This window comes from Bactrocera dorsalis, chromosome 4 (genome assembly GCF_023373825.1).
Source record: "Bactrocera dorsalis isolate Fly_Bdor chromosome 4, ASM2337382v1, whole genome shotgun sequence".
NCBI classification, from domain to species: Eukaryota; Metazoa; Arthropoda; class Insecta; order Diptera; family Tephritidae; genus Bactrocera; species Bactrocera dorsalis.
In genome coordinates this window covers 39,394,656-39,683,013 of record NC_064306.1, presented here as the reverse complement: position 1 = coordinate 39,683,013, position 288,358 = coordinate 39,394,656, and the positions used below count along the sequence as shown (strand labels likewise).

Sequence of the window (288,358 nt, the reverse complement as noted above, 5' to 3'; positions counted from 1 at the left end):
TTTGAATTTGATTAAAAATTATTAAGATATTTTATACAACTTAGCCATTAATGGCATTCAGCATTTTTTTAAACTTATTAACAGAATCTGAGTTCGTCGAAACTTTCACTAATTTTGTGCCTTCGATTGGGGATGATATTAGTTGCTTTACGAGATATTTTCCAGCCACAGGTGAACTCCGAACGAATGCGCAGGATATCATGCAAACTATTAAGATGATTCCAAAAAGTTTCATTTTGACGAAAAATAGATGAAGGAAGGAAGAACAAATGAAGAAACACGTCTTAGATATAGCACGATTTCAAGCAGCTGCTTGTTTGGTTGTTGATTGTTAACTAAACTGCAATTAGCAAGTGCAGTCTTATATACCAAATTATTCATTGGCAATGATTCGCTAAGGGTGCCAGTACTGCATATTAAACCGCAAGTTAAAATCTGTTACAAATTTTAGCAGAAAACTTTTCATCAAATAAATATCCCAACTATTGGAATTGGATTATGACACATATCTTCAACAATGTAAAAAAAACAAAAGATTGAAGTTTACGTGGTTTACTGGTTAATTGTGAATGAAATATAAATATAAACAAATAATATCTATTAAGGGCGAACAGTTTCTACTGATCCAAATTTGTATAATCAAGTCTTTAGTGATCAATGAAAATACGTCGAGCAATTTCAGTTGAGTATATAGCATATTAGAAAAGATATGTCGAATTTATGGTAGATATGATTTTTTAGGGGTTCATCATTATTGTACAGATCACAGATACAGATCGACCCCACGGAATTTGTACGAAGAATGTCACAATGTAGGCATAACACACATTGATAACCGATGTTATCGGTTATAAGAATTGCTTTCCAAATCCAAAGATTCTGAGCAATATGAAAAGAGCACACTAATAACATGGGGAAGTGAACTTCTTAATCAAGGACAATTAATGTAAAAGTATTGTTCGCAATTGGAACGATGATCCTGCTATTTTAGTTGAGACTTTAAACCACACGACATTTTCCAAAGGAATACTTGCGGTTAAGTATTCATTAAACTTCCGAAAATGAATGAGAGTTCTTCAGGAAGAATGAGTTATGACAAAAAACTATACAACACAGACAGAAATAAACTAAATATAAAGAAGCCGATAATATATTAGGCAGACCACTTGTTCCTGCCTTAAGTTTTGTTACAAATTCAGACCGTCATAAACATGAAGCTATTTACATATACATTTTTGAATAAAGTTAATTTTATTAACTAATGCGTATATTATATGAACGATAAGCAAAGTTTAATTCAAAATGTTAAAATATTTTTGAGACATTTCAAATCTCTGCCGCCGAACTATTTAAATATGGCAGCGAAGAACTGATAAGGAGCATGCATCAGCTTCAGAATATGGTCAGATGAAAGCATGCCCGGCGATTGAAATTTAAGGACAAAACGAAATATCTCCTGTCATCAAACAAATAGTCATCGCACTCGCGACTAGGCTCTTACGTCAATTATATATATTGTTGACAGTCATAGCTTCAAAGTCGGACAAGCAAAAATGTCATCTTCGAAAATCAACGCAGAATAACTCTTGCCAACAAGTGTTACTTCGAACTCAGTAGTCTATTGAGAAGTAAAGTCATCTCTGGACGAACAAAAACCAAACTCTATAAGTCTCTCATTATTCCCGTCCTGCTATATGGTGCAGCGGCGTGGACGCTGGCAACATCTGATGAGTCGACGTTACGAGTTTTCGATAGAAAAGTTCTGCGAAAGATTTATGGTTCTTTCCTCACCTAAGCGTTGTAAACATTGCAACAGAAATTATGGGAGACTATGTAAATTCTAAAATGTTCATGGTTGGTAACAAATCGTTTTTAAAGAGCATTTGTGCCCTTTACAAAGAGCTAGAAAATCTGTTTTCATCAGTTTTGTGCCCATTCATTAACTACTAGTTAACTAACTTATGTAAAAATTTAACATTTCGTCGGAAACCTCAGTTTTGTTCGGTTTTATTAATATTGACTAAAAAATTGTGATTTATTGCTTAACATAGTCTAATTTATTTTCATTGGACCAACGAACTTCTTTAGTACAACTAGGCCGTGCTGTTGTAATAGATAATTATAGGAAAATTGTGGCCTCACACTATGACCTATGGTCTATTGTGCCCTCCCCTGTATCATATATGATCACAAAGGTCCAGCATCCTAAACAATTCCAGGAGGCTGCTTAGCGCGAATGGTTGAATGAACCAATTAACTTCTTTAGTACAACTAGGCCGTGGAGTTGTAATAGATAATTAATAGAAAAATTGTGGCCTTGCGCTATGACCTATGGTCTATTGTGCCCTCCGCTATATCATATATGATCACAAAGGTCCAGCATCCTAAACAATTCCAGGAGGCTGCTTGGCGCGACTGAAGTGATATGATCCCTGTCCACGTAGATGAAACCTAGGGCTTTGTGCTGGTGCTGCAAATTGCTGGGCAATCCAGGTGTTCTTGAGTTTCCTGCTCCATGTCGGCAGAACCGCAGTTTGCGCAAAATACTATGTCCATGTTGGACAAGTGCTTTCTGAGCCTGCAGTGTCGTGAATAGAGTGTGATAAGGAGAGGGAATTTGTCGTAGGGGAGGTTTATCATTTCGTTAAACTTTGCAAAATTGTATCCTCACTGCTGCCAATGCTGTTCTCTCCCCACTCTCTCCTCCGTGCGGAGCAGCTCCTTTATAGTGTGGAACCCTACTGCAATGCATGGTTCTGGCTCCATCATCTTAGACGCCTTTATTCCCCGGTATCCAGATTAGGTGCACCTGGTTGCACACTCCTCCAATAAAAGCTGAGATAGTTGCGGTGGAGATTGATTTCTTCACACTGACTTATAGCAAAGACTACTGCATGAAAGATGTTCGGAAAACGTCCAATTGGTATGGATGTGTGAAAGCGGCGCGTTGCCATAGTGAAGTGACAAATTTTCCTTTGTTAGACGGGGCATTGTGTCTGCAATTCGGCATCAAATCAGCCCAATAATTCGGCATAGTAGAGCTGTGACTGTTTTGCTCTTCTCTAGGTAGCCGATATACGAGTAGTTTTGCGAATCCCGCAAAAGATTATGTTATCCTTCACAATAGATATTTAATTTGGGGATAGTTGAAAGTGCCTCATCGTCAAAAAACCGACGTAAGAGCACTTTGAAGTTCGTCACACCAATTCTTGACCGCCACTATCGAAGGAGAAGTATATACTTATATGTATTCCGTAGAGCTACGCGATTTACCTTCCTTTAACAATAACCGAGCCACCCATTTTCAATATATTACACCCTTTAAATCTTTTTTAATTCAAATCATAATCGCTTCCACAAATACTCAGACCAAAACTACATGTCCGCTTTGTCTTTCTCCGAAACTGAGCTACTCGTCAGTAATTTTTTTGCGGTGTGGCACAAGCTGTGTGAGGCGGAAGTTTTTCCGACCATAATATTAGCGATCTTTATACACATCACTTTAGCGGATGATATGTAAGACTATTAATAGATATTGAAAATTCCAAGTTTTTTTTTAGTTATTTCTTGTTAAGTATATTATAACGGTTTTGCTGCATAATTAGTCTTCCGGTAGTAAGTGGTACCAAGTGAGTGAAACCGCATTACATACGTCAACATACGTCAGATATCAATGTAGCTGCGGTTCTGACGTAAAACAATATTGTTGGGACAATCAAAAAAAAATGGTAAAAAAATGTTGGACAAATATTTATCTCTAAAGGTATACAATCTCCTGTGATCTTATATGCAAAGGAGTAAAATTTCCCTTCAAGTTTCTTTCGAAATACATACAAAATCGACCGCATTATATACAGCCAATCTCCCTAAATGCACACTGTCCATTATAAACTCTTTAAGAGAAAAAGTATGGAGATTTAAAAATGACTAAGACACGGTTTTCGCAAATTGTCGTCATCAGCTGAGAAGTGGCCAGTCTTTACGATTTACGTCATGCAATGCAAAAGCTATATTTTATTGTATTCAGTTTCCACACTTACATATAATTCTGTTATAATTTTACGGAACCGCAAAGGCATAATAACTTAACTCATGCTATAAATACGGGCCCAATTGTGCTCACATTTTATTAACGAACGAACAACGATTAAACGAACAACCTGAAAATTAAATACGAATTCAAATCAAAAATGAAGTTTTTAAACAAATCGAATATCAAGCTTCTGGCGATAATCCTTCTCATAACAGTAGCTCAAGTCCAGAGCTTCACTGCGGCAAGAAAACACCTGATGAAACGAGTAGTGGCAGATCCCCTTGAAGGGACCTTAAGAGGATCAGCCGCGAGATTGGGATCAAAGCAGCAAAAATTGGTCGATGTATTAAAAGACCGAATTAGAAATGCCAATATTTTAATCTAAAACTAAAACAAATCTAAAGGAAAATAAACGAAAATATTGTGGATTTGTTATGTGAATGTGATAAATAAAATATTTGTAAGACAAATAAGAATTCGTTTTAAATTATGTTAACGCTCTTGATTGAACGATTTTTTTAGTGATCTTGGTGAGTTTATTTCGGTACGAGCCTGACATTAATTATAATTTCTAGCAAACTTCTTATTTGTGAGTACTTGGACCTTTGCTACGCCCCCAAAATACCCAGTGGTTTGAAAACTTTTGAGAAGTGGACGTGGTTCTAGCTTCAAAAGTGTTTAATTTATGTATCTCACAAATCTAAAAAGCAAAATAGACCACACTTGTTTGTGTTTTTAACGGTTTTATTGAAAAGTGCCTAACTAGCGATAACTCAGTAAGTAAATGCGCCAAGAGCATTTTAGTTCACATCCTATACAGTACAAAAGGGCTTCATACGAGCTCTTGGCAAAATCAGCTCTTTCCAGAGCAACAAAGAATACATTGTGATAAAATTTGGGAAATGTTTGCCTTCTCATGACTAAACAATGTCATAATCTGACTACAAATGTTTAAACACTCATATGTACACCGAATATGTCGGTACAGTGTGTACGGCTAACATTTTATCATTATCGGTTAATCTGTAAAATATATAATTGAAACTCGAAAATAATAAATTTTTTGATAATAAATAGTATGTCTGTTTCTCCAAATTGTGTAATAGAAGGTCAATGATCCATAGCACATTTCCCGCATACGTGATTTTCGGTATTTTGGCTCTTTGTAATTCGACCGCTTTAATGTACATACATACATGTATTGTATGTACTGTGCCCAAAAAATAAGGTGACATTTGAATTTAAACTGCGCGCGTCGAAGGATTTGGAGAATTATGTTTTTTTTAGATTGGTAGTACTGTCAGTCACATTTATGTCAAATTTCATGTCAAAATATTTATTAGTGTTTGAGATACGTGTCGTTGTGTGAGCTGCTAAAAGTAAGTTTTTCGTTTTTTGCGATGTCGAAATTTGTTGAGCAAAGAATTTGCATTAAATTTTGTTTACGGAATCAATTTTCTGCTGCGGATACATTGAAGATGGTGCAGAAAGCCTTTGGTGATGAGGCTGTGTCTAAAAAAAATGTTTACAAGTGGTATAGTGAGTTCCAAGCTGGCCATGAACGTGTTGAAGACGAAGAGCGTCCAGGGCGACCATCAACCTCAACCGACGAAGCTCACGTTCAACAAATCAAAGATTTGATGTTGAAAAACCGTCGATTAACAATTAGAGATCTTGCTGCTGAAGTTGGCATATCGAAAGGCTCAGCCAATACCATTTTGAAGGATGTTTTGGGCCTTAAGCGCGTCAAATCTCGACTGGTACCGAAAACATTGAATTTTTTAGAAAAAAGGCGTCGCTTTAAAGTGTGTGAAACGATGCTTTCCGACCACCAGGGTGTCATGAAACGCATTACAACTGGCGATGAGACTTGGATCTACGCTTACGACCCTGCTCTAAAATCAAGGTCATGTTGACTGTTTTCTTCGATTATCGTGGTGTTGTGCATTATGAATTCCTTCCAACCGTTCAAACAGTCAACAAGGAATATTATTTGAACGTTATACTCGTATGTCGTTTGCGTAACGTTATCCGCCTAAAAAGGCCGGAATTGTGGAAAGACAATTCTTGGTTTTTACACCACGATAATGCACCATCCCATACTTTCCTCGTAATTCGTGATCATTTCGCAAAAAACTCAACCCATATCGTTCTGCAACCACCGTATTCACCTGATCTGGCGCCGTGCGACTTCTGGCTGTTCACCAAGCTCAAAAGACCGCTCCGGGGACCCCGTTTTTATACGATAGAGGAGATTCAAGCCGCAGCGAAGACGGAAATTGAAATTGATTTGAAAGAATAAATAAAGAAGATATATTTTTTTATCAAGCTTAATAGTCAAAATGGAAAAACTTAATATTGTAATGTAGAAAAAGATTCGCAAAAAACACAAAGAATAAGGCTAAGGTTCGGCCAAAAATGGTCGATGCCGATTTCTATTTTTTTAATTTGTCGAACTCTAGCATCAACATCAGAAATATTTTCTCGTCTCTGATTCTTGCGAGAGTATAAAATGTTCAGTCACACCCAAACTAAGACCTTCCTGGTTTGGTGCATTACAGTTGGGCAAAATGTTACTACAGCCGTTTGTCTTGGGCATCATTCAGATTCTTGCTTAGCATAATTATTGCTTCTACAGTTTGTCACGCCTTTTCTTAAAATGGAAATCCACTAATATCATTCCAAACACTCAGATATCAAGTATGAATCTTTGAGAATGGATGATTCCGGTTCCGACGGGAATCAGGGAAGATAGGTAAGATGCTACGAGCCTCTGTATATTAATAAGATGCAAACACTTTTTATTGAGTTGACAACCTTCTAAATTGAGAGATTATAAACTGTTCCGCGGCACCGAGTTTAGAATTTCCTTACGAGATTTATAATTTTCTCTCACCAAAAGATGCCTATTCTTGTACCAGCTTTTGATCGGTATAAAGAAATTTCATCATTATATACATTTTTATTTATTTGTATTTGTATTATTAAATTATGTGATAAAAATCGCAAATTACAAACAATTAAATATTTTTACAAAGTCACTCAATAACAACAAATAACACCGCATATTTTCAGCTCTCAAATCCAGTTATTATTTCTGAACCTAATTAGGTCTTTCAGTGCTCGAACGGCAGTTACATTAGGTCTTCTATACATGTCTGATTTAAAGGAGTCTCTTAGTGATGCTTCATAGAACGAAAATCCCGTTGCAACGTTGAAGCACTGCAGGAACACCAGTAACGCTATCACAACAAGCTGTATTTCAGAAATTTTTAAGTATTTCATTTTAATGTACTTCGAAACCACAATATAATCGGGATAACAATACGCCACAATAGTAAGCTCAGTTGCTTTTCGATGTTGACTGAACATTTGCCATTTTAAACCGCGTTTAAATACCCATGGATTTCTTATCTCGACCGGCAAAAAATTGTGCTCTTGTTTGGGCATATAAGTTTATTTTCGTAAATATGGAGAGCATTCTAAAATTCTTGTTCTCGATGTTTTTGTTTTTTTTTTTTCTCTTTTTGGAACGATATGATTTGAACTAATATATGTCAGATATAATTAGTGTCTTTACCATATTACAAATTATTGTCATTACACCAAGGCTTACATAGATTTTAAAAATCCTAACATTTTCGTAAAGTGGGTTGATTATGACCGATTTTTTTCTTTTGAGGGATTATGAAATATGAAATTGCGTCTTTTACATGGCACTTATTTATATTGAATATTGAACTGTATATTAAAACCATTCATTTAAAACATTGTTCCTATAAGAACTTCTGTTAGTCTCCCTGTAACGAACCTAAAATGAATAAGCTCAGACCACAGCTAAATATAAAGGCATGAATAAGATTATGGTAAAAATTGCAATTTTTAGAATACGCAACTGAGTCAGTGAGGAAAAATATCTATACAAGTGAGTAAACGTTTGTACTGCGAATTTGGTCCGTAGTTTGTATAATCGACTGAGAACCTTTATATACCCTTTACATACCCATAAGACTTTGTAATGCAAAATAGTTGCTTAGCATTGCAAATTATTTCTTTTCAGAATATATCTGTTTTTTTTTTTTGTAACCGATTGATAAAATAACGTTTCAATGAAAAAATAATAATTGAGTCTTTTCAATAGGGACGCTAAAAAAGTAGATAGATAAGAACAGCAAATGACACCACATTTTTCTCCGATCTTTAAACATTGGAAAGACAAAACACAGTACAAAATGCTCCCGCGCCAGTGAGATAAAAAAGTGCCCATAGTGTCGAGAACATTCCTTCTGCTTGCGCATCAATTGAGGATGACCCAAAGCAATCTCTCACACGTCGGTTTCCAGCGTTGTGCATTTCTGTGACGTCTGTGTAGCGAATTTTGCGAAAAGATCTTGTCCTATATCCTTGATCGAATTGGCGTAAGAACTGAAGCCCCTTGACCACCGGCATCGTCGAATGTTTGTGTAATTGGGTGAGCAACAACTTGAAAATGATCTGGAATTTTATCGAAAATCATCTTCAGCTATGAGCCTCATTTCTGGATAAATGTTCGTTAATAAGCAAAATATGCGTTATTAAGCAGGCAGCAATACACACATACTCCCTAAGTTACCATTGCATCCCGAAAAAATTTCGGTTTGGTACGATTTATGGGCCGGCGGCGTCATTGGACCGTACTTATTCCGTGATGATCAAGATCGGCGCGTTACTGTGAATGGGAACCGCTATATGATAATTGAATATTTTTGACTCGAATTGAAAGGTATGGACTTGGACAACATATGATTCCAACAGGACGGCGCCACCAGCCACACAGCAAATTTCACAATCTATTTATTGAAAAATATGTTTGCTGAACGTGTTATCTCACGACAATATCCAGTCTATTAACCGCCTCGGTCATGCGATTTGACGCCGTTAGACTATTCCTATTTATAGCCTATGCCCTATGCCAATAAGACAGCGATGATTGAAGAACTTCGTACGAATATCGAACGTGAAATTGTAGCAGTATCGACATTTATGCTTGAAAACGGTCGAAAATTGGATTCAGCGTCTGGACTTCTGTAAGCGTGAACGTGGTGGCCATGGAAAATAAATCGAGTTCCATACATAATATCATCAAATGTACTTTCACAGGAATAAGAAATTTTATTGATATCCCCAACCGAACTTTTGTAGCGCGCTTATTGAAAACCCCGTTACCTGAAGATATGACCGCTGTAACAAATGACACAAGAACTTACTCGCCTCCATTATTGTCCCGTCCATGGCATTTCTTGGATGGCGGACATCAATCAGCTAGGTTTCGGCACCTTCCCAATTTATAGATCAGACATTCCAGGTGCATGGCCTTAAATCATAGTCCTTAGAACGTTGCTGTGGTGGTCATAAATTGTGTGGTCTTTCATCCGTGGCTGCTGTTTCTTTTTCAATTGGGAACCCGTAAACCGAATGTATACCAGTGGCTCCGCTGAAGCTTCCTCTCATTTAGTCATGACGCCAAACACGATACGGGTTGGTTACCGTATAATATACAAGGATTGCTCACGTTTCCTGGGTAAGCGGCGAGAATGCAAGAGTATGAATTGGGTATAGCTCTACGACTGTAACTGCTTACTTACTGCATTTTCCAAACGTTTTCGTAATTTAACTCCTCTTATCATTTTAATCAATGCGATATGTATTATACAAGCTATATTTTGTACGCTTTTAATTTAAGATCTCGACGTAAAATGCGCTAAGTCGTTCCATATGTCAGTTCAAGTTGCTGCGAACGGCGCCGAATCGTCTTTCCACAATGAAATGTCAAACAATACTGAACAAAAATAGCGTGGCAGCTTGACATGACTCACGTGTGATCTGTCAAAACAGGCTATTGAAAAATTTGCTCTACTTGTATCACCCGTTATAACCACATATACAGATATATCTCGGAGAGTAGCGCACAAGTATAGTGAGCAGAGAAATGGTGAATCGGAATGTGATAGCCATGCTCTCTTATCCACATGCGCAATTGTGCAGCACTTAACGTTTTTTAGCTTGTTAAATGAGATTGTGAGATGTGGTGGTAGAGTGCGTGATGGTTGACTTTTCACTTCACAATGAAATGGGGTACACCCATAGTAACAATTAAACACTGATTTAAATAAACTACACTTATGTATATCGGGAGGTGGTTGGCTGCGATATTGTTTAATGTATTGTGGCATTATGGGACAAAATACCAGCCTCTCTCCAAAAAAAAAAAGTTAGTTTTGATCGGATAACATTTTAGCCGCTTTCGCTCCGCTATTTCTCTGATCGCTCTCTTTGCGCGCTGCGATCTTGTCGAACAAATTATTTACTCACCAACGCTTGGTATATTATACTATATGTATGTTATAAGTACAAAATGTGTCTAACCAGTGTTAATATAAGCAAACATAATTAATGCAGTTTCATTTTATTAAAGAATTAAAAAAAATCAGGTTTTTGATTAGTTTTGTTTTGTAATTTATTTGAACTGATTAAATAAATTGCTTTTAAATTTAACAATGCGAAATAATACTTTTCTAAATTAGCGTCATGCATGTTAAGTCTCGGAATCAAAGCCAGGGATATACCTGAAGGTGTAAAACGTCAACCAGAGGATCGGAATCCAAGTATTTATATATATACTGACAGACTTATAAGGTTTGTTAGAAAATCGACAGGGTTTGTTCGGAAAGTAATTGGACTGAGTCGACTTGAAAAATTGATTGTACCAATCTTTACAATTCATTAAAAACTTTCAAACTAGGCGCCTTCTACGTCGATGCAGTGCTGCCAGCGCCAAGCATTTAAGGCGTCACGGAAGGCATTCTCTGGAATAGCCTTGCGAGCCAAGCTGCATGCTGCCCCTCTGTCTTCTCAAAATGTTTGCCTTTCATCGGTCTTTTCAAGCAAGGAAACAAAAAAATATCCAGGTTGCCACATCTTGGCTGTAGGGCGGCTGCGAAAGCGTTGAGATGCCGGCCTTGGTTAGGTAGCTTTTCACAAGAAAGGCGGTGGTACCCGGGGCGTTGTCGTGGTGCAACTTTCAGTCGGCTCTGATGTCTTGTCGGATCCGATTGACCCTTCGTTTGAGTCTCTGGAGGACATCTACATAAAACTTGACATTTATGGTTTGTCCAGGAGGAAGAAATTCATGGTGAACGATGCCTTTGATGTCAAAAAAGACAATGAGCATCGTTTTCACTTTGGATTTGCCGGAGTCTCCTTGCCCAAAAAAGGGAGGAATGAGCCCTTTTTTGGGCGAGGAGACTCCGGCGTATGCCTTCGAGTGGCCGATTGCCTCTTTGTTTCGGGATCATACACAAATATCCATGACTCGTAACCTGTGAGTACGTTATTCAAGAAGTAGGTCGCAGATTTACTGAGTTTCACACAGAATTTAATCGCGTAGCTATGCTCTAACGAACGTTGCATTTACGGCTTGCGCCATTCCCAGAAACATGTCGCGCGAAAATGTTTGTCCTGACTCTCCATGTGTTCGGAGACCTCTACTAAATCCTGTCAGTGCGTGAACGCTCCGAAGTACTGTCGCGGCGGAAGAAAATGGTTTTGCCCAATAGTATCCATTTTTGGCACAAAGATATACTATTATGAGTAAAGCCAGTTCTGTAATTTTCATTGCGAAAACTCAAATATTGGCCGATATATCCAGCATAAAGTCACCTGGAAAGTCGACCTTTATATTAGGTATATGGGGCTCAGGAAAGTATTGACCCGATTCAACCTGTTTTTCATACACAGATTTTTTCTATTATCAGGAATGTTTTCTGTCTGCATTTCATATATCTCCGATATCTTCGGTCAAAAGTCAACTATACTGGGTTCGGTACCTAGGAGCATGAACAGTTTTGCTTGGATTTGAGCAATTTTTGGTCATAAGGTGGTACACACTAAAGACATTTTTCCTAAAAAGGTTTGTTTCGTTATATTAATTACTTCTTGAATTGTGTACTAGAAAGTGAAAGATAGTGGAATTAAAAATTGTGTTTTATGGGAAGTAGGCGTGGTTGTGATCGAATTTCAACCATTTTCACATTGTGATATAGAAATAATAGAATAATGCCACATACTAAATTTGATCGTAACCGATCAGTCGGGTTCTGAGTTATGTGATTTCACCAAAAAGTAGGTGGTGCCACGCCCATCGTCCAATTTTCAGATCGGCTCTTATAAAGCCTTCTCATGCAATCTCGGAGGTAAAATTTAATGTCTGTAGCGTATTTATTTTTTGCTTTATTGCGCTTCGAGTAGTTTTGAACAGTAGCGTTATATGGGGCGTGAACGGGGTTGCCTTTCGATTTCATTCATTTTCACTTCGGTACCTCGGCTGCAGTTTTTATAATATTTTAACTCGATTTTTTTTGTACTAAGGCTTTACCAAGCTTCAACGAGATATTTCAATTTTTACTCAAGTTACAGCTAGCACGGACGGACACACAAAAAGTCACCCGGATTTCAACTTCCCGTCATTTTGATCATTTATATATGTATATAATAACCCTATATCTATCTCGATTAATTTTAGGTGATACATATAAACTTTGGGTGAAAAAAAAGATTATACTCTGTAGCAACTGGTTGCAAGGGTATAAAAAAGTATATTAATTATAATGCTTTTTGGTATTATTTTTTTCGAAAGATTACGAGGCTTTTCATAAAAGAAGACCGAAGATGGGAGAATTCCTTTAGGCCCCGAGAACGGAACGGCCGTATCTCTAAGAAAGAAGATTTTTTTTTTAATTTGTAAATATGACTCGAATATATAAATATATATACTTATATACTACATATGACAGAAAACTTGAATGATTCCTACTACCTACACATGTGTTACGTATAGTATGTAAACAAAGTGAACAGATTAACTTAAATAAACGTTGAATGAAAAAAAAAAACACAAAACGTACTTATGTATGTATTAAGTTAGCGTGCTTATCAGCGCCGGCTTTAAGAGTGTTATGAAGTGCCATACACATGTTTGTGTGTGTGTACATATATATATAATATTTAATTTAAGTGCTGCGATTGCTAAGCAAATAATTATTTATAGATGTTTGCGAGTAAGCGTGTATAAAACACTTTAAAACAATGAGAGTTCAAGCGCTTGGCACTGATAAGATTGGCGAGTGGTCAGTTTAAAGAAGGCAAGATCCACACTTTAGTCATTGTTAATATACTAAAGAATCAACAACACAAAAGCACGCGAATATTTAGAATATAAATAAAAGTGGAATAAACCATTAGACGGAAGAAAAATGAAATTGCTTCATTACATCCTCGTGCTGCTGCTGCTTGGCATTGGCGGCGTAGTGCAACTTCAAACCAATCTCGTTGCCAGCAAAGTGATTTTCTATACAAGCAAAAATAAGACTGAGGAAAGCAGCATATTTGCAATACATCGACGCAAATGTCGATATGCAATGGATCATTTGGGGCGTTGTCGCAACGTAAGCTAATGCGCCAACACTGTTAGTACAGGGTATAGAGTTGAGTTTAACTAGTTGCTATTTACAGTTTGCATAAGCGGCGCTGTAGACGAAATCGGAAGTTGTCAACGGAAAGCTTCAAATGCTGCCATGCAAACATACAGCTATAAAAGTGAAAAATTATAGTGTTTTAATGAAATTTGAAATGTATTCTGTTACTATTTTTGAATGTGTAAGGCACTAATCGCTTTGTTCCCACTGATGAAATAGCAAATTAATGAAATAAATATATTGAATAATGTATGTGGTGTTTTGTGAAATTCCTCATTTTCTAAAACAAACGTCACAATCAAACAAACTGATAAGTTCGTGAAGGCAATTAGCATGTGCTCGCCGTAGTGCAAACAAAACAAATTGTATACAACCTTTGAACACTTCCAAAGCGGCGACGAAAATCGCGTACAATGAATGACTCAACTCTCTAGACAGAATTTCACCGCACTGCGAAATATGAAAGAACGCCTGAGAATAAAAATAGCCTATTTCTACGTAAAAAGAATTTATGTTTGCATTGCAAATATTTGGCGTCGAACTGCTGCTCAACGCTAACGGTGTTAATTGTAGGTTATACAAAGTAACCCAACTCATGATTATGCTTGTCTTTGGAGTAAGAATTTGTCTAGAAATGGTTCACATTAGATTGGAGTGAAAAAAGTGGGATTCCCTCATATTTACTTGCAATCAAGCAAGAGTTTCTGATAAAACAGTGCCGTCATATTCCATTTATTTATAGGCTCGTAATGAAAGCATAACATTGAAAAAGTGAGCATGACTAAGGGTTTAATCGGTTGAACTGATCTGTGAGTATTTTTAGCGCTGAATATACTAGTGATTTCTTAGTCGAATATGAATGAAAAAGTTGTTGGTGAGATTGTTTTAATTGCTATAATATAATAATTATGACAAAATAGTACCGGGAAATTGTATATATAAAGCAAAATATTTAATTATTCATCATTATTTATTTTGTTGCCTTCAAAGTAGTCCCCAATAGATGAAATAAACTTATGCTACCGATTTTTCCAGTCCTCGAAACACTTTTCGTAAGCACTTTTTGAGATGGCCGTTATCTCTTTCAGCGAATTTTGTTTTATTTTTTCGATCGACTAAAAACGGGTTCCACGGAGCAGCAATTTCAGTTCAAAGAACAAGAAAATATAACACGGAGCCAAATCTAGTGAATATGCTGGTTGATCGATGGTATTCATTGCGTTTTGGGCTTTGAATTCGGTCCCAGTCGTGGCCCGATGTGATGGTGCATAATCATCGTGTAAAATCCATGAATTTTTCTTGCACAATTCCAACAGTTTTCGACAGATTTTCTCACGCAAAAGCCTCCATAAGGCTAAATAGAACTCCTTATTGACCGTTTGTCTCTACGGAATAAATTCTTGATGCACTAAACCACGAATATCGAAAAAAAAAACAATAAGCAATACCTTCATTTTTTAGCAGCTTTGGTTTTTTTTTTTTTATTTCGGCTCGTTTTCCCTCCATTGCGATGATAGTTGACTTGTTTACATGCCAAACTCATAAACCCATGTCTCAGCGGCAATCATAATGCTCTCTATAGGCTCCTTCTGCGATGATGCAAACCTGCCATCGCGATTTCCAAACATTGAAAGCATCACGGAAGGCATTCTCCGGAATAGCTTTGAGAGCCTAGGTGCTTGCTGCAATTTCTGGTCGTCAGGGGTACTTTTGGGACCATCTTCGCGCACATCTTGCGCATGTTCAAGTGCTCCGTCACAATGTCATGAACCACAGGTTTTGATAAATTTAATATCTGGACAATTAAAGGTATACTTAGTTGATGGTCTGAGTTCAAAACTTTGCACACACGAGTCACATTGCCGGTGTCTGTCGAAGTCACAGGTCTCCCAGCACGGTCTTCATCAGTGACCTCTTTTCGGCCCTCCAAAAAGGCCTTGTGCCACCGAAACTCAACACTTCTTGCTTAAGCAACATCTGGGTAAACCTGCTAGATCATATCTAACGACTCTGTAGCAGATCTACCGAGTTTCACACAGAATTTAACCGCATACCTCTGCTCTAACGAACGCAGCATTTTCGGCTTGCACCACTCACAGAAAGACGTCGCGCGAAAATGTTTGTCCTGACTCTCCAAGTGTTCGTAGGCAACTGACCAGCCGCTTGTTTGTTAGCTGGGAACGCCGTCTTTGAGCCAAATTCTTTGTTCGATTCTTTTATCCATTGAAAAAATCGCAACTCACTAAAAGGTGTACCGACTTAATCAACAAACTTGTTAACAGATCGCACTCACATTAGGGATAGTAATTAAGGATAGTCCTACCAACTTAGCAAAATACATTCTTTTGAAATATCATTTACCCGGGGAATTGATATTACACTTTCTGGGTACTTTTTTAACACAATGTATACAGAGTACACATATACTTAGGTAAACTTTTCACCAGATTAAGAAACGTGAAGAAAGTTCATCGCTGTAATGTTTACTGGGTTCACCTGGCATTTCATATTAAATGCTATTTCATGCTGACAACACGATGAAATTACAAAAAATTACGAAATTTAAGTCATTTTATTATTCTCAAAAAAATGACACTGCATTTTTGTGTTTTCATAGCAAATTATTGTAATTTGTTTACCCAAGTACATCATACATATGAGACACCAATTTTTTGCACACAAGTTACTATCTGAGGGAGCTACCAGTTCTAACAACATAAAATATTGCTCTGAGAGACGAATAAATACTGAAAAAGCAATTAATCAATTTACATAAATTTGGGTTTTTCATATTGATCATACAAATAATATTTTTTTACTACTGTGTGTTAATATGGCTGATTTTTTAATGGCCTGTGATTGATCGTCAATACTTAGTAATAACATAGAGCTATGGAGGGGATAAAGAGAATTGCAGAAACGTTCGCCAGTGGCCGCCAAAGTGTACCATGAATATATAGCCAAGTTAATTGTGGTGTAGTGCCCCTTTCCTGGGGGCTCTAGGGGAGTGCAGACCGATCTCGAATAGCCGCCAAAGTGTGAAAACCAATGAAAAGGCTTTCCCGAATCGGTGCGAGTGTGTTAATTTCCTACTTTTTTATGGTCTGTGATTCATCATCAATATTTAGAGATATTAAAACCATGTGCTGCGTAGCATGACCGATCGTTTTTTTCGATTATTGTGTGTCTATATGTATCAGTATGTAATATTAATTGTGCTATTGGCCCGAAGTTCAACCTCACCACCCTCAGAGTGCGCTCGTTATGGAGAAATATTTATCTACAAAACGAGTGCTGTTTTGAGAACATAGTTTGCTATAGTATGTAATATCTTTACGTTCTTCATTCTCTATTTGTCGCAAAGATGGATATACTATATGCCATTACTAAAAGCAAATACTAATTAAGAAAGTAAGGAAGATTAAGTTCGGGTGTAACCGGAACATTTCATACTCTTACAACATGCAGGGATCAAGAGGTTTGGAAGAAATGTTCATTTAACCATTTAGAGGGTGGGGTCACGGAACTTTAAAAAAATTGTTTGTCCACAAGTGTTTCTCAGTGTCTTTCACTTCTGCGATTCCTTATACCAAGCTATAGTTTTGTATTACATTTTAAGTCTTCGTTTAGAGGCATTTTGTGGTCGTAGCCAAGGAACACATCAAACAAGTTTTATTGCGATATCTCTATTTTAACTGAAGTTACAGCTTGCACAAAAACACAGAGACGAGCGGACGAACGGATGGACGGACAGAGTGACAGACGGACGGTCCCGATTTCAACTCGTCTCATCATCCTGATCATCTATACTTATATAACCATATATCTATTTCGATTAGTTTTAAGTGATTCAAACAACCGTTAAGAGAACAAAACTACTCGTATTATACCCTATAGTAACATGTTGCAAGAGTATAAAAACAATTAGCATCTTCTGACACTTCAAACGACTGAACGACCAAAATATACACCTTTGGATAACAGGAAACTGTCTTGCACAGGGCATTTGAACAAAGAATTCTAAATTATATTTTTTTCAACCTCAAGTCCACGAAGCGTTGGATGTGAGTCATTTGGCTTTCGTGTGTATAAAAGATCACAAAAATGTTATGTCATGCTTAGCAGGCGTTGGCAATGACCAGTTTTGGTGTGATTTCTGGCCTACAGTGGAAATGGCCTGAGTGGAACGCCGACGATTGAATGCACTGCTTGCCTTAGCGAGGCTAAAACTTTTATTGGACACAATTGTGAAAGTTGTATGGACGAAGGTGAGGTCGAAACTTCCAGGCACATCTCACAGACATACATACTTTCGGTCTACAAATATCGCCTTTTGTCTTTTTAATTTCGCGGCTATATATAAACAGCTACAAAGCTCGTATCTGGCAATAGTATACATCTTTGAAAGGTTTTGACATAACCTACAAAACGACGCTATGCATGATTAGTTTGGATATTGCGATCAACAGTTATAGATGTGTAAACATGGAGTTCACAAACGCCGAAAATCACACTATTTTAAAGTTTGCCTTTGTTAAAGGCAAATCCGCTATAGAAACGTTCCGTGAAATTAATGGTTGTTTTGGGGGATGGTACTATCACTTCGAACTGCGGAGAATGGTTTCGATGATTCAGAGCGGTTAAAAACGACACCATGAATAAGACAGCAGGCGGAAGACCTGTGACGACGAATACCGATCTAATCATGGAAAACATCGAATTAGACTGACATGTGGCATCTCATGACATCACCCAGAAGATAGAAGTTAGTCACCAAACCATTTTAAACCATCAGCAGAAGGCTGGATACACAAAAAAGCTCGATGTTGGATCACATACGACAATATCAAGTGAAAATGGTCGTGGTCGAAGGCCGGTGAATCGTTCCAAACAGTGGTTAAGCCGGGATTGACGGCCGGGAAGGTTTTGCTCTGTGTTTGGTGGGATTGGAAGGAAATCATTCACTATGAGCTGCTCTCATATGGCAAGACGCTTAGTTCTACCATCTACTGCGAACAACTGGACCGCTTGAAGCATGCGATCGACCAGAAGCGTCCAGAATTTGCCAACAGGAATGGTCTAGTGTTTCACCAGGACAACGCCAGACCATACACTTCATTGATGACTCGTCAGAAGTTACGGGAGCTTGGATGGGAGGTTTTATCGCATCCACCATATAGCACGGACATAGCGCCAAGTGATTACCACCTGTTCCTGTCCATGGCGAATGCCCTTGTTGGTGTAAAGTTGAACTCAAAAGAGGATTGTGAAAATTGGCTGTCCGAGTTCTTCGCAAATAAAAAGGGGGGCTTCTACGAGCGGGGGTATTATGAAGTTTCCATCTAGATGGAAACAAATTATCGAACGAAACGGTTCATAATTGAACTAGATCCGATCACACTTTTTATAAAGCATTGAATAAGACGAAAAAAGCGAAAGGGAGATATTTAACAACCTTATATATTATGTTATATGGAAAGCTATTTTGATTTTTGAAACCTATTAGTCCTTGCTCAGAGTTGAAAGAAAAATATTGGAGAAGTTTTTACAAGGACGCTCTGGCGTTTCAAAAAAAGGTAACGAAATACTAAGTAAAATAATGTCATTGCTATGTATCCATATTAGTTAGAAACAGTTAACAAACTTCTGGCAGAACATTAGGGCAAACACTATTTCGCGCTTGAAAATATTAAAACAATTTTGGCCAAGTGTTTAGCAAAGCGAGTTGCTTACTATAATATATTTGTTTCCCACAATAATGACTTTTATTATTATATTTATTATCACCTTTAAAACTACTATTCCCACAGTGCTTTCAGTCTCAAAATAACGTTCTTACGAATGCTATAAAATTATAATTCAAATTTGCAGCTCTCCCTATAAGAGTTAACTTTTAGGTATTTAAAAAAAAAATATAAATAACAATAACAATAAGATAAAGTGATAATAATTCTTATCAATATGTGTCGATACGCAAAGTCTCAGTGAGCACAGCTGCCACATAGCGTTCTCTAATTACCCACAACCACAATGTGTGTACCCGTCGCTAGGCGAGCAAGTCTTACGTGTGTGTGAGTATGCGTATATGTGACGATCACACCGTAATGCAATCACCTTCGTTGTGATATCACTGCCGTTCACTCCCACAAGGGCTTCTTAAGTAGTGGCACGAGGGATCGTTTGTAATCAGTTTAAGACCGGCATTTGTGGCGAAGCATTTGTAGAACTTACTCCGGACAATCGTGAAGATCTAAACAAATATTTATTTTAATTCGAATTGTCGGCTGTTTGCGTTTATATATGTAGAAATATATTTAATCAAAACAAAGCGTTGAATAAAGTTTTTAAATTAAATTCACACAATTAGAAATAATTGCAATGGTTTCCAAGAAAATTACGATAGTGACATTGTTTGTGGTCGCAATGTTAGTATTAAGTAAGCCCACCGAAACAGAGTGCCGCCGCGTGATATTCTACGCACCGCAGACCATAAAGATTTATACATCACAGATTTTGTCGTCGCGTGCCAAGGAAAAGCCGTGCATAAAGTGTCATATGCGAGATCACCGTGGCGTATGCCGACGTATTCTATCATTTAACGGCAGTGAGTATTTATTCACAACTATTAATGTTACAACTATTATGCAAAATCATCGCGAGTGTATAGACTTGTGCATGGTGAAGTCAACAATCTATAAATATTACTACAAATAACCCCCTGTTACCTAGAAACTTACGTGCTGATATACCGCATATTTGTCATGCCGCAAAATCAAAATTATTGACTCTGTCAAACCTATCTAATCTCGTCACAATAACAATAAAAAGACATATTAAATACTTAGTTAATAATTTTTTCCGTTTCAGATGGTATTAAATGCTGAATTATTACTGCGGCAAAATCTCTGCATGACCGGAATCTCCACTTGTTCAACAGCATTACCTTATGCTAATACAACTGTCTGCGTTTATGTTTAAGTGAATTAAGTTTGTTAATTTATTTTAGTTGTAGTTCAAATGCTTATGAAATGTTTTCTAAGTGATTATTTATTCAATAATAATTTATTAGTATAATATTCGAATAAAAAAAAACTGTATAGGTATAAAGTGAATTGATGCTGGTTATTAAGATAGATCTATAATTATATCATTAAACAATTAAGAACCTAAAATTAAAGTGGTTTTATTAATACGCGCTCTTTGTAAGCGACCAAAAGTGGTATAATCAGTGAAATGTAGAAGCATAGACGATTTTTCGAGCTCAAGCAAGGTAAGCAACTTATTGCAAAACGCTCTTCTTTCTTAAGATTCGTCATGGTTGTTATCAACTGTGAATCAACCAGGACCACAGCGAATATCAGGTCCAACCAAAGCATCTTCCTTTACCTTTGCCTTCAAGAGACTTGGAAACTTTGCACTAAGTATTTGAAGCAAATTCCATCTCTTGGAAACGAATTTACAAATTGATTCATTAAGTCCAGGTTTTTGTGAAGTGGTGGAAAGAAGAACCGTATGAAGAGGCACCAAACCCGCAACCACTTTGAGCTCCCCTTGAGACCAACACTCTTTGGTTCAATGATTTGCTCGGTGTCTACTATCTCAAAAAGTTAGGTAATTTGGCAAACCTAAATCATTATGAGAGCAACAGACCCATTATTTTTACATCACTTGCCAACCGTGGTCTTTATGGTATTTAATTTGCAAAGAATAAATTCTAACTCCTTAGACGCCTCCTTGAGGTGTACGGGATGAACAACAGGAATGAAGTCATAGAAGCCGACATTCAGAAGCACAATTGACTTGTGGCTTTTTTTTTGAAGAATGAAAATTGCCCACGTGCTGGATCGCACGAAATCTTAAATATATCCATCAAATCGTCAAGGCTGTTACAATTAACAACTCGTCCTCTTGGGCTATGTAGGAAGAGAACTGCTTCTCTCGGTATCTAAACGAGGAGAAAGACACTCCCGATAAAATAAAAGATTCAAGTCTCTCACCAAATCATTTACAAATCATTTTAAAAATTTTATCAATTTCGATTTCGAATTTAGAACAAACAATGACCTTGGACACTATAGTAGTTCGCTATTTACTATTTGTTTGGCGAATGAACGGTTGACTTGGACAATAATCGTTGCTGAATTTAGTAAAGATATGTTGATAAATGTTGATAAAGTGGAAGATCTCCACTCCGTTGGAAGGACCAGGTGGGGAAGGGCCTGGCTTCGCTAGGAATATCCAATTGGCGCCACGTAGCGAAAAGAAGAAACGACTGGGTCGCTGTTGTTAACTCGGCTATAATCGCGTAAGCGGTGTCTACGCCAATAAAGAAGAAGAAGAAGATGTTGATAAATAAAAAGAAATCCATAAAAGAACATAATTTTAAAGGTTCATTTTATATGGCAGCTGTATGCTAAAGTGGTTCGATACCAACGGTTCCGACAATGAGCCGCTTTTTGGAAAGAGTGTGACTATGATGCATGAAGAAGGCAAGAAACGATTTCGATACTTTCATTTATTAAAATGATTAATATGCGGAGCATTTATCGGTATTGCAAGAAAGTGCGTAAAATCGGATAATAACCATATCCACTCAGGTAATGAATCAAATATATCTCAATAAAATGAATACGCTTTTTCCAAATACATCTTCTGTCCATAATTCAATTATAGTCAGATTCAACAGGTATCATGGACGCGATCGTTTCCTGAGCATATTTTCAGGCGTAGTTTTTATATCCGGTAACTATGGTCTGTGTCGAACACTGCAATTTTCATATTTAATCGCGACAAGGTGCCTTGTGACACTTTGAGATAAAGATTTTATCGCAAACTTTATATACACTCTGTGCCAAAAAAAGTAAACGATAATTTATATAGGAATTGTAAAATTAGTGGCATATTTAACTAATTGTTACTGATATGCATTTCTATCGTTACACATTTAGTAATTTCTTTGTTTATTTATTATTATTATTTTTCGTTCAAAATCAGAAAGTTGTTATGTTCATTTATTTGTGAATTAAGTCAAAAAAAAGTCTCGAACAATCGTTTGTTGTGTACCATATAGTACCATGTACCATACATATCTGTGGACATTTGACAAAACAACCTCTTTCAAAAAAGCAAATTTTACAGGAGAGCGAAAAAACATGTTTAAAGCTTTGCAGTAGAAATACCTCTTACTATTAAAGGACGAAGTCAATTTAAACTGGATGCAGATCAATAAAGACGGGTTTTCCAATCAATTGATTTAAATTAAATATTTTACTTTTCTAGATAAATATAAATCAAATAAATAAGACTTATTGTCAAATGCTTTTTCTTACTGAAAATCAACTTACCTCATACAAGCTGTTTTGTCAAATTTGATTTGTGAAAAAAAAATCCTTTTTTTATCTTATCTTGACTTGAAAAGCATTTTTTTTAGATATGCTTGTGACAAAAGAACTTCAATCGAAAGAAGTTATTTTGTCAAACACCAATTTCTGATTTTACTCAGACGATATATAGAGACAAGCTTTTTTGCTAAATGTACGTTATGATTTTACGTTTGAAATTCCAACTTATTCGAGACAAGCTCTTTTGTCACCCCGAAAATTTGAAAAATTACGAAAGAAGTTGTTTTGATGACTCCATAGTTTTTGAACTAACGGTCCTAGGACAATGGCGATAAGACAGAAAAACGCGCCTTGAAAATTCATACATATGATAAAAATCCTGGAAAATTGTCTTATTTCGAGAGAAGTTGTTTTGTCAAATGCCCACAGATATATATTTTTAAATGAACTATGGCTATGATATATTTGATGTATAGGTACATAATCTTCGTTTGAAATTGTTTGATACATAAATTATAGATTTACAAAACATTGACTGCCTAAGTTCCAATCCCGGTCAATTAAACTAAAATATCAATTTTTTTAAATGGCCAAAGTCATTATAATTCTTTTCTATGGGAAGAATCAACATCTAGGTCTGAAGAGCCTTAGCCTATACTCTATACATATTTAATGTATATGTATAAATCCTTCTACCAATAGGGATTATGTGATTTTGACAGCTCGTGAAACGCAATTGTATATCAACTGAATTGAAGGCTTGTTGTACGATTGTGGTATGCGGCATGATCGGAAGTTATTTCTTCCGGAAAGAGTCAGGAAGTATTACCATATAATATTGACCGCCTTTTCCTCCCCCCGTATTTTGATGAAATTGCCGCCTAATGTTTCATGTCTAAAGAATGGACACATTGCGTGTAGAGATTGGCGACTCGTTAATTTCGAGATATTACCCAGTCGAATAGATCATTGTGGCCATTTGGCGTCACTTGTGAGTCATGTCAAGCTGTCAGATTATTCTTATTCAATATGTGTTGTTCGACATTTGATCATAGAAAAACTTACGCCTGAACAACGTTTACAAATCGTTCAACGTATCGTCAACATAATCGGCCTACTGAGCGTACTATTCGGTTCAACATGACCAATCTTGCGATCCAGCATTCATTATTAGACCGAATAGACTACGTTCCGACCGAATAGACTACGTTCAGCACGCGATGAAGAAAATATATCAGCCGTAGCTGAGAGTGTACACGAAGATCGTGGAGAGTCGTTCCGGGCCGATCGCAGTGATTCGGACTGACGTATGTAACGGCTTGGCGCATTTTACGTCAAGATCTTATATTGAAACCGTTCAAAATACTGCTTGTGGAAGAACTGAAGTCGCTTAACCTTCCCAAGCGACATCACTGCGTTTTATGAGCTCTTAAAAAGTTCCAAGAAGATCCGATGTTTTCGAGACAAATTTTGTTCAGCGATGAGATCCATTTCCGGCTCATTGAGTAGGAAAATTAACGAGGCGAAGAGCAATCTGAGGAGATTCAAGAGGTGCTATTTCATTCAGAAAAAGCAACGATTTGATGTGGTTTGTGAACCAGTGGAATCATCGGTCCATATTTCTTTAAAAATGAAGCCGGTGAGAACGTTACCGTCAATGGGGACCGTCATCGCGTCATGATAACCGAAAATTTTATGCCCGAAATTGAAGCTCGTAATTTCGACGATATTTGATTTCAACAAGAAACAAGACTTCCTACACATCGCACCAATCAATGAATTTATTAAGAGAACACTTCGGTGAGCAGATAATTTCATGTTTTGGGTGATCGAAAATTGGAATTTACGGATAAACTATCCGAGACGCAGCCGTGGCCAACATTTAAAACAAATAAAATTCAAAATAAATGCCAGAGAATGTTTTTTTTTTTTTTTTTTAAATTAATAGTCCTATCAAATGTGAAGATTATGTGTTTTTTCTTTTAAAAAATTGGGAACCACGGCCTCTTAAAACCAAAAAATGATAAAAAAACAAGTACGGAAGGGCTAAGTTCGGGTGTCACCGAACATTTTATACTCTCGCATGAGAAAGTGATAATCGAGATTTCATTATCCGTCATTTACATATTTTTTTATTTTGCTGTAAAAATAATTATAATTAAATTCTGAGAGATTTACCGAAATTTTCGGTGAAAAATTAGGTTAGGTATATCAGGGACCTTGAAAAGTCATAGTCCGATCACGACAATTTTTCCACAAGGGATACCTCAGCTCAAATTTGTGTAAAGCTTTATTCCGCTATCATCATTGGTTCCTAATGTGTATACTCGTATTATACAGAGAAAGCATCAGCTGGAATACAAAATAGCGTTATATTGGAAGAAGGCGTGGTTGTGAACCGATTTCGCCCATATTTCGTACATGTCATTAGGGCATTATATACCGTCAAAAGCATTATATACCGAATTTCATTGAAATCGGTCAAGTAGTTCCTGAGATATGGTTTTTGGTCCATAAGTGGGCGACGCCACGCCCATTTTCAATTTTTAAAAAAAGCCTGGGTGCAGCTTTCTTCTGCCATTTCTTCTGTAAAATTTAGTGTTTCTGACGTTTTTTGTTAGTCGGTTGACGCACTTTTAGTGATTTTGAACATAACCTTTGTATGGGAGGTTGGCGTGGGTTTTATCCGATTTCTTCCATTTTTGAAACGTATATAGAAATGCCTAAAGGAAACGACTCTATAAAGTTTGGTTGACATTGCTGTAGTAGTTTCCGAGATATGTACAAAAAACTTAGTAGGGGGCGAGGCCACGCCCACTTTTCCAAAAGCGTTAGTTCCAAATATGCCCCTCCCTAATGCGATCCTTTGTGCGAAATTTCATTTTAATATCTTTATTTATGGCTTACTTATGACACTTTATAGGTTTTCGGTTTCCGCCATTTTGTGGGCGTGGCAGTGGGCCGATTTTGCCCATCTTCGAACTTAACCTTCTTATGAAGCCAAGAAATACGTGTACAAAGTTTCATCATGATATCTCAATTTTTACTCAAGTTACAGCTTGCACGGACGGACGGATAGGCAGACATCCGGATTTCAACTCTACTCGTCACCCTGATCACTTTGGTATATGTAACACTATACCTGACTCCTTTAGTTTTAGGACTTACAAACAACCGTTATGTGAACAAAACTATAATACTCTCCTTAGCAACTTTGTTGCGAGAGTATAAAAACACTTATGATTTTTGGTGTTGTAGTAAAAGATTTATAAAATGAAAGATTATAGCTGTACGTGACGAAACATTTTTTAATTAAAATTCATAATTAGGACAACACTAATACTTCACAGACTTCTTAACACATCAGCCGCAAAGTTTTTCTTGTGATTGCTATCTGCACAAAAGACAGAACCCCTTTCGACTAAATTTGGTTATTTTATGTCATTTTAACATCACGTGCATACTTGTAGTTCTTGTGGTTAGTTCCTTCAGATTATTAATTAATCAAATCGTTAACATAGATCATTATGTGAACAGTAGAAGGTTGAACACTTCAAACCTCGGTTTTCGTTCTCTGAGCAAATTGTGTATTTATTATATATACATTTACATAATTACGTCATAAAAGAAAACCACCATTAGTATGTGAAAAAATGTAATCTTTATATACAAGTAGTTGCCAAGCGCTATTTTTAGAAGCTCTGTGCAGCGTATTTATGCGGAAATGACGTTTTCCTTTATGCCTCACTACGTATACGCTACCTTAGTAATCACGTAATCGACAGCTATGTCATCGATTCCACGAAATTCGTGTGGACTTTCGTCACACTTCTCAGCAAATTCTACACGGAAGTATTGCACTGTTGTGTCTACGGCCGTGACATTTAGAATTTTGCGGAATGTGTGACAATGTGTCTGGCGCCATAGTTTATCTAGCAGCAGCTACTGGAGTTTTCAAAACATACAGCGCTGAAGGCAGATTTATTTTTAATAATTATTAACTCGATTTATGTTCAGATGTATGTATGTATATTAGGGTGATTCAAAAAATTTTTTTTTTTTTTTTTCAATTGGTACTCGCAACAATAGGTTCCTAGACACCTCTAAGAAAGCCTCTCCAAATATGAGATTTTAATTGTAACGGGAAGGTCCTCCGCCTAACGGTTTTCTATTTTTTCTTATTATCAGATAGAAAAATTTATATCTCACTTCTAACTACTTGAAAAAATATCATGTTAATTAGGTTTTGTAGGAAATTGATTGCTCTAAAATATGGTCTCGTATGATTTTTTCGTAAACCCAACCGTTTAAAAGATATTAACGGTTGAAATTTGACTATTTTTGGAAAAATTCTTTATTTCTTATTAATTTTATAACTCAATGAAAAAAAATTATTATGAATGATGAAACTCATAGTTTTGTAGGAAATTTACTGCTCTATAAAAATGGTCTACGGTAATTTTTCGATAAAGTTAAGCGTTTACGAGATATTCAACGTCAAAAATCAGTGCATATTAGGGTGGATCAAAAAATAATAATTTTTTTTTTCGTTTGGTACTCTGAAAAATAGGTTCCTAAGCACCTCTAAGTTAGCCTCTCCAAAAACCTATTCGTAATAATTTTTTTTCATTGAGTTATAAAATTATTAAGAAATAAAAAAATTTCCCAAAAATCATCAAATTTTAACTGTTAATATCTTTTAAACGGTTGGGTTCACGAAAAAATCATACGAGACCATATTTTAGAGCATTCAATTTCCTACAAAACCTAATTAACAAGACATTTTTTCAAGTAGTTGGAAGCGCGATATAAATTTTTCTATCTGATAATAAGAAAAAATAGAAAACCGTTAGGCGGAGGACCTTCCCGTTACAATTAAAATCTCATATTTGGAGAGGCTTTCTTAGAGGTGTCTAGGAACCCATTTTTGCGAGTACCAATTGAAAAAAAAATAAAATTTTTTTTTTGAATCACCCTAATGTACACCAATCAATTTCTACATGTAGGTGTTTGTAAGTATGCAAACGACACCTTTTACAATACCTTATCTAAGGAATTCGTTAGTAGTGTGGATACAGCTCAGCAGCATGGCTAATAAATATGTGAGGGGATTTTTAAGGGGTTGTAAACAGTTAGCATTTTCAAAAAATATATTTTTTTTTTATATTTTATTTTCTTAACGTACATATATTTAAATATACACACTGAAAATTTCATATCGTTGCGATAAATATTTTCGAAGTTACACACAGATTTGGAAAGACGTTTCAGAGTGCTTGAAAGTATAATACAAGGCCAAATTTTAAACGGATTTTTCTCAATATGGTGTCTTCAAAGTCGATGCAAAACATTACTCAATTTTTAACACGAGTTTCTCAAATAAATTTTTTAGTAATTAATCGAATATTTTTTTCACCGATATTTTTTTTTTATAAACAATTTAAGGCCGAAATTTTTGTCAAAAATCTATGTTTTTTTAAGCAAATTAAAAAAAATTCTGAAAAATTCGCCTTTTTCGGCCTTCTAACTGTATGTAACTCCTTAGAGAGAAAACACATTTCGAATAGAATTTTGAGTTAGGCTAATACTTAAAATTTTGGTTTGCTTAGTTTCGAAAATTTTCAAAAATTATTTCAAATGCACCATAAGTGATGGAAACAAAGGTTTCCTATGCACTTCTTCTGAAGATTCGATAATAGTATAAAAATAATTGGATCGAGAAGTCATAAATGTAAGTGCAGGTTCTGGTTATAATCCCAAAAATGGTCCCAATTGACGGTCTCTAATTTCAGGGGTTACATAAGTGTCAGAAAACACAATTTTTTTAATTTTGTTTTATTTCTTATTAAATTCTTAATACCTCGAGAATATTATTTTAAATTTTCAAGTTGATCTGAGTAATAGTCTCGGAGATACAGCCTTAAGATCTTGTGCGCTCGCGGTTGTATCTTTTTTCTGAGGGATCACCAAAAATTTTTTCCCAAAAATTTGAGAATTTCTTTTATAATAGTATATGTTAGTAAAAGTAAAAAATTTTAACAAAATATTTCATTTTTATATGAAAGAAAAATTGTTGAAAAAGGCTGTTTTTTAACCGACGGAACCCATGTAACTCCTTAAAACCTCGTGTGGTAAAATACATTACAAATCATCCCAAAATACTACAAAGTGAGTATTCCAAAAAATGTTGTGTTATCTCTCAGTGATTATTTTCATGTTAGTTAGATCATTCTGTTTTAAAAACTACCTTTAACAATATATAATTTCATATATTGCAAAGCCGTCCGAGACGTACAAACCGAATCACCGTCTTCCATCGATAATTTGCACTTGTATTAAGAGATAACTTCATAAATTTTATTAGCATTCCGTCACTGCCTGTTAATTTAATCTTATCTACAAAATGTTTTCAGTGATAAGCCGTAACACCCCTCCAGCCGTAAGATATCCGTCGCACGACGACACCGCTTACAAATAGTAAAAATATTTCATGTCAGCAATCAATATAAGACGACGCGTGAACGATACCTGCAAGTCGCTAGAACTCAGCGCTGGCCTTTAGCTATAGTAACGTTTTATCTTTTCACACCTTCGCATGTGCAAATTTTAGATCGAACGCGAAATATACAGTACTATTTTGTATTAGAACGAACGCGAAACTCACAAAAACACGGTTATTAAATTGTTTGAAATTGTTTTACGATTTCAAATTTAACGCTCTCCATAAGTTTAAGGATTTATAATTTTCAAAGATGCATATACGAGTGATTGTATCCATATTTGTTGCGTTTGTGCTGATTGTTGTCAATTTTTGTGCTACAACTGAGGCGAGAAAAGTGATCTTCTATAATCAACAGCCCTCTGTGCAGAAAAGTCAGTTGCTTTCGACGCAGATAATGTCGCAACCATGTCCAAGGGGCAAAATGCGAGATCATCGCAATCGGTGTAGACGTGCCGTTATATTTAGTAGAAGTGAGTATGAGTTTACAAAGTGAAAAAATTTGTGAAATAAAATGTTATGATATATTAGTTACTTAAAAAAAAATGAACGAAATTGAAATTATGTGTAAATCAACGGTTAAAGAAGCTTTCAGACACCAATTAAAGTTCAATGGTCATGTTTTGTGTATGTGATACAACTAATATCAATGTGTATGTTATCAGAAGGAAAACATTTCGGAAGTCTTAAATGGTCGCGTTCGTTGCATAAATAGGCGATTTAGAGTAAACTCGTGCTAATGGTTCAAAAACGAGTTATGATAAAACGATATCGATATGCTATTGCGTGAGAACTGTATTTAACCTGAGTAGAAAAAATGATTCGCTAATATTTTATTTTAATAAAGTTCAACAAAACATAAGAAATAATATTAAAGTTTTTACGTGAAATTCTTTACTGAAGGTTACATGGGTTTCGTCTGGTAAAAAACATATTTTCTTCAACAAATTTTTTCTCATATAAAAAAGAAATATTTTATTAGAATTTTTTATTGTTAGAAGCACACACTATTAACAAAGAAACTCTGAAATTAAAAAAAAATATATATATATTTTAAACGAAGCCATTGCGACGCCATTTTCGGTGGCCCCTCGGATAACTCCGTACAGGATCTTCTAAAGTGAAAAATACGTGTTTTAGTTAAACCTTAACTAAGAACTTGGAGATAGAAAAAAAAGCTGAAAATTGGATTTTCAGCAGACATGTTTACTAAATAGTTAATATTTTAGTGAAAATTTCGTGACATTTTTTTTTTAAATAATCCTTCGTTCAAGTCTTTACGAATTGTATCTCAAAGACTTATGTATAATTGCATGAAGATCGGTTGAGCAGTTTTCGAAAAATCTTCTCAACCAACCTCAAAAACACAGTTTCGAGGAGAACGTTTTAAGGCGGCGCACTTAGCCTAGCTAGCCTCGAGTACACAAGTTCTAAAGGCTGTATCTCCGAAACTATTATTCGGATCAACTTGAAAATATAGGACAATAAGGTAACCCCTTAACAGACTATCTTATTTAACCCTTTTGTTTTCTGCTGAAAAACTAATGTTAGAACCTTATATTCGATTTATATAAAAGTTGCTAAATTTAACCAGATATCAAGATATCAGTGGGTATATTAAGTACACCTATTGTAATTAAATTTAATTAGTGTCATATAAATCTGTGATTGAGTTAACTGGAAGATTATAACTAATTTTATTCAGGCGTGGTTATATGCCGACTATTTTCAAGTCAGTTCATTATAAATTAGAACAACTATTTAGATTGATTATATTGAAAGTAGGTGCGGCAGTCATCGCTTGTGTGCCTAAAAGGCATTATAAAATATAATCAACTCAAATGCAAAACAACGTATCATAAAAAAAAATTTAAAGTCATTGTCTGATATAATAACCAATATATAACCAATATATAACGAAAACTCATATTTTGTTTCGATTTTAATGGTTTCTGTTTTCTTCGCCTGTAAACTTATGAAAAGTGATGTTAAGTTATTTTGCATTTAAGGTGATGATATGCACATATTATATATACAAGTTTAGTTTCACGTGAAGTTATAGTGTATCAGAGTAAACTCATTTAAGAGGACAATGATTTTCACTTTTTTGTGCATAGAAAATGTTAACTTTTTTGAACATATAGCAAAAGTGTAGCGTAACTACAGCGCTTTGAGTTGGAATCATTTATCAGCTCCCGGGATAATTGTAGTGGCGTACAAAATATATGTGCCAGAAACAGCTTTCTGAAAAAGTTAGGAAAATGAATTGGTATATTTGGAGTCTAACGTAATAGCACTAAAATAACGCAAATTTGTTTTAGAATGCTTCTGATAATCCTATCGCACCATCAAGTAAATATATATTTTTATGGCAATCACCTAGCCTTTAATGATACATAGACACATACAAATATATAAAAATGACATTTTGAGCAAGAAGTTTGTTATAGAGTAGCAATAAAATTAAACTCAACATTAATATTTTATTAATTATATTAATTACAAACAAGGAATCAAGAAAGGACTAAGAATAGAGAAACAGGCTCTGAAATTGTCGATTTGTTATTTCAGCCATTTAGGAATAAAAGAACAGCGTTGCCAGATGAGTTCGAATAAGAAAAAAATAATATAAGAAATATTAATTCTACAACGGTTTCATCTGCTTCTTCTTTTTATAAATGGGTATTCATTTCGAGGTTCCCTAATTTTTTAAAGAAAAATCACAGAAACTTCAAATTTAATGGGGAATGTGTATTATCACCCGGAAAAACATTATTTGCAATTTATTTTTGTAATATTATCTTTTACGAATCTTGGTCCATTCGTTGAGTCCAATTTTCGATGACTCGTTCGAGCATTTTGACTGGAATGACGTGAAAGTTTGCACAGTTATTTTTTCCTGCAGAAGATTCTAAACGTGGCTTTTTTTTGCAAAATCAACGTAGATGTTATCGCAACTGCTACCGCTCGCTTAATCCCGGCTGGAAGAATTGTGGAGCTCTGTTCCAATTTTACAGCCCAAACAGCTGTTGCCAATTTGGAGATTCGGCAAATGGTAAATCGACGCAAGCGGACAAAATAGATAGAGCACCTGAAGTCTTGCAATCTCTCCCATTGGCGTGAGTAAGTTTTCAACTAGTGTCAAGTATTTGTCAAATTCGTAAAGACGTGATGACCGAGTTGAAATTCAATTTAATGGCCATGCCTATTCGGATCCGAAGAAGAATGAGGGCGAACTATTTTAGTCGGCAATTCACACTGTGCTTTTCGGTAAACAAAACCAAACTAGGCTCGATAGGAGTAAGCTTCCTCACCAAGGTCCTCAACCTGTCGCTCCACTCTTCAAATACCCGATGTGTGGAAAATCGGAAGAGTGGTCCCATTAAAACCGGACGAAACAAAAGTAATGAAGACACTTGAAGCCTTGCTACCCCCGAGATTCACTCACCACCTGAGTCAAGCAAAACACCAGCATGGCTTCCGAAAAGTGCACAGCACCACCATGCACTCAGCGTCATAAACGCCCAGTTAGTTCATGGCCAAAAAAACACCCTGCGAGAGAACGATCCTCGTAGCGTTGGATTTGTTAAAAGCCTTCAACCACCTTGCTACACGGAGACTAACACTCTTCCCTACTAAATCCCCAGCGACCATATTCACAAACTGAACGAAGGAGTACAGACTTGACCCGTGCTTAAATGTCTTCTAGCGCATACGCCGTAATATGTATATTGATTATTTATGTTTTTCGCGTAACGGTTTAGAAACCTGCACTATTTAATTTTGTTTTCTATAGATTCGTATAACTTATTTTAAGTCTTAAGTTTTAAAAATGCAAAAATAAAATAAATTTGGATTTCCTTTTGTCATTTGAACCGTTTATAATTGTAAAACTGATCTAAAATAAGCAAAACGAATCTTGGTAGCATTTAAGATAGCGACTATAACACTTTAGTGTGGTATTTGCACACTCTCTTGTACGAATTCGATTCTTAAGCTTTGTTCATGCCTTTAGATGTATTTTTTTAGAATACGAGCGAGCTGAGAAGTGGCGAATCGAAGAAAGCTTAGTTTACTTAGTATAATTTTTTATCTATTTCATATTTTGCTTTTGAATTCTAAGCTACTTCAGGCGTTAAGCATTTAATTCACCATGTAAAAAAGTTCCGCTTATCGTGTTATCGTTTAAACACACAAATTGCACGCATATCTCGTTTTTTCGATAATTCCTGTTAAATGACTGTAACTTTACGAGTATATTTTTAGAAATTTTAAACGTAAATTTTTAACTTTGTTTCTTTTATATTTTACAGAACAAAAATAAAAGCCGCACGGTATACACTCATTGTCGATTAGCATGCTTGGAATCATTGCCAGTGAGTGTTATCATATCGAATTCATCGAATGGAACTGTTATCACTCAAGATCCCATGCCGCTGCGTTGTCTTTGGCGAAGACATAAGCCAGTGGACGGCTTTATTTTATAAGTTTATGTTTATATTTTATGTTTTATGTATATGAAAATTAAACATATATACTTTTTTATAGTCAATAAGTATGTGTCTGTGCGAGTGTGTCAATAATTATTGCTTGTATTTATGGTTGTGAATGTTAGAAAGTAAGAATTGTAAAAAAAATATAGAAGGAGCATTGTAATAAAATATTTTTGTACGGTATGTGTCAAGTAAACCACTACAAACGTATGCATATACAATTCGATATATATAAATTTCTGTTAAAGTACAATTAATCGTTTTTTTTAATTTTTGATTATTCTGTAACACGTAATAATAGAATAAGCAAGACATATGAACGATTACTTACAACTATTTATAGTGTAATAAATATAGTACACAAGCTGGAAAGCACGTTTTATTACGTAGTGAGAATATCTTGAAATACACTCTTAGGTACCTACATACATACATACATATGTGCATTCTATTATCAGCTAGACTTTGCAAAAGCTTAACCCATTCGTATGTACATATGTTATACACAATAATATAATAATATTACTAAATCAGACGTGACTTTATTCTTACATATAAGGTCAGCAGAATTTATCAACCATTACTCTACATATCCTAAAGATTTTAATCGAATCGGCAACGTAACCAATATATTTATGTTTGGATTAACCATAATCCATGAGATCGTCATGCTTGGTATTCGATTGTACAAGTTGTACACATCAGCTTTATTTTTGGTACAAATAGTAGGTTTTACTTTCCCGAGATTATCATCCAAATTCACCTATTCTCCAATAAGACAAGAAACCGCTCGAAATAATGAAAATATGGCTGCCATTCAGTAAAGTGTTGCTGAAGATCGCAATTTGCCGATTCCAAGACGTTTTCAAGAATTAGCACCGTCTTAAAACACAACCTGTCGGATTTCGAGAAAGATTTTGGGCTTGCATTGCAAAATTGGTCTCACTCAAGAACTGAAACCATTAGACCAACGTAAACGTCGTGAATTTTGTTATTTTGCATTGGAATAACTTGAAAACGAGAATGATTTTTTTTTTTAAGAAAACCATCTTCTCCAATGAGAGTGACTTTCATCTGACTGGTGCGGTAAATAAGCAAAACTGTCGATTCTGGTTCGAAGAAAACCCACAAATTATTCATGAACAGCCATTACATTCAACTAAATTGGCAGTTTGAGATGGTTTTGGTCTGGTAGAATCATCGCTACGTACTTCTTTCGAAATGAAGCTGGTGACAGCGTTACTGTCAATGGTGGGCGGTATAGATTGATGATAGCAATCTCGTTGTAATCGCAATTAGAAGTTGATCTTGAAAATATCTGGTTCTAACAGGACAGGGCTAGCAGAGGAAGAGCAAGACCTCCACTCCGTTGAAGAGTTCAAAAGGAGAACGACCTGAATGCACTTGGTATTTCGAATTGGCGCCAAATTGCGAAAAGAAGAAACGACCGGTGCGACGTTAAAAACTTGGCTATTATTGTTATAATCACGTAAGCGGTCACTACCCCCAAAAAAAAGAAGAAGATCAGCAATACCAAACTGCTCTGAGCATCAATAGTCACGCAATTTTCATAGATGGTGTGTTAAAAAATGTATGAAAATTGCATACAGACTTACTGAAAAAGCTGAATAACTCGAGAAGTTTTAAGGATAGCGATTTTGACCCCGAACTTTTTTAATAACAAATAAAATTTCCTACAAGTTTGTCATGAACTTTTTTTCTATAGATCATGTCATTTACAAGATAAATACAAAAAAATGCGAAATTCTTGGAAAAATCGGGTTTAGAGCCCCGTTCTGCCTCGCTGGTGTGAGTTCCGACTTTGTTGCACTAAGCACTTTTGTAGAATGAACAATTCTGAGAAATATGCGTCTAAGGTCAAAGCGATACCTCTGATCAGTAGAAATTTAAAGATAAAAACTCACGATTGTAGTGTATTTTCTATGGAAAATTTTTACAGGCCTTGGTCCAGTTATTAATTTTAAAATTAAAAGCTAAAATTTTCAGGGAATTTTTTTTAGGGTATTAAAAAATTAATAGTTCAAAAAAATCCTAATGTACATATACACCTATATCTACCACGATAAGATTCTTGAACCCATATATGGTAAAGCTCTTTCTTAACAAGCCAAGAAAGTATAAAAGTGGGTACATATAGATATTAATCAGATATTAATTAACTCGCGCCCAGAAAATCGAGTTGCCATTAACTATCATTACGTCATTAGTTTGCAGAAAAGCGTCTCTATACGTCGACTCTCAGTTATTTCCAAGTATGTAAGAGTTGATATATAAATATTTTTTAGGTCTGCGATTATTTGAAGCGTGCGGTTTTAATCATAATTACGTCAGCAATGTCTTAAAACCCATTCATCTTTACTAAGACTGACAAATTAATGAAATAGTGAATGGAACGTGCTTACTATGTGGTTTATGTAGAATATGACTAACACACACAACCACAAAAGGGAAATAATATAGTGAATGAGTAATAAAGAGTTTTCTTTTTACGACCTCAAAAGCAGTTCTTGGAGAATTGGTAATAATAATTTTGGAAAATCCGTTTGAAAAACCTACTAAAGATTTATTACAGTTCTATATATATAGGTTTATTATTCATACACGTGATGGATGCTACGACATTTTTGAAAACCGTTGGCTGAGTCAATGCGCGAATGAGGCACGTATATTTTGGAAATAAATTTTTCTAACCGTAGCCAAATACTCGTATACCATATGGTTTTATACTCAACTCAGTTTTATTTGTGCAGTTGTTTGAATTTTGTTCATATGACAGCATTTTTAAGTCCATTTTTTGCTAACATTTTAGGTAGTAACCTGACTTATCAATGAGGTTATAAAAATTACTCTTTGAGGCTCTGATATGCGGCACGACGATATATTGAACATATCTTACTTTGAGCCGAAAATATTTGTATATTTAATGATATTAAGCGGAAATCTTAGTCGACAAATATCCAAACTATTCGCTTTTCCTCATAAACCTAACGTAATAAATTTTATAAATAGAGGCCTGCTAGACGACTCCTAATGAAAAATGGTACCTTGGGGTAGTCTTGGACAGCACACTGCTGTGGAAACACAATGTAACAGAAAGAGTGATGGAGTCTAGCAATGCTTTATATGGACATAGGCATATGCTCGACACAATCTGGGGGATCTCGCCTTCTCTCATGCACTGGTGCTACACAGCTATTGTAAGACCAATTCGGCTCTATGGTGCAGTGGTATGGTGGAAAGACGTTCGGAAATCCGCCCACCGAAAGCCAATGGAAAGGAGTCATAACGATGCGCATGGCTCTTAAACTGGTACTAAACCTGCCACCTATAGACTTTCTGTCATAGCTCGGTAGGTAATGGCGTTTCGGAAAGCACCGTCTGCTTGATTCCACTTTTCAACTGGGAAAGAAGTTTCAAGGTGAACATAGAAAAAGATGACAGGAATATACTGTCCAGAGTTATGCATGTGATATCCATTTAAGTTGCCGGATCACCACAGTATATTTGAAATTTGGGACTTTGATATTGCGACAGACATAAACCTGGCCTCAAATGCACCTGCAGGCCAGAGTCAACATCAACAATCAATCAAGCAGCAGTCAAGGCAGTAACCAAAAAGGCATCGAGGACAATGAAATAGCAGACGAGAATTCCAAGAATCTGAACTTCATCTTCGTCGCAAAGGACTAAAACTGGTCTATGCGTGACTCATTGGCCTACCAGACTAACCAATACCATAATCTAAGGGTTCGATATTGGCTGTTCCGACAAAGGAGGTGTAGAGGAAAGGACGGAATGACGGAGAGTGAACATAGCTGAAGTTTTTCATCAAAAACTCTTTGTGCTCACCTGATCTATCGTCATGTGACTATTTTTAATTTCAAAATCTGAAAAATAATATAAAAGGAGCATTTTATGATGATATTCAAAACAATCAATCAACCATAAACGGTTACATGGGTTTACGGGTTTCAAAAATCGATATTGTATTGTCTTATTAAATTCTACAACACCTCCAGAATATTGTCCTAAATTCTCGAGTAACAGTTTTGGAGATACGGCCTTAAGAACCTGTGGCTAAGTGCGCCGTCTTTAAACCCGTTTTTCTCGAAACTGTGTTTTTGTTGTCGGTTGGCAAGATTTCTCGAGAACTGCTCAAACAACTTTCATGAAATTTGACACAGGTCTTTAAGATACAATTCTTAAAGACTTGGGCGGATGATTTTTTTTTTTCGATTACAACTAATTGAAAAAAAGTAACGAAATTTTCATTAAAATTTTTTAGATATTTTGTAAAAGTATCTGGAAAAAAAAATCCAATTTTCAGTATTTTTTTTATTAAGTATTTGAATTTTTCCTTTAATATGTCCAAACACAGGCTGCAATGTATATAACTTTCCTACAATGAGTTATCGCCAAATCTACTGGCTGAACCCTCTTCGGCTTCCCACATAAGTAAGCAATAGAAAACTTTTATATTTGCTTTAATTTTTTAAGAATAAACCAGCTACTTGCCGCGGAGTGATAAAAATTTCGTAAGAAAATTTGCCCAGTAACACATATCTCACTTGCGAACTGTATAAATGTCTATGCCGCACAGTCATAGCTTCATAGTAATGGGATTTACCCGCACATTAAACTTGTCTCCGAAGTAAAGCTGCACAAAGCTATTTAGAGCTTGAGTTGAGCTTTAGTCTCAATGCGATGTGTTGCTCAACACCTGGCGGAGTTAATCTTTCCGCCTAAACGCACAACGCACAGGCACAACGGCGTAAATCATGCAGATAAGCCATATAAAGCGCTTCGATTCACAAGTGCACACGCACACACACACACACTCACCCAGATACCCGCGTACAATTAAGATGCAGCCAGCTCTTCACGGCTAATCACAGCGGAAAAGGAAATGCGATTACTTCGCGCTTTACCTTTGCTACCAGTCAATGCGCTCGCACACCTCCAGCGAAGCAGAAGTTGTATGGATGCGAGAAGACACTCGACATTTACGCACACGCATACATGCACATACACATGCAGATGTATAAATATTTATATTATAAGCGAAAACGTTCACAGCCATAAAGCGCCCAAGGTACGTTTAATGTCTGCGCCGCGTGAATATCAAATCTCAAATTGATTTTATTTTGACACGCATCGACCACATGCATAAGTACATATGTATGTAGTTCTTCAGAGCGATGCAAATATGTGTGAGTATGTGCACTGAACGCACTGTTTATGTGTGTAACAACAATTTCACAACATTTTCTGTAAAAATTGCCACAATAAGTTTTTTTTTGCTAAGTAAAAACCGCACTTTTGTTCGTGAGCTGAAACTCTCGCTTTGGGTGTTACTCAGAGCGTTGCAAGATCTGTTGAAAATAAATGCGGTGCACTTTTCCTTTCCGTTTGTAATTGTTTTGTGGATGTGTGTTCATATTATGTCATTTTTCATTTGCGAAACACTATTTAACTGCGTTTGCTGCTTATATCAGCTTCAGTCATTAGCAACGAAGCCATCGAAGCGGTTCAAATATCAATTTAAACTCGCAAGAAGTGCTTGTAAACAATTCTATATACAATAATAATACATTTCGAACTTTTTACTGACTCCGGCTACGAAAATGAAGTGTGCGGTAATGCTGCTGTTTTTCGCGTTTTTTGCGTTTTTGGCTTGCAGTGCGTTTCCCGAGCCCGACATCGTAATAAAAGCTGCACTTAATCAGCAGCCTACATGGAGGCAGCGTAATGGTGGTGCAGCCAGAAAAACTGGCAGAGAAAAATTATGTGAACTTATGAAACGGCAGTCGAAGAAATCGCCACTGTGTGATCTCACGTGATTCGAAGCTGAAACAACATGTCTCATGCGTGCAGCTCAAGAAAATTACCAAAAATTCAATTAGACTAAGATATATTTATAAGATCTATTTATATATGTATATACAAAATTCTCATAAGAACTAAAATTAAAAAATAATATAAAATACTTAATTTATTAAATCAAACGTGTTGTGTGCTTTAAGGGATTATAAGGGTTTCCTCGGGAAAAAATCAGCTTTTTTCAAACCTTTTCTCTCATATAAAAAATAAAATATTTCACTGGATTATTTTTTTCTTATTACAAACATACACTTTTACAAAGAAATTCTGAAATTTTTGGAAGGAAATATTTTAAACTCGGCCATTGCGACGCCATTTTCAGTGACCTCTCGAAAAAAAGATGTGCCCGCGTTGGCGGGATAACTCCTTACAAGATCATCTAAAGTGAAAAATGCTTAACTTAGAACTTAGTCAAAGGAAAAAACACTGAAAATTGAATTTTTTGCAGATATTTTTACAAAAAAATTAAAATTTCAGTAATTTTTTTTCAAACAGTTGTAATCGAAAAAAAAAATCCTTCATCCAATGCTTTAATTGTTTTATCTCAAAGACACGTGTATCATTTCATGAAGATCTGTTGAGTAGTCCCCGAGAAATCTTGCCTTCCGACTTCAAAAACACAGTTTCGAGAAAAACGCGTTTAAAGACGGGCACTTAGCCTAGCTAGCTTCGAGCGCACAAGTTATTAAGGCTGTATCTCCGAAACTATTACTTGGATCAACTTGAAAATTTGGGACAATATTCTGGAGATGTTATAGGATTTAATAAGGCAATAAAAATCGATGTTTTAAAACACGTAAGCCCGTGTAGCCCCTTAACAACTATTATTTTGCGTACAGCCCACTGAAAATTTCATAATGCAGCCAATTTAATGTCAGATATGACAATGCAAAAGCAGGAAAGAATAGTGACTCAAATAAATATTTAGTAAATAATATTTAAAATGATTCATTCAATTCTAAAAACATAATAATTTTGAGGTTTTAGGTATGATTACCAGTAACTGATTCGTCAGTAGATCGTCTGCTCGATCTGTATTCCATTTCTAAAAATAATTTGCGAAAACATGATTAAGTACAAAATAACTAAGCACTGTAGTTTGATGCTTAGTTATTTTGTATCTATTAATTATATATAATTAAAGAATAAAACTAAATAAATATAATTAAAGAAAATTACCACGTGACTACTTTAAAATAAATAAAATTGATTGAACTTGAAACAACTTACCTAAAACTATAGATCTTGCGTTTCAACTTAAATATTGCATAAGTTCTTTATATAGATCATAAGACACAGTAGACCTTAGATCGCGGTGAAATCCTCATATATTTATTTTATATACACCATTCAAGCCAGAAAATGGGAGATTTCTAAATTAGTACAAATAAAGTTTATAATGTTAATTAATGAGAAACAGGAATTCTATGTATTTGAAAAAATCAACTGGAATGAAGCTATAATGTGGATATGAACATAAAGTTTAGACAAAGTTTTAGTAAACGAAATATCAGTTAAAGAAAAAACAAGTATTGCTAGTGATTCAAATAATTTCTTCATACTTAAATAACACTGTTGGTTAAAGTAATACAAAATTTGATTTAAATCTTATAGTATTTCAACATATTACGACATTTAAATCTGTGGTGTCTTCTCATTTACATTCGTGGATAATGTAGAAAAGTTAAAAACCCACACATTCAATTAATTTCGTATATTTATGCTCCCACGTCAGTGCAAAATAACGAAATCGGACGAATTCAACATCCTTTGGTCGCCAAAATCGTACAAGGATCACAATAAAATTATCTTATTGAATTATATTTTAGTTATATTGAAGTAATTCGACTAAATATAACTATTTTTTACTTTCGTCAATGAAAATTCTATTAAAATTATCCGCAAATAAGACGTTATGACTATATACTATAAGCTCAATCAAAAAGCTTAATATATAGAGGTGATGTGTTCAAGCAGATATTCGGAATTTATTATATTAAGCATACGACGTTTGGATCAGGGTCAAAACCAATTTCATTTCTAATGAACTCTAAACCACAAAATTTTGGAAAAATTTAATTTCACTACAATATCACATATTTAGACCAACCTAAATTGTTTAAAAGCAGGTGGGATATCGGAAATCGCTATATTGGGTATATAATAACTATCATCAGGATATTCAAACATTCAGTTGGCTTTACTCCTTATAGATTGGTGATGGTATGTGAAGAACCATTTTCTGTTAATAATATGGTGTAATGCCAAAAATAGATAAAATCGGGTCAATATTACCCCTATCCCCCATACACTTAGTATAAGATTGTCACACTTGCGATTGGCCTTATACTGTATATATTGGCCAATATGGTATACAGGTGAAAATATATGAAATTGACCCACTAATTACCAAACAGGTACAACAGACCTAAGGTCGCGATGCATTCCTCGTCTATCTACCCGAACTTCCATTTTCTACATTACTGATTTTCGATATTCTAACTAACCTTTATGTCGTCAGGGTACTTGTTATATATTTATATTTTTTTTTTACCTAATTCCTTTCCAGGGTAATACACTGATTGTTGCGACCCTCTAACTAATTTTGTAACCTATCGATACCATTTGGTAATACGATTTACCCTATGCTCTAAAATACGTTTCGGTTTTAGCAATCACCTCCTCATTCGACGAAAATTTCTTATTAGTGAGAATTATTTTGAATCCTGAGTACAGAAAATAGTCGCTTGTGGCCAGTTATGTTGGATAAGGTTGATGTGGAAATAGTTTGAAGCACAATTCATGGATTTTTGCCATCACTCACTTGCGTCACAGTGCATTGACTTGGTGAAGCAACACTTTTATTCTTCAAATGCAGCCTTTTTTCGGCGATTTCGACTAGTCACACTATGTAAAGCTCAATTTTAATGGCTTTTCCTTTTTAAGGTAGTCAATAAAAAATTTTCCAATCAGATCTCTACATAAATACAGACGTCATAGCCTACCCAACCGACTATAGCGTTTTTCACGCTTTGGAGTGGGTTCATCGGGTGCAGCACACTCAAATGACTGTCGACTGGAATTCCAAGTAAAATTTTGATGCAATGTTTCATTCATTGTCACATATCATTGTTGCCACAAAAGTTCACTGTTATTAGAAAATTACAACCTCTTAATTTTATTAAGATAACTCACATATTGGCCGATATATGCGGTTTAAAGCCTGCCGGAAAAAAGCATAATACTGTGAGAAAAAAAGGAAAGACTTTTAAATTTAATTTTCGAGCGTAAACCTATTCGTCGAAATATTTTTTTTCTAGGTTGGTATGACTATCAGTGACCTCTGTGCCAAACGTCACATGAAAATAATCATAAGTCAAATCAAAGTTTTACTATATTTGCTCACAGTAACATATGGGGATAATTGCCGATCGGATTCAACCCGTTTCGGCATACAGGTATTTTTCGATAATATGTTCGCAATAGTAGCGGGGGGTGCACATTTTCGGATTTTGGGCTTAAATATTGTATTTTTCGTATTCCGATTTTGACAATCTTCGACTATCAAGTGCAAATATTCGCATAAAGTGGCAATGGTCCGATTTCGTCGATCTGCAAAACCAACCCTCCTGCCAAGCAACATGTGAACCAAGTCTAAGAGCACTTGAAGTATTGGATATGATTGGAAATAAGATTGGTGAGTAGAATGCAAGTAATTCTGAGAGATTATTTTAAGACCAAGAAAAGTATAGTTTTTTCAGAGTTGGCTCAAGACTTACTATAGTATTTGTACACAATAATTTTTCTTTATTTTAATATAATAATAAGTCCAAAACTTCAATTCAAAAACGTTGTAGGGTGAGGTACAAGATACATCTTACAACCGACATTTGAAAGTATTTTGAAAACTAACCTTTCAAGTAAAAACTACTCCGAAAAAGATGCAGCATTAATGCTCATATGCTCTTATGTATATACACATCTACACAGTTTTTGTTGTTTGCTTTTAGTAAATTCTCTATGCATCTAAAAAGTAGAGGAGAATGCATCGAAAGCAAAGCAAATACCATTTTCCTGCGCTTCAGGTGCTGTACTAATAGCGTAAAGCTAAAGCCAAGTGAAAACAGAAGAGGAAACAAACAAACAAACAAAAAATGAAAACTGAAATAGGAAAATCGAAAATCGAAAATGCACACTGAAAATCCTGCATGCAACACACCCCTTGAGCTACTTGCCCACAAACCGCTTAACCGCTTTGCCCTTGCATCTGTGTGTGCACAACTGGATACGACGGAAACGGAAGTAAATGCCCATTTTCGGGGGGGGGGGGATGTTTTCAGAACGTGTGCGGGTGGTCGTACTCAATGTGATTTTGTTGTGCCACACAGCTTGTTTTAGTTGCTCACGAAGTTTTGTATTTGTTTTTCTGTAACTCTGGTAACTCTACCGTTTGCGTATTTGATTTTTTCATAGCCATTTAGAAATTTCGATTATGTTGTTGCTATCGTGCTTGTTGCTGGCTGTCGCTCGATACGCTGTTGGCGAGCATGCGAGGTGCGCCGCTTTGTTAACGTCACCGCAATCTTTGCTCGCCCCGCTCTGACTTGTCGAACAAAAGGAAATTAAAATTTTCCAGCGCGCAATCGTGCGTTTAGGATATCGAACTGGCGGGTACCGCAAACTGCATCGTAAACGATAATGCCCTAACATTTGTACACCCACTTTTCACCAGCAATCACTAAATACTTATATTCCCTCCCCATCTAACGGTTTGTTTGTTCTATGGAAGGCAATCGAATTTAGCCTGTACGCGACTATACATATACGTATGTACATATATATACATATGTATATGAATATGTAAATTGAAAAAAAAGATATTTTTTCTTTGGATTTCATGGAAATTAACTAAACAGTTAGCTACCTCCAATTTTTTTTAGTATTTTTTCCTGGTGAGTAGTGTTTCACAATCAATTCGTATCTTCATCGCTCTAATTTTTTTCATATAAAAAATTAAAAATTTTACTCAAAATTTTTATTATTTGAAAGATTAAGATTTTACAAAAAAATTGTGAAATTTTCTAAGTAAAATATTCAAAACTCAGTACAACTTCAGCTCCAGCAGTCCATCGGAAAAAAGTTGCCTCTGCTGTGACAGCAAAACTTTTTATAAGATCATTTGAACTAAAAGGGAAGCATTTTGCATTCTTGCAACTTTCAGGAATCAAAGTCAGGGAAATACCTTAAGATGTAAAACATCGAAAAGATAATCGTAATCTACGTAATTTTATACATATACTCTATATAATTCATACCCTGACCGACAAATTCGTCATAAGAAATAGTCGCGCATTTTCATAATGTAATTTAGGAAAATGATAAAAGTCGAAATCGATCGGTCAGGTCCCGTAACTTTGTTACTGGAATTTTTCATATAAGTTTCCAAATTGCGTTCTCAGAATCCAACGTAAATTATACTTCCTTTTTTTGTGAATTTATCTTACTTTTTTAATAGATTACATATTACAATAATTTTTTTTTACAAAATTAGCAACCCTGGCCTATGCTTCAAGCTTCATTCCCATGGTCACAATTTTATCTAATGCTACAAAAATTATGTTAAGCTGCGATTGCTAATCAAAGCACTGATTTAGTGAAAATTTTTCTACCACACTATATATACATATGTATGTATATAAAGATAGCTATTTTTTTTTATTTTATAATTTTTATATTTGTAATTAAAATATTATTTCATTTATCTTTATTTTCACAATATGTGAAAAATTATTTTTATTTTTTTTTTTTAATTATTTTAAAATTATTATTAAGTTTATCTTCATTTGCCCAAAATTAAAAAAAAATTTTAAATTACGGTACATTTATTATGAACGCGACTGTGCAATCTGATAATGCATTTCAATTTATCAGTAATGAAATGCATACAAGTTCTCTGCTAAGAAACGCTATATGCATACATATGTATATTACGTCGAATGTTAACACTCCATGTTATTTACAGAATATAATGAATGTTGGTAAACAGCAAAGAGCAACAGAAGTAATGTGACTGCCAATGCTTTGACTGCGCAGCTGATATACACATTTCTGAATTTACGCTCAGAGAACATTTAATACACGTTCTCTATTACGCTCGTCTGTGCACACAAGTACAGAGGAACTAGACGCACTGAAGAAGGAAATTAGAAGAGGCATTCAAAGATATATACTGTTAAAAAGTACTGCGGCATCTGTTGGCAGCTAGAAGCCAGATCCTTCTGATTGATACAGTGGCAACAAAATCCTTCAAATTTTATTCATGCATTGGGAAGCCTACATACATATGTATCTATGTACATATGTAATGTACAAATGTATATTCAAGATGAAAAAGAAGCTTTAATTTAAAATAAATATCCCATTAAAAGACACATTTGTGCATAAATATACTATAAAATAATTATTTTAATAATTTAAAAGCACTTACCACACTTTATTTTACTTCTTTTCGCATTTTCTGCAATAAATTGATACACTTCCCTACTCTAAACTCATTTCCCTACTTCTAACACTTTATTTACATTAACATAACACTATTAACATTAACACAACATTTTATGCACAACCACTTGCAGACCTCTGCATGCGCCGACGCTCATTTTATACACAACCACTGGCAGAGCTCTGCCTGCGCCGACGCTCATTTTATGCACAGCCACTGACATGCGCCGACGCTCAGCGCTCAGCTTTTGCACTCACAAATTTTCACTTCCACTTTTACTACACAAATAACAACGCCCGATTACTTTTTTTACTTTAAAACGATTATATTCACGAACTTTAACCTAATTCTACAAAAAACTCCTTAATTGCAGCTTTAATTCCTAAACTAATTTCACTTTTTACCCAGCTGCTGCATATGCGACTTACACGAACGAGATATAAGGAAACGAATGTTCAAGATGGCGGCGGAAATTGAGAACGACCAATTGTCGATACTGTAGTAGATCACCTAAAACTACAGGGTGCACAAATATTTTTGAACTACAAATGGCAAAGATATGTATATTCAAATGATATGCCTGAACTTTTAATATTATAAAGATAATTAATACTTTTTAAATAGTTTGTCTTAACCATGTTGTTTTTAAACGAATTGTTGATATTCTTCCAGTCTAATGACTACAAACATTAGTGGATATCATGATCGTGCACGTGACCAACAGGTGGCGCTCATGCTACTCTTTGAAATTAACTAATGCACAGATGTTATTATACATATTTGTTTGTTAAGAGCTAAAACATTTAAAGTTGGATAATAAATATATCGCTGACGAAAATGATTTTTAATTATTTATTAACAATTTCAAATACCTAAGCTTTTATTTTTCACCTATTGAGCTCCACAAATTAATTTTCCTTTATATAATTTCAATACTGTGTTTTTCCAGCATCCGCCGTCATGCTGGTAAACGATAAACCGTGGAACTCATAAGGAGATTGCATAAGAAAGCGACGAGCGATCAGATATGAACACAATAGATTATGGTAAATTTGATCTTAAGAGACTCTTAGAAACTTTAACGCATGTATCTAGTAATGCTATTAGGTAGCTAACCGGTAGTTTAACTAATAGGACGAAATGGACCACCGATCACATATTGGTACGCTTCGGTTAGAATTGGAAATTCTGTCTAAAGTAACTCACAGAAACTTTATGTGATAGAAGTAGGTAGCGCTATTGGTTAGTTAACAGTTAATTTAACCTCTACCTGGTTCGCGATGATCCTTCTTTAAGCAGAAGAACGCCAGAGGGTGACATTTTCTATGGTGTAATGCCACCTGTTGACAAAAGTATGTGTATTGAGGCTATATTAGCTGTCAGGATAGAAAATTTATAACTAAGAGTGATTGCTATAAGCTTGATCAAACACATACTCGTAAAACGAGTTTCAATTGGAAATAGAAATTCGGCTTTAAAAAACTTTTAAAAACATTAACGGAAATAACCGGTAGCGTTGATGGATAACTAAGTGGTTATTTAACGACTAGCTGGCTTGCAACTTCTACAGCCAGATGACCAACAGAGGGTTACATTTTCTACAGTGTAGTGCCAGCTGTTGATAACAGTCTGCCTATTGAAGAGTATCTAACCATTATATAGAAAAAATCAAACAGTAAATGATTTTAGCTTCATTAAATCTAAATAACAAGCCAAGCGTACGAAAGCCACTTGAAATTATGTTTATTTTAAATTTAATTATATTAATTATTTTATTGTACTTTGAAAACTTATGTTACCCTGTGTTAGTTACTGAAGTGCTTTAGTGTCTTCAGATGTCGCTTCCATTTTAACAGCTGTTTTATTCGTTCTTAATTTCCGACGCCATTTCAAACATACATTTCCTAGATTCTCAATAGCGTCGGCAGCTCGGTGAAAAGTGCAATTATTTTGGGTATTAAAGCTGAAATTTATAGTGTTTTAGTAAAATCCGGTGTGTTAGTGTCGTTCGTGATTTTAATCGTTCGAAAAGTGAAAAGTCAGTGAAAAGTGTGATCGGTCGTTATAAGTTGTGAATTATATGTATATATAGTGATTCTTGGCTGTAAGAGCAAACAGCAGACTGTCGGCAAGAGTATATAAAATGTATTTCAGATGAAGGATGGCGCACCTACATACATATATGGGGAGCAAAGTGCGCTTTAAAACATTATGTGAGGTAAGTTCTGTGGAAAAATACTAAAATTTAACAAAAAAAATATTATTAAATTTCGGCGCAGGCCCTGCTCCCATTCAATTGTGTATATACAAACATACATACGTATGTATATACATACATTTACAAATGCATATGACTACTTAGGCTTGCAAATTTTAACAGTTGCGCAGCCACATTATTGCTGTTGCTCCCCACTCTACATTAACATTCTATATCTATGAGGAATCAAGATTTTTTTTTAATATTTTAGAGTTTTTTTGTAATATTTGTTTAAAACAATCATTTATCATAATATTTGACACACAGATTTCCTTTCTATTTATCAACATGAAATAATAGAGCAACCTCTGTTAGCAGCAGACCAGACCGCTTGAAACTACTCTGAAGTCCATACTAAGAATATGAATTGGAAAATTTTTGCAAGCAAAGGTAAGCCTTAAAATCAATTAAATTTTAAGCAACGTAATTCATAAATCATTGGTTTTTAAAATATATAATTAATGCTAAGACTCGATATGTACATCCGTACATGTATAAACATACACTGTATATACATACATATGTATGTGTGTGTAAATCTAAGCAAAAAGTTCCGTCGCCACTGCATCGCTTTGAGATCCTCCTAGCCGCCGATAGATGTCGTCTGTACTCTTAAGAGCGAATATCATCTGTTGCCTTCTCCTATTTCCGCCGCCATTATTTAAAGTTTCTTTTGTCTAAGCATCCGCGTAGATGGAAATTGAATTAGCAGACTGCGCAACATGTTCTCGGCTAATGGTAACTGAGGCGGAGAACATAAAACTATGTTCTCTGGCTGAGAGCGCATGCACACTTTTAAAGCTGCGCAGTCACATTATTGCTGTTACTTTCACTGTTGATTAACATTTTATGCTACACTTTCGTGCTTAGCATTAACATTTCTGGCAATGAGATTGCTTGTCTACAGGACTTAACAGTAGTGACTAAGATATTAGGAAACGAAAATAAAAAAAAAAAAAATAAAAAAAGTAAAAATTAAAATTCAAATATAAATATAAATAAAACAAGGTGAAAAATCTCAGTCTAGTGTTCGAAAATTCTGATGAGATTAGTTATAGAGGGGCTGGGTCAAGTTTCCGCTTAAATTTATATTTTTTAGATACAAAGATGCAGCGTTATAGTAAAATACGCTCTCTCATTTTTATCGAGATAACTCAAATATTGGCCGATATATGCGGTACAAAGTCACCCGGAATTTTGAAAATCTTTATATTGGCTATATGGGCGTTAAGAGGAATATTGGCCCAATTCCACCCATTTTTGACATACAGGCATACTATTGACATAGGAATATGAGAAAAAGCTGCGTACTCAGTTTTGTCGAAAATGGTGAGTCGGGTGGCCAGATATGGGATTTCATCAAAAAGTGTGCCCATTGACCAATGATCTCCCAAAGCCTTCTCATATCAGCTCGGAGGTAAAATTTAATGTTTCGGGCATATTTAGTTATTAATTGATTGCGCTTCTAGTAGTTTTTAACAGTACCGTTATTTGGGAAGTGAGCGGGACTAGCTTCCGAAATCATCCATTTTCACACTGTCTGTAGCAATTCTTATGATATTTGTTCTGGGCGAATTTGGTTATTCTAAGAATTATGTAGCTATAGCATTCTTCGATTCTGTCTGATCAATTTTCGATGGAAAGGAATCTGAAGGATAATTTGAAAGGAAAGGGAATGGTTAGACAAAAAAAAAAGATCGATAAGTAAGAAGGCAGCTATTATTTGTATGAGTTTTATATTATAGACAATCATTCATTGTGGTTATTCAAAAATGCAGTCGCGATTTTATTGAGGAATATTGGCACTGGTTTTGGTATTGGTGTCTAGTGTAGCCGAAAGCAAGAAACTCAATCATTTTCTTACTGAGAAGTTAGCAATAGATTCTGCTTTTCTTATTTGTGGGTTTACCTAACCATAAGAATGAGAAACCGTTAACGTCGGTTCCACCAAATCTACAATACCCTTCACAAATTTCGTTAAGATACATTTTTATTTAAAAATTTTTCCACACAAGATTCACCACTTCTGATTATTCAGTTTGTATGATATGCTATAGTGGTCCGATATTGGCGGATCCGAAGAGCAGCAGATTATTGAAAAAGAAAGGACATTTGCAAAATTTCAGAGCAATATCTCAGAAACTGAAAAACTAGTTCACAAGTATACGTAGAGATAGACAGACGGACATGGATAAGTCGACCCAGCTCGTTTATTTTTATATTTTATAGGGTCACCGAAAATCAGGGTATAAAAATCGATGAACACGTCGCCTGTATGCCCATAATATCCACTATGTTATTTTCCGTTGGTGTTTACTTATACAAATATATATTGTACATGTATATATTATGTATATGTATGTGTATGGGTAAACGTGTCTGTTTATGGTTTATTTGTTCAGTTAGCCAGTAATAGCTTTTACCTGGCGGAAGCATGTGCGTACAGCTACATATATGCCAATTTGTTGTTATTGTAATCTCCTTGTTACACATACACGCACATAAATTTTGCCTTATTTACTTTTGTTTCGCTGCTGTGTTCGTTGTGCAAAGCGAAAAAAAACGTTAAATAACACTAACCCATGCTGTGCCATGCAACAGTAGGACGATGTAAAGCGAAACATTGCTCTCTTATCTCATATTGCTGACACTTGGCGCGCACAAGCTGGCAAATGAAGGTGACTGCTGAAGTCAGGGGTGCAATGTCAGGTAGTCAGAGCGCCATTCAACTACGCCCGCCAACATAAAAATTCGTTATTCCCTATTCAATAGCCAGCCAGGTGGGCGTTTGTGGCGCCCGCAAATATCCGCACGCTGTGCAGTGTCGACGTGCAGGTGAAATACGCAGATGTTTGGTGCCAACGGTGTTTCCATGATTTATGGCGCTGAAATATTAGTTTCTGCTTATTTCAAACAACTGCTTGCCAGCATACATGCACACATACAGTTACATATGCATCTATAAAGGGATTTTCAATTGACGCAGGTACATGCATATAGTTGGCCTGTGGCGCTGTTGCAATTTGGCGGCTTCTTTCTAATCTACCACTTATTATTCAGTTACTTTATAAGTATGGCATTTCGACTGCGTGCTCTAATGATAACATATTATTTTGGAATTGAATTCTCAAATTTGTTTTTATTTCAATATGTACATATTTCTTCAATATGTAGTCCTATTGCAAACGATAAGCATAAATCTAAATTGTAATCCTTCTTTGGAGTCTTCCAATGAAATATGAAAGTAGAAAAGGCTATGTGTCATACAGAGGCTTATGTGTTTAGTATTTTTAGTGTCGTTGGTTTTTAAACAAGTCTTGAACTCAGGTTTCGGTGTTCGCTTTGTATATTTTGTACATTTTTTGTAGGAAAAGTATCAATGACTTTAAGTAAATGCTTAGAAGATTTGAATCAGGATTGTGGCTTTTTCTTCTCAAGAAGCTGCTAAGTTGTCGGAACAGTCGATGTTGGACCACTATAGCATATAGCTGTCAGATAAAATTCTTTCATATCAATTATTTTTATTTGACAAGATATCTTTACGGCATTTATCACGGATTATGATCAAAGTCAACGAATTGGACTCTATAGCATGTAACTGCTGCGCCCCGGGCGCAACGTCTTGGGGGCGGCAAAACGATCTTCGAAATTCCTGCAAATTGTGTCAAAAGTGTACAAGATATAGGGCGAAAATGGGTTTTTTCTATGGCTTTTAATAACTATGGCTATCAAAAACCTCATGAAACTTGTAGGTGGGTAGATAAAAAGGGGCGGCAGAACACCCTTGGCTCCGGGCGACCGAAGTTGTAGCTACGTCACTGATTAACATACCATCACCTATCTATCCGAAGTAAAGTCAGCCGATTGTTCGAAAATTCCGTTATTAGTTATATAGGAGCTAGGTCAATTTTCGTCCGATTTTATCAACTTCTTGGCTGAAAGATACTCTGTCAATATCAGTTAAAAAGGGCGCTCATTAGGAAGTATTTACCAGATTCAACTAACTTTTGATAAAAAGAGAGGCTATTATCACATTCTCTGATGTTTTTTATAAGTATATCTCACACATTGACCGAAATTGTTTTGGTAAAAAGTCACCTATAGGTACAGGGGTCCACATATTCGGTACCTAAGTGTAATCGAACGTAAAAGAATCAGAATGTTACATACCAAATTCGGTTGATAGGTCGAGTAGGTCCCGAGATATCGATTTTCACCTAAATGTCGGGTCCGGCCCCTATAAAGCCTTATCATACCATCATACCATCTTGAATGTATTATTTTATGAGTTTTTCCAAAAAAAAAAAATTCTGACTCAAACCAACTCATCTTTACTTCGTTACAATTACTTAAAGCGTGTGATTTATTTATATTTTCCATATATATTTCCAGCGCTGTGACTAAGCTATAGCCGGCAAAATGAGTCGAGTAGTTTCAATGAATTCTACAATAACGTGCACACTATGCTTAGTCATAACTTAACTTTATACTCGTAATGTCGTAGTTTTTAGTTGGGCATTCCCCAAACGTCATTTAATTTCATTGACCCCAGTTGCACGATTTTATGTGTCGCGCTTGCACGTGTTTCATGTTAATTATTATGATCTTGTAAACAGTTTTACTCAACCGATTGATGAACTGGGAATAGGCAAGTGTGTAATGAAAATATGTTTCACATTCATAACATTAAATAAATGAATACTTGCACAGCTTTATGACACATGCAAGTGTTGCAAGTCAGAATATATGTATGGTATGATGGAGTCATTGTGAGCTTTCTTACTATGGGAAAATATTGATCCGATTATAAGAGTTTTGCTCATATAATATTTTATCAACTGCCGCTCCGTCCATCTATTGGTATGGGAGGGTCAATTTTGGGTTCGTAGGAGTTTAACCAGCTACTTTAATTGTTGCGCAAGGGTCACGCAGAATTTTCGGCACAATTAAAGCTTTTTGTCTGCAATGGATGGCAGAGGCCCAGCGAAAAAGAACAACTGAGAGAGCAGAAGTTGCTGCTATTAAGGTGGTGGTAGCAGTGCTGCTACGCAGTGAAGCTTCTTTTACGGAGGTGAGCATTCACTCCGACAGCAGAGCGGAAACACCAGCGCTAAGCTCTTTAACTGTGCGCTCAAAGCGATACAAGTAGTTTCTTCGTTAATAGTATTATCAAGCTGTTTCATCATCAGCCTCGTTTGGGCGCCTGGTCATAGCGGAATCGCTGGCAACTGCGAAGCCGGGGCAGAAGAGGGCATACTTGCCCGGCTCACATTGCGATGGGACCGCATTGGATCTCCATTGACTATTGCGTTCTAACACTGGATCAATGGACTTCGCGAGTCCTTAGCTAGGCTGGTTGGCGACCCGCCCCGGGGTGACTGCATAATCCTTTTGACTGAATTTTTTTTTTCTGACCATTATCGAATAGGCATTCATGTAGCAAGACTAAAAAAATTGACGGACAGAAGTTGTCAACCTAGTATGGAGGGTGATGAGTTGGAAACATCCAATCACTTTTTTCTCCATTGTCAAATATTTGCAGGACTGACGATGAAATATCTTGGCAGTCTTATATCGGTATTCTGCGTGAGACGATTGTCTCATGTCTCAAATAGTGACTATAGTAGTGTTTCTTTTAGTCAGGAGTCTCATTTTGGTATTCTGGCAAATAAAGTATACTACTTTACAGTATACTACTATACTGTAACTGCCACTATTTGCGACATGAGAAAATCGTCTCACGCAGAATACCGACATTAGTTTCGGCGAATGGAAAGTCATAGACGAACCTGACATTAGCAGTCTGAATAGATTTGTAAGGGTATTCTGATCTATTATGAAGGATTTTCAGGTAACACAACGCACCGGAGTTCTAAGCTGTCCAAATCGGATTCCTGTTGGGATCGATCCTAACCTCAAACATTAAATATGTTTTTTATAAATAGCGTCTTCATTTTTTCGAAATCACTGAACCAGTTGTTTGTTTAATTTTTTGTAAGCCATCTCTCGATTAGATTTTTGTAGAGTTTTTTGGAAAAGCGCCATTTGGTCAATAAATAAAATGAAATATGTTGTCATCTTTGCAATCATCGATATTTATTCAGGTTGCCCGTTAATTTTGACATTATTGAGTTTGGTCTTCAGTATTTTCTATGATTAGATTGGCAGCCGTTCCTACGACAGTCGGTTATAAGTAATCAAACCCGGATTTTTAACCGACCAAGTACTATCAACTCGGTAACATGCCTCGAAATTATCTCAGGAATGTATTCTGCCGCTACAACAACAACTAGATTAGATAGGGAGTAGTTCATTCTACACATGACTCCATCCTCCAGTTCATAGACGACTATTGTAGAATTACTTACCAGAAAATTTCACCAAAATTATAACAAAGTCTTCAAACTATTTGTATATATGTATGTATATGTTATTATTTTATGTCATAATTTTGCTTGCTATTCATTTTATAGTTAGCCAATAGCTTCAGAAAACAGTTTACAAAGCATTTTCAGAAATTTGTTATTTCCTTTTTAAATTTTCAGCGCTATATTTATAATTGTTTCACTAATTCATTTCGGCTAAAAATTATACAATCTGCACTAACTGTCTACATATTCATACTTAGAGCATATTTTTTGTTTTTTAAAGTACGCCAGTGCAACATGTTGCAGCTTCAAGTTGTATATACAATTTTTGTATTATATAAACTGCTGCACCTAATATTTTATTTTATACATAATGCTTACTAAAACATACATTTTTATTTACATTAACTTATTTTATTTTTTTTTTTCATATTTTTTATTATTATTTTTCTTCTTGATTACAATTGTCTACAATATTTGTATACGATTAGTGTTACATATATATATGTATATACAGTCGAATGTCAGGCTCACACTATTATTACTAACGATACGCTTATTTCAATTATTTATAATTCGCATTACCAAGCCAGCACCAACAATTTTAAAATACCATATAAATACATATTATATAATATATGCTTATAGTCTATAGCAATATTGATTTTTTTCTTCTTATTTTGATTGTTATAGATACATACGTATTCGAGTATTTACAGTATTTATTAAACTGTTTTAATATGCACAGTTATCCTAAATTATATTCAACTGTATACATTATTGTTTTTTTGTTTGTTTTTGAAAAAATTTCTAAAGCATAATTCAGAAGAAATTTGAGTAAAACAAATCAATCCTCGTATAGAGAAATGACATAGATTGAGTTAAGTACTAAAATAAGGTCTCTTATTGGTGGTTCTATGCTGAAGCCTTTGGTTAGACGTAAAAAGTTGTTATATTTTGCTAGTGAGCTTGTCTCTAATAAAAAATATTTTTACTACAAGTAAAGCAGCATAAAATTCAAACTAAATGGCCTGTATTTTTAGAATCAAAATCAGCTACTTTTCCATACGATTATATAAAAATAAAGGAAAAGCATTAGGAAGCAAGAAAAATTGCTAACATCGAAGCTATAATACGAGGTATGACAATTAAGTAATGAGACTGATTCCATAAAAACCGTATATTTGAAAATTATTCTACAACTCTGCCATCCCCTTCAAAGTAGTCCCCTTGGACAGCTATACAGCGATTCCAGCGCGTTTTCCATGCTTCGTAACATTTCTGGAACGCTTCGACTGGGATGTCCGCGAGTACCCTCGTCACGGCCGCCTGGATGTCCGTAATCGACTCAAAATGGATTCCTTTGACCACCGATTTTGTTTTAGGAAACAAAAAAAGTCACAGGGTGACATGTCGGGCGAATAAGGCGGCTGTTGCAACACGGCGATCCTTTTAGAGGCCAAATACTGGGACACGCTGAGGACGGTGTAGCACGGCGCGTTGTCATTATGAAGGATCCAGTTACGAGCGATGTCTGGGCGCACCCTGTTGACTCGTTTTCGCAATCTTTCGAGTACTTGGCAATAGTAGACTTGATTCACAGTTTTCCCTGGTGGAAAAAATTCTTTGTGGATGATTCCACGGCCAAAAGGATAACAATATGGCTGCAATGGCGGCAAACCTCAACCAAAGGACGGTGGAACCATAGCCTCATCCGAGACATACATTCGTACATGGTTCATAGATAGATAGACAACATGGGACGTGGAATTCCAGCTGATCCAAATACTGACTGAACATGGATGCTTTAGAAGCTATCTGTTTCGCTGTTCCGATTCCATCACGACCTTAGTCTGTACTGTCTAATGTGTACAGAGTGCATAGAAGTCACTGAGCACGTATTTTTTCAATGTTCTCATTTTTCAAATGTAAGGGAAAAGTTAAAAATTTCACTTGGCGGTAGTATTTCAGTAGAAAATTTGACAGCACTCATGTGTCAGTCGCCTGCGAGATGGAAAACTCTCAGCGAAGACTCAGCTCTAATTATGACAAAACTAAGACATACTTATGCAGTATATTAGGCGTCAGTCAGTCCGTATGATAAATGAGACTTAAAGTCGTTCTCTCTCCCATGAAGTAATACTTAATACGGCGGTACCGTGGGAGATATATAAGTTGGGAGTAGATTTGGTTTAGGGGATTAAAGTTCCGCACACAAGCTTTCAATGCTTCTTCCTACTATAAAAAAGGAACTTGATTCCGATCGTTCAGTTTGTACGCCAGCTATAAGCTCAAGTATTCGATCAGAACTATTTTTTCGGAGATTACATGATTGTTTGAGAGCCTTGTCAAAGTTCATGCAGATATCTCGTCCATGCATACATTTAATTCCGATCGTTCAGTTCGTATGACAACTACATATATGTTATGATAGTCCGGTAGCGGCAGTACCGTCAAAAAAGCAGCTTTCTGAAAAGAACGTGTGTATAATTTCAGATCGATATCTTAGCAACTAAAGAACAAATATCGTGTGGAAGTGGGGCATCGAAGGAGGTTACTATTAAATAGAAAGTGAAATCCACAATGATTTCTTAGTAAAAACCCATAGCACATTTAATCAACTAATCGATAATTACATAAATTATTCAACAAAATCCCAGAATGTCAGTTGTTGCGTCTACAAGCAAGGAGAAATAATTATGATATCATACATATACAAACCAAAATATACACACGCCCATATACACAATATAAAACAAGCTCGGCTCTATGTCATATTAGTGACACGTTAGTGTAAGTGATTTTAAAACAATTCTCGCCTACGCACAACAACAAATATCACATGCACACATGCGATTAAATATGCTACGCCTAGCGAACGATAAGCCAACAGTTTACATTTGCGTTTACAAGCGTTAATGCGACGCCTAACCAACGTGGTCAATACGGTTGTACGAGCATTTAAGCGCTTTATGCTGTCACAGCGCAGCGGAAGAGGAAGCAGCATGCTAAGTGGTGCCGGGAAAAGGTATAAGCTACGGCATTACCAAGGTGAAGGTAATGTGGCCTATGGCATGGCTAACAAATTGAATATTTATTAGCTGTGTTGTGTGTGGCATGCGCACGACTGTTGCTAACATTGTTGTGCTGCAACATATACGCACACATGTGGCATGTTATTGTTTTCATTCTTAGCGCTGTGGTCGTTGTTGTTATTGTTGTGTTGGTATATTGTAGCATTGCGTTAAATATTGCATTTAAACATCATAGCGCCATTCACTGGCTGTCAATGTTGCCAATTTTGCGTTGCAACATGCATGTTTGTAAGGGTATATTTGCGATTTCGCAAATTAACCTCCGCATTAACCGGTGTATGTCAAAGTTGCAAGTTAATTTCGATTGTGTGCAAGTGTCGTAGCATTAATTATATTTACCGAATACATGCTACTACATACATCCCTGGTGCAATGTAATGTACACAGGCAGCGTAAATGTTTGACGCAGCTAGGTGTTACAATAATTGATTGCATACCCTGTCATCAGTCAACCACAAATAATGTGCAACGTACATCGATTACAACCTTAAGTTAAATCAAAATATGGCATCATTCTCAAAAGTGGTTCATATGTATGTAACGGGTGATTTTTTTGAGGTTAGGATTTTCATGCATTAGTATTTGACAGATCACGTGGGATTTCAGACATGGTGTCAAAGAGAAAGATGCTCAGTATGCTTTGACATTTCATCATGAATAGACTTACTAACGAGCAACGCTTGCAAATCATTGAATTTTATTACCAAAATCAGTGTTCGGTTCGAAAATTTTTTATCGACAAATTTTGTTCAGCGATGAGGCTCATTTCTGGTTGAATGGCTACGTAAATAAGCAAAAATTGCCGCATTTGGGGTGAAGAGCAACCAGAAGCCGTTCAAGAACTGCCCATGCATCCCGAAAAATGCACTGTTTGGTGTGGTTTGTACGCTGGTGGAATCATTGGACCGTATTTTTTCAAAGATGCTGTTGGACGCAACGTTACGGTGAATGGCGATCGCTATCGTTCGATGCTAACAAACTTTTTGTTGCCAAAAATGGAAGAACTGAACTTGGTTGACATGTGGTTTCAACAAGATGGCGCTACATGCCACACAGCTCGCGATTCTATGGCCATTTTGAGGGAAAACTTCGGACAACAATTCATCTCAAGAAATGAACCCGTAAGTTGGCCACCAAGAACATGCGTTTTAACGCCTTTAGACTATTTTTTGTGGGGCTACGTCAAGTCTAAAGTCTACAGAAATAATCCAGCAACTATTCCAGCTTTGGAAGACAACATTTCCGAAGAAATTCGGGCTATTCCGGCCGAAATGCTCGAAAAAGTTGCCCAAAATTGGACTTTCCGAATGGACCACCTAAGACGCAGCCGCGGTCAACATTTAAATGAAATTATCTTCAAAAAGTAAATGTCATGAACCAATCTAACGTTTCAAATAAAGAACCGATGAGATTTTGCAAATTTTATGCGTTTTTTTTTTTTTTAAAGTTATCAAGCTCTTAAAAAATCACCCTTTACATATATTATATTACCTAATTATCAGCTAGTTATTACATTACTTAATGGAAAGTAAAGGCGAAAGATCTTAAACAATACTTATTGATCATTTATGCACTTGAATTATCTTGCTCTTAACGCAGTTCAACTGCGAGAAAATTTTGTGTATGAGGTTACTTTTATTCAAACTGCTAACGAATAGACTGCCGGAGGACCGATGAGAGTAATCAGTTTAAAGTGAGCCATTTCTGGGTGAGGTTGATGAGAAAAATGTGTTCCTTGCACATGGCTTTGCTAATAACACTACAAGCTAAAGTCAACCCTCTGATTATTGAACCAACCAAACTTTTTTCGAGCAATTAAATAAACATATTGGGTAGTCGAAATCCAGTGTTACCAATCACATTGTGTCATACCATATAAAGTGTTGGAAATGTGAGATTTTAAACTTCATTTAACCAAAATAAAATTCGTGAAAGTTGAAAAAAAGATACAGCTGTTCAAAAAAATGTGAAAATAATTTCGAAATTCAATATATTTTGAAGTTTACCTTGACTTTGGTTGGTCAGTTTGGAGTCGAGTGTTTCAAAAGTGATACTCTGTGAATAATTAGTTCGGGTACTGTAGCGCTGTATTCGACTTCAATTTGTGTAAAATTTCAAAAATTTACCTATGTCAAATAAAAAATGTTTCCAGGAAAGCTATTGGGTGTAGCGGATCGGATATGTCTAAGTCAAGCCAGCTGGTTCGGCTGATCAGTTAATAACTGATAGGTGATCCAAGTGGAGGTACTTCTCTTAAATAGCCGCGCTCTGACAGATCACGCATGAATCGTGTCAAGCTATCATGTTTTTATCTTTCACTCTTATTTTGCATTTCATCACGGAAAGACTTACATCTGAACAACGTTTACAAAGCGTTCAAATTTATTACGAAAATTCACGTGGTAAGAACGTGTTTTGCCCGCTTCGCTCAACTTGTGGACCACATAATCGTCTTACAGACCGTGATATTCATAACACCATCAGCCATCTTGAGATCCAGCCTTCATTATTAGATAATATTGGACTGAACAGACCACTCCAGCACACAGTGAAGAAAATACAATAGCCATAGCTGAGAGTGTACAAAAAGACCGTGGAAAGTCGACTTGGTGCCCTTCGCAACAATTCGAACTGACGTATGTAACGTATTTTACGTAGAAATCTTAAATTGTTAGTGTATAAAATATAGAATGCGCAAGAGCTGAAGCCGCTCGACCTTCCCAAGTGACATCGCTTCGGTCTATGGGCCATTGAAGAGTTCCAAGAAGATCTGACGTTTTCTAGCCTAATTTTGTTCAGTGATAAGGCCCATTTTTGGCTCAATGGGTTCATAAATAAGCAAAATTGCCACATTTGGGACGAAGAGCAACGTGAAGAGATTCAAGAGCTTCAGTTTCATCCAGCAAAAGCAACGGTCCATATTTCTTCAAAAATTATGCTGTTGAGAACGTAGCCATCAATAGTGACCATTATCGCGACCGACTATTTGATGTCAGAAATTGAAGCTCGCGATATCGCGACATCGCATTAATCATCGGATTTATTGAGAGAACACTTCGGTGAGCAAATATTTTAATTTTTTGGGCCGGTCGATTGGCCGCTAAAATTCATGTGATTTCATACCGTCAGACTTTTTCCTGTGGGAATATGTAAAGTCTAAAGTCTATGCAGACAACCTCGCTTCGATTCAGGCCCTGGACCAAAAGATCACGGATGCCACCTAATAGTCGGTTACTCGAAGGAGTCGTTGAAAATTAAACGCAACGGTTGGACCATATGAGACGCAGCTGCGGTCGCCATTTAAGAGAGATAATCTTCGAAAAATAAATGCCAAAGAATGTGTTTTCGAATTAAAAAAAAATATTTCCTATTAGATTTGAAGTTTATGTGTTTTTTTTAAAAAAAAAGTAAGGAACCTCGGAATGAATCACTCTTTATTTTCATTCACACTATTATTTTTTTTTTGCTTTTGTTTCTGTTTTTGCTTTATATACATATATGCTTCAAACTTCATGGCAAGCTTAACAAACTCTGTTCAGGGCATAAAAAGCGTATCATTATAGAACTTAAACTACATATACTTTCTATCGGATAAGTAATAATTGAAATTGATGTGTTTCAAGTACCATATACTATATGCAATTTATACAAGTCTCTCGCCCAAAACTCAGATCATTTAATAATTTCAACAAAAATCTGAAACTGCTCACTCACATACATATATCTACACATAATTGGCTCTCAGTATGAAAGAAGTGTGCCAAAAAACAAAAAAAGATTTCAATAAATGCTTATATTCACTATTTGCGCTGCATTGCATTTACTAATGTTAGAACATAATTAAGTCATTTATTTATTTGCTGTAATATGGCAGCTTGCTCTTTTAAATTGGTTGGTTTATTATAAAAATGGCAAAAAAAAAGCGAAATAAATAAATTGTAAATAAAACGCGCAATCGTGTTGTGGTTTTGCTCGCTCAGTGTGCGGTTATCACTTTAATTCGTGTTTTATTGCCGAACATATTTTTCAAACAATTATTCACTCATAATAAACACTCAAATGCGCTTAATTGTGCAAACAATAACAAATCACATTATTTCAAACGAAAAAAGTGCAGCCAAAAGATGTTAAAAAAATGTTGGTAAATCTAGTGAAAAAAAACTTGTCAGAAAATATGTCAGAGTTATGTTGCAACTGCGGCGCTTAATTATTTGATGTAATTTATATCAACTTCATAACAAATATTTGTGAGCAGATTTTGTTTAATAAATTGAAATGTGAATATATTGCAACAAATTCCGTTTATGTCAGCAGTGTTAAATAGTGTTGCAATTAAATTGTTGTGTGTCTATCATTTTTTTAGCGTAATTTTTGTTTCATAGACATTTAAGTTTTTTTGTAAAGAGTTTCAAGTTTTTAGCATTAATTATTGTTTTTAAGTGCAAATAGTAAAATAGGTCTAATTGAGTTTAAAGTAGAATTTCCATAATTTGCAATTCTGTTGAAGTCACACAAAAAAAAATATAAAAAAACAAAAAAATCAATATTCGAATTTAAGTATAGAAATTGATTTGCTATTCTAATTAACTTTTGCTAATTGATTAACTTTAAAATGAATAAATTGAAAGCGTTTGAAATTTTTGGAGTATGTTGGCATGGATTGACATCTTTAATATAGCTGTAAGGGTTCAAGAAAAAAAACTCTTTAATTGAAGGAAATACTGCTTGTACAAAGAAAAGATTAAAATAGGTTCTCGAAAATAAGGAATTTTTTGCCAAAAGGATAGCCATCTTCGATTAACCAACTGCTCGTTAACACTAAACGCTAATCTATTTAAAAAAAATTCACGTGAAAGCAACAACAATTAGTTGAATCGCTGCCAGATAGTAATACGAGGTGTGTTCAAAAAGTATCGCGAATTTTGTGTTTTTTCAAAAATTATTTATTTATTCATGAATATCTATTTTGTCCCCTTCAAAGTAATCCCCATGAGATATTATACACTTGTGCCAACGGTTTTTCCAATCTTCGAAGCACTTCAAAAAATCATTTTTTTTTATCTTCTTCAGCTCCTCCTTCGATGCCGTCTTTATCTCGTCAAGAGAAGCGTAACGTCGTCCTTTCATGGGCCTCTTCAGTTTAGGGAACAAGAAAAAGTCACAGGGGGCCAGATCTGTTCTTCCACAAATCCGGGCGTTTCTGGCGGATTGCTTCGCGCAAATTGCGCATAACTTCCAGGTAATATTCCTTATTAACCGTTCTTCCTGTGGCAAGAACTCATGATGTACCACGCCCCTGCAGTCGAAAAAAACTGTCAGTTACGATTCGCGATACTTTTTGAACACACCACGTACATGCCCTAATATGGACCATAATTATCAGAAAAGGATTATAAGTGGGGGAGTCTTCTGTAAGGAAAAAATGAAAATAGGAGGTAGTCTGCATAAAGAAGTTCTCCGTCAAGCGTAGCTTTAGGCTGCCGGACTGTTGTAGTGGTTTCAGTAGTAAGTAGTTCAGCTTATTTTAGTGACTTGAGCATTCACTCCGACAGCGAAACAATTTTTACTTCTAAACTGTGTACTCAAAGTTAATCAAATAGTGCTATCCTCACTTTTTATTGTATATATGATATATCATCTAGCTAGTTCATTATCAGACTCGATTGGGAGACTGGCCACAGCGAAAGCTTTGGGAACTACAAATCTGATTAGTTAGCAAGAGGTGGAAGCCCAACTCCGTCCACATCGGAACTGGAACGATTAGGATCTCCGTTGCCATCATGGGCTCTAGTACTGAACTTCGTTCGTAGCAGGCGATAACCTAGAGTAGATTGTAGGAGAACTACTGAACTACTTGCCCTTAGCAAAGTTCATGTAGTCACAATTGTGGGAGTTATGACTGGACATTGCTACCCTAGCGGGCAGGGGTTATAATTTGCCCGTGGTAAGGTATGCCTGTTGTAAGAGGCGACTAACATCCAATATGTACTATGTCTGTATTTTTGGCTTGCCTAGAAATTTCAGCATAGGATTTGTCAGGAATAGTATTATAATACTCAGCTTGGTGTGATATTGTAGACTTTGAATGGATTCCTTCTAATGAAAAGGCATTTAAAGTTCAAATGACAAATGTCATCAGTTATATTCGTAGAGCTTGATGGGTGCTCAAAGCTGCAAGGTCTGACCGGAGATTTAAATCTGGTACCACGTGGAGCAATTAGCACTTGGAGTTCGCTCCATTCTGTCCATTGTGTTTGGTGCCTTGGGCAGATTCATGCTGGTTGTGGTTTAAACCTAAAAGCATGTTGAATTGAAAATTCAGTTCAGTGTGTAGCCCCACTGCGGCTAGGGGTCGGACCCGCATGGCAGAGGTTTTAGGTCGGCCTTGAAGCCGATCAAGGTGGAAAAGGTATGCCTTTCACCTGACCAATTGGAGCTAAATAATATATACTTGCAAAATACATGTATTATTTGGGGCGCTATTCAACGCATTGTTTTGATCTACGTGCCTTTAAGCACCGTGAGGCCGTCGTCAGTCCTCACGTCAGAATATACATAGTACAGCAATTGTTGGACACTTGCCACTAATTATTCATGCTGTGGGGCTAAAAATGCAATCGGTTGCAAAATGTCTAAGTTTTTGCAAGAAGATGTAGTGCTCACATTCAAGCGTTTTCTTCTGACTGACACAGAGTTTAAAACATTTTGACCGTCATACTTTTGACGAACCAGGAGACATAGCCGAAGCAACATGGCCAGAAGAAATAACCGACTATTTGGTGCTTGAAATTGAAGCTTGTGATCCCCGAAACATTTGGTTTCAACAAGACGGCGCCATTTCCCAAACATTGCATCAATCAATGTATTTATTGAAAAGACCGTTTGGAAAGCAGTTAATTTCACGTTTTGGGCCGGTCGATTGGACGCCAAGATCGCGTGATATCACACCGTTTGGTACAATATAATAAGGGATTTTTTGAAAAGACCGTTTGGTGGTTATTTTTTTAAACTGTCCAAACCACAATGACAAATAAAATATGGATTTTTGATAGAAGAACGCAGATGATTGAAAGCAGCGAAGAGTTTGTGTAATATACGCTTGGATATTTAATTTGGTGTTTGCGAAATGTTAATGCTTGCGAATATATTTTATATAAATATATTATACGAGTACTTAGTATTTTTTTATGTCATGTAGCTTTTACTAACTACTTATTGGTATTATCAGTGGGCCTGGTTACAAAAATATTTTTATAGTAGTTGATTATTTACAAGATAATATACATATATATTTATGTGTATATGTGTTTGTGCCTTTGCAGGCCATTTGCTACTCTTTGCCCATTTCTCTTCACACCAATTCTGTTCACTTATTTTAGCTGCACAATTACTTGCTGTGACTAATATTCTTAGTCTAATTTATTTGCTATGCTACAACTACATATACATACGTAGATTATATTTACGTAACTTTTATATGCTGCTACAACTGTATAGTTTATATGTGTTTCATTGTAACTCAGCTATGCACATGCAATACAATAATTTCATTACAATTACAATGCTAATATAAATATTTATTTGTTTATTTAAATTTATGGAAGCTCCTGTTGCACGCCGATTTACGTGTACTTACGTACATATGTCTGTATAAGTGTGTGCAAATATATGCTTATATTTAAATACTATGTAAGTTGAAGTGGCAACTGCGATTGGCTTTGATTGCTGTTGCTAATGCTGCTATTTATTGCCGAGATACGCCTCAATGCTGTCTCCAACTTGTAGCTGCCGGGAAATGGAAATGAAGCGAAAGATAAGTGTTTATTTATATATGTTCTATATTACATATATGAAATATATGGATGAAATAAATTGAAAATAAATCTGAAACGATTATGGGTTTTTATTGTTAAACTTTTGTAAATAAATTATTCAATTATGGCAATAGATTTACAAATAACAGCAATAAAAACAAAGTATTTGGAAGCACGCGTCATAAATCTGTAATTTCGACATTATTATCGTAGCAATTATCTTTGCTTTACTTTCCAAAGATAAACATGTATTTATTATAGGTACTTATACTATATTTTTGTAGAATTTTCAGGGCATGGAATATTTATAAAATAATATTTTAGAAAATGCATCAAAGTTCACTGGCTGTTCATTCATTTGTGTTGAAAATTTCTATTCCTTGGTTACAGGTTGGGAGTTAAAAATTTTAGTAAAGTTAAAACAAATATCTAGTTCATTAAAACTGTTAAATCAAAGGGTATGCTTTTTTTATAGCAGAAAAATATATAAAAAAATGTTTAACTAGATTTTTTATCGGTCACTTTGTGTGGAAGTTAAATTGTCCGATCTGAAGACTATGCTTGGAGATTGCAGCGTTTTTTTCAAGAATAATCTATGCCATATCTATATCTAAACTTCGAAAAGATGTCTTATTATGTACAGAAGTACATATAAAGATTGGATTTTGATCAATCAGTTGGCTTTATGAGGTCTTCTTCTTCTTTGTTGGCGTAACTTAGAGGCGAGTTAACAACAGTGCGCCAGTCGTTACCTCTTTTCGCAATTTGGCGCCAATTCGAGATACCAAGTCCTTCTCTACCTGATTTTTCCAATGGTCAAAAGTTCCTTGTTTTTTGCTTTTCCCGGCGGGTGCGGCGTTGAACACTTTCAGAAACATGACCTAACCAGCGCAGCCACTGTCTTTTAATTCCCTGAACTATGTCAATGTCGTCGTATATCTCATACAGCTCATTAATCCATCGCATGCGATATTCGCACTTGGCAAAGCGTAAAAGACCATCAATTTTTCGCTGAACCTTTCTCTCGAAAACACGCAACGTCGACTCATTGTCATCGTCTTTACCTTTGCACCACATAGCAGGACGGAAATAATGAGAGACTTATAGAGTTTGGTTTTTGGAATTATTCTGCGTTGGATTTCGAGGTTGGCGTTGTTGTCGGTGTTAAAAATGGTTTCAACATAGACGAAATTATCTACAACTTCAAAGTTATGACTGTCAGCAATGACATGGGAACCAATGACTGTTTTTTTGATGATAAGAGATATTTCGTTGTGTCTTCGTGCACTACGAAACTAATTTGCTTCGCTTCTTTGTCTAACCTGGAGAAATCAGAACTAACAGCGCGGTTGCTATAGCCAATAATATCGATCTCATCGGAGAACAACAGCAATTGTACACTCTTTTAGGAGATTTTTCCTCCTCTATTCAGATCTATCGCTTGAATTATTTTCTCCTGCAGTAGATTGTATGAACCCTCGCTTTCTTTTGAACGGTTTGAAGGGGTCCTTCCCCATCCTTTTTTTTTTATTGCTCAATGTCGTTTTACAAAGCCGTATTAGTTTTACGGGGATACCAAATTCAGACTTAAAGGCAGCTCTTTTCATGCTGTCAAAGACAGCTGTTGTGCGGGTGTTGTGCGTGGATCATCTTTCCACGGGCACAGATTTGGCGCATAGATAATATCTGTTCAGTTGTTGATTTTGATTTTGTTGATTTCACATAATATATAGATAGAACCTTAAATGCGGTCTTGGGGAGGCTTATCTCACAGTTGGCGCAACAATTAAGGCAAGCTACTTCGGACAAGATATGCCTGGGCTGAGAATTATTATTATTATCAGCGATATTGTATTGAATGCGGTCGAAACAACGTTGACCGACCGTTTACAGGTTAAAGTCGTTTATGGAATACAGATAGTGCAAAGCCGATGGCACTATGGTAGGCGTATGGGGATGACAGTGTAACTAAAAAGTATTATAGGCTAAAAAGCCATCATTAAATATTATTTACAATGTTGCGTTTGTTGGTTATACACGCGCCTACATTGTTCATAAGTGTTCAGTATATGTACACTATGTTGATGTGGTCTTTACATTAATATAATTGAGAAAATAAGTTGACTGAACTTAAATTGAAAAACGCATCGCTTGTGTGGTCTACTTTTTAATATTTAGTATTATTATTTAAACTTAATGTGCTTACCTTTATAATACACTTCGCGATACATGGTGGGACACGCAGCTTTGCCATTCACTTTTGATGTTTTGAAATCGATGTTGGTTCGAATAGGCCGGTGCAGTAGCGGTTGTGGTGGTCTATAATTATTGCCTAGCGGTGCTTTGGGGTGATCGGGGCTACCTTGCATTAAGCGTCTTAGGGCGTGCAACTGAAAATAGAGATTTTTAAGGAGGATATTAGGGCTTATCAATATAAATGTTGTGTTAATCAACTGCGGTACAATAAAATAAATGATATTTTGTAATGAAATGTTTAGAGTTTAAAAATGTTAGCAGCAACATTATCAAAAAGGAGTTTAAAGTTGTTGCAGTATTAAGCAATTCCCCGCTAAAAACATGTTACGTATGTCATTAACGTCATTTTTTTGCTTACATTTTCAATGTCAATATAAATTTATTATACATCCTTTTAATTTACATCCTTTAGTTTTGGATTAGCAAAATATTCTAAATTTTCTCGTCTGCTGCACCGCAATCCACGGCAAAGTTTAATAAGTTGCTAATTGCCAGACATTAATTATCAGCCCAATCTATCGAGTTAGCACACTCAGTACCCATATGCTTGACATGTACATACATTACCGCTAAAGTTTTATACTGTGGTTAAAGTTTTCGCACTCCACGCCACGTAACTCAAGCGCCAGACATTTGCTGATGAAATAACGTCACGTTGTCAATATGCAAAGACGAACAAACATACTCGATGTTGTGTTGCAAAATAAACAAAAATTTGTAATGAAGAGTTGTGTAGTTAACTAACTTTGATGCATCCCTCCAGAACGGTGGCCACGACACAAATATGAAAAAAGTTTCACAGGGACCACAAGGTCGTACAAAATTAATCGCTTGTAAGCACAAATTATCAATGCTATTTTTCTAGTCAGAGTCATATATGAGTACTCCAAGGGTTACCTAGGGGAGCCCCTTACATTTGGGGTATTTAAAGGTTCTAAATTGTGGCTCGATTATGAGCAGTCAGGGCACTCTTAGACGCTTACGTTCCGAGCATTCGGAGTACCTGGAAAGTACTAGGCATCCTTTTCGGGCCTTTTAATTTAGTGTTATTTGACATGGGCGATTACCTCGTCCAAAGAGCCCAAATTTAACAAGCTGTTACGCTATGCGAACTGCACAAGACTCTGATATATTCTAGGGACTATGAAAAAATTGATTGTTGCGTTTAATGGGCCGACTTTTTAATCTGATGTGTCATCCAAAGATTTTAGACCTACTAGTCTTTCATTTTCTTATTGAAGAAGTTAGATAGACTGATTTATCTGCTTTTAAGGGGTAGTATTCCAAGAAAGCGGCTTTCCAGGGCACAGCATGCCTATTGTAAAGGCAGGTCAGTGGATTCTGCCTTGCCTGCTCTTGTCTCCTGGCTCGAGAGAACCTAGGCTCTTTGCTGGAGAGACGTCGATTTGAAACTAAGCATACGTCCTTTTTTCGCCAAGAAGCTGCTTATTTGTTGCAACCATCCTTATCGAACCACTATTGGGTATAGCTGCCGTACAAATTGACCGATTAAAAATAAGTCCCCGCAGAGGAGGCTTGATACTTAAGATAGTAATCTACAAGAGACAGACCCCACAATCTGCGCCAACTACCGTGGGATATATCTCCTCAACATCGCATATAAGGTCTATCGAAGGTTCTGTGTCAAAGAATAAAGTTTACCATCAACAATGATTGGACCTGACCAATGTAGCTTGAGGCTTGCAAAATCAACAACTGACCAGATCTTTACAATGCCCCAAATCATGGAAAAAATCCGTAAAAATAAGAATCAACACACACCATCTCTTCGTCAATTTCAAAGCTGCTTTTTGACTGCACGAAAAGGAGCTAAATTCATGTCGCGATGTCTGAATTTGGTATCCTCGAAAAATTAATACGGCTCTGCAAACTGAGGTTGCGCAATACCAAAAGCACCGTCGTGAGCAGGAAGGTCCTGTCCAAGCCGTTCGTTAACTAAACGAGATTTCAGACAAGGCGACTCCCTATCGTGCGACTTTTTCAACCTGCTTCGGGAGAAAATAATTCGAGCTGTAGATCTGAATAGAGAAGGTACAATCTTCTACAAGAATGTACAACTGATGACGTCCGCTGATGATATTGATATTAATGGACTCAACATTCGCCCCGTTAGTTCTGCTTTCTCCAGACTGGATAAGGAAGCGAAACAAATGGGTTTGATAGTGAACAAGGGCATGACTAAATATCTTCTGTCATCAAACAAACAGTCGTCGCGCTCACGACTTGGCTCTTAGGTCACTGCTGATAAATCAATGCCATAACGTCGAAGTCGTATATAATTTCGTCTATTTTGGAATCAGCATTAATACCAACAACATGTCAGCCACGAAACTCAACGCAGAATACCCCATGGGAACAAAACCTACTTCGAACTGAGTAAGCAATTGAGAAGTAAAGTCCTCTCTCGACGAACACAAACTAAATTTTATAAATCGCTTATTATCCGCGTCCTGCTATATGGTGCAGAGGCAGGGACGATGACAACATCTGATGAGTCAGTGTTATGAGTTTTCGAGAGAAAGGTTCTTCGGAAGATATATGGTCTTTTGCGAATTGTCTACGGGGAGTATCACAATCGATGAAACGATGAGCTGTGTGAATTATACGACGACTGTGGCATAGCTCAACGATTTAAGAGACAGTGGCTACACTGGCTAGGTCATGTCATTTGAAAACAGGTCATGGTTGAAAACACTTCCGATCTGAAAGTATTCGACGCAGTACCTGCCGGAGGAAGCAGAGGAAGAGGAAGACCTCCACTCCGTTGGAAAGACCAGTTGGAAGAGGTCCTGACTACCAGGAAAACAGCGAAAAGGGAGAAAGGCTAACGCACTGTTGTATACGCTGAAATAAGAAATATTTAAGCTTAAAAGTCCACAGATGTATCAAAAATTACTTCTTAATTTCAAAGTAACAACAAGAAAGTAAAAGAAAAATTCAATATTGTCATCGTGTAAATGAAATTCGCTGCACTTTGTATATATTTCATTCCAGTAAACGAAGCAAGGCTTTAACAGTGCTTTAATGAGTGGCATATTGACTTATAGCTTTAAAAACTTTTAACTGCCTTTTTAGCTACCACTGACATGATAACACATACGCCCGGCGCGTTATTATGCACACCGACGCGCACAAGGGCTCCGGCAAGTGCTTGAGCAAATATCTGCATACGCGCCCATATACTCGTTTGCATATACCCATGTACTACATATGTATGTATGTGTAAGTAGTGCCTCGCAGGTGTTCTGGCCGCTGTAGTGAACCTTAAATAAATGAACTACAAAACTGTAACGCAAATGTTAATTAAGCGAATGGCAGCGTGTGGTGGATACCGAAAAACGTGAAAAATAAAGCAAGAAAGCCGCGATAAAGCAAAGAATGGAGAGGAGAAGAGCCGGTGAAAGCCAAACGAGGCAGGTTGTGGTCTACTGCGTTTCAATGGTGCCCCTGAGACTTGATTATGTGGCGCGTCGGGGTACCAACAACACAGCGGCGTGCGAAATGACACGAGTGAAACACACAACCACACATACACATACACCCACACACAAACTACTTGTATTTAAAAGCATACTAATCTATTTATGCATGTGTGTGTCGCCGTATGCATGCTCATACGCCGGTGTAAAGCGTTGTGCACACTCACGCTCATACATATGCAAAGCAGACAAAATGTAGACGGAAGTTAAGGCACGCGAGCGCATGCCACGTATCTGCTGCACGCGAAAGGATAATAAAGAATGCCTATATGCATATATATATGTGTATGTGTGTGTGGGTGAATGCTGTGATGCTGCCTGTGCATGTGTGTGTGTGCGTGTGTCACGGCAAATGCGGAAATATTATCTGTTGTGAGCGTAGAGCATTCTACGTTGCATTGCGCTGCTGTGCGGCATATATTTAATGCAGCAAATTAAAACGCGCCGCAGTGGCACAGAGCCCACTGCTAACGGGAAATTACTAGTAAAACAAAGAACGAAAGCATAAAATGTGTAAAATAAGTAAACGGCAAGGTGGCAAGGTGGCACGGTAAAAGTGTGTAATGTATTTGCAAATATCTGTAATGGACAAATTTTAAAGTGCTGATGGCTTGGAAGAAGGAGGGAAAGAGTAAAAAAATTATGAAAAATGACAATGACATTAACAGTCAACGTATGCCGCCGCCCACGAGCAACGGAAATTGCAGTTAAATCATGTGCTTTCCTGTGCTGGAATGCGCGAGTGAGAAGCAACAAAGAAAGCAAAAGCTTTATAAAGAATACAAAAGCTTTATAAATCATTAAATTACTATTATAAACCAGCAAACAAATATTTGAAATCATTAAATTATTTCAAATAAATTTAAGCTGAAATCAAAGGCATTAAACGACAAATTTTCCAAAGCGCTCTTAGATGTTTATCATCTATATATGTATAAATGTGTTTCTACCTGTGAACTGTACTCGCGTCTGTCACACCGGAAGCGGAAGAGGTTACAAGCAATGCCGACTAACGGAAATGACACCGGCAATTTGCTACATATATAAATGCATAAATGCTCCGCGCAGCGCCGAGCCAAGTATGAAAAACATTTAAAAGAAAGAATGCATAAGAAATGCTGAAAAGAAGGCATAAAAAAGGGAGAAAACATTCGGCTTTGCCAGCAGCCATGTCATTACTGTCAATTACTGCATTGGTCGAACTTCAGCGAAAAGCGAAAATCTCTCTGATTTCGATGGGAAAGCCACTTGAAAAATAAAGAAACAGTGAGAAGCACAAAAACGGGTTGTAACAAGGGCTAAAGAGCGCATGAATGCTTACAAAAACATGCAACTTATTTAATACATATGTATATGTGTGTATACAACGATAATAAATAAATAAATACGAAATTAAATAAATAAATAAACGCCGTTCTGCTATTCAGGTCCGTTGTCGTGTAAGTGAGCAATAACTATGGTATGCTCATATGCTATTTTGCTACATTTTTAACCAGGCGTATGTGTTGCCTCCGTGTATTATTGTTTTGTTTATTGACTGGTTTCACTTTTATTTTTTCATTATCATTATTCATATATGAAATTGAAAGCAAATAACCATGGACCTTTGGTCTTGTGTCGCTGTAACAGTGACATAGCAATAGTCTTATAAAACACCATATTTGGCCAAAACCACATTGCTTATTCTTTGCATATGAAGTAGCAAGTGGAATTTCATTCCTATCAATATTTGCTCCAATATTACAATACATAAATAACTTTTGGGATGGAGAATTTTTTTATCTTTTCTTTCGACTGAAAATGATTTCTTTGAATTGGAAATTTCAGTTTTTGAACAAGAAAAAATCACACTGAGCCAAATCTGGTGAACACGGTGGTTACTCGATGGCATTCACTGGGTTTTTGGTTTAAAATTCGATCACAATCGTGGCTTTTTTTGAAAAAAATTCGGAACGAATGGAGCAAGCACGCGTTTCATTTCAAAATGTCCACCAAAATCATTTGAACGGATTCCCGAGAAGCGTCAAGGTCTCTTGTCATCCCTCTAATACTTTTCTGACGAAGTTTAAGCACCATATTCTTACCATACTCTATTATTTTAACAATTTTATCAGTTGGAGGTCTTCAAGGATCTCCCGACCGTTTTTGAAGGCTTTGTACCAAGGCTTTAAATCACCGTAAGCCTTTTTCAACATTCATAATGATTCCCTTGTAAAAGTCGCAATGCACTACTGAGGTGAACCGACTTTATCAGCTGTTGTAAACAAACTGGTTGACAGATCGCGTCCATATTTGGCATAGTGATAAAGAACAGTCGCGCCAACTTAGCGCAATATATTTTTGTGAAATACCGTTTACCCGTGGAATTTAATTACAATTTCCGAGTGCTTTTTTCTCACATTATATAACACAAAGGTTCAGGATAAGACGTCATATATATACATACAAATATATAAGTATATGACTGGCAGAAAACATGTGGGGACGTGATTTGTATACTTTTTAATACCTCTCTCTCCCTCTCTTTCGTCCTACTCCGTCTAAATTTTGAGCTCCTAAACCGTGTATACGATTACGGTTATAAATAACTCATTTAATTAAAAAATTGTTCAAATAAATCAAGATAGAAAAGGGCAGTAGTCGAGCAGTTTATACTCTCGCAATTTAAAAGGCGGGAAAATGATTTCAGGTGCTGTCAAACTTGATATTAACTTAAAGGAGGAAGTATTGTCATGATTTCAAATATTTAAGGCACTTTGATACACAGTTATGAGAAAGATATTATTTATAAATTTCATTAATATTTCTTACATATTGACCTATACGGCGCAAAGTCAAATGGAATTTCGAAAAATTTATATTATGGCGCTAAGGGAGGTATTGCCCCGAGTTTACCCAGTTTAGGCACAAGGAATGCTGTCATCACAAAAATATTCTCCCTGAGTTGCAACACTAGACCTCTCAGGTTAACCCTATGCACTGGAGTGCACATAACTGGTGTCTAGGTCATTGACAAGTTTAATTTTGTTGAAGTTGTTCCTGATCTATGCTTTACATCAGCATTTATCTCGGGAGTGGATATGGTTATTATGTGACTTAAGCCATTTTCACAGTGTATGAAGAAATATTAAAGACTTTTTTTAGCGGTTTTAAAGATATTAAAGAATTTATGGGTGAGTCCGTGTCCAAAATTAAAAAATGCCCCTCTCTACTGTTCTTCTCTAATAGAGAGTATACGAACCAAATCAATATTAAAATAAATAAGAAAAATCGAAACGTTACATAAGTATCTATGAAGCCAAATAATCAGTCAATTAAAAAAAAAATCTTTGTGCTTAACGTTCGGTGGCGCTCCAACTTAACCCCATGGATAATTTCATCTAGCCATTGGCTCATGTTTTACCTTATTTTTACACTTTTGTGTTGAATCGATAATTGTACAGGTAATCGATACAGCCACAGCCAGGGACATTCAGCCATGGTCATTGTCTTTCATTATTTACATACTTAGGTATTATATTATATTACGATTTCTTTGGAGCAACCGTCATATATATAGTAAATATATTTCATTCTCGAAGTGAGTAAATATGAAATGATGTACACCCTTATCTTTTATTAAAAAAGTGAAGTGAAATGTAGAATAGATTATTTTGTTTTTTTGGCACTTCGTAAAATTTTTTGCCGCAATTAAAGCAGTTTAAAGCAGTGAGAGTAAATAAAACGGAATGATATTTTATATTTTATTTAAAATTTTATTAATTTAGTATACGGCTGTCGTTATAAAGCGCTAATTATGAGCTAATAAATATGCAACTCTCTTTATCCTGAGACTCCTTTTATTCAATTTTATAAATTTTTATTTAATTTTAAATTTTCATCTTAAAAGTTATGCAGAATTTCTCAACACTCCCCTCGAAGTACGTACATGTCATACGTGTAAAGACTTTTCCTCCGGTAGTACTTCATTTTACAAACAACTAAAGACATAGAATTTATTTGTATTTGAAGTTTGCATGTCAACATTTAAAATAATTAGAAGTCATATTGTGACGACCGTGAAAAAAGCTGTAAATAATTAATTAAATGACATGATGAATTTGTCTAAAATTGTCTGCTTCAGCAAGCAAACTCCCTTCTTTCAGCAACTAAGTCAAGAAAGAAACAGTTTCTCATGCCAAAAAGTGAGAAAAGAAGCTAACAGTGAAAGAAGAATGAATGAAACACGTAAAGAAGCCTACTTATGCGCTCGAGGGCACATAAGGAGACAGCAACAAGTGCAGCAACACGCAAGTACGTACTTGCCACCAACGTGATAAGTATACAACCGATAGTCACAACAAGTGAAAAATGGAAGAAAGGGAAAATATTGTAAGAGCCTGACTCACGCTAAAGGCAGCATATCACATATGTATGAGTACAGCGCAAAGTAACCAACAACCTAGACCGACTGCTGCGAAGCATGCTGCGTGCTCTGTACGAGCTGTGTGTATATAATACACGTATTTGTAAGCATGTATGGTTATATATGAGTGTATATTTTGCCTTGAGCATACACAAACACTCAGCCGGAAACATACTTCTTCGAAGCGCCAACAATTCCAGTGGCTGAATAATAAAGAGCTGTAGAAAGGTAGTAAGACAAAATGTGTCAAGCGGCTCATCAATGTCACACTGTCAGTGGTGTCAACATCAGCTTTCGTAGGTGATGTCGTTTTGGCACAGTATACCGGCGGCGATAAAATTCAAAACCAAAAATATTTATCAAAGTAATTTACCGAAAAAGGTTTTGCAAATTTAAGAAAAGTATTGAATTTCGAAATAAAAATAGAACTTGTTGACTTAATTGGCCACAAATATAAATAATAATATTAAATTATAAATAAATTTTCGAAATTGTTGAATGGAGCAAAATTTTTATTTTTTAATTTTGATTTTAAATTTGTAACGAGTTCGTATACTCCAATTTATTCTTCGTAGTCGCTACTTTTGTCATTGCATACGCGTATAAATGTTACTCATAAGCACCACCGTCCTCTGCCTTGTGGGGATCCCAATGCGATTGCTTAAATCATTTGTGGCTACACGGCATTAAGGCACATCTTAAGCTTATGTATTTTTCATACATTTCTGTTGACATTCGCTCTGCAATGCTCTTGACAGCATATAAAACATATAATTTGATGAGAAGCACTCGAACGAAAATTGCACGAACGAACAAAAGAATAAACGAATTTAAGGATGACAAAACGCACTTTTAGTATAATTAATATATTGAAAATGTGCCTTAAAGGTAATTTGGCGTAGGGCAATCTCATGGGTGCATACAGGCGTGAGACGTGATTTCAATTATAGTAGTTACATACATATCAGTGTAAAGATGAAAATGTTAGTAAAGTAAATGTTAGTAAAGACCGGTATAAGGATGAAAATGTTAAGAAAGCTATGCTTACCTGTTGTTTGGTTATGTAAATAGGTTTGTTTAGAACAACCCACGTCACAGTCTCATGACAGGCGGGTGCTGTTGTCGAGCCATCATAGGTCATATATTGATCCGTCTCCGATAGCAGACCGCGTATGGACAGACGCTTGACGAACGCTTCATCGCCACCGAAACGTATGCGTTCCAATTGATCGGTAAGCATACGCAATTCCGGATTGGACAGATCACCGAGCTGAAAGAGTTTTGTTTAGAAATGAGATATAATTAGTTAAGTGTAAATATAAATTATTTTGTTGGAAAAATAACTTGCCAATCGGATCATAACACAGCCCACTCCCCACAGAATGGTACTATTAAAAACTATTTAAAGTGCGCTAAATCAATAGATAAATACGCTAGAGATATTAAACTTTACCACCGACTTGGTATGAGAGAGCTTTATGGCACCCAATGTGAAAATGCGATGGGCATGGCATCAGTCACTTTTTGGGGTAATTCCATATCTCAAGACACGCTCGACCGATTTCAAACAAATTTGATACATACCATTTTTCTAACATTCTAATGTCACAGTGCGAAAATGGACTGCACCATACACACTTCCCGTATTAAATAATTTTAAATTCCATATGACTCCTTCCTTTCCTGTGTACATATCAGGAGACAATTAATATATCGGTATAAAACTTTGCACGCATAATTTCAGTTGCCAATTTATGACCAAAAATGTTTGAAATCCAACAAAAGCTGTTCAAAGCCCCAGGTACCAAATATTTGGACCCCAGTACCTATAGTTGATTTTTTACTGTCAATATTGGTCAATGTGTGAGATATATAATTGAAATTCAAGGACAGCCTTTCCTAACAATGGTATGTTTGTGTCCCTTAGCTGCCATATACCCAATAAAACGACTTTCGAACTTTCGGGTGACTATGTGAAGACTTCTCCTAGCTCCCATATAATAAACGTATAACACCCGAGTGACTTTACTCCATATGATTGGTGATGTGATGTTATACGTATAAGTGATGGAACATTTTATTAGTATGTGGGAAGTGTAGTATGGCTAATGTAGATAAAATTGGGTCGATACTAGCTTCAACTCCCATATAAAACGTATTTCGTATATGCCGGTCAGCGTATGTGAACTCGTATTTCTATAAATCGAACTCTCAAATTGGCAATAAATGTCAAATTTCATATATATTTCCTTCCATAACTCGAAGTTTTTGTTTGTGTTTTATAGTGCCGCGAGATAGGGAACTTCAACAGTATATAATTGCTTGGATTTCGATCTTTTGATTGACGGTCTGCACCTTAAAGTTCGGATTCTTAAAAGTTGCATATAAAAATATATCTTAAAAATTTCAGTGGAGATAGCAACCGTTGTCAAATTTTTTGAATATATGTATTTCGTCTTCTGAAATCACTTAATTCTGCTCATTCAGTTTGAATGGCTGCTAAATGCTACAGTGGTCTGATATGAGCAGCGTTTTGAATAGAAAGGGATATATGAATTTTTCAAAACAATATCTCAAAAACTAAGGATTAGTTCGCGTGTTGTACTGACAGATGAACAGACGGACATGTGTAAATCAACTCAGCTCGTCATATATATACTACATATTTTATAGGGTCTCCGACATTTTTTTCTGGATGGTAAAAGCTTAGTGCCAAACTTATTATTATCTTTCGAAATAAATTAGCTAGCTCTATAAGTTAGTAGTATATCTTCTTCTTCTTTACTGGCGTAGACACCGCTTACGCGATTATAGCCGAGTCAACAACAGCGCGCCAGTCGTTTCTTCTCTTCGCTACGTGGCGCCAATTGGATATTCCAAGCGAGGCCAGGTCCTTCTCCACTTGGTCCTTCCACCGGAGTGGAGGTCTTCCTCTTCCTCTGCTTCCCGCGGCGGGTACTGCGTCGAATACTTTCAGAGCTGGAGTGTTTTCATCCATCCGGACAACATGACCTAGCCAGCGTAGCCGCTGTCTTTTAATTCGCTGAACTATGTCAATGTCGTCGTATATCTCGTACAGCTCATCGTTCCATCGAATGCGATATTCGCCGTGGCCAACGCGCAAAGGACCATAAATCTTTCGCAGAACTTTTCTCTCGAAAACTCGCAACGTCGACTCATCGGTTGTTGTCATCGTCCAAGCCTCTGCACCATATAGCAGGACGGGAATTATGAGCGTCTTATAGAGTTTGGTTTTTGTTCGTCGAGAGAGGACTTTACTTTTCAATTGCCTACTCAGTCCGAAGTAGCACCTGTTGGCAAGAGTAATCCTGCGTTGGATTTCAAGGCTGACATTGTTGGTGGTGTTAACGCTGGTTCCTAAATAGACGAAATTATCTACAACTTCAAAGTTATGACTGTCAACAGTGACGTGGGGGCCAAGTCGCGAGTGCGACGACTGTTTGTTTGATGACAGGAGATATTTCGTCTTGCCCTCGTTCACTGCCAGACCCATTTGCGTTGCTTCCTTGTTCAGTCTGGAGAAAGCAGAACTAACGGCGCGGGTGTTGAGACCGATGATATCAATATCATCGGCATACGCCAGCAGCTGTACACTCTTATAAAAGATTGTACCTGCTCGGTTCAGTTCTGCAGCTCTAATAATTTTCTCCAGCAGCAGATTGAAAAAGTCGCACGATAGGGAGTCGCCTTGTCTGAAACCTCGTTTGGTATCGAACGGCTCGGAGAGGTCCTTCCCGATCCTGACGGAGCTTTTCGTGTTGCTCAACGTCAGTTTACACAGCCGTATTAGTTTTGCGGGGATACCAAATTCAGACATCGCGGCATAAAGGCAGCTCCTTTTCGTGCTGTCGAAAGCAGCTTTGAAATCGACGAATAGGTGGTGAGTGTCGATTCTCCTTTCACGGGTTTTTTCCAAGATTTGGCGCATGGTGAATATCTGGTCGGTTGTTGATTTACCAGGTCTGAAGCCACACTGATAAGGTCCAATCAGTTTGTTGACGGTGGGCTTTAATCTTTCACACAATACGCTCGATAGAACCTTGTATGCGATGTTGAGGAGGCTTATCCCACGGTAGTTGGCGCAGATTGTGGGGTCTCCTTTTTTATGGATTGGGCATAGCACACTTAAATTCCAATCGTTGGGCATGCTTTCATCCGACCATATTTTGCAAAGAAGCTGATGCATGCTCCTTATCAGTTCTTCGCCGCCGTGTTTGAATAGCTCGGCCGGCAATCCGTCGGCCCCTGCCGCTTTGTTGTTTTTCAGGCGGGCAATTGCTATTCGAACTTCTTCCTGGTCGGGCAATGGAACGTCTGCTCCATCGTCATCGATTGGGGAATCGGGTTCGTCTTCTCCTGGTGTTGTGCTTTCACTGCCATTCAGCAGGCTGGAGAAGTGTTCCCTCCATAATCTAAGTATGCTTTGGGCATCGGTGGCTAGATCACCTTTGGGGGTTCTACAGGAGTATGCTCCGGTCTTGAAACCTTCTGTAAGCCGCCGCATTTTCTCGTAGAATTTTCGAGCATTACCCCTGTCGGCCAGCTTATCAAGCTGTTCGTACTCACGCATTTCGGCCTCTTTTTTCTTCTGTCTGCAAATGCGTCTCGCTTCCCTCTTCAACTCTCGGTATCTGTCCCATCCCGCACGTGTTGTGGTCGATCGTAACGTTGCGAGGTAGGCAGCCTGTTTTCTCTCCGCTGCGACACGGCACTCCTCGTCGTACCAGCTGTTCTTTTGCACTTTCCGAAAACCAATGGTTTCGGTTGCAGCTGTACGTAAGGAGTTTGAAATGCCATCCCACAGTTCCCGTATACCAAGTTGTTGACGAGTGCTCTCAGAGAGCAGGAGTGCAAGCCGAGTAGAAAATCGTTCGGCTGTCTGTTGTGATTGCAGCTTCTCGACGTCGAACCTTCCTTGTGTTTGTTGGTGTGCGTTTTTTGCTGCACAGAGGCGGGTGCGAATTTTGGCTGCAACAATATAGTGGTCCGAGTCAATGTTAGGTCCTCGGAGCGCACGCACATCTAAAACACTGGAGACGTGTCTTCCGTCTATCACAACATGATCGATCTGGTTGGTGGTTTTTCGATCCGGAGACAGCCAGGTAGCTTGATGTATCTTCTTATGCTGGAATCTAGTACTACAGATAACCATATTTCGGGCCCCGGCGAAGTCGATCAGCCTCAACCCATTTGGGGATGTTTCCTCGTGGAGGCTGAATTTACCGACCGTAGTGCCAAAGATACCTTCTTTGCCCACCCTGGCGTTGAAGTCGCCAAGCACGATTTTGACATCGTGGCGGGGGCATCTCTCATAAGTGCGCTCCAAGCACTCATAAAAAGTATCTTTGGTCACATCGTCCTTCTCTTCCGTCGGGGCGTGGGCGCAAATCAGCGATATGTTGAAGAACCTCGCTTTGATGCGGATTGTGGCTAGACGTTCATTCTCCGGAGTGAATGATAGTACTCGGCGACGGAGTCTCTCTCCCACCACGAATCCAACACCAAACTTGCGCTCCTTTATATGGCCACTATAGTAAATGTCACAAGGACCTACTCGTTTCTGTCCTTGTCCCGTCCATCGCATTTCTTGGACGGCGGTGATGTCAGCCTTTATCTTTCCGAGGACATCTACCAGCTGGGCAGCGGCACCTTCCCAATTAAGGGAAGTATAGTATACCATCATTAGATATATTATAACATTGCATTTAAAGTATTTAAAATATTTTCCACTTAATGCAGTTTAAAACTTGAAACAAATTAAATCCTATAATAATTATTTATTCTTCCTCTTTATTGTCGTAGACACCGCTTGTGTGGTTATAGCCGAGTTATGTAGTTGTTGTTTTATTCCAGCTATATTAATCGAAATCCTTTGGCGCACTAAAATAACCTCTACTTTGCCAAAAACGTAACATACCTGAAGTAAAATTGAGACTCCAACAATGCCTTGCGCTCGGTTCAAAGCGTCCGAGAAATTTGCATAGAGTTGTGAATTGTAGCCGAATATTTGGATCTGCAAGTGCACAGTAAGAAACAACAAACAATTATGAACAAACGTACAAAGAATCAAATTGTAGGAGTAAATAGGTTTACTAATAACTAAAATGATATATAAAATATATATAAATGTTCGGTTACATATTTACTAAACTATACATACAGTATAGTTGCGTAAACTCTTAACAAATGTACCACAAATGTATATTTGCTTTCATACAAACATTTATTTGTGTTTTTTGGAAATGCACACATGCGCTTACTCTTTTATAAGCGCCCTTTATCTGAATTGCAAAGATATTGCTTTTTGTAGCGCTTGGTAGTCTCGGTTAGTGGTATCTAAATAAATTCCTAGAATGCATGTGAGATAGTGCAAATGTTGGCTTAATTTGCTTTAACACCGATTGCTAAATATTCATACGTATAACTGTTGGGTTTAACTCCCAGTGGTGAGATATATTGGTTTAATAGTCCATTACGTGAAAAATTACAGGAATCATAATTAAGTGCAAAACTTTTTTAACTTGGTTAATAAAGAAGTTTAAAAATTTCTTTTATATTTCGTTTTTTTTGCGGTGAAGTCCGGAAATATATAACTCACATTCAGGGTAATAAAAGATTATTGAAAAAATAGAATATTCATCAATATATTAACCGAAATTTTTTCTTTCAATGTTGGTAAGATATACGTACCTCGCTGCATAACCGATATGCTTTTGATTAAGCCAACAAAGCGGAGTTTATGAGTAGTTGGGTTATGATTGCATCATTACTTTCAAACAAATCACATTATGTTTGAAAATATATTGTAGGGCTAGCAGACAGAACGAACGTGCCCATATAGAACATTCATCAGTAAAAATGACGTTTTCAAAATCTCTATAAATATTCTCATGCGCCCAAGCGAGCCGGTTTGTCACAAGTTTTTCAGTTAACAGAGGCTTCTTCATTGTGTTGCGCCATTTCATATCAAGAGTATGAAGAAGGGTTCGGATAGTTTCGTAGGATATATCTAAACCTTTTGCCATTAATTTTGCCTTTCCTTGCCGCAGTGTTAAAGCCGGATTCTGCGAAAACAGATTCACTATACTATCCTTTTATCATCTTTTTTGATCACTTTTCCTATCGAACCACGTTCTGGTAAATCATCGACATTTTTAGCCATTTTATATCGCTGTATCCACTTCTGTACAAATGCCTTCGACTTTCTCATATATTTGGCAGCCGCTGATTGCGACATATTGGGACCTTTTGGGTGGATGCAAAGAAACACAGCTTCGTAGCGCGACGCGTACTTAGCACAATGTCGGTAAAGTCGACCACGCTCTTACTTGACAGACTTACAGTCTTACTTACAGCGCGACAAGGTCATAAATAAATACGCCAGCGGAATTAAATTCTCCATCCGGGATGATACAAGAAGGTCTACTCGACCGAAATCGATCAAATTTGGTATATAATTTTTAATTTACCTTTTCTAATAGTAATAGTATGTCTCTATGTCAAAAACGAGTTCAATCGGATCAATAATCTTTTTCAGCGCCCATGTACCTTGTAGAAAAATTTTCTCTTGACTTTATACCGCATATGTATATTGCCAAATTTGTGATTTGTTGTTCGATAATACTCGAAATTGTTGATCTTGAATTCAACCGTTTTTTTGTTGTATGTCGCAAAAAAATATCAAGCTGATCTTATCTCTTACTACTTCCCGTAAGAGATAAATGAGATTAAAATTTATAGTATAATTATAAAAGAGTATTTTGTAAGTCCACTAAATCAAGAAATCGAGAAAATGGTACCACTGCTGAACCAAAACTTTTCTCCCCTACTTCATCTTGTTCCTGCAGGCACATTTGTTTGCACTCATCTGAGAATGGACGCAAACAAGCTGCACACACACACACACACATTGAACGGTAGTAGTTGGTTTTCGGTTAAGTATACAAACAGTTTTATCTTCACATACCCTTGTAAGTGTTAAGTGTGATATGTTTTTATAGAAGCGCAGACCGAAATGGAATCGCTTTCCACTCATGCACACACACACACTCTTGTACGCATTTATTTCAGTAACGCCTGAGCCATGCTTCCCTTTTGCGCTACTTATTGTTGCTATAGTGTTTCCGCAACTTGTTACTCTTGTTGCTTTTGCCTTTCGTTTTGTTATTGTTTTATGGCACCTTGTCCATTTATTCATGGGTTTGTAGCGCCATGCTACAACACACACACATACACATTGCCGAACCGAATGCTGGCGTCCTTTTACGAAGTTATAGCTGCCGCATATAAATTCCCACAAAATAATCCCAACCATCAACGGGATGCAGATAAATATACGGAGGTGGAGATCAACAAACGTATATTGCAGCAGAGGCAAGAAAAACCCTACGTAATTGTAGCAGCATACGTATGAGAGAGGTATGAGACAGGACACTACAGCAAGGAGCTGCAGCTCCTTGAAAAATTGCAACAGGCAATATTAACAGCAGCACTTTGCCGTGAGTTGAGCACCAATAATAACGTCGAAAAATTGAAAGGGAGCAGCAGTGTTGGGAAAGGAAGCATTATTATAGATATATCATTGGTTTGTATGCACGCGTATAGCGTGTAAAATTTGTACGCAATATGTCCTCATATTTGAATCATTATTGCTTGATATCTTCATTATTCTTCAAAGTGAGAAATTATACAAGCTTAACGAAACTTGAAATTGGTTCGCTTGGAATATTTTTGCATGACTTTATGGAGAGTACACATTTTTAACTTCTTACTAAAATTTTTCCTTATTCTTTGCTATTATGTTACTTACGTTTGCTATTTTGTTTATCATCTTATAATTTATATCTGTCTATGTTACAATGTATATCTTATATAATCATTACACTAAAGTAAAGGCAAAGTAAGGTCTGTAATATTTGCTTAAGAGTAACGGCGCTGAAACATTCCTTATAAATTTATTGATTTCTCTGTGTATTATCTTACGAAAAATTGTGTCAACTTTAATTAAAGCAAAGTGTTTGAAGTGCTATACCATCTCAGGCTAAAAATTTCGTTTTTTCGAAGAAGAAAGTGTTGTTAAAGTCAATTTCCGGAATAGTTCTCAATTGTTTTCACGTTTAATGTCTTCAATTGACTTGAAACGTTTGAGTTTACTGAATAGCCAGAACTCACGCAGAGTTAAATCAGACGAATACCGTGTTTGTGGCACGCTATTGGTTGAAAATTTGACGAAAAACTCACGATGGCCAAGAGATGTTAGCCCATAATTCCGGCCTCTTTTTACGAATAACTTCGGGCAAGCGACGCATAACTGTCAAATACTTGTAGTATTCCTTGTTGTCAATGTTTGGCCCATCGGAAGGAATTCGGAGTGTAGCATACTTCGATAGCCGAAGAAAACTGGTAACATAACCTTGATTTTGGACCGGCTTTGACCTGGTTTTTTCGGCTTTGTCGTCTGTTCCCAAGTTGTAGGCATAGTTCCAGATTCGTCCCCAGTAATAATATGTTTCATTGTATCCTAGTAGTCGGAAAGCATTGTTTCACAGACGTTAATGGGATGCTGTTTTCGAAAAATTTTCGTGATTTTGGAATTAATTGTGCTTTCACTTTTCGTGGGTCTAAATGATCTTTTAAAATGATTTTCACTGATGCCTTCGATATTCCAACGCAGCGAGCAAGACGTTATTGACGTGTTGATCATCAATTGTTGTTGATGACCCTCCAGGACGTAGTTCATCGTCAACGCGTTCTCGACCCTCTTTGAATAATTTGTACCAATCAAAAACACTTGTTCGCGACAAACAATTACTACCGAAGAGCTTTTCCAACATTCTGAATGTTTCGGCACCAGAAATTTGATTCCGCACACAAAATTTAATGGAACTTCTTTGTTTAATAATTTCATTCATCGTACAAATTGCCTAATGCACTTTATAATATAAAGACAAGCATCTACTAAACACTAATGCTTATTTTGTACTGACATTTAGCACAGATATCACTGGCAGTCATAGCAACCCGTAAGCAAGATAGTTCGGCGAATGGGTTTACGCGCGAAATTTAAATTAAAATGTCTTACTATTTTTTGCCCACAGTAGTATGTGCACCCCAGTGCTTAAGGTTGACTTTGTATCGAAAATGTTGGTCAATCTATGAAACTCAGACTTTATGCCTCATACGTCGGTTAGTATATGTGTTACGCGTATCATTATACAATTTTTTGGAAACATGTTCCTGAATATACCTTATAATTATTTCCGATAATCTATCTAATTTTAAGCCGTTTAGAAAAACTTAGGGGTGATCTCATTGTAACCAATCTAGCCACGATTCCATTGATACTAATAGAGGCAGCCGTATAAGTTCGGAATTCCATTCATGAAAGCTTGTAGCTGATATATGATATTGAACATTTTTGCTAAATATTTTATTCAGGACTATATTAAGCAAAGATTTGCATTCCATCCACAAAAATAGTATTCCTTAGCACTTTGCTTAATGTCTAAATCGTCTTTATTATGCAAAACTTTTACTGCTGTTAACAAGTACCACTTACATGTACATACATACATTTAATACGCTTTTAATAGTTGTACAATTTGATTTCACACTTTAAGACATTTGCTTAGCATTATATGCTCTTTCCCTTTCATTAACTGCCGCTCCATGCTTGCCCTAGAGTCTTGTGAAGAGGCTGACTGACCCTGACTCGCTCAAATCAATCGAATTAAGATGCAATAGTAAGTTTGCATACATACATATATTAAATGAAATCAAGCATAGTAATGTTGTTGTAGTGCACAAAGTGCAATTACAAGCCTAGTTGCCACTGACCCTGCATGCCACTACACATCAACCAGCACGCATTTACTTACAAACATTGACTCCAGCTCCAGATATTTAATATAGTAGGCACATACTACTAGTTGTGGCTGTGTTCATACATTTATCTAGCTTGAATAGTTTCCATTTGCGTTGAAAGCACAAGCAAGCTAATCAAATCAACTGCATGCGCTTCAACATCTGCATGCAGGGCTGTCTAACAATCTGCTACACGAGTGGCAAGGGAGCAAACACATAAAGCAACAGTGGGGAATAAACTAAGTATGGTGCAAGTATAGCAAGCCGGTCAGCCAGTTACATAAAGTGGGCACTAAAGCTTAGTAAAAACAACATCAGAGGCAACAGCTATGCTCCATTGACCCGAACAGAAGCATTGCACTTAAAACAAGCACTTATATACAAATGCAATGTGCGTGTGTGTATATGTGTGTGTGCACGTGTCTGTATTAAGCAATTACAGTAGTGTGTGCATAAGCTTACTTTCTTACATTCTAAGCTACATATATACACCAATATCTATTTGTAAATCTATTGTCTACGTTCGTATAACCGGCAGCGACATGTGCAGCCTTGTATAAGTACAGTTATTGTTTCACTACAAAAGATTACACACAACATTACCAAATACAATCACTGCTGGCATGGTAATTTGTAAATATCAAACGTTCTTCAAATGTATGTACACATGTTCTTAAGTATATACAAGCACATATATTATATATAGTAAATATACGAGTATGCATATCTGCTTCCGTGCATTTAAGAATATCTCAATCTACATATATTTCAATCACAAAATTAAACTAATTTTAGCAACCATAGGGAACAAATAATTATTTAAATATTCCTCCAGAGATTTAATATTTTATACAAAAATCGTTAGATATGTAATTATAATGTTCGGTATAGGTTATACTACACCAAACTAGCTGAGTTGAAAACCAGGACTCAGTAACACGTAGAATTGGATATGTAAATGCTTCTAAATTTTTTATGACATATGTATGTATATCTGACACAGCTTTGTTCCAATAAAACTTTTTCATGCTTCACGGTTGGGTCAAAGCTTGGGGGAAGGTTAGTGGATAGCTCTAAGGTCAGCAGCTCTCTATCAACTCCAGTTTTAGACTTCCTGACTATTATAGTGGAATACAGAGCCGAGGTTGCAGCCAGTATGGTATTTACTGCTCCGGAGTGCAGCCTTCTTCAGAGAAGTGATCATCCACAAGATATAAGCCTTGAACTTATCAACAGTGCATTCTGGGCTGGTTAAAGAGTGCCTAACCTCCCTATCAATAGCATCGAGTGTATTTATGATAAGACCGGTATGGGGGCCAGGTCACAGCGGAATCGCAGGAAACAGTAAAGCTGATGAGTTAGCAAAAAAAAAAAAAAAACAGTGCCCTAGAACCGTTATCGGTAGAATGGGAGCAGGTTGGTGCTGCCGTATCCCCTTGTGTTCTACTATTAGTTAACTGATCTTCGCGAAAGCTTGTTCAGCGCTGGGCCTCCATCGGTACATGCGCTGTAGCAAACGCCTTTTGGCCCAAAATTGATGGCAAGAGACCTAGTGATTTTTTACCCTCAGTAAGGCATCATTTCCTTCTCGATTGTTCCGCGTTTGGGAGGTCAAGACTTAAGCATTTGGTAGCGCATACTTTCAGACATCTCAACGAGCTGGCGGAAATGAAAATTAAATGCCGGTGCAAATTTGTACCGCCTACTAAGCGCAGAGCTGTCACCGGATGAGAAAATTCAATAGAAACAGCAACAGAAAGGGTTTACGGAAACCAAAGAGATTTAACAAGGCTTCTAGTAAAAAATCTTTCGATAGCACTTGTCAGGTTCTACAATTAAAAATTAAATAGATTTTGCAGATTTGAGATATTTCAGGGATAACTGTTTAGAAAAGGCAACATATTCGTCAAAAATTTTGTTAAATAAGTTGAAATATATTCATTTTTTTATCGTATAAGCAAATATGAAGTTTGTTTTTTCGGTTTCAAAAATTGTATTAGCTATTTCGAGAAAGAATCGTCGGAGATCCTATAAAATACAATACATATATATATAAAGTCATGTCTGTCGGTCTGCTCGCCCGTACGTCCCTCAGTCTATATGCGAACTTGTCTCTCAGGTTTTGGAATATCGATCTGAAATTGTATAGCATATTGCCACCATACAAACTGAACGATTGGACTCCAGTGCTTGTGTGAAAAATTTTTAATTTGATGAGTTAACTTCAATTGAAAATAAGGCACACCATAAATTATAGCGTCTTGTATGTATAGTTAGCTACATATATATACATAAGTAACACCGACCACTTGGTGTCTCCTGCTGTAGGTAGGCCGAGTCGACAAATGAAGCAAATTAGCTCAACTACACAATGGGGAGGCTTGTAAGCGTACTCAAATGACTAGTGTAAGCAATTTTGCTAGACTCTAATGGCAATATGCAAGTCTGCCCAACACAGATATACGCACACCAGTCTTAATATTACTATATACATAGAAACATACGAAACCGACCATTGCAGCTAAGCTTGCTGGCTTAGTTGGCTGTTTGTACTTAAATATATATACATACATTGGAATGTACATATATTAAGCGGCATTTAGCACTATGCAGTCTATCATTTTGTGGCAAACAAATTGCTCTCTTGATTTTGTTTCTGTGCCTATATGTATGTGTGAGTATGACCGTTTTAACTTTTATGCCTGTAGTTGTGTGGAGTACATAGCTATGCGCATAAGTGAGTGAGTGGCACTCTGTCTCCTTTGTGGCGCATTTATAGCAATTTTAACTAATTGGTGCGCAAACAGCATGTACTTGTATATACACGCTTACACATATATAATATTTATGTACTTGGGTTTTATGTATGTATATATGTCATCTAGATATAGGCATTTATGTAACAATATTTTGTATAAAACTTGGGAAGCTTGTATTTACATGTACATTAAGGTGTTCGTTAACTCCCGATTTGACTATTATTTTGCTGAGATCTTATGAAAAAGTTCTTGATTTAGAATTGAGATCGTGTCTTAATCATATTTCCTTTCTCATATATATGGCATGGAATTTTTGGCATGCTATATTAAGCAAGTGAATCTATATCTTTCAAAAGGTAATATTCTAATAATAAAATTTCCGCTTTACCTGTATATTTTTTCTTTAAATACATTTCCTTTAAAAGCTAAACGCAGTTAAAATAATGCATCAAGTGTACTGAGCCTTCGTACAAACGCCTCTTAATTTCTGCGTTGCTCATACGTCATGGCACACTTTGCTCTCTGTGGTACATTGGTTCTATAACTCGAACTCCTATAACTTTTTAAGGAAAGTTAAGGGTAATAAGACCTGTTTTACATTAGAATATAACTTTGTTAAAGTCGTGAGTTTATTTTCCTTGAAAATTAAGAAAAATAATACAAAAGACCAAAATATACCATGTCAAACACAAGCGAAAAGTAAAGCTTGTTTACATTTTTTAGGATAAAAAATAAAACTGAAGATGACTTGTGCAAAACTTCAAGTCAATATCTCAAAATCGAGGGACTACTTCGCGTAAATGCAGACGAACAGACGACACAACTTGTCATGCTGATCATTTTTATATATACCTTATAAGGATTCAAAACCGGATGGATGGAGCTACCTGGGAATACCAGCTGGTCACTGCCTGGTGGAGACATAGGCCCACAGGATAATGCTGACAGATAGAAAAGACAGGAAATGTCCAGAGGAGGATACCAGGGAAACAATGGAGCATCTCTTGTGCACTTGTTTCGCATTTGAAAGACTGCGCTCTGTAAGCATTTGGGGTCCCCGCAGTATGATAAACTGGAGCAGATATCGATAGTGTGGCCGCAGTCTGTTCAAATTCGCGTCAAGCGCAGGCATCCTAAATGATGACTACTCCCTTGGAGCTAGCAACTGAACTCAGAGCCAACAACAGCGTGCCAGTCGTTTCTTCTCTTCGCAATGTGGCGCCAATTGGATATTCCAAGCGAAGCCAGGTCCTTCTCCACTTGGTTCTTCCAACGGAGTGGAGGTCTTCCTCTTCCCCTGCTTCCCGCGACGGGTACTACGTCGAATACTTTCCGAGCTGGAGTGTACAACATGACCTAGCCAGCGGAGCCACTGTCTTTTAATTCGCTGAACTATGTCAATGTCGTCGTATATCTCGTACAGCTCATTTTTCCATCGAATGCGATATTCGCCGTGGCCAATGCGCAAAGGACCATAAATCTTTCGAAGAACCTTTCTCTCGAAAACTCTTAACGTCGACTCATCGGTTGTTGTCATCGTCCAAGCCTCTGCACCATATAGCAGGGCGGGATCTGAAAAAACCAAACTGGTCTATGTGTGCATATTTGGCCTATCAGATTAACCTAACCTAACCTTATAAGGATTCTAAAGTTTCTCTCAGGATTGGTAGTGAACTGGAAGCCTAAAATCCCAGAAAACCTGCTAATTGACTGCATAGCAGTCGGAAGACACAGGATAAAGGCCCTTAGATCCACGTTTCCAAATAGAACTCACATCACTGCACCAGAACCTGCCAGTATATTGGAACTTTTCAATATGCTGGGTATAAATGAATCGTTGTGACTTAGAAGAGCGTACAATTGACCCACGGTCGCGGTGCAATTTTCGTCTACCTATCTATCTGGCTTTCCTTACAAACTTTGTATACTCTGTTCAGGGTACAAAACTCAATTTGGTAAACATGTATGTTGTATACTCTATGTAAGAGTATTTCTCTGCGCTTATATATGAGTAAATATATACACTTAAAACTTAAATAATATACGTTTCTTAATCAATATAATCAAAGAAAATTTGCGGACTAACTTGACAAATCGTCATTACTCACTAAAGCAAACATTTTCGAAAATTTCTATATTATTCTTGCGTAATGAAGCATACACCTATTTTTAGTCTTTGTCTGGCATAGGATGCAATGATTAATAATGCTAAATGTGATTTAATTCACTGCATAAACAGTTGAAACTTGATAATACGCAGTCATTTCTTCAATAGAAGTCTTCCTCCTCAGTGCCGCATGCAAAATCATATCCGTCAGTAAAAGCTGTGTAGCGGTGTTTGACATTAGTCAGAACTGCTTTTCATAGCGAGATGATTTGATTTTGATATAATATTGCGGAGAAAGCGCTTGATTTCCATGTCTTGCTGTTTATCATCAATATCAAATTGCATTTAAATGCGCTACTCGTACACACAAACATACACACGCATGCATTATTAATGTGATTTCATGTGTAAATTGTTGTTGTTGTTATTGCAATGTGATAACACAAGCGTATTGTCGAACTATAGATACTCACGTCTACTTAATATATTGATATTTGCTGTCATTAGTTGCGTGCACTACAACGCCCCCAATGACACAGCTGAAACTATTTGAACATGAATTCAAAGCAAACGCTAGAATGCCCACACACACACACACGCACGCTGGCGTACACATGATATCTAAACGCTAATTTTCCAGTTAATTTCGCATGCATTTCACATTCAACATATAAGACATAATGTTGAGCAAATGTTAGCCATTTGCTATAACCGATTGGCCGGCCCCCAATTCTGTTATTACTCAAAACCCATCGACGCCACCATCAACCACCCAGGCTATAATCCTTAGGCAACACTTCAACACTTTGAGTGCGCGCACACACACATACGCAATCCACATGCATACCTACACACACATGCGAACACGTATGTGCGAGCGCAGAAAGGTAGCCGTGTTATTGTTTGCAGGGGGCCATTACAATTCTGTGCAGCTTTATGCGAGCTCTATCCCTTTCCATTTGCTTTCTGCTCGCTGTGTTCACACACGCCTATTAGTCCGCATCGCTTTGTCTTTTGATGTCTTTTTTGTACCGATTACTCATACTAATGCTGCGTGTAACTTCGTGTTTGTGTTTAATGATCTCTGACAGGATTGACCATTGATTTTATTGCCTCATTTGCTTCACTCGTTCACACAAAAGGTTGCCAGTGTCCAGTGAGTGTGCGATTATATAATTGTATGTAAATATATGTGTAGTTGTGCATGAGTAAGTAAAAGTGTGTATAATGTTGATATGCATGACAAATGCAAGTGTTATTTGCAAGCAAGTTAGGTACAAAAACAAACAAGCTATTACTTATGTATGTATGTAGTGAAATATACTCCCATGTACACATATACTTGAATACATATAGAATATGAATAAGGACGTGCGGTATACAAATAGGGACTTACTACTCAAATTTTAGAAATGAGTAAGCAATTGCGATCAGAAAAAGTGCATAGTGTGTTTGGGAAAAGAAATTATTTAAACGACGTTTACAATTTGATCCATTATAAGTCATTATAGGATAGTTGAGAGTAAACTCTTAAAGTTTCTTAAAAAAAATGTCTCTATTGGAATAACTACTGAAAAGTTGTGAGTCATGAGACGTTTTGATAATGAAGTCTGTTCCAACTACTGGATCTCGTGACCTAGTTGGCTAATGGATTTGTAGTTATGATCATGTCAACAAAAAGTTGGTCTCCATTTGGTAAATGTTTCTTTACTGCATTGCTTGTTGGATCATCTCCTTGTAATGGTTATGCCTTAGATAATTGATAAAAAACCGTTTAGGCATTGAAAGAAAATTGCGGCGAAAGTGGCTCATAGACTTTGGGATGCTGAGTATATGAAATTCCCCACTACTTCTACGGCATGCCTCACAATCCAGACCACTGAATCGCGGAACTTTCTCTAGACGGTTTATTCTCGGTCCGTACACCACCGAGAGATTTTTGGGCGGGTTAAAGCAGAGGTGTAATAAGATTTTCACAGTTGTATCAAAGTTAGGAGGGATAGTAAAAGGTGGAATATTCATGCTACCAGACCTCTGTATCGTCTTTCACGCAGAGGAGGAGGCTGCTACATTTAGATATACTCGTACTGCTCCAAATTGCGGCTTCCTTAAGAAAGGCGTGTATTCATCCCGATAGCCAGGGCGGCTTTACTGATTTTGGGCTAGAAAATTTCAGCTGAGTAAGTGGGTTGGTATCTTAATGTCTAATGGATACTTTCTGGCCCAGAGTAAACGGCAATAGGGCCTCCGAACTACTGGCGTTTAGAAAAGTTAATTTCACCGCAATTACGAGCATTCTGACTGTACTCTGGTGTAGCTAGATATTTTTCTCGACGCTCTTCTCCAGAGCTGTACCTGTATGAAGGATGGCGAGATGGAATCAGCTATTAACTTTCTCCTCTATCGCTCGGTATTTGCCAGACTGAGAATGAAAGATATCGGTAGACACAGCTTTGGCGAACCTGGGTAAGATTAGGTTAATCTGGTAAGCCAATAAGCACGCATAGACCAGTTTTGGTTTTTTGCCATACCAGCTGGGGTGCAATTTCCATAAGGAATAGTCATTCTTTAAGATGCCTGTGATTGACACAAATTTTCACAGACTCTGCGGCCTCACTATCGATATCTGCTCCAGTGTGTCATATCGCGGAGACCCCAAATGCTTACAGCGTAGTCTTGACAATGCAGGACAAGTATACAAGAGATACTCTATTGTTTCTTTGGTCCCTACTCTGGACATTTCCTGCAGTCTTCTCTATCTGTCAGCCTTATTCTGCGGGCGTGTGCCGCCACCAGACAGTGACTAGTTAGTATTCCCTTCATGCTCCTTCAGTCTCTTCCATCGAGTGCCAATTGGAATTTTGCGTACTTCCGATCTACTCAATGTTGATCACGTATTCAGGTGTTAGTCGTACACCATTATTGGCAATCTCGTCCACTATTTCATTGACCTCGATGTCTTTGTGACCTGGCACCCAGTAGAAGTGATGGCTGTCTAGGTAGATGTTGACACTGGAATTGTCTGCAGGTGCTTTAGAAGCCAGCTCCAATGATTTCGCAATAACAAAGACCTCAGCTTAAAATATACCTCAGGGGCACGGCAATTTAAAACTCATATTAAATATATATACATTTTTTTAATAAAAATACTTTATTTTTTCAAATAAGTTGGTTATAGAAAATTACAACCAATAGTATATGCTCTTGTCCTGTACAAATCAATTCATACTGCTCTCATTTCGACCACTGCTGTACATGCTGATGCTGTTATTTGGTGCTATGTTTATGGCAGTGGCTTCCTTCACAAGTGACATGTCAATTAATGACAGGCTATTTCTCCTCGTGCAGCAAGTGTAAGTTGCCACAAATTAAGTAAATCTATGTCATAGAGGAGGAGGATACGTATCTATAAATGTGTGCGTTTTGGAAATTACTGTGGACTGTGCATATGACCAGAGTTGATCTGGAAGTTTGACTTAACTAGTGCACTTAAATAATCGTATACCTTATATGCTGAAGTAAAAGTGCATACATATATGTATATATGTATATGTATTTTGAATTATAACTGCCTTGTGGTAAAATTCACTGCATTGCGAACACTTAAGAGCGCCTTATGTGCGCTTATGCTGTTTCGAATGTCACTCACTGCAGATTGATTAATATGGATCCAATGACGAAATTTGAAATAATTTCTGGGTCGACGCCGTATATACATATGTACATAGAATGCTAAAATATAATAGTTTCTTGAACGCCATGTGGGTATAAACTCTAAGGTTTTATAATAGGTGATTTTTTAAGAGCTTGATAACTTTTTTTAAAAAAAAACGCATAAAATTTGCAAAATCTCATCGGTTCTTTATTTGAAACGTTAGATTGGTTCATGACATTTACTTTTTGAAGATAATTTCATTTAAATGTTGACCGCGGCTGCGTCTTAGGTGGTCCATTCGGAAAGTCCAATTTTGGGCAACTTTTTCGAGCATTTCGGCCGGAATTTCGAGCATTTCGGCCGGAATAGCCCGAATTTCTTCGGAAATGTTGTCTTCCAAAGCTGGAATAGTTGCTGGCTTATTTCTGTAGACTTTAGACTTGACGTAGCCCCACAAAAAATAGTCTAAAGGCGTTAAATCGCATGATCTTGGTGGCCAACTTACGGGTCCATTTCTTGAGATGAATTGTTGTCCGAAGTTTTCCCTCAAAATGGCCATAGAATCGCGAGCTGTGTGGCATGTAGCGCCATCTTGTTGAAACCACATGTCAACCAAGTTCAGTTCTTCCATTTTTGGCAACAAAAAGTTTGTTAGCATCGAACGATAGCGATCGCCATTCACCGTAACGTTGCGTCCAACAGCATCTTTGAAAAAATACGGTCCAATGATTCCACCAGCGTACAAACCACACCAAACAGTGCATTTTTCGGGATGCATGGGCAGTTCTTGAACGGCTTCTGGTTGCTCTTCACCCCAAATGCGGCAATTTTGCTTATTTACGTAGCCATTCAACCAGAAATGAGCCTCATCGCTGAACAAAATTTGTCGATAAAAAAGAAAAGAACCGAACACTGATTTTGGTAATAAAATTCAATGATTTGCAAGCGTTGCTCGTTAGTAAGTCTATTCATGATGAAATGTCAAAGCATACTGAGCATCTTTCTCTTTGACACCATGTCTGAAATCCCACGTGATCTGTCAAATACTAATGCATGAAAATCCTAACCTCAAAAAAATCACCCGTTAGAATGTATTCTACTGGCATATAGATCTGAATAAATGAATATTCCTAAGGGGTCTACCTTTATTTTCATTTATACAAAAGACAGACTTTAGCCAGAGTTCTTCCTTACCAAACATGGTGTCCATTATCTTGCTCTGAAAAGTGGAAAGACGGCACTAAAAATTCTAAGTAGCTTTCGAGTGGTTGGTAGGCTGTGTGTAGATATTAGTCAAGTCAAAAAACTCGGTCAGGGATTTGACATTGAATTTGTATAAAACGTTTTTTTCACTCCACTAACCTCAGCTAACAGAAAATGTTAGCTGAATATGACTGTAACTTAAAAAAAAACATAAGGTTTTTTTAAAATACATTGCATCGAAGGTGATATTTCGAGCGAATATTGCGATCTTCTTATTTCCTATGCCATATTTATAGTATGAACCATATTTAACTTTGAAATGATCCTTGGTCCTCAGCAATTATTCTTTTGAGTTCTGAGAACTTGAAAAATGTATGGACCCGATAGGGTAAATACATAATTTTGCTTTAGTATTCATCTACGCTGGAGGATGGAGCCATCTGTAGAAGTTCAGACAAGTGAGGAAAGTTATCTGAGCGCTATTCACTTGGTAGTGGCCAGAAACGATTATTTTACATATGGCTCAAGCAGTTCACGATATCCGGTCTTACACCAAGTATCCTCTGGGTAGCCAAAAAACATCTGCTTGAAGGAGAGCTAGAATGAGGAGACGAATGTTCCCTCTCAGAGTTGTGCGCGGTGGGTCTCAACGCCTCTTAGAAAAACACCTCCAATGAAAAGAACAAAACACCCTCGGAAGAATGACTGTCAACTCGTCTAGAACCGCGCAAGAGGCGTCTGTGCCAAGAAAGAAGAAGAATGTCCATCTATGCTCTCTTAGCACCTACATTATATAGAGGATTCCAAAATATTCATGAGTGATTTATCCAAGATATCCCTTTGATTTTGTGGAATGTCTGCTAATGCTTTCAACTTCAGTTTAAGAATAAAGTTTTTTTTGGAGGTTAGGTCTATTTACCTCACATACGAACTATTCGTTCTGTCTGATAAACCTGATGGTCCACTATCTATTCATATATATCTATATTTCAGGTGGTTTTCGGAAATATTCTTTTTATATGGCGGCATAAAAATGTACTCAACTGACATCCGGAACAAAGTTTACCCAACTTTGCTATATTGAAAATTTAGTATGTAAACAAATGATTGGTTAAGAATTTGTGATATCCTTATATGCTTACCACCTTTAGTAGTGTCTTCGATTCAATAAGGGAAATATCGAGGGAAGGCACCCAACATTGCAGGTATAAAAAAGCTCAGTAGCCATACATATCTACATCTCTGGGTGTTATAATTTTGGTGGATGTCATAGTACAAACATTGCTTCTAAGCACTGTGCTTTTTTGCTTCATTCACCGACATTGGCAAATTGTTAGCAAATTGTTCAAGCACAATTACCCCGCTAGCATCCCGCACATACCCATATTTACCGTGAGTCGAACGCACACCAACGCGCTAGACTTCCTTGGCCATTGCGCACTCGACCCGATTTTCGAAAACTTGACACTTCGTAGAATCCCGCCGCTCTTTGAATGTGTGTGTGCTCGTATGTATGTCAGTGGCACACAACCATGTTGCCACAAAACCGCAATGCAAATGTATTTGCTTATACACACATACATCTGCTACTGCTTTTGTCTTAGCTAGTTCATGTGTGGCCATAACTTCATGTGCGTGTGTGTGTGTTGCGAATGGTTTGAAGGAAGAATGCCGCAATGAATTTGCTTGCAATGACAGTGTCGTTGGCAGTATTGTTGAATGAAATGCAATCTGATAGCACAGCAAGTTGCAAAATCGTGACAATTGCACCAATAACGCTGTTGTTGTTGTTGCCAGTGTCGTTGTTCATGTTGTGTGGATGTTGGTGGGTCGCAGTTAAAGCGGTAACAGCAAAACAACACAAAGCCGTTGGCGGTTGAAGGATTTGTCATTTTGTAAACCACAATACGAGTAGACTAACGACTTTGACACGCAACAGACAATCGAGATGACTTTTAGAAAGACTGACAAAGAACTCCTGGTAGGCATGTACGGCTACATACATGGAAAAAGTATTAGCGCAGGCGGAAGCTAAGCGTTGCGTTGACAGGAAGTGGGACATCGTATTATTTTGAGTAATCAGTACGGAATGTGAAACGTGAAACAAAAAGGAAAAAGCAAACGGAATAATAGAGATGAATATCGGAAGCAAGATGTAAATGAGAAACACATTGACAACAAAGAAACTTTCTATGAACATATACTCACATATGTATTTGTATAGGTACAAGTTTCGGTAAATAAAAGCACAAAAAAGGTGTTGTGTAGATATAAAGATAATACAATTATATATATAACATAATTATGGCGCTGACAGCAATCAACATCTTCTATTTCTTACATTTTCGTAGAAAATAGTTAATTGGCACACCTAGTGCGCAAGTTTTACATTATCTTAATCTTACATAGACTAGATATTTAAAATAACTTACTAAGCTCTTAACCTGATATGTCAAAGAGATTTGAGTTACCGCCATATAAACAGAAGTCGATTAGTTTAACAGTTCAATCAGCTATATCAGTTCATTTTTAATTATTGAAAGAAATTTTTTAAAATTCATTGGAATGACTACTCGCAGAAAAATAAACCAATCACTATAAAATTTCTATATTTTATGGACCTACAAGTTTTTTGATCTCATCATCGAATTTGGCGTTTCAATAAACACCACAGTGTAAAATTCCACTTTTTACACAACACGATTTAGTTCCTCTTCCTTACTTTAAATTTGAGATTCTTGGAGGAACAATAAATTTTAGCCCATAACTTTTGTTATGGGATCGTTGTAGATCGTGTGTAACTTCTAATTATTTAATTTTTTTTCTTAACAACTTCACTTTGTAGTCTTAAAAATTTTTAAAAATCCATTTTTTAATTTTTTTGAAACATTTATAAATATTCCCTAAAAATTTCGGAACAGCCGTCATTTTTGGACTGTCACACTAGATATGCCCCTTAAAAAGAAAAAAAATCTGGAATTTTTTAAAACATTTATTTGTAATCGATATCGTGGATAACTGTAAACACCTGAGAACTTAATTGGCAAACATAACAATCCAAGATTTTTTTGAAGATGAAGAAAAAGATGTTTACACTAGATATCTATCAAACAGTTTAGATCTCATAAAGAAAAAGAAGAAACTGCATGAAAAATAGAAAATCGCGCGATTTCCTCAATATAAGACAGAACTAAGCAAATTAACGAAGCTTCTCAGCCTCCAAAATAAAGTTATATACAAATCAAAACATTTCTAATATATTGAGAAATTAGCGGCAAATAAAAACACAGATTATTCCTTTTAGAAAGCTGTAAAAAATGATAGGAAACCAATATTGCCGAATACACCCCTCAGAAATCCAAAGGGATCCTGGGCCAAAAGTGACGAAGAAGAAACGAAAGTTTTTTTCAGAGAAACCAACTAAAACGTTTAGTCCTTTTAAGTTCCATGATACTTTACGGCAGTTGGAAGGATCGCAATACGTGGGTGAAATCCAACCAGCAACAAGTAAATCTGTGCAAAATATCATTAAAACTAGATTTAAACCAAAAAAGCCTACCGGCTTCGACTTGATGAATGCTGATGTACTAAAAATTAAAACGCGAAAAGCATTAGCAAAACTTTCATCGATAATAAACTATCAGATACGTTTTGTTGTTATGAAAGGTATCTGAAATCATTATGGTACAAAAACCTGACAAGGCGCACATGAGGCCTCGTCATACCGTCCAATCTCACTGTTGCCCATTGTGTCCAAGCTAGTTGAAGCTGTAATCATAAGAAATCTTCGGAACATAATTAAAGAAAAGGGCCTTATACAAATTCATCGATTTGGGTTTAGATCTCAACATTCCACAATCGATCAAGTTCATCGAATAACAAGCCTAATATAAGATGCGATGGAAAAAAAGAAAAAAGGCACAACTTTTTTTACGTATCTCAGGCGTTCGATAGAGCTGGCACGATCGATTACTTCATAAATTAAGACTTCTCTTTCTACAGTATCTTTCTGACATAGCCGCCTCTCACCTGAACAACCGCTACTTCAGAATCAAGCAGGGACAATCATATACGACGCTACTGCCAATAAAACCAGTTGTACGCCAAGGAAGTGTCATGGGACTACTCTTGTACATTATGTTTACTAGCGGATTCCCTACGCCGCCAAACTGCATAATCGCTATATTTACAAATGTTTCCTGCATAATTACGACTGGAAAAATTAAGTTGAGCCGTCGAACAGAATGCAATCAAATTGTAGAATGGGCACAAAAATAGTATATTACATTAAACGACTTCAACTCTGTTCATAGTTGTCAGTCAACTTCCTGACCTTCTAAGAAAATAAAATATATTATAAAACATGGTGCGTTCCAAAGTAAACAGGACTTTTAAAAGAAACAGAAAAAATTAATTTTTTCGGCAAAATCAATTTATTTTATTCAAAATAGCCTCCTTCTGATTCAACACAGTTTTTTGTACGGTCCAAAATCATGTCGAACGAGTTCTAAAACGCTCGTTGGTCGGTATGGCCTCCAGTATGCCGGTGCAAGCCAAATTTCATGGCCAAATGCATTTTCCGAAAAGGAAGAAGTCGCACATTGCCATATCAAGTGAATACGGGGAGTGGTTAATGGTTAAAAATGTGATTTTTGGTCTAGTAATCGGATTAATGATGTCCTTGAAATGTTGGATTCTGAGCAATTTTTGGTCGTCAGTCAATTTGTACGAATCAAACCGTGCACACACCTTTCATAAACCCAAATGTTTGGCCAAAATACGATAAATCGATGTTTTGAAGATGTTCAATTCCATTTCTATGAACTTCAATGATGATTTCGGTTGAGTATTATGATGAATTCAAGCACAGTTTCGATGGAATTTCCGGTGATCACGGATTTTGATTGGCCCACATATTGATCGTCATTTATGTCCTCACGACCGCTTTGAAAACGTTGAAACCACTCGTGCACTCTGCTACGGGATAGGCTATCATCGCCATAAACTTGTTTCACCAATTGAAACGTTTCGATAAAAGTTTTACCAATTTTAAAACAAAATTTAATATTGAGTCTTTGTTCAAAGTTCATTTTCACATACATAACTCAAACATACTGACACTTAAAACTGCAATAACTCCACTTCCAATGTATGAAATGACATGAAATTCTCACTATACAATTGATAAATATAGCAGATTGTAATGCATCAATCGATATATAGATGGCGTCATCAAGGGACGCTAGATTCAAAACGTCTTGTTTACTTTGGAGAGCACTTTATATAAGGTGATTTTTTAAGAGCTTGATAACTTTTTTTTAAAAAAAAACGCATAAAATTTGCAAAATCTCATCGGTTCTTTATTTGAAACGTTAGATTGGTTCATGACATTTACTTTTTGAAGATAATTTCATTTAAATGTTGACCGCGGCTGCGTCTTAGGTGGTCCATTCGGAAAGTCCAATTTTGGGCAACTTTTTCGAGCATTTCGGCCGGAATAGCCCGAATTTCTTCGGAAATGTTGTCTTCCAAAGCTGGAATAGTTGCTGGCTTATTTCTGTAGACTTTAGACTTGACGTAGCCCCACAAAAAATAGTCTAAAGGCGTTAAATCGCATGATCTTGGTGGCCAACTTACGGGTCCATTTCTTGAGATGAATTGTTGTCCGAAGTTTTCCCTCAAAATGGCCATAGAATCGCGAGCTGTGTGGCATGTAGCGCCATCTTGTTGAAACCACATGTCAACCAAGTTCAGTTCTTCCATTTTTGGCAACAAAAAGTTTGTTAGCATCGAACGATAGCGATCGCCATTCACCGTAACGTTGCGTCCAACAGCATCTTTGAAAAAATACGGTCCAATGATTCCACCAGCGTACAAACCACACCAAACAGTGCATTTTTCGGGATGCATGGGCAGTTCTTGAAAGGCTTCTGGTTGCTCTTCACCCCAAATGCGGCAATTTTGCTTATTTACGTAGCCATTCAACCAGAAATGAGCCTCATCGCTGAACAAAATTTGTCGATAAAAAAGCGCGAAACACAGTTCGAACCGAACACTGATTTTGGTAATAAAATTCAATGATTTGCAAGCGTTGCTCGTTAGTAAGTCTATTCATGATGAAATGTCAAAGCATACTGAGCATCTTTCTCTTAGACACCATGTCTGAAATCCCACGTGATCTGTCAAATACTAATGCATGAAAATCCTAACCTCAAAAAAATCACCCGTTATATTTACTCTTGGGACTTCCGATCTTCTAGTTATAATGCAAGTTACGTTAATAAAAATAAAGTAAATTTAAGCCATTTGTAACGAATAATTTATTTCAGTACCTTCGTCCAAACAGTCGGGTATAATCACAAAGGTATTTCGATTTATATCAAAACTCGAATAAATCGTAAACATAAAATACTCATCCAAAAAAACATTATTACTAGAATCATATACATAGATACTTGACAGGCAATAAGCTAATTTTGTCATTGTTTTCCAAAAAAACTCTTTCTACTTTAGTGCTCATACGCATAATTATATTTGTAGCCATGGTAATTGAAACTATTATGTCACTAACTGTGCTGACTGTGTGCGCGAATTGTTTGCCAAAAGCACGAGCAAATCGGCTTAATTATTTGATCTAAATACATAAATTAATATCAAAATAAATGAGGCACAGACGTGCGCAATGCCACAGGTGCGTCATTAATTGAAATCATAGTTACCGCCACTGCTTTGTGTAATGGCTCGTAGGTGAAAGAGGCGAAAATAAATTTACCAATTCGAAAACCGAAAATGTTCGAGATAAAATGCGTGTTATTAGTGGAAAAGCTGGCATGTGTCAAATAAAATGCTAATCTACCGCCAGACGGGGGAATTTCAACCCAAACAGTATATATAGCAACAACAAGTAATGACAACAAAAACACAAAAAAATTGCGGCCCAACTATTGCTTTTTGTCGGTTTTTATATGTGTCTGTTGCATGTAATTTGGTACGCATTAATGAATTCTTAATTGGTAATTTTAATTAATCCTCATGAAATCCTTATAAGATTATTAAACATTGGCAGCGGACGACGGCAAGCACGAGAATGCGAATGTGTGGCTTGGCTTTAGCTGCAGCCTCAGTTAATGCTGTTTCCAGCTTTCCAGCGGTGTGGCATGAGCCTCTGTGTTTACTTTTGCGCTGGCTTTGAGCCACGAATCAATTTGTTACGCTTTTTAGTTGGCTTTGCTTTGTTGCCTTAGCGGCGGTTTGCCTTTGCTTAACGCTTTACCATTTGTGTTGGGGTTTCCTTTGCCTTTGCGCTTCCCCTAGCTGTGGGTGTTGTGTTGGTGGTCGATTCGGTTTCAGGTTTGGCTGGCGGCCGCTTTGCTTTTAGTCAGTCGGTATGTTAGCTGTGCTTAGTGCTTTAGCTATGATCCCAGAGTTGTGTGTGTGTGTGCGTGTTTGGTTGTACGCTTAGCTTGTTTGTTGCGTGTAAATTTAATCACCGGCAAACATGCAGGTGGTATTTTCGTTGTAAGTCTAATTGAGACCCTAAATCCAACTGGTTAGTTACTATGTGCGTGCGATGATACCTTTTGCGGCTAAATTAGTGGTTGCATTTGCATACTTATAAGCTTTTATAAAGCTTTCTGTTTGACTGCCTTATAATCAATGCGAAATTTTCATGTGAGCCTCTGTCTTTCAGTGCGATTTAATTATGCTGTATCGATTACAAATTGGGTTAGAGTATGTATTTAGCATTTTCTTCTTTGAGTTAGGGTATATGTTTAGCACTTTCTTGTTTACTCTTATCCTCCTTTTGGTAAATTTTTGCGGGCACTGATTAAAATCAAACTAGATATTGTATTGAGCTTTCTTAGTTATTTTTAGAAATATTAGTATCTCTAGTATATTTTGAATAATTTAAAAATAGCTGCAAAAAGATGCACAAGTTAAGATTTGTAAGATTATGGGACCCGGAGATCTGTCCGCTCGTAGAACCCACAATAATCTGGGTAGCTACCTCTATATATATTATGATGTAGTGAAGCGAAATCAATAAAAAACTCAATTCTGACTTTTTGATGATACGTTGTTTTGCATTTCAAGTAATGATATGTAAAATTGCAAAAATTTAGGAAAATTTCAGGAAACATGTGACAGTTAATTGCAACATCTAAAACTAATCGATATAGATATAGGCTTATATATATGTCCATATATAAAAGACCACTATGATAAGACAAGTGAAAACACCGGTGAATATCTTTCTGTCCGTTCGTCTGACCAGCCAAGTGATAACATGAAAAACTATAAAGTGCTATTATTAAACTTCAAATTAAGGTGTAAAAGTGTAATCTGGTGAAGAAGATCACCGATGTGAATTGAGTATATTTTAAAAATCAGCGTGGTGTCGTTCGCTAATCGGTTTTCTTTATATATCTCAGTAACTACTATTGCTTTAGTAACTAACTTTGCTGATAATGATTTCCTTCAGCGCTTACTGAATCAGTGCGAAAGTGGGGAAATTCGGATAGTAACCATGATGGGTGAATTTGGTTAGTAACGCCCACTCTCTATATAATAGTAATGCTGTTAACCACTGAATGCACGAAAATTCATTGAGTAAATATACAACAAATGGATTCTTATCCAACACGAAAGGATCTGATAGGGGTCTACTACAAAAATTTTCAATCGGCGTGACTTATACGGTGTGAAAAAAAACGAAATTGGATGATAACCACGCTTGATATAAATAAAGCTACAATTAATACGCCGAAATACCATTTTGCACAAATTTTGTGTTTATTGTTTGCTTTCTCATTACTAAAAAATGTAAAACTCGGACTATAACTGCTCAAGGTTTCAAATATGGGGGCTCCAGTGCGTATGACTAACATTTCACTGAAAATATCAGTTATTATAATTTGAAAGATAGGAAAGACATTCTTCTGAAAATAGCGTGCTTTGTGCCCAAATTTGGTAAAATATGGTCAATACTTTCCCTAGCCTCATAAACCGAAGACAAATATTTTCGAACAGCTGGTATCGATCTATATGTGAGTTATCTAAATGAAATTTATTTCCAATAAAATATCTCTTTTAGTCTAAAATAGATAGAATCGTGTGAATAGTGCCCTAGCACTGAGGTAAATAAGTTAACGATTGTCAAACGTCCGGTTGATCTTATACCTTATAGATTTTGGCAAAAAAGTAATCGGGAATTGTAAATAGAACGCAAATTATTTTATTATTCATCAATATTTATTTTTTTGGGTTCAAAGTAATCTCCACCAGATGTAATGTACTTATGCCAACGAATTTTCCAGTCCTCGAACCAATTTTCATAAGCACTTTTGGGATGGCCTTCAGCAAATTTTGTTTTATCTCTTCGATCGACTGAAAACGGGTTCCTGGGATCAGCAATTTCAATTTGGGGAACGATAACAATTACACTGCGCCAAATCTGGTGAATACGGTGGTATGGATTGGGTTTTTGGATTCAAATTCGGTCACAATCGTGCCTTACAATTCGTACAATTCGTATAAAATCCATGAATTGTACTTCCATAATTCCGGCCGTTTTCGACAAATGTTCTTACGTAAACGCCTCAAAAAGGCCAAATCGAATATATTGACTGTCCCTCCGAAATAAATTCATGATGCACCAAACCACGAATATCGAAAAAAAATGAGCATCATCTTGATTTTTGAGCGGCTTTGGCGTGGTTTTTTTGGTTTCCGACTCCCCTCCAATCAGCTTATTGTTGATTTGTTTGTATGTCAAACTCATAAACCCATGTCTCGTCGGCAGTTAAAATGCTCTCCATGAATGCGGTATCAGAAAACTTGGGAGTGATGTCGAGCTTTCTTAACATCTCACTAATACTTGCCTGACAATATTCAGGCACCATATCCTTCACTTTTTTAATATTTTCATCAGTGAAAGCGGTCGAAGTTCGAATTAAAGGGAATTTAATAACAAATTCTGTTTTTTTTCATGTTTACTGAAATATGTGGAAGTAACTTAATGAAAATCAGAGAGCATTTTCCTGTACTAACTATACGTCATAACGGCAAAAATTTATCAAATCGATTAAATTTTCAAATTTCAGTTGGTTAGAATTAAGTGCATTTTTGGAAAATTAAGTGAAAAATGTAACATTGCCAAAAATGTAGTAGTCGGCCCACGCGTTATCCCAGATAACATAGACTACCTAAAATTATTTTCGTATATGCGAAATGTGCAAAATTGGGTTTCTTTGATTGTGCTTAGAACACATATATCTCACTAGAGTTAATAAGCTTGATCTTAATATAAATAGTGCAGACAAAAAAATGTAGTTTTAACACTGAGAGAGTCTGCGATTTTCAATATTTATTTAAAATATTATATGAGTATTTACAAAATTTCAAATATCGTGTTTTTGCTTGGCAATTTCTCAAAAGAATTGTACAAAAATATATGAATCTTGCATATTTGTATTGTCCGTTTTTCAATTCTATATAATTTTATATAAGCTTGTTGACTACTACCAAGGCAATGTTAGTAATTGCTCTCAAATTTAATGGAGTCTATGTTTAAAGTAAAAAATCTGAGTTAAATATCGGATTAGTGTGAATGTAAGTGCATGAAGAAGGATTACTTTCTTAATTTAACAAAACACAGCGAGCACTAGAATTTCAGTATTTGGCTTAATCTAAAAAAAGGTTCCAACTATTGTAAGCCACAGTGAAATACTCCATAATGACAACATCACTACGAATATGAACAAAATCAAAATGACAACAGCAAAATTTAAACTGCCATCAAATGCGCATTTGAGTCGCTTTAAAGCTGATCAAATATTTCAAACATTTTCACAACAATAACTGGAACATGAGCAAACATCCGCTCGTTTATCTAAGTAAATATGCGAAGAATAAGCAAAGAGTGTGGAGAAATCAAGGCGGCAGCAAGCAAACGAAGCAGAAGAGTTAAGACATATCAGCCGGAAAGTAAGCATGCCTATTTAGTAGTATTTATATAACAAAAAATATCAGGAGTTACACAAAGCTCAGCGACAATCGGTATTTGCAGTGAGTAGCTATCGCCAGCAGCTGTCGTTGTCACCGTGCCACCGTCCTCACCGCGCGTTGGAAGCACGAGAGTGTAAAAATATTTTGTTAGTCAGAGAAAAAGAGATTTATAAAAACAGAAATAAACATGCGACATGACAGCGGATATGTGCGAACATATTTACATTACTAAGCTTGCACATACACACACACATACATATATCCGCTTTTAGTCATACACACAAGCGCAAACACGTGGATAAGTGCACTTGTGCGGCAAATGTCAAAAAATGATTTTCGTAGAGGCAAGTGTCGACAAAGGACCAATTCAAGTTTGAATTGGCATTGAATGCGTGCAGACATCTATGCATATAAGCAGTTAGATATTTGGATTTGAAGAAAGTCCCCTCGCTCCATACGCGCAATGCATGTCTAAGATTTGGTTGTGACACACACACATACATTTATATACAATATATGTATTTCGAAAGCATAGCAAAATGTATGAACTGTGTAAATATGTGACACATGTCCTTACGTACATTTGCCAGTATTTGTATGTCACTTAGCAAACAAATGTCGTTTATAAAATGAACAATTGAATTTGGCGAAATGACACAACCTTTGTAATGTTTACATTTTTTCATATCGCTGCACTCGTCTAAGCGAGTATTCAAGTTTTTCGACATGTGTGTGTACTTAAAGAAGTGTGAGTGTGTTTGATGTCTTATTTGTTCCAGCTTCTTGTCACATATTTTTGCTTTAGATTGAGTGACACATATTTCAACTTAACTTTTTATTTTTGTATAGCTTTTAGTCACTTTTTGGAAAAGTAGACGTGAAAGTAGAATGTGGATAGAAATATTGTATATATTTACATAAAAGAATAAAAGTCTTTTTCGTCATTAGAGCAATTAAAGATTTCAGCTGTAGACTTGGTTTTCTTACAGTCGAGTTAAATTGTTAAATTTATAAATGTTTTTCAAGTAATCTGTAGATATAAATAAAAGGTTAGGATTAGAGTCAAGTTTTATACCACTTGGAATGAATATAACATTTACAGCTTCACATATGATGCAGCTGGAAATGATACAAATTTTACCTTAATAACATATAAATGCATTATAAATATAATATAACAACAATCCATACACACCTCCGCCGGGAATGTATAGCCATCCACGCTATGCTCTGAGCCAAACTGATCATGTAATCCATAATGTATGTGAATTTCATGAAATCGATATCTATACGATAATGGTCCGCCGGATATATTAACTGGCGTTTGCATGCCATCATAGTTCGCAACCGTTTCGTTGCCAGCGGTGAAAATGACACTATGACCAGTATTGCTGATTAGACCACTTATCTATAAAGCGAAAATTATACCGAAAAAAAAATCATATTCATAACAATATCTTCTATTTTATAACATTTTTAAAAAATTATAAACTTGTTGGCCTCGTACTTACTCTATGTTTATCGATATGCAGCGGTCTCAGGTTGGGATCAAATAATAAGCGTTGTGGTTCTAGATTCACCGGCGATTGTCGACGCCCTTTATTACAGAGCGACCACTCTGGGTTGATAAGACCCCAAAAGGCAGGACCTGAAATTAAACCGAGAGATAAAATGAAGGCATAAAGATATTAATACTTTACAAAAATTTTTTTTTTTTTTTAATTTAGTTTATTTGAGGTTTACTGTTTGAAACTTATAATCATTTTTTGGTTTTTATTGCAGTTTAATTTAAATATTTTAGTATGAATAAATTTTAAATAAGAAAAAAAATTATTGTATTCAACTTGTGATTAGCTTTTTTGTTTCAATAAAACGCGAACTCACAGTTTTGTTGTAGGATTGGTATAAATTAATATTCTAACCCGGAGTTCCGAAAATAAAGAATTTTAAGAAGTATTTCTCAAGTAAATTTAATAAATATTTTTGCTTAATCATATAGACATTATGAGCAATAAACTAATGCCAACCTCGGTTTAAAGTAAGGCGCTCAGTGCAATATCGCAAATATTTTAATTTTGGGGATATAAATGATTAGATTAAGGAAATTTAATTTAGATTCAAAATGGTAGCAATTCAATATTAAAAAAAAAAAAACTACTCATACGCCATGTACGCCGATTCGCTATATCATACTCGTATTATTATTCCTCATACACCATTTTTAGCCCCCATATTATATTATATTTACTCATACGCCATGTATATCAATTCGCCATTTTATATTATAATCACTCATACGCCACGTATGCCGATTCCGAATATTATAATATAATTACTCATACGCCTTGACCAACCAATGTATTAAGTCATAATTACTCAATCGCCCTGTACTTCAGTTCGATGTAGAAAATTTTATTAAAACCAGTAACTCTTTTATTACAAATGTTTAAAGTTTGGAAGAGCGGTATTTTATTACGAAGTCTCTTGAAAAGTAAAGCATAACAACTCGCAATAAAATAGTTAACAGAAAAGTGTAAATAATGAATTTATAGTAAAGAAATGATAGAGTAAGTAACTACAACTTTTGAATGTTTCAGGCAAATATAAAACTAAGTTGTTCATGTAAATAAAGGTAACAATGAAGAATAACAAAACACAAATAAAGTTGCAGTAAATGGAAACTACCCATTCAAAAGGAGGCAACCGGTTTGCTTGTGCAAACAAACAGTTAGTAAATAAATAAAAAATAAAACCTCACAACTTTTGCTAAACTAAAAAATCTTTGAAAGTAAAAGTTTTTGTGGAGAAAAGTAAATAAGTACAACTGGTTGGTGTAAAGGGAGCAGCTGACGATATACAAGTTGATATGAAAACAAATCTATTTAATATATTTTTAAATAAGTATATTACACATTTTAGACATATAAAAACGAATTTTGAAAGTACAATGGAAGGAAAATTTAGTGAAACGTTGATTTTTCAAATCAAAAATCAAAATTTACATAGCTATTTCAAATATGTATAACATGATTTTAAGGCCTATTGTCACTTATCGAGCGGTCACTTAGACACCTAAGGCAACGCAGTCTTTGGTAGGCCTTCAACTATCGAAGCTACAAAGGGTCGCCTGTGTCTGCGCTCCTGGGCCAAGGCGCATTTGCCCAACCGCAGCACTTGAAGTCATGCTGGAGCTCATACTGCTGCATCTAGTTATCAAACAGGTAGCGAAACATGCCATATTGCTAATGGTAGCAGAGGGTTTCGGGAAGATAATGTCGTCTCAACAAATGAGGGCCATAAGGAAAGACCACTGGCCCTTCTTCCGAGGTACTGCAACGCATTAATTTTACACACAAAAAAAGTTCAGAATTGCTATCGGTAGTAAGACAGACATTGCGAGACCGCATACCAATTTAGACATACCAATGGGACGTTTTGGGAGCTTTCAAGCAGAAGTCTTTGCTATAAGTCAGTGTGCAGAAATCAATCTCCACCGCAACTATCGCAACCAGCGCATCACTATACTTATCGCTAAGTAGAGGATTGTACAGGAACACTGAACCGCCTATCAGTGAGCAACTGAGTCCATCTAATTTGGGGAACGAGGCATAAGAGTATAACCGGCAATGAGCTGGTTAACGATATAAACTGCTCTGCGGCAGTGTCCAGGATGATAGGACCAGAAACATGTCGCGCTCTATAAAGAGCACTACGGCTCAGGAAGCATTTGTTCTACATGGGCATAGTCTTTTGTGCAAACTGCCAGTACTCCAACATTGAACAGGAAACTCCAGAACTTTTCATTCTGGATTGCACAGCAATTTGCAGAAGAACCAAGGTTCTAGATTCAAATTTCAATCCAACTATTGTTTTTTCGAATTTGTAAACAAAGTAAAGTCGCATGGTTCAAAATCTGGACAATATAGTCGATGGGACAGAAATTCATAGCCAAATTTGAACAATTTGGTTGTGGCAATGGTCAATATTTGATGTTTTTTACGGACGAAAAAGGTGGATGGAAATCTTCCAAAGATATTGATGGCACATACCAACAATTATGCCCGATTTACTGTGGAAAGTTTGCTTAGCGCATACGAGATACTTCCCCACAGACCTGCGGAACTATCTGTAGGCTTTCCGTCGCAAGGCAGATATTATATGTATATGTACTCGTATATAAAAGCTCTCTAACAATTAAGTTCTTATAACGTCATAGGTTTATCATGCAGTTTCTCGGTACAGCACACTCGGTTATTAGACCAATTTCGTCTCCTAGATTTTGGGGAAGTGAGCAATTTGTTGTTAAACCGGTTTATTAAAACATCGTAGTTCAGCCCTGTGAAAGTTGTGCCTTTCTCCAAGTAATAGAAGTCAGTAAGTGGTGATCATCACCATTTTTCGGTGGATGACGCTTGAGGATTCACATCGTACTTCAGATATAATCCTAATTCATGGTTATTTTAGTTAGCTATTAATATTATTTTTCACTATTTCGCGCAACTTTAATGAACGCTCTGTCAATACGATAACGGGAATGCTTCTGGCGTTATTATCCTTCTTGATTTTGATATTAAAGGAGAAAAGTCACCGTATAAAGTATTCCAGTGCTGTCTGATTTCACCACAAGATTTATCTTTCATATTCAAGAAACGAATCACCCATCGATTATGATCTTCTTAAATTTACTGAAATTCGCTGACAGTTCTGCCTGCAGTCAAAATAAACCTATCGGTCTGAATAGACCGATATTATGGTGATAGCCATTTGAGAAAATACATTATATAATATTGAATTTCAGTTGCAATATTGGCATGTGTTGGTGTGGATGACTCATTATATCCCAGATACATACATATATGTTACAACTAAATAATCAATTTCTAATATACTAAAATTCAATATTAGTGCATATTTAATTTGCATGTACATTCATGCATTATTTAGGGACGTACAAGTGTAGATACACAAGCTAGCACCAACTAATCGCGCACAAATTCCCGTAAATTTATTACAGTTCAACTTGCAACTGTTACAAAGGATTGAGCCGTAGGCAGCACCCACACACACTCACGCATGCCGGAGTCTGACAGTTTTATCAGCTTAACTCCACAACCACACACACACACACACAAACTCATACAACTTCACATACATTCCAACCAAATCCAAAGCATAATTATTGCTTTATTTTGCACATTACCAAATACAAGCGCGAAGATTTATGAACCAAATTTGTTGCCACCTCCAATCAGAAGAGCAGAAGTGAGTGAAAAGCAAAAGTGAGTATATTTCGTGCACACCCCTTTCGCAGAGCTTATTGCGACTAAAGTGCCCGCAGTTATGACAAATAAACTACAAAATCGCCGAAGTCCCTTCGTTTTGCCGCTGTACACCCAACCGATTGTGGGAGTAAATATGGAGCGTGCATAGATACCTAATGTCCCTGTGGCCTTTTCCCACACTTATATACATTTTGTGTTCAGCCAGTGTATGCGCTTCGAAGTGGGTAACGGTTTTAGCTGATATACACATGTAAGTAAATGTAAAATGCCCCAAAGATGAAGCAGTTGCGGACGCGGGAAAATTTATGAGTTCAACAGAAGACTTCAAAAAAAACTTAAGCTATACAAACATACCGTGCAAGACTTCATTATTTGCATGCATCAATGTATGTGTTCAGTATTTACAAATAGCTATGCATGTAACATGTGAGTAACACCGTTACTGAGATAACGCAATTGTTAGGGTCGCTGCCAAACTGCAGTTTCTCGCCTCGCCTCTTGCTAACGAAATACATAAACAAATGCTGAAACATAAAGGTACAAGCACATATGTAAGCCAGCCTAGCTAACTGCACCAACGCCTTCTAACTGAGAATCAGCGAAAACCACACATTTAATATCCAAAGGCCAACCAGTTCATTTCCGTTGCAAAATGAAGCGATGGTGGTCAGTAAATTGGGAAATATGAAAAATAAACAAGAGCTGCATCAACAATAACAACATAACACACAAACATACACGCATACACATCCACATACACCCATACATAGACCAAAAAAGAGCTGTACACTTACATGTGTATAAAATGAAAAATAGTGAAGCAAGGAATACGCTCGACCAACTTGTGGCAATGCGGCTGTGCAGTGTACACATGCTGGAATGGCATCGGCAAAAGGCCACAGGGACATAAACAAGGTGAATGAGACGAGCATGCGAACTGCACCAGCACCAGCAGCAGCGGTCAGTGGTTGCTGAATAAGTCAAACCGAGCGCGCGAAGTTTTGCGGTCAATGAAGTGTTGGCAATTTTTTCTCTTGCATTCTGCACTTGTTCCGTTCCCATATTTTTTTTTTGTTTTATGCAAAAAAATGGTTGGTCGCTTAGAGAATGGTGGAAACTTGCTCTAAACTTAAGTGCATTATCCAGTTGTTTATTTCGTTTCGCAAACACGTGTTACATTCAGGAATTACTTCTAGATTGTTTACATATCATTGCTTTCACTATTACGTGTGTTTTTGTAGTTACTTTAAACAAATTTGTGTAGAGTTATGGTATAACTATACAACAGAACTATGGCCAGAAGTTAGTTCTCAAAATTTAATCTCTTCTAATGGTCTTTCAGCATATGAACTTATATGGGTACTTTGCTTTCTAGTTCGAGTCCAAGTTTGAGAATTATAATTAACATCACTTTTATGTCAATAGGCTATAGTCAAACTTCGATCTTACTTTGTTTTTAAACATTAGCCTCGCCTCCTTCTTAGTAAAAATTCTGCAGAGGGTGATGGAGTGGTACATAAGGAAGCATATTCCGAGGGACTGCCTATCAGGAGCGCAACATGTTTAGTGTAAAGGCAAATCAGTAGATACTGCCTTACTTACTTTCGTGTCATTGCTTGAGGAAGCCATTAGACTTAAGGATGACGTCCTGCTCAGTGATTGAAATGGAATAGAGAAACGTATGTGCTCGGGGAAATATGTTTAAGATTAAGCTATCTTCCCACTTCTTTACCTGAAGTAACTTATGGGCGAAATCCGCGACAACCACCTTCCCATATAACAAACTTTTAAATTCCAACTGATTCTTTCACTTTACAGTATATAAATCAAACATCAATTATGTTGTCTGAGTAAAACTTTGCACAACTAGTACTCTTAAGCTTTATCATTTAAGTTCAAAAATTGTCAAAGTCAGATTATAAGTTTTCAAGGACCCAGACCTCAAATGTGTGAGCCCCAGTGAATCTGGCTTATTTATTACAGAAGGCATCAGTTAATCTGTGAGGCCTAATATAAAAATTCGAGGAGCATATTTTTTGCTGACAGCATGATCTTGTTTCGAATCAGCGCAAAATCTAGTCAATAATTCCCTAAGATCCCGTATATCTAATATACTTGTATGTAAATGTTTTCGAAGTTCTGTCTCACTTTATATCGCAAAAATCGGCGGAGATGTAGGGAGTCTTAATGAAATGAGGAAATGAAAAATTCCTCCCTTACAGTAGTGTATCCTAAAATGAAATGGAGTAAATCAAGGTGATCACTTCCTCAAGTTCCCATATACTTTTGGTTGGTCGATCTGTGAGGTTTCTTAATGAAAATCTGAGTCATTCCGGTCAGAATATTTTCTAGCCTCCGTGTATTATAAATAATTAGGATTTTTTCATCCTTTGGTTGATCTTGTTCTCATATCTTCTTGTTCTCATATACCTCATATACTAAATGAAGCCCCTTTGATTCAAAAAACGAATATGCCTTTCATTTGCTAATTGGCCAATTAACACGGTTTAATTCAAAATTTCCTATTCTACGCTTACTTTGAAATCAGAATTTTGAAGAGATTCTATAGCCAAAAACATAAAAATGAGCCTTAAATATTGAACAGATTTCCGTAAGCGGGTATGTTTTAAATTAAAAATTAAAAAAAAAAATGTACGAAATCGACAAGTTTTGTACTTAGAGTAGATGGCAAAATACTTGAAACAGTGCTGCCACCCTATTTCGCGGCACTCACCTAAGAAAAATTGACGTTTTAAACTTTATTTTGTATAAAATCGTTGATTTGTGACACATTTTTAATTCTCTAAAATTATGGATCATTTCAGACTTAAATTTTATTGGATAGCATTAAAGCCCATGCGTTTCCGTTTCCGAATTATTTCTTCCAGTAGGACTCCTAAGCCGGAAATTTAAATCCGTTATATTTTAATTTCCGATCCGAGCCTTTTCCGGTGTCCGGTTGAGGAATATGTCTGCTTCCATCATATAATTTTGCCCCTTTGCGTATGCAACCCCACATACAGTTTTCCGCCACATTCCCAGATTTCTACCAGGCGACCAGAAGTATGTAGCAAGTAGCCACCGAATAGAAAAATGCTTATAACTTTTAAAATAGATCTTGTAGAAAAAATCTAAAAATGTGGAAATTTGCAGAAGCGCATGGTCTACCATCCTACTTAAGAAAATTCGAAATGGGAACAACGTTAAATTTTGGAGAATTAAAAATGTGTTTAAATTCGCCGGTTTCTTGCAAAATAATGCTTAAAACGGCCCTTCACAGCAGAGTCGAAAATCTAGAATGGCCCTTGCGCAACTTAGTTCTGTATATTTTAGCAAGTTGTACTGCTGCTTATACAGAATATTTGTCCTGCTTGCAATTACTACCCGCTTGACGCCAATCAACCATCCTCTTTGGCTGTGGTCCGACCCGTTCCGTATTTGAGGCTTCACGTACTTATCGTATACAATGTAAGATGTGAATTTGTTAACATTACATAATCAAAACCTACCTTAAACGTGTTACAATTATGTTAATGTAATTAACCACAATCCAAAAAAGTTTCCCAGTTATTTCTTTATAAGATACACATTTCGAAATAACTCTTGTACCAGCTAGTTTAATTTAGTTAGGTGTTCGTCAAAGATAGTGAAAAGAGATCTTAGTTTACGATAAACCTGCAATTGGTTCCAGGACAGAGCATTGTTCCTAATAACTGTGAAGCAGACGAACCAGCCAGATTAGGTCACCGTCCTACAACTAGTTTCCGAAAAAGAGAGCTTTTATATGCCTCTTGCTATTTGTAAATATTGAAATGAAGGCGTCACGGAAGCTATTTTCCGGAATAGTCTTGACAGCCGAGATGCATGCTGATTGGATCCCCTCTGTCGTCTCAAAATGCTTGCCTTCCATTGGCCTTTTCAGGTAAGGAAACAAAAAAAGTACGGGGGCGGCTGCGGAAGCGTTGGGATGCCGGTTGGGTAGCTGCTCACAAGAAAGGCGGTGTGAGCCAGGGCGTTGTCGTGGTGCAACTTCCTATCGGCTGCGTTGTCTTGTCGAACCCGATTGACCCTTCGTTTGAGTCTCTTGAGGCTTCCACGTAAAACTTGACATTGACGTGTTGTCCAGTAGGAAAAAATTCATGGTGGACGATGCCTTTGATGTCAAAAAAGACAATGCGCACCATTTTCACATTGGATTTGCTCATTCTTCCCTTTTTTGTGCGAGGAGACGCCGGCGTGTGCCGTCACGAGAAAATGTCCTGACTCTCAAGGTGACTTTATTTAGCGAAGCCCAGGAACGAATAGTTTGTTTCAACGACAGAAACACACAAGATGCCGTAGAACCTAATAGCGAATTGTTTTGAATTTCTTTTATAGTACCCTTTACATTTCTTACAAACTAACAAAGTTTTTACCTTTAACTAATATTGTGCACGAATATAACAAATATCAGAAAATAAACTGAACACACGGAGTAATTCACAACCGGCAACTTTCAACTTGTTGTTATTGCGTTGGATTACATTGCTGCAAACAAACTTGCAGCAAGCATTGGTCTACAAACTTGCCTGTCAGCAAAACTCTGTCGTACAGCAACAAAATGCATACCTTCACATGATGGAAATGCAGACTTTCGTAGCTTTGTTTCGCATATGAGAGTGCTGAAGATGTGGGTGCACGACTATTTGGGAATTTGCATGTGTGATTTGCTTCAAGTGAGCGTTCCACTTATCGGTAATCTCATTAGGATCCTCCACACATTTATAACCGATTCCAAGCATAGTACAATACAATACAATGTGCAGTTATATTTGAGTATGCATGAAAGCTGAGAGAAAGCAGGTGAGAATAAATTATGTGGCTTGTAGAGGAATCAAAATAGGGTTGATAACTTTTTTTATATATTAAAAAAAAGTTTCGATTGAAAAATTTCAATTTAATTTTTTATGTTTTTATTGATCAATAAGTTTTGATTTGTAAATGTTTAAATATTATATTTTTTGAAGATAGGAAGTTTTTTTCTTCAATTTCTAACTTGAATGGCGACAGCTCTGTTGTTTAGCATTGCTTTTCTACAGAAGAGAGAGACCGTATATGCATGTGATCCGACGCTTGATATACCAACATACAAAGTGATAAGCAAGTATGTGTGTGAAAACAAAATAAATAACTGTAAGTAGTGGCGGGTTGGGGCATGTTCGTCTTATCTCTGTCTGCAGCTGCATTTGCGGTTTTTGGTGCTGTGGCCGTTTTGCTTCCGCATAGTTGACGCCTGGCAGCGTGTTGCTCTTGCCAACTTCAAAGTTATTTCACCGCAAATTTCTGTATATTGTAACTGTATGTATGTCTGTCCTATGTACTTTTGTAGAATTTTTCTTTTATCAATGCACAGAGATCTACGATGCTTTGAATTTTAAATTGGAATTTGTGTATTGCAAAACAAAAAGTTTATTTTGCATTTTTTCTACTCTAATTTCTTTTATTTTTTTTATTGCGTTCAAGTATTATAGGTATTTAACTTATATTAATTCTCAAGTCCTTCGAATTTTTATATCCTGAACAGGGTCAATTAACTTTGCCACCATGTTTGTAACACCCAAGATATGTCGGAGACCCTTTAAAGTCTAGTTCTTGTTCTTTTCTTACTTTGTATAAGTACTTTTTAAACAAAATGTTCATTTAATCAATATTATCTAATATAGTCCTTTTTCAAAACAGCTTATTATAATTCTAACATTTTATAATCAATAAACATTTTAATATATTTCCAGAGTATATCAAAAATCGCATGCGAGTTCTTTCATTTGACACCTCAATCGCCAAATTGCTGCTCTAATACACAAACAACATTTCAAGAAGCATCAAGAGCTACCATAATGTAGTAGGCATGTAGCGAGTGCATTACACATTCACCATGCTGCGTAGTGCAATAGCAAAGAAAGGTGGAAAAAAACAATGAACGGCTTCTCCACAATCAGACTGTCAGACTCCCCCACATACAACAAATACAAACAATAGCTTCACCGCTGCCGTGGTGAGCTCTACAAACTCACAACACACATTTGTTCAGCGACAGTCAATTGGAATTTTTCAATCGCGATCGGTCATCGGTTAAAAAGCGCGTTAGTTCGTGTGTGCGGGAAAAATAGTAATAAACGCGTAAGAAATTTCTAGTAAAAGTGCTTTTTAAATTATTTTGTTTCATTTAAAAGCTTGAGTCAGAGTTGTGCAAATTGAATGAAAAGTTAAATTAATTGAAAAGTGTTTTAGTAAAAGCAAAAAATGTGTGTAAAGTGAAATAAAATAATGTGCAAATGTAATTTTGTTTTCTGTGACATGTTAGTGCTTGTTTATGCTTGTTGATGGTGTTAATAGCGAAGTAAGTGGAAATCGCATATCATTCATAAAAAAGTGCTGTAGTGAATCAATTTATTTTAAAATATATTTCGTCAAATATGAAGTCAAGCGTTCGCTCTTTCGATGTTCGTCTGTCGCCGTTCGCTAATTCACCTACAACGTCGTTCGAATAAAAAACAAGTAATAACACTTCAGGAGAGTAATAAATTGTTTGCTCTAAAACTTAAAGGTAAGTACAGGGTGTTTGTATACAAGTTATTTTGATTTTTTAACCCTGGACGGTCATCCTTTTTTTTTGTACATTAACGTCATCCTTCGTCAATATGACGACGACTTATTTCAAATCCATTTTCAGTAGGGTGTGAGTCGAAATAATGAACGCGTTTTATTTTTTTTTATTTATTTATTTCATTATTAATAAATACAAGTCAAAAATAAAGAGGAAAACTCATATCGCTGTTCGAAAGCGGAGATCAACACGAACAATTAAAAACATATTTACAATGAAAATAAAATAGTTCGTAGTCATTTTGACGAAGGATGACCGTCTAGGGTTAAGTAAATTAAATATATTTTTACAATTAAATATAATGTTTACATATTTTGTTTATCCTTCTTGATTGATATTCTTGAGTTATGTAGTTCTAAATATTCAAATCTACTTTTTGGCGCTTTTCCATAAGATCTCTTGGCATTATCTCTAAATTATTATGATACCAATTTATGTTTATTGGAGACTGAAATTTTGCAGTCGTCCTTTTCTCTTCAAAAAGCTGATGTCGAACAACTATGACACACAGCTGCCATAAAGACTGAACGAGAGGATTCAAATTATTGTACGAAACACTTTTTCATTTGACAAGGTATCTTCAAGAAATTTGGCAGCGGTTATTACCTGTTTTTTTATAGTTTTATGTTAACAACACACATAGTATATTTATTTAGTTAAGTCTATGAACATTAATTCTTACAGACTAATGGAGAATTAAATTAAATTACAGTTAAATAGGTAGATAACTTAAACTAAAAAACAGAATTGGGGGTATTAATGAAGGATACCCTAGAGTGAGAAAAATCCAGAAGAACTTTCTCGGAAATCCAATTTCATAGTATATTCATACAAATATATATGTATTTCAGAGAGCAATTTTTTTCTCACTAGCACAGCTCTGCTCGAAGTAAATACGCTTACCAGAGTACTTGGAAAATATTTTAAACTATCGCAAATAGCTAGAACAAAATGTTGCAGAATTATTGACCAGAAGCATACACAATGCTGCCCATAAAAGTACAGTAAAGAAAAGTAAAGTAAAGCTAGAACCACACAGAGCGGTCAATGGAGCAATGACGAAGCTCAGAGAGAAGATATTACTTTGGCATGCACAGCAAGTCAATAGAAATCCTCACGACAAAGCACTTCTCAATTGTGTCACAAAGAAATTGAAGCATGTCCTGTGGAAATTACGCAACAAGTCTCTAGAGGCGTTAAAGGTTGCTGCCAAATCAGGATATCCAATAAACAATCTTTGAATTGCGACTAGATAAAACATTAAGCCGATATCTAGATGCCCACCAATTTTAGGCAGCAGAGGCCATTAGTGCAGAAGTGCTGTAGAGAAAGCTGAGGTGTTTGCCAAACACATTCAAAACACCTTTACTCCTAACGCATTGGCAAACCAAAAGTCACCAGATTATGACAGATGATTTCTATTTGAAAAACGATGTCCTCCACCGGTATCTAAGGTTTCTTACTGTAAAAGAAAAAATTTAAGAGTTTAGCTGATGCTACCTCTTCCGTTTAAAGCATCATGAAAATTTATAGTCCACATTCGGTGAAAGTATACATAAGAGACAGTCTTTTTAGAAGATGAGAGGTTATGTTCTTATGGAAGTAGTAAAGCAGGTAGAGAAGTTTGGTTTGGATTAGTTTGTTGAAAGGTATCCAGTACTCTAGTTTCAGGGTTTCAGACCATTGCAGTGTTTTCCAAGTGAAAGTGCCCGTCATTAAGGTATACCAGTAAAGGTGAGCCAAACAAAGAACTAGTTACTTGATGATTACACCACTTTGCGTGCTTGGTGACAGTGGGATTGAAGGAAATTGTATGGCTGATGAGCTTCCCAAGTTAGGTAATTCAGTCTCAATAGCTGTAGAATGGAAAGTAAATGAACTCAACAACAATGGAGCGTTAAGATGCAATATTCCGTTCAAGTAGAACTAGAACTAAAATTATGCACTATCCCCTATCTTGCCGCCCATCATACCACAACTCATCGCAACATAGAGCAGGCTACGTCGTTGTCTGAATTTCCGTTGTTATATTTTTGAACGCTTTGTTTTGATTTTGAAAGGTATTATTTGTTTTGCTCTTCAAAGTTTTCAGCCCACTTCTTACCGTAAACTCAATATGTTTTTCGGTGGATTTTCTCACTTAAGTGCTGCCAAACCCGCCTGTCGCGACGCAGGGAAACGTGTTTTTATTCAATCGCTAGTAGTAGTCTAGCTTGTGGTGTACGCAGAAATTGTGTCGTACCGATTATAGCGTTGTGGCAGCATCAGTCACCTAATTTTTGTAACGACACAAAGGCTGTTGGGTTGCTGTGATTGTTTGGTGTCGCCGTCAACATCAGCCATTAAGCTGATACCATCACTGTTACATACTTGTGTATGAGCTGATTCCACAAGTTTTTGCATCTTTTCTCAACGTGCGCTCTTTGCTTTGTTTGCTCCTAACGGCAACAACGCGTAGCACTATGTATTCATGTTCCGGTGGGTCAATAAACGCTTGAATGGTTTTCAAATTCGCCTCAATCTATTTGCTGCGATGCGTGACGTATCTGTATCTTGCGTACTTGCCAACACTTGTTGTATAAAGGACTTGAAAAGCAAATGTGTGTCTGTTGACACAGTGCGGAAAGCAAAAATATTAAGTACGTTAATCGGTTAATGGTATTTAAACGCAATTGTGAAAGACTAAAGAACAAACTTCTTTCTGTGAAAACAAGTAGGAAGGCATGTGAAGGAATTGCTAAAAATTAGTAGTCTCTCAATTTGAAAGAGTTCAAGACGTGAGTTATTGCTAAATGCTTGCAGATTATGGTACAAATACATACTCTTGTTTCTGATACATCTTTGACTTTTGTTAACTGTATGGTGAACTTGATATGCAGAAATCCATCATACTAGAACTACATAGAATAAAAAAACTGTTTACACTCACTATAGATGCGGAATCACATTTTGCCATGTGCTCGCTTAATTGTTTTGCTATAGCTCCTCCACCTCAGATATGTACGGTATTGAAAGACAAGGATTCTCAACTAAATATATAAACAATTGTCTGACATTTTCGGTGCAAAGTCAGCTGTAGGCCGGAGATCCTCTTATGTAATATGTGAGAGTTTGAAAACGCATGTAAAGGTTGTAAAATCTCATAAATTTCAAATTTAACGGGAAATGTTTATTATCATTCGAAAAATCATTTAATTGTTTAAGATTATCTCTATAAAATATTGACCGCGGCTGCTTCTCAGATGATCCGTTTGTTGAGTTTACTTTTCGATGACTGCTTCGAACAATTTGACTGGTAACTGGGGAATGACCCACGTGATGTTTTGCTCCAAGGTCTGAATCGTAGCGGGATTGTCCGCGTGAACTTTACATATCCCCACAACAAAAATTTCATATTACAAATCCCTTCAAACCGTTGTTTTTCTAAAGGAAATGATTGCTCTTGAATCCCTTCAAGTTGTTCTTCATCATAAAAGCGCAAATTTTGCTTGTTTACATTCCCCTTGAGACAGGAACAAGCCTCAGCGCTGAACAATATTTGGCTCGAAAACGTCGAATCTTCTTGGAACCTTTCAAAAGCACATAGGGCGAAGCGATGTCACTTAGGAAAGTTCACCGGCGTCAGTTACTGTACAAGCTATATTTTGTACGCTAAAATCTTGTCGTAAAATGCGCCAAGTCGTTCCATACGAAGGTCCGAATTGCTGCGAACAGCGCCGAATCGACTCTCCACGGTGTTCGTGTACACTCTCAGCTACGACTGCTATATTTTCTTCACTGCGTGCTGTAGACGCGGTCTATTCGGTCCAATATTATCCAATAATGAATGTTCAGATGGGTACGAATAGTACGCTCAGTACGCCAATTATGTTGACCATAAGTTGAGTGAGGCACGCGAAATACATTCTTTACAGAACTTTAATATTCGTAATAAAGTTGAACATATTGTAATCGTTGTTCAGGCGTAGATCTTTCCACACTCTTTGTACCAGTTTCTTTCCGTCATTTTTATTGATACTTGATTAAAAGCGGGGTTCTAGTTTCAGCTGTAAGATGAAGATAGCCTGAGGCTGTCACTTACAAAATTTTGTCTGCCGGTTTCTGTCAGTATGGAGTTCATATGACTACCACCATTTTTGATTTTGTGGGTACTGAAGTTCTAGGTTGCATAGATAAAGGGTGATTTTTTAAGAGCTTGATAACTTTTTAAAAAAAAAAAACGCATAAAATTTGCAAAATCTCATCGGTTCTTTATTTGAAACGTTAGATTGGTTCATGACATTTACTTTTTGAAGATAATTTCATTTAAATGTTGACCGCGGCTGCGTCTTAGGTGGTCCATTCGGAAAGTCCAATTTTGGGCAACTTTTTCGAGCATTTCGGCCGGAATAGCCCGAATTTCTTCGGAAATGTTGTCTTCCAAAGCTGGAATAGTTGCTGGCTTATTTCTGTAGACTTTAGACTTGACGTAGCCCCACAAAAAATAGTCTAAAGGCGTTAAATCGCATGATCTTGGTGGCCAACTTACGGGTCCATTTCTTGAGATGAATTGTTGTCCGAAGTTTTCCCTCAAAATGGCCATAGAATCGCGAGCTGTGTGGCATGTAGCGCCATCTTGTTGAAACCACGTGTCAACCAAGTTCAGTTCTTCCATTTTTGGCAACAAAAAGTTTGTTAGCATCGAACGATAGCGATCGCCATTCACCGTAACGTTGCGTCCAACAGCATCTTTGAAAAAATACGGTCCAATGATTCCACCAGCGTACAAACCACACCAAACAGTGCATTTTTCGGGATGCATGGGCAGTTCTTGAACGGCTTCTGGTTGCTCTTCACCCCAAATGCGGCAATTTTGCTTATTTACGTAGCCATTCAACCAGAAATGAGCCTCATCGCTGAACAAAACACGCGCGCGAAACACATTTCGAACCGAACACTGATTTTGGTAATAAAATTCAATGATTTGCAAGCGTTGCTCGTTAGTAAGTCTATTCATGATGAAATGTCAAAGCATACTGAGCATCTTTCTCTTTGACACCATGTCTGAAATCCCTCGTGATCTGTCAAATACTAATGCATGAAAATCCTAACCTCAAAAAAATCACCCGTTAGATGGATATAAAGAAATGAAATCGACTCGTCATCCTGATTGGTTTGACTTAAAAAGGATAAATACGAATTGATGGTATTCGACTTAGATATGTCACATGATTTATCTTGTTTGGGGATTCCAAATTTAGAAATTTTGCGGATACGTGCCTCCTCGAATAAAAATACTAATGAAATACATATTAAGCTGCCAAGCAATATAAGAATAATGAAATATTTTGAAAACATTTTTATCTGCTTGTGAGTATTTAGGAGCACTTACAAAAACATTACGATAAATACTGTATTATCATGAAGAACTTGCAACTTATAATGGATCTCAACTGGTAAGAAGGAGGCACTACATAATAGTCTTACAACATAATGCAAGTTCTCAGCTTTGAAGAGGAAAATCTTAAGATCTGTTTGGAACAACAACAACACTGCGCTTACATATTACGTTCTCAAGGGAGAAACATTGAATAAGAAGCAAGCAAGGGAGATGCGATTGTCTGAATCGATGATACGAGATGTTCAAACGCAACGCAGGTGCCATGGTGCAAGCGATGGTGATAACAGTAAATGCCAGCACAGCAGAAAATTGCAAAGGATACTTTTAGAAAAAGAAAATGCGAAGCAGCAAACGGAGAAATGTAGTGACAACCGGTATAAAAAGAATAATGCCGGTGAGAGTATCACTCACACGTACTGCCACACGCGACTGTACATACTGCTTAGGTGTAGCAATTCGAAGCAAAGGAATTTAGCACTTAGAACTTTGCTTCTAGACGCGGCAAACAACATCAAGCGAAGGTGACAAGTTACAGAGCGGTGTGGCGGGGTGTGAGTAGGTGCGATGTGCAATATCAAAAGTAGTTATGTCTCTTGTATGGCCGCAAAGCTGCGAACGTGTCGTTATTGCGTTTGGTGTCTTCTCAAAAAGTTTGTGCGAGAATATCGCAATTCCACTGGGTGAAAAGAAAATTCGAAAACCAAAACGACTGCATTGCGTCGCTGAATTGCCTCTAAAGGCGGCTATTATGATTTTATATATAAATATATTTTTGGCGGGTTTTTTTTTGCGTCTACTTTTATACCATATTCTTATTGTTTGTAACCTCTGTAGTTGATCGTTATGTAACGCGTTTTAATAATTGCTTTCCGATCTTCTTCATGGCCGGGCAATGGAACGTCTGCTCCATCGTCATCGATTGGGAAATCGGGTTCACCTTCTCTTATCGTTATGCTTTCAATGGCATTCAGCAGGCTGGAGAAGTGTTCCCTCCATAATTTTAGTATGCTCTGGGCATCAGTCACTAGATCACCGCTGGGGTTTCACAAGAGTATGCTCCGGTCTTGAAACCTTCTATTAGTCGCCACATTTTTGTTAGAATTTTCGAGCATTACACCAGCTTGTCAAGCTCTTTGTACTCACGCATTTCTGCCCCTCTCTTTTTTGTCTGCAAATGCGTCTCGCTTCCCTCCTCAACTCCTAGTATCTATCCCATCCCGCACATGTTGTGGTCGATTGTAACGTTGCGAGGTAGGTAGTCTGTTTTCTGTCCGCTGCGACAAGGCACTCCTCATTGTAATAGCCGATATTTTGCATTTTCCGAAAACAATTGATTTCAGTTGCTGCTGTACGTAAGCAGCTTCATTAGTGGTCAGAGTTGATGTTACGACCTCGGAGTGTACCCCAGTCTAAAATACTGGATACGTGTCTTCCGTATATCACAACATCATCGAAGTGGTTTTGATATTTTCGATCTCGAGACATCCAAGTAGCTTGATAAATTTTCTTATGCTGGACCTAGTGCTAACCTAGATAACTATATTTCGGTCCCCGGGGAAGTCGATCAGCTTCAACCCATTTGAGGATGTTTCATCATGGAAGCTTAATTTGCCGTTGTGCCTAAGATACCTTCTTTATGCACCCTGACGTTATAGTCGTCAAGCACAGAAGGCACAACGGACGCTCTCGACGCGACGTAAGCTCAAATGCGCGATATGTTGCAGAACTTCGCTTTAATGCGGATTGCGGCTAAACGTTCATTGACCGGTTTGACTAAAGTACTCGGCGACGGAAGCTCTCTCTCACCACGAATCCCACACTGAGATTGTGCTCCTTTAAATGGCCTCTGTTGTAAATGCCACAAGGACCTACTCATTTCAGTTCTATTCCCGTCCATCGCATTTTTTATACGGCCGTGATGTTAGTATTCAGTCTAACGAGGACATCAACCAGCTGGGTAGCGGCATCTTCCAAATTAAGGGACCGGACATTGCTTGTGCATGCCCTCAAATCGTAATCCTTAATGCGTTTGCCATGGTCGTCATCAAAAGGGGGATCTCTCATCCGAGACTGTTTAAACTTTTTCATTGGGGGCGTTTTTACGTGGTCGCTCCGAAACCCAGCTAACAACCCTGTGGAGGGAATGTTTCGTCTTCTCAATTTGGGTCGCCTTCAAACGGTTGTTCTTTGGCTACCTAGTGGACACTTGGTCTAAGACCAGAAGCCATGAGCTTCTTGAGCCATATGTAAAAGAATCGGTTCTGGCCACTCCTACTTCCAATGGCAATCAGAGAACTTTCCTCACTTGCGTGAACTTCTACACAAGACTTCATCCTCAAGCTGAGTCTTGGACATTGACATATAACAAATGTATTGTGGTATGCATGATGAAGCTTATCTTGTACGTTAAATATCGAGCACAGATCAAAGCGATATATGATGACGTTTAGCTGACAGACAACACGATTTTTCAACCTTACCGCTATCAAAAGGTGAACGAATTGACGGAAACACTTGTAAACATACATATTTGTTTGACTGACTTGAATAAATACAATTTGTATTTATAGTGCACAACAAAAATTGAAAAGGTGCAGCATTGGTAGAAATATTTGATAAATGTATTTACATGGTTGTACTTTAGGGAGAGCCATATTGTTTGTATGTGTAAATAAGGCCTATAGGATAGATGATATTTACATTTTATAGTATTATGAGAAATCAGGAAAATTAAAGTAGAAACTTTAAAACAATAAACTTAGCTCTCTAGTCCATTGTATTAATCACTGAAAAACTCAGAAGTACTGCCGAATTTTTTCGAAGCTAAAAACACAAATGTTAGCAAAAACAAGTAAGAAAGGGTTAAGTTCTGATGTAGATGAACATTTTATAGTGTTTTCACAAGTAAAGAGCAAAATTAGTTAATAAACATATGTGATACATATAAAATCAACTGGAAGTTTGAAAATCTTAACATTAGATATATGGGGGCTAAGAAAAGATTCGATCCGATTGAATCAATTTTTGACAAAAGCGTACATTATTATCAGAGAAATATTTTCCATGAATTTCAATAATAGATCTGACAGATTGATCAATATTTTTGGTAAAAAGTTAGTCATACGCACTGGAGTACAAATACTAGGTTTCCGGTTATAGTCTGATTTCGACAATTTTCGGGTGTAGGAAGAAATGTGTTCAAAGTGTTTTATCATTATTATTTTTGGATTGGCATCCAAATTCGCATATTTTCACATTATCGTATGAAGAGTTAAAGAAATTTGTCCAATTTGAATTTGAGTCATATATCTTAATTGGCTTGGTAGATATATACATTATTAAGGACGGGCCCATTTTTAAAGATTTTCAAAGCACGGACATCTCTCCTAATTGTAAATTTTTGTGACAAATTTGAGTTCTGTGTCTTAATTTACGGCTTAGATATGATTTAATGTGAACTAAACTATTATGTGACACTGTATTCACATGTTCCAAGAGTACAATTAATGCCCTTGTTATGGTCACGTTATGAATTCTACCACTTTCGAATTTATTTTATTTTAAATGTTAGTTTAAAAAAAATTGCTCACCCTAATATACATAGTGCACACAGATTTAACATATAAAGCAACAGTTAGCAGCTTGAGCGTGACGGTGCAATATCAATGCAAACGGAACACGTTTTTGTGAGTGTCATATTTATCACTTCAGAACCGGAAGTCACAGGAAATCTTTCACGTTCTCACACAAACTTAACTACAGACACGTACGCCGAAATACAACTGCCAGAGCACGACACACCTATAAATATTGAACGCACCAATATAAATTGCGTTGCAAGTGCACGAGTTTCGCGCTGTCTAGTTGCTCAAAAGGCATTTGCTAACACTGAAGGCAGAGATTTAATATCTTTTATTCAATTGCTACTAGTAATCGCTTTGAAAGAGTGCTTAGTAAATGGTTGTGATTTCAGCTCCTTTTGTGTCAATTAATAAAACAAAATTAAATGCGCTGAAGAGCTGAAAACTCTGTAAATAAAGACACTCTTCAGTTAACTCTTATAATATTGTCTTCTTCCTTAAAAATTACACAAGGCATTATATGAGCATACTTTTTTATGCGATATATTCATACATAAACAAATCTCTTCAATGTTTTTTTATATATATTGAAATTTTCCAAAAAGTCTTCGTGGAAAAGTGTAATTTTTTCTTGGTTGTAAAATTTTCTATAAAACGCGTTATTCGTTTATCTGAACAGCCACTCACGTGCTGATGGTTCACATCTGTTCTTTCACAATAGTCTACCACACACATACATACTGCTCACGCACGTAGATCATGCAGCCGAAACGCGCACATTTCTGTTATGCGTTTCTTTCATTTCGTTTCATTTCCTGCATAAATTTCGCGTATAATTTGCTAGGAATTGCATGATTGCTTTTATATGTTAATCGTGCACAAAATGCGCCAAACGTTCACATAATTTTTCATTTTTCTGACCATCTTCATAATTTTCGTGGTTGAAGAAACTTATAAATATTATTTGACAAATTAAATTTGGATGCCTTTGCCTTCCTTCTCGTTTAAATGGATTAGGAAGAAAAGGAATTATTTCAGCGCTTGTTAGAAGCTCAGAAGAGGCTTCAAACTATTTTTTTTTATCGTAAAGGGATGAAAGAGTTATTTCTCTGTGCAAATATAAATATGGCTACACTTAGTTACTGAAATAATGGATTTAAGCTTCATGGCTTGAGCTACCAAAATGATCGGAATTGTATATAACTGTTACATGAATTTAGTATAGTGAATTAATTAACTTTTAATATAAAATAACAATTGGGTATTCATCCAAGAAAACTGCATATTTTTTATCGCAGTACAAAATATATAAAGCTAAGTAATATAATAAGCTCTCCTAGCACTGAAACGGAATAGAAATACTTTGCGGGTAGATAATTCAAAGTCTTCAAGCCTAACTAGTTATAAAAATGTTAACAGTAAGAACTTTGGTCGAATGGCCGGCATTTATTTCACAAGGCAATAGCTGTCGTGGCGTATGAGTAACCCATTGCACCCATAAGCAATTTATAGTATAATACTAAAAGATTTAGCTTATGCAATAATACAATTAAATTTTTGTTTAAATATTGATATGTATATACATATATGTACGTACTGTAAATGGCTTATCCGAAAAAAACGTATTTATAAATTCAATTGGTTACTCATACGCCACGACAACTGCTCCCTTGTGAAATAAATGCAGGCCATTCAATCAAAGCAGGATTCTAATATTTGAAATAATACGCTAAACAATTTTATAAAGTGATGTATAGTTATTGCATATTTCAACGATTTAGCAAACATTATTAATGACATAGCTTACTGTAGTTCTATGGAATTTCAATTACGGCAAAAACCTATTTTATGTCAATTTTTAATGACCATTGGAAATAATAAATTAAGCTATTACGAAATCTATAAAATCATAAATATCACTAAATAACTAAATATACTGAACTTGTGCAGTTTACAGTTATTTTTACTCACCTGATATGCCATCATAGGTCCACCATTCTTCCCAACTAACTGCCAATATCACTGCAAATAAAAAATGAGAAATTTATATATTTACTTTTTTATATATTTGTGTAAACGAGGTACTATACCTATATATAAAAGTTATACATATTTATTAAGTTTTCGTAATATTTTACGCCTTGTTTAGAAATTTTTTAATTTACTGAAAAAAAGAATTTAGTGTTTATTTATCTAGTCTATGCAACTAAAAAAATCTGCGTAATCAAGAATTCATTAAACAAGAATATTATAATACATAAGACCCTTCATGAATACAAAATATTGCTTACAAGAGTTAAATTCCTTCTTCGGCGAATTTCGTGAAGCTGAAACAAATTTTTATACAAGCACTTGGATCGTTCTTGGGGAAAAAAGGACATGTGAATATTTTCATATTTTCGAAATTTCAAAAACGGAGAGACAAGTTCACGTATATACAGACGGACGAACATGGCTATTTATATATTACATGGAATATTATTTTTTACGTTTGGCTACCAGTGTATCACCGATGATCATGACAAAAATCTACTGCAGGACGCCAAGCAAAAAAATACATGTTGAGCCTTGGCCTATGCGTCTATCACCGGCGATACATTGGCAGTCAATATGTTAGAATATTTTGGGAAGTTTTCAATTTAAATTTCAAATTTACCAAAGATATACTAATGCACAATTTCTGAAGGCAAATTTGTAAAAGTTATGATATAAAACAAACAAAGTTCTTAAATATAATTGAACAATTTGCGATTATTCGGATCAGCACGCAATAAAAACATTTTTCCTGAAAAAAATTTCTAATTGAGATTTGATGATCTTATTAGATATTTAAGAAAACCATAAACCTTAAAATCAAAAGTTTTAAAAGAATAAAGTACCTTTGGAAACAATTCAGCGAAATGTAACTCGATTTAATTGACTTTGAATATTTTTGTTTAACTCTGACCAAATAATTTCAGGCTACGAACCTTTTTTGTGGCAAGTACTCCCTGAGATCGGAAGCTTCAAATTATAATCAAATGTAGGCAAAATTCATTGAAAGCTGTTTTAGTAAACTGATAATGTGAATATACATATATATATCTCAAATATGAAGTTATGCATAATATTGTACAAAGTACGATATTGATATTCCGAATTTTGAACGACACTTCACAAAATATATTGAGAAAAGTACCCGGAAAAAATGAATTATATTTAATATTCGTCAATATTTATTTTTTCGCCTTCCAAGTTCCAATCTTTACCAGTGCAATAAACCTATGCCAATGATTTTTCTAGTCCTCAAAACACTTTTCATTAGCACTTTTTGAGATGGCCTTCAACTCCTTCAGGGATTTTTTTTTTTATCTCTTCGATCTACTGAAAACGGCTTCCACGGAGCGGCAGTTTCAGTTTGGGGAACAAGAAAATATCACTGGTGATTTGTTGATCGATGATATTCATTACATATTTGGTTTTAAGTTGGCTCACAGCCATGGCTTGATGTTAAGGTGCATTATCATCGTCTAAAAACCATGAATTGTTCGTCTGCAATTGCGGCCGTTTTCGACGGACGTTCTCACACAAGCGCCTCAATACGGCCAAATAGAACTCTTTATTAACCGTCAGTCCCTCTGGAATAAATTCATGATGCACCAAACCAAGAATATCAAAAAACACTCGGCATCACCTTGATTTTTGAGCAGCTTTGGCGTATTTTTTTTACATTCTTCTGGTTTTTTTATCCATTCTGGTGATTGTTGACTGGTTTGCATACCGAGCTCATAAGCCCATGTCTCATCGGCACTTACAATGTTCCCATGAATGCGAGATCGATATTCGCACGATCAGTTATTTCCAAAAAAACCTGTTCATAGTACTCTTTTCAAAAAAAAATGCAGCTTTATCGGGACGAGTGGAGCAAAAACGCATTTCATACCCTAAATATGCAGCAAAGTCAATTGAATGGACTCGCGAGAGATATCGAGCCCTCTTGCTATCTCTCTAACATGATTTTCAAAGAACATATCCTTCACTTTTTTAATATTTTCATCAAATGAAGAGGTTGAAAATCGTCCAGAACGAGTCATGTCTTCAGCGATCTCTTGACCTTCCTCGAAAGCTTTATATCACACGTAGACTTGTGTTTTTAATAAAAATGAATCGCCGTATGTCTTTGCTAACATTCACAATGATTCCGTACACGAAAATCGGTGAGAAATACAAAATTTGAGATAAATTCTTTCTTCGATGTTTTTATCCTTTGTAAAAATAGCAACAGATAGCAACAGCACAGATCGTGCTCATTTTTGGCTTAGTAATTAAGAACCTTGTATCAACTTAGAAAAAGTTATTTTTTTGAAATATAATTTAGCAGTGGAATTTAATTACGCTTTCCGGGTGCTTTTTGTTACAATGTATATGAAATCATGCATAATACAAAGTAAGATATTGATATTGCCCGCAAAATTTAGTCAAACATGAAATATTCGGCATTCTGTACGACATTTCTCAATATATCAATACATATTTATATGTTTAAACAATTTAAAATTTAATAATTTATTCCAATTGTATGTTAGCTACAACCACAACTACATTAAAATTACACTATTTTGACAGTTTTTAAGGTGACAAAACTGTATATTTTCAATTCAAATGCCGGGTTTATTAGCATATTGTTTTTACATTGTCGCTTATGCAGCCGCCGGATTTGATGTGTGTACAAAAGTTGCAACCTATCAATGTATTTACAACATTTTATCCACATTGAGTGAACTAAATTATATTAAATTTTAATTGAAAGTTATGTGCTGCTTTAGTAATTACATTAATTGAGCTCGTAGCCATGCGATGGAAGTTGTTCACCGGCACTTGTATGCTATTTTTTGGGCTATATTAAATAATTACGCTCACTCTCCGTGCGAAAGGTATGTGCAAAATATTTCAAATTTACGAAATTGCTTTAATAGCATAAGCCAAGGCTATAAATACACATACTTTTGTACATAGATGGTTATATATATAAATATGTATGTGTGTGAACATTGTTAAAAGTGGTTCAGTTTTCACTATCATTAATTTCATTTTAAGTATTTAGTAAACTAAATGCATTATTTACCACTCACGAGATAACATTAACTTCGTACAACACTAACGGCAACAATAACAATCACAACAGCGCTGCCAATAACTACCGTAGTAACAAATAACTGTAAGAGCATAACACCATTTACCAAGACTATCGACCAACGAAAAATGCAATAACTATTAGAGGGGGTAGAAAGAGGGGGAAGGTTCTCAATACCAAAGCTGACAAAAATAAAAACGGTGCAAGCGAACACGAACGATCGTAAATGGTCTGTGCCAGTGTAGCACGCCCATACATGAATGGCTTTCTACAATAACATTAAAAGGAAATTTAATACTGAAATCATCGCACTATGCAGTTATGCAACGAAGCCACCAACCACTCGCATACACTACACACATAAATATATATTTGCGCGTTCGGCGGTTTGTGCCGAAAAACTACTAAGCTGCTGAAACTGCTGAAGAGGAGTGGTGAAAGTCATCGCACTTCGGCGGGGGTGAGCGGAATTCGGGGGGAGAAGGAAAATTGCAGTTGGTAGGTGTTTTGCAAGGGTGTGAATAAGCGTAAAACTAGTGAAAACTATGAACGAGAGCGAGAAATGGAAAAGTGTAAAGTTCAATGCTGCGGCTGTGGTAATATAACCAACCGAAGGCAGACGGCAGTAACTGTGTGTGCAACAACAAACTATTACTCGGAACGAGCAGTTGTATTGGCAGCCAAAAATGTAGCGCGTAGGGTTAGTTGAAACATTTAGAAATCCATTAATTTCAATCATTGCCCATGACTTTGCAATATTATTGTGCAATTTTCACTCGCTTTAATATAATAAAATGGATGGTGGCGGAAGTAGGGTCAGCACTAATGTTGCTGTTTTCTCACGCCCACACCAACAGCGGCTGCCCAGTACCGCAATGCCCGTTGGCCGCCAAGGGTTTAACACTTGCGTCTGGCGAACTGTTGGCACCAGCATACACACACCACAAACGGCGAGTGGAGGTAAGACTGGGCAGTAGCGAAATTGGAAATGACCTGTTTGCAGTTTGCCCAGCATTCATACATATGCACTCTAGCGAATTGCAGCAAGCATTTTTGTTTATGGTGATGTAATTTGGGTCATTAAAAGGCGTTTTGCAAGGTTTACTCATACAGTTAAAATTTTGACTTCATTTAATTAGAAGCTTAGGTTGTGTAGAGGCTGTTTCGCATGGCCACTCTATTGGCATTGATGTGCTGGAAAGATAGTACCGTTATTATTCAATTTTCTAAACCCATTCCAAAAAACAAGTTGCTACTTTGGAAAATTTGTAGTCTTAGTTTCTTACTGAAAGGCATAAAAAGGATAACTTCGGCAGCACTGAATATGTAATTCCCTTCACAAGTGCGTTTCTTAGAGCAGATATAGGTATAACTACATTTGCAAACGATAAATATGTGCAGCCAACAGAAAAGGTTTCGATAGATCTTTTTAGCCACGTATATAGCTTAATATTTATAACCTTCAATACGATTTAAAGTTAACTTATAAAGAATATCTTTATCTCTTTATTGGTTGATCAGTTTGAAAAGCAGTCATATGCTATAGTTATTTAATCTGAACAATTTGTTTATAGACTAGCGTTGTAATAAATAATAATATTTTGGAAAGATATTTTATCAAATAAGAAAAAGGAACCAGGACTTTTGCGGTCAGTTTATATGGCAGCTACATGCATATAGTAGTCGGATATCGGCGGTTTCAAGTAATAGTGTAAAAATGTGATTGATTGCAAACGAAGTATGCTAGAAAATGAGTGACAAATTTCTCAAGCAATTTGGGCTCATTTTATGTACAGAAAACTAGAGCAGTTATTTGAAAGTTTGCAATATATGTATTAACAAGTAAGAAAGAGTTAAGTTCGGGTGTAACCGAACATTTTATACGCTTGCAACTTGCAAGTATCAATACCCGAGGAATTCCTTCATCAGGGGCTAGAGATAGAGACCCTCGAATCATAAAACTCAATATGGAAGTCAACAACGGAACGAAGCGGACTGGGATATCAGTCCAAACGTGGGTAGTAGACGAGGCTGCTACCACCTAAGAGCACAGCGATCCTATGAGCTCCATTGCAAAGTGAGCAGGTTGTGGTGATTGTAGTACCACTGCAAACCAGCTCTAAAGCGCACGGGTGCCTTATTCCATGAACGCTCGGACTAAAAAAACGCTGTAAAGATCGCCGTTCTGGCAGATGACCGAGGGTTCCAACTCTGGCAACAAGAGAGATCCCCGGAAGAAGCCAAAAGAGGGGAGTTAAAGGCAAAAGCGAGGAATAGGCATCCGTTTCGAAGGCATGTACAGCATGAACGAAATCAAAAGGAATTGAAACGGCTGGCTTCGGACAGAGAGAAAACAGCCGGGCACACTTCGCTAATCGTAACTGGTGCAATGCCTCGGATCCATAGTATTCGCATTGAGAAGTATATTGCTGGAAGGAGGCAGATCTCAAATGGACCGAAGGCGCCCTTGAAAAAAAGGAAATTAATCACGCGTACAACAAACCGACAACGTCTAAAGCAGCGGCGGCAGCCAATGAAACTGCAAAACAGCATTCGACCGGCTGAGACAAATGGCACAGAAGCGAAGAAAAATAGTGAAAATGAATCCATCGTACTAAGAACACAGCTACCAAAAGACGTGAAACTATAAAACACGACGATTTCATGGCGGTAGCAGTGAGTGAGGGGGTCTACTCCAATGATTCTCTTCTAGAGAAGTGGTCTTCGGACTATACCAACCGACGCTGCTGATAGTATCGGCAAAGATCCTCATCCAAAGGGCGCAGGACTCACAGACTATTCGGGACCTGGATTTCCATCTGACCGAAATACTTAGAGGACATGGACGCTCTAAAAGCTACCTTTACAGATTCTACAATGGCATTAGTTCGAACTGTCCGACGTGTACACAGTATATAGAAGACTTTGAACATATACATATTATTTCATTGCCATCGTTTTTCATATACAAGGAAAAATCTCTGTGGTAGTTTTACAATGACAAAACTGAGACTTTTTTAATAGATTAGGCGTACGTCAGTCCGCACAACAGAAGATACTGAAATGTCCTGTTTCTACCATGAAGTAATACTTAATCGGTAGTTCCGTGGGAGAGTCTTTAGTTGGGAGTAGGTAAGGTTTAGCGGGTTAAAGCTCCACTCTGCGGCTTTCAATGCTTCCCAATAAAAAAAAAGTTTATAGAGTATTTAAACAAAAAGCTAGGTTAAATTTGGTTTGTTTCGCAGTGTGGAAAAAGTGTTTAGGTTCAGGTAAAAAAAGAAAACAAAACTCATTTTTTTTTTAATATAAAAAAATAATGAAGTATTTAAAAACGTCATCTCTAAATTCAAGGTTTATTTTCTTACAAATTAATTTTGAACAAGTAAGGAAGGGCTAAGTTCGGGTCACCGGGTGTCACCGAACATTTTATACTCTCGCATGATAAAGTGATAATCGAGATTTCATTATCCGTCATTTACATAGTTTTTTTGCTGTAAAATTAATTAGAATTAAATTCTGAGAGATTTACCGATATTTTCGGTGAAAAATTAGGTTAGGTTAGGTTAGGCACTGAGTTCTTCGTGTTCCATATCAGGGACCTTGAAAAGTTATAGTCCGATCACGACAATTTTTCCACAGGGGATATATTATACAGCGAAGGCATCAGATGGAATTCAAAATAGCGTTATATTGGAAGAAGGCGTGGTTGTGAACCAATATTTCGTACATTTCATCAGGGTGTTAAGAAAATATTATATACCAAACTTCATTGAAATCGGTCAAATACATAGTTCCTGAGATATGGTTTTTGGTACATGAGTGGGCGTTTTTTGGTAGTCGGTTAACGCACTTTTAGTGATTTTCAACATAATCTTTGTATGGGAGGTGGGTGTGGTTATTATTTGATTTCCTCCATTTTTGAACTGTATATGGAAATGCCTGAAGGAAACGACTTTATAGAGTTCGTTTGACATATGTAGCTATAGTAGTTTTCGAGATGTGTACAAAAAACTTAGTAGGGGCGGGGCCACGCCCCCTTTTCTAAAAAAATTACGTCCAAATATGCTCCTTCCTAATGCGATCGTTTGTGCCAAATTTCACTTTATTTTTCTATTTATGGCTTAGTTATGACACTTTATAGGTTTTCGGTTTCCGCCATTTTTTGGGCGTGGCAGTGGGTTTTGCCCATCTTCGAACTTAACCTTCTTAGAAATACTTGTACCAAGTTTCATCATGATATCTCAATTTTTACTCAAGTTACAGCTTGCACGGACGGACGGACGGACAGACAGACATCCGGATTTCAACTCTACTCGTCACCCTGATCACTTTGGTATATATAACCCTATATCTGACTCTTTTAGTTTTAGGACTTACAAACAACCGTTATGTGAACAAAACTATAATACTCTCCTTAGCAACTTTGTTGCGAGAGTATAAAAATCGCTTTGGCAAATAACACAAATACGAGTATGTTGAATAACAAAAATTAATTTTTCTCTACGGATATGTACGATAAGAGATGAGTAATATTTGAGTTGTATTACATTATTTTCATAAATATATTTCACTCAAGCAATAAATATTGAATTTTATTGCGTACGTGGGTTGATTTAGAAGTTTAGACGAGTAAGTAGACATGCCGCTATTAAAAAAAAATTGATTGCTATGTTCTTGTTGCAATTGTTGTAAAGTGTAATGAGTGCGTAAACAAGTGACAAATATAAATGTGGTTCACGTATATGAAGGAAGAGTTAAAGATAGCGCCACAAAAACAATATACACATTGAAAAGATATTTGAAGACAACATAGAAGATGAATGAATATTGCTTCTTGTGTGTTTTTGTATTTGTATTAATGCACGCCACATTTCCACGCTCATTTCTCAAGCCACGCCAATCGTTTCGTAATTTGTTAACTTCCGCTTTTAAAAAAAATTGGTTTTCAGGTGAAAGCTTTGCTTTTTCGGGAACTTGGGCTTGCGTGCCAGCAATTTAGCTGTGCGGCACATTGACAGCGCCAGTCTTGGTTCGTTTTGAACGCGGCGCATTGTTGTTCCAGCAATATGCCAACAAGTTGAAAAGGAAGTAATAACATTAGCGCGAAGTTTTTAGACGCTGATTTTTTCTATATTCGTGTATGCACGCTGAGAGTTATGTGCAGCGCCAGTTGCTGCTTACTTTCGTTTTCTGGTGAAGTGCATGAAATTTTGTTCAATGACTCAGCGCATTTCCACGTGACGCCGACCGGCAAGCAGACATGACGAGCCATTGGTGTGGAGCGGTGTAGTTGCTCCACCATAAATACCAGTGTCGCAAGGAAATTTCTTGCTTTCACTGCTTCTCTCTCGTTTTCTTCAAATTTCATTGCTGCCTTTCATGCGGTGCGCGCGAGTAGATAATCCTTTTATGCCTTTATGCCAATCGTGCGCCTGTCAGAAGGTGTCGAAACGCATGTCGGCGCCTGTCAAAGCGCATGAAATGCAATGAAATTTTGCTGAAGCATGCTCCGCCCTGCGCGTTGTTGCCGCTGCGTATATTTATTTGGCCAAAGTTGCTTTTAGAAATTGCAAACTAAAATTTAATTGCAACTCTGCGTCCGAGGCCAAAGCAAAGTGAGTTCTAACGTTGCTTATTTGCAGTCAGACAACTTGCCGCATCATTAAGTTGGTTACATCACGGCAGATGAAATGCAAATAGAGTGATTTAATGAACAAGTTTAAAGAACAGGAAATGGCGAAGGCAGAAAAAATTCTATCGAAAACTAAACCAGGTGAAAAAATGGGCGCCGCAAAAAAATTTGGTCAATAAAACACACTCATTCCACTCACTGCGCACCGGCATTTGTGCCGAATATGCTGCTTTGACAGAGTGCAGCCATTCGTATTCGCCGTTAAATGCAAAGTTAGCTGCGAGAATTCGAAAAAAATAAAAAAAAAATGCGGAAAAAACAAATAGTAATAGCGCAAACACCAGCACGCTTACACAGCCCAGCGGCGGCAAATACTTTGAAAAACACATTAATGTCGGCATATCAACACCAACAGCACCGCATTCACCGCTCGGTAACCAGTCGGGCTCAGGCTTTTGCAGCCAAAAGCGCAGCTCATTCACATTAAGCACTCGCAATGTTGTTGTAGCGCCTTGGCGGCTGCCACTTCACCAAAGCAGCACTTAATTAAGTTAATTTACTGCGTCTGCTCTCAAGCTCCATGTCAAAGCGTCCGTAACACCGCGCACGCCTCCACCGCAAAAGCACGGGCCTGCAAGCGCATACATATTTATACGCATACATTACACACACAGACACACACACCAACGCCATTTTGTCGGCAAATGCAGACAGTGCTTTAGTTGTGGGCGTTTGCAGCTTAAGTGCGTTCTGCCAAGTGGCATTTCGGACATTCAACATTTCGTTACACATCTTCGTAAGTTCTCTTGTTCGCTATCTTTGCTTCGTACTTTTTCTACCTATTGCTTGCTCACCTATATATATTTCTGCTCTGCTTAATGTCAACACTTTTTCAGGCTCAATTGCATGTGCAGGTGTATTGTAGTTGCCACTTGGTGGTGGAAGAGGGAAGAGAGAGAGTGCTGCAAGTTGCTGACGACTTTGTTTTTGGTTTCTCACTGTTATCTTTTCACAATTTCCAGCTTAATTATTCTTTCTCGTTTTTTTTTTCTTCCTTAATTTATTTGGTTTTTTTCAACCGTTTGCTTTCGCATGCTCCAGCTCAAAAGTATCGGATTTTTATTGTTTTATTTTGCAATAGAGTTATCATGTGGTTGCACAACGTTGTCGAGTTGAGGGCATCGCTAACGCTATGTATAAGGGTTGTAGTACTAAAACCATGACGACATCCGAATGAAACTGTATTTTTTTAGATATCACAATCTTAGGCGTTTCTCGGAGTTAATTGCACAATTCCTCTTTGATGAACTAGGAGTTTGGTTCGCAGAGGCAACTTCTTTAAAACAAAAATGAAGTAACGAAAGCAAACTATAAAACAAGTTAAGCCTCATAAAATCTTTTTCTGCATTGATCACTTTCAATTCTATATAATATACTCTACAGCTGATCTTTACCTGCTACCTTCTTTATAATTTTCTGTTATAAGCAAAACTTTATATTGAGAAATGTTGCGATAGAATTCAACCTTTATTATTCGACGAAAGGTTGAAAGGATTATGATCATGTACGCAATCCTATTAATCTGAATTTTCGTTCGTACACTCGGTTATTCTCACTACTTTAGTTTTCTTCATGTCCAGGACATTGGTACTCAGTTAACTCAAATGACATATGTGGAATATAAGCTCCAAAAAGATACGAAATTTAATATATTGGCTATATGAGGAAAAAATTAACCATTCAAATGGAAATCATTGTATTATAAATAATGATTTGAGACCGTAGTATAGATATTCATACTTTACATATATTATGTTTATGAAAACACTGAAATATCACTTAGATATAACATAAAACCAGTAAGAAGGTAGGAAAACATTACATCGGATGTATATGAGCTGATTATAGATAATACATACTCTCACTGATATATGGTGCATTAAGCCTGTCAAAATAACCAAAACCATTGCTTATGGTATATGGGAACTGAAGTAACTTGTTGACAAGTTTTGCTAACACTGTACATACAAGAAGCGTTCCAAAGTAAACAGGACTTTTTAAATTTAGCGCCCCCTGCTGGCGCCATCTATGTGCCGACTGATGCATTAGAATCTGATATCTTCATCCATCGTCCAGTGAGAATTTCATGACATTTCGTTGATTGGAAGTGAAGATATTGCGTTTTAAGTGTCAGCATGTTTGTGTGATCAGTGCGAAAATGAACTTCGAACAATGAGCCAATATTAAATGTTGTTTTACAATTCGTAAAAAATTTACCAAAACGTTTCAGTTGATGAAACAAGTTTATGGCGATGATTGCCTATCCCGTAGCAGAGTGCACGAGTGGTTTCAAGTGATGGTGAGAACTTAAATGACGATCAACATGTGGACCATACAAAATCCGTGATCACCGGAAATTTCATCGAAACTGTGCGTGAATCCACTAAAAATCAGCCGAAATCATCATTGAAATTCATGAAAATGGAATTAAGCATCTTAAAAACATCGATTTTTCGCATTTTGGCTGAACATTTGGGCTTACGAAAGGTGTGTGCACGGTGTGTTCCGCACAAATTAAATGACGACCAAAAACTGCTCACCATCCAACATTCGAAGGACGATTATTTTACCAAAAATCACATTTTAACCATTAACCACTCTCCGTATTTACCTAATTTGGCAGCGCGCGACTTCTTCCTTTTCATGTGTTCTTCCTTTTCAATGCATTTGCCCACCAAAGGAAAGCGTTATGCAGACGTAGAGACCATTCAAAAGGCTTGCACTGGAATACTAGCGGCCATACCGGCCAACGAGCTAAAACACTCGTTCGAAATGCAAGCGTTTGCAGTGGTAGTCATGAAAAGAGGGGTATCTCTTCCTAGGCTGGTTTCTTCGTTTCATTATGTCTTTTACGTACCGGTTCCAGATCTTGTTCACAACCCCCTCCCCAGGGTTCTCACATTAGTTCGTCTTCAAACGAATGTTTTTGGTTACCCAAAGGATACTTGGTTTAAGACCTGAAGAGCTGATGGAACCATAGGTGTGTTTAAAAAGTATCGCGAATTTTGTGGTTTTTCAAAAATTATTTGTTTATTCATGAATATCTATTTTGTCCCCTACAAAGTAATTCCCATGAGATATTATACACTTGTTTCAACGGTTTTTCCAATCTTCGAAGCACTTCAAAAAATTATTTTTTTTATCTTCTTCAGCTCCTCCTTCGATGCCGTCTTTATCTGTCAAGAGAAGCGTAACGTCGTCCTTTCATGGGCCTCTTCAGTTTAGGGAACAAAAAAAAGTCACAGGGGGCCAGATTCGGGGAATACGGTGGCTGCGGCATCATTAGTGTGTTGTTTTTGGCCAAAAACTCGTGCACAAGCAACGATGTGTGAGCAGGAGCGTTATCGTGGTGCAATTTTTTGATAGGTAGAAATCGAAGACGATCTGAAACACGTACAAGCATAGCAGCTGTCAACAATTAAATGAACGTTCAAAATGGGCGAGCTTGTCGGCATAAGTTGAGAGACATGAGTACCAACAGAACGCCACAAAAATTTGAAATTCGAATATACGTAACCCGCGAAAATTCAAAATTCGCGATACTTTTTGAACATACCTCATAAAATAATCGTTTCTGTTTATTCCTAAGCGAATGGCGCTCAGAGAAGTTTCCTCAATTGCGTGATTTATTGGCTGATGCCCAGGGCATGCTAAAATTATGAAGGGAAAACTTCTCCAACCCACTGAATGGCAGTGAAAGCATAACACCAGGAGATGGTGAATCAATTACGATGGATGTTTCTTTGCCCGACCATGAAGAAGTTTGAAAAGCAATTACGCGTCTGAAAAACAATAAAGCGACGGGAACCGATGGATTGCCAGACGAGCTATTTAAACACGGCGACTAGGAACTGATGCACCAAATATTTTGTAAATTATGAACATACAAAAGTATGCCCTACGATTGGAATTTAAGTGTTCTCTGCCCATTCCACAAAAAGGATACCCCACAATCTGTGCCAAGTACTGTGGGATAAACCTCCATAACATCGCATATTCATAACGTTCTATCGAGCATATTGTGTGAAAGATTAAAGCCCACCATCAGAAAACTGATTGGACCTTATCAGTGTGACTTTAGACGTGGAAAATCAACAACCGACCAGATATTTACCATTTGCCAAATCTCGAAAAAATCGAGAAGGATCTCTTCGAGCCTTTGGATACCCAAAAAAGTTTCAATGTGACTCTCTATGGTGCAACATAGAACTCAAACCCAGAACAATTCTTGCCAACAGGTGCTACTTCGAACTGATTAGGCAATTGAGAAGTAAAATCCTCTCTTAACGAACAAAAACCAAACTCTTCAAATCACTCATCATCGGTATTACGAGTTTTCGAAAGAAAGGTTTTGAAGAAAAAGATTTATGATTCTTTGCGCATTGAAAGCGGCGAATACCGCAGTCGATGGAACGAGATAGCGCGCCTGCTGTCGTCCGTATGGATGAGAACCCTCCAGCTATACAAGTATTCGGTGTAACAATTGTGTTTAAAACTACTAAAGTTGCGATAAGTCGATTTTAAACAGTTTTTTAGGACAACACTTGCGACATTTTAATGAAATTAAATTATTATTATCCACAAGCTATGTATGAATTAAATTGATGTAAATCCATAGCTTTTACATAATACTGAAACAGTTTTATTTTTAAATAAAAGTTTTAGTTAAATACCACATTTTAGTAATTTTGAATATGTTTAGTTCTCGTTCACTAGTTTCCACTGTTTCCCTTAATTCAATGACGCAACATAATTGCGCTCATAAAACTGCACCCAACAAACATAAACACTTTTAAATTTGAATTACCACAATTATCAGTAACTCCTTTTCCAAATAACTGTCAATAACATTTGGCGATGGCGAGGCGTAAAGCACCCGGCAGCATCGCAATTGAAAAAAGCCATAAACTATAAAAATTTCATTGTAGCGAAGTGTCATTTTAATTTCCTGCAATATGCGAAATGACAAATGCTGACAGCAACAACATTGGCTAAACACACCCACATGCACGCCCGTAAACGCCCACCAAGGCAAAAGTGACAACAATATCCATAACACATACACAAACATATATTATAATTGAAGGTATAGCGGCAATTTGCAATAAGTGACAAAATATCAGTGAAAGAGAAACGTCGCAGCAAAAAGGAAGTCCGCTACGGCTTGTCATTACACTTGACAAAACAAACAAACAGTGCAACACACTAAACAAAACAGCGCTTTGAGTCAGTTAACATACAAACAAACAACAACAAATATACAGATAAATAAACAATTGGCGCACCCACATTGACATTTCGCATGACGGCTACAACAGGCGAGGACACCGGCGACAAAATATCACTGCAGACTGGCACAACATGCACATACACACTTGCATACACACAAAGCAGAAAATAAAGTAAATAACGAATTTGATTATCTTCCTGCGGTGAGCAGGCGATGAACGAACGGGTGAACTAAACCAAGCAAAGTGATGGCGAAATTTAATAGGGAAATGTAGTGAAAGGCAGCGCAGCAAAGGTGTGGCGCCGCTGTCGAAGGTGAATAAAAAAGTAAACGTTTAACTTGAAAAATAAAAGCGCTAAAAGGAATGGTTGATGGACAAAAACTGGCGCTGCCATAGCATGCTTTTAGGCGTGAAATGTAATAGCCATCATAAAGTTGTTAGCAATTTGCGAAAAATGGTTTCAGTTGTATATATGCATACATATACTCGTATATATACACCTATCTATCTATATATATATAAATATATATAAACTTCACTGAGCGACATGAAAATGCAAGTCTATATACGTGCCACAATGTCGTTCTGTAGAGGCCCATTTATATAAATTGGAAAAGAAAAGCTAAGATATCGGAATATATTTTAATATTTTTCAAAACCAGGAGCACAACAATTTTTTTTTTTTTTTTTTTTATGTAACATGCGTAATGTCGCCCAGATCACGACCTTCAATTTCATGCATCGAATAGACGGTTATCATGGCCCAATAACGGTCGCCAGTGATGGTTACGTGCTCACCGGCATCATTTTTAAAGTAATATAGACTGATGTTTCCACCGGATCTCAAGCCACATCAAACCGTTGATTTGACTGAATAAAATGGTAGCTCTTGAATATTTTCAAGTTGCTCTTCGTCCCAAATGCAGTAGTTTTCCCTCTTTACATACCCATTTGACTCGAAACGTCGGATCTTCGTGATCACCGGAAATTCCATCGAAACTGTCACTGAATTCATCAAAAATCAGTCGAAATCATCATTGAAATTCATGGAAATGGAATTGAACATCTCCAAAACATCGATTTATCGCATTTTGACCGAACATTTGCGCTTACTAAAGGTGTTTGCTCCGCACAAATTGACTGACGACCAAAAATTGCTCAGAATCCAACTTTCGAAGAACATCTTGTGACCGATTATTTGACAAAAAATCACATTTTGACCATTAACCACTCCCCGTATTCACCTGATATGACAACGTGCGACTTTTTCCTTTTCGGGAAAATGCATTTGCTCAATAAAGGAAAGCGTTATGCAGACCTAGAGGCCCTTCAAAAGGCTTGCATCGGCATACTGGCGTCCATACCGGCCAACGAGCTAAAACACTCGTTCGACATGCTTTGGACCGAGCAAAAAGCTGCATTGAAGCAGAAGGATACTAGGGCTGCTATATATATCTCTGGCCTAATAATGAAAATAGGAATATTTATCAACGAAAATGGTTTTATTGTTTTTCAAAATATTCTCCATCAAGATTTATACACTTTTGCATGCGCTCAAACCAATTTTCGAAGCACTTTTTTCACTCCGATTGAGACACCTCCAAAACATGGTTTTTGAATGCTTCAATAGCATCTTCTGGCGACGAAAATCGTTGACCACGCATTATTTTCTTGATGTGTGGGAATAAAAAGAAGTCATTGGGTGCCAAGTCAGGGCTGTACGGCGGATGACCCATCAATTCGACGTTTTGGCCGGTCAAAAAGGCGCTGGTTTGAGCCGATGTGTGAGAGCTCGCATTGTCATGGTGCACAATGATTCGTCTTCTCTTGTTCGTTTTTCGAATTTCTCCGAAGACTTCAGGCAAACAAATGATGGTGTACCACTCAGAATTGACCGTCCTACGTTGCTCAAGCGGAACAGTCGCCACATGACCAGTTTTGCCGAAGAAACAGGCGACCATTTGCTTCGAAGTGCTTCTTCCACGAACAACTTTCGTTGGATTTGGCTCGTCTTGGAAGACCCACACGGTCGATTGCTGTTTTGTTTCGGGCTCATACGCATAGATCTATGATTCGTCACCTGTGACGATCTTATAAACGTCTTTTGAAGCACCGCGATCGTATTTTTTCAGCATTTCTTTACACCAATCCACACGAGCCGTTTTTACAGCGATTGTCATATTGTGCGGGATCCAACGAGAACAAACCTTTTTTACGACCAGATGTTCATGCAATATCGAATGTATGCTGGTGGGAGAAATACATAGGCATGCCTCTATCTGAAGGTATGTTACATGACGGTCTTGCATTATCAGTTCACGTACGGCATTGATGTTTTCTGGCACAAATGGCAACGGACGAGCTTCACGGAATTCGTCTTTGAGCGAGCGTCGGCCACGATTGAAATCGTTGTACCAGTTTTTCACAGCGCTATAGGATGGTGCTTCATAGCCATACAAAGATTTTAGTTCATCGATGCACTCTTGTGGTGATAATCCACGTCGAAAGTTGTGAGAAATGATCGCTCGAAAATGTTCACGAGTTAATTCCATTTTTTGGCCGAGATGAATTTTTTAATTCCCTGTAAATAAAACAATTCACGATTATATGACAAAACGTTCTGAGTGATGTTATGCTAAAAAATGTCAAACCTTCCAATGGAAATGCAACACTTAGTGTTGCCTAGTCCGGAAATATATATAGCTGCCTATGTACCTGGCTGCATTTGGAATCACTAGTTGGTGCCAAACAACGAAAAGGAAGAACGACTTGAGCGTTATTGTAAACCGTAAGCGGTTTCAACGCCAATAAAGAAGAAGTTAGTGATCCGATATCAACAGTTCCGACAAATGAGCATCTTGGGGTGAAATACTGAGGGACTCTACTAAACCGACTGAGGTCGTCTTGCTGATTATCTAGATATATATTTTTATAGGGTCGCAAACGTTTCCTTCAAACGTTTGTTCAAGTTATACCAAAACACTTTGCTAAAAACAACAAGACTATGAGTGCTATGCTAACCTATCAAAATGCTGTGGTTAGAATAAAAAACCGGTTTAAAATAAACCATCTACGAGATGCGTTTCTAATATTGCTTTAAAATGCTTAAAATAAGCCTCATACAAGGCATCTATTTTTAGCATAACCAAAAATACTTATTGTTGTTTTCTTACATGCGTGGAGTGCGCTTCAAAATCAATATCGTAACCCTTTCTTCGGGTCGGGATAGGTCGCCATTAAAAAGTAATTTTACTCATGCACGCATTGATATGTCTAAAGCTGGATTTGCAGATGCGTATGTATAGGTTTATTTGTGTGTGTGCATTGTACGTTTTGTTGACAATTCACATTGTTTAACATCTTGTTGATGCCTCAACTCTACACATGTTAGCAGCATTAGCATATGTGTAAGTGGAAGAGCAAATGACAGCTGATGACAGAAGAAGAAGCGAGAAGCATAAGAAAAACAATGTAGGAATGTAAGAAGTAAACATAACGGTGGCATGAAACCTTCAATCAGTGTCAGCAACATGCTTGTTCTGCGATTTGCCACACACGTCTACATTTTAATTTTACTTGCAACACGTTGCGTGTTCTTTCAACGCCACACCTTGTCTACAGCATTGAACCATGCCAGTTATTTGAGTGTGTGTGTGCGTGTGTATGCTTGCGTATAACCCATGTTTAAAGTTTACTGAACACGCCTTCGCTAAGTGCTCAATTCTCAGAACATAACGGGCTTCTGTAAACTGTATATATAAGCCGCCCCTTAATGTTGGGTTCTTCGCATTCTTTGTTATTATTGAATTTCATTTATTGTAATGTTCATTTTTCATGTTAAAGTTTACTGCACACACACACGATGTCTGGTTGCTTGAAATAATGGCATTTCAATTACTCAAAATGCAAAGTGCTTTAGCAGAAAAACTTGAGCTCGCCATATGCAGCAAGCAGCCGAAACGAAATGAGACGGAAGTGGCGCACGAAATAAGAGTGCAACAGGCAGCAATCGAAATGTATCCATATCAACAAGCACTCCCCCTCCCGCCATGTCACATAAATGTGGTGGCATGTCCAAAGGCAACAACAACAACAACAATTGCACCTGCAGCCGCTTTTACCGTTTCCTATTACTTTATGACAGCGCAACAGCCCAGCAACATGCACACTGAGCCGCTTAAATAGCAACAGTTATAGCAGCCATAAAGGAATTATGTTCGTCTTTATGTTGCGACGAATAAAACTGCGCCAACCAAATTCAAGTCCAAGCTCGTTCTACTCACTTTTATCGCATTTCTGAGTGAGTGGCAACAAAAAAATAAAAAAAAAATAAAAATGCAAATGTTTGTTGCCCTGTCGTTTTTCCGTGCAGTTGTTAAAATACGATTTGATATTTCCGGTTATGTGCTGGTTTTTTGCATTCACAATTTTTGCCCCTACTTTTCGCTTGCCCTGCGGTATATCATCTTTTTGCCTTCTTGCTATACGTTTTGCCCGGCTATCCGTAAGCACACAAGTTGTATTTGCCAACCTTTTACCCCTGGCAACAACTCATTGGGTTTGTTTGCTGGCTGCCTCACCCTGTTTTTATGTGCCTGCAGTTGTAAAGTGACAGCTTTAGTGGCAGCATTGGAAAAGAAAGTTTTCTGCAAAGCGTATAAATAAATTGGATTTATTTCACGCGATTTATTTATGAATTTGTAATGTGATATTTTAAGCATTGGCGCTGGTGCAATTCTGAAAGTGCCGTGCAATGTATACTATAAAGAAAAACGTAACTTTTTCAAAATCGTTCATCAAAGAAATATACATCATACTGTGGGTTTATAAAAAACGGTTAAATTATTAAAGGTGTTAACCAGAGAGTTAGTTATCTATTTACGCAATATATGTATATTAGTCTGCAGCGATATATTTCTTTTTATATACAACAGATATGTATAATATGTTTATAAAATAGATATAATAATATAATAGATATAATTCGATTAAAACTTCTTCGGGATATATAGGGTGGGCCATATAAAATTTTAAATTTCGAAAATAGGGCGTAAAAGTTGGAGTGTAGCGTTTGCCGTATGACACGTAGCGCCGTCCTGTTGGAAACAAAAGTTGTCCAAGTCTTCCTCTTCAATTTGCTTGAAGAAAAATTCAGTTAACATTGCGCGATATCGCTCACCATTGATTCTTCATTTTCGAAGAAAAATGGGCCGATGATTCCACCAGACCAAAATCCGCACCATACAGTGATTCGTGCTGGGTGCATTGGCTTCTCGACGATTACGTGCGGTTTTCTGTGCCCCAAATGTAACAATTCTGCTTGTTAACGTAACCATCGAGGTGGAAATGAGCCTCGTCCGAAAAAATGATATTTCGTTAAAATTGACCATCCTCGGTCAAACGATCTTCTGCCCAATCTACGAACTGTAGAATAGTGAATAGCGACCCATTTCGTAAATTTTAGACTTTTTACTGAATATCTGTCACTTTCCGAATGGTATTTGACGTTTCCAATGTCGAAATATAGATAATTCAAATTTAAAACGTTAGATGGCCCACCCGTAATTACTAGGCACAAAGTATGCATGGAGTCAACTACTTTGTACTCTCAATGTCTGTTTTTCCATTATATAGCCTTGATTGGTACATATTTCCTACGATTATTTTGACGGAATCCCTCTAGAGCTGTATATTTATACAGCAGGCTGATTTACGGAAACCAAAAAACCGAAAAAATTGCATATAAGGGAAATGTTTTACGGATCATCCCGAACGATCATACAATCTTTTCATCAGTTCTTGAGATATCGGAATTTAAATATCATTTAATATTTTTTTAAATTCGTCTTCAAAATCGATACCGGTTTTAGACCCATAGCCTCTTAGTCGAAGTTGTTCAGAATAATCCATAGAACATTTCTCGCATACTCAATTTTATAGAACAAAAAATCGGCTTCCAATAATATACTTATATACAACTTCCATAGATAAATTAAAAAGTATTGAAATATTTAAAAGCAGCATCATATTGGCTACACCCCTGAATTTCGCTGTTCACTCAATTATGCACTAAATTTAAATTAACGTCTCTTTTTAGTTTCCGTGTACCTTTCTTAAATACCTCTCGATAATATGCCTATAGTATTAAAAAAAAAAAATTATTTATCTTAAAAAAAAATCGCTTTAGTTGTTCAGAGGCATATATTCATAAATACGTTAGGTTAGGTTAAGAACTCGACCCTAACAGGGATCTTGCCTGGACTTCTTAGTACGCTGGTCCTTTATGGTACATAAGTAAACCTCCTGTATAATAGATCATAAAACTCGTCAAAGTGCTTTAAGGCTTTCAAAAATAGGAGGCTAACAATGTCCGTTGGTTGGCCGAAGGTAAGACTGTTGAAGTGTATCAACCTCAACGTCTTGGAAGTACTGTAGAGAACGCCTTGGTGTTTCCACCGCATCCTCCTTCATACTACTTTGACAGCATCCGACGAGATTTTTAGTAATAACAATTACTATTGTAGAAAGGCAAATTTCGCTTAGGGAAAATAATTCAAAAGATCTCTTGCGTTCTACTTCAGGCCTTTCTGGCAGTCGCACAGGAGTGGGTTGTCAACCAGCACCTGGTAAGAGCAGGCAAAGTCCGTTGGCCCATTGCTATAACACAAGATGTCTATAGAGATCCAACTCGGTCCCATACCAGTAAGAGCGGCGTGAAGGTGCCTTTCCTGGCTAGGTTATAGGTTTTCAGTTGCCAGCGATTCCATTATGACCAGGCAGTCAATGTGTAATGATGAAGTAGTTTAAATCTACTGCTAATGAGGGCGATTTCAGTGCTAGTATTGCCGCTCTGAATTCGAAGTAAATACTCAACTCCCTGAGAAAGGCTAGGCTTCGTAGCAGTATGTCTACGGACATCTTAATTGCAAACACCTCTGTCTAAAAAGGAAAATAATGGCCCTTGCAAAAAACTTCCCCTCCTTGCTTCGACCCATTCATGAAAATGTTTTCTGCCCCTCTTCTCCGGCGACTCTTCCCCATCCACATATCTGTCGTCGGTATGTAATTCGAGAAAAAGCCGCCACGACTAGCCCTTGGTACGCAGTTTGTCAAGTTTTCAGGATTTCAGTTGAAAGTGGAGAGAATTTCAGCGTATTCGAATCCCTTCGTACATGTACACAACTTCCTTAAGCCTTAAAACGCATTTCGCGGCAAAGCAAAGGGTTCTATGTGTAAAATGGCATTAAGCCATCGTTGGACTACACCAGCGGTTCACCGGAGATGTCAATAAAAGCCGCTCTTTGGACACGCTCAAGCTTCTTAGCAAGTGTAGCCGTTTCGAGCGACCTCCAACAGACGAATACAACACAGAAAATTATTGATTTAACTACGGTTTCACAGAGCTAAAACACCACCATTGGCGAGAGTACCCATTTTTTTCCTATAGCTTCTCTACAGCAATATAAGATCAACCGATACCTTCCTTACTCTCTCCCCAATACTTGGCCTCCATGATACATATTTATTTATAAACCTATAACGACCTAAAGAAGAAAAAAAATTGCATCTGAACTTTTGAAACTAACTTGTATACTATATATTTTTTTTAACAGCACTGTTTTTTTTAATACTCATTACAACACATTTCATCTTCATTACTGTTAACTTTGACGGAAGTACAAACGATTTTACCTTTTTCGCTGTCATTTGTTGTCAACGAAAATACCCACTTGACAAATGCTAACTCCTTCAACGAAAAATGTTCAGTCTGATTTCGAGCATGAAATTGCGCCAACAATCAAAAGTACAATAATTTGCTGCAACAACTAACCCACTTCTGCTAATTAACTGCCGTCATTTCGTATTATCCCATTGGATTATTGCAACTCGTGCATTGTAGCTCCCGGTGCGGTCATCTCTTACAACAATACAAATTTAAGTGAGCAGAAAAATACAGCAAAGGAAGACTACGAGTTTCGTTGAAGCAGCGCAAAAGTGAGCTGTTTACGAAAAACCCTTTTTAGTAGATTTCGGTAACAAAAAGTTTTTGGTACCCAATTGTGATTTGTTTTGAAAGAAAGTTAATAAATGGAGTTCTAGTTGTATGAACGGATAGTGCAATGTTGAGCTAAAAACATTTATTAGATATTTTAAGCTTTTGATATTTAGGTTAGCTTAGGTTAGGTTAAGCTGGTAGGCCTATAAGCCACGCATAGATCAGTTTTAGTCCTTTGCGATACCAGATGGAGTTCAGTTAGTCCAATAGGAGTAATCGTCCTTTAGGATGCCTACGCTTGACACGAATTTTAACAGCCTTTAAGATCTCACTATCGATATCTCCTCCAGTGTATCATCCCGTGGGGACTCCAGATGCTTACAGCGTAGTTTTTCCAATGCGAGACAAGTGCACAAGAGATGTTCCATTGTTTCCCTGGTGCCTTACTGTAGACATTTTCTGCAGTCTTCTCGATCTGTCAACCCCATCCTGTGGGCGTTTGATCCCACCAGACCCCCCGTTAGAATTTTCATCATGTTCCTACAGTGTCTTTTTCAATAGGAATTTTGTGTACTTTCGATACATTGTTTTGTACATGACGTTTGTAGTTTTGCACCCAGGTCGTTGCTCGTTCCATCGGATTTTCATTTTCCTTACACGATTTTCTAGACAGAGATCGTCGTATATACGATGGGTTCCCATGGGTTGCCTTGGCAATCTCGTCTGCTATTTCATTTCCCTTGACGCCTTTGTGGCCAGTAGTTGGATTAGAAGTAAAAGGGTCGATTTTTAGTGCTATCTCACTTGGACAGCTTAGAACAACGGTTTGTTGTGATATCTAAAAACTCCTATATACTGGATCTTAAGACTCTTTCACATCGACAAAGTGCTTTGAGTTTATCAAAAATTTATTGAGACGCATTATGTTAGTTTCAGTCACGTCTATTGGTTTGTCGCAGATGAGACTACCGAGATGTTGAAGTCTCAATCTTCCAAACACTGGACAATGGAGGAGAAAGCGCCTGAGTTTTTCCACCATATTTCAACCAACCTTATTCTCAGTCATTTTGATATAATTATAATTAATTTCCTTAGTTATTTAGCAAAAATTGTTAATAATTGTTAACCTCCTCACAACCAGATTTCACAACAAGTGCGCCTTTTGAAATCGCAGACATTTTAAACCGCCAACCTCTTGCTCTATGCCTGCTTTTGCAACCTACGAAGTCTTCGTGCAAGTTTTTGTGCATAACCCGTGTATAGCATAGGAATACTGCCGTTATGTATGCGCAGCTAAAACGTACATTTGCCGCCAGTCTTTCATAGCGACTTCGGTTTTACTTCAATTTATCCGCCGTTGGAGGTTTCATTCAACTTCGTGCATTCATTACAATTTCACCTGCATTGTTAACCAGTGTTTGTTGTTTTATTTCCAACAGTTACAGGTATTATTGTCTCTGTTATTGCCAGCATTGTTGCCGCTATTTACGGAGTTCGCGTTGCTACAACAACGCGGCGATCATTGTTGCATGTCTCCTAGTTTCCCAGAAATTTTTGACCTGTATCGCTTCTCGTAATTCTTCGGCCATTGTCTTCTGCTGCTGAAATGACACCGACGCGACAATAGCAACAATAACAGCGACACTAACAGCACGACTACAACAGCAACAGCGGCGTTAGTTGTTGATCGCCTTTCACAACAGCGAATGCATTCAAAGCAAGCTTATTACTGCGTTGTCGAAGGCGCGCACCGACAGCAGGGAGAAAGTGGAAACAGCTTACAAACTACGGCAGCAACAACAACAGCGTTCGCGTAAACATGACAACGAACATGCAGGCATACAGCTGTACAATTAAATGTACACGCGCACAAAAATACAAAAACAACAACTGCACGCAACACAAACAAATCAATGTCAGTGGAAATTTTCGCTTAATCCTGACATTCTTCTCCTGCGGCATGCTGTGGCGCCCTAGAAGAGCGTTGTTGCACTTCTTCACCCCTCTGGCTTCATATTGTTTAACGCAAGTTTTATTTGTTGTTGTTTGCCATGGCTTCAGTACTCATCAGTACATTGTTATTGTGAATTCCCCGGCTTTTGACAAATTAGGGGAAGTGCAATTTGATGCAATCTCATCCTGTGCTCGACTCGACTCGACTTGGCTACACTCGACTTGAACCCATTCCGGTCCATGCAGTTCCGAGTTCAGTTAACTCGAGTGTACCGAACACTCACTATTCTACATTTATATATATGTAATAGCTAGTCGTCGCACACATACAAACATAAAACTTATGTAACTGTAATCTTGGCGAGTAAATATGTAAGTATGTGTGCCGGCAAAAGCAACAGTAATAATAAGCAATTCCAATAACATTCACAAAGATTAAATGGCGAAATGACAAAAGGGAAAACAGATTAATGTAATGAAGGGGGGATAAGTACGGATGCATCTCAGAAGGAAAGTGAAATTAGCCAAGTACTTGAATATTTTATGGCATTCCTGTGCGGGCGCAGGAAATATGAAATAATTAATGTGAGAATTCTAATGATAATGGAAATTGTTTTGCCGAAATTTTGTTTGCATGGCAGGAGATTAGAGTATGCACATTTCAAATATTTTCTGTGGTAAATAATAACAGGTTTTACATTTTAATCATTTTGCGGTTAGCGGCAATAATAATTTTCAGAGTGCTCTCATAATGTTATTTATTTCGACACATATTGTAAATGATTTCGTCTAGGGAAGAGACACTCGAATTTTGCACCAACATTTTTCATAAAACCTACTCTGGAATTTTCCTTTTTTTGGTTAAAATTTTTTACCTTTCCTTAACATGATAGTGATTCTGTGCTTAAACAAACATTTTTTTAGCATGACAACACTCTATTTCAAAAAAATTATGGATCACCATGCCATCATCTAGATGTTACTACCATAAATGGACTAATTATACTCTGAAGAGGTTATATTGGGTAGTTGAAAAAGTCTTTTCGTATTTTGTCAATAGATGTCGTTGTAGTCGTATATCTGCAGCACTACCAAACACATTGTGTTATATCATATCGTGTTGGAAAGATAAGATTTTAAGCTTCATTTAGTCAGAAAACAATTAAATTCGGGGAAGTTGAAAAAAGGTTACATCTGTTCAAAAGTATGTGAAAATAATGAAGAAATTTGCTATATTTTGATATTTTTGTATAAAAAAAGAAAGAACGCCAAGCAAGCCAGCAATGAAATTTGTGAAGTTCACGGAGGCGATGCTGCATCATTTCGTGTAGCACAACAATGGTTCGCTCGCTTTCGTTCTGGAAATTTCGATTTACACTGATGGAATAATGTCTCTAGCGTAAAAATGACAAAAAGTGGTCGACCAAAATGGTAGATATTTTCTTATTTATTTATTAGTATAAATATAAAAAAAACTTAGTTTAAGGTTGACTAGAAATACGAAAACACTTTTCTGACTACCGAATAAAGTTTCGTTTCATCTTGTAGTAAACGATTATTTCTAATTCTTTTTGACTAAAAGTATCAAAAACCATACATTTTTATTTCATATCTTATCCTTTAAAGCTTCAGGTGAATAATAAATATACATTATATACAATAATCCTCTTTTCAATTACGCTTAGTACATTTTAAGATGTCGAATATTGCTTGTGTAAACCATGTCGTATGAGCAGCACTGATTTTATAGAGCACATGTCTGATTGCTCAATACAATTGATATATCATTTTATTATTGTTAAAGGAATGTTTTTATGGAAAAAATTAACAAGATTTTTAACAATAATTTTTGGAGTTAAAAATGTAACACAAAAATCACAAAAAGGAAAATATGGGTTTAAACTAAAAATAATGAAATTATTTACTTTACATAACAGTGTTAGGGAATGTATTAAAAATATAGAGGGTATCAGCAAAAAGAAATCAGCTTGGTCACCATTATTCATCAACAGATTTCTATACAAAAATCTCTCTACTATAACTAGAAACACTTAAGAACAGTAGTACATATTTATAACAACATATATAGGTTCTTAAAGGTCTTTATAGGTACTCAAGATCTCAAAATTCTCATTGAACTCTCACAAAATACATCGTAAGATTTCATTAATGTTAGAAAATGTTAATAGAAATTTTTATATCTTCAATATTGAAATTTAATATAGATTTTTTGTGAATATGCAAGCTTATGTCTGTCCTGCGAATGATTTAAATTTCCTCCTCGTTGTAGTGAGTTTCTTCTGCTTTCTATTAAGAACTTGTGACCTTAATAAGGAGGTGAGGTAGGTAGTTAGAATAGTCATCTAACGGCAGTGCCTGTTCTGCTTGATGGTACCTAAGGATATCACTATTCTTTTGAATGCATTACGGTTTTATCATGGAATAGCAACATAGAGCCAGTAGGAGATCAAGACATTCCTTCACTTACTTTGATGAAACCCTAAGACCGTTCCCACGACAGTCGGGTCTACGTAACCGGAACGGACCCGGATTTTTATCCGGCCAAGGACTGTCAACTCGGCAGAACTCTGCCGCTACAACAACAACAACATGAAACCCTAAGAGACTTCAGTGATCCCAAATTCACCTGGCTGCCTATCTAAAACAATGAATTCCTTGTTGTCAGATGTCCGCTTGAAAGACACTGAAAAGGAATGGTGGGCGGAAGGCGATATTTGTGTTTTACAGGGAACACTCTGCCTCCTACCCGGTTAACAAGTTTGGAGCCATCCGTATATATAATATAACAATCGCGTGGTTACGGCTATATGAATATATATTGATTGTGCTTTGTGGTCTCAGAACAAACCACAATAAATATAAAATTCGCCTGACCCTGAGCTAATATACTCTCATTGCATTTTTATATGTAGCATAAATGGGTTTAAAAAATCATTATCTTGACTTTGATCGCCCAGTTTGTATGGAAACTATATGTTGTTCGACACTAAATGAGTAACTTCTGGAGAAGAAACGAACGTTTGCAAAATTTCATAACGAAATCTCAAAAAATGACGGGCTTGTTTGCGCGTATGTAGACGGATATGACTACATTGACTCAGCACGTCATGCCGATGATAATTTATATGTTATCGGACGCTTCCTTTTGGTTGTTGTAAACATCGTGGCAAACTTAATACATTCCGTTCACGGTATAAATATTATCGAGGTCTGGAATTTTTAAGACAAACAATTTGTGATTTGAGAAAATTTATATTAAAGAGTATAACGATTTTGTTCACCTAACGATTGGTTGTACCACCTAAAACGATTCGATATAGTTATAACGTTAGTTAGAATTGAATTGACTATCTGTTCGTCCCTCCGTGCAAGTGATAAAATCATTGTGAAAAAAGGCATTTATAAGTGTTCATTGGCCCCGAGAGTAGATAGATTTTACAGATGAGCAGAATCGTATCATTGCCGCGGATGAAGTGCTATAACTAAGCAACAAATTAAGATACAAAATAGAAGTTTAAAGTAGGGGACAGAAAAACCGGGGCCACCCGTAGGCTAAAACTTTTCAAAATGTGTGGCCTGCCCCTTAATAGGTCTATTGTACATATTTTCTAAACCGGTGAAGCTAACTCAACCAAACTTACTGATCATAGACTTAATATAAATACATATCTCATAAAGGAATAGCTCTAAAATTTTATCGAGACAAATATGTTTGACACCACCTCCAATAGTCTGTAAATGAGAGATATCAGATGATAATCAAGAACATATATACATACATATAACACGCATATAAAAGCGTATGTATGCAAATAAAATTTTGCACAACTTATGTTCTCAAGGTATTACAAGCCATGTCTAGAATGCTCAAAATCGAACCAGAGCTTTCAAGCTCCTGGTCGTCAAGAATACGTGCACTTCAGTGTTCAAGATTCATTTTACTGAAAGATTTGGTCAATGCTTGAGATTTATTTTTGGCAGTTCGCAGCGAATATTTTCTTAATAAGCCTAACACTTTACATTTTTGAGCCCGATCAAATTCTCATTAGGTATCGGTATCTATAAAGTCTATTCGTTAAGCAAGTTTTTTTATTTTATTTTTCGTTGTAAACAAATACATAGCACTCAAGGGTGCATCAGTAATCGATTTAAACTCAATACATAGAAATACCAAAGCTCAAATACTCGTCTCTGCATGCACATATAAATAAAATGCCGATGAAATAGACTGGAACACACGCTGTACAGTGGTCTAATTATTGTGAAATCATATATTCCTTGATAACTGAAATTGAAGCTAGTGTTGATTTCGGCGGCATTTGGTTTTAACAAGATGGCGCCATTTCCCACACATCGCATCCATCAATAGATTTATTGAGAGAACACTTTGGTGGGCAGATAATTTCAAGTTTTGGGCCGGTCGTTTGGCCGGCAAGATCGTATGATATCACTCCGTTAGTGTTTTTCTTGGGGATATGTAAAGTCTAAAGTCTATACCGACATTTCCTCTTCGATTCAGGCCTCTGAGCAAAACATCACGCGTGTTATTCGCTGGTTACTCGTACCAGTCGAAATGCTTGAACGAGTCATCGAAAAGTGAACTCACTGGACGGACCATCTGAGAAGTAGCCGTGGCCAACATTTGAAAGTTTCAAAACATAAATGCCACAGAATGTTCTTTCGAATGATAATAAACATTCCCCATTAAATTTGAAGTTTCCAAATTTTTTCTTTCAAAAAGAAGGGAGCCTCGAAATGGATCACTCTTTATAAATAAAGTTATTTATTAAATTGTTTCCTTTTTTATAGAATCTTATAGCTTTTTTTTAATTTTTAGTCACCGTCTCGAAAACTTTTTCGTTTTTTCATAAAAATTGAACCATTTCGCCCCACTGTACGTTAGAGTGCGGTATTAATCGAGTGCGTTCGAGCAATTTTGTTGTGTGCGTGCCTAGTAAGTCAAATCAGAATGGTTTTTCGGTACATCACACGCAATCGAAACCGACACCGCCGCACACAAACACATATAGACTTTCAACGAAATGAAGCAAGTGTAGAATGGTTTAAGTTCTGTAGCCACATTTCGTATGCTAAAGGAACGAAGTAAATCGTTACCTTGTTTGCTATCAAAACATTTTTTTCTCGTTAACGATATTGGCAATCACTCACACACTATTAATCTTCAATGCATGCTAGTGTATGTGCCACATGGGGTATACTGTCTGCGTGGGTGCAAACATACAACACGATTTATGTAAATTCAACAAACAAGAACTTCCTGCTTGTTTGTTTGCGTATTTGCCACCAATCCTTTCCATTTCAACGGTATTTTTCTAGCTCTTCAAACGTAAACTGTAAACTACGAGTTTGGGAGAGGGAGAATATGAGAAAAATTTAACATAAAGTAGATGAATAAAAAACTGAACGTTTGTTTGCTCAAGCTGCTGGCTATGGCTTACTAATTGCTTTTGAATTATGATTGATTTTCTCAATTGCGGTCGATGGAAATCAACTTAATGGATGGACAAACGCAAAGAATTGCATGCGCTGCTGAAGTGTTTTTCATGGCATTGCATTTTTCTTTTCAGATTTCTTTTTCCAATTTCATCTAATTCGATTTGCAAGCAAATGCAAATGTGTTTGGGTGTGTTGGAGTAAGAGAAAATCAATGCAAACGCAAAATCGAATTAAAAATATAAAGAAAATTGTTGTGGTTTTTATTTCTTTGTTTCAAATTAAAAACTAATACACAAATTGATGTTTCGATTTCGAACACAAGAGAAATTGGTCGAGGAAGCTGCAGTAATCTAATGATTTTATTTAAAAATATATCCGTGCACCTCAAACTCTGGCAGTAAAATTGCTTAAAGCAATTTAGAAAACCTATAATTTTCGATACTATTATGCATTTCTGTTAACATGGTTAGGAATTTAATAATTTTCTTTTATAACACGCTTTTATTAAATGAGTAGAAGTGATGATAACACCTTGATATATACAATTTTCTACTGTGTGTATTTTTCGGGCAACGGATCTGGATGTTAAAAGTTGTATTTAGTTGTTAGCCAAAAAATAATCAGAGATATGAAAATATTGCACATGTTACTTTGGACATCACTCTGATAAATTCCACGCACTTGCTGGGAGTTACAGAGGTGATGTGATCTCTATCTACATATGTGGATCCAAGAGCCATGGGCCTGCGTCTACAGATTACTGTGTAATCTAGAATGAAGTGCTCAGAACCAGGAATTTGCACGAGAAGTCATGTCTATATTGAACAAGTATAGGGTGTGAGTGACAATTAGATTATCTCTGGAGAGGTTAAACCTTGCTGAGCTGCAAGCTCTCATTAACAGCTTTGCATGGTGCATACCTGTTGCCATACTTCTAGCAGCCGCAGCGAGTTTGTCGGCCAGCTCTTTGCCGGCTACTTGTTTTTCTCCCGGCACCCGTTCGGTCTGACTATGTTGTTGTTTAACGGTTAGCTAACTCCAATGAGAGGCCAAGGAAACGTGCTGTTTCGACTGGATGGGACTATATGGAGAGGAGTGTCAAATAAGGTTAGCTGGATATGAAAAGAGGTGGTTGGGTTTATGCGGGAAATCGCTGCATGCTGGACACATGAAAAATTGATCTTCATGGTAGGCGAGAAAAAGTTAAAGCAAACGCTAAGAATAACGGGAAATTTTGTTAGAAAAGCCAAAGTTGAGTGAGAACGGTGTTGGTTTTTGTCTAATAACCAATTAAAAAATTCTTTACTATTTTTCTTCAGATATCCCACCTACTGATCGCGAAGTATATTTCAAAGTTAAATAGATAAACCGAATAAAATAGACAAAATATTGATTGAAATTTACAACTCACCCTGGAATTATTTGGAGACTGATTCTATCTATATTAAAGGTTTTGTTCTAATACACGATGCCGCGATGGGACGTGGACAGACTTACTATCACACAGCAGAATAGGATTCGATCCGAGTTACTAAAACAATAGTAGGAAAAATCTGGAATGCCCTAACGACATGCTTTTTACTCATACGGTTTCGAAAATACTACAAGACGGTCCCTGGCCTAATGGTAGATCACAATAAACTAGCATCACATGCGAGCCGGATGGTTAAGGTTACTTATTACTTATTGGTTACTTAAGCATAAGTAAGGACGACATATGCAGAAAGTGCAGAGGAGTAGTATGAAAGAGAGCTCTTATGCCTTTTTCCAGCATTTTCTAGAACTCGAACTAGAGTATCGGAATATATATATATTATTATATGAGTAAAAAGCATATCTTTAAGACATTCCAACTCAGTGGGTTACTAAGCATTTTTGCAGTGTTTGAACAACCGGTATAGTTTGCTTGATTCACTATCCTCCAACGCTTGGCGAATAAAAGACAGATATTATATTTTTAACCTTATAAGCGACTTAACCTTACTTTTTACCTTAGATTCAAAAAAATCAGTTTGGAGTTGACTAAAAGTTAAAAACCGCTTAACCTGCTACACTCATTTATGCCAGCATTCGATAGAATTACAGCAAAAGACTAAGAAAGGAAATGCTCCATTGTACAAAATTCAGTACTAATTATCCTCAATTTTAATTGCTGCAAATGTTCAGCGCCAATTATGCCACCCAACCTCTCAATAAAAAAACAACTGAAACTATAGGAAGCCATTTGCTCTTCGGTTAGTCTATACCGCGATATCAAAATAATATTCAAGAAATTAAAATTCTATGAAAAATCAATTCACATAAAAGGCAGCGTGCGCGCCAAGTCTCCAGGGGTTAGCGCATCACTATTATATCAATACGCGTTACTATGCCAACGCAGAGCTTGTGTGTAAATTGTCTGTATAGTAGGTATTTAAGGATAAGTACGGCAGGTTAACGCTGAGCTCAATAATCTTGGCCCACAGACACATCAAACAATGGCTGGGCATAACATAATTTCCAGCACTTCAAATTGGCCTCGGATCATTGGTGTCCGGAAAATTTATATCTATATCCGTATACTTCGTTGCATTGATATACATTCGTGTGTGTGTGTGTTTGACTGACTGTGGCACGACTGACTGGTTGAGTGTTTTTGCAGTAATTTTACTGTTGAGCAGTTACGGTCAGCGACAAGGCGCTCAGTGGCAGCGCCATCGTCACCGAAAACGACAGAGCCAACATGGCTTCAAACGCTTTAATGGCCATCACCCGCTCAATCCCACTTTTCAATGTTCTATTCACGCTTAAGCAGCTGCATTTTTTTCCGCAGTCAACTCGTTGTGCTTTTGTCTTTTTCGATGCCCCACAACACCACCCTTTCGCCGTAAAGTGAATCCTTTTCGGTTCGTTTGTTAACTTTCTCTATTGCTGAAGGATTCAACATAGTAAAAATGCAGTTTTACGCTTGAATTGATTTGAGACAGATTTCAATCGGTTTTTCCTGTTTTAAACAATTTTTTACAGCTTTTGTTCCCGCTAAACCGCCCACCGTTTCGTAACGTGGGCGCTATTCGCACAGCAACTAGAATTTCGACAGGCAAATTCGCTGTTTAGCGAATACTCGAATTTGGTTTTGTTTTTGCTTTTGTACAAGTGTTTTCGAGCTAGTTCCAAGTAATTCAACACTTTCAGTAGTTGCCTTTCAATATTTAGCCAATCTCGATGCAGTAAACAGTGCTGGGATTGTTAAACTTAAACTGGAAATTTATTTGCTCAGAAAAATAGTATTGTTATTGAGATCCAGTAATGTTTAGACGCAGTTGATATAAATAAATATATCTGAGGATTATAAAGAGCACTTATACAATATATTCATTAATATTTGAGGTCTAATAAGACAAGAGGAGGATGGAGTCATATGTAAAAGTTTACTGAAGTGAGGAAAATTCTCTGAGCGCTATTCACTTTTACATATGGCTCAAGCAGCACACGACTTCTGGTCTTAGACCAAATATACTCTAAAAATTGAGAAGGCGAACTCCGCAGAGTTATGTGTTGTGTTTGGTATCCGTCACGTAAAAAACATCCCCAATAAAAAGTAAAAAACACCCTCGGTTGGGAGATCCCTGGCATGTTCGGTCCCTTAATTAAGAAGGTTTCCCTACCTAGCTGATTGATGTCCCCGTGAGAGGGAAGGCTGATATTACCGCCGTTTAAGAAATGCGGCGGGACAAGAACCGAGACGAGTAGATCCTTGTAGCATTTAATACAGCGGTCATATAAAGAAGCGCAAATTCGGTGTGGTATATGCGGTGGGAGAGAGACTCCATCACCGAGTCCTGGCATTCACCACGGGAAATGAACGTTCAGCTACAGTCCGCATTTAAGCGTAGTTCTACAACATATCGCTAATTTGAGCCTACACCCCGACGAAAGAGAAAACGATCTGACCAAAGATGTCTTCTTCGATGTCAAAATCGTGCTTGACACCTTTAACGACAGGACTCCGAATGGGTTCGGGCTGATCGACTTCGCCGGATCTGGTACTGAACGAGGGCAAGACAAAATATCTGCTGGCATCAAACAAAGAGTCGATGCACGCGGGACTTGGCTCCCAAAAAAGTTAACAGGTGCTACTTCGAACTTAGTAGGCGATTGAGAAGTTAAGTCCTCCCTCGACGAACCAAACTCTATAAGTCACTCATTACTTCCGTCCTGCTATATGATGTAGAGGCATGGACGATGACAGTATCTGATGAGTGCAAAGTGATTTTTATAACTCCTTTGGTTCCTTACTAGTTTAGAACTAGTTCAAATATCTCCGCATACATTCAAACCGAAGAACTTAAATTGAGCTGTTCTATGAGCATGTCAAGATGAACCGATATGGCAGAAATGACTATTAATCCATTGGTCGATTTACTAATGTCTACTTTCTTTGTCAGAGTATGTTCATACATTAACTAAATTATTATCCAGTTCACTTTGAGCATTAAGATTTGCATGAATATCGCTTTCTCTTAATTTTGTTGATTAAATTGCGAAAGCTGCATTTAATTTCGCTACATTTTGACCCAGTTTATACTTTCTTGCTTTGAACTGCTACCCTTATTCGAAGTCTAAACTACTAATGTAACGGAATACAAACTATAATAAAGCGAACTTAAGTAGATGCTGTGCGAATGTCTGCTTAAACTACGCGGCAAAGGAGGAAATATTGTTGGAACACAATTTGCGTAATGAATGAATCGATTAATTATCATTGAAAATGGTACAAATGAAGCATTAAGAGAAGGCAAAATAGTAGCTAAAGTCGTACAGAATATCATGCAGCGACAACTAACTGCACAACCCGAGTGCTGGTAAATGCAAAACGAATGAAATTCATACAACTTTGCCGGGATTTGTAGCACCAAAGAGAGTAATTGTGAAGTTTGTAAACCCAATAGCCGCAATATCTCAGCGATTTGCACTAAGTGGAATAATGGAAGACAGGAAGCAACAGATGATGAGAAAAATGTGTAATTATGGCAAAAAATGCAAAACCAGAGCGCAAGCTAAAAGAAAAATATTTTACCACTGGTGGTGGTGACCACGAAACGCAAACCGCAAGTAACGGGCCAATTCTATTTTTGCACCAGCCACGGAATTTGCTAATAAAACACATTCGCTTTATTATATTTATTCACTATTGGCGTGCAAATTATCAAAGCAAGCTAGGAAAGCGCTAGAAAGGAATAGTTGTCGTTCCTCGGGCTGGTACGGAATAAGGATTTAATAAAATAAAACAAAAACTGAAGAACAGAAGAACTAGCACACGTGTAGACCGACAGAAGGTCAGGGAAATGTGGCTAAATCAACTCAACTCGTCAAACTAGTCATCTACATACATATGTATATATGTTTTTATGGTACTTCGGAGACCCTTCTGGGTATTACTAGAAAAAGGAGTAAAAATGATCCTTTTTAGAATTGAAACCATAATACAAACAGTAAGGAAGACATAAGTTTGGAAGCAATCGAACACTGTAACTCTCGCAACTTGTAAGTATCCAATCTGGTGAAATGCCTTCAGGCCTTGACCAAACTTTCTAATAAACATATGAGAAAGAGCTAAATTCGGGTATACTCTATATCAGGGAAATATATTCAAGTACATAAGGCGTCTTAGTTATGTGGGATCTAGGGCAAGTTTTAGCCAGATTTTATACATTCTTAGAAAAACAGGCTCTCTTAAATCTCTTAAGTTAACACACATAATGGCCGATATATGGAGTATAAAGTCACCAGGAATTTCGAAAATCATTATATTAGGTATATGGGGGCCAAGGGAAATATTGATCCTATTCAACCCATTTATTACAGACAGACCTACTATCAACAGAAAAGGATTATTTTCAAATTTTTATTATTATTTTTTTTTTATTTTTTTATTTTTTTTATTTTTTTTTTGTATCTCACGCATAGATCGATATTTTCGATAAAAAGTCACCCAAACGCACTGGTGTCCACATATTCGGTACTTAGGAGATTGAACAGATTTGGTTCGATTTAGACAATTTTTGATCATAAAGTGGCATATTCCAACTATTTGTGAAAAGTCTTATTCGTTATATTAATTGGTGCTTTAATTGTATACTGAAATGTGAAAGAACTAAATGGAATTTCAAGCAGTATTATATCGGAAGTGTGCGGTTGTAATCTCTTATTCCTCTATTTTCACACTGTAATATAGAAATTTCAGACGAATTTTGCGGTACGAATATGGTTGAAATCGGTCCAGCAAGTTTCGAGATATGTGGCTTCACCAAAAAGTGGGCTTTGCCACGCAAATTGTCCAATTTTGATACTGGCACCTATAAAGATCTCTTTTGCCATTCTGGATGTAAAATATAATGTCTCTGACGCTTTTTTGGTATGGCAACATACTTATATTATGTTCACGGATATAAAATGATGTGTAATATTTCATGAAAATTAGATCCTCATTCAAATAAAAAGCTTCCGGTTAGTTCGACTTTTTTTCTTCTGGATGTTTATGTACGAATTTTTAATTTTAAGTTTTTCTTCCTCTTCGTCCAAGTTCTAAGTTAAGGTTTTAACTAAAACACGTATTTTTATACCCTAACCAGGGTATATTAAGTTTGCCACGAAGTTTGTAACACCCAGTAGGAAGCGTAGGAGGCCCTATAAATTATATATAAAAATGATAAGTACGTTGAGCTGAGTCGACTTAACCATGTCCGTCTGTCTATATATATACGAACTAGTCCCTCAGTTTTAAGGATATCGTTTTGAAATTTTGTAAACGTCATTTTCTCTTCAAGAAGCCGCCCATTGGTCGTAACTGCCAATATCGGACTACTATAACATATAGCTGCCATACAAACTGAACGATCGAAATAAAGTTTTTGTATGGAAAACTTTCACATTTGAAAATGTATCTTCATAAAAGTTGGCACAGGTTATTTTCTAAGATAATAATATAATCTCAGAAGAAATTGTTCAGATCGGTTATAGCATATAGCTTCCATACAAGCTGAATGATCGGAATCAAGAGCTTGTATGGAAAACTTTCGCATTTGATGATATATCTTCACGAAATTCGGTGTGAGTTATTATTTATAGAAGTAATGTAATATCGGAAGAAATTTCTCAGATCGGCTCACTATAGCATTTAGCTGCCATACAAACTGAACGACGGGAGGCATGGGCTTGTATGGAAAACTTTCGCATTAACATGTTGTCTTCACTAAATTTGACATGGATTACTGCTTAAGGTGGTAATATAATCTCCGAATTCAGATCAGATTACTATAGCATATAGCTTCCATACAAACTGAACACATAGCTACTAAAAGAGATGCACCTTGAAAGGTATATTAGCTTCGTTGCAGCCGAAGTTAACGTTTCACTTCTTGTTTCACTTTAGATGATCCTGTGTTATCCTGCCAACGTGGGCGCATTTTTTTTCCCAGGGGTCACCAGAAATAGCATCACAATGGCCGAGTTTAAAGTATTTTTTTTACAAAAAATTCAGAATTTCTTTGCTAATAGCGCTTGTTTGTAACTATAACAAAATCTAATAAAATTTTAAATTTTTTATGTGAGGACAAATTTGTTGAAAATAAGCTGATTTTTACCCGAGGAAACCCATGTAACCCTGTAATGAATTATTAGAGCATAGAGATAGCCTTCGTCGCAGCAACTTGTACTTTGTAGGCAAACTGGCGAGAAGTAAAAACGAAGGATATTTAGGTCAGCTTCATATGAATATTTACAATATGACTGGAAATTTTTATTATATAAAATAACACAAATGGCGAGTAAGGAATTAGAAGCTGAATGAAACCGCGTACGTGAAGAGTTCAAGATTTTGAGAAAAAATATATGAAAGAGACTTGCAAATAATCGAATTGTTCAGCTAAATGCAATGAGAAATACGAATAGATTCCATAATATTCTATTTAATTTCTGAGTCTAGTGAAATAAATATTTAGAACTGAAATAGTTGGATGATTATTCGCAGCTCATTACCACGTTGTGAAAGTGTTAACTTTGTAATTCAAATTTCTTAAAAAATCAAAGTATGTTATGTCATATTTTACGCATACACCGCCAGCATTTAATGTCGCCAAAATACTCAAAATGCGTGGCTGCTAAATTATTTCCAGCAATTTTGGACACTTTCATACAGAATTATGCAAATCAGCCATTGAAAACGCAACAGCTGCACACTTGAAGAAAGCACATAAATAAAACTCATTTTAATTACAATTCCACACCTCGTAACGCTGGCACGTCATAAAGCCAAATACTTCATCATTTAGCATGCCAAAACTGCGCGTTCACAACTACAGAGTGTAATAATATGTATGTATATGTATATACATACAAACACAAAATTTCGTATGATTTCGTACACTAACTACTCTGCATGTATGCCGGTTAGGTGTCGCCTTTCACATAATAGTCTCACATCTATGAGTAGTCGAGTCGCGTGTTTATATCACCAATAAATCGTGCCGAAATGAAAGCACTCGTAAAACGTGTAAATGTTGGTATTATTTACATGTTTGTGGCACGTTTGGCTGGCGTGTGGACGCTATTTTATGTGCAGGTGACAAAATACAAGAATATATGGTATTTAACGCGACAAAAACTTAAACCACAATATGCGCACACAATCACATCGCAGTGGAGCACCGCAACAGTACGCAAGTACTCATAACACGAATATTCAACTTAAATAGTAGCATGTAGCAATGCGGGAAGTAACAAATTGCGACACTTTAAAAATAGCATAACGGTAACAAAATACTTGTCACGTCATCAATGACACCAGGCCACAATTTTTTATTAATAACTGTTTTTGCTGTCGGTAGAAATTATAAAAACGATATTGTTTCAACTCATAAAAAAATATAGTTTTTCAAATACATAATCCATACATGACAAGCATGTTTGCCGGTGTCAGTTTTGAGCGAAATTAAATTGAAACGAGACATAACGCAATTGATTATGGCAATGTGTGAAAAACACGTGAAACAGACCACAGATATTGATATATATATGTTCTTATTTGTGTGTGGTATATGCGTTTGGTTTTGTTTTAACGGGTGATCCAAATAGAGGTAATTTTTTTTAGTAGCCTTTTTTTGACAGATCTCGCCGGAATCGTGTCAAGCTGTCATTCTATTTTTGTTCAGTATTGTGTGGCATTTCATCATGAAATGACTTCCGTCTATACAAAGTTTAAAAATCTTTCAATTTTATTACGAAAATCCACATTCTGTTAGGAATGTGTTTCAAATTATGGCCAACACAATCGGGCTACTGAGCATACCAGTCGCAACAGGATCATCTATTTTGAGAGCTATCACTCATTATTGGGTAATATTCGACCGAATAGACCACATCTAGCACGTCCAGTGAAGAAGAAGAAAATAAAGTAGCCGTAGCTGAGTTCGCAGCAACTCGGACTGATATATGGAATGACTTCTTGACACACTTTACGTCCTGATCTTATATTTGACTCAACCAATGGGCCAACTGAGACTTAGCCGTGGCCATCATTTGAAAGATTTTCAAAAAATATATGCCAAATAAAGTTCTTTCGAGTGAAAATAAATATTCCACATCAAATTGGAAGTTTCTGTGGATAACCCTTTAAGTGTGTATATTTTAGAAAAATGTGACCGTATTTCAACCCCGTAAATACTTATAAAAGCTTAAAAGCGCTTTCAACCAAAAGGCTTAGTTTGCGTTTGACTGAATACTTTATATGTATTCCCGGAATTTCCAAAGATCTAAGGCGGAGAAATACTTGCAGTTGTTAAGGTGTTATATACAGTTAGTCAAAAAATACAGCCTGTCAAGTAAGAGCGTTGTCGATTTTACCGACAGTTAATGACAGATTTCGCTCTAATTCCTTCGTGATTGTCAGCAAAGGTTCAGTTGTCGTTAACCTTTCAAAAGAGAATCACGTTAAACGTCATGAGTGCTAAAAAAGTGGCTAAAAAAATAGTGAATCTGTTTTCGCGAAATCCTACTTTAACACTGCGGCAACTATCCGAACTCTTCTTCATACTCATGATTTGAAATGGCGCTGCACAATGAAGAAGCCTCTGTTGACTGAAAAACTTGTGACAAAGCGACTCGCTTGGGTGCATGAGAATATCGATAGAGATTTTGAAAATGTCATTTTTACTGATGAATGTTCTATATGGGCAAGCTCTGTCCTCACGCTAGCCTGGTCAACTTCCACCAATAGGCTTGTCCAGCGGACCGTAAAACATGGAATAAAGGTGCATTTTTGCGGCTGCTTCTGAAAGCCGGGATTCGGCATTTGTACCTCTTTACAGACAACATAAATGCCAAGAAAATGATAAAAATCTACAAAAAGGTTCTACTGCTATCTGCCAAACGATGGTTCATCAGAAAAAATGAAGATTCAATTCTGCAGGAGGACAACGATCCTAAACACCGCAGCAGTCAGTGGAAAACTCAATCTGGCATCGTTACATTGGATTGGCCGTCGCAGTCGCCCGTTGCAAACCCTATTGAAAATGTGTGGGCATATATTAAACAGAAGTTTCGCGGAAGACGCTCATACACTTGGAAGCAGTTGTCTTCCGAAATTCGTCGGATCTGGAGATCCTTTTTTTTTATGTTAGATGTTGTAGGAAATTGAATGATTTACAAAAAGGTCTATTACGGTCTTTCCATAAGTCTACCGATTTAAGAAATATTAGTTGTCAAATTTTGGTTATTCTAAGGAAAACTTTTTCCTTATGAATTTTTTGACGCACTGAGAAACAAAATGAATACAAATTGTAAAACTGCTTACTTACTGCTCTACAAAAGTAAATACTTTACTGGGTTGGCTTTTCGTACCATATTGAATTTTCTTGATTATGTGGTAAAAATTTAATTTGGTGGAGAACCCTTTCCCTCCAATGCTCATTTGTTCTTTAGTACATCAGACACATATTTGTATAAAAGAATTTAAATGTTTTAGTTTCGTGGATGGCAAAACTATCCAAATGTGATTTTAGATTAATCTACAAATAAATTAGCGATTTAATTCTAAAGAGAGTGTTATATTATAAAACATACATATCGTTACCTAAAATGCAAAATAACGTATCATCATTTTTCATAAGTTTAGACACGAAGGAAAAGCGTTATAACAGAAACCATTGATATTGAAAAAAACTTGCGTTTTCGTTATAAAATGGTTATGATAAATGGTTATATTTGAAAGCGGAAGCTCAAATTTTATGTTACATATACTCGTATGTATATGATGTAGTGAATCGTAAGTAATAGAAAACTCGGTTTCAATTTTTTTCATTGCTCGTGTGTTTATTTTATGTTAACTAGTTACTATGGAAATGACATTAAAATGTTCCAATTTTTTTTGGTGATATGTTGTTTTACATTCTAAGGGGCGATATGTAAATAAAAATGAAATGAAATTATGTCATTTTCCACATTTCATACAAATTACATTAGCGAAAAAATAATAAAAGATTTTTTTTGTCTCTATAAACATATACACAATCTCATAGCTTTACTCGACGATATTTTTAAAAACAGTGACAATAACTTTTAAACCTTTGGCATATGCCATAATATATTTTGTTATATTTAGAAATACTACAAAATTGATATCATTGCATATATGTACGTATACGAAAAAAGCAAAATATATTCAGTTTTCGATTGAAGTGCTCGATTTCAGTGGCACAGTTCTAGTTCCTAATATTTTTCCTGCGTAGCTCACCGTTAAACTGCAGAGATACTTCGTTGTTGACAAAGTGTTTACACTAATTATCAATACACCTTGGTACAATTATTTATTTATTTGAGCGATTGAAAGTTCAGGTATGCAATAGAATCTAACTTAGTATCGTATTATAAATATCAATAACAAACAAAAGTCGAGCTGATGATAGTGTATTGTGGGTAAACAAACTAACAATGCGTATTCTCTTTAGAGAAATAGGGTGGTGTAGTTTTTTGTATGCAGAACTTCTTGCAGGTTTACAAACATAATGACAGTTTAAACCGCAACTTTTGGCATATATACTTAGTGATTATGCCCAATATCATAGATAGTTTCGTACTTAGGACCCAAATCTAACAACTCCGTGCGGTTTATAACAACTCGGTCTTTCAGGCTCCTTTGGCTTCAGAGCAAAATCACTATCACTTTACTAGAAAAACTGGTGAGTGACACGTAATTCGAAGTATTTAGACTTCATTTGACTACCTCTACATGTATTAAGTTTCCAGGTTTTGCTGATAAATCTCTCAGTTACGACTGACCAATAGAAAAAGACCAAAGAAGAATAGAAGCCCTTTATTTTCGAAATAAGATCGAATATATGAGAAAAGTGCTGCACATTTAGTCTTCCTTACTAGTCATTTGATTAAATTTTTTTTTCTAAGCTGCAAAAAAAATTGTATGGTTATAAGAAAGCACCCTTTATATGCACATTGGTAGGCAATTGCCAACCCTGTGCGCATTATGACATACGTTTGTCTATAGCGCATATATGTGTATTAGTATCTTCATGTGTTCTAGTGCACATAGTGAAAGTTTACTTTGTCAGCGATTTAATGATACACAGTAAACAGCCAGAAGCAAATATCAATATAAATACAAAGACAACAAAAGCTATATCGAGGCGACGGTGGCTCCTCAACTTACATGTTAAAGGCCGAGGGTCAGCAATTGCAAGGTCAACATGGCGGTTGCATTAAAGCTAGTTGTGATTTCGCAGCTTTGATGGACGCTATAATACGACTGCGACTTTGCCATAACATTAACAGCAACAACAATAACAATAGCAGCAACAATTACAACAGCAACCACTATCTAGCTACTTTCGTGTGTGTGTTTTGTGTGCGCCGACAAATGCAGTAAAACCTCTGTGCAATAGTAGTCTAGGACACGACACAGGCGGTCCACACAGCCGCGTGGAATTAAAGGAAAGGCAAATGGCCAATTGACATTCCGTTGTTGTCAGTTAATAGCAGTACAAATAGTGCTATACGTTGCTCTACAAACGAGCATACGTACACATATTGCATAACATATGCGCTGCATGTGTAATTACAAAGCGCACAGTGTTTAAATATGCAGCAAATTATATTAAACTAAAAAGTAAATTATTCAATTGCCAACAAAATTAATAAAAAAATGTGGAAGAGGTCAAATAAAAATATTTTTTTCTGAATTGTTTAGTGCTACTGTATATTTTCTCTGAAGTTTATTAGTTAAAAAAGCTACCGATTGACTCTACTAAACTAGCCCAGCGACTATCAGGATCTCCTGGTTAAAGAAATGCACTACCGTTTTGCAAATCCGCAGTTCGATTCTTGCTCAACAGCAACAAAAAATATCCTCTAGAGGTAAAAAGTCTCCAAGAGTATTTTCAGCCATCAATATTTTCAAATCAAATTTTTTAGTAGCCTCAGATGAAAATGTATAACCAGGCTGGAGTAGCGTTGGATGATTCCTTTCCAAAACAATCTAAACACTCATCAGAATCTTTTGAGGAATCAATCTTGACTTTGCGACCATTTGTTGAGCTTCACCACGTTTGACCATGATATTTTTCGCACATTACTGTAGTATTTGATCCACTTCTCGTCTTCTGTTACCATTTTCTTCAGAAAACAAAACCTTATATGTATCCCGATATCTTGCTTTAGGCTCAGTTAGTTGGTTAGTTGGAAAAGAAGGCACAAGGGTCCCAGACCGTAGGCGGCAGCTTTTAGATTATCACTAGCCTCAATACGCGCTCGGGTTGTAACCAAATTAGGCTTTATTCAGCCACTCAGTGAAATTGGTAAAATACCAACTTTTTTCACCCCAACTGCGCAATGTCTATAAAATGGGAGCATTAGGTGCTGTTAAAAATATAATGTATTATCCGGCTGAATTCTGGTCTAGATAATGGTCCAGCTACTCGTCATATCTCGCGACTGCTCAGCATTTTGCCAAATTCACTTTTCCAATTTTGTGAAGGTGGGATGTTAATGATAGGTGCCTTGTGCTTGTGAAGATCCTTATAATATTACTAAGTTCCTTTGGCGAAAGCTGAATGGCCTGCGTTTTCTTAGAGGAATTGTGTACTCAACTGCCTTCCAGTCTGCCTTTTTATTTCTTCCACCCTTATATTAACCGATATTAACCGAGTCACCTACTGTCTCGTACACAACCGGTGATGATGTAGAGAAGGATTTATATCTAGGGAGCAGGAGACTTCTAACTGATAGAGCCAGGTATAGGGGGCAAGACCGCTAGGACAATAGTCCTAACGGTCAAGTGACTTATGAGTACATTCGCCACGTTGGGTTTGTTGAGGGTAACCCAGAATTCAGATTTCGTCTACGTCTGAATTTCTGCTTACGGGGCATGGGTCTCTGAATGCATTTTTGCATCAGAGCCATCTTTCTTATAGGTCGCGTTGTTTTTGTGGGGCGGTGGTAGAGGACTGCATGTACATATTTGCAGAATGGCCAATGTACGCGGCCAATACAGATCTGGGTGGTACGAGATTAGCTGGACTGATGGACGTTTAGATGTTAGCGGTGTGTTCTCCACTAGTCGTAATACCGAAAAATTAGGGTCGTTTACACGTGAATTGTTTAGGCGTCGAAGGTGTTTAACTAAGAATTATAGTTAGCTTCTTGTGTGAACGTTGTGTGCAAGTAATGTGCGTAAGGGCATTCAAACCCTGGTCACCAGTAAAGAGCAGTATGGAAGCTCAACTGGTAGTAGTTTCGGCTATAAGGTCTGACCGGAGACTTATTTCTGGAGCGCTTGGAGTTCGCTCCAACCTGCTCATACGAACTGAACCCCCGTGTAGTAACGTGGTGGTTGTGGTTAAAACCCGATTGCGGGAAGAACTAACACTTTGTCAGTTGATTGAGGAGATGCATTGCAACCGGGTGACGTATTCAAAGGGCGGCAGAGGTTTTAGCTGAGCCTCGAACCCTACCAAAATGGTTTGTGTGGCCATGCCACTTTGCAAATCGGTACTGAAAATGCCTGGCACTGATCGACGCATTGATTAGAACCGCTGTGCTTTGAAGCAATGTTATATGATATGTATTCGAGTTTATCATTATCGAAGATCAGAAACTAGTGATATTCTTCGAACATGCTTCCTACGTTAAATACATACTATCAGAAATTAGCTTGCATCACTTAATTCGACAAAGAAATGCGGAAAAATCTGAGATAAGCCACTTACTGGGGCTAATAGATTTTATGGTATTTTTTTAGAGGACAGGAACAAACTCCGAAATTCGATGAACTCCTTTAACTACAATATCACGGTGGCGAATATTTTGCATCATTTTTGTTAAAACATGTTCACCGTTAGTTCATATATACCATCTAATATATATATGTACTTACATAATACATATGCAAGAGTGCTAATTTGGCCAGCGGTATCTAATTTCGAAAAGTCCCCGCTGTTTGCTGGAACTCAATGTCAATTGCGGTCGATTTTTAGGGATTTGCTTTGTTACAAATTTTATTAGCTCTCAGACAAGCTCAATATGACGGCGAGGCAAAAGCAAAAAAGATTACACCGAGTAGACTGCCGGTGTAAATATCCAATATATGTGAGTAGCTGTGCAAACACTTTTACCTAAGTGTGTATTAGTTTGCTACAGACACGTGAATATGCCGCAACTACGTGTGTCGTGTGTCTGGCGCATGAAACTATATATACGAGTATTTATATGTATGTGAGTATGGACTCCTAATTTGTATGGACATAGCGACCCTTTAGTGACATTTATTAGCTCCTTGCCCGTAAGTTGACTGTTCAATTGGCAGCGCTCCAAGCATGCCACTGTCTGTCCAAATACTTACACATGTATATATATATGTGTGTGAACAGTCCGTGAAGAACCTGCATATAGGCACATGCACGTGGTTTGACCCATGTGTGTCGCCGTTATATATGTAGTCATGTCCTAAGTTCACAAAGTCAAATGAGTTTAATGGTAATTGCCGACAAAACGAGTGATTAAACGACAAAGCGAGTATTCGCCTCGATTGCGGTGCATAGCAACAAACACAAACACAGGGGTGTGTAAATAAATGCTTGGAGTTCAGTGCAAATACACAATGTAGCTTTGGCGGCACATTGCGTGCCCTCGTTGGACATGTGTATGTATGTATATACACACCAACGCCGCCAAATTTCTCCACCAACATGTGCAGCTAACAATGCTTTCTTGCACAACTACATTCGTGTGTATGTATAAATATTTGTATGTATGTAAGTGTCTAAAACTACGACTAACTGTGTGCACATATCATATAGCCTGCAGCTCAATTTGGTGGACCTCACACTGCCGCCCCAATGTGTCACCTGCTGTTGGCCACATCAACGCCAGCCATCGGTTTTCCAATATAGTCAAGCAAATGTCTTCATACAAAAATTCTTTTATTTTTTTTCCTTTTTCTTTGCTCTAATAGTTTTTTCGTCTCGGTCTGCCATCATCTCTGTTAGTTTTGTTTTTCTGCTTTTGTGCAATAAATTTTTAGAACGCTTGTAATGATGATTTTCGATTGTTTTCCATTTTCGGTTATGACCAATAAAACTTTAGTATTAATTTTGACAGTTATGCTGTGGCATGTTTGGCGCGTCATAGCAATTTCATGGGCAATTGTCAGAATGCATCACATAATGGTTGTATACACTTAATGTGGAATACAAACCGTAAAACGATAGTTTCGAGAAATTTAAGTGGATGTCTTTAAAGTATTCTTGGATGTTTAATTATTTAAAAATTTACAAAGTTTTTTAGTGTCTTTATTTTTATAAAGAGTCAGCTGAAAATTTTTTCTGGTAAGAATAAAGGCTGACGCCACCGGCGTAAAAGAAGTGCGATGGACGGGATAAGGACTGAGACGACTAAGTCTTTGTGGCATTAACTACAGTGGGCATAAAAAGTAGCGCAAATTCAGTGTGGGATCCTAAGAGGGGAAGAGACTCCGTCGCCGAGACTTGGCATTCACCCAGGTGGATGAATATCATACCAGAAATCGCATGCGAGCAAAATTTGACAACATAAAACGATTTTCCGTTCACATTCCGACGGAAGAGAAGGATAATATGACCAAAGATTCCTTTTATGAGCGGTTGCAGGGTAGGCAAAGAAGGCACATTCGGTACAAAAGTTGGAAAGTTCAGTCCCTATGGCGAAACCTCTCCAAATGGACAGATACTGATCAGCTCCGCAGGAGCCCAAATATTGTTGTCTGAAGTACCAGATTCCAGAAAACTCATCAAGTCACCCAACTATCTTCGGATCGAAAAACCACCAACTAGATCGATAATTTTGTGATAGACGGAAGACACGTCTCAAGTGTTTTAGACATGTGAACACTCCGAGTTCCTAACATTGACTGAAATAACTATCTAGTTGTAGTCAAAATACGCACCCGCTTCTGTGCAGCAAAACACGCACGTCAACAAACACAAGGAAAGTTTGACAACGAGAAGCTGCAATCACAACAGACAGCTGAACTATCTTCCACTCGATTTGCACTCTTGCTCTCTGAGAACACTCCTCAAGAACTCGGTATAAGGGAACTGTGGGACGGCATAACAAACTCCTTACGTACAGCTGTAAACGAAACCTTTTGCTTTTGGAAAATGCAAACGAACAGCTGGTATGATGATGAGTACTGTGTCGCAGTGGAGAGAAACCCGACTTTGCAATGGACCACAACACGTGCGGGATGAGACAGATACCGAGATCGGAAATGTGTGTGTACGAGGAGCTTGAAAAGCTGGCCCTCAGGAGTAATGCTCGGAAATTCTACGAAAAGATGCTGCGACTAAAAGAAGTTTTCAAGACCGAAGTAAATCTTTGTAGAACCCCCACAGGTGATCTAGTGAGTCATGGCCATAGCGTACTGATATTATGGAGAAATTAATTCCCCAGCCTGCTGAATGGCAATGAAAGCATAACACCAGGAGATGTCGAACCCGATTCCCCAATCGGTGGCGATGGAGCAATGATTCGAATAGTAATTACCCGTCTGAAGAACAACAAAGCGGCGGGGCCGATGGATTGTCGGTGGCGAAGAACTAATAAGGAGCATGCATCAGCTTTTTTGTACAATATGGTCAGACAAAAGCATGCCTGAAGATTAGAATTTAAGTATACTCTGCTCAATCCACAAAATGGAGACCCCACAATCTGCATCAACTACCGTGGAATAAATCTCGGTAATTGCATATAAAGTTTAGGCCTGAAAAATGAACAACTGACGAGTTATTAACCATGCGCCAAGTCTTGGAAAAGACCCGTGAAAAGAGAATCACATCACCTCTTCGTCAATCGCCGTCGACAGCAGGAAAAGGCACGCTAATACGACTATTTAAGCTGATGCTTGGATACTTTGTAATATTAATTATAAGATTTGAGCATAATTTTCTTAAAAAAAAAGTACTTTTTTGTATTTAATCGACAAAAAAAATTTTCAACTAGCTTTTATCGGCTTCTTCCTGACTCATTACAAAATTGACAATAAAAAAAAATTTTATTCGTGACAAAAATTTTGTTAGTCAGATTGTATCGGCTTCTACTTCCTGTGAATATTTCATTAAAATTGTCAAACATTCACTACCGGGTGCATTTAAAACATTTTACCAACAGTCAACACCAACATCAACACACACATGCCAACCTGCCGCTTTAATATAACGTATGCAAAGCAAGCAAGTGTTGGGCTACGTGTCGTATACGTAACAACAAGTAGTTTAGCCTTTAGCTTTCATAACAATAGTGATAATGGTCTAACTCAATTTGACACAGCATCAATGCATGGGTAAATATACACAATACTAGTGCGAATATTTGTGTTAAATTTGCATATCGTTATGTATACCCGAATGTTTGTATAAACACGAACCCGAGCGCATGCATCTATATGCCCACAATAAAGGCTTAGTTGTGTAGCTTTGTATAGATATTTCCACAAGTATTTGTTTATTAGCATAGCTTCAATGTTTGCCACATAATAAACACATATGCTAAACATATTTATGGTTTGTATCTAAATTGAAGCTTTGCATTGACGCTTTGTTCTGTTTGGCTACAATTTCCGAACATCTCATTCAGGCATGCATACTTTATGTGATTTTCGCATTAGAATGCATGCGGCAAGTGCCGCTATTTACGACGAGTGTGTGTACAAATATTTGCCTATGTATACACATAATCTGCTTATTTGCTGCAGCTAACATCCGGGCTTTGAGTATTTTAAATTTGTTTCGATAATTTGCAGTAAATGTTGCAGAGGCAACGTCCAAGGCATGGCGCAAACCTTGCCGCCTTCCCTGCTTCGTAGCTGCTGTATAGTTTCTTCTATTCAGCAATTCTGTTTCACTCTTCTAATTCTTTTATGCTGCTTGGCTGCTGCATGAATGCAACTTTTCGTTTACTGCCTTTCCTTCACCTTTCCTCCTTGCCTTCCTCTTCTTCTGCAGTTTTACTGCAAAGTTAACAAGTCGAAATTAAAACGAATTGCAATGAGCTTTGCTTATTTGTGCTGTTTCATTCAAGAAAACTGTTTTGAAATTTGCCAAAGTTTCCAAGAAAATGCAATACATATTTAATGGTACGACTGCTGGCAGCTGAAAATCTGTGGAAATATGCAAGCGCAAATAAAAACTAATTCACATTTGGTTTTGTGGTCTGGCAGCTATTGCAAGCAATACTGAGAGCGTTTCGCAATGTATCCAAATAAATGTAAATTATACAGCAAATGAAACAGATAAAGTTTCGTTTAATTTTTTATTAATTTACAGCATATTGCTAACTTACAATTTCCCTTAGTATTTTCCAATTTATTTATTTATCTAGCCAACACTAAAAACAAATTACAGTGAGCACACACTAACTTTTATTGCTTAAGTAAGTCGATAGAAAAATGGAGTAAAGAAATATTTTGATATTTTTACTGAAGAAAAGATCATAAGCTGGAGTTATTTACTTAAGCGATTCATTAAAACTTAGTTTTATAAAATTTGATTTAAAAAGTGCTAATTATTTTTTCTCATTGGATAAACATCTTCTTTATCGGGACGAATCTAACAAGAACACGTTTCATGCGCAAAATATCCATCAAAATCATTCGAATTGCGAGAGATGTTGGGTTCTTTTTCCATCCATCTAATGCTTCCTTGAATACTTCATATCCTTCACGTTCTAAATATTTTCATCAGTTGAAGAGGTCGAAAGTCGTTCAGAGCGAAGCATGTCTTTAACGATCTCTCGACCGTCTTTGAAGACTTTGTCCCACTCGTACGCTTATGTTTTGATAAAACTGAGTCACTAAATTCTTTGTTTGATATTTTTATCCATTGTAAAAATCGCAACCCATTTCTGAGGTGTACCGACTTAAGCAGTTGCTGTAAACAAACAGGTTAGCAGATCGCGCCCATATTCGGCAACTTAACGAACAACAATTTTTTTTAAATATCATTTTCCCGGTTAATTTATATTATAATTTCCAGGTAGCTTTTTGTCACAATGTATATATTAATGATCAGGATGACACCACAAGTGCAATTCCGAGTGACTATCTGTTCGCCCCTCCACGAAAGCTATTATTTGAGTAAAAGTTGAAGCTTGGTACACGCGTTTCTTGAGAACGAGTTGGTAGATGAGCGCAATCGGACCACTGTTACGCAAACCGAAATCGAATATATCGAAAACATATAAAGTGACAGAACTAAGCACAAAATTAAGATAACATTTACTACTGTGACTTAGCACAGGGGATCAGATTGCCGAGATACACTTGTGGGCTAGAAATTTTTGGAAATAAATTTAGGTCAGATAAAATTATTACACTTTTTCAAAACGAAATAATGTTCTCCATAAACGATAACCTGGACGGGTAGTTAATACAATAATACAAAGTCTGTTTTACATGGCGTCTTCATCGCGGTGGGTCTTCGTACCACAATACAATAAGGTAGGAAGAGAAGATGGCCACAACCCCAAGGCTTGTGCCATGCCAAGTGGTTATTGGGTGGTTACGACCTCAGCAGATTTTAATACGTTATCAACCTTCCAAGAACAAGCTCAGGCTACTTGTCGCATTCTACACTGGTCACTACAAGCCCAAGAAGCACTTATATAATATGGGCCTAGTTTCTTGTGCAAATTATTTGTTCTGCGACTGGAAACCTGAAATTCCAGAACACCTGCTGCTGCATAACAGTCTCCAGCCGCAGTGTAAAAGCCTTTGGATCCATATTTTAAATTAGAGATCACATAGCTTCATTAGTATACAACAGTATATTGGAACTTATTATATGCTGGGACTAAGTGGGGGGACCTTAGGTCGCGGTACAATCATTGTCTATTTGTCATATCTTATCTTATCTTGTCTTATCACCGTGAGAAATTTTGGCCATCTCATAGAAATAAATGACCAAAGGATCATGACCGCTAATTGAGAAAAGAAGAGAAGAAAAGTGTCCATGCAATAAAGTCCAAACAAAGGTGCAAAGGAATACGAGAGCTCTTATTAGTAAGTTTGCCAATGCCTTAAAAAAATGTTAAAAGGTGGTCATAAACAATCCCAAATATAGAGCTTTGATCGGAATGCTCACAAACATCAGTAAAAGATGAAATATGTAAATTAAATGCAGTTGGATTGTTTGCGGTTTCATACAAATCCACTTGCTATAACTTCGGCATAAATGAACTTTTGCTTAATCTACTAAGCACAAATAACCCAATGCTTTTAAACTGCATAGTATTATGGATAAGGATGTTACACGATAAGTATGCATTGCTCATTGAAGCTTATGTACCTTTCTAATTTTATCAGTGCAGAAACGCATTTATTCGGTAAAGTCCAAACAATGTGCTTATAATAGGTATCTCAAATGGATATACTAAAATCGACATTTTAAATATCAGAAATTCTAATCTAACTTCGTGGTCCACTCACCTGACCTTTAGCATTAAAAAATATGCAACCGAAACGCTCTAATAAATCTAAAGTTGGTTTCACAACTAAGAAATGTATTGAACTGCATACGATGCCATGAAAATGTGCAAAAGTTCAGCGAAAATATTCAGACCGAAAATGAATGCCTATCACATATATCATTCTATAAATCAACTAGTTCAACGTATAAATTGGAAAACAACAAACATGTGGCTAGTAGAGGCGTATAATTCAAATACAAGCTGGACAAGGATAGATAATATCGGATATAGTAAAATCATGACTTCTGAAGCCATTTGTATATTACTTTCGATACAAATTTAGTAGAAATTTTTCGCAAAAATCATTACTAGTTTTACACAAACTGTTTACGTTTATAAAAATAATGTTAAATTACTAATTCTTATGTTTTTTGACCACCCGTTATGCACATTAGTCACCTATGGTGATACATTGCGTATACGCAACACAGGCAGCCTTGCAGGTTAAACGTATTATTTCAACTTATTTCGAAAGGCAATTGCATCAGCGCCATTGCGCATGGCTTTGTGAATTTTATATAGTGTGAAACTTTAATAAATCGATTTTCAAATCTTTCAATCAAAGCTAAAGTAATTTTAAGTTTGGCACCTCGACCAAAGGCACACGTACACACTGCAATGCCACGTACCGCTGTCAGCTCGGATTCGATAATTCGACCAAAAATAGTGCCGTGCCGTTATATATTAGGTTACGTAAACACGGTCAAAAGGCTTCCACTGCAAGCATTCGTGTTACCTAACCAAGTTCGTCGCTATGTAGGTGTGCTTATAAATTATACCGTTTGTTAGCGCAAAGCTTCACCTTTCGCTTGAGCCGTTTTGTGTCGGTTTGCAGGTGTTAGAAGCGTGAAATTTAGTTTAAATTAACTTTCAACGTCAACTTTGCTTTCAACCTTCCTCATTTATTCTGCTTGCATGTGTGCGTACTTTCTTCTGTGTGCTTGCTTTCGTTTTATTTAAAGTTTCTTTTAGTGTTTCAGGCAATTTCTAGAGTAATTTTTCTTGTCGACATACTAACCGCAGTAGTCTCAAGGTCTTTGTAACTATATATACGACTGTCCTTTGATGTAACAAAGAATTTGCATGCACATGCTTTAATTTTGTATGCAAAGAACTTAAAGCGCATGCATGTGTGTGTTTGTGTGTAGGCATGTGGTTATGTGTATAGCTGAGAAAACGCTTTTGAGTTTAGTTTCACATGCAGTTGGTGTGCCTCACCATGGCTGGTTTTTTTTGCAACTGCCACGTGCCATTTTATGCACACGAGAAATTCTAAACAGCAACATAACTTCAATTCTGCATTTATTTTGCACATTTCTTCTTTCTGAGGCAACAGCTGTCGTTGAAATTTCTTTTAACTGCATTTGCATGACTTTTATGGCGCCGCTTAGCTTTAGTATGTGTACTTGGCTATATACATTTGTTTACTAAAATAAAATATTATTTTAATTTTGTTTGTAAAGCACTGGCACAGGCGGCCACGGCGGGAATACTTATTGCAAATGGTTGGTTTATAATTTTTGAAATATTTTGGACAACTGTAAGCGCTCCTTTTCAACATTGCAATATTGTAGCCCGAGTAATGTGGTTTTGTTTTTAATTGCTGCTCCAAATCTTTAAGAAATCCAGAAAAGAACTTGATTCTAGTCGTTGTATATATTTGATCTAACTAATTTATTTTAAAATAAGAGCTTAAAACTTAACTTTAAGTCGAAATTCATTGGCCCTGATCGAATTAACATGCTGATGCTAAAGCATCTAGGCTCGAAGGGAGTAAGCTACTTCACCAAGGTCCTCAACCAGTCGCTGATTACTCTTCAATTACCCAATGTGTGGAAAATCGTAAGAGTGGTGCCACTACTGAAACCCTGGAAACCCGCCAACAAACGGGGAGTCCTATCGTCCTATAACTCTCCTCTCCCCAGTGATGAAGACACTTTAGGCCTTGCTACTTTCGAGCTTCACACCACCTGAGTCTAGTAAACCACCAGCATGGCTTCCGTAAAGTACGCAGTACATAGCGTCAAACACGCCCAAATAGTTCGTGGCCTTACCCAGAAACCACAATGAGAGAGAACGATTCTCGTTGCAGTGGACTTGTCAACAGGCTTTGACATGGTCAATTATAAAGGGTGATTTTTTAAGAGCTTGATAACTTTTAAAAAAAAAAAAACGCATAAAATTTGCAAAATCTCATCGGTTCTTTATTTGAAACGTTAGATTGGTTCATGACATTTACTTTTTGAAGATAATTTCATTTAAATGTTGACCGCGGCTGCGTCTTAGGTGGTCCATTCGGAAAGTCCAATTTTGGGCAACTTTTTCGAGCATTTCGGCCGGAATAGCCCGAATTTCTTCGGAAATGTTGTCTTCCAAAGCTGGAATAGTTGCTGGCTTATTTCTGTAGACTTTAGACTTGACGTAGCCCACAAAAAATAGTCTAAAGGCGTTAAATCGCATGATCTTGGTGGCCAACTTACGGTCCATTTCTTGAGATGAATTGTTGTCCGAAGTTTTCCCTCAAAATGGCCATAGAATCGCGAGCTGTGTGGCATGTAGCGCCATCTTGTTGAAACCACATGTCAACCAAGTTCAGTTCTTCCATTTTTGGCAACAAAAAGTTTGTTAGCATCGAACGATAGCGATCGCCATTCACCGTAACGTTGCGTCCAACAGCATCTTTGAAAAAATACGGTCCAATGATTCCACCAGCGTACAAACCACACCAAACAGTGCATTTTTCGGGATGCATGGGCAGTTCTTGAACGGCTTCTGGTTGCTCTTCACCCCAAATGCGGCAATTTTGCTTATTTACGTAGCCATTCAACCAGAAATGAGCCTCATCGCTGAACAAAACACGCGCGCGAAACACATTTCGAACCGAACACTGATTTTGGTAATAAAATTCAATGATTTGCAAGCGTTGCTCGTTAGTAAGTCTATTCATGATGAAATGTCAAAGCATACTGAGCATCTTTCTCTTTGACACCATGTCTGAAATCCCACGTGATCTGTCAAATACTAATGCATGAAAATCCTAACCTCAAAAAAATCACCCGTTATAACGCTCTTTGAGGACATCGAAAAAACGACGCTCCCTTCAGGAAGTGAAGAAGTGGGCTATGAACTACTCAGCGGTCGTCAATCATTCGTACAATTTCGGGGTAAAAACTCAAAACTGAGATGAATTAAACAAGGGGTTCCGCAGAATGGTATCCTCTCTCTGTTATTGTTAAACTTCTACATCTCGAAACTCCCGCAACCACCAGAGGAAATTTATATTACCTCGTACGCTGATGGTTGCACGATAATAACGTCGGGCAATGAAATCGATGGCGTGTGCTCAAACGTAAACGGCTTTCTCTCCGACCTTCTAGCTTGCTCGGAAACTATGACTCTTCCTCACCTAATCTACAGCGTTCATATTCACAAACTGACGAAGGAGTACAGGCTAGACTTCAATAATGCAGTCGACGACGATAAGATTCCGATTTTCAATAATCCTAAACGCGACTTTTCTCCTTCACACAACCTCACACAACCGCGATTATTGCCAAATTACACAGCTGCAACAAAATTTTCAAGTCGGTAGCGGGCAGCAGATGGGGAAAGGACAAAAAAAAGTTGTTGGCAACTTACGGCAATCGGCCAACTGGTTCTTAACTACAACGCACCAATATGATCGCATAGAAGCAGAGAAACGCGGACTTGTCAGAACACTGCACTCCGAACTACAACAGGACGCCTTTTGATGTCTCCTATCGACCACCTGCATTGTATGGCCCGTATGCTTCCAGTTTAAAAGTAGAACGAACTCCTCTCCGAGTAGTTGCTGTTGGGGGCTTTCGCAGAAGTCATCATCATTCCTCAACTACGTCGACGACATTAAACAATACACCGATCAGACTTCGAACACAACTAACTTCCGACAAGCACTGACTCCATTCACAGTGGAGCCATCAACACCTCCAACCACTCCCTCTCAGTGAATGGCGTACTTTTAGTCAAAACACAACCCATTACAGACGAAGAACTCCAGTTGCTGCGAGAAACGAGAGTGACCCTTGCGCAGCTTCGTTCTGGGTACTGTAGCAGGTTAAACTCCTACTTATCCAGAATAGACCCTGATGTATCCTGATGTGTAGCGTGCAATGAGTACCGGTATGACACTAGCCACCTCTTTGTATGCCCAGCTAACCCTACACATCTGACATAATTTTCCTTTGGTCGGATCTCACCGAAACTGCACGTTTCCTGGGCCTAATGTTGGATAATGTCGACAACAACTTCTCTAATTCTTACGAACCTAACGGGGATTAGGTACACGTTACAACAACAACAACACACTTATTTGAAAATTGTGCCGTTGCTTTGGAGTATAATTTATGCCAAATTTTGTGAAGATATTTCGTCATATAAAGAAGTTTTGCATTGAAGGACTGGATTTTGATCGATTTTTTGGCAGCTATATGTAATTGTGGGCCGATATCGAAAAAAAATAAAAACATGACCGGCTGATGTCGAGAAAAGGTTGACTGAATTTTGTTTATAAGAAAATAAAACCCGAACCTTTAATAACTTGCCTGAGAACTTGATAAGAGAGATTTTCCAACTCTCAAAGAGTTGGAATTCACATTGAAGTGCCTTATTGAATTTCTTCACATCACTAATTTACATACATATTTATGAGTTCCTCTATTATCCACATATTCGCTTCAACATGTGGATTTATACAAACTTCTAGTTATAAAGAGAAATTTTCGTTTCTATTAAATTTGGTCAGCGATGCGTGTCCGCCAAGGCAACACACAAAACGAAAACCGAAATACACCGAGAGATATCACTCGCATGAATTGCAGTACTTGGACACTTCACTGACATCCAGTTGGACGTGCAGTTAGAATGTATGGACGGACGACGACACGGCTTGACGATATGCATATAGCGGATACAGCGACATGTTTTGCATGCAAAGTGCACAGCGTAGGTCGCGTATGTTGCAACATACGCCGTAACTGCCACTTGTTACGGTACGAGTAGACTTTTGACAACAAATTTTATTCTTTCAATGCATGGTAAATTTTTGTTTTGCCTTTCCCTAGTTGCCTTTTGCCAGCGCTTTTTGCTTTGGCAAAGAATTCTTGCAATGTGTCTGCTTTTGTTTTGAGTTGCCACAGTTGAAGTGCAGATATGTCAGCTTGTAGACTGGTGTGCCGGTGGACAAGCTTATACACATACCTCTCTATTCATGTACCTATATATACGTTCATGTTTATATATATACATATGCGTTGATATAAGTACAGCTGTCGCTTTAAAGAAATTTGCATTTCATGTCGCCGCCTGCTGGTTGTTGACTTTTTCCTGCCACTTATTCTTCTTATCATATGTTTTCGTTGCGCCAGTTCGTTATGATTGTTGCAGACTTAGGTAGTGGTGGTAGTGTGTAATAGCAGGATGCATTTAAGGAAAATGCTGTCACATGGTCGGTTGCCATTCTTGAGGCCAATGTCTACATGCATTTCGGAAATTAGCTACAATTGGCCCTCGTAGTAAGTTGTAACAATAAATGTGAATTTATTTAATATTTTTTACTTGTTGATACTGAAGGCTTTGTGTAACTGAAAGCACTTGTAATACTTACCCATTGACATATGGAGAAACAATATATGCTTGAAACTGGTGAACTAAAATTTGTTTTTGGAGAAAGGACAGCTAATATAAGAAGAAGTAAGATTTTTTAACCCAATTGAATATTTTTTTCGCTTAAATTTCAGTAAAAAATTTTTACAACAGTCATATATATTATAAAATAATATGAAACCCAATTTCGTATGTGTTTTCACCATCCGTTATGCACATTAGGCACTTATGGTGTAACATTGCGTATACACAACGCACTAGCCTTGCGTGTTAAGCATATTATTTCACCTTATTTCGAAAAGCAATTGATCAGCACCATTGCATATGGTTTTGTGAATTTTATACAGTGTGTGTGTCGTGTGAAACTGTAATAAATTGATTTTCAAATCTTTCAAACAAAGCTAAAGAAATTTAAAATTTGACACCTCTACCAAAGCTACAAATACACACTACCGCAATGCGACGTACGGCTTGCGACTTGGATTCGATAATTCAAACTGTTTACATTTAAAATAACGCGAAATTTTTTAGACCACCAGTCATGCTCATTAGGCAATTTTGGTGATACATGGGGTATACGCAACGGAAATGCATCGCAAGTCAACTGTGTTTTTTTTTTTTTTATTGCGGTTAGCGAATTCATAAAGCAAATATCTTTTTAAATATGAATTACTGATTTAACCCTATGACGTTATTCTAAAGATTTTAGTCAATTAAAAACCGAAAGCTGAAAAACAATATCGCGCAGCTCCTAGCAACTCCGCATTCAAATCAATAAAATTAGTCTGAAAAGCATCTAGCCAGCTGGCTTTATTTTTCAGGTTTATATTCTGGTTTATTTTACGTATTAATATTCTCGGCAATTGTCAGTTTCTAACGGAACATGACCAGTTAAATATCAACTTACAATAGACGAAAAACCTCTGTATGCATTCATTATGGATTTTACCTGGTTGTTCAATAAGTTTTGTTGTTTGATAAGAAAAACACAATTTTTTGATTCAAAATACACTTTATTATTCAGTATAATCTCCCTGAACATTAACACACTTGCTCTAAAAATCCTCCAATCTGTGGATTCCATCCCTGAAGTGCGATTCCGGAAGGTCTGCAAAATACGCTTCAACAGCCATTATGGTTTCTACATTTGATGAAAAACGCGTGCTACGCATAAATTGTGATTAAAAATGAGTTCTGGAAACAAATGGATGTAGCTGGGGGCCAAATCTGGTGAATACGTTGGATGCTTCAATAATTCGAATTTTAGTTCATGGAGTTTAGCCATTGTCAAAATGCTCTTGCGTCACGGTACATAGTCCTGATGGAAAAGGATTTTTTCTCCTGCGAACCGGGTCCTTTTTCGGGAATTTGTTTCTTAAACTGGGCCAAAAGCTTGCAATAATATTCTGAATTAATTATTTTACTAGTTTTCAAGTATTCCACAAACAAAATTCTTCCCGCATCCCAAAATAAACCTTCTGGGCCGATTTCCAAACACGAACTCGTTTCGAAGCCGAACAACCAGTTTCACACCGCTCTTTAGCCTCGTGTTTTGACGTACGATCATGATGATAGACCCAAGTCTCATCCATAGTAGTGAATCGACGCACAAAATCCACTTTATCAATTTGTTGTCTCGTATCGAACGACAAAACTTATTGAAGAACTTGGTACATACGAAGGATCAGTACATTTTGGCGCTAGAAATAGTGTAAAATAGGTTTCACACTTATGAGATTGGTAAGCAATTGCTAATTTCAACTCAAAGTCGAATGAAACTCAAATGTATTCCAAAAATTTTAAAGGTCTTCTCATATCAACGATTTTGCTGATTGCTTTTCTTTGTATTCAGTTCGTCAAAAATTTAAATCTAAATTTCATCACCTTTTGAAAAAAATTATTTTAATTTTTTTTGATGTTTTGCGCATACAATCGAAAAGTTAGAAAAAAGTTTATTGTATATAAGAAAATCTGAATTTCTGACCCAATTAATTTTTATGTTAAACGACAAACAGATTATCTACAATAATATTTTGTAAAATACAACGAAAATGACCAGCGGTTGGTATTTTGGATATATTGTTGTCTACTTCTGTTTGAATTAAATAGACTATTATCTGATTCAGTAGACTTGTCATAAAGCAGAAAGCCAAATACAGCAGAAAATAATAGAAGACATGCAAATTGATGAGTATAGCAATGCTGAGGACCATGAGAATGAATTGAAAGAATTGTCAGATGGCGAATCCCTCGAACTTTTCAAAGGACAAGGGCAGTGGGTGATCAACAGAACCTACTGCAACCAATATCACTAGACACAGAACAGAAATTATAATAACAGAGACAATCGCAGAGCTCAAAGAGTGTATGCTAAACTTGCTCCAATGCGAGATTTATACGAGAAATGGGTAGTTAACTTACCACGACTGTTTGTTCCGTATGAAAACCTCACATTCGATAAGCGTTTAGAGGCAGACTCACTTTCTTAATTTACATGCCAAGTAAATACTGTATAAAGGCAAAGGATATGTCTACAAAATTTTGTCTAAATTTTCAAATATATTTGGGAAAAGATTCAGCAGCTAAACAACTTGAGCGAAACGAAGGCTAACGGATAGTGTTGGATCTAGTAAGTGGGTATGCAGGACGAAATATAACGACGGCCCGTAACTGTATTCTCGAATATTGTGGATGTATCGGCACTAAATGCCTACGTTTTATGGAAAAAAATCCACACTAATTCGAAGCGTAGGCTTTTTCTTGAAAATACTGACCAAGACCTTGTTGAAGTTGAAATTACTCGTAGAAAACTCTTACCAAGAAATCAGTTGTTAGCTGAAAATACCGAAATGTTCAGGCAGAAGCAGAAGAGCCAAGCACTGCAGCGGATGGTGCTTCAACACAGAGAGTCAGCGATCCACCTGCACAATTGGACCGAGCTCAATTCAATGCTTGCCGCCTTAGCTTCTGAAGACTGGCTTATTAGTCCAAATAGCGAAAAGAAGTATTTACTATGGTCACACAATCGTAATGAAGTAAAACTCTACCTTGCTCTAGAACAATCGTTAATTACTAAAGGAGTAAATTTTCCCGAAACTTTCCATATAAATTTAAGTGACATTGCCGACTCGCACTATCGTCCGTTGAAAATACTTATTTTAAGCAACGCTGCTGACGGTAGACCCAATCTCCGCCGCTTGTGGAACACTAGCTGTGCTGGCTACAATCGGCAGCTTTGCGCAACGAAACGCTGCAATTTTTCCTTGGAAACTTTACAGGCAGGCGCAGTTTTAAATAAACCCTACGTTGTTCCCCAGAGCTACGTTTATTTTTTGGCTGCTTAACTTTGACTCCAAAGCAAATAAAAAAAGACCTTTCGCCGGGCATTTTATTTGCGCAAAATCCATTTTAGGTTTTTTGTCAAAATTCCCGTAACCCAAATATACCTTCAGCTGCACTTCCTGGCACTATTTAAGGTATAGTTTCCGGCGCGCATTGCAATTCGCTAAATATATACAAATGTACGTATGTAGCACATATACAATTAAGCATAAAAGTACATATGTATCCAGATTATATATATTCTTGTACATATGTACACATATAAATAAACTGAGTGGGAATGCATGCTGCTCTAAAATAACTAACAACAGCAGCAATAACAGCAAAATAAACCGGTAATATGACTAAAAAGAGGAAACAAAAGCATTAAGGTGAAAGCAGGATAAGCTGTTCGCAGCAACAACAATAAGCAGCGCCAAGCAGTAGCAGCGAAATCGGCCAAAACAGATGCCAGAGGATCTTAGTGTTAGACACCGGGACGCCAGGACATTTAAGTTCCGCCATTTATTGTGCATGGCAAGCAGATCCCGCCACCATCAGTGTGTGTTGGAGTATTTCAAATTGCATGCTCCAGTTGTGCAGTCTGTAACGTGGGTCGCCGCCCACGCGTCTTCCAAATGCTCCACTGATCACCCCATGCATATGCACAACTATTTGCCCGTCTGTTGTCTGTCCGTGAGCTGCTTGGAAAAAATGCTGTTGCATGGTACAAGCAGCAAAACGCTTGGATTAAAGTTACCATAAATTTTATGGACAATAAATCAGCTGCAAGGTTGCTTAGGACTCCGCAAGGTATACGTTAAACGCATACGTGTCCCTGTGTGTGTGTGTGAATTCAAATTACTGCACCGCGTGTGTATGTTTCTCAAGCACCTAAAGTGCGAAGAAAGCAAATTTCCTGAAATGAGCTTTTAAGAAATTAAAGCTTCACCCGTGAAATGCTAATAAATAACTTAAATGATAACGCAGTTAAGTGTGGTAATAGTTGGGGAGTTTCACAGCATGTCAGTATACAAGCATGTACCTTTAAGTGTGTACACTGAAAATCGCAAATAATCGAAAGTTTTTATTTATGTGTTTTCATTCAAAAATGCAGAACTTATGTGTGGCAAGTAAATGCATTTTTGGCTGGCTGCGTATCCATAACTAATGCTGATAGAATAATTTGTCAAATTAAATAAATTGTATGCTTATTACTCTCACAAAGCTTCGTAGCATAGTAATTTGAGTGTAAAAAGAAAAATTAAAAACCAGATATTGTTATATCTCAGTCTATGCAAAGGCATTTATTGTTTTGTCAACCAAGCGGTGGTCAGTAGTGAGGTATGTATTGAAGGAAACTCTCCAATCTTTTTTATTGAAATTATTTTACCTTTTTATTGTCCATCAGGATGCTATTAAACAATTTGTATTATTTTATACTAGTAACAACTCGGATAGTTTTGAAAGAATGCCAGCAACCCTTGATAGTTCTACAGACTTGATGTTTTAGTATTATCTTCCTATTATAGTTTGTTGAATATTCAGTCCTTTACTTAGATTTTCTATTATTCGAAATTGATGAGTATGATACATATATAACATAATATTACCCCAAAGAGCTAATTGGCTTATTAATAGTTTTAGTTCTCTGAAATAATATAACAAGAAAAGCAACGATACACATCGCAGCCGTATGATAATTTGAATTTATAGTTGTGATTTTTGGCTATGGGATTTTCTATCTGTAACTCATTCACTCAGCGTGATACTTCAGAAAGAATCGATTTATCTGATTGTAACGTTCCGAAATCGAAGACAAAAAGCTGAGGAACATTTTCGAGCTATTTATTCAGACACGAAAAAAAATGGCGGCAGAACTGAAAGCTGACAAAGAAAAACCAGGAAACTGCGACCGACAAACCAGGCGCGAAAATTTCAAAGGCCAACGTCATGCGACAATTGAAACTTGAAGGTGAACTTGATCACTGGCAGTGTCATCGTGGGCAGGAGCAAAAGTCAAAAGACATCAAGTTACCGACTAGTGCATTGGAAACGTTGTAGATCTGCGATAGAGACCTACATATCGTCACCTGAAATGCAAAATAACGTATCATCAAAAAATTCGAAATTGAGTGTCTTATTGATAACGCTTCACCACTTCAAATTAAAAAGATAATATTACATATGTTCAACATTTTCAGGTTCTGCACTCAGATATTAACCAGTTTTAACCAATATTAAATTTTTTTTTCACTCATGTTCCATTTTATTGCGCGTTTCATTCATGCCACTTTACATTTCCGAAAATGTTGTTACGTTATTTTGCATTTCAGGTGACGATATACCCCAGAATTCATAGTTTTCTTCCAATATTCTGCACACTTCCTGTCACGAATGCGAGCTCTGAGCGCTCTTTTTCGACACTTCACCGCGTAAAAGCGTGGCTGAGGAAGAACATGTTTCAAGATAGATTGAACGGCCTGGCATTGCTGTACACGCATCATGACATTGAGTCCAATGCAGAAGAAGTTATCGAAAGATTCTCACAACTTGGCACACATCGTTTTGTTTTGTGAAATACACTGGCTAGGTCATGTCGTCCGTGTGGATGAATAAACTCCAGTTCTGAGAGTATTCAACGCAGTACTCGCCGTGGGAAGCAGAGGCAGAGGAAGACCTCCACTCCTTTGGAAAGACCAGAGGGAGTAGGACCAACCTGCATCTGGAATCTTTAATTGGCTCCAAACAGCGAAAAGGAAGAAAGACTGGAGTGGCGTAAGCGGGGTCTATGCACGCCAATAAAGAAGAAGATGAAGAAAACCGAAAATAATAGTAAAAATTTCACAGTACGTAGGATTTATTGTTGTAGTCAAGGGATCAAACAACCACCATGGCAAAAACAGGTGTACGTGATGAAGATTTTTTGAACTCAAATTCATAGTCACGACAAAGTTATATGACGCGACAGACCTCTCAGAACATCAGTTGGAAATTTTTCCTTCAGATTTGTTCAGTAGTGTAATTACATCCCGAGCAGAGGATGTTTGTAACAACTAGAAGAAAACATCGGAGATATTTTAAAATATATATATAACAGATCAGTATCATCAGATGAGTCTATTCAGCCTTGTCTGTATGTCCGTCTCTATATACGTGACCCAATCTTTCTGTTTTTGAGATATCGATCTAAAATTATTCACACGTCTTTTTCTTCCCATGGACAATCGGAATCAAGTGCATGTATAGAAAAGTTTTTCGTCCTCACGAAATTTGACATGGGTTATTGTCTAAAGCAATAGCGCAACCGCCAAAGAAATTGTTGAGATCGGATAACTGTAGAGCTGAGTGGATTTAGCTAAGTCCACCTGTCTGTCCGATTGTCAGTATAAACGGGAACTAGCCTACCACCTTTTGAGATATCGATCAGAAAACTTACACACGGCCATTTTCCGCCAAGATGTAAAATTTTTCATTTGACGGAACCTCTGATATCGAAACTTCCATTCAAACTGAAAAATCCGGGTAAAGTGTTTAAATTGTAAGCTGTTTTTTTTTTTGATGAGATATCTGAGATGTCTTCGAAAAATTTGGTTATGGTTTAAGGTAATAATGCAATCTCGAAAAAATTGTTCAGATCGGATCACTATGGCATATAGCTGTCATATAACCAACCGATTAAAATCTGGTGAGTTCTGGACTACCTTAATTAACGTTATTCTTGTTTTTATTAAAATTGGTTTGTACTTTTTTTTATTTTAGCATAAAAAATTTAATTTTAGCATAAGAAATTTTAATTTTTTTTAGCTTTCTTCATTGCGCTAAGATGATAGATATTTCTGCTGGTACAAAAATATCAAACACATTTAATATCAGAAAGTTCAAATGTCACTCGAAAATACTGAGTGAAATAACCTTCCTTTTATTCTTACGAAACTATTGCTAAGGACCACATATCACTTGACTCAATTAAAATCGAAAAATAAGCATTGCTGCACAAAAAAACAAAATTCATTTGCTTTAAATTCTGAAATCTTGAAAATCTGAAATTAAGCCTTATCTAGATAATGGATTGTAAAAATCTGGTGAATCTAAACACACACATATGCGTTTCGCCACTCACCTTGTGTCCTGGCGCATAGCAAGAGGCAAAAGTAGGACAGCAACTCCGTCAGCTTCATTTTTCATTCGTATGTGGTGTATGGCGTTGCTACGTATGCACGTATGTGTGTGTGTGTGTGTGCGTATGTGAAAATTGTTAAATACACAAATGCGATTGTGCAGCTGCTTGATTGTTCTCAATGTTTTGCTATTTTGCTCCGGCCGCTTGCTGTGCTGTGGTTATTGTTCTTGTGATTACTGTTGCTGTTGCTGCTATTATTTTCAAGCGACTGCTCTAAGCCGCAACTACTGCTGGCTTGTCAAGTGTTGCATTCCTCGTGAAGTCCCATTTGCAGAAACTATTTTTAAGCTTTTTACTTTCACACAACTTTTCATGGTCGTCGGTTGCAATTTTTGCCTATCTCTGCACCGGCCGAAATTTATTTGATTTTATTTTTGTTTACCGTCGGCACTTCAGACATACATATGTGTGTATGTATGTGTGCTCGACCATATTTCGAAAGTTTTCATTTATTGCGCACACAAAGTTGTTTCAATGCCACTGCAAATAATTGAAATTTTATATTTTAATTACATATCTATATATACAAATACATATGTATATGAATATGATATATGCATTTGTATGTGTTGGCAAAAAATTTGTAAAATTTAATAAATAAACTAGACAATAGTCTGCGTTTCCCAGAAGTTCGTTAGTTCAACGCCTGAAACATTTTAAATTCCTACCGCAATTTAAATAAATTTCAATGGAAAATCAAATAAAACCAGAAAGAAATTAGGTTAAGGAATTATTAAGTCAATCTTTTCTCCATTTATTTCTTTTAATGGAAGCCACTTTTGCTTCGAAAATATTTTAAAGTGTTGCAAGCTTATGGCAATTTTTTTCCTTTATTTTCTGTCAGATTTAATTTCACCTTCATTGCACATGGTCGAGTATATAGAATACAATATTGAGACACATTTTATTAATATTTTATTTTTTCTTTGCAATCCAACCGCAATACTTCTGCACGAATCTCTCGATATGCCAGTGTAGTGTAAAATATAACACAATTTACAAAAATATTTTACTTTGAGCTTCTGTTTTCAAACCAATAATAGCACATACATAAGTTATAAGTGTGTATTAGTTATTGTGTAGAAGTATTTACTTATGAACTTACTTTAAAAGCAATTTAAGCTTATACTTGTATAATAAAATATGGTAAAGAAAAGTAGCGGTTGTAGAAACATTCAAGAGTATAAAGAAGAATTATACATCACACTTACGTGGAATAATATTATTCTCCTTTCCGCAATATTCATAAATAAATGCTTATATTACGAATATACAACTGTTTTTACTTATACATGTAGCGTGATTTTAACACTTAAACAATCAGCGGCGTATAGTAGGTAGTACTCTTTAAGATGCTCTTGAGCTCAATATTTATTTTTATGCCTTCAAAGAAATCCTCACCAGAAGTAATACATTTACCTATGCTGACGCTTTTTCCAGTCCCTGAAAGCACTTTTTGGGATGGTCTTCAGCTCCTTCAGCGAAATTTGTTTCATGTATTCGATTGACTAAAAATAGATTTCACGGAGTGGCAATTTCAGTTGGTACAAGAAAAAATCACACGGAGCCAAATAACGTTGATCGATGATATTCATAACATTTTTGGCTCTAAATTCGGTCACAATTGTACTCTCTTTGAAAAGAAACTGTGTTCTATCGGTGTGGCAGCATCTCATTGTGCATATTTGAAAAAAAAGTGAGTCGTTCCAAGAAGGTTTCGAACTTGTAGGTCGCTACAACTACCAGTTAAAAGCACACCGTACTTAAACCGTATGGCACATCCATCGTTGCGCAATGCGCTAATGTTTTTTTGCGGCACAGATGTCGGGAGCTTACAAGGCCACTGCGCTACGATGGATGTGCCATACGTTTTAAGAGCGGTTGGGGGACAAAAAATTCAAAAATTCAAATGATGGTATGATTGAATAAACATTTTTTTGCAGATTATTAAAGGTGAATATTTTCTGAGTTGTATCACATACATTTCAATTTTTTTTAGCGTGAGGAACACTTTTAAAATTTCAATTGTTTAACAAAAAATTATGTAAAATATTATTATTTAAACAAATGGATCGCGAAAAAATAACTATTATATAGCAGGACTATTTCCCTTTGACTTCACAAAATTTCATCGATTTATCGTTAGTAATTTATGAGAAAATAATTTTAAAATGTTATCATCTTCTAAATTTCAACCTTCAATAACTTTAACAAAAAACAGAATTTTGGACGAAATATTTATATCACGAGGTATGCGTCTGGTCCCTTTCCTAATGAACTGATAATTTTCAAAATCTACTACTATCTACTTCTTCTTCTTCTTTACTGGCGTAGACACCGCCTTCGCGATTATAGCCGAGTCAACAACAGCGCGCCAGTCGTTTGTTCTCTTCGCTACGTGGCGGCAATTGGATATTCCAAGCGAGGCCAGGTCCTTCTCCACTTGGTCTTTCCAACAGAGTGGAGGTCTTCCTCTTCCTGTGTTTCCCCCGGCGGTTACTGCGTCGAATACTCTCAGAGCTTGAGTGTTTTCAAGCATTCGGTCCAAATGACGTAGCCAGTGTAGCCGCTGTCTCTTAATTCGCCGAACTATTGTCAATGTCGTCATATACTCGTATCTCGTACAGCTCATCGCTCCATCGAATGCGATATTCGCCGTGGCCAACGTAAAGGACCATAAATCTTTCGCAGAACTTTCCTCTCGAAAACTCGTAACGTCGACTCATCGGTTGTTGTCATCGTCCAAGCCTCTGCACCATATAGCAGGGCGGGAATTATGAGCGACTTATAGAGTTTGGCTTTTGTGCGTCGAGAGAGGACTTTACTTTTCAATTAGTCCGAAGTAGCACCTGTTCGCAAGAGATATCCTGCGTTGGGTTTCGAGGCTGACGTTGTTGTTGGCGTTGATGCTGATTCCATGATAGATGAAATTATATACAACTTCGAAGTTATGACTGTCAACAGTGACGTGGGTCATCATCGGCATACGCCAGCAGCTGTACACTCTTATAGCAGATTGTACCCGCTCGATTAAGTTCTGCAGCTCGAACTATTTTCTCCAGCAGCAGATTGAAAAAGTCGCACGATAGGGAGTCGCCTTGTCTGAAACCTCGTTTGGTATCGAACGGCTCGGAGAGGTTCTTCCCGATCCTGACGGAGCTTTTCGTGTTGCTCAACGCCAGTTTACACGGCCGTATTAGTTTTGCGGAGATACCAAATTCAGACATCGCGGCATAAAGGCAGGTGGTGTGTGTCGATTCTCCTTTCACGGGTCTTTTCCAAAATTTGGCGCATGGTGAATATCTGGTCGGTTGTTGATTTTCCAAGTCTAAAGCCACACTGATAAGGTCCAATCAGTTTGTTGGCGGTGGGCTTTAATCTTTCACACAATACACTCGATAGAACCTTGTACGCGATATTGAGGAGGCTTATCCCACGGTAGTTGGCGCGAATTGTGGGGTCTCCTTTTTTATGGATTGGGCATAGCACACTTAAATTCCAATCGTTGGGCATGTTTTCGTCCGACCATATTTTGCAAAGAAGCTGATGCATGTTCCTTATCAGCTCTTTTCCGCCGTATGTGAATAGCTCGGCCGGAAAACGATCAGCCTCCACCGCTTTGATGTTTCTTAGACGGGTAATTGCTATTCGAATTTCTTCATGGTTGGGCAATGAGCGTCTGCTCTATTGTCATCAATTGGGGAATCGGGTTGGCCTTCTCCTGGCGTTGTACTTTTCCTGCCATTCAGCAGGCTGGAGCAGTGTTCCCTCCATAATTTTAGTATGTTCTGGGCATCAGCTACTAGATCACCTCTACAAGAGTATGCTGCGGTTTTGAAACCTTATTTTATTCGCCGTATCTTTTCGTAGAATTTTCGAGCATTACCCCTGTCGGCCAGCTTGTCAAGCTCTTCGTGCTCACGCATTTCGGCCCCTCCCTTTTCTTGTCTGGAAAATGCGTTTCGCTTCTCTCTTCAACTCTCGGTATCTATCGCTACGTGTTGTGGTCGCTCGTAACGTTGCGAGGTAGGCAGCCTGTTTTCTCTCCTCTGCGACACGGCATTCCTCGCCGTACCAGCTGTTCTTTTGCTTTTTCCGAAAACCAATGATTACTCTTGCAGCTGTACGTAAGGAGTTTGAAATGTCGTCTCACAGTTCCCTTATACTGAGTTGTTGACGAGTGCTCTCAGAGAGCAGGAGTGCAAGCCGAGTAGAAAATCGTTCGTCTGTCTGTTGTGATTGTAGCTTCTCGACGTCGAACCTTCCTTGTTTTTGTTGGTGTGCGTTTTCTGCTGCACAGAGGCGGGTGCGAATATTGGCTGCAACAATATAGTGGTAGTACACTTAAAACACTGGTCACTGGATCAGCCTCAACCCATTTGGGGATGTTTCCTCGTGAAGGCTGAATTTACCGACCGTAGTGCCAAAGATACATTCTTTGCCCACCCTTCCGTTAAAGTCGCCAAGCACGATTTTGACATCGTGGTGGGAGCATCTCCCATAAGTGCGCTCCAAGCACTTATAAAAAGCATCTTTGGTCACATCGTCCTTCTCTTCCGTAGGGGCGTGGGCGCAAATCAGCGATTTGTTGAAGAGCCTCGCTTTGATGCGGATTGTTTCGAGACGTTCATTCATAGGGGTGAATGGTAGTACTCGGCGACGGAGTCTCTCTCCCACCACGAATCCAACACCAAACTTGCGCTCCTTTATATGGCCACTGTAGTAAATGCCACAAGGACCTACTTGTTTCTGTCCTTGTCCCGTCCATCGCATTTCTTGGACGGCGGTGATGCCAGTCTTTATCTTTACGAGGACATTAGGATATTGAAATATCTAACTGCATTTACTATTTACGTAATGATGATTGCATGTGAGGCACGTTATTGAAACTCATTTAGCAAATTTTACTGTCAACATTATGTGATAATGCTAAAAAGCGATAATATAATATCTGGTCAGTACTAACCTTATCTCCGATATACCTAGTAAAAGATTTTCAAACTTCCGCTTCGCTTTATACCTAAAAATTGTAATGAATTTGTAAGATATCTTAGCAAAATTTTATTTCTGGAGTAGTATACCAGCCTTTCCTCGCAAACTGAAAAAAGTCGTTTGTTTTAAATATTTAATCAGTTTTTTTACTCCGACCTGTGTTGATTTGCATTTAAATAATTGTTGCTACTTCTGATTAAAATTTACCTTGAAACGAAGGGTCAAGCGTGGGTCTTTAATATAATGAGAATTCAAAGGTCATATGTATATGAGAGACGAAAATAAACACAAACTGCAATTTCTGCATTGCATTAGTTGAGGAGAAGTTGGCCGCCAGCAAATGTTACGACATTACTGTTGCATTAATCAATGGCGAAGGTCAACTGCCACCTACAAGCAATCTAAGTGCTTGAATAACTAAAACCGTTAGTCAGCACGGCAAAACAGTGTAGCAATTTGTCTTGCATTTGGCGGCATTCTTAATGGCTGACGCAGCGCAAGGTGTTGCACGAATACATTTGCATATCTATGCGGGGGCAAATGGTGCACACAGTAAATTTACTGTTATGTTAAGTAAGGTGCAATAAAGCGGTCGCAAGAAAATGGCAAAATGGCATACCGCGAAAAATGTCACCCATTACTTGACATTTCAAGTAGAATTATATAAAAAGAAGAAGAAGAAAAGTAGCAAACAATAAAAATTAGTTCTGGCTAAAATTGGCTACAAAGTGCAGTGGCAATTTTTACAAATACACATACAACTGCACATATTTACCGTAGTCTGATGCTATATGCGTGTATACTCTGTGTGTGTGGTAGCACGCAACCCACATGCCACAACGCGGTCACAGTGCTTGCGAGTTTGGTGTGTGTCCGCTCAAATCAAGCGCTGCCATGCTCTAGCCGACGACTTTCAGACATATTCACCTTACTAATTTACATTTTATGTCATGTCATGAACGTAATTGAAATTTCCTACCGCTAAAAAGGCAACAATGGGGAGTGAAGTGCTATACCACCGGCGACGGTGAGTGGAAATGCGCTGCTGGCGTGTTGACTCAGCGCATACATGCACAGCGGCGTATGTATGTTTGTGTGCCATCATACTAAATGCAAGTGTATGTGTGTTTGCGTAGAAAACTCCTGCCTGCATTCGGTTGCATTTGCCTTTTTGCAGTCTGTCTCCCCCTCGCGTTGCACTGTGGCTAATTACAAACAGCGAAAACAATTCATTTTCATGTTCCCTTTCGCCACTCTGCGGCTCCACCAGCATTTTACTCGCCTCGCTGCATTCTATTTGCTGCACATTTCTTTCTTTCTTCACATTCATACCTTTTTTGTTTGCCGACGTTCATATTCTATTTCTGTTGCAATGGCGTCATTATTATTTAGCTTCTTCCCCTGCATGTTTGTAAGTATGATTCTTGCTTTTTGCAAAGAACGTCTGTGGCTGTTGGCGTAAAAGGTGGAGCGGCGAGGCAGAAAAAACAAAAAGTCAGAAATGGAAGTTGCAACTTTATTGTTATTACTAAGTGTTCGTTTATGTTGATTGCACACACATACATATATGAACATACTTAAGTCAAGTGTGTAGAAGAAGGGAAAACTTTTTGTTGGCGCTCCCACAAAACTAATTTTTACTACAATTTCAAATGCTGCACTAAAATATAAATTCATCTGTTATATTTGTTGAAATGCGTACCTATGCACACACAAGATTATATAACAAATAATATGTAAACAAGATTTGAATAAATATTTTAAGAAAAACTTTTATGTTATTAGATATTTTTAAACATTTCAAAACATCGAGAGCCTTTTAGATAGTGTGGGTTATTAAATTATATTTTTTTTACAGGTGAGGGAGTGGAAAATTCCTTCCGCAACATCATAACTGACGTCCCATTTAAGGAACCGTGTTTGCATTATTTCAGAGTATCGTTCCATTTTTCTCATTGAAAGATTTACATCTTCTACGGCGGTCCGTTCCGCCATTTTGCGTCGTCTTATGTCGCGCCGTTACAAACGGGGTCGACTTTACCCATTATATGAAGGTAAGTTCTGAAATATCCGTAATATTGTATTTAATTCTTGCTGAAGCAGAGTCCTTTACTGCTTACCATTTCTTCTTCAAAAACCTTCTGTAACACTTTTGCCGCTTTTGCCAGCTTTAACCCCTTTTACACAGAATCAAAGATGTAGTATTACTTGTACAGGAGATTTTCCATAAAAAAAATTACAGCACCTCGATGGTGACGACGTTGAACCCCGTGCTTAATATTTTTTGTATCTCTGTAAGTTTTTGCATAGATTTTAGCTTTTTTCTTTTTAAAAAGATTGCATCTGCTGAGCGTATTTATCTCAAACGAGTTGACCAATTGACCGAGACTAGGCTTTTACGGGTATGTGAAGCTCATCTCGTATAAGTCTTGACATTGATTTTGTCGATATATCAATTTCTTTTGACCTAATTTGCTGTTTTCAAAAGAGGTTTCACCATTTGGGTTCGCGAATAGTTTTTATGGCTGCATTGATTACTCCTCTTTTTGTCATCAATTAAAAACTTTAGCGATAAAATATCAATGGAGCGCTAAGGAAACATTTTTAAAATACTTTTTTTTTGAAGCTCGTATATTTCGCTTGTGCTTTAATCACACTTTTGTAAAGCAATCATCATAATACTCTCCACTTCGTTGTTTATAAGCGACAGCAAACTCTGAATTGATGTTTGTATATTAGGGTGTGTCATTCTGAGGCAACCGTTTTTTTTTTTTCAACTGAAAAACAGGCTAAAAACTTTCGGAAATGTGAAAAAAAACGTCACTCAAAAGATGAGCTCTTAATATTAATATTAGGAGGTGCCTCTTTCAAATTTTCTTTTTTCCATATAAATAACGTGGAAAAAATCATTTTTTTTGTGGTGGTTATTGAGCGGAGGTTATTATATGTGCACGCGATTGCTGCCAGTAGGGTTGGTAAGCTCGATTCCGAATCTACTCGAGAATCGAGTTTTCTCCTAAAATTATCGATTTTTCGTAATCGATCTTCAGTAGTCGAAGTCGATTAAGAAGATGGCGGTTACACCACTTTAATGAGGTATCCGCATACCCATGTAAGAAACTTTGTAGGTACGTTTGCATATACTAATTCTTTGACAAGAGAGCAGCGCGCACACAAAGCACGCAGAGAAATGTTGAATCGAAGAATATTATCATAGATGTTTCATGAAACAAAGAGGGTATCTATGTAATCATATAGGACTACGCCTCCGTATTAAATTTCAGTTTTGTTGCGTGAGACGTGACATAGTTATTTTATATATTTAAGTTTTTGAACAATGACTTTTAATTGCTTGTTGGGATGGTTTTCTGTCACTTATGAGAGTGAATTGTTCTCAGTTCTTTGGCTTGCAAAACATCCGTTTATTCAGCTCCAAGTATATTTGGTTAACGAATATGGAAATAGCAATCTATTCTAAAATTTTATGCACGTTTAAATAGTCCCAGTGAAGCTTATAACGGGTGATTTTTTTGAGGTTAGGATTTTCATGCATTAGTATTTGACAGATCACGTGGGATTTCAGACATGGTGTCAAAGAGAAAGATGCTCAGTATGCTTTGACATTTCATCATGAATAGACTTACTAACGAGCAACGCTTGCAAATCATTGAATTTTATTACCAAAATCAGTGTTCGGTTCGAAATGTGTTTCGCGCGCGTGTTTTGTTCAGCGATGAGGCTCATTTCTGGTTGAATGGCTACGTAAATAAGCAAAATTGCCGCATTTGGGGTGAAGAGCAACCAGAAGCCGTTCAAGAACTGCCCATGCATCCCGAAAAATGCACTGTTTGGTGTGGTTTGTACGCTGGTGGAATCATTGGACCGTATTTTTTCAAAGATGCTGTTGGACGCAACGTTACGGTGAATGGCGATCGCTATCGTTCGATGCTAACAAACTTTTTGTTGCCAAAAATGGAAGAACTGAACTTGGTTGACATGTGGTTTCAACAAGATGGCGCTACATGCCACACAGCTCGCGATTCTATGGCCATTTTGAGGGAAAACTTCGGACAAAAATTCATCTCAAGAAATGGACCCGTAAGTTGGCCACCAAGATCATGCGATTTAACGCCTTTAGACTATTTTTTGTGGGGCTACGTCAAGTCTAAAGTCTACAGAAATAAGCCAGCAACTATTCCAGCTTTGGAAGACAACATTTCCGAAGAAATTCGGGCTATTCCGGCCGAAATGCTCGAAAAAGTTGCCCAAAATTGGACTTTCCGAATGGACCACCTAAGACGCAGCCGCGGTCAACATTTAAATGAAATTATCTTCAAAAAGTAAATGTCATGAACCAATCTAACGTTTCAAATAAAGAACCGATGAGATTTTGCAAACATTCATGCGTTTTTTTTTTAAAAAAGTTATCAAGCTCTAAAAAAATCACCCTTTATATGTATATACCTTAAAAAGGGTAAATAACTAAGATTTTTTTGCTTGATACTATATAAATTCAATCTTAGACATCTCTTGGAAAGCCGTTCCAAGTAAGAGCTTTTAAATTTATTGAGGAGTTCCTCCGTTTTACAGTTTTCTATTTGGTTTTTATTATCAGATAGTATAATGCTAATCTGACTTGAAACTTCTTTGAAACAAAACTCGTTGCATAGCCTTTTTAAATTGAATTTGATGCTCTACAATTTGGTCGCTAACGATTTTTTCGTAAACATACCCATTTAAAAGATGTTAATAGTTGCAATTTGATGATTTTAAAGAATTTTTTTTCTTAAAAACTTTATAACGCAATAAAAAAAAACATTATAAATTGGAAACTCATATTTTTGCAGAAATATTCCTGCCCTACAAATGTGGTCTTTTAATATGTGTTTTTTTTTTGACACACCCTAATATATCAACCTACAAACTTGCAGCAGGTTTAATAATTTTGGAAAAAAATGTCATGAATACAGCGTGGGCCCGAATAACTGTCGCACTTTTTCGAAGCAACGTTATGTTCCCTTAAGTGTACAGAATTTTGTTACCGTAAAATTTTTTGTTCCTTATTTTATTGTGAAATTAATTGAGTACTTTTTTGACTTGATCAGTAGTTCTTAAAATTTGTGAGTGATGGAAGCAAAAAGAGACTTTGTGCAAAAATTTTATTTGCAAGACAAAACGACAGGCGAAATTATTAAATTGCTGAAAGACATTGATGTAAACCGGAGATTTGTCCAACGCACTGTGGCTCGATTTAAGAGAACTGGAAGTGTTAAATTATCCAAAAAACCTGGACGAAAAAGAAGTATAAGAACACCTGAGCTGGTGAAGAATGTGCGTGAAAGGATAAAACGAAATTGTGCTAGATCAGCTCAAAATCTAGCCAAAGAGCTGAAGGTGAGCCGGAAAACCATCCGAAATGTTTTAAAAGAGGACTTGAAACATAAACCTTACAAAAGGAAGAGGATTCATGGCCTTACGGAGCGTCAGAAGAAAATGCGACGGGAAAGAAGCGGTTTATTGCTTCAGCGGCATGCAAGTTGCAGTATTATGTTCTCTGATGAAAAACTATTCATATTGCAAAAAAGTCACAATCCCCAGAATGGTCGCGTGTATGCAACAAGTGTGCTGGATATCCCAACAGATAAATTAGCCGTTCAGAGATATCAAAACACAACGTCTGTCATGGTATGGGGGGCCCAATCCAAAAAAGGCAAGCTCCCGTACATAAAGTAGAAATATTTGCGCGATTCAATTAATACATATATAGTCATATTATAGTACTCCCACCACCAACAATATACACTTCTCCCTTCATTCTTTCTTTTCCTGACCTACTAATTCTCTCATATCTCTTTTTCTCATTCATAATTTTCATACGTACATATTGAGCTTTCCTTACATTAAATTCTCTTTTTCTCTTAAATAATAATAACAACAACAAAACGCATTTGCACTCATTAGTTTTAAGGGGGTATTCTGGTTTAGAAGCCCGAATTTTAGGTATTTTTTTGACGCGATAAAAAAAAATCAAAAATTATTTTGACTATCCATTTTTTACATGCTTTTTATTGATATTCTAAGAATACAAAACATAAATAATATAAGAAAAAAAAATTAAATTAAAAAAACTGCAGGTCGGCGAAGTAGAGACTGATGAAACAATGGCTTGTACTGGTGTGCAGGATAAGAATCCTTTCCGTGACCTAAAATCGAAATTTATGCGAAGTCCGTAAAGAGTAAAAGTGTAGTTATCGGACTATGAAATGTTTTTGAAAAAAAAAAATTTTATTATACAAAATGGTGGAGGTTTGAAAACAAAGTTTTGTATTTTCCTTGTTTTTTGTGGTTCGGAATTTAAAACGAAAAAAAAAATTTTTTTTCGAAAGCTCTTCGTAGTGCGATACTATAATGTATAAGAAAGCTCTGTGTAAAATTCCATATGAATTGGTTGAGTAGAACTTGAGATATCATGCGCACCGTTTCTATAAAAGTAGTTATGAGAAAAACGAGTTTAAAGTTTGAGAAAGGCTGCGAAACGGCTTTGTCGGCCAAAAAATCCTCCTATGTACATTTTCTTGAAGGGTTATAGTATAAAAATATACAAAACAAAATCGCTTTTTTCGAATTTCTAAACCTCTAAACTAACTTCCTCGCTATAAGGATTGGAAATTGAGTTTAATTAAAAATGTTGCACTCGAAAAGAACGGAGTTGTTATTATATTTAAAATTATCGCCGAAATTGTTTATAATAGTATCCTCCATATTATATTAAACATTAAATTTGATGATGATTGAATAATTTTATCTCCCACTGTATGCTAATGTGGTGCTATTGAGTTACTTAAACATTTATTTTTAGTCATGACGTTAACCCCAGTTGTATCGACAAATATTTTGTTAAAACAGCTGCATTCCTATATACCTGTCTAGCATAATAAACATATAAAAAAATTCAACCGTATTTAAATATTATTTTGTTTTGAAGGCTATATTTGTTATGCAAGTTATTATATTTCAAGTCACTTAGTTGAATTTTTGAAGTCATCGAGTGTAGACCTAACCATTTTCAAAGAAGCTGATGACTTAAAGTAAATACAGAGTGTTCTAGTTTACCATGCAGTTGATGCAAGTAATATCTGAGCTGATGTTATTCGTAATATTTGTTTTACAAATAACGCACTCTACTGGCTTGATATTTCGAACTAGGCCAAGAAACCGCACATCAACGGGGAACTTACGCAGAATGGCAATACCGATCTTGGCAACCAAAACAGTGAAATGATCAAGCCTGCATTTACTAATAAACTCATGTGTCGTTAATAACTATTCAACAAATCAGCACTGCCTACATATATACCATTATAAATTTATAAAAATAATAAAGCTCATCTAAATTCATGTAAATGTTGATCAGTACAAAAATTAAAATTAAAAATATATGAAAACACATTAACATACGATTAGACGTAGTATTTCTTCTTATTTGTGATATATTACAGTGGGCAAAAAATAGTAAGACTTTTTAGCTTAAATTTCGTGTGAAACCCCATTCGTCGAAATACTTTTTTTCTACGCCGATATGACTATAAGTAACATTTGTGCCAACTGTCACATCAAACTAATCATTAGTACTTAGTATGCGACGAACTACGTCCAGGACGTCCGTCAACATCAACTGATGATCAATACGTCAATAAAATAAAGGAATTGGTGCTTGAGAATCGACGAATTGTCTTATTGGCTAAAATCACTCACTTTTTTCAAAAAATAGTGCCGCGTTATCGTCTGTGAAAGAATTCTTTCCGACTATTAAGATGTCATGAAACGTATTTTTTCTAGCGATGAGTTTTAAATCTATTCTTACGATCCGGACACACACGATCAACCAGCAAAATATCATGGCAAAGTATAGCCGAAGCCGAAAAAAATCACTTAAAGCAGCCCAAATAAGTAACTCACAGTTTTGTTCGATTATCGAGATGTCGTGCACTGCGAATTTATTCCGACCGACCAAATTGTCAACAAGGTATATTATTTGAGTGTTTTACGTCATTTGCGGAAAGCTATTCGAAAAAAGAGACAGGTATTATGGACTCACAATTCTTGGGTCTTGCATTACGATAATTCACCATTTCATTCTGCATTGATTCTTCGTGAGTTTTTCAAACAAGATCGTGCCGCAGTCACCGTATTCGCCTGATATAGCTCCGTGTGACTTTTGGCTATTCAAAAAACTCAAACTACGGCTATTCCAAAATTGACTTTAACCACTGCTTGGAAGATTGGAGAAAACGTTGCCACAAGTACTATATATTGGTGCCAAGGGTTATTTTACTTTACCTATCTCAGGCATTTGCTTAATATTCATTCGAATGCATATTTTTCCATAAAAATGATTCGACTTTCCTCTTAACTTCAAAATGATAGTTTCAGAGTTTCAACAAAGTAAAAAACGATATTATCACTTAGATGATTAGCGAAGGCTAATATTCAAAAATACCTCACAGTATTGACATATGCGTCATAAGTATTAAATATGCAGTTTTACAAAAATAGGGAGGACCCTTCTTTTAAAAGTAAATATAAATTATTGAAAACACACCAAACTATGGTCTCATTAATATAATTCTTTTATTTGACTTCTGTTTTTATAATTTTTTAAAATTTTCTCGCCCCAATTTTAACCTTCTTTAAGGATGCATAAATTGTTATTCCAACAGAATGCACAAATATGTCAGACAGCAGACGGGAGCGCAAATAAAAAGCGCGATAAATAAAATAACGTTCAACTGAGCAGCTGGTAAGTGCATGTTAAGTGCCTTATTATAGTGTGAATAAACTACAGAAGTTTTAAGAGAATATTCAATTCGCATTTTCATATTGTTATAAATATGTATAGATGAAGAGTTTTCATCCACACACTTGGCAAAAATATTTTCCGATAACTTAAGTGTTGAAAATTGCTATAAATAGAGAAATGGCCCAAAAGTGGTATTATTTGCGAAAACTCTGCTACTGAAATAATTATATCTTAAGCAATTTCAAAATAAATACTTCTTTTTACAAGATAATCTTATGTAAATATTGGGTCACAACTATGTTCGTGTCGTGCCAAGTGATATGCACTATTAAAAAGTGATGATTTTGGTTTGGAAGACGAAGAATGTCCTAGTATTTATGAAGATCAGAAAAGCGTGCAGTAATACGAGCTTCTAAAACCTGGTGAAACCAGTAATGAGGCACGTTGCCGAAAACAACTCATCAAAATTAACTGAAGATTTCCGCAAAAAACGTCGAAATTTGTGGCTTGACACGAAGCAATAATTTTATATCAAGGCATCTTTCGAACTCATATTACAAGGCCAGTTAAAAACTATTTGGAAAACAGCGCCTAGAAAGTTTTGCCACAACCGCTTATGGCCTACACCTTGCCCTTTTGGACCTTGCCCTATTTTAGTTGTTGAACATCCTGCTTCAGGTAGGCAATAATTTGAATAATACTATAGTAAATATTAAAAATAAATATAAAATACCTCACGAGTACAGTCCAACAATTTTTTTTATTCTTGCATTAAATTAATGTTTTCATCTAACATAGTTACCATAATCCGATTAAGGTGAAGTATGTATACTCCTGTTCCTATTGGTGAAAAATTGAGAGTCGATTTTTACAAGACTTTCTTAAGCCGAATTCGTCACCAACAAAATCATTCGCCATAGTCAAGAATAGATAAAAACCACTTGATGTAAGGCCAAAACTAAGTATAAGCTGGATGCGTAAGTACCTCCCAACAAAGCTGTTGAAGCTCCCTATGAGTCACTATCGTTGTGTGTGTGGTCTGACGCTTAATAGACACCCATTGCTCTCCTATTGCCCAAAGCAGATCTCTTCTGAGCGATTTCTTATTTCAGACGGTTCAGTGTTTGAAAGTACAGATTCGGACTAAAAATTTGCCTTTAGAGGAGAAATTCATAGTATATAAAAAATACGAAAATTTGTTCAAAATGGGTTCATATCGGCCAAATGGCTACCACAGCTCTATCTGCATATCGCTACCCTTTTACGCCAATATCCGATGACCCAGTGTAGCATATCGCCTTGCTGATTGATTAGAGTAGTCAAAAAGTGTTAAATCGCATGACCTTGATAGGATTTGATTAGGTAATTTCTGTAAATTAACTAGACATGAAGTGAAACATAAAGCCGTGCACCGTCTTGTTGGAATTATATATATATTTCGTCAGATTTCGGAAAAAATCGGTAATCGTGTTCTGAAGCTCGCTATTGATGGTAACGGCATTTCTTGCCTCTGCTCGAAAGAAATAATTGACTGTTTGATGCCGCCATACCTCAATCCGCGCCAAACGGTAAATTTTCGGGTTTGCAATTGCGTTTTCTAAACCACACGAGGATTTGACTAACCTCAATAGCGACAGTTTTGTTTGTTGACTCAGCCATAAAGTCAGAAATGGGTATTATAAGCATGTAAGCATGATTTTTCAATGAAAATACAGAATATAGTAGCCACCAGAGTTCGATAATACACTGTACTGACAAAAATAAACCTTGATTAGATTGAAGTATCAGAATCATGAACTCTGTTGAAAATTTCAGCCACGTGGCTTGCACTATCATCTCTGTCGAAGATTCTCTCTTTGCTGTTGTCTATTTTTGATTCGCTCAAACCATACTGTGTAAAACAATTAGAAAATCGTCAGAGAAATTTTGTTTGTACAAAGTCTAATATTTAAAGAGTGATCCAAGTTTTCCCAATGGACTTTTTTGACAGATCACGCGTGGGTCATGTCAAGCTGTCAAGATATTTTTGTTCAGTCCGACGAAGTCCGTAGAGAGTCGATTCGGCGCCAATCGCAGCAATTTTTACCAGCAATGAGGTTCATTTCTGGCTCAGTGGGTATGTAAATAAGCAAAATTGCCGAATTTAGAACAAAGAACAACCTGAAGAGATTTGGTGTTGTTTGTGAGCCAGTGGAATATACGGTTCATATTTCTTCAAAATCGCGCTATTTTCCTTTAAATTTTAATTTTCTGTGTTTTTTTTATAAGAAAGTGGGAAATCTCGAACTAGACCACCCTTCATAACGCTGTCTAGTATAACCCGATCGTACTTAAACAACGCGGGCTAAAGCCTTCTATGAAAAAAATAATGTTTTATTTTTACTGGACCTTACAAGTATATACATATTACATATGCATGTTGGTAAGTAACATATTTATAGTCAACGGTAAAATTTTTCCTGCTGTCATATGAGTAACACTAAATTGCGGCCCCAAAAGACCAACGTGGTATAAACGTGAAATTATTTGGCAACAATTGCAGCTGCCTTGCCATTAAATTGATTTCTTTATGTTTTCCATGTATTTTAGTGTTACTTTTATTGCGGTCCTTCTTTGCCTACCACATTTTATGATGACATTTTAATATCCGCTCATTTCGTATGTAGACACATACTTACACACACACACGCATGCCACAATATGCACACTAAAATAAAGTTGTGTATACATATGGTAACGACATTTTAAATAAATACCGAAGCAATGTGTTTCATGGACTCTTCTTCAGCGCAATATAGCGGTACGAAAAAGTAATGTGCTGCAAATATTTGCGCTATATCTGAGGCGTGGTTGACTAGCATTAATAAACTCAAAAGCTAAAAATCTAACTTGTATTTTTTCGTTGCCGTGTCCAGGTATATTTGCGTACTCGCTCACTTTACCGTTGCGGCCGCGTAAGCAAATAGAGAGCACTGTCGGCTATGCGCGAAAAATACAGCGACATAGACGACAAAAATGTGGCATGTAAAATATATTTTTGTATGTAGCACTGCGTAATGAAAGAAATGTGTGTGTTTGTGTTTGTCACACTGTGGACTTGCCGTTGTTTATTTGGCAGGCCAGCGGCCGTCGTTTCAATATTTTACCCTCCTGCATTTCCACCGGCACATAGCTGTCACTTTTTTTACCCTTCGAGGTTGACCAGATATAACTGTATGTACTCCATTATATACTCGCTGTCACATGGGATTGAGTAAGCGTGAATGTAGGTGGCCCATTCATATTTCCACGCTCTTGCACAAAAATGATGAATTCGTTATAACCACAAGCAACTTTTTCTGTCGCCAACCACACCATGCAGATTTACTGTCTAACTATCCGACTGTCTGTCCTATAGTATTAAAGGTATGTGGGTGTGTACAGTGGGTCACGCGCTTTTGCCCTGAAATGAATATTAAATTGTCCTCCCATTTTTCTCACCATTCAGTTTACCATTCATCCATTTGCTTTTCAGCCGTTTCTGTCGATCAGTGATTAATTGCTTTTTTCCGCTTCGCATTATTTGAATGAAGTTGTCTATATGTTTGTACCTCCATACACGCAAACGAGCGCAATAACACGCATACCTGCGTACAAATCCACACTTTTCATGGTGTTTACAAAACAATGGCACTTGTCTGTATTATTTTTGTAATTATTCAATCTTTTCATTGAATTTATTTACCTTTCGTATTGTCTTGTTGTTGTTGCTGGCGAATATGGCATTTTTTATGCTGACTAAAGTGCAAATTATGTTGTTATTTTTAGCACTCAACAATAAATGTTTTTATATCACTGGCATCAGTTATTTTGAATGCCGTTTCCTTTTTTTTAACCCATCAGCTTTAGTTGTTGCATAATGGATATATGGTGGAATTTATGAAATATATTGCAATTCGGCGAAATATCAAATATTTACAAAAATTTATGAAAATAGCTGAAGTGGTTTAAGCTATAGACATTTTGATTTCTAATAAAAATTTTTACAGCATACTCTCTGTATTTTCATTTCGTCACAATTTAATGTTTCAAAATCAAAAATAGTTTTAATGCGAAAGTTAGAACAAATTGAACTGCATTAACTTAAGTCGACTTAAGCTACTTTTTCATATATATTTCCATGTTACTGTTATACTAAAATACTTAAATTTTATTCACAAATAAATTTTAAAATTTCTATTTAAGTAAAAGAAATAACATACTTGTATATTGAAAATCCATTGGTAATTTTAAAACATTTACACTATTCGTCTCTTATGGTAGCGGGTGCTTTTCTGGACGAGTGGTTTTCACACAGGCTGTCTACCTCGCAACGTAACAATCGACCGCAGCACGTGCGTGATGGGAAAGATACCGAGAGTGAGAACGAGATGCATTTGCAGACAAAAACAAGAAAAAACGTTAACTTCGGTTGCACTGAAGCTAAATACCCTTCACAGGTGCATTTCTGTTAGTAACTATGTGTTGAGTTTGTATGGAAGCTATATGCTCTAGTAATCCCTTCTGATCAATTTTTTCGGAGATTACATTTTTGCCTTAAAAAATAATCTATACCAAATTTTGTGAATATACATATCTTAGCAAATGTGTAAGTTTTCCATACAAGAACTTGATTCCGATCGTTCAGTTTGTATGGCAGCTATATGTTATAGTGGTCCGATATCGACAGTTCCGACAAATGAGCAGCTTCTTGAAGAGATAATGATGTTTGCAGAATTTCAAAAGGATATCTCAAAAACTGAGGGACTAGTTCGTATATATACAGACAGATGGATATGACTAAATCCACTCAGCTCAACATACTGATCATTTATATATATATTTATATGGTCTCCGACGATTCCTTACGGGTGTTACAAACTTCGTAACAAACTCAATATATACCCCGTTCAGGGTATAAAAAGAGAGAACTGACAAACTGGCCGATAGAAGTAATGCTCGAAAATTCTACGAAAAGATGCGTCGCCTAGCAGAAGGTTTCAAGACCGGAACATACCCCTGTAGAACACCCAGAAATGATATAGAGACTGCTGTTCCGAGCATACTGAAATTATGGATGGAACACTTCTCCAGCCTGTTGAATGGTAGTGCAAACATAACACCAGGAGATGGTCAACCGGGGTCTCAAATCGATGACGATGGACCGGACGTTCCACTGTTCGAGTATGAAGAAGTTCGAATAGGAATTACCCAGCTGAAAAACAACGGACGTTCTACTGTTCGAGTATGAAGAAGCTCGACTGGGAATTACCCAGCTGAAAAACAGCAAAGCGGCAGGGGTCGACGAGTTGCCGGCCGAGCTATTCAAATGTGGCAGCGAAGAACTGATTAAGTGCATGCATTTGCTTCTTTGAAAAATATGGTCGGACAGAAGCATGCCGGACAATTGGAATTTAAGTGTTCTCTGCCCACAAGAAGGAAGACCCCACAATCTACGCCAACTACCTCTACACTACAAACCTCCTAAGGTTGCATCGAGCGTAGTGTGTGAAAGATTAAAGCCCACCGTCAACAAACGGATTGGACCTTATCAGTGTAGCTTTAGACCTGGCAAATCAACATCCGACCAGATATTCACCATTCGCAAAATCAAGGAAAAGACTTTTGAAAACAGGACCGACATACACCACCTCTTGGATGATTTTAAATCTGCTTATACCGCGTGTCTGAATTTGGTATCTCCGCAAAGCTAATACGGCTGTATAAACTGACGTTGAGCAACTCCAAAAAGCTCCGCAGAATCATGAAGGACCTCTCTGAGCCATTCGATACCAAAAGAGGTTTCAGACAAGGCGACTTTCTATCGTGCGACTTTTTCAATCTGCTGCTGGAGAAAATTATTCGAGCTGCAAACCTTAATCGAGCAGGTATGATCTTCTACAAGACTGTACAGCTGCTGGCGTACGCCGATAATACTGATATCATTAGCCTCAGCAACCGCGCCGTTAGTTCTGCGTTCTCGAGACTGGATAAGAAAGTGAAGCAAATGGGTCTGATAGTGTATGAAGGCAAGACGAAATATCTCCTGTCATAAAACCAACAATCATGGCACTCGCGACTTGTCTCGCACGTCGAAATTTGCAAATTGGTGTTACTTCAGATTGAGTGGGCAATTAAGAAGTAGAGTCCTCTCTCGACGAATAAAGAAAAAACTCTACAAGTCACTCATCATCCCGTCCTGCTATATGATGAGATGTCTGATGAGTCGGAGTTGCGAGTTTTCGATGGAAAAGATATGCAAATGATTTATGTTCCTTTGCGCATTTTAAATAACAAGTAACGCAGACGAAAGAACGATGAGCTGTACGAGTTATACGACATCATTGACATAGTTCAGTAAATTAAAAGACAGCGGCTAAGCAGGCTACGTCACGTCATCAGAACGGATTAAAAGTAGAAAGATTATTCGATGCAGTACCCGACGGGGGAAGCAGAGGAAGACCTCCACTCCTTTGAAAAGACCAGGTGGAGAAGGATCTGGCTTTGCTTGCAGTCTTCACTTGGCGCCACTTAGCGAACAGAAGAAATGAATGGCGCGCAGTTGTTAACTCGGCTATAACCGTTAAGCGATGTCAACACCAATAAAGACGAAGAATGGCTGTCTGCTAACTCCAAGTTACTCCAATAAGATGCGAGTGGAAACTCTGAGATTTGACCGAATTAACGATGCAGCTGACGCGATTGTTTCTTGAACACGATCATACTGATCTTGATGATACGATCTTCTTACGATACTTCGAGATTCCACAAATATATTGACCAATCTCATAATGGTCCAAATGCTCGGGGGAGTCTCGTCAAAGACCCGTCTAAATTAAGGTATTATTGATCCGATTTTATTGATTTTTGGCATTACTTAGTTCCGGTATAACCGAACGTTTTGTACTCTTGCAACTGGCCAGTATGAAAGCCAGTGAAATAAATTTCGTCAAAGTATAAGATTGCTTTTAAAAGAACATGAACTCTTCAACCTACTTTTAAGTAATAGAACTACTCAAATTTTGCTGGTTATACAGTTTGACTAGTTTGACATACAAAAATTAAGAGCATAAACTATTTTCGTGTTGTGTGTTCGCAACTAGTTATACTAACGTTATTTTAAGCAAAGTTATATTTCATTGTAGAGATTTTCGATGTGGAAAGTCTAACATTAATAACACTGATACACATCTATTTCTTGGCACAACGGCTGTTAAGAAGTTATAAGGCCGTAGGGAACAAACGTATTTTCAACGAGAATAATGTTATTAAAGTTCATTGCTTTTCGTAGCGTTAACACATTGCAATCCACTTCAACGAAGCTGCGTCTACGTTTTTAATTGTATCGAGGCGCTGAATTGTGGGTAACCTTTAAGGACGTTAAACTTGGCGAGCGAAAAGGTGTGCATTCATTGTAACGGTAAACTTTCATCTACCGGTATTGTGCACAGTGTGCAGAGTCTAGATAAATGTTCACCATTGAAACTATTTGTTCTTTTTTCAACTAACGGTTATTTGTAAGCACTTAAAGTAATCGAAGTGAATATCTGGTTGTTTATTATGATTACAAAGCTGGTTCAGAAATTCGATGTGTATATATGTATACATATTAGGGCGTTTTTTTTGAACTATTCATTTTTTTCAGTCCCGTCACGAAATTTCCTTGAAAATACCCTAAAAAAAATTCCCTGAAAATTTTAGCTCTTAATATTAACATTAAGACTGGACCAAGGCATGTCAAAATTTTCCATTGAAAATACACTATAATCGCGAATTTTTATATTTCAATTCCTACAGATCAGAGGTATTTTATGGCATCGCTTTGACTTTAGACGCATATTTCTCAAAATTGTTCACTCTACAAAAGTGCCCAGTGCAACAAAGTCATAACACACACCGGCGAGGTAGTACGGTGCTCTAAACCCGATTTTTCCAAAGTTTCGCATTTTTTTTGTATATATCTCGTAAATTACAGGAGCTATAGAGAAAATGTGCATGAAAAATTTGTAGGAAATTTTATATGCTATGAAAAAGATCTGAAGTTAAAATCGCTATCATTAATACTTCTCAAGATATTCGGCTTTTTAAGTAAGGCTGTATAGAATTTTTATAGATGGTATGTATTAAAAATCTATGAAAATTGCATACAGCCTTACTTAAAAGGCTGAAATGTGACTTTCCATTAACCTAGTCCCCTAATTTAAGTAAAATTTGTTGCATCCTTTATCTTTCCATAAAAAATCCTTATAAAACCGGGTCGAATGAACTTATAACAAAAAGTATATCGAAACCAAAGTCCTGACAATTGCCAACTTTTTTTCAAAAATGGGTGAAACTGTTTCTACACTCCATATGTGTACTATAGTTACCTATAACGTCTCCACATATGTATCTGCCTAGGTTACATTTACATAGCGTAACGCAACATAATGTTACTTAACATAACATCAAGTAAAACATCATACTATAATATATTACAAAACTTAATAGAAGAGTCGTGATAGTTTAAATAATTATGAATGAATGAATTACAAAACTATCACTCATACGTCATTTACAACCAGTTATCGTAAACTATGGCTTACAAATATTAATAAAAACCTAAAACAATGTTTTGTCACATAACAATAATTAATGAAATTATACATAACGTAATATAGCATAACATAATAAGGTTCGATAGCGCATAACATTACATAATATTAGATAAATCATGACAACGTAAGTCAAATATAGTGATATTTAACATAGAAAAACTTAACATAACACACAAATAAAATAATAATACATATTATATACTACTGCGGGCATGAAATAGAGTGACTTTTTAATTTAAAGAGCGAAAACCTATTCATCGAAATAATTTTTTTCTACGTTGGTGTGACTGTCAGTAATATCTGTGCTAAAAGTCACACCAATATTAATTTTGTGTGGGGAATCAAATTTCTGGTGCTGAAGTGTTCAATTTGTTTGAAAAGGCCTTCGATGATAGCTGTGTTTAGCAAGTGTTTTTGATTGGTACAAATTATTCGAAGGCTATCAAAAACAGCTGGTGATCAACACGCCAATAAGATAAAGAAATTGGTTAGACTACGAATAACAGTTAAAGATCAGTAAAAGCCATTTTTCAAACAGTCTTTCATTACATCTGTGAAACAATGCTTTCCCACTACCAGGATATCATGAAACGTATTATTACGATGAGTCATGGATCTTTGCTTACTACCTGGAAACAGACGATCAATCAGCCGAATATTGTGGCAAAGGTGAGCCCAAGACGAAAAAACCACGTCAAACTAGATAAAATTTGTAGAATATGTTGACAGTTCTCTTTGATTATCGAGCTCTGACCGACCAAGCTGTTAACAAGAAAAGCAATTTGAGCGTTATGCATCGTTTGAGCGAATCTATCTAAAGAAAAATGCCGGAATTATGGGCCGACAACTCTTGCTTTTCGCATCATGATAATACACCGTATTTTAAACCAATACCGTTCGCAACCAACTAAGCTCAGTGTGATTACTGGCAAACTCAAACGACTGCTTTCGGTAAAAGAATTTAACAACTGTTTCTAGGATTAAAAATGACGTTAACACAAGTTGATTGGGTTTAAGGGGGATTACTTTACGGAGGACGACATAGATTTAGAACAATAAATTAAAAATTTCAGAATTAACCACGTCTTACTACTTTCTGCTCATAATAGTATGGGTCTCTCCATCCAAAATGTTCACTCAAAATTTTTCCGTAGGAAACATTTTTTTTGTTCTTTCAAGGAAAATATTGAACACATTTTATTTATTACTACTAAATATGCAAATTTATAAATTTTAAAAATTTCAACGCTCGAATAAAACACCATTAAACATACATACATATTATACCATATACGAAGGAAAGTATTTCATTATAAAAGTAACTACTCGGGCTAATGTGAACGATTTTCTAGCTTTGCAGTGGGATAAACCACGAATGAATTTGACTTTTTTTTAAGAATTTTTATAAACAACAAATTTGAATGTTGAATTTGCGCTTCGGAGACGGTTTTCGAACATTGTCTCTAGTTTTTGCTCCTAGCAACGTGAGTTTTGTTTTCCAAACGTGCAGTAGCTTCGAATGGCATCAAATTAATGAGAAGTTTTGATGGTTCATTGTCAAAACTGAATAAAAATAGTTCCACTTAAAAAAAAAAAATATTTCTGAAAATACACCTTCTGTTTATAAAAAAAAAATGAAAAAAAATCAACCTATTCCTAACTCATCGGAAAACTGAGAAAAACATTGTTAACATTAGGCCGACAAGTTATTTTTATAATGAAATAATTTTCTCCGTACACGCAAAAGTTAAAGCGTACTTTTTTTAAATTACAATTTGTAATATTCGTATACATATAAATATATCGTTTTTATTCCTGGGTAAACTCCTGAACTCCTTTTTTACCTCTTTATTCGATACGACGGTAAAAAAAATTACTATTTACATTGAAAATACTCAGTGAATTCGATATGCCTACCACATTCTCCGGACACGTCAAAAAAATGTGCCGTACATTTGGAAAAAGCGTGACAGATGCTTGAAATCTCCATAATTGACAGAAGTAGGATATCACGTTGCCAGTATTTATGTCGAAACCACAGGAAAATTGAATTCATTCTGCAATTAATTCTAATTTGCTTACATTGATTAACAATTCTAATTAAATTGTGACAAAAAGGCCGGAAATTGAAAACAAAACGCAAAATATTTAATTATTCACCGGTATTTATTTTGTCGCCTTCAAAGTGCTTTCATTCATGCTAACGATTTTTCCAGTCCTCGAAACACTTTTTATAAGCACTTTTAGGTATGGCCTTCAGTTCCTTGAGCAAATTTTGTTTTATTTTTTCGATCGACTAAGGACGGGCTCCACGGAGGGCATAGTTCAATTTGGCGAAAATGAAAAAATCTGGTAAATATAGTGAGAGATCTATGATATTCATTGCGTTTTTGGCTTAAAATTCGGCCACAATCTAGCTTTATCACAAAAAAATTCAGTTTTATCGGGAGGATACCTAATATATCCACCAAAATGATTAGAACGGACTCGTGAGAGATGCTCAGCTCTCTAGCATTGTCTGACGATTTTTAACCCTTAAATGCATGATGATGTATATATACATCAGTGTTTTCTTCCTTACATAATTTCTAAACGGTAACTCAAACACATTTTTTTTTTACTTTTATTAGGTGCTAAAAATATCTGTGTTGACTTTTGAATGCAAACTTTCATGATATGACATTTCACTTTTTAATTTTAATAATTTGACAGTTTGGCGCGCCACTTAAAAAATACACACTTGGTATTTAAAAAGGAAAAATCATGCATTTAAGGGTTAAGCACCACATTCTTCACTTGTTTAATATTTTCATCAGTTAAAGAGGAGGTCGAAGGTCGAACAGAATGAAGCATATCTTCAACGATCTCTCGACCGTCTTCGAAGGCTTTGTAGCACTCGTGGGCTTGTGTTTTTGGTGAGCCTGAATCACCGTAAGCCTTCTCTAGTATTCGCAACAATTTCGCACACAAAATTTATTTAGAAATACAAAATTTTAGACAAATTTTTTGTTCATTATTTTTTGTTCCTTTTGTAATGATCGGAACGCACTACAGTAATGCAGCTGCTGTAAATAAACTGGTAAACAGATCACGCTCATATTTAGCGTAGGAAATAAGAACAGTTCTACCAACATAGTAAAATACATGTTTTGAAATATCATTTACCCAGGGAATTTATTAACAATTTTCGAATGATTTTTTGTCCCAACTAACATATGTAAAATTGACGGTTTAGTTTTAAAAATTTTGCACACATTCTTTGCTTACCAAAAAACTATTACTTGTAGGAATAAATGCTATCGAACGACTATATCGTATTGCTGCCATAGAAACTGAAATATCAAAAATAATTTCTATTATGAAAACTATTTCATTTGACGAGATATCTTCCGAAAATTAGGCATCAAATATTTTTCAAGGCACCGCAATATTATTTAATAAAATTTTGTACATTGGATGGCTATTTACGTATGATATAGCTGCCATAAATTTCGAACGATCGAACTCAAGTTCTAATATGGAAACTTTTATGGGGTTACATGGGCTTACGGGCTTCAAAAATCGATTATTTTTGTTGTCTTATTAAATTCTACAACACCTCTAGAATATTTTCCTAAATTCTCAAGTTGATCCGAGTAATAATTTCGGAGATAGAGCCTTGAGAACTTGTGCGCTCGAATAACTAGGCTAAGTGCGCCGTCTTTAAATGCCTTTTTCTCGAGACTGTGTTTCTGAAGTCGGTTGGTAAGATTTCTAGAGAACTACTCAACCGATCTTTATGAAATTTTACAATTTTTTTTTTTACTTTTACGAAAGTTTATCTTTCGACTACAAATGTTTGAAAAAAAGCTGCGAAATTTTCACTAAAAATTTAATTTTTTTTGGAAAAATGCCTGTCGAAAATCCATTTTTCAGTTATTTTCCCTTCGTTCAAGTTCTAAATTAAGGTTAAGGTTTTAACTAAAATACATATTTTTTCACTTTAGATGATCTTGTAAGGAGTTATCCTGCCAACGCGGGCGCATATTTCTTCCGACTGCTCACCGGAAATGGCTTCGCAATGGCCGAGTTTAAATTTTTTTTCCAAAAACTTCAGAATTTCTTTGTTAACAGTGTATATGTGTAATAATAAAAAATTCTAATAAAATATTTAGTTATTTATATGAGAAAAAAAATTGTTTAAGAAAGGCTGTTTTTTACCCCAGAAGACCCATATAACAACTTAAGAGCGTTATTTTTCGAATTGGAGCTTTGATAAGTTAAGTAAAACAGGCCAGTTTTGACAAAAGTTTTTGAATATACATAAAAAAGAATTTGAGGATTAGAAGAATTCATACAAATTTATTTATAATGAAAAAATAATGAAAACCAAAAATATTAATAAACTTTACCTAATTTCCTAATTGATTTTTTTCCACTTCTAAGCACTCACAATTTTCACCAAACACATGTTGGGCATTGGCACACTGTGCGTCGGTATCGCAGCAGTCGTCGCGCTTAATAAACTTTATTGCTGTTTCACTTTTTATGAGTGTTTACTGCACACTTCGTCGCCTTGCTGTGATTTTCACTATTTATTTGTTTCCTTTACTTTCTACACACACACACTGTCGGCGCACTTTGTTGTTATTGTTTGCACCGCCGTATTGTTTTCGCGTTTATTGTTACTTTTATTTATTTTTTGTTGCCTTGCAACGGTGGCGTTTTCACTTTGTTTGAGTGTGAGTGTGTGTATGTGTGATTTACATGCACTTCCGTTGCCGGTTTTTTAACTGCTTGCCATTTAATGCACAAATAACAAATACCGTAAGCCGATGCTCATAAAAGCTAGACAAGCGCGCACGAAAGGCAAGCACTCCAAATGCCAGGGCTAATTGCTAGCTAACAGTCGTTGCGTGGCACGTCGCACAGGTGCTAACTTCATTGTAGAAGTGTATGTTTCACTGCTTTTACGGAAGTAAATCAACTATATCCAAGCGCCTATGTTTATGCTATAACTAATTGTGTTGTTGTTGTTGTTGTTATTGTCACAATATTATTTGTAAGAACTGCTTGTTATAATTGTTCTTTGCTTAAATGTTGCCCAACGCGTGTAATGTTTTTTGTTTTTGTTGTAGTTTTTTTTTTGTTATTGTGTTTCGAAACACAGTGCTTCTGCAATTGTGCTAAATTATATCTGGCAGTCCGAATTTCATTTCAGCAGCCGCCAGGCAATTTGAAAAGCCAGCACACGATTGATTGCCGCGTTGCAATGCAAAGGTCACCAGCGCCAGCAATTACGGTATATTAATTTTGAGTAGTAGTATGTCATTTGTGGTCGTTACCATTAAGGCTGGAAATCCATTTACCGGCCGCTCAAATATTATGACTGCCGGCAGCTTTGTATTAAATGCTATTTTCACTCATTTTATCTACGCCGTCTCTCCATGCTTTATGTGCTATGCCACGTGCTAATTGTTTTTGTTGTTGTTACAGCTTGAACGGTCGTTGTAATAAATTTTGATGTGCTGTCACCAAATTTAATTCAATGAAAAATGACACACGGCGTTGGGTGCGCGCCGAAATCGCGTGATTTGTTTCCGTCTGCCAACGAAAAATTCGTCAAGTTAATGAGTTCCTATAATATCCCGCGGTATTTAGCAAATCGACTGCCATAACACCAGCTTATGTGCGTTTGTTTGATTAATCGAAGAACAGCGTACCTCGTGACGAGCTACGAAATTCGGTAGAATAATTTTTTTTTCACTTTCCTTATTTATTTAAAAATCCTAATATTTTCACAATAACAAATCGTTTTTCATTTACACTACACTCACACAGCAATGCGCGCTTAGAAAATATAGCTTTGCCGCCGAAAGCGTCCGCACACGTTCGCTTTTCAAACGTAACTGCCACTTGTTATCCTTTCGTGTCGGCTCGTCTGCCATGCTACGCACTGATTCGTTTGACAACGCCAGCGCTTATCCCCAACTACAATCGCATTGCTGTCGTTGCTGTCATTGCCCATGCTGAGGGACGAACACTAGCGCACAGCTGCTGCTGCTCTGTTGGTGCTGTTGCTGCGATTGCTGTTGCTGCTTCTCCTGTGCCTTTACTGTTGCTTTAACGTTTATCACCGTCAGTATTGTTCATTGTCGGCGTGCCCGTCGTGGTAATCATCGTCTTTGTGTGTTTTTAAGCATATTATTATTTACTTGTTGTTATTCCAGACGTTGTCTTTGGTTGGCTGTTAGCGTTAGTGCTGGTTTCGTATCTTCGGCTATTACCTTCGGCTGAGTAGATTCACCACACTTTACGCTCTTCGCTATTAGTTTTAATTTCTCTCACGCTCAGTGAAAGTCACTCTCAATTGTGCGTGATTCGTGGAATCCTCTTGCTGAGATTCATTGGAAACACGTGCTCGCCATAAAAACTCGGCGTGTGGGAGTTTATTGATACCTATTTATATGCATTTATGTATGACCTCCGGTAAAATCATGTTGCATATGATAATTTTGTTAGCACAACGCTTGTCTGTTGCATCATATATATAGACCTCTGAAGACATTAATTATGTGTAGTCTTATTCCGACTTAAATACTTATATTTACTGTACGAAAATAAAGCTTTCACGGCAAGACACTATGGCTCATTGCCTACAGTGTTTGTCACAAGGCTCTGTACCAGGTGCATTATTATGGAAAGTTATGTAGGATGCGGTGTTACGACATTGCCGTAACGATCGTTGCTAAAAAACTTTTTCAGATTCAGAATATATACATACAATGAGACCGTGGCCAAAATTAAAGACTGGCTTTCAAAAACTAAGCTGCGTCTTGCCGTTGGAAAAAACAGAGGCAGTGCTTATCACGAGCAAAAAAATGCTAGAGACGGTCACCATGAACATTGATGACCATAACGTTGTTACTCAATATTCATTAAGGTACATTGGCATTATGATCGATACGATGCACAATTTCAAGGTGACCATTAAAAAAGCCTGTGGTTAGGCGGCTACACTGACTGCGGTGCTGCCGAGAATATTGGTAGCCCAAGTCAGATAGCTCTGCTAACTAAAGTTTGCTAGTCAAAGCCGATTTCGGGGACATCACTGCGTAAAATATATACATGTGTCAATAAGGCAAAGGCCACAACCAGCTTATGTGCCCTTAGAGCTGCTTGTGCGTTTAGAACGGTATTGGGCGAAACGGTTGCTATTATATTTGGTCTTATGCTACCGGATATAATGATTTCTGAGTTAAGAAAAGTCTATCGAATAAATAGGCGCCTGCTGACGAATGCAAAAACGATAGAAAGACAAGTCTCGATGAGTGGCAAATGCAAAGAGATGCAGCCGATAAAATAAAATATAAATATAGTCTAATTAACAATTTACCTGCCTGGACAGACAACACGGTGAGACAGGCTTCTACCATATTAAACGAAATTCTTGTCGAGTAATGGCTGTTTCAAGGAATACCTGCACAAATTCAGCTACAATCAAGAAACACAACTTTCCTTGTTTGGAAATGTCGCAGAAAACGTAGAACATATCATTTTCTCCTGCTCGAAGTACATATGTAATGGAGAGAACCACCACAGAAGAATTAACAAACGAAAGGATGACACCCCACAACATAGTGAATCACATGTTACGATCAGAGCTGGTGTAGCTAAAATTAAGAGTAGGCCGCAATAGCGCTCCAAGAACTAAGAATGAAAGAAAGGCAGAGGAGAAGCATAAGACCACTTGAATAACGCTGAAGGGAAGGTGTGAAGCAGCATTTATCCCCAGCCCAGCGTAGTAGTGCTTAACGGTGGTTCCACAGGTCCAAATACAAGCTACAACAGCCGAAATTAAGGGTTTAGTACGTAGACATACTGTTCCGCATCAGCTTAGTTTCTAATACTGTCCGGGCGTGGTCCCGAAAGAGATGTACTCGTGTATGCTGCCAGTTCACGTTGGCAGAATCATTGGAAGATTTCTCCTTCAGAAACAAAACAAAAAAACGCAGCGTTTGTCAGATACAATAGAATCGTTCGACCTCTGTATGGTACTAGATAATAAATAATCGTTTTTCATTGGTTTTAACCACTCTTTCAGAGGTGATATTTTCGTTACTATTTGATTATATCATTATATGTATATATTTAGCCGAATCGGTAAATATTTTTATCATAGATTTATACAACGCTTTTTGTTTAAATGAATTTTGATGTTAATATGTCAACTAGAATGTGCTTACGACCCGAAAAGTTTTTCTGGCGATTTTTTATGGAAAAACTTGAGTAAGTTTAAAATTTTGTTTTCGGTGTAATCACGGAATCGTTGAAAATTTTATAAAAAGGTTATGGAAGGTTTATTTTATCAAGAACAGCAGTATGTGAGTAGTACAAAGCATTTAGTGAAGGTCGTTTGGTCATCGTTAACTTTGAAAAGGTTGAAAAAACAGTGCTTGAGAATTATCGTGTTGCCTCAGAGAGACAGCAGTGGATCTTTAGTTCTTTTGTGGATCGCTCAACACAATTTAGTCAATACCCCTGAGTCTTTTGCAAAAAAGGACGTCGAATGGAAATGGCAAAAGAGCTACTTAAGAGCACAGCTGAAGAGCTAACATTCATCAAAAACATTATTACTGATGACAAGATGTGGGTTTGTAATTATTTCGTCGAAACCGTTCAACAATTTGACGAATGCCATCCCAGCCGAGGATTATAACAAGTGTATGAAAAAATTGGTTAAGCTTTGGCACAAGTGTATTATCAGCCTACATTTGTTTTGCAACAGGTGAAAATGAAGTATTTTTTGTCAGCCGGTGTAATATTTGATGTTAGAATGTGCGATATGACGAAAATCATATATTACTTAAGAAGTTTGTTCATTTCAGAACAGTAAAAATTGGCTTAAATTTTATCATTTAATATGGGGTAAAAAATGGGAGCCTCATTTCTCTCTTTCCGGCTTTATTTTTCTTGTAGTAAGCCAGTGGTGATACTAGGGACTCGTGCTATTTGGAAAAATTTTGCATGACCCTCTATCACATATAGAACTTTGGCAAACAAAAACTTGTTCAGATGTGAAGAGCTTCAGACTGGATTAGACCAAAGTAATTTGAAGCTAATTCTAAAATGGACTCTAAAGTGATTCAATATATCCTGAGAAGGTCAGCTCAAGTTTCATACTTTTACTGATTACAAAGTATGTTTAAGGTAAAATCAGCTAATGAAATAAAGTCACACATAACATTTATTGATCAAACCTCAAGAGGTAAGAGATTATTACGTGAATTGGACCCTTATTCACATAATAACCTCTTACTTAATTGCTCGAGACAATGAAGGCAGTTTTACGACAAACTCCGCAGTCAAAGAAACTTAAACCCAGCAAAACTCCACGTTTATTGATCTCTTTACGAATAATGTCCAAAAACACACAAAAATACCTTTCTTTAACGGTATGATATGTAAGAGAAGTTAAGTCATTTCGACGACAAGCTGTGCCGAAAGCTAAGTAGAAATTACCGCAACAACCACACAAAACTCAAAGTGCCGTTCACATTTTAAGCGCTTGCCTTGTCCTTTAAGTACTACATTATAATCGTTCTTGAAGCAAGATCTGAGATCACTCAATTTAGTGGACTTTTATGTATTCATCAAGTTGTGGATCACAGTCTTCTTTGCAGTACCCTCACTTTATTTGACCAAATTCAGGCATTTATAGAAATTTAGTCAGTACTTTCTTCATCTATGACATCTAACTAGATTAGTCTTAGATCTGCTAGTTCACCTGAGTGATTGAAAGTAATAGATCCGAGATATTTCAACCCTAATCTTGTGTAAACTTCACAATCCAATAGAACGTGCCGATATAATTCAACCACAGACAACTTCGACAACTGTTTTTTTTTACAGTTTTATAAAGACATTAATATGTGCTCACCACTCTTTTTAAAGAAATCACTATAAATTAACAGCCAAGTACACAACTTCACACAAATTATTTGTACGTCTGTCCACTTGCACAAAGCAAGAAACTGCGAAAAGACGTGCTGCAATTGAAACTCATTTGGTTAGACAAATGAAAGCAAAAGAGCAAACGTTTGTTTATTTTTGTCTTGGCGTCTATTACACGTATCCTTTCATAGTCTCACTCACTCACTGGCCACACAATTTTAAAGCAAACAAACACTTATGTTAATTTTCTCTATATATTTGTAAGTTTGTAAGTTTGTAAGCATACATTTGCATTATTTTGAGAAGTGACTTCGTGTGCTGACCATTTTATTTCCAACACCTACGTGTACGTGAGCGTGTGTGTGCGTGTGCTTTCGAAGCATGCAAACACATTTTATAAGCATATTTGCCCAGCAGAAAATATTTTTCAAGTTCTCCGCAAATACACTCACTAGCAGGCAGCTATCTAAATTTTTCTATTCCCGTCATTCTTCCAACGAAATTCATATGTGTCCGCACATATCCAAATAGCAGCGTATGTAATGCCTGAATCTGACCACTCAACGTCAATTGCAGAAAGAAGAAGTTCTCGAGGAAATGCAGAATACTAATATTTCTGTTTGACAGAGCGTATTGTGTGGGAGTAACGAACAGAGAAACCGGCAATATTACTGATGTCTTTTAGCGTTCTTAGCACATTCTATAAATGACTACAGATGGGTGGAAAAGAGCTGCCGGAAAAAGTTCAGGCAAAACGGTTTTTTTGCAACGATTCGAAAGGCCCTGCCTTTCGTGTAAGATAACAATACTCGGAGAATAATTATAAGAATGTATATAAGAAGCAGAATATAACTGAAAATATAACCGAAATTATAACCCAACCGATTTTAATTGCATATAATTATTATGAGTTATTTTGAAAACAGGCGGTTGCTGATGAAGGCACCAAGAGCTACTCTATTCCTAGTAGAGTACCACAAGGTTCGGTTCCAGGTTCCTTCTATGGAACCTAATGTGTGATGGAGTGCCAAGGAGACACCAAACGAAAGCTTTAAATTATTTGAATACCCAGACGACCTTATTATGGCAACAGTGGCTAAATACTCATACCTACATGACCTTCGGAGCTAATGCAATTAGTGCATAAACGGTAGACGCCAATGGTATTCCTCAATGAGTTTAGAATTGGCTGAGTAAAAGACAGAAGTCTTGCTTAAAGGACTAGAAACGCCTTATCAAGAATGATGGCAAATTAAGGCTGCGTGCGTTCCAGCCGCCGATTTTTACTCGAAAAGATAATGAGATCGGTTGTGTTAAGTATATGCAGCTCCAACACGGATTCAGTCGCTAGGTATTAAAGCATATGCCAGATAAATAAGCCCAGTGCACAGGCTGTCGGCACTAGGAGTTATCAGTTCTTTTCGAACTTCATGCTGATGCTCATTAACACCCAGGGTAATGAATGTGAGCGGATAAATAAGTTAACAGTGCCTGCCGTCTAGCAGTCAAAAGAGAGAGTCAAAAAGCTTAACAATATGGCAGCAGCGATAGCAAACCTGACTCAAAGGACGATGGACACACATGCTGATACCGGACATCCATTCGTAGATTGACAGACGACATAAGGTCCTAGACTCTAATTTAACCCAACTACTAAGCGGACATGAGAGCTTTACAAGCTACCTAAACAAATTCCATTCCAAATGTCCGACGAGTTCAGAGAGCTTAGAGACTCTGAGCATGTATTCTTTTATTGTCCTCGTTTTTTAAGTTCAGGGGAAAACTTAAAACTAGGCCCGATGGTAGTTTTATGGGGGAAAATTTTTCCAGACTCATGAGTCAATCGACTGAGAACTGGGAAGCAGTCAGTGAAGCGCCAGTCTCAAGCATGACAAAACTGAGACATATAGAAAAGAGTACGATTTCGTCAGTCAGTGTGATAGCAGAGACTGAAATGTCTTATCATTCCCACGAAGTAATCTTAATCATATGGTTCTGTGGGAGAGGTTTAAGTTGGATATAGGTCAGGTTTAGCGGATTGAAGTTCCGCAAAAAATAAAAATAACAAAAAAAATTAAAAAAAAAATAAAAATAATAATAAAAAATTAAAAATTATAATAAAAAATTAAAAAAATATATACAAAAGTCGAAACCAAACTTGCAACATATAAATGTGCACCACTGTAAGTCTCTGCTGCCACAAAGTATTTGCATTTGATTTTGGAACTTTTCATTTTCATTTCATTTCGTATTATAAATGTCTTTTTGATTCGGTTGCCAAAGTGTCCAGCAGTCGGCAGTCATCAGTGCGACACATACACACACAACGACAACAATAACAACTGACCATATATGGATATTGCAACATACCACTGTGGCATTTGAGCACAACTATTTTATGCGGTCAACTCGGCTAACCAGCTAACGGCCTGCCAACGTTGGCGACCACAACTGCAACATTGCAACTTCGCCAGTGTGCGCTAACTCAATTTTTGTGATTTTCTGATTTGTGATTTTGCGTGCATATGCACCTTCTTACACACGCATATACATATGTATGCATATGTATATATGTACACATATATGTATGTGTTGGTGTGTTAAATGCACACTAGTGCCGCGTATGGCCTTTTTGTGCACCATTCCACACACACGCCCGTCTCGCTGTCAATTGCCAACTGTTTTCCGCATAGTCGTACAGTTATTCGGTCATTTGTTATGTGCAATATGATGCATGCCACATGCACCTACTAGCTTTAGTCCGCTACCATATTAGCCTGCATGTTACGCTTCTATGGCCGCCCTCGGGTCGCTTTTACGGCTCGCACACGCGCGGTTGTATGTTCAATGTGCCACGCACATGGCCAACGCGATTCGTTTGCGGTCGCCGATGTCCGTATGAGCCGTCCACCCGGACTTGATGACTTTTGAAGTGTGTTTGATTTGTTGCAAAATGTGCTGTGAACGTTTCTGTGCTGTGTTGTTTTTGTTTTTGTTGTTTTTTGACTGTTTGTTTGTTGCGCGTGTAACGGCATTCGGCGGGCCAAGCAGTCAGTTGGATTGCGTTGCACGCTGACCACTATTTTGCTCTCCATATCCGGTCAGCCGTGTAACCGCTGCAATTCCGCTCGCCCCAATTCCCCCGCTCTCGCTGCGTTGCCTCGACCGTGTGTGAGCGGTCTGGTCTCTATAACGTAATTTAGTGGCCATTTTGTTAAATTAAATTTCAATTCCTGCACACAATTGCCAATTTTTTGATTGAGTTTGTGTTAAACGATTTTTGAAGGACGCGCACGAGCACTAAAATAAACACAAATACATATGTACATGTGAGTGCATGCCGTAGCAAGCTTTTATTTAGCTGGGCGCACGCTAAAATCAATCAAAACGGGAAACCCAACACCCGCCATGTGCCACCGCGCACAGTCAAATGCAATTTCGTACTAATATGTTTACATACATACATACATACATACATACATATTTGAGCGTATGTGTGCCGCGTGGCAAATCAATTGCACTCAAATGCAGCGAAGCACAGAAATTTGTATGTTTTAATTTTCGTTGATTTAATTAAAATTTTTAGTATATTTTTGTCTGCTCAGTTGTTGTTGGTGTAGCGGCGGAATTTGCATCTGGCACATTTCACACATTCGGATGACCGCTGTTTTGGATAGAAACCGAGTGCGTTCATGTGTGCAGGCACCTTTAACCTCGGCGGCCTGGCATTTGATATGTCGTGGCAGCTTTTAAATTAATATCTTTAGTCGGTGGCACAATTTGGCTCCTAGGCAAATGGGCTTTGATAATGAGTTTTCTTTGTGGTTTCATTGAGCAAAAACAATAATAATTGCCACCGAAATTTTTTTATTCCAAAAATTGCATTTGCATCTTTGGCAGTTGCAAATTTAAATTTAAATTAAAATATTTTTTAACGCATTTATAATATATATATATGAACAAAGTAGTTATCTATGAGATATTTTTTGTCAGAGTACTAACTAAAGAAACAAATGAAACCATTTAACTTCAATTGCAACGAAACTAACAGGTAAACTGAAAAGTCCTCGGCCCAAGATAGTAGAACACTTTTTTTTGGCAAAATTTTTTCGTTTTATTCAACATACTTTTTTGACGATGATGACACACCATTTAATTTTTATAGCACCCTCTTACCTTTGCTTCAAAACAGGCCTCAGTTTGGACGATTCCTTCTTTACTCGACAAAAATTTCTTCCCATCGAACATTATTTTGTGATCAGAGGACAGAAAGTAGTCGCTGGCGGCAGATCTGGAAAATACGGTGGATGCGGAAGCAATTCAAAGCCCAAGTTATAGATTTTTACCATCGTTTTCACTGACCGTGTCACAATGGTGTCTTACACGTGAGTTTTATTCTTCACATGCGACCGTTTTTCGGCGATTTCATCTTTAAACGATTCAATAATGCTATATGATAGTCATTTCTTTCTGATGGTTTTTCCTGTTTCGAGGTAGTCAATAAAAATTATTTCATACGTAGGCCAAACTACAGATGACATACTCAGCCAGTAAAGCACCCGACCTGGACGGAATATCCAAATTCGATACTTACTAAGCTTGTCATTTAAGGAAAGCCAACTTTGCTTCAAAACGCATACACATGCTGGGTAAGGGAGAAATCTTTTCGAAATGTTAGAAGCGTCAATTCTCCATAAAGGTGATAAACCTCTGCAAAAACCCTCGTTGTAGCAAGACAATTGAAACAATTATTTTTAATTGCTCGAAAAATATACGGAAAGAGATTCCTTCCTATGCAGCGTATTCCAGAAGGGACGAAACATAGTGGATGATATAAATATTGCCACCAAAATAGCTGAAAAAGCATTCGGAGGGAATAGGTGGCGTTGGGATGACAAACAATACTCTGTAGTCAATACCCTGGATATTAAAAGGCCTTTAACTCAGCTATCAGGGCACTAATTATTAAAACTCTGACAGAGTTAAATATTCTGTAAATGACTATCTTATTCGAATTGTGACAAGCTATTTTGAAAATAGAGTACCAATATACGGCACAGAATTTGAACCTAAAAGGTACAAAGTTACAGGCGGTGTTCTACAAGGGTCAGTTCTCACCCCTGTACTCTGAAACGTAATGTACAATAGTATTCTGAGAGTCGTATGTAGTAAAGATAAGATATGCGCCTACATTGTGATCGTAGTTGTAGAGATAGCCCTTTACGAGGCGAGAAACAAGCGTAATGAAAACATAAGTAATGTTAAAAAATGGCTCGAGATTGCTGGCTTGCAACCAGCTCACAAAACGAAAGTGGTATTAATGAGTAGTCGTAAAAGAGTTGAAACAATTGAGATTTGTACTGTTGGCATACCATAAAATTGAGTTCACATCTTAAATATCTGGGAGTAGTTCTTGATTTGAGACTTGCATTCAAGCAGCACCTAAAATCCACACTCTCCAAAGCGACGAGGTCTGTGTAGACAATTGCCAGAATAATGGCCAATACACGGGGCCTTAGACAACTAATGAGAAGCTGCTGACAAGTGTCAGTAGTTCGTTTATTCTACTCGCAGATAGATAATAGTTCGATCAGATCAATTTATTCAGAGATTCTGCCGCTACATAAAAAATATGTTAGGTTAGGTCGCAGGTTGATCCAATATCGATGGATCCCACTTGGTTGGATGTTTGTCTTTAGTGTTTCCCAAAAACTTCTTAATATGCATCAACTCATAGATTAACGAAGCAAGGTTTGGCAAAGATGTGTCTGCCGAGATATTTCAATATCAGACAGGTAGAAGCCGGACAATAGGGGAGAAAGCGACAAGTTGATTCCACCTCATCTCCCGCCAAACAGCTTTGACAAGAGCGTACAACGAAATATCAAGTCGCACCTATTGAACACGGTCCAGTTAGAACCCTTACTATGGTGGCTAAATTGATTTTACTGAGTGCAAGTCATTCGAAGGACCCCTTACAGTTTATTTTTAAACATAATGGTCTCGCTGTCACACAAGTGCTGATTGTGAACTAGCGCCTGAAGACATCGAACGACCGACTCGCTTCCAATCGGATAAAATTGGATTAAGTGTGCGCTCCCTAGCAAGTTCATCGGCTCTGCAGTTTCCAATGATCTTAATATAACTACGAACCCATACAAGTTCAATATGAAAAAAAATTCAAACTTTTGCTAAATAGTACACTTCTTGCCCATTTTGAGCGTACAGTCAGCGAGCTCGAGACCAGTAGATCGGCTAACAGAGTGAAGAAAGCTGAGCTTCAGAGGAATATATCCACCGCTACCTTGATACCTCCCGCGTGAATGACGCTACAGTGATCTGGTGGCCTGTAAATAGAGTTGTAAGAGCACTATCGGCAGAAGGCTGCACTTCCTTCTCTTAGTATGCCCCTAAGCAACATCACCAAAGAAAGGAGAGTACTTGCAAATATTATTTGTGGTGGTTAAAAGATAAATAAACAGAATATGAAAGAATTCTCCGCCATCACTATTACATAGTCGTATCTTTTAAATCTGGGGCTTTTTGAGCATAAAAAGAGAACGCCGCCAAATTTCAAAATTGAGTTTATCTTTATATATATAAATCTTCTGACCGTGTGTTTGCCTTGGAATTGCTCCTAAACGGATGGACCGATTTTGATGAAATTTTGTGTGTACGTTCAAGGAGATTCGGGAATGGTTTATTTTTACAATTTGGTTCACTGGAAAATGTTTTTTCAATTATTTTTTCATTTTTAATCAATTTTTAAATTTGGAATGTTTGACCGATAGATGGCGCTACCATCGCAGTATCCAATATTCAAACTTTAAATTGGCGTAAACGTGTATTAAACAAAAAGATGCCAAAGTAAAAGGCGACATCTGTGCATCAAGTTTTTATCACATCGCTTAATATCTATATATATAAAAGAAAGTGATGTTAGTTACTACGCTTATAACTAGAGAACGCCTGGACCGATTTCGGTGATTACCACCAATTCGGATAGGTCTCCGCCCAAACAAGGAGAATACTTTTTTTTTTAGGATAATTCCAAAAAGTATCTTTTTTCCATAAACATTTTTTTTTAAATTTTTGTTTGTTTTGTTTTTCAATATTTTGATTTGTAAATTATTTGAATAGTTCAATTTCGGTCGCTTGCTTTTTTATTCCGGCTATTCAAAAGAAAAGTATTCAGTGAAAACTTTACGTGCGTTTCACACAAAGAGGTCAATTGCAGATTGAAATTTGTTACGAAGCCACGAAGAGGTCGCCCTAATATCGGTCCATCAAAGTATGGCAGCCAAAGGCAAGGCAAGGCAAGAAGTACTCCCAGGATGCGGTGACATACGTGCGGAATTATGGATCGCGGTCAATAAGCAAGCGATCGTCACGATGTCACAGCACGACTTTTCAAACAAGAGTTACGATGTTTCATGGAGTTTATCTTGGAGTAGGATAGGTATATGTGGTACTGTTAGATGCTAAATGTACTCTGTTGAGTGGCAAAAGAGAGGTTTGTCGCACGTACATATTCTTCTTTGGATGGTGGATAGTTGTCACACCAGATCAAATTGATGAACTCATTTCTGCGGAAATAAATGATGCAGAGAAAGATCCAGTATTATATGGTTGGTATGCCTGACAATAAATGCGCGAAACATTATCCATGTGCTTTTCTGAAACACAAGCTGGAAATGATGGATATCCACTCTATCGGCGTAAATATCGAAGTTAACAACACATCAAAGTTGACAACAAATGGGTCGTACCATATTCGCCACTATTGTCTAATTCACATTCAAAAGTCATGTGAATGTTGCGTATTGTAGTTTGGTGTAATCGATAAAATTCGTTTGTAAATACGTCACCATAGGAAGCAACATGGCGGTTATTGGTTTTAAACGACACGGTCGATACGTGAACTGAAATAAAGTGCTTTGTAGGATATTACTTTTGAAATTCATGAACGTTTTCCGACTGTTGTGCGTCTCGAAGTTAATTTGGGGAATGACCAAAGAGTCTATTTTAACCCAGAAAATACAGTACAGTCAACAGAAACACCACCATCAACAAAATTAACATTAGCGAGTTTTTTCTCAACTTCCGTCAGTGATCCGTTTGTGAGAACATTGCTCTATTCGAAATACGTTGTTATTATACATGGGATGCATCATCGAAGAAATTGTTACGCAGAAAGCAGGGTCATCCAGTAGATGGACATCCAGGTGTGTTCTCAACTAATGCATTAGAATGAACTTACACAATCCACCCGAAAAACGAATGCCACTGAAGTTCACACACATTTCGCGATGATCAGCCTTCAAATCCGCGTTATGGGATACGACCAAAAATTACATTGCCGAAGACATTTTACATTGCATACGCTAAGAATTGGAAATGGGCCAATACTGATTGATACTTCCCATGGTCTGATATCAATCCCATATGCCGTTTATCAATTCACGAAAGATGGACTCATCACGAATGTTTATACGAACATTGGCCAAACTGTCGTATGTACGATTCCTTGAGTGTACGAGCAATCTTAGCTGCCATAAATACCTATGTTGTTGACTTAAACTGGAAAATTCAAAGTCAAATTCCAGGAGACTTGCAATCATACAAATCGATCGATCGTCTGACAATGAAGACGACACCGTGAATTACCAGTGGAATTTGTAAATTCTTTGGAGACGCCTGGTATGCCACCGCATCATCGCAATCTGATTGTGATGCACCTATCAAATATATGGGACAGAATGCTTGATTCTACGGATTTCTTTTGAGTTCTAACGATTTGCCATTTCGGTTCAAAAGTATTCCGTTTCCAGTGAAAATTGAATTTAAAATGACGATCAAAAGAATAGTCTCATAGTGGGTGGCATACATTTGAAAATGCTATGTTTTTCACACGGCCAGATATACGTGGCGTGCTCAAGAGTTGGAAAACCATCTTCTCTGTACATTTACACACCGGAACAGAAACAAAAAAATTTTGTTTATCAAGTTGCGTTACATTGAAGAAAAATGTAGACAAATAGCAAATAAATGATTAGTTATCAATAAAATATGAATTTTTGTCTTTTCATTTCAAAACACATAATTTCGCGCAGGACAACGGCTGCGGGGTCAGCTAGTAGATTACAAATGAATGCCTAATTTCAATGCCAACTACAATTATACTATACATCTTTCGATTTTTCCGAAGTAGGCACAACGATGATTTTTAATTTTTAGCTGGCAACAGTGCGTATGAGTAACATTTCCATTGAAAGAATTTTTACAAAAAAACTATGACCAACACAACAAAAAATTCTAATAGAAAACAAGACATAGCTGGCTATACAAGATCATGTGATTATAACTACTTAATTTGTATATTCATTTGTATATATGCCAACAACAACAACAAAATGTATCAGCAGCTAACTTCAGTGTTAATGTCAATTTTGCAACTTTTCGCTTATTTTCTGCACCGTTACTCTCCCCCCGTTACCCGTTCTCCGTTTCTATTTTCTCGTTAACATTTCCCATCGCCTGCAGCACGGTCATCATAACTGTATTTTGGTGGTTACTGCCTACTCGTAACTACCGACAACAGCTGTTAAATGCTGCCTTCTGCTTAGCTATGTCTGTGTCGCATTTAGCAGCCGTTGTGCCGAAATGACAAAATATAACTTTTTCAACGTAATTTCTGTTTGTTTCATTTTCATATTGCGGCACATTTTGTTGTTGGCAAACGGCGCGCAACAAGCGAAATCACAAAATCAAAGCAACAGTTAACAGAGCGACGCAGTTTTTGTTGATTGCAATAGTTTTGGGTAGCATTTGTTAGCGACGGCGCCAACATGATTTTGGGGCTAAGCATTTTTTGGTTACTTTTTCATAGCCGCCCGCCTCTTGGTCACTGATGACTTGCCACCGCAATATAACAAAAGTTTTTTGATTGTTCTGTGTTAGCCGCAGCTGTGCGCTCGCGCCACCCGCTAGACGTTCATACACTGGTATTAATAATACATACAGACATTTTTCATTACGTTATTTTTTCTGTCTGCAATCCATTACAAAAGCAAAGTGCGCGTTAAAAAAATGACATGAATGTAATTAAAGCGAAGCCGAGATGATACCATTAAATGGTGCAACATTTCGCTTTATGCACACAAAAAAAAGAAAAGCCTGTTATGGCAGCGCTGCTGGCTTTAACTCATATGTATGCACATATATATAATCGAGCTGCACGCAAAATATGTATTTTTCCCCTGAAGCGCCAACGACTGTTAAAGTTTGTGGTTTTACTGTGCAAAAAAAAAAAATATTTTAATCTCACAGTTATCTTTCTCGTTTTAAGCCTCAACCACAACTTTTTTTTACAAACGTACGCAAGTGCATTTCTTAAATATGAAACTGGATATGTATACTGAAGACTAAATTTCATTCTAGCGATTCATTTCAGTTCCAACGAAGATTCGACATAAAATCAAATGCAAAAAAATATTTTCAAAAAAAAGTTGCGCAACAAACTTTTACTAATTTGCTGCCACACTTTATTGGTTGCTGCCACAAATTTTGTGCTTGTTTCTCGATATTTTTTTTCCCTATTTGTATACCATGCATTGTAATGAGGGGTATATGAAATTTAACAGCACATCTTCAAGTGTAGGAAAAATATTCTCATACTGGACATGTTACAGAGATAACCTTCGACTAAACGACTTCATATTTCATATAACGATGACTTAAGCTTTTGTCTAACATAAATTCTTCTAATTCCTGTTATGATATTAGTTCAGTCTGGAGCCCAAAAATGGTCAGTTTTAGCCAAACTATTCTAAGGTGAAGAAAACCAAAGCCTTCTACGAGTACTATTCGCTACACCATCACCCATCTTGAGACTCTGCCTTCATTATATTCGACCCAATAGACCATGCACGCAGTGAAGAAAATAAAGCAGCCGTAGCTGAGAGTGACCTTGGAGAGTCGATTCGGCGCTGTTCGTAGCAACTCGAACTGACATATGGAACTACTTGGCGCAATTTACGTCCAGATCTTAACAGCTTATGCCAGAACTGAAGACATTCCGAAGAAGATCCGACGTTTTCGAGCCAAATTTACTTCAGCGATGAATCCCATTTCTGGTTCAATGAGTATGTAAATAAGCAAAAATTCCGCATTTGGGAAGAAAAGCAACTTGAAGAGATTCCAGAGTTGCCATTTCATACAGAAAAAAACAATGGTTTGACGTGGTTTGTGGGCTGGTGGAATCATCGGTCCATATTTCTTCAAAAATAATGCCGGTGGCATATAACTGTCAATGACGACCGTTAGCGCGCTATGATAACCGACTATTTGATGCCTGAAATTAAAGGCCGTGATCTCGTTGACATCTGGTTTCAACGAGACTGCACAATTTCTACTCATCGCATCAATCAATGGATTTATTAAAAGAACACTTCTGTGAGCAGATAATTTCACGTTTTGGACCAGTCGAATGACGGCCAAGAGGGCTGCTGTATATATTTCTGGCCTAATAATGAAAATAGGAATATTTATCAACGAAAATGGTTTTATTGTTTTTCAAAATATTCTCCATCAAGATTTATACACTTTTGCATGCCCTCAAACCAATTTTCGAAGCACTTTTTCCACTCCGATTGAGACACCTCCAAAACATGGTTTTTGAATGCTTCAACAGCATCTTCTGGCGACGAAAATCGTTGACCACGCATTATTTTCTTGATGTGCGGGAATAAAAAGAAGTCATTGGGTGCCAAGTCACGGCTGTACGGTGGATGACCCATTAATTCGACGTTTTGGCCGGTCAAAAAGGCACTGGTTTGAGCCGAGCTCGCATTGTCATGGTTCACAATGATTCGTCTTCTCTTGTTCGTTTTTCGAATTTCTCCGAAGACTTCAGGCAAGCAAATGGGGGTGTACCACTCAGAATTGACCGTCCTACGTTGCTCAAGCGGAACAGTCGCCACATGACCAGTTTTGCCGAAGAAACAGGCGACCATTTGCTTCGAAGTGCTTCTTCCACGAACAACTTTCGTTGCATTTGGCTCGTCTTGGAAGACCCACACGGTCGATCGCTGTGACCTGTGACGATCTTATAAACGTCTTTTGAAGCACCGCGATCGTACTTTTTCAGCATTTCTTTACACCAATCCACTCGAGCCTTTTTTTGAGCGATTGCCAAATTGTGCAGGATCCAACGAGAACAAACCTTTTTTACGACCAGGTGTTCATGCAATATCGAATGTATGCTGGTGGGAGAAATGCATAGGCATGCCTCTATCTGAAGGTATGTTATATGACGGTCTTGCATTATCAGTTCACGTACGCCATCGATGTTTTCTGGCACAACGGCTGTTTTTGGACGACCTTCACGGAATTCGTCTTTGAGCGAGCGCCGGCCACGATTGAATTCGTTCTAACAGTTTTTCACAGTGCTATAGGATGGTGCTTCATAGCCATACAAATATTTTAGTTCATCGATGCACTCTTGTCGTGATAATCCCCGTCGAAAGTTGTGAAAAATTATCGCACGAAAATGTTCACGAGTTAATTCCATTTCTTGGACGAGATGAATTTTTAGTTCCCTGTAAATTCACGATTAAATGACAAAACATTCTGAGTGTTGTTATGCTAGAAAATGTCAAACTTTCCAATGGAAATGTCAGATTGCACTTGGCAACACTTATTGTTGCCTAGGCTAGAAATATATATAGCAGCCCTCGTAACACTCCGTTAGACTTTTCCCTCTGGGGACATGTAAAGTCTAGAGTCTTTGCGAACAATACCGCTTCGATTCAGGTCTTGGGGCAAAAAATCACGCGTGCCAATTATCAGATGAAATGCTCGAACGAGTCATTGAAAATTGGTCCCAATGGATGGACCATGGAGACCTGGTTACGGCCATCATTTGAAAAAGATAATCTTGACAAAATAAATGCCAACGAATGTTCTTTTTTCTCATTAAAATTGATGTTTCTGTGTTTCTTCTCTAAAAAAAAAGTAGGGAACCTCTAATAGGATTACCTTTAGGTCAATCTTTGGAATCATCTTTTTCAAAAGGATGTCTAGGGGCGAGCGTGATTCTAAGAACTCCTGCTATTTAAAAAAAAAATATATAGAATGGGATCTTGATCTATCTGTGTATTAGTAGTATAGTAAGTACAGAAATGGTTATACATTAGGAAAATGTTCATGCTTTGATAGAAAAAGTTAGCAGAACAATTTTTATAAAAAAACTTGCAATGATAACAAATAATTTTTCGTAGCTTACTGGCATATTAACCGAACAAAAAGTTTCGAAAGAAATGCGTTTAAGCTTTTTCATACTGAAACTGAATACTTCGACACCTCGCGGATTGGACAGAGAAACTATTATTTGCATTAGCCTATTAACTGAGTAGAATTTTTAGTTTAAGCCCATAAAAATCCTAGACATTTAAAAAACATTGCACTGACTTCAAAATGTGTAAGATAAATCGCCTAATGTTATCTTAAACGTTTAGTTATGAGTTCAACTCTGTGGTTACGCTTGTTCCATACTATAAATAAACCATAACCATAGCCATTTTCCATATCACCAGCTTTAATAGTAGCCCCATCCAAAGATTTTGACTGAAGTCCATATTAAACTTCACATTTTAAATTTATGAATAACTAGTAGTTTATATGCACATATAGTGGCACCCTTAGTTATTTACTTGGACATGTACTTAGAACCTGTTCTTCAGGATCAGCGGCATATTGCAATAACTCAGCATGAACCGTTGAAATATACAACTACAAAAAACCAGAAAACAAATGGTTAAATTTATCCCTCTACACACCAATAAGTATATTCCTATGGCAGCATTTATCTCTATTTGCAAGCATTGTAATCCTACACGCTCAACTGCCCAATACTTGACTTGACATGCTAAATAACCGGTTCGCATTTATTCCAAACTCACAACCCTCTCACAAGTGAAAACTTATATCCACAATATGCAGAAGGCAGGCTTAAAAACTTTTTCTGCTGCATTTCGGTTTCGATGGTTTTTGCGGTTGAAAAACGAAAAACTCATTAAAGTTTATTTTCCGAAACAGCAACTCACACATACACACTCAGCGGCGTACACACTCAAACGTACGCCCAATATTCAAGCAAATCATTGAGTAATCGAACCCTGTGCATACGGAAAGAAGTGTGAGCGCGTGTGTGTGAAAGTTTACGCGACCTCTTAGGCGTATACGTAACCCTAAATGAAGTCCAGCCACGTTGCGGTTGGCTGCCCGGTTTGTTGTAAAAGTACTTAATTGAAAGTAGCGGATGGATGCGTAAGCGTTTTGAGTGCAGAGAGTTTTAAAATATTACGCCCGAGTGCTTACGTCAATTTTAAGTAGTCAAAACTGAAAGCAAAAAAAAAAAAAACTCAAGTGACCACTTGTACGAGATGAATAACACTTTAGAGTTCTTTTTGAGCCGCTTGTAAATTACTGTGCTTTAGCATAACAGGATAATGACAGTAAAATGCTGTTAAATTTTGATTTTGACAAATTGATTTCAAATAGTTTTTAATATCACATTCGACTCCGCAATGAAAAATCTAACGGTACTCAGAAAAAATTATTGAATTATTGAATAAGTAAGGAAGGGCTAAGTTCGGGTGGAAGCGGATATTTTGTGTTTAAAGTTCGATTTAAAAAAATTATTGAATCAATCGTTACACTTCTTTAAAAATTTTGAAAATAGGCTTATTCTGAGTCGAAGCAGCGCTGCTAGCGCTGCCACCGCTATTTCCAAGCGTTTAAGGTGTCACGAAAGGCAATCTCCAGAATCGCCTTGAGAAATGCATGCTGCTTGGATCCTCTCTTTCGTCTCAAAATGCTTGCCGTTCATCGCCTTTTCAGGGAAGGAAACAAAAAAAGTCCGAGGCGACCACATCTGGTTTTTAGGGCGGTTGCGGAAACATTGGGATGCCGGCCTTGGTTAGGTAACTGTTCACAAGAAAGGCGGTGTGAGCCGGGATGTTGTCTTCCAATCGGCTGCGTTGTCCTTTCGGACCCGATTGACCCTTCGTTTGAGTATCTTGAGGACCTTACGTCAAACTTGGCGTTGACGGTTTGTCCAGTAGGAACAAATTCTTGGTGGATGATGCCTTTGATGTCGAAAAAGACAATGAGCATCGTTTTCACTTTGGATACAATCACTCTTCCCTTTCCCTTCAAAAAGGCCTGGTGCCACGGAGGCACACCACTTCTTGCTATCTGGGTAAGCCTGCCTGATCATATCAAACGTCTGTGTCGCAGATTTAAAGAGTTTTACAGGGTGGAAGAAAATCCGTCTTATTACTTTACGGACAAACCCTTAACTCTCGCCAGGTTGATTCAGTCGGTTCTCGCCGAAGTTGATTTTATACGGTAAAGTGAAAGAGTCATATGGAACTTAAAATTTGTTATATGGAGAATGGAGTCATGCTTAGAAGTTTTCGCAAATAAAGAAAGCGCCATTTACTTAAGAGTGGCCAAAAACGATTCTTTTACATATGACTCAAGCAGCTCACGGTCTTAGAACAAATATCCTCTGGGTAGCCAAAGAACATCCGTTTGAAGGCGAGCGAGTGAGAAGTTGAATCATTCCTCTCCAGAGTTGTATCCGGGTTTGGGACCTGCCTCGTAAAAAACGCCCTCAATGAAAAGGAAACTTTTGATGAAGTCCATGGCAAACTCATTAAGGATTGAGACGAGTAAAGCTTTTTGGTATTTACTACAGTGGCCATATAAAGAAACGCAAGTTCGAAGCAGAATTAGTGGTGTAAGAGACTCCGTCGACGAGTCGTGCCATTCACCCCTGTGGATGAACGTCTAGCCACTATCCGCATCATAGCGAAATTGTTCAGCACATCACCGATTTGTGCCCACGTCCTGACGGAAGAGAAAGACGATGTAACCAAGGATGCCTTCTATGAGGGTTTGGAACGCACCTATGAGAGCTGCACCCATCAAAATCGTGCTTGGCGATTTTAACGCCAGGGTGAGCAAAAAAGGAATCAACAGTCGGTAAAGTCAACCTCCATGACGAAACTTTCCCAAATGGATTGAGGCTCATCGATTTCGCCCGAAATATGGTTATCGGTTATACTAGATTCCAGCATAAGAAATTTCACCAAGCTACCTGGCTGTCTCCAGATCGAAAAACCACCAACCAGATCCATCATGATAGACGGAAGACACATCTCCAGTGTTTTAAATGTGCGTATGCTCCGAGGTTCTAATATCGACTCGAACCATTATTTTGTTGCAGACAAGACACACAAAATACTACGAAAAGATGATCTACTGACTGATGTCCTGACCATACTAAACTATTATGGAGGGATGACTCCTCCAAACTCCTGAATGGCAATGAAAGCATAACACCAGGAGATAGTGTAGCCGATTCCCTAATCGATGACGCTGGAGCGGTCGTTCTATTGCCCAACTATGAAGAAACTTACCGGTAAAAAATTGGTGTTAAAATATTCATTCCGAACATTTTGTTGCAAAAGACAATTTGTCAATCGATCCAAAAAAATCTCGTGTAGATTACCCCAGAGAAATGGCGGTGCTTCTTGAAAGATGATGAATCGTGGATTTGCGTGTATGAGCCCGAAAGTAATCAGCAGTCGACTAGTATATAGGTGTGTCAAGGCGATTTGAATAAAAAATTTCGAGCACAAAGACTCGAAGCAAATGGACGGACGGAATGTTTTTGGTAATACTGGACATGTCTCAACCATATTACTAGAAGGATACTGAACAGTGAATTCTGTTAATCACTTATTTGCCAGTTGTTTTTCAAGAAATTAGGAAAACCAACTGTCGAAGTCTTCACCACAATGAAGCGAGCTCTCACACATAGACTGAAATAACTGCATTTTTGAGCGCTCAACACATTGATATGATGAGTTATCCAACATTTTCTGAAACCTGAAGAGGCGATTAATGAATTCAGTATGCTCGCTTTCGAGATACATACCTCAAACAGGGTTGCAAAACTGAATATATATTAATGAAGAATATTTTGGAAATTAATAGAGAGATTTTTGATGATTATTATTTGTTTTACTTCGTAATTCCGAAACATAAAAGGCAAGATTTAACAACCCATACATAATAAATTAGTTTCTTCTCCAGCATCAAAATCTTATATCAAGTTAGAAGAAAGTACACCTAATAGTAATTGAATAATTTTCATATATATCTTTCAATTAATCATCAATGGTTTAAATTTCACTATCAGCTGCATATTTCTGTAACACTTAGTGCTAGCAGGTGAATGTGGGGCATAATAATGTTACCACATCAGCTATAAGCAGCTCATACGCACCCAACCAAACACATTTCAGTTCACTGGCGTGCGGTTGATGAATCTAATACCTGATCACCACTAATACTTAACTATAATTGATTCAGTATGTAATTTAAAATAGTTATTTTCCCATGCACCAAGCTGGCATACTTGCACTTAACAATTCTTATTGGTGTGCTGCATTTTCCAGTCGCCTGAACGTACAAATCACCAGCAGTTACGCTTGGTTTGCACCCAATTTAATTACTTATACTCCATTCATGCTGCATACTTGTTTATTTGCCAACAACTAATAGTTAATGCCCTTTTATGACAGAAAGATGAAAATGTGTACTTAACTGCAGCTTGTAGACCTACAACAATTACACTAATTGCTGAGACAATAACTAAGTGGCAACACGAAATCTTTGGCAGTCATCAGCACCACTGACAGAAAATGATATGATCTACGCCGACAAATTACGAGTTAACATGTCTTCGCTTCTCAGTTCTAGTATGCATACAAATGCATATGTGTGGCGTGCGGTGCGTATACGTAACATAAAATGCATTGTGGACATTTGCCATAGCACGAATGGTAAGTGGCTTGACAATTGCAATGAAGTGCTGCTGATATGCTCATTTAGAAATGACACTTAAATATATATTATATATTTGTGTAAATATCTGTTGTTGTCAACAAGTATGTGGACATTTCATCCGCAACTGTGAAAGTAACAGTGGAAGTATTTCCTGAAATTGCTGCATTTAGTTGTTGCGTTAAATCTTAATTAATTTATGCTATATATTAATATTATCATCACTTAAGTCATGGGGCCCCGTTTCAAATCCTGGAATAGCACCGTTGAAATTCCCTTCTTTTCGAATGAATAGTTCCGGGCATCAGGAAGTATTAGAAGCAAATCTCCTACCTTATGTACACAGTCATTCGCAAAAAGGTTTTCAACAAGTCAACGCAAGAATCCATACAAGCGGGTCAAAGAAAACGTGTCTTCAACGTAAAAATATCGACCTTTTGGAATGGCCAACTTGTTCTCCTCATATCTGTCCTATAAAGAACATCAAGGGATGGTCCTCGAAAGGTTTGCGAGGATTGTCATAAATTTAAAACTATTTTTAAACTGAAAGCAGCTATTTTGGATATATCGGCTTTTATTAATCTCAGAAATGCTTTCTCATTACATCAACTCAATTCCATATCGAATATTCGTACTTCTTAATAATAATGGAAACAAATGAAAATAATTAGGAAAAAAAGAAGCTTATTTCTTTCCTTTTTTAGTAGCGGAAGGGCTGACTTTATAGCAAAAAAACACAGTTTATATTGGCAATGTTATTATCATATTTGAACTGAATTCTAGTATTATTTATATTTGTAAAATTGTACTTTTTTTAGAACTGTATTTTTCAAAATCGCCAGAAGACAAAGAAACTATATCTGAAAGGGTTAAATTTTAGGACATAATTTTGAAAACAAATACGCCCTACTCGTTTTAGCTAAGAGCTATTTTTTCAAAAAAAACATAATTTCTAAAAATATTTTTAAGGGGTTATATACAGTTAGAATTTTCAAAAAAAAGTCGATTTTTTCATATCGTTCCGGCAACAATTTTCGAAGTTAAAAGAAAATTAGAAAAGGGTTTCAGAGTGCTTGGAAGTGCAAGGCCAAATATTAAACAATATTTTTCAAAATGGTGTTTTCAAAGTTGGTGACCAACATTATTCGAAAACGGCTGAAACGATTAGTTACAAATTTTAACATGAGCTTCTTTAGTAATTAAATGAAAATTTTTTCTCACTGATAAATATTTTTTTTTATAAAGAATTTAAGGGCGAAATTTTGGTCAAAAACTATTTTTTTTGCTAGAAACCATCATTTTGTAAAAAAAAAATATTTTGTTTATTCTTTCAATTAATTTATAGCTTTAATATTACATTAACGAAATTTGTTTGGTTTCTTAATTTCAGAGGATTCAGTTCAGAAATATAGTGGTCACCGCAAAACCTCTTTTTTAAAAGCTCCCGGATATCAATTCTAGTTCCTTTTCAAATAAATATTTTGACTAATCCCAAGCTTTAAAATACAGTTAAAAGATACCAAAGATATGTCTAAAAATTTTTGGGTCAGTAAATTTAACTGTTTCCTCAGAAAAAATTTTGGAAAATTCGCTTTTCTCAGAGTTCTAAATGTATATAATCTCTTAAAATATGGGTATAATTTAGAAAGCAAATACGCCTTGCTATTTTTTAGAGTTTATATATCATAAAAACATTTTTTTTTTTAACAAAAACAGTAATTTCTAAAAATATTTTTAATAGCCGAATTCGGTGCGAAATCATATTTTGCAGATATAAAACTTCATGCAAATTTTCATCTGGTATTTTCAGCTTCTACATATTATATTTATTATCTCAAGCACTACGAAAACACACACTTTGTACCATTGTCTCATTTTTAAATTCACCATAATCTCATAATTTCAATACGCTTGTATATTTGTATAGCAATACTTTTTCTATGACAAATATGTTTTAGTCCATATACTAATATAATTAATTATTTACTTACTTGAAACGCATAGGCCAGCAAAATATCTGAAATATCTGAAATAAAACAAATTATTTGATAAATATGGCAAGTTTGTTGTGTTAATATATTCAATTTCAAATTTCTAGCTAATATCCATTGATAAATTTATTTGCATGCACTCACTACACTATCGAACTGACTATGACAAATGCCAATGATGACAAATTACAACACAAATTAGTAAAATAGTTATGTACAAGTGCGAGTTGCCGACAATGCTCTCTCAACATTTCAAATTAAGTTCTTATCAACAAATTATAGCACCACAGCTCCAACACTAGTTTAGTAATAAATTAATCATAATTTTTGGTGTTCAAATATGAAAGATTTGCTTGCCAAAATTGTCACTCAAAGTCGGTGCAAAGTGCAAATAAATATCTGCAATTGAAATGACAACATTTGATGAATGTGCTGCTGTTGGTTTACACTCCGGAGCTACTAATGCAGCTGCACATTTATGCTTACAATATATACGTACATTTATACATATGTTATCATTCCCCTGGTTTATTGTTTGTATGAAAATAATTGAGGTCAACAAGCGGTCAAGCTGAACAATTCCATTTACTTTCATTCAGTCGTTAATTAAAACTTTTGCCAGGAGTAAGCTATAAATAACTGAAAATTGAAATAAATGTAAGTAGTGCAACAAGGTGACAGATTCACAGGATATCAGTCAATTATATCGTAATTTAGCATTTGGGAATTTTAAGGTGAAATATTTTGAATTTAATTTAGTAATAGGTACAATAATCTTATTAATTACTATTTACTTAAGCATTCACTTAAAATCGCTTTTGCACTAGTTTTCAACTGTAATGACATTCGAAAAGCGTAAACTCCGATTAAACCGATAAAAATATGAAATTCGGAAACAACAACTGTACACGCCCCTAGGTACTGAACATTTGGATTTTGAAAAATGCGTTTAGGCCGATTTATTTGTATACATAAAAAAAGATATATGATAGCAAATATTTTTAATTTTTAAAATTTCTTGACTAGAATACTACTTTGAGTAAAATTTTTTTTTTTTTTTGGATTGCATACATTATGTGTTTTGGGTTCGTAAATTTAAATTTTTTTATTAAAAACAAAAATTATTCCTGCAATATTTAAGAGCTTGAATTGTCTAGTTCAGCATTCAGCGCTGAGGAAAAATGCAAACGTCTCTTGTTACATACATATATTATACTTTAAAAACAAAATGTTTATTTAATCAATATTATTTAATATACATAGTTTATATATATTTATATGAAACTAAATATTTAATTTTATATTCATAAACAGTTCAAAATAATTCCCGTGTATATAAAAAATCGCATGCGAGTTCTTTTATTCGACACCTCAATCGCCGAATTGCTGCTAATTCACAAACAACACTTCAAGGAAAAGCAACAGCTATCGTAATGTAGCGAGTGCATTACCCCTTCGCTATGTTGTGATATGGTAACTCAAAGGAGCATGAATACAAACAATGCACACCTTCGCCACATACGACAAACACAACAGCATCACCGCTGTCATGCCAAACTCTACGAACTCACTTCACATTTGCTCCGAGTCAGTCATTTGAAATTTTTCAATCGCGATCGGTCAGCGGTCAAATTGCGCGCAGTTCGTGTTGCGGGAAAAATAGTAATAAACGCGTGAAAATTTATAGAAGAAAGTGCTTTTTAGATTATTTTGTTTGAATTAAAATCTTGAGTGAGAGTTGTGCAAATTAAGCAAAAGTTAAATTAAGTTGTTGTGTTCTAGTAAAAGTGTAAGTGAGTGTGAGTAAGTGTGAGTAAGTGCTCTAGTAAATGCAAAAAATGTGCGCAAAGTGAAAGAAAACAGTGTGCATACACAGGTAATTTTGTTTTCTATGACATGTTTGTGCTTGTTTATGCTTGTTAATGGTGTTAAGAGCGAAGTGAGTGGAAATCGCTTATTATAAGTATATCATTCATAAATAGTGCTGTAGTGAATTAGAGAAAATTATTTCTATTTAAATACATTTCGTGAAATGTGAAATCAAGCGTTCGTTCTTTCGATGTTCGTCTATCGTCGTTTTCTAATTAACGTTGTTGGTCGAATAAACAAACAACTAATATCAGTCAAGGAGAGTCATACACTTTTTGCTCTAAAACTTAAAGGTGAGTACAGGGTGTTTTACAAAAATTACTTTGCATTTTTTAAGGAAATTAAATATGTTTTAAGAATTATTTATTTTTAATAACTTTATTTATTATATATTTGCATATTTACATTCATTTCTTGAAAGTATTTTTAAATAAAAAAAATCGAAAAATTAAGAAAAAAAGTTAAAAATTTTCTTAAAATAAATAAATTTTTTTTTTCATTATTTATTATTTGGGAAGTGCCAAAAAACAAATTGTTTACTGAATAGTGAATAGTAATAATAAGTGTAAATGGAATTGTATCAAGTTAGTCACGACGTTTTTAATTTCCAGAAGGAAGCGTCGGAGACGCTATAAAATACTTGTATATAGTATGTAAATGATGAGCATGACGAATTGAGTCGACTTAGCCATGTCCGTCCGTCTGTCTGTATATACGCGAACTAAAACCTCAGTTTTTGAGATATCGACACCAGAAATTTGACAAAACGTATTTTTCTCTAAAAAGTTGCTCATTAGACGCAATCACAGATATCGGATCATTATAATATATACATATGTATGTATATGGCATTCAAGCTGAATGATCTGAATCAAATACTTATAAGGAAACCTATATTTGACTAGATATCTTCACGAAAATTGAAACGGATGATTAGTCAAACAATGGTATAACCTCTGAAGAAATTGTTTATATAATTGTAGTAGTTCCATAAAAAATAATTATCATAGACATTGACCATGCGGCAGCAGGTTCTTGTATGCTAATTTTATTTATTTGACTAGGCATCTTCACGCAACTGTGCGTGGATTATTGTTCAGAACAACGAGTGAATTACCGAAAAAATTACACAAACTGACTAATCAGATTCCATATACCTCCAGTCAAATATATTGCGAAGTATTTTTGTATTTCTAATCAAACTTCACCTTATATTTATAATGAACTTTAATGAACCAAATATGTACCACTTTGGTCGACCACTTTTTGGCATTTTTCGGCTAGAGACATTATTCCATCAGTGTAAAACTTTTCCGGTTTCTCTGCGAAAAAACTGCGACAACTACAGGGTAGGCCATTTAAAGTTGACCCATTTGTTTCTAAAAAAAAAGAACAAAAGAAAACAATGTTTTTTGTTCATTTCAAAAATAATTTATTTTGGTCCAAGGGGATTTGTTTCAGCTAATATTTAAAAATTAGATCGCGTAAATGGGCACCTTTAGCTTTGACAGCTAAATGCACTCTTTTTTCGACATTTTCCATGACTTTGGCCAATGTTTCGGATGATATGGCGGCTGTTTCACGTCGAATGTTGGCTTTCAGTTGAGCTAAGGTCTTTGGCTTATTAGCGTATACCTTGGATTTCAAATAACCCCACAAATAAAAGTCTGGTGGCGTCAAATCTGGTGATCTCGGTGGCCAGTCAACATCACCATTTTTCGATATCAATCGCCCGGAGAAAAATGGATGGCCCATTTGCCAAAATTAAGGCGTCGCGGATAATCAGCTGGGTTTAGTTTTTGTGCCATTTGAATTTTATATGGAAACATCTTCAAATCTTTATGAATTATGCGTCGGAGAGTGGTGCGAGAGATGTCTAATTCCTGAGAGCGGCGATAACTCGATGTCGATGGAGTCTCCTCAATACTGGCTCGTACAGCTTCGATATTTTCATCAGAACGTCTTGTGCGTTGTCTGGATGCATGACTGGCATTACTGAGATTACCGGTGTTCACAAATTTTGCGTATAAAGACTTAATTGTGTTCTTAACTGGAGCACTTTTCACTTTATTTTTTTTTGCGAAACGCACGTTGAGTTAACACAATTGAAAAGTTATTTTGAATATAAAGCTGAACAATTTCAGCGCGTTCTTTTGGAGTGTACTGTTCCATGGTATAAATTGTCTTCGAATGACGCTTCTAACGCGGTATGACATTAGCCGATTTGTCAGCGCTGTTAAAAGTTACAGCGTTGCCAGATGGGTCAACTTTAAATGGCCTACTTTTCACAGCAAACTTTACTCCATTGAGGGAGCTCTGCATTTTATATGTTGGAAGCATCAAAACTTCCTAGCCAAGCTCTCCCAGTTTTTGTCGAGTCATCAAAAGTGTGTGTAGTCTAGCGTTGTCTTGAAGCCCTTTCTATTGATCAGTTCGATAGCTTGCTTTAATCTCATCAGATATTGACGGTAAAGTGTAGAATCAATCGTTCAACCAGGCTGGAGCAGTTCATAGTGGATGATTCCTTTCCAATCCTACCAAACACTCAGCATACCCTTTAGAGGCGTCAATCCTCGCAAATTATTGTTGTTTTTGATCCACTTTTCCTTTCCTGTTACCATTCGATTCAGAAATGGTTAGATTTCATTTCTCTTCAGCAAAAAATCGCAGCTGTTAATTGTGTCCATTAAATTTTTCACAGACAATTCATGAGGTACCCATACATCGAGCTTCCTTTTGTAGCCAACCGGTCTTGGACAATATTTTCCATAATTTCATTATCATTTTCAACGATAGGTCCACCAGAGCGAGGTGCATCTTTCACATCGAAATGTCCAGAACAGAAGCGAAAGAACCATTGTTGTGCTACACGAACTGATGCAGCATCGTCTTCGTAAACTTCACAAATTTCATTGGTGACTTGCGTGGCAATCTTCCCTTTTTTATACAAAAATTTTAAATTATAGAGAATTTCTTCATTACTTCCCCGAATTTAATTTTTTTTTTTTGTTTAAATGAAGCTCATCCTTTCAACACTATATGGTATGACACAATATGATTGGTAGCATCGAGGATATACGACTAAAAGAACATCTATTGACAAAAAACGAAAAGGCTTTGTCGACTATCCAATATACTATATCAAAATATATTTTCAATCAAAAGTCAACCAAAGCTACTGCTGTCCAATTATTCGGAAGCTAGGTGCTTGAAGAGGTATGTTGGGATTTGAACAATTTGTATTCGTAAAGTGGCATACACAGTTTCATCCCCTTATATTATTAAAATTGTGGTATAAGGGAAGCGTAGTTGTAGTCTGATTTCGACCATTTTCGTACTGACATAAGAATATGAAAGTAATACTACGTACGAAATCAGTTGTTCGGGTCCCGAAATATCGGATTTCACCAAAAAGTGGGCGATGTCACGCTCATCGTCCAATTTTCACATTGTCTCCTATAGCTCTCTAATACCATCTCGGAGATAAAATTTAATGTCTCCGGCGTATTTAGGTATTGATTTATTGCGATATTAGAAGTTTTCAAAAGCACCGTTATATGGGGAGTGAACGGGGGTTTCCTTCCGGAAAAAAATTTCCACACTGTTCGTAGGATTTATTATAATATTTGCGCTCAGCAAATTTGGTTGTTGTGTGTTTAGAAGCTTAAGAGATACGTATATTAAATTTATTAGAAGGAGTGGCCACGCCCACTACTTAAAAATATGCTGGCCATAAGTGCCCTGTGCTACTGCGATCCCCTTTACCAAATTATAATTTTATATCTTAATTAAGTATATGGTTACGACACTTTAAATGTTTTTGATTAAAAGCGATTTGTGGGCGTGGCAGTGGTCCGATTACGCCCATCTACGAACTCGTACTCGTACTAAGCAACCCGTTTTGCAAGTTTCATCAAGATATCTCAATTTTTATTCAAGTTACAGCTTGCACGGACGGACGGACGAAAAGACAGTCAAGCGGATTTCAACTTTTCTCGTCACCCTGATCATTTATATGTGTATATGTATATAACCCTATATCTTGCTCGTTTAGTTTTTGGTGATATGTACAACCTTTAGGTGAACAAAACTATAATATTCTGTAGCAACTGTTGGCAAGAGATGCTAGAGTCATAAGGCCAAAGTTATATGACCCGTTGAGAAATACAGAGAATTTTTTACCGCTTTAGCATGCTAAAACAACCGAAAAGTTTCGATCCCACTTTGCGGATGAAGTTATTTAAATATATTCGAATTTATTTTATACAAAATATCGCATCCAAAAATATTATCACAGTTACAGTCCTGCAATTATTTTGAGCTTCAACATTTGGCATTGAGCACGCGGGTCCTTTAGTTTCGTTTTAAATGTTTTCGACGAATGTGTGAATATTCACACGCAGCCTAAATGGTAATGCGTTTAAGTACACAAGATATTAAGTATGCAATAAATGCAACAATAAAAGCTAATGAACGCTTATGTCGTGGGAAGATTTTTTTAGCAGAATGTGGCGGTTAATTTCCGTTTGAAGAATTAAATGTTAAATAACACGGCAGAAAGAAAACCATATATAAATAAATACAAAAGCTTTTAAACTTTAAACAACTATAGCGACAGACAACCGTTACCACGAATAATAAAATACACATTCCAGGTGGTCGCACAAAATGGAAGACCAAAAACAAACACTCCTGTTAAAGGAAAAAAAGTAAAACAACAATGACACCTACTTAAATATTTTAAAGCCATCAGCATTAGGTGCTCGTAAAACGTTGGCACACGCTAACTGCAAATATACTGTACTAGAAATATACGTACATACGTATATATATAACTAAGCCAGGAGGGGAATAATTGCTGCTGTAAGGTGTTAGCGAGAATTATGCTTAACTTTGGGGCGTCAGGCGGTGAGCGCACGTACATGCGCTTAAAACAACCCAGCAAAAAACATTTGAGATAATTGTTCAAGAGAGTACTCCCGATGTACCATACCTTCAAAATAAAATGTTGTAATGAATATAATATAGAAATGAGTACTTTTGGGAAACAATTCGGTCTTCTTATGGTAACACGAATATCCTTGGGGTATAACTGAATAATGAATAACTGAAAAATTCTAAAAAGATACCACTGATTTAAATCTCATAAAGATAGATTAGCTGACTAGTCCGCAAAGGTTTACAGGTTTATAGGTTTGCAGACTAGTCTCCCTATAGCCTTTTGCATTAAAAAAGTTGCAACCAGTCTCTTAATAGGACTTCTCAGACTCCTGGCATTTTTTTCCTCTAACTAATATATTCATACATATTATGATAAAATGTCCGCAAGTGGATTACATGTAAGCATAGCCGGCTACTTTTTTCGCAGAGACGTCTGAAAGTGAAAGTTTGAACCGCAAGGTAACAACAAATTGTGGTTTGCTAAACAGCTCGTGGTGTACTGGTTTTAAAGTATATCAACCAATTGCGTAAATAACTTTTTTTCAAAAATAAAAAAGTAAAAATTAAAAGTATTCAATATCAAAAGGGAAAGTGTTTTATTCATGTGTATTTTTCATACGGATTTCGTAAGGTATCACGTATACCAAACTTGGTTTTCAATAAATCGATTGTGACATTTGCTGAAAGCCTTGTGGCGCCGTCTTGTTGGAACCACATATTGTTCAAGTCCATAATATCCAATTCGAGTCAAAAATATTCGGTTATTATTGAGCGATAGCGTTTCCTATTTACAGTAACGAGCTGGTTTTGATCATTACGGAAGAAGTACAGCCCAAGGACGCCGACGGCCCATAAACTGCACCGAACTGTAATTTTTCGGGATGCAATGGTGACTCATGAAGTACTTGTGGGTTGCTGCCATTCAGCCAAAAATGAGATCTATCGCTAAAGATGATTTGTTTTTTTTTTTTGAAAATTCGGATATTTTTAAAGTTGTTGCTCAGCCCAATTCACGAACATACGAAGATACTGGTGGTCAAGCGACTTCAGTAAGGATGTAGAGATGCCCAACGCTTGAGAACGACGTGAGAGAGACTGATTTGGGTCAATATTTTCTACACTGCGGGCACTTTGTCTCTCTGGCACGAGAACATTTTGTACTATGCCTGTGGATCAACATTTTTCCTCTAGACTTTCAATTGTTGATTTGACAGGATAATTATGACGATCATAAATTGGACGTAGCGGTCTTAAAGTTCAGGTCACAGACTCCTAGTTCCGGTAGTAAATTTTTATAATTTCGACTCGTTGTTTGATCGTATATATTTTCATGAAGAAATGGCAAACCTTATTGAAGAGAAATGTCTAAAGAGCAGGAAAAAATATGGTGTAGTTTGCTGTTCCTATCGGTCTACTTTTGTAGTGTCTATATTGAAACCCCCATAATATTACTTTTTCCCCTCAACAAATAATTTATTAAGTTTTCAAGTTGAAAATTATAAAATCATTCCGAATTTAGTGAAGAGACTTATTTTGAATTTGGAAGATAAAGAAAAACCTGTGCATTACGTTGTAAAGTACAGAAAAGAAACGTTCACGAACCTTATCTTCCAATCTCAATTATTCGCTCAAATAGATATATATTTTCAATATTAGGCACAAACTTAAGATTATTTTCTAGATTATATGAAAATTTCAGCATTTATAAGTACTTTTACCAATTGCCTACTCTATGTATGAGCATTTTTATCTTCCACCCAATGAAATTCATGTTCCTTGTTCATTAGAGAAGAGGGCAAACAATCTTACTTATGATACGCGAATACTTCAAGAATCAAACACATTTTGTTAATTTAAGCAGGAAAGCACATCTATTCCTTGTTTTTACTGTTTTGATTTTTGTCGGTGTGCTCACAGGTTCCGTGTCAAATCATACGATTTACACGTGATTAAGCATCAAAGCCGATTTGCTCATGCTTATTCAAGCAAGCACATAAAAGCCGAATAATAAACAAACAAGCTACACACATTCGCGGGCAACATAATTTTAAAATACACTCAATTACCTCACATTTCTTTTAGTTGCTAAGAGCTTCTCTTCACAATTGTTGTTGTTAAAAGTTTATAGACTGTTTAGGCTTCACTTCTCAATCTCGCTATGCACATATCCTTCTTCAAATGCGTTGTTAACCAAATTTGTTTTTGGCTCGTTGACATCGGTACCTTGATTTGCATTCAAAATATTTCGTTAGGCTAAATTTATTTCATTCCTTTTTGGCTTTTTATTAAGTTTCTTGCTGCTTATCTAGATTTCCTTTGGTACGCATTCATACACTATAATAATTGAAATACTTTACGAAAACTGTTCTGCTATGAAATACATTTAATTTAATTAGAAATCATATATATAAATATTTACATACGTACATATAAACGATTTATTGAAAATTAGATAATATTTCACATCAAAGGGGCTCTGGTATACTTATAAGTAATACGCTCTTGGAGTTCTCATGGACATTTCTGAAGCATTCAATAACGTTTCTACGAAAGCTTTTCTGAATAGTAATATCTATCTATTCTAAATAGTATCGAGTCTTTATTCAGAAGGATAAGACCCTAGAGTGACTAAGGAAATGTGTAAGAGCACCACAGGGTGAATGAAACGTTAAAGTTCTTAGACCACAAAGTCCTCGACGGTTTTGGGTTGAATCCGGAAATATCGAATCTGTTACTTTCATTAAATTCTTCCATGGATCCCTTCAATAAATGGGTCTTCCAAGGACCGCACCAAGTAACTTGAGGTAGTCTTGGACAAGAAATTGCTGTGGACGCGTAATGTGGAAGAAGTAGTAAGAAAAGGCTGCAATGCCCTATATGCACGTAGACAGCTGATCGACACAACTTGGGGATTTCTTCGTTTCTCATGCGCTGGTGCTAATTATACTCTACCGTGTAGTAGTGTAGTGGACATGTTCGAAAATCTACCTATCAAAAGCCAATGGAAAGGATTCAGGACCATGGAATATGGAAGACGGTGTTGATGCGGGGATATACTGTCCAGAGTTAAGAATAAGGTAGCTTTTTTAAGTGGCCGAATCTTTACAATATATTTCAATCTGCGGTCCTTCTGAGGAAGCCATACTTATGCATCAACAGATAATTCATATCTACCTAGACAGCCAATCTGCCACCAAGAATACCACATGGACTTCGCATAGAACTGCGACGGGTGTAAAATTTCAGATCGATATTTCAAAAACCGAAGATATAGTTTGCATATATATGTATATACGGACAGACAGACGCATAGACAGCTAAATTATTAGATTTTTGGTTTCGATTGTCAATTTTTGATCCCAAGGCTTCGAATTATTCAAAATGTAAGGTCCTATCAAACGAAAAACCTGGTAAACAAAAGGGTCATTGACCTCGATAAAATGTAAACAAAAGATTCACTGACACATGTAAGCAAAGGTTGTTGACTTCGCTAAATGTAAACACAAGGGTCATTGACACTTTAGAATGCAAGCAAAGGAGTTCCTGACCTCAAATGCAAATAAAGGTTGACTCGGTTAAGTTTGTGTACTTTGGTACATACAAAGAGTTATTGGTCTCATAAAATGCAAGCAAAGAGACAATAGAGCCCATAAAATGTAAAGAACAGGGTCACTGTCTTTGTAATGTCACACCATGACTTTTAAGTCACATGACATCGAACCGGGAGAGTCTTCTAAGCAATAGACATGCACGTTGAATGCTTTTAATTTATAGAGCCAACTGGCAGCCAGCTCAACGTGAGGTCACCTCATGACCTTTAAATTACATCACTTCGAAGTGCGACAGTCACCTAAGCACTGACCAGGCACGGTGCCGGCATTTCTTTTATAGAGGAAACTTCCGGTGAGGTGGCCTCGTGACTTTCAAATCCCATCACATCAAAGCGCGAGAGTCATCTAAGCGTTGGCCTCTATTTTATAGAGACAGCTGGCAGCCAGCTTCCTGTGAGGTCACCTCATGACTATTTAATCACATCACATCAAAGCGTGATATTCTTGGATTAGATCTGATCAAATCAGCATTCTTAGTTAAGCTTCTAAGTTCACTTATGTATAAAGATTACTAGCCTAGTGTATATCCGTACTTTATGTCGGAATCAAAATAATGGCTTAAAATTCCAAATTTGTATGAAAATGTGATTGGTGTTGTGTGTTTAAACTTATAATATATTGGCACGCTAATCACAACCTTGCAGCCATTGCGAAATCCTCTGCTTCTCAGTTCTACCAAAAACGACTAGGGCATATGTTAACCCTTTCACTACCATGGGGATCATGCATCCCAAGAGAAATTTAAAAAATCGTCAAAAATACAATTCAAGCTCAATTTAGATAGGAAAAGGTCCCATTGGTAGTTTACAGTATTTTTCGTTCAATATCAGCTGATTTGGTTTCGTTCAATAACTGTACTGCCTTTTATTGCAATTAACCGACAGCAACCTTCAGTGAATGTGCACGTGTTTGCCTATTTGTAAATGTATAAAAGTGTTTCTGTTTACTAAATTAATTTGAGTGAATAAAATAAGTGTTTTTCAATATAATAAGGTGAGTTCGCAACAAAATGTTGTAAATAAATTCGTTTATTTGGGGTTTTGTCCAGTTGGGATATATGATCCCATTGGAATTGTATAATTCAAATAAGCGGGACACATAATCCCATTGGTATACATTTCCGAAATGGAAATATTCATAGAATTTATATCTTTCAATTTTACAGAATGAATAATAGAAAAAAATCTGCCAGAAATATGAGGGAAGACGACATTTTGGCGATTATCAATTCCAGCGACTCTGACGTAAGTGATTTTAGTGCTTCTGACTCAGAGTATATTCCGGATTCCGAGAACGAAGTAGACGAGTCTCCGAGCGAGGATGATGAAGTAACGGATATTGATAATGCAATAGTGGTATCCAGTGAAAGTTCCAATCTTCCAGTAGAATGGGGAGAACCATCAGTTTTATTTCGTCCTCGCTTTTCTATCACTGAAGACGTTGAGCCCATTCTGTTGGCTCAAATTTCAAGGAATGCAACTGAGTTCGAAGTCTTCAAATGCATTTTTCCAGAATCATTATTTATTTTTATCGCGCAGTGCACAAATGAACGATTGAGCATTCTAAAAAAACAAAAAAGTTATAATATTGCACCAACTGATGCATCAGAAATTAAAATTTTGTTGGGCATTACGCTTATAATGGGTTATAATCAACTTCCAGAGATTTCTGATTACTGGTCCCAAAATGAATCCATGGGAAATGAGTACATAAAAAAGGCGATGTCGCGAACTCGTTTTCAGACCTTAATGTCAAAATTATATTTTAACTTCCCTGAGAAACCTGAAGCAGCATCTAAGCTTTATTATATAGAAGAAGTTACCAATTGTTTGAAATATACGTTTGTCAAAACTCGTACCGATAGTTTGCGTCAAAGCATCGATGAGTCCATGGCAAAATTTAAAGGTCGATCTTCTTTAAAGCAATATCTTCCGATGAAGCCGACTAAACGTGGCATAAAAATTTGGCAAAGGTGTGATTCTAAAACTGGTTATACATATGATTTTAATATTTATGCGGGTAAAGAGGAATGCTCAACATTATCAGGAACTTTAGGGGAGAGAGTCGTTTTTAAATTGTGCAAAACTATTCGAAATCCAGATACTGTGTTGGTTTTTGACCGTTTTTTCACCTCATATAATCTGATGAAAACTTTGCCATTTGCTTGCGTAGGAACATGTATTCAAAATAGAAAGAACTTGCCAACCATTAGTGACCGTTTGAAGAAAGGTGAATGTAAATTTTGCATTAGCGAAACCGGTATAATGGTAGCAAAATGGCAGGACTCACGTGAAGTTATTGTTATGAGTAACTGTCATAGTCCTACAATGTCCGTAGTCTTCAGAAAGCAAAAAGATGGTTCAAGGGTTGTTACTAACTGTCCTAAAGCATTGGCTTTCTATAATGAGAACATGGGAGGAGTTGACATATCTGATCAAAAGGTTAAAACTTATGAACAGAACAGAAAATCAAGCAAATGGTGGCGTAAAGTATTTTTCAAGCTTCTCATGACATCTATTGTAAATGCCCATATTGTTTATCAGGAAAATATCCACAAAAAGTTTCAACTGAAAAATTTTATTGTTCCACTCGCAGAACAGCTCATTGCGCAAGGAAGAGTTGGGACAAAAGTCAAAAGGACATCTACAACAAAAGGACCCAGGTCAAAAAGAGCAAAAAAAATGTTAAACGTGGGAGATCATATGCCAGTAAAAGGTGATCGCCGCAGACGCTGTGTTTTATGCACCTCAATAAAAAAAGAAAAACGCACGTATTACATTTGTTCAATGTGCAAAGAGCCCTTATGCTTTGAATGTTTTGGCATGTTCCATAAATAAATAAAACTTAAATTGAGTTACAAATAATATCTAAAGTTTAGTATTCTCAAAAAATTATACCAATGGGATATATAGTCCCAATTAATACCGTGTAAATATACCAGTGGGACATATTATCCCAGGACATATCTTCCTTCTGAAGGATACGAAAAAAAAATTGTTTTATTTTTCTCTTTTAGAAGATTATGTCCATCCGAAAAAACGACCTAAATTTTTTTAACATCGCTGCGTATAGTACGGTAGTGAAAGGGTTAAGTGAACTTGTTCTCATTTGACACCTTTTCTAGTTTTCGTCAATTTGTGACCCAACAATCAGAATGATTCTATAAACACTCATATCATTAGGTCGCAAGAAATAATATTTGTGACACCAAAACTAAAGCTAAAGAGTGATTTTTTAAGAGCTTTATAACTTTTTTTTTAAAAAAAAACGCATAAAATTTGCAAAATCTCATCGGTTCTTTATTTGAAACGTTAGATTGGTTCATGACATTTACTTTTTGAAGATAATTTCATTTAAATGTTGACCGCGGCTGCGTCTTAGGTGGTCCATTCGGAAAGTCCAATTTTGGGCAACTTTTTCGAGCATTTCGGCCGGAATAGCCCGAATTTCTTCGGAAATGTTGTCTTCCAAAGCTGGAATAGTTGCTGGCTTATTTCTGTAGACTTTAGACTTGACGTAGCCCCACAAAAAATAGTCTAAAGGCGTTAAATCGCATGATCTTGGTGGCCAACTTACGGGTCCATTTCTTGAGATGAATTGTTGTCCGAAGTTTTCCCTCAAAATGGCCATAGAATCGCGAGCTGTGTGGCATGTAGCGCCATCTTGTTGAAACCACATGTCAACCAAGTTCAGTTCTTCCATTTTTGGCAACAAAAAGTTTGTTAGCATCGAACGATAGCGATCGCCATTCACCGTAACGTTGCGTCCAACAGCATCTTTGAAAAAATACGGTCCAATGATTCCACCAGCGTACAAACCACACCAAACAGTGCATTTTTCGGGATGCATGGGCAGTTCTTGAACGGCTTCTGGTTGCTCTTCACCCCAAATGCGGCAATTTTGCTTATTTACGTAGCCATTCAACCAGAAATGAGCCTCATCGCTGAACAAAATTTGTCCGAAAAAAAAAAAAAACCGAACACTGATTTTGGTAATAAAATTCAATGATTTGCAAGCGTTGCTCGTTAGTAAGTCTATTCATGATGAAATGTCAAAGCATACTGAGCATCTTTCTCTTTGACACCATGTCTGAAATCCCACGTGATCTGTCAAATACTAATGCATGAAAATCCTAACCTCAAAAAAATCACCCGTTATATTATGATGATTGTAACATCTAATTGTTTCAATTAATACTAGTATACAACAAAGCTCATTGAAGAAAGATAAAATCCGCGCTTTATTCCTCTCTAGTGCGTCGCGTATTTGCTGTTCGGTTGCGCTTGAACTTACGTCTGCTCGCTTGTTTACTTTACTTGCTTTTCTTTTCCTTTTTATTTGTGTACTTAGTTTTTCATTCATAAAACTTTTACATCTTACAACAGTAAGTAATTGCACTGTACAATGAAATCCACTCGCTGCAACATTATCATAGCTGGATTTTTCCTCCTACTGTAATTTTAATAAAATATTAACACCTCTCTCGACCGCATCCGCTCTTCGTGGCTTGCCTTGCAGTCTCCAGCTGACATATTATTCTTGCCGCTGTTGTCATTTTTTGACTCATTTAATGTTAAACATACTACTGAACAAGCTTACGCGCAAACTTTTGCACAAATACTTAGCCAAAACTCCAGCATACATACATAACCACACTACTACTGAGTACTACTATATCACCGAGTCCACAGTCCGCCCGCAGCTTGTCTTGGCGCCTACTTAGGTTAGCTGACTTTGTTGTATACAAGTTTCAATGTTTAATTTGAAGTTAAATTTGATGTTGTTAATTTTTTTCTTCACAACGACGCTCTACAACTATTTTATGCCATCATTCGCCGGACGTGCTGTCTGCCATTGGCTATCGCTGCTGTCAGCTGCTGGTAGCTGTCGCCGCTTTTGCTTTCGGTGCTCCAACTTCCTAACTGCCTGGCGTCCAGCTTCCCTTCTACTTCCACTTCCATATCCGTTTTCACAGCAAGTTTATGGCCACTTGCAATTTTCTTATAACAATTTGTGTTGCTTTGCATATTATTTTACTTTTAGTTTTTTTATTGTTGTTGTCTATGCCGTTTTCCAACGTTTACAAATGTTGATATTATTTTTGTTTAAAGTTATTCATGCGCCGCTATTTGCTTATATACTTATATTTTGAGTAGCCGAGACTTTGAGGCAGGCTGAAGTGGTTTGGATGCAGAAAATATAGCTAAATAGGCACTGTAGAAATACTTATATTTTTACTACGGTGCAGTGATTGAGCGAAAAGTGAGTAAGAAATAAAGTAGAGCGAAATATTTCATAAAACAGGCAAAGAATTTCTCATATTTTAAAACAAATCACCTTAGTATATTTAGGTGAAATACATATATAAATCTACCTAATAAATTAAAAATTAACAAAAATGCTTTGAGTTACAATTATATTTCTACTGAAAATTGAAACCAGTCAACAAAATAAAATTACCAAAGAAGAGAACTTAGTGATGGCTATGACCCTATTTCTCACATCGATTTTATAAATACAGTACAGGTCCACCAAAGCGAAGTAAATATATTCCTTTAATGCTTATAAGCACTTACCGGGTTTGTCCGGAAAGTAATCGAGTTAAAAAAAAATTTTAACCAATCGTTCCTATTTTTTAAAAACTTTCAAAATAGCCTCCTTCTGCGTCGATGCAGTGCTGCCAGCCCGATTTCAAAGCATTGGGGACGTCTCGGAGAGCATTCTCTGGAATAGTCTAGAGAGCCGAGGTGCATGCCACTTGGATCCTCTCTGTAGTCTCAAAAGAAAAGCAAAATTGACTCTTTGCCTCGGGATCATACTCAAAGATCCATGATGATCAGCTGTGATTACGTTAATCAAAAATTGGGGGTCACTTTCACATATATATGTATGTTCAAATTTTCTTGACACACTTCCACTCGCGGCAGTTTCTGGTCGTCAGTAAGCACTTTTGGAACCATCTTCACGCACACCTTGTGCATGTTCAAGTGCTCCGTCAAAATGTCATGAACCATAGATTTTGATAAATTTAATATCTGGGCAATTAAGCGAATACTTAGTTGACGGTCTGAGCTCAAAACTGTGCCCACACGAGTCACATTGTCGGTGTTTGTCGAAGTCACAGGTCCCAGCACGGTCTTCATCAGCGACCTCTTCCCGGCTCTCCAAAATGGTCTGGTTCCACCGAAACGCACCACTTCTTGCTAAAGCAACATCTGGGTAAGCCTGCTTGATCATATCAAACGTCTCTGTAGCAGACCATCTGTACTCACATGTCAGGAAAAGCAGTATGTGTTTGCAGCAAGTACGAAAGAAGTCTGTCAGCTTGAATTGTAGAAATTACTAAGCAGTAGTCTTTTAAGTTTGTTAGCCCCTGAAATTGCTCGAAGAACTTTAAAAGAAGTGCACTTCCGCAATCGCATTTCACGATTAAACCGTTAGTTTCACTAGTTAATGGGCAGAAACCTTACCTTTACAAAACAGCAAAGAAATAAGCCCTTTGAATTCTGGAAGAAGATCATTTTTACGGGCTAAAATAAGTTTTGTATTTCGGTATAACGGTTAAGCAGCTTATATAGAGAAAACAGTCTTCGATGTTAAAAATTTGAATGTTACTATAAAATATGGTGAAGGCGGAGTTATGGTTTGAAGTTGCAGGGGCGCCAAAGGCATTTATTAATCAAATTATGAAACAACAAGATTAAAGATAATTTAAAAAAGATAATTTAAACTCGAGAGCTGAAAAACTGTTACTAAGGGGTACGAGTATATGTTCCAATAGCATAACGACACCAAGCACTCTACCTTCTATCTGCCTCTTTTTATACACTGAACAGGGTAAATTAAGTTGCCACGAAGTTTGTTACACCGAGGAGGAAATGTCGGAGACACTATTAAATAAATATATGAATGATCACCCCGACAAGCTAATTCAATTTAGCAGTGCCTGTTTTTTTGATATATCGATCTGAAATTTGAACACGACCTTTTTTCCAAGAAACTGCTCATTTGTCGGAACCACCGATACCATTATGGCATATAGCAGCCATGCAAACGGAACCAACGGAATCAGGTGCTTAAATGAAACTTTTCCCTTCGACAAGATATCTTCACAAAATTTGCCGTTGGTTATTCCGATACCAATAAACATTAAAAAATAAAAATTTTAGTTAGTTATATGGAAAAAACATTATATTATTAGTGGTTGAAAACACAGGACATCGAGCCCTGTATGCAATATGGTTTCTTTATTGAATAACAATTTTTTGCGCACCTTATAAGGGAATATGTATCGTATATAGGGAAGAAAATGGGACGAAAGTCACCGGGTCTAACTAAAACATAACCGTTCGATTGAGTTAAATCCCAAACAAACCTATACATTGTGACAAAAAAGTACCCAGAAATTGTATATAAAACGCAAAATATTTAATTATTCATCATTATAACTTTTCAAAAGCACGCTTTAGAAGGGCCTTCAGCTTCTTCAGAGAATTTGGTTTTATCGCTTTGATCACTTTGGCATTGTTCTTATGGCTTTGGTTCGTTTTTTTCCTCCATTCCAATGATTGCTGACTTGTTTGCTTGTCAATCTCATAAGCCCATGTCTCATTGAATGATCCTCTCTTTGAATGTGGGATCTCTATTCGCACGATCAAGTATGTCCACAGAAACTTATTTACGGTACTTTTTTTTGAAAGAAAATTTGCTTTATGGGGACGAGTCGAGCAAGAATGCATTTCGTACCCAAAATATGTACCAAATGCCTTCGAACGGACTCGCGAGAGATGTCGAGCTTTTCATCTCTCTAACACTTGCCTGATGATTTTCAAACACCATATCTTTCACTTTCATAATATTTTCATTAGTTGAGGACCAAAATGAAGTATATATTCAACGATCTCTCAGCTGTTTTGAAGGCTTTGTACCACTCGCAGGCTTGTGCTTTTGATAAAACTGAATCACTGAAAGCCTTTTCAAACATTTACAACGATTGGGAAAAATTCTTTTTTCGACATTTTTATCCATGCAAAAACTGCAACGAACTGCTGAAGTGTACCGACTCAAGTAGCTGCTGTAAATAAACTTAATTACAGATCGCGCTTATATTTGGCATAGTAATTAAGGACGGTCCTATTAATTTAGCAAAATATTTTTTTTTTTGAAATATCATTTACTTGGTGAATTTTATTACAGTTTCCAGGTGCATTTTTGTCTCAATTAATATTTCTGTAACCGATCATTGGAATATTAACACTTGAACCGGACAACTTTCGACTAAATTACATATAATTATTTCTTATTTAATAAATTCTTGCGATAAATTTGTAAACCAATTGCCACATACCAATTTTATTCCCTTTTATCTTCATACATAATTAATATGCGAGTATTCATTCATAAATATTTTCTAAAATTAAAATGCCATAAAATTTATATATCCTTAAAATCAAATTCGTGCTGCTAAACAATGAATTCACTTAAACTTTATTGAAAACGTCGAAATCTTATACTTCATTCAGCGAGTCAAGTGGATTTGCTGTAGTTCTGGTAGTTCTTGGTTTTGGTGTAGTTGTTGTTGTAGTTGGATCTTCCCATCCCTTGACGACCAATGCGTCTCCAAACACGGGTTTGAAGAATAAGACAAAGCGTGAGTAACGACGAGCGGAATTCTGAAATAAAGAAAATTAATTGAATTAAATGAAAATGGTTTTACGTAAGTATTTATTCCAAAAGATAAAATAATTGATACGTTTAAATTTCTTTACTTTGGATTTAGTCAAAAAAATACGGATATAAACTTTCTGTTAGCTCAATATGCACAATCCAGCTGTTAAAAGCTTTTAAGCTCAATATGCTCAATACAGCTGTTAAAGAGCCTTTAACAAAAGCTTTTAACAGCTTAAAAGCTAATCTTATTAACAGCTATTTTAGCTTTCCGTTAAAACTGCACAATGAGCTTGAGCTTGAGCTTTTTAAAGCTTTATGTTGAAAAACTTATTTTTATATGCTATCACATCAGTCAAATACTGATTTACCCTTTAATAAGGCTACATATAAGGCTTCGCTTATCTAACAACCGACTTTAATATGTGTATATAGTTTCACTTAAACAAGCTTTCAATTTCATTCATAAACTTACCATAATAAGCCTTGAGAATGATTTGGAGATGTTTGTTAAAGTTGCAAATGACTTGTTGAAAAGTTCTTCAGGAAAGTCCAAAGACACTTGCTTTCTATCGAATTCCGGTACATCGTCATACTTGTTGTTAGTGTTAGCTGTAGCACGGGATGGACGTATTAGACGGCTGGTCTTTAACGAAGTTAACTGAAATTATTAAAAGGAAATAATGTACATAAATGCTTACAAAGGAAAGATGGCAAAAAATTAAAAAAAAAGAAAATTTCATTTAAATAACTGAAACCAAAAATAGGCAGTAATTATTTTACAAAATGTGTACCGGTATAAGGCATGATAAACTCAAATTAGCTAAGAATACGTAGTAGAGTAGCTTTAGAAATGTTACCAAATTAAAGCTGTGGGCTGATAAATACTTTCACAAACAATATACCGCTGATTTAGTTTAACCGAACTACCGAAATTTGTACACACTTTGAACAACCAGGTGTTGTGTAAAGTCATCGTCAAAAAATTTGTATAATTTGTTCGATTTTCTAACAATATAATCATTATAAGGTTTTCTTAAAATATTCGGTGTAGTAAACACTTCTTGGCACTGAATTATGTTAGTTAAGAGAGAAAAGTCTAGAGAAATCTAATTGACTTGGTTTCCTAAAAACCTTTACTAATTTTATAACAAAAAGAAGAAAAATATTATAATATATTTGTCTGCCGAAATATGTATATTTTCACATTGCTTAAGGGGTTATATACGTTTGTGTGAGTTGGAAAAATCAATATTTTCTATTGCATTTTCTGAAAGTATATTCTTTTATGATTATTTCTTCCAAATTTCACAGAGATCTGAGCACTAAACTCGAAGTTACAGCTGTTAAGAGCGCTTTCTCCCATGTGATCTCGAGTACGAGTACAAGTTCGATTATCTCAAAATGATGTTTAACAAAAAAGCGTGGCGGTGAGCAAGGTTTATCAAGAACCATGTGAGCTATCGATCTAATTTTTTACTGGGCACTTGAAAACTACAATATCTCGTACTTGAACGAAGGATTTTTGAAACAATTTTTTATTTTTTTTTTTTTTTGAGAACGAAAAAACTGAATTTTTCTACCCACAAAAATCGATATTTTCAGTAAAATCATCATCACTGGCGTAAAAATCTTTATTTCGCTAATTCCTTCGTTCAAGTACGGCGTTGTGATAAAAACTAAAGAAAACTGTTCTCTAAATATTCAACGGAAGGGTATGAAGTTTTCTGTGTGCATTCTTAAATACCTGTACTTTGTGAAGAGCAAAAAGAAGCAAGTATCCTTTTCTCCCATGGCAGAGAAACTGTACTGATTAAGGGTTATGACCCAGAGCGTGTTCGTGGCCGGAGGCCGCTGGTCCTCGAACGTACAACGCCACCTTTCATACAATATAGTTTTTTTTTTAAGTACTCAATTGAAAATCCAGAAATCCAATCGGTTAGTGGTGTTTTCTACTCTGGGTTCTAGGAGCCATATTGAGCATTTTTTTTACTAAGTGTGGTATCTTATTTTAAAATTACTTTTGTCAGTTTTTGAATTGTCGGCATCTTGATTTGTGGACATTTTGATTTGTCGGTATGTTTATTGCCGGAATTTTAAATTTCAAGATTATAACTATCGGCATTACGTTATACTATATTTTCAAACTTCCCAAGTTTGCTTGAGACAAGGAGAATGGAAAAAGAGCGAAAAGAATCTCACTGTGTTTTAAAAGAAAAATGCTGCAAAGGCTGCAGTTTCAAAATGATCAATGCTTCAAGTTGGACAATAAAATCTTTTCCAATTTTCTATGAGAACACAATTCAATCAAAATGTCACATTTTATCGAATTTAGATTATTCACAGAACGTAACAAAAAACATCGAATATCTAAAGAGAACTGGATTTCAAATTAATATCAGTGTGGAATATTTCTTCCACAAAAAATGTTTTAGAGAGGATTAATCGCATTTTGTCTCACTACATCAATTCACCTTTAAGACTAGGGTCGATGATTTTTTAAAGCAAACAAATCGTAGTAGCATGAAATCCATTGAAAGCAAAAGATAAAAAATAAAAATGAAAGGAAAGGGCTATCTGAGGTTGGGAAGAGGAAACGGAGGGGAGTTTTTCAATTTTTACTGATTAAAAATAGTATATCTCGATTTCCGACAAAACTACGAGTTCTGTAGAAAAATATACACAATTTGTTATATTATATAAAGTATATAAGTAAGTTGTAGGTAATGAAAGGATCTATAACTTCTGTGTATTCATCTTTGGGATAAAACCTCAAAATTTATATGAAAAATTCAAAAACAAGTCTTTGTGTTTTTTGTGAAAATACAGGCTTTGTATTTTTCCGGTACGATATATAACTTTCCGTTAATGATACAACTAATCTTGAGGAAGAGATATTTACAGTTCTGTCGATAGTTCTTTACCATTTTCTGGGATACAAAAACACAAAAAATGTATACATATATATGAAAATATTTACAACTTTTGTATATCCCTTCTTGGGTCAAAACCTCAAAATTTATTTGAATATTTCAAAAATATAAGTTTTTGGATTTTTTATTTTGGCCTTCATTCATATTTTTTCGATCCTTCGTTGGTTCTTTCCACATAATCTTGTGAAAATATAGACTTTGCATTTAACTTCACATTAAGGGAAGACTTAATCTTCATGAAATGATGTTGCAAATTCTGTCGAAAGGTCTTTGCCATTTCCTGGACTAATAAAATAATTCACCCTAAATTAACTTTCTCGAAAAATTCAAGAAACATTCATAAACCGCTCAAGTATTCATGTATCTCTTTATACAAGTAAATTTGCCATAGAAAGTGGCTGCCCCATAACTAAAATATTATTTCGACTACATTACAAAATATTAAAAAAATAATAATAATAATAACAAAACACGCACTTCAGAAACCAAATATATATCGAATGATTTATTTAAATCCTGTACAATTATTTACAGTTATTAATGATATGGTTTACAATCGTGTGTAATGGGAACGTAAAAAATACTTAAATTAAACTAAAAATACAAAAAAAGAAAAAAGTTTATAAAAAATATTTTTTTCGAATTGTTGGAAATTTTAAAATATCAAAACGAGTATGGTTGCCTACATGATAAAATTACTAATATACGCAGAAGAGTTTAAAGAGAGTATAACAAAAACTATACGTTATGTACATAAGTATATTCAAGGATAATAGGAAAACATTGCTTTCGAAGTTTATATGGATAGCTTTGTAGCATTCTGCGTTAAATAGAATAAAGTTGAAATTTAACGTATTACATGCGCTGTATGCATGTATGTATGAGTATGTGTGCGCGCTTCGCCTTTGAACATGTGTTTAATTATATGTGTGTGTGTGTCTCTCAATGAAAGTGCATTCTCAAATGTGTGTGTGGATCGATATTTCGTTAGCAGCGCGTAACAATAATTCTGTATTGAAGTGTATAGCCAGAAGAGAATTTGTAAATGTATTTACATATATATAGAAGTACATATGTATTTTCATATGTCGCTAAATATATACACGTAATTTAGTTAACATCACAGCAGCCACTTGCAGTAGCCTTAATAGCCAGCCTCGTCGGAATCCGGCGCGGCTGTGGTGCCGCCACCAGCAGGACCAGCTGCAGAGCCTTGCAGAATAGGACCAGAGAAGCCGAGGAACTTCGACACGATATTACCCAAACCAGCATTTGCATTACCATTGCCCGCTGAAGAACCGCTGAAAGCGGTGATTGTGGTCAACACGCCAGTGGTCAAATCGTTGGCAATATTTCCTAGCGAGCGTATTTTGGGTGAGACTACGGCAGTGACGAGCGTTTGGAAGTCCTTAATGGGCACGGGTTGCTTAATGTCCCACTGCTTGTTCTTCTCGATGTTGGCGCGATCCAGCTGCTCGATGACACGTATTTTGGTATCGAGGAAGTTGTCGATTTTCTGTGCAATAAAAGTTGTTTTGTTAAGCAAATATTTGTTGCAATAATTTCAAAATAATGCTTACACCAAAGACAAATCCCAGCACTGCATTCTTCGCTTCGAGAGTCGCATCGGGTAATTTTCTTTTGTTGCGCTCGAGATCATCGCCTGAAACTGCCTGCAAAACCGTAATCAAAAGTTGTGTTAAACATTTGGTTTAGAAAATCGTCGAATTTTTGAAAAGTTTTTGTATTGAACTCACATGGCCACAAGGCTCAACTTATGTTTTTTAAATACAAATTTAAGGTAGGTAGGTAAAGGTATTTAATTGTGCTCTGCCCAATCTACAAAAAGAGAGACCTCACAACATCACATATACGGCTCTGTCGAGTGTAGAGTGTGGACGACTGAAGTCTACCGTCAACTGACTGGAACTTATAAGTTTGGCTTTTGGGCTATAAAATCAACAACTGTTGGTGATTCAGCATGTGCCAATCTTGAAAATGAACCGTAAAAAGGGGAATCGACACACAGCACGAAAATGAGCTGCCTTTATGCCGCGATGTCTGAATTTAGTATCCCCGCAAAACTAATACGTCTGTGTAAACTGACTTTGAGCAATACCTAAAGTTCCATCAGGAGTGGGAAGGACCGCTCCGAACCGTTCGATACCAAACGTTTCAGACAAGGTGACTCCCTATTGTGTGGATTCTTCAGTCTACTGCTGGAAAAAAATAAATCGAACTGTAGAGCTGAATCGAGAAGACACAATCTTTTATAAGATGATGTTGATATCATTATCCTCAACAATTGCTCCGTTAGTTCTGCTTTCTCCAGACTGGTTAAGGAAGCGAAGCAAAAGGGTCTGGTAGTGAGTAAGAGCAAGACAAAATATCTCCTGTCATCAAACAAACAGTCGTCGCACTCGCGACTAGGCTCCCAGGTCATTGTTAACAGTCATTACTTCGAAGTCGTAGATAATTTCCTTTATCTTCGAACCACCGTTACCACCAACAACAATGTTCGGACAGGGTAGGCAATTGAGCAGTAAAGTCCTCTCTCAACGAACAAAGACCAAACTCTATTAGTCACTCATTATACCCGTCCTGTTACGAGTATATGGTACAGAGGCATAGACGATGACAACATCTGATGCGTTACGAGTTTTCGAGAGAGAAGTTCTGCGGAAAATTTATGGTCCTTTGCGCATCGGCAAGGTCGAATACCGCAGTCGATGAAACGACGAGCTTTACGAGATATACGACACCATTGACATAGTTCAGCGACTTAAGAGACAGCGGCTACGCCTCCTAGGCCATGAATCCGAATGGATGAAAACACTCCAGCTTTGAGACTATATGACACAGTACCCGCCGAGGGAACCAGAGGAAAAGGAAGATCGTTGTAAGGACAAGATAGAGAAGGATCTGGCTGCACTTGGAATCTCCATTTGGTGCCAAATGGTGAAAAGAAAGAACGACTGGCTGTTGTAAACACGGTCATAATCGCGTAAACGATGTTTACGCCAAAGAAAGAGAAGAAGATGTGTGTAACTAGCGCTTTGTGGCTTCTTAAATTACAAAAATGCCTAAATTCTAATGAAAAATGCTTCAGTGCCTTGCATTTTAGAATAACCATAACCAACCATAATGCAAATATGATAAGGCCTTAAAATCGTTGCTATTTGCACTTTGCTACAGCCATAAATACGTGTCTTTAATTGCCGCTAAAGACAGGCAAGTGGGCGCACAATTGACCTAGCCAAGCATTAAACGATTAAGGTCGCCGCACAATTGCGCAATTTTTGCTGAAAAATAGATTTAATCAATGCGAAATCTTTGCAGCAATTTTCAGCTAATCGCTGTAGGCTATTACGCTGTTAAAATTGTTTATATTTTTTTAACGAAATTTGCATTCAGAGCAAAGTTCATTAAGTTCATATAGTTGTTTGTTGTTTCTTTTCAATAACCACAAACTCACCAATTGACTTAATGAAATGGTGAGTGACCGATTTGCAGTTGGACTATGTCACTTCACCTCTGACAACGCAAACGAAAATCCGGTTTCAAGTTTACATTCATTTAGAAAAACCATGATTTGTGCATAAATATCTTGTTCAAGCTTGTTTTTATTTTGTTTTAGTAATTTTTTCAATCTAAGATATGTGTTTTTTTTTTCTCGATCCATCTCTTAATATCATATGCGCTACTCGCGTTCGACTTGACCCAGTTGAAATATAAATAATTGCACAAGCGGCAAGAAATATATGATATGAAAGAAAACCGCAAAAAAAACATGAAATTTGCTAATTAAAAAAAATTTCATATTGTCCAACAAATTAGCATTGTCATAAAGTTTTAGTTAAGACAAAGCCGTGTTCGACAACGCAGCATTTAACTGTCACTGGGCGCCTCAATTGTGTAATTATATGATATGATATGTGGAGAATAAGATGCGATTGATACAACCTATCATTGTCGGCCATAAAACTGGCTACAGCCAATAAAAATTTGTTGTAAACTAGAACAAATAAACGAATTAATTTATATTATTTATTTATGCAATATGCGCTTGAGCTGACTTGTCATTGCGCTTAGTTGATAAATCGCACCCATTTAGTTACATATGCTTTTAGTTAGAATTTAATTGTCAACCTATTTGTACTGTGCAGTTTGCACTCTGATTTAATTTTGAAGGTTGCGTGGTATAATCAACTGAATTGACATTGAATTTATTATAAAAGATTAAATTTTTCAAATATTTCAATTGCATTTTTCACAACTACCAACGGCGTAGACGATTAGTATGGCAGTCTGAAAGCTGCTAACTTACTTGTCGTTGTTCAGCCAACGATTTTCCATAATTTCCATAAATTAAGTATGTTTCGCTTTATTCAATGGTTATCAGTTGAACCTAAGCACCTTGGCTTCGAATATTGGTTTCGATTTATCGAAACTTGTTGACATCACAGGTGACACAGCTGCTGTTACTGAATCACTAGAAGTTTTGATTTTTCGTTCAATGAAACTGCAGCCGCCTATCATACTTTAATCTTGATCAATTTTTTTATAATTTTTTGTGCGTTAAGCGTTAAAATTTACTATTTTCTAAGCAAAGGTATTGAAATAAACGCGTTTTGTTATGCGAAAATTATATATTCGGTTGAGTTTTAGCGCACATATTTAGCATGGGATGTCTGAAGATATGCGCTCCCACGTGCTTAAGGCTAGACCTCGCAAACGCGGGACAATCAAGAAGGAAGTATTGAGTTGTTAGCACCTCATCTTCTTCCATACAACTTCTGCAGATGGCGGCTGGTAAGATTCCCAGCCTTACTGTCTGGAACCCAATAAGGCAATGGACTTTTATAAGCCCCACAACTAGGGAGATGCAGACTTACTGAGGGCAAAGAGATCACTAAATCTTTTGCGATCGAGCTTGGGCCAAAAGGCTTCTGGAACAGCGCATGTACCGATGGTAGCCCAGCGCTGATCAAACTTAAGGCGAAGCCCAGCTATATAGTAGTAGAACACAAGAGGATATGTGAGCACTGGGCAGTTCCCATTCTACCGATAGCGGTTGTATGATGCTTTTTCTTGCTAGCCTATCAGCTTTACAGTTTCCTGCAGTTCCGTTGTGGCCTGGCACCCATACTCTTATCACAAAGAGACTGGATGCTATTGACAGCAAGGTTAGGCACTTTTTGACCAACCCTGCATGCACTGTTAATGAGTTCAAGGCTAGTATTGCCGCTCTGCTATCTTATTGGATGGACACTTCTCTGAAGGAGGTTGCACTCCAGAGCAGTAAATCTACTGCTACCTTAGTGGCTGTAACCCAGGTCTGAAAGACATCGCACTAGTCAGGAAGTCTGAAACTAGAGTTGGTAAAAAGCTCGTGACAGTAAACCTCTCCACCAACCTTTCTCCAAGCCTTGACTCATCCGTAAAGAAGCCTCATGCCCCTCTACTCCAACGGCTTCTTCTCACCCACAACTCCCTCGCCGGTATATGGGTAAAGAATACTTCGATATTTGTTGGCTTTCTAAACGATAAAAGACGGATTTGAGCATAATTAAGGGCCTTTATGCCTTCTACATAATTGGCTTTAAAAGATGTATGGCAGAGATTTTTCAAACGAATATCAAATGTATAGATACTCAGCGGTAGAACCTTTTCTGCAGGAAAATTAAGGGGTTACATGGGTTTACGGATTTAAAAAAATTGAATTTGTTTTTATTATCTTATTAATTTTTGCAATATCTCTAGAACATTGTTTTAAATTGCAAAGTTGATCCAAGCAATAGTTTCGGAGATACAGCCTTAAAAACTTGTGTGCTCGAGGCTAGTTAGGCTAAGTGCGCCGTCTTTAAACGCGTTTTTCTCGAAACTGTAGTTTTGATGTCGGTTGGCAAGATTTCTCGGGAACTACTCAACTGATCTTCATGAAATTTTACACAAGTCTTTTAGATACAATTCCTCAAGACTTAGACGAAGCATTTTTTCCGATTACAACTATTTGAAAAAAAAAATGCGAAATTTTAATTTTTTTGTACAAATGTCTGCCAAAAATCAAAAAACACATGTTTCCATGGGATCACCGGAAATGGCATCGCCATTGCTGAGTTCTAGATATTTTTTTCCAAAATTTCTTTGTTAATAGTGTATGTTTGTAACAATAAAAATTCTATTAAAATAATCAATTTTTTATACCAAAAACAAATTGTTGAAAAAAGTATATTTTTTACCAAAAGAAACCCATGTAACCCCTTAAGTAAATGGGAAATAACTATTTTTATTATCGGAGATTTTTGCTCGGGCTTGATTGCAATACACTTTTGTTATAACGAGTTGTTTTATTAATAGTTAAATACTTTGTAACTTTATATGTATGTACATGTAATGTTAAGGCATTATTGACTTCGTATTGACTATTTTGCCCACGTTAGTTTCATTTATTTTGAAAGTAGAACAAATAAGAGATGACCTTTTAACTTAAAAAATGCTTGAAAGCTAATTAGAAAGGTAGGCAACAGCCTACAGTCCATAAACTCAATATGCGTTGTTAACCATTACTAGCATAATTGCTAAAGAATGTGATTTTTAGAAACAAATTAAAAATTTTAGCGCCAAACATTAAAGTACAACTATTTGTTTTATTTTATTTAAGTATGAACTGTAAATAAATTTACAGACAAACTAGGAAATTAATGAAACTGCCTACTTAGGCCTTCGTTTTAGCAACCATATGGAAAACAACAATAGAGTAGACAGCCTATGGGGAAGGGAATTTTAAAAATACCCAAAATTTTTGAAACCATCAACAACAGGCAATAATTAACTTCACTTAAATGTTAGTTACGCTGTGTTTACGGTATTTTCTGCGTATATTGACCGTTAGCGTGTAGAATCGTTGAGAATAGAGTCTCAGTTTATCTGTTGTTACAGCAGTTTAACGCATGTGAACACCACAGACTTAGCACAAGCGATGCCGCTGCGTATACGCAACAAAAATGTGAATGGCAGTGCCATGTGTACTTCACAGTTACTTTGTGTTTGGTATTTTAAACATAAAAGAAGACAATAAACCTTTTATTGCCATTTATGCAGAAAATTTTTGCGTAAAACCACTAGCAAGACTAATTCAACTCTAAAGTTAGAGTTATATTTTTATTAGAGTTAAAGCTATTATACGTTACTACACATGCTGGTTACTCCTTTTCGTAACTTTTTTAGATTACACAAATATTTTATCTATTTTTAAGATATTTTTATATACTACGTATATATTTTTTTATATTATATTTATTTTACAGTGCCAACTGCTCGCTTTTTAATGATATCTGTAACCTGTATTCGCTGCCGTTTTGTGGGAGTTTTATTGTTGTCAGTGCGTCATCGTAAAAAAATTGCATAATAATTTCTTATAATATTTGTGCCAACAGCATTTTCGCTTTTTTAATTCGTATTTTGATGTGCTTATGCGCTTTTGGTGTTGATTCGTTCAAAATATTGGTGAGCTTTACTGCTCTCCTCTGGACTCATTCATGCGCTTGAATCATGTTACGCTCAACAGGTCTTCATTTCTGCCCGCTTCACTCTGCTGCTTTTGAAAAACAGACTCTCTTCTTTCACTTTCCATTTGATGTGGTATATTTTGTACGTTACTCTTTGCTGTTTGGTTTCATTTTCGTACTTGTTGTCATAGGTCGCTTTTGCTGGCGCTGTCATGGTTGCGTACAGCGTTGGTCGTCAACTCAAGACACTTATTTACATAGCCAACACACACATGTGCGTACAGCAAAATCACCGTGGTACCTTTATACCTTTATTTGATTTAATTTTATGTCGTTCGGCTTGTTGGTTGGTGTGAGAAATATTTTAAGTTTTTCAATGTTGAATTAAAAATTTAAATTTCAAAGCATTCATGTAATTTGGTTTTGCTCTTCTTTTGTTAATTTACTTGTATATAGTGTGCGTCAAGGTCGTGCGTGAGTTGTAAAGTTTTTTTTTATTTTTTCTTTATATTTTTTTTTAATTCTCAGAAATGCAGGTATGATAGTTTTACTGTTTCCACCCATATATTGGTGTAGCGCATATTTATTTTGCTTGTTGTTGTGGTTTTTTGTGCTTGACCAACAAGTGTTAATGACTTTTATGATTGATTTTTGTATGTGATTCGATATTTTTTGTTTTATTATCGAATATTTCCATGCATTCAAACACGTAGGTACGTGACTTTCATATGTGTACTTAGTTAAAATGATTTATTTACCAGACCGCCATAAATTTGATTTTAGCGGTGATTGCGAAATGCAATAACTAAAATATTTTTGAGGCAATAGCAACCATGCGGGCGGTATACAAATACAACTGAGTGTTAAAAGTAAAAAAAAAATTGTAAAGATTGATGCTACGAATGCCTATAAAATATTGAGCGCTTAGAAGGAGTACACAATTACAAAAAAATATATTAAGTATGATGCAATAGAGAATTCATAAATTACATAAATAAAGAGCAGCGGCAAATTTTTTCTATCAAAAGTATATCGTCACTCAAAATGGAAATAAAGTAACATCACTTTTCATAAGTTAACAGGCGAAGGAAAAACGATTTAATAAGAACCACTCATATTGAAAGAAAAGTTGAGTTTTGGTTATCAAATGGTTATATATTGGTTATAAAATAGTTATACATTTGGTTATCAAATGGTTATATATTGGTTATAAAATGGTTATATATTGGTTAGATCGGACAACGGTAGTTGAAAATTCATACATAAATGTATGTCCCATGTTGTGGTAAATAGTAAGCATAATGAATCTAAATTTCGATTTTTTTTAGCATTTTAGATGACGGAATACTGACTCTGTACTCTGAAAAGCTCGTAAAGTTTCTATAAGAGACAACTTCTACAGTAGAATTCATATGTTTTGCACTATAGTAAGATCTAACCTCCAAAAAATCACGTGTATAAATTTCTCAGCTGTTGGTCAAGCGGTTCATAAAAACAACATTGTGGGTTACGAATTTTAAAAAACCATTCGCTAGAGGTTTGCAAAATTTCATACAGAGATATGAGCATCCAAGCCTATAAGCCCAGTGGACGTCAACAATTGTTTATTGCAGATTAAAAGTCACAGCAGTCTATAATTTGCGATGCCCCTAAAATAAGATTTTGTAAAATTCGTCTGACAGTCTGTAGATATCAAGGGAAGAATTTAGATGTATCAGGCATGAAACTGTGTGTGAAGGAAAGATCTGTGCCAAATTGATATCCGAGCTCACATTATAAACAATGCAACATATCAAAAATTAATAGAAACAGTGTCGAATAATTCGCTGTGATTCTTAACCTACTATATTATCCACGCTTATGTATCTCTGTCCGCATATTTCAAGAAAAATACTCGGTAGACGAGAAATAAACGGTAACGAAGAGACAACTGGTAATAAAGGAACTACTTCGAACCGCATGTATGACTTATGTTTATGGATATGTTTTAGGATGCCGAATTGTGTTCTATGTTTACTAATAGAACTCACAAAGGACCACAGAGCTCTCGGTAGATTTTGAACTTATAATTGCTCTCCTGAAAGGCGAGCACTAGAATATGAAACTTTTCCATATAATGTGTTCTGATAATGAGAAAATGGTAATTCTGGTGGGTAGTCCTGGCGTAAATACTACTATTCGCGGGTGTGGAGAGTCCAATTGTCCAACATGCTTTTGAAACACAAAATATGTTAGGTTAGTCTAATAGCCTAAAGAGCCACGAATAGACCAGTTTTAGTTCTTTGCGATACCCGATGGAGTTCAGTTTCAAGGTCCAAGAAGAGTAGTCATCCTTTAGGACGCCTGCGCCTGATGCGAATTTTAACAGATTCTGTGGCCTCACTATCGATACCTTTTCCAGAGTCTTATACCGTGAGGTCTACAAATGCTTAAAGCTTAGCATTAGGAACGCGGGACAAGTACAAAAGAGATGTTCCATTGTGTCCCTGGTACCTGGCTCTTGATACTTTCTGCAGTTTTCTCGATCTGTCAGTCTCATTTTGCGGGCGTGTGTCGCCACCAGACGATGACCATGCTATTCGCATTGAAGACTCTTCCGAAAATTGACTTCAACAACTGTTTCGAAGATTGGAAAAATTATTGGCTCAAACGTATTGGGGACTTTAAGGGTGACGACATAGATTTTGAAGAATAAATTAAGACTTTTAAAATTAAGTCTTACTATTTGTTGCTCATAGCAGTAGACTATAATATTTCCAAAAGTAGGTGTGGTGATTTATTAATATCTAGCCACTTTACTGCTGTTCCCGGTCAAGAAGTTGAAATACGTACATTCAAAGCCTTTAAGATTTTAAGTGTACAACTTTCATTAAAAAAAAAACAAAAATCATTCAAAAATTTGCTGATAAAATAGCTTCAACATTAAATTGTATATTTTTCTGATTTTCTGAATTTAGCAATAAATTTGTTTGAAAAATTGTACGCCGCTACATTATAGAGTAAAAATTATCCAACAAGCATTTCGGTAATCAACAAAAAGTGAAAGAAAGTAAAAATGCCACTCCTCTCACGAAATCTCAGGAAAAGCATGAATATAAAATAACGGCACTGCACTAAACACTATAACAATGTAAATTAAAGATTTTTACTTCCTGCAGTGCAAATAATGAGCGCTACACAGCACATGAACGTATGTAGATAAGTATGTATGCAAGGTACTTATATTTACACACAACTCTACAACAACACGTAAATTTGTATGGGCAATTGTTACTGTTTGTTAGCAGTAAACCACGAGCTGAGAGTTTCCTTCTTTTACAATCAAACATATTTGACGATGACGTCGCCAACACGGACAAAGCCAAAACATTCACCCAAATAACCCCCAACGAACAGCAACAACAACACTTTACAACAACAATTTACAACAACAATTTACAACAAAAACCAATACATATATGCTTGCTGACAAACAAACAAATAGTTAAAGAGCAAACTGTCGAAAAACCAGTTGTGGCAGTCAACGAAAATATGGTCAGTTGGTTATATGCAGCATGCAGCTCGTGCCACGGGGCAAGCTTGTTGCACGTTGATGTTGCTGCATAACAAATTCGGTATTTCAGCATATTTTTCGCCACTTAATTTTCTTATATCTAGCGTATATTACCTCTGCGTTGATAGGATTCAAATCGCTATTGATTCCATCTGCACTCTCCGCCTCCAGCGAGAGCAGATCATCTCGTTGACGTTTGACGCGCAAGGCAGGCACCGCCAGACACGACTGGCAAATGATAAAGACGAGGAAAAGACCCAAACTGCACCGTAGTGACTGCATTTTTTGGCTGTTTATGTTTGGTTTACTAGATGTTATTATTTCGGAGTTGTGTATGAGTTTTTGCAGGAGTAGGTAGAGAGAGAGCTGAAGAGAATCTGAAAAATGAGATAAGAATGTTTAGAATTGTGTTTTTTTTTGGTGTGTTTGGGTTTTTGCATGGATTTTAATAATATTTTAAGGCGCATATACAGACGTTATTATATATTTTATATATTTACATATCGTCAACTAAAGTGCAAAACAATGTATCTAAATAGAAATTTGTTTCTTATTGCTTACGATTCACCACATCATGTTACAAATATTTGGCATAAAATAACCAATAAGTAACCAATATATAACCATTTTATAACAAATATATACCCAATATATAACCAGTTTGTAAGCATTTTATACCCAAAACTCAAATTTCGTTTCAGCGTGAGTGGTTGCTATTATAACGTTTTTCTTTCGCCTATAAACTTAAGAAAAAAGATGTTCCATTTATGTTTTTGACAATTTTTTTAAATTTTTGATATACTATACATATATGTACGAGTATGTTCTTAATGAATATGTCACATTGACCTAAGTTGATTTTAGTTATTATAAGTATGTTTCGTTTTCTGTTAAAACGGAAGCTAGCTTCTTTAGTTATTTTATAACAGTTTGACACTACTGATTCTAATTATTATGAAAGGCAAAAGGCGGCGTTGAGTTTTGAATAAATTAAGAAGAATAATTGAAGATTTTCTCATGAACTTAAATCGATTAAATTGAAATTTTCCTCATGAACTTGAATCGACTTAAGATTTTTTTATATTTGCGCTTTGTTGGTGTTATTTGGAGGAATAATCTAAAACTATTGCGTACTTTAAGCTGTACAAGTATATAAATTTAAAGCTTCTAAACAAGTTATATATTATTTGTACAATAATTACGTTCAATAATGGATAAATGGATAAGAATCACACCTATAATGCTATTTTAGGCAATAAATAAAACTAATAGTGGAGGAATTTCTCTGAAAAGCAAACAATCTCATAAATTTTAAAGCAAATCGCTAGAGAAGCGTTTACTTAAAGTGATTAATTAGAATCAGATAAAGCTTTTATATAAGCTTAATTAATACACAAAGCAATCAACATTGACCCAGTTATAAGCCTAAGCCATTATCGTCAGTTACTATGATTCTAAGACCTCTAAAATTTGTTTCTTGGAATCTGAGCTTGTTCAAATGCTTTTGATAAGAAATAGAAAATTGCGTAAAGCTGCCTTATGTTTATTCTAGAATATAGAGAAAGATTTATTACAGTGTGATAACTATTTAGTATATTGTGAGAAATATTCTGGAATGTCTTTTTAAGCATTTCCTCTGCAAAGAATATAGACAAGGCATTAGTATCCTGTGAGAACTCTTCCAGACAGTTACTTAAGAACTATGTGAAATCAATTTACTATCACACTTATACGAAACAAACGCAAATTTAACTGTTTTTATAATTATAACTCAAGTTCACTAAACTATATATAAAACAAACGCAAGATATTCACAAGAATAAAAATATTATGAAAGAACACATTTTGGTATAAATAATTATTAATTATAAAAATAATTTTTAAATATTTTTATATTAAAAAAATTGTTTTTAAATATTTTTTTTAATAAAAATAATAATGACAACAACATAAAATATAGTACTGCCACATTCACCAACTTCACTTTTCATGCAAAACCATTTTCTTGCTCTACACTTCACCAGAAAAACCAGCCCAAAATATTTTTTCGCAGCAAATAGTTATTTACAATAACTATGACAGCGCTTCAGAAGCCTTATAATTTTCGTTTACAAAAGCAATTATTTTAATAATTACAAACAACAAGCAATATGAACACCATTCCAGATTATAGTAAAATCAAACAGAAAAAAAATGTATTTTGAAAGCAATGAAATGTTTGTATGATGAACTGATGAACTCGTACCACAAAATCGAAGCACACTCAACTCGTCGGCACAACAGACAGCTACGGCAACACTAGCGTTATAACAGGACGCACACGATATTAGCGCGTTCACTAACTTTAAGCAAATGACTGCAGACGAAAGCGACTTCGGTGATTTAGCAGTGGCCAAAAATCGCTTACAACAGCCCCCAAACACTATGCACAACAACAACAGTGCACACCTTGAAGGCAAGTTAGTCGGCCAAGAGCCGAAGCAATGCAAGCCAAACTCACTGAGTGTGTGTATGTGCGTGTATGTATGTTTACAATGCGAAGCATTTTTGGTACCTACATATGAACGAAGTATGCTCATATGCTGTTGTGTGTGTGTATCGATGGCCGTTTACATTGGTAGCTGGTGTTGGTTGGCAATTGGCAGCCTGTTTTTGGTTATCGGTGGCTGGCAGTAGCTGGCGCAGTTTTAATGCTTTACGTTGACGCTGCAAGGCGTCCAAGAGGCGCACGAATGTGCCAAAGAGTAACGCCGACGTAACCAACCATGGGTGGATAAGCAAACGCGCTTGCAAGTTTGCTTGGTTCGGGTCGGTTCGGTGCAGACACAGTTTCAATTGCAAGCGATTTGCAAGCAGATCATAGTCGATTCGAAGCCAAGCTAAGCGAAGAGCAGTGAAACGGTGTAAAAAGAGTGCGAGTAAGTTGTGAAAAAATAACAAAAATGCTGCAACAGTAAAAAATAATTCTCACAAAATTGCCAGAATTTGAAACTCGCTCTTCGATTGCATTGCGTTTTGGCTTCGGCGCTGTTGCGGTGCGCATGCGCAACGCTCGAAATTCATTTAAGTTAGTATTCACTAGCAAAGGCAGAGAATGGCACTGGCTATGCGACTCAAGAGCGTCACAAGTTGTTGAGTTCACTCGTCGTGGTCAGCTCGTTGGCGTTGGGAGTATGAGTTGTTAATTGGTTGAGTCAATTTGTAAAGTATTGGCTGCATGGTGTTACCAAAGAGCATGAAAGTATATGCTTGAATTATTTAATTTTTTACATAAGTTTTGCTTTTCATGTAATTTTTTTCTTTGGAATTTTTCTGTATATTAATATAATATTATTTATTTTTTGCTTTGGTAATAAATTAAGGGTTCTTTCACTAAAACTCTTAATATTATAAATTTGGAAAAAAGTAAAATTCAAATTTCAAAGTTTTTTTCTATTTAGTTAAACCTAATAATGACAGTTATCAGCATAAAAGCCCTTTATACTTACAGAAGGCTGATTGTGTGATAATTTGTAAAAATATATGGATTACTTAAACTTTCTGAGTATCTGGGGTCAATACTAAAGTTTTTGTGTCCTGATAACTAGTGGGAAAGATCTCTTCCACTTGCTATGACATGTGTTGCTAACGACGGTTACGATTTTCTCCGTATATTTTTAAAGAAGATCACATTTTATTGGGAAAGTTCAACGTCAGTACGGAACATAGTGCAATGAGTGGAAGCCTTCTTGACGCAGATATTTCACATGAACAAATTTTCATAGACAATGTATCCAAAGCCTTCCTCCAAAATGTTTTGTCTATCAACTTTCGCGATAAACCACCTTTTGAGGTCGCCCAAATCATATATGATCATTATATTCTCGCAAGATGTTATACGGAGTAAAGTAGCTTTATTGTTGTTTTCAAAACCTAAAATAAATTAAAATAATTGTGCATCATGGCAAGAGCAATACCAGGTTGTTCAATAAGTTTTGTCGTTTGATGAGAAAAACAAAATTTTATGATTCAAAATATACTTTATTATTCAGTATAATCTTCCAGAACATTAATACACTTGCTCCAACGATTATCAAATTTATGGATTCTATCCCTGAAGTGAGAATTCCGAAGGTCTGCAAGATACGCTGCGTTTTGACCTATTCATTGGGTGAAAAACGCTTGCCAAGAAAATTTTTTTTAAGTTCTGGAAACAAATGGAAGTCGCTGGGGGCTAAATCTGGTGAATACGGTGGATGCTCCAACAATTCGAACTTTAATTCATGGATTTTAGCCATTCTCAAAATGCTCTTGTGACACGTTGCATTGTTCTGATGAAAAATAATTTTTTTCTTTTGCACGAATTTTTTCTTTCAACCGGTCGAAAAGGTTGCAATAATATTCAGAATTAATTGTTTTTACCAGTTTGCAAGTTATCTGCAAACAAAATTCATTTCGCATCCCAAAAAACTGATGCCATAACCTTCTTGGCCGATTTCCGGACCTAAACTCGTTTCGAGGCCGAACAACCAGGTTCACACCACTCTTTAGCCTTTTGTTTTGATTCAGGATCATGGTGATAGACCCAAGTCTCATTCATAGTGATGAATCGACGCACATAATCCACTTTATCCTTTTTAAAATGCTTTAAATGTTGCTGATAAAATCGCATTCGAATATTTTTTTATCCATTGTTAGCGAATGCGGCACCCATTGTGCACACAGCTTTCTAAAACCCAAAATTGTACTTTAAATATGACTCACACTACCTAATGAGATGTGTAGAGTCTCTACTGTCTTTCTTAGTCAATCGACGATCTTCCAAACCATATCCTGTATTTTGGCTATGATTTCTAGCGTTGATGCACTTTTTGGACGTCCTTCACATGGATCGTCTTCAAGGCTTATACGCCCACGTTTAAATTCAGCACCCATCTCTCTACTATTCATATTGTAGGTGAACAATCATTATAGACTAGTAGCAACGATCTCTCTTATCGAACGACAAAACTTATTGAACAACCTGGTTTCGGATTCGGTCTATGCATGCTTGAATAAAAATTTTATGATGAAACTTGGTCTCATGTTCCCCGCCATTTTGGAGATATCACTCCTCCAAACAGCAACAGTAACTAACATTTGTTAGATGATAAAGTGCATGACCTCGGTTACACAAATGATGTCTTCAGGGAGTGGTATCTCGCATGTAAAATTGGTTCATACCATATTAAGATATTTACTATATACCGATTAAGAAAGGTTCAGCGCCTATTTCTGACCTTATCTCGAAGGATCTGACAAACTGTAAATGTATCATCATGAATATACTAAAGTGAGATACTGAAAAAAGTGAAATCAGCCCATGATTTACTCCAGCCTTATATTATGAGTTTCGTTATTTTAATTGACTATCTTGATAAAATAGTTCTGAAAATAAATTCCCTCATTTTATCCTTTCAGATTGCATGAGTTTAAAATGCTGCCAAATCATGCACGAATAATTGCTTCGCAAAGCTCAGAATTCGGATAATACTCCTCAAGCTACTTTTTGGAACTTTCTCAGCTCAATTAATCCAAGTAAGTGTTTAATTTACGTCACTATTTAATAAATTATATTTACCTTCACCGATCATTGTGAGTAATGACTAAGAAATATATATTAAAATACCGTGGTTAACATTGTATATTAAATTGGGAACTATTCTCACATCGTGAGAACACCCCCGATTTTGAACTATTAACCAATCTTGAAGAAACTAGCTTTCTTTTTACGTTTTCCTAAACCATTCCTTTTTTTATGATTATAAGGTATCCAAACTATTTTCCAAATTGTACTAATCCGTCTAATTCTATTCGAAAGTCAACTTAAACAAGGCCTTCAGGTTATTCTAGTCACCTATTTTTAAAGGAATGTTTTTAGACGGTAGTTAAAAGAACCATCATATTCAAACAGGTATTGCAAACTATTATATACTCGTACTTTTATATGGCAGGTTAGGTTAGATGGCTGATCGATGATCGGACTAGTAAAAGTAGTCCTTTGTGTAGTCATAGAAAAGAATAACTCATGTGTTCGGACTTATAAGTTAACAAAATTCTTCATAGCCAATACAAATTTGCACGGGCGTTTTATTTCCACTCCTGCCAGTTTGGTGGAATCTCTGAAGGGATGCGCTTCCAAGTGTTTAAGTCTTGACCTCCCAAACGCGGGACAACAAAAGAAGAAAAAAGAAGTGTTGAGTTATTTTCACCTCACCTTATTCAATAAAGCTTTTGTAAATGGCGTTTGATAAGATTCCCAACGCTTACGGCATGGACACCAATAAGACAATAGCCTCTTAAAAACTACACAACTGGGGAGAGGTTAGCCGTACTGAGGGCAAAGAGATCGCAAGATCTTCTGCGATCGATCTTGGACCAAAAGAGTTTTACGACATCGCAAGTAGCGATGGTGGCTCAGCTCTGGCCAAACTTCCGCGAAGTCCAGCCATCTAGTAGTGGAATTCTCATTCTACCGATATCGGTTCTAAGATGCCTTTAATTGCTAGCTCATCAGCTTTACAATTTACCGCGATTCCCCTATGGTCTGACACCTAAACTAGTCTTATCACCAAGACAATCGATGCCATAGCGAGGTTAAGCAATCTTCGACCAAACCTTAACGCACCGTAAATGAGTTCGAGGCTAGTATCGCCGTTCTGCTATCTGAGTGAATGATCACTTCTCTGAAGTAGGCTGCACCCTGGAGCAGCACATTTACTGCTACCCTAATGGCTGCAGCCTCGGCTTGGAAGACTCTCTAATAGTCAAGAAGTCTGAGTTGATAGAGAGCTCCTGACAGTAAGTCCCTCCACCAACCTTTCCCACAAGCTTTGACCCATCCGTAAAGAAGCTCACTGCCCCTCTCCTCCAATTGGCTTCTTCCCAGCCACAAGTCCCTCGTCGGTAAATGGTCTGAGAAGGAGCTGCCAGAATTCGGTCTGGCGACTCCTTGAGGGTAGACCTACACCGTGATGGGCTAATCTCTTCAGAACCGACCAGTGCAAACTTTAAGACGATGACCTGCTATGGTTTTAATAGGTCGGGGGCGGTTGCGACATTAGCCCGTCAGACATTTCTGTAGGGTGTCAACCACAGTCCCATGATTTTACCAAATCCTATAGAGCTAATCCTACTCAAAAATTAGTTCCAAAGCTAAATTCGTGCAGGAGTTGAAAGGTCGTGATATGCCAACTTGGGCACCTGCACTAAATAAATGGTTAAAAATGAACGAAATAAAATTAAACATTGCACGCTTTCAATAACATTTAAATGATAATTGTATATACCAGGCTTTCAAAAGCAAATTCAAATCCTGAAAGATTTAGGCAATTAAATATTTTACGTACCAGTGAAGGCTAGGATTAGAATTCTTTGGCTATATCGAGTAATCGAAGTCCTACTGGTAACAAAGAGTTGGGTGGCCTATATGTAGATTAATCATGACTAACGAATGGGAATTGGGGAAAAATCTGCAGAATGAAATTTGACACCTTTTCACATCTACATATGTACATACAGAAAAACATCGACTTTTGTTCAGAAAACACTTTAACTGATATGCTTATTTCATCTAAAACTTATTCGAGGCCGAGATCAAAACTTAACTACAAGTTATCTCTTTTCAATACTTTTTCATTACTATCTATAAATTTCATGTGTGGCATTAAAGCATTTGATCTATTTTTAGGATCAATTAGGCAACTTTATGGGGTCTAAGAGTCCATGGCGCAACAATTATTTAAAATTTATCTGTCACACCAAAACAAAGTTCATATTTAAACTTTAGCAATTTAGCAATTTTCCAAAGTATTTATAGTATTTCATAACTTTTACAAGAAGAACATAAAATAATTACTCTTTTTAATTGC

The 288,358-nt window shown here is 36.6% G+C and overlaps 3 protein-coding genes and 1 long non-coding RNA gene across 5 annotated transcripts; 2 read left to right on the top strand and 2 right to left on the bottom strand.

The window, feature by feature from the left end:
- Nucleotides 1-13,079: 13,079 nt before the first annotated feature.
- Nucleotides 13,080-13,795, top strand: LOC105233397 (uncharacterized). The gene is made up of 2 exons (XR_852876.3): nt 13,080-13,515; nt 13,583-13,795. It is a non-coding gene; the product is annotated as an uncharacterized LOC105233397 (long non-coding RNA).
- A 15,589-nt stretch (nt 13,796-29,384) lies between these two features.
- LOC125778281 (uncharacterized) lies at nt 29,385-34,231 on the top strand. Its single transcript, XM_049455094.1, has 2 exons — nt 29,385-29,858; nt 33,699-34,231. Exons 1-2 carry the CDS (start codon nt 29,639-29,641, stop codon nt 33,707-33,709), a joined length of 231 nt encoding a protein of 76 aa, XP_049311051.1. The 5' UTR covers nt 29,385-29,638; the 3' UTR covers nt 33,710-34,231.
- Nucleotides 34,232-65,295: 31,064 nt separating this feature from the next.
- Nucleotides 65,296-222,643, bottom strand: LOC125778278 (carbonic anhydrase-related protein 10). 2 transcript variants are annotated; one of them, XM_049455085.1, is made up of 9 exons: nt 221,933-222,643; nt 195,075-195,614; nt 130,452-130,502; nt 109,103-109,239; nt 108,787-108,999; nt 81,915-82,010; nt 77,025-77,246; nt 68,022-68,205; nt 65,296-65,786 (listed from the first exon to the last, which is right to left on the bottom strand). In XM_049455085.1, the coding sequence occupies exons 2-9, from the start codon at nt 195,130-195,132 to the stop codon at nt 65,764-65,766; spliced, it is 984 nt and encodes a 327-aa protein (XP_049311042.1). In that variant the 5' UTR covers nt 195,133-195,614; nt 221,933-222,643; the 3' UTR covers nt 65,296-65,763. The 2 variants fall into 2 exon arrangements, with proteins under 2 accessions (XP_049311042.1, XP_049311043.1); XM_049455086.1 differs by having other exon boundaries at nt 221,974-222,643.
- Nucleotides 222,644-269,934: 47,291 nt separating this feature from the next.
- LOC105233400 (uncharacterized) lies at nt 269,935-282,867 on the bottom strand. Its single transcript, XM_011215480.4, has 4 exons — nt 282,715-282,867; nt 280,584-280,846; nt 270,986-271,078; nt 269,935-270,921 (listed from the first exon to the last, which is right to left on the bottom strand). Exons 2-4 carry the CDS (start codon nt 280,749-280,751, stop codon nt 270,550-270,552), a joined length of 633 nt encoding a protein of 210 aa, XP_011213782.2. The 5' UTR covers nt 280,752-280,846; nt 282,715-282,867; the 3' UTR covers nt 269,935-270,549.
- Between the last annotated feature and the right edge of the window lie 5,491 nt (nt 282,868-288,358).

Bases quoted from the DNA above. Each gene is read 5' to 3' on its own strand.
- LOC105233400 (XM_011215480.4), bottom strand. From the start codon at position 280,751: ATGCAGTCACTACGGTGCAGTTTGGGTCTTTTCCTCGTCTTTATCATT. The intron at 271,079-280,583 runs GTAATATACGCT...ACGGTTTTGCAG, and splicing joins TGAATCCTATCAACGCAGAG to GCAGTTTCAGGCGATGATCT. The intron at 270,922-270,985 runs GTAAGCATTATT...TTTATTGCACAG, and splicing joins TGCTGGGATTTGTCTTTGGT to AAAATCGACAACTTCCTCGA.
- LOC125778278 (XM_049455085.1), bottom strand. From the start codon at position 195,132: ATGAAGCTGACGGAGTTGCTGTCCTACTTTTGCCTCTTGCTATGCGCC. The intron at 68,206-77,024 runs GTAAGCATAGCT...CTCTATTTTCAG, and splicing joins TTTACATAACCAAACAACAG to TTGCACGCCCTAAGACGCTT. The intron at 65,787-68,021 runs GTAAGCACATTA...ATTTCCCGGCAG, and splicing joins TCGCGAAGTGTATTATAAAG to CTACAAGTTGGAGACAGCAT.
- LOC125778281 (XM_049455094.1), top strand. From the start codon at position 29,639: ATGCATATACGAGTGATTGTATCCATATTTGTTGCGTTTGTGCTGATT.